The sequence below is a fragment of the Dipodomys spectabilis genome, unplaced genomic scaffold (assembly GCF_019054845.1).
Source record: "Dipodomys spectabilis isolate Male_0828 unplaced genomic scaffold, ASM1905484v1 ptg000001l, whole genome shotgun sequence".
NCBI lineage: Eukaryota > Metazoa > Chordata > Mammalia > Rodentia > Heteromyidae > Dipodomys > Dipodomys spectabilis.
In genome coordinates, this window is record NW_024870678.1 from 34839044 (window position 1) to 35127401 (window position 288358).

At 43.0% G+C, this 288358-nt stretch overlaps 2 protein-coding genes and 1 non-coding gene across 7 annotated transcripts in view; all 3 read left to right on the forward strand.

Annotated features, from left to right (window-relative positions):
* The first annotated feature begins 40172 nt into the window (after nt 1-40172).
* Nucleotides 40173-40279, forward strand: LOC122103428. Its single transcript, XR_006146751.1, has one exon. It is a non-coding gene; the product is annotated as a U6 spliceosomal RNA (small nuclear RNA).
* Nucleotides 40280-54108: 13829 nt separating this feature from the next.
* Scaf8 (SR-related CTD associated factor 8) lies at nt 54109-164359 on the forward strand. 5 transcript variants are annotated; one of them, XM_042674355.1, is made up of 22 exons: nt 54475-54568; nt 82154-82237; nt 84017-84061; nt 88831-88992; nt 92029-92179; nt 93273-93403; nt 97751-97927; nt 99569-99648; nt 101085-101199; nt 103825-103956; nt 104251-104363; nt 105646-105839; nt 109646-109746; nt 111697-111810; nt 113274-113430; nt 115111-115244; nt 117286-117430; nt 120122-120190; nt 122144-122230; nt 123268-123486; nt 124267-125746; nt 163770-164359. In XM_042674355.1, the coding sequence occupies exons 1-21, from the start codon at nt 54539-54541 to the stop codon at nt 125730-125732; spliced, it is 3906 nt and encodes a 1301-aa protein (XP_042530289.1). In that variant the 5' UTR covers nt 54475-54538; the 3' UTR covers nt 125733-125746; nt 163770-164359. The 5 variants fall into 5 exon arrangements, with proteins under 5 accessions (XP_042530447.1, XP_042530211.1, XP_042530289.1 ...); XM_042674277.1 differs by lacking the exon at nt 163770-164359 and having other exon boundaries at nt 54110-54568; nt 124267-126395; XM_042674438.1 differs by lacking the exon at nt 163770-164359 and having other exon boundaries at nt 99572-99648; nt 124267-126395.
* Nucleotides 164360-218731: 54372 nt separating this feature from the next.
* The window catches only part of LOC122112475 (rho guanine nucleotide exchange factor TIAM2-like), a gene marked incomplete at its 3' end in the record, with an annotated part of 121613 nt that continues 51986 nt past the window's right edge, over nt 218732-288358 (forward strand). Inside the window, exons 1-2 of the mRNA XM_042685652.1 lie at nt 218732-218790; nt 281266-281366. The remainder of the gene's footprint in view (nt 218791-281265; nt 281367-288358) is intronic.

The window sequence follows — 288358 nt, forward strand, 5'->3', positions numbered from 1 at the left end:
TGTATTTGCCTCTCCTTAGATCTATATCATGTGTGGCAGGGGGAATAATTCTGCAATCCTGCCTGTACCTTGGACCTCATCTACTACAGGTTTAGTATGCAGCACACACACCTGTGCAGGTGTCTTCATGCACACATCCTCTGGACTGTAATTCCTTAAAGGCAAACACCTTAAAGCAACCATGAAGAGGATGCTTTAGGAGATATTGGGTAACTACTTATTTATTGGGTATATTTGCCTATTTATTTTTCATTAAACATTCATTGAGTCTCTACTTCTGCTAAGTATTTTTTTTGGGGGGAGGGTCCGGTCGTGAGGCCTGAACTCTGGGCCTGGGTGCTGTCCCTAGCACTCTACCACTTGAGCCACAGTGCCACTTCCAGCTTTTTTTCTTTTTGCTTATGTGGTGCTGGGGAATCGAACCCAGGGCCTCATGCATACAAGGCAACCACTCTACCACTGAGCCACCTTCCCAGCCCCTGCTAAGTATTTTTTATAGTGTGAAGGCTTCAAAGACTAAATGAAGCCACAGTCTTTACCTTCCAGGAGCCTATCACCAACTGACAGAAAGAGACAAGTCTTTGTGAAGGAATTCTGTGCTAAAACAGAGAAATGCAGAAAATATGCTCACCCAAGGGCAGGGACACCTTGTTAGGAGATTCCTGATCTGTGCAAGGTGCTTTTCTGTGGGTAGCTCACCCATTCATACGGCAGGCCTTAGACATAAATAGAAGTACCTCCATTTTCTAAATTAAGAGAAAAGAAAAAGAATCAGGTGCTGTGGCACTTGCCTATAGTCCCAGCACTGGGAAGACTGAGGCATGAGGATCATTTGAGGCCAGGAGCTTGAGACTAGTCTGAGAAGTCAGAGTAGTTAAAGTGCTTGTTTCAAGCTACACTTCAGCAAATAGCAGAAATGTGGGTTTCAACAAGTAGGCCGGTGTTGCTGTACCAAGGATAATGGAAGACTGAAATTCACCTGGACAACTTTCTTATATTTCCAGATTTCTCCTTCACCATGACCAATCTGAGTTTGCAAGCCTGTGTCTCTTGCTAACCAAAAGTTTTTCTCAATTCCCTTCCCTGTCAGCCCAGATATGTTCATTTGTCACCGTTGCCTCTAACACATTAATCTCCCTTTGAGGAACCTGGGCCCCTCAAAGCACCATTACCCACAGTCAAAGCAGTTTTCACACTGAATTTCTCAGCATGGAGGAGAAACAATGTAGTTGGGGAATGTTTTCATTTGGTGAGCACAGAATCTCTACAACTGCATTTTATTTGGGCCAAGGCTGAAGATTCCTCCCTATGTTTCCAGACAAACAGTAAACACTGTCTTTGACTTCCTGGACAAGGAGATAAGTGAGAAAGACTCTTACAAATTCCATGGATAATGGTCTGCACTAGTAAGGCCAGTGCTGACATATCCCAAGTGAACTAAGATAGAATCAGGAGAATGACTTTCCAACCCATCCCAGAGGCGGTCTGTGCCAAGTTGCTACCCAAGTCATTGCAGCTCTCTTCCTTATGAACTGGAAGTCTCTTCTGTCCCCAGCATCTCCCATGGTGCCTGCAGCATCATGAGACCCTGGCCTGTGTTTGTTAAGTTAATGATTCAGTAAATTATCCCCAAATGATGATGTTATCTGCTATGTTTGCCCAAAAGTTGTCTATTAGTAACAGTGAAACAGTCTAATAACAGAATGACTTTAAGGCAGCCTCCTACAGGAGCAAAGTACATGTAGATCATGGGACGAGATTGTGCTTAGGACAAATTATAATCCATGACTACTGCTTATTCAGCTCTAGTCCCAGATATCATGTCTTCTGCAGCACAAAGCAGGGCCGACCATTAGTGGTACCACTCCACTGTCCCTGTCCTTCCTGAGTTAAATTGTCTCTATTTTCCCTAAAAATCATCTCCTCTGATGCTTAACGGCATTGAATAAGATGCTGACAGAGCCATGACTTCCAAAAGAGGATAAGCAGAAAGTCTGCACATTCGATTCCTGTGGCTTGAGAAGTTAGGCCTCCCCAGCTAGGTAGAAGATGGAGCCCGGGGCCTGGTCTAATATGGTGAGGGAGGGGGCAATGAAGATGCATGCACCCCCCCACAGCCACAGCCTGGCGCATGTAGCCTCCATCCAACCAGGAGCCCCTCTCTACTCAAGCTGGGGAGTAACATCCAGGGCAGTCGGATCTAAGTCACAGAATGCTAGTGCTCTGAAGCGGCCAATCACAAGACTCCTCACAGTACATGTCCACCCCCTCGGCCAATCAGACCAGGAGCACATTCTAAGGGGGAGGAAGCAAGGGACCAAATATATAGCAGGCCCCTGGAGAAAGACTGTGGACACCAGGTGCTGGGGGCCCTCCAATATCAGAGGTCTGTTTCAGGGCTGGGAAGGTGGCTCAGTGGTAGAATGCTTGCCTTGCATGCAAGAGGCCCTGGGTTCGATTCCTCAGCACCACATAAGCAGAAAAAGCCAGAAGTGGTGCTGTGGCTCAAGTATAGAGCGCTAGCCTTGAGCTGAAGAGCTGAGGGACAGCACCCAGGCACAGAGTTCAAGCCCCACAACCGACAAAAAAAAAAGTCTGTTTCACCGCTTCTTTCACTTTCAAATAAAATTACTATATCCGCTTTAGACATTTCCCTGCCTTTTAATTCCTTAATCAGCAGAGAAAACAAACCAACCCCTAGATGGTATCAAGGACGTGACAAGACTCCATGGGGTCCGGTCATGAATTGCGACCATCCAAGCAGTAGTCAGGCATTATCCTATCAGACAGTGAGGCTGACTGGTGAGAGGCAGGACTGGCATAAGCTGTAGCATCATGGCTTCTGCTCACTCACAGGCCTTCATGCACGGAAGGTAATCATAACCGTAGTGCAGCAGGCCCACGGCCCAGACGAGAGTCAGGTGAGGATGATTGACAAGTCAATCACTCAGCAGGGCTTTCAAATAAAATGGTGGGAGCCACAAGGCCCTTGCCATTCAGCATCAACCTTCAAGTGGGTCAAGCCCATTATTTTATCTAAGACAAGAAACAAATGGGTTTCCTCCATCCCAAGCTCCTTGTACTCCCAACAGGGCAGTACTATGGGAGAGCTGTGGCCTCTAATCCACATGGACGACTTCTTTGTCCATGTTCCTGCAAAGGGCAATTGTACTCATTTTCCAGCAGTGGTGCTTGGACAGAACTTGGACCAGGAAAGCCATGTGGAGTGACGGTCAGTGAGACCTCTTGGGTTGGTTCAGTGTATGTAGCTGGGAAGGGAAGTGGAAGTCCCTTCCTAATGGCTTATGGAGGCCAACTCCAAGCACAAGAGCATCGGCCTGAGGCAGTGGAGCAAGTACACCCTTTCGAAAATTAAAAAGCAGGTATGGGGGCTGGAGGCGTGGCTCAATTGGCAGAGCACCAGCCAGTGAGCAAAGTGTCAGGTACTGAGTTTGAGTCCTGGTCTCCCAAAACAACAACAACAACAAAAACACAGCTATGATCCTTCTGCTCAGCTCTTGTGGAAATAAGGTCTGGATACTCCCATTTGATGTTGGGTCAGCTCAAACTCAATGACAAGTGAGATGGTAAGGCTTAGTAAGACTTGCTTACTAAGTGGAAATGATGTATTTGACTACACAACTCTTCGCCTATCTATGACGTTACACAGTGGTAGTCTTGCCACTGGCTGTGGCAAGAAGACCAAGAGTTCAAGGGCAACCTTGGCGATTTCAAGACTGTCAACTTCCATTTAAGGAAAGTGGCCTGTCCCCTAGTCCTTTGGAGCAAAAGTCACTGATTTAGTGGAGCTCTCCTTTTCTAGAGGCTTCCCTAAGTTAACGAACAAGGCCTAGTTGCCTGATGGCCTTTTCTTTCATGCTCATGTCAGACCCACCCTGACATACCTGGGCTTTCCCGGTCTGAAGGCACCTACCGCTTATCTCCACCTTAGCTGGGGTTCTCAGTCAGGAGGCCGTGGCTGAGAAGGGCCTCGTTGCCAGTTTTCGCTTGGGTAGGGGACTGGGGTTTAGTTTTCTGGACCCCAAGCCATGGCTAACTGGGAAAATAGGCAAGGTACAAGCCCCCACCCCCATCTCCTCCTCCCCGCCCTCAGCCTCACCCCTTTCTCCCTCTGAGTCCTGTCTTCCAGCCAGAGCAGAGCAGCTGGGCTTTGGGGAGGGCGGTGAAGGCCCCTCCAGCTCCTCAGTGCATGCCCTCATCTAGTGCATGCTCAGTCCATGTTCTCATCTAGGCTGCTTTGAATTCGTTCTTTTGCAAACCTGGAAGTTCCCAGCACCGGTGTTTCTTTTCTCTCCTCCTCCTCCACAGAGCACTGGAAATCACCTGGTGCGCCTCAGGCCCTTTCTGGAAACCTTTGACCCTCCTGCATCACTTCCGCCCTGATCTCTACTGCTCTGGATCTGCTGACCCAGGAAGCACAAACTTAGCAGATGAGAGCATCCGTGTCCTTCCTTATGAACCAGACAACTGAGATGTTCTGACAGAACCCAAGGGCATCTGCCCTGCCGAGGTGGCACATCCTGCAACCCAGGGGTGCAGAGAGGGGCGCTCTCTATTTGAATTATAGTCAGCTGTAATTTGCCTTGACAACCATGGAGTTTACCAGAATTCATCTTCCCAAAAAGCCCTGGAAAGAATGTCCTTTAAACAGCCTTTGCAAGAAATGGATTAAAAGATCTTCAACAATGAAAAAAAGACTCCAGCTGCCCAGAAAGGCCTTGATTTAGTCTGCAAAGGAAGGAAAGGGGAAATAACAAGACACTTTGCCTTTTCTATAAGATGAAGCCAGGAGGCACTTGGAACCTTACACGTCAGCCTCCCCCCCCCCCCCCCCCCCCCCCCCCGCCGTCACCTGCCTTCCCACCAATGGCAAGCTCTGTAAGAAGCAAGAATTGACTTTATTTTGTTTTTCTCTGAAGTCTAACCAATGTTTCCCATCCTCCCATTTCATTAATTTCATTTGTCCTTGCTTTTTTTTTTTCTGGTTATGGGGCCTGAACTCTGGGCTTCAGTGCTGTCCTTCAGCTCTTCAGCTCAAGGCTAGCGCTCTACCACTTGAGCCACAGTGCCACTTCCGGCTTTTTCTGCTTATGTGGTGCTGAGGAATGGAACCCAGGGCCTCATGCATGCAAGGCAAGCGCTCTACCACCGAGCCACCTTCCCAGCCCCTGTTCTTGCATTTTCTTTTCCCAAAGATAGAAAAATTCCACTTGACACTTTCCCCCAAAGGGGACCACCCCATTCTGGTATTAAATTAGATTCTGAATTCTTTCATTCTGTTTTTATTACTCGTTACTTTTTCCATAGGTAGTGGTTTCTGTTAAACCCATAAAATAGTCATTTGCAGATGGTCTGGCATTTTTTTCTTGGTCATAAAATACCTAGACTACTAACCCGGTGAACTTCATTCACTTGATATTTTCACTGGGTATATATATATTTTTAGCTCTGAGTCATAAGAAAATAATATAGCAGATACAAATTCTCAGAGACAAATAGCAAAGAAGAATTTAAACACAAATTTTGATGAAGTAGAGCAAGCCCAATACAGATACTAATTCCCTCATAACAATTTGAAGCCATTTCTATGAATATATGATCCTACAATTTTAAACCCAGAAGAAGTATTATAATGACTCTCCTCCTGCTATTTAAATTTCCAGAGAAGGAAATAATCTTGGATGTGAAATTAATTTAAAAATCTCTTATCAGGGTCGTGGGAAATCAGATTCTTCTTTTGTATGATAGTTGTTTCTGGGTAAAAAAAAAAAAGGTATCATTTAATAGCAATAAATTAGCAGTGAAATCTCCTCCTATATAACTGATGTAAGACAATAAAGAATTAAATGAAGAGAGAACAAAACAATATATTACTAATGTCTTGTATAGCTCTGCCCTGGTAAATAGCTATTTATAACATACATCAAACATGGTAATTTTTAAAAATCACCAGTGTTGAATACACAGACAAGGGAGAAGAAGCAAATTGCTCATACAGAATCATAATTTATATGAATACTCCACCCTCACAGAGGTAAAGGGTAATTCCTTCCTTCTCACAGTGATTTTGCATTGCAATGACTTGTACAAGGGGTAGAAAGCAACTCCAGGGGAAAAACACCACCTGTACCATCTAGGTGGTCACAGTAAACATGAACAGTGCTTGGTTCTTCATATCTGTGGTCTCCTAAAAACCCCAAGGCATCCAGTCTAGTTCTGAGGAAAACATCAGGCAAATATCAAAGGACAATCTACAATATTCTTTACCAGTACTACTCAGAACTCCCCCATACAAGGAAAATCTGGGAAACTGTCACAGCTAAGGGATACAATTAAGTATCATATGGTTATCTGGTTAGTGTATTGTAAGGAGAAAGGAAAGCTGGAAAATTGTATTAATTTGGAAGAACTTATGGACTTATAATACAATGGATACCTAAGAGTTCTCTCGGTGACCAATATAGCAGAGTAGGGTGTTAATAACTGAGAAAACTGGGTAAGGGAATATGGAAATTCTCTGTACCATCTCCTCAATTTTTTTTCCTTCATCTCAAACTGTACTGAGAAATAAGGATTATTTAAGTCATTGGTGAAATGTTCTAGAAACAAATATGTTTTCATTGTAGAAGATTGGCCAACTGGCTTACCCCTAAGTCCCCTTCCCACCCAAATATCTGGGTAATTTGTTCATTCACACTTTCCTTGAAGGTGTGGACTATGCAGTGAGCAAAGTATGTGTGACACACAGGATGGGACCTTGTGTCTGTTTGTCCACTGGAGTTTCCCAAATTCATACAACAGTGCCTGACACAAAGGAAGTTTTTAGTAAATATTTGTAAAATAAATATAAAACCATAGATAAGAAATTATCTTGTGGTGTGTGTGTGTGTGTGTGTGTGTGTGTGTGTGTGTATGCGCGCATGTGTACACGTGCGTGCCAGACCTGGGGATTAAACTCAAGGCCTGGGTGCTGTCCCTGAGCTTTTTTGCTCAAGGCTAATGCTCTGTATCATTTGAGCCATACCTCCACTTCCACATTATTTTATTTACTTATTTATTGGTGGTTATAAGCTTATAACCTTATAAGCTGTATCCTTATAGGGGTATCTTATCAAGCCTATGTTTCTGAAATATAATTCTGCAGCCATTTGGAGAATAAATGCCTGACCCTAATCTGGATATTTAGGGGGTCTGTTCAATCACTTGTTCAACAAAGTACTTTTTATTAAGTAATAAGTATTAAGTAACAATCCTTCAAGTCTCTAGACTTGAAACAAGCGAAGATAGCTGTCCCTAAGATTAACCCCATTTTCAAAGGGAGTATGGAGAGATATCCAGAGTCATGAGTCAGTGAGAGGGAACCAGGGTCGCACACTGCACTTTGGGAACGCAGACTCTGGACGGTGTGCTCTCCCTGGGAAGGGGGGAAAGCCTGTGCAGTAACATGTTGTCACTGGGTTGAGGGCAGCTCCACAGGCCTACAGCCTGGTATGCACGGTTTCCCCCAGTGGTGGAGGCCAGATGGTGTTTGTCTTTCACTGCTGGTCTAAGGGGTTGATCAATAAAGTACATAAAGCCTGTGGAAGTTTTCAAACTCAGAGTGAGCATCATGCCTATGTTTTCTCAGAGAGATGACACTGTTCACATTTGGAAGACAAGCAGGATCATCTAGATGAGGGATAAGAGTGGAGAAGTGTGAAGACCAGTGAGGTAAGGCTTGGTCAAGACGCTCAAGTATTTGATCCTTTTACACTCTTAAACAGCTATTGGGAAGCTGAGCTTTCATGTATGTAGTGTCTATCTGTCTATTTCTACTGTATTATAAATATAAATTGAGAAATTAATTTCTTTTGTGCAGTCCTGGGGCTTGAATTCAGATCCTCCAACTCTTGCTTTTGTCACTCGACCACTTGAGCCACACTTCCACTTTGGGGAATTTTGCTTGTGTGTGTAAGTGTGTGCCAATCCTTGTGCTTGAGCTCAGGGCCTAGGCACTATCCCTGAGCAACTTTTGCTCAAGGCTAGTGCTCACCACTTTGAGCCACAGCTCTACTTCTGGCATTTATTGGTAGGTCATTGGAAATAACAGTATCATAGACTTTCCTGTCCAGGCTGGCTTTGAACCATGATCCTTAGATCTCAGCCTCTGGAGTAGCTAGGATGACAGGAATAAGCCACCAGCCGCATCTGGCCAAACCGAGAAAAATTTTAAATGTTAGAATGCCTAAGCACACATTCCATTGGCCAGGAAAGAGATGCTATGTGAGAGATAAAACACAAATTTTCGTTGTTCCACTGTTTCACCTCACAGACTCTCTGAAAGGCCTTGGGGGGAGGAGGGGGGGTGGGTATCTTAGGGATTTTGAAAACACACTTTGAGGCTGGACGCCAGTGGCTCACACCTATAATCTTAGCTACTCAAGAGGCTGAGATCTGAGGATCATGGCTCAATGCCAGCCCAGGCAGGAAAGTCCCTGTGAGACTCTTACCACCAATGAACCACCAGAAAACCAGAAGTGGTGCTGTGGCTCATGTGGTAGAGCACTTGCCTTGCGCTGAAGAGCTGAGGAACAGCGCCCAGGCCCAGAGTTCAAGCACCACAACCAACATGAAAGAAAGAAAGAAAGAGAGAGAGACAAAGAGAGACAGAGAGAGACAGAGAGGAAAAAAAAGAAAAGAAAAGACACTTTGAGCAAGTACCTCTTTCCCTTGGCCCCAAACCACCCCCTTTCAAAAGAGAAGGGCGGGGAGAATGCAGTCAGGAATTTAATGAATATCCTACAAAATTAAGAAGATCAAGGACAGGGGTAGGGAAGGGAGGGGCAGGTGAGAATCGTGAAAGGGTGGCGGGGATCCGGATGCATCGTATTCATAAACTGCTTTGTTAAATGGCGACTCCTTTGTTCAACTATTGAAAGATAATGGAAATAAGTAATTTGAGAGGGGCTGGGAAGGTGGCTCAGCGGTAGAGTGCTTGCCTTGCATGCTTGAGGCCCTGGGTTTGATTCCTCAGCATCACATAAGCAGAAAAATCCGGAAGTGGGGCTGACGCTCAAATGGTAGAGCACTAGCCTTCTGCTGAAGAGCTGAGGGACAGTGCCCAGAGCCAGAGTTCAGGCCCCACGACCAACAAAAAAACAAAACAAAACAAAAAAAGAGGCAAGAAATGTACATATCACCTGATGTGGAAGAAATAATTGTATTGTCAAAGCTCATAGAACTCATAAACTTTATAGGCCATGATAAAGACAATTTCCCTCATGAAGGTTAGAATGTGTTTGTGACTTTTCACTAAGGATCACTATCCCACAATACTGTGAAATTTATGTAATCACCTAATCACAATTTAAAAATTGCTATAAAAATAAAATAAAAAGAGGCAAATGCCACTGAGCCCAGCCATTGAGTGAGATGAAGTCTCAAAAACTTTTCTTTTTTGTCGGTCATGGGGCTTGAACTCTGGGCCTGGGCACTGTCCCTGAGCTCTTCAGCTCAAGGCAGGTGCTCTACCACTTGAGCCACAGTGCCACTTCTGGTTTTCTAGTGGTTTATTGGAGATAGGAGTCTCACGGTCTTTCCTGCCTGGGCTGGCTTTGAACTGCGATCCTCAGATCTCAGCCTCCTGAGTAGCTAGGATTATAGGCATGAGCCTGGCCTCAAACCATTGCCAATTCCCTCAGCTCTATCTCCCAAGTAACTAAGATTATGGATTTGAGTCAGACCACCTGGCTTTGAGAACTTAATTTAGGGAACCATGGGTTTTCCCCCCTAGGCATGCCAACGTTTATATACCTGGTTGATAACAATAGAATTAGTATATGCCTGGATATTAGCTCAACCCTGTTGCTTTCAGTTGTTTTCTGTTCTTACTAAGATGCTGTTCTTCCTCCTGGCAAAGCACCAAGAATAGTGAGGGGCTAGACATAAATGCCGGGTGAGCAGCGAGTGTTGACTAGCCTAGGAGAGACTGATAAATAATCTTGTGAGGCTCCAAATGAAAGGCGTAAAGTTGCAAACTTGTACTCTTGCATAGTGAATCACGTTTCAAACATGTGCTGAAATCATCTTCGGGGGCAGTCCCTCCCCCACTGATCTAAGAACAAAAGTACTAAACCCTCTGGGAGAAACACCCATCGCTTAACTGGGCCTGTCTTAAAGTAGGGTGTGCCCCTTTAATTCGTTTTAATTTAAAGACTAATGAACAGAGTTGCAACATAGGACATGCTACAAGTTGATTTTTTTTTTATTTTCTGCTAAACTGAATCATCTCTGGTGATTGAACCTGAACTTTTTTGGGGAAAGGGGGGAAGAGGCCAGTGCTGGGGCTTGACCTTAGGGGCCTGGAGCTGTTTCTTAGACTTGTCATCAAGGCCGGTGCTCTACCACTGGAGCCACAACTCTACTTCCAGCCTTTTACTAGTTAATTACAGGTAAGAGTCTCACAGATATTCTTTCTCCAGCTGGGTTTAAACAGTGATCCTCAGATCTCCGCCACCTGAGTAACAAGGATTACAGCTATAAGCCACCACCAGCACCTGGCTCTCTGATTTGTTGTTGTTGTTGTTGTTGTTGTTGTTGTTGTTTGTCCATCCTGGGGCTTAAACTCTGGGCCTGGGCACTGTCCCTGGGCTCTTTTTGCTCAAGGCTAGTACTCTACCACTTGAGCCATGGCCCCATTTCTGGCTTTTTATGTGATTAATTGGAGATAAATCTCACAGACTTTCCTGCCTAGGCTGGCTTCAAATGGTGATCCTCAGATCTCAGCTTCCTGAATAGCTAGGATTACAGGTTTGAGATACCAACTCCTGGCTTCTTCTGGGTTTTACTCATTTACCTAGTTTGTGGTTTGATTTCAATCAGCCACTTTTTCCAGTCCTGTACCTGTGATGTTCTGATGTTCTAATGTTCTGGGTACATTCCCAGAATCCCATGCTAAGTCTCAGCATGTGGTACAGTCACTTGTGCTTTAAAATTGGGAACACATTGCCAAGCACTGGTGGCTCACACCTGTAATCCCAGCTACTCAATGGGCTGAGATCTAGGATTACGATTTGAAGCCAGCCTGGGCAGAAAAATCCATGAGACTATTATTTCCAATTAACCAGTGAAGGTGTGACTCAAGTGGTAGAGCACCAGCCTCGAGTGATAAAGCTAATGAACAGCTCTCAGACCCTGAATTCAAGCCCCAGTACCAGCACAAAAAAATAAAAGGCCTCCTCCAGTGGGAAACCCTTTCTTTCCCCTCTGGCTTTGTTTAATCGCTCATTTCCCCTTGTTCTTCTCTTGGATTCTTACCCCAGACTCACTGGCCTGTGGGCAACTTCTAGCCATAAAGTCATATACATAATCATAATTGTTTGAATTGAATTGACACCCAACAAGGATAATAGAAGAGATAAGCTCAAATACCCTAACTCAGCACATAGGCAGAAGTTTTCCAAATCCCTAGTCTGAATCTGTTCATTTCCTTGTCAGAAAAAAAATGCTGAGAGAGCTGGTACATGCCTGTAATCCCAGCTATATGGGAGGTAGAGGTGGTAGGAACCCCATCTGAAGCCAGCCCGTGGCAAAAGGAAGACCCTATCGAAAAACCTAAAAGCCAAAAGGGTCAGAGGCAAGGCAGTTATCAAGTGTTAGCATTCTTGCCTAGTGAGCACAAAGCCATTAGTTCAAAAAGAAATAAAGAAAACCTCCTTTGCAATACTAACAGATATTACCATCATGTTGTTACATTTTAAGGACTATTAAATTTCCAATCCATCTTCTCAGAGTGGATAATAAAGCTTCCACCAGGACCTGAGGGAAGAGATGAAATGGTCTCCAAAGCCAGGAGAGGGCCAAGCGCTGTCTCCAAAGCCTTCTAGCCTTTGTCCAGGAGCAGTCCCTTGCTTTGTGAGATAATACATCTTCGCTGAACTCATCTCTGAACCTTTGCTTGAATGTCTCCCTCCCCAAGTCATTTTTTTTTTTGCTTCTCCTTTCAACATCAAGCTCATGGGTATGGCTGTTCCCACGAGAATCAGAAATATTAGCACTGAAAGTGAGGTACCAGTGACTCATGCCTGTAAACCTAGCTACTCAAGAGGCTGAGGTCTGAGGATAGTAGTTCAAAGGCAGCCTAGGCAGGAAAGTCTGTGAGACTCTTCAATCAACTACCAAGAAGCCAAAAGTGGAGCTGTGGCTCAAGTAGTAGAACATCAGCCTTAAGAAAAAAAAAAAAAAAAAAAAAAGCTACTGGACAGTACCCAGGCCCTGAATTAAAGCCCAGTATGGGCAGCAAAATAAATATTTAAAATTTAAAAATATATACATATATGTATGTATATATGTACATATATATACCTATATAGGTATATATACAGGTATATGTGTGCACTGAAAGCTCTATAGCTAACACCACCCTTAATTGCCAAATGAGGAGCTGAGGCCAGTTAGATTAGTTGACTTGTCCCAGATGGCCTCAGAGCTGCTCTGGAGGCTGAGTCTCACAGTTTGTGATCCCACTCTCTCGTAACTGTAAACACCTCAGTCTTTACTCTTCTTTCCCTCACTGCAATATCTGCTCAGAGCTGCTTCCTGTGGCATGGCCTAGCCTTTCCCAGGAGCTGGCAAAACCCTGGCCCAGGCTCCTGGGAGCCTGAGATGCGGTGGGACAGACGCACACTTGGAAGTATGTCCCTACTCAGGGGCGGGCTATCCCACGATCCAACTGCATAGCCTTGAGCAGCTTATACAACTTACACATCAGCAAAGTAGGACTGGACACAAATGGACCCCTGCGAAGTGCCAGGCGGGTGGGAAGCCATCAGAAGCCAGAGCTGCTGCGTGGCCCAGGGCGCATACGTTCGGGAACCTAGCAGATATGGACCGTTACTTTATGGCCACCTCAGTTCCAGACAGATCCTTGACTCTGAGATTTAGGGCAATGTCCATTAAGCTAAAATACCAGCTTGTTTTCCCAAAGGGAAATGTTTATGCTTCCTCTGCTTGGAGTCATAGGGGAAACAACAGATCGTTTTCCAAAGATTCAGCTGAAAACAAAAATAAAAATCCCCATTCTCTGCCAAAGTGACTGCCAGTTCTTGAGTAGTTCAAAACCCTAAACCCTAACCTCTGACCTGATGGACAAGAACATCAGCTCTCAAGCGGCTGTTGTGGCCTCTTACCCTGACCCAAGGCCACCCTTCCTTCTAAGCCAGATAAGACATCCTGCCACTAGGAATGCTTCCTCCCTAGGCCTGTAGGTCACTCTTTTAGTATCTGACAAAGGAGTAAATATTCTGCTAACAGAATGCCAGGCCAGAGAATATTGTGTATCTGCCTTTGAAAACATTGTGCTTTAAACTGGGTGCCAGTGGCTCACCCTTGTAGTCCTAGCTACTCAGGAGGCAGAGATCTAGAAGATCAAGGTTTGGAGCCAGCCTGGGGACTCCATCTCCAGTTAACAAGCAAAAGCTAGACTGGAGGTATGGTTCAAGTAGTAGAGCAAAAAACCATAAAGCAATAATGCACAAGGCCTTGAGTTCAAGCCGTGGTAGAGGTATATATATATATATGTATGTATATATATACATACATACATATATATATATACAGTGCCTCTCTCTCTCTCTATATATATATGTGTGTGTATATATATATATGCACATATATAATAATGCTTGGTACATATTGTGGTTGCTTGATAAACATCTAATACCTGAATATGCTTGTCAAGATTTACCTATTTGAAAATAATGCCCAGTTCACAAATGAAAATGATAATTGAATGTTTATCTATGATTTTGAGACTTTCATGTAAGTTTTTCTAATCCTAGGTTGTCCACAAACATGTTAGGGTAACTATAGAAGTTCAGGGGATAGGAAGAAATGAGCCTTGGCTCCCTTCCAGTCTTCTGTCCCACCGTAGATGGCATCATGGCGCAGACTCCACTCTTCTGTCCTGGAGTCCAGGAAAAGAAGAAACCTGGCTGTGTACCGAGGAATACTTTGACTCTTTGGATGCTCCTGAAGGCAGAGTTCGCACCTGTATGAAACAATAACAACAAAAATCCACAAAAGCCGATGAACATTCTGTTTCTTGTTATTTATTGTTTCTGTGTCAGTACTGGGGAGTTCAGGATCTCTTGCTCTCACTTGGCTTTTTTAATCAAGGCTGGCATTCTACCATTTGAGCCATACCTCCACTTGCTAGTTAATTGGTCTTTGCTACCCAGGCTGGATTTGAACTAAGATCCTCAGATCTCAGCCTCCTGGATTGTGGGTATGAGTCAACTGTATTGGTTAACAGTACATACTGACTTTTTTTTTTTTTTGATGGTCATGGGGCCTGAACTCTGGGCCTGGGCACTGTCCCTCAGCTCGTCAGCTCAAGACTAGAGCCCTACCACTTGAGCCACAGCACCACTTCCGGCTTTTTTCTACTTATGTGATGCTGAGGAATCGAACCCAGGACCTCATGCATGTGAGGCAAGCATTCTACCACTGAGCCAACTTCCCAGCCCCCTTATTGACATTTTAATGAGCCTTTTAAACTCTAGTGGATCAATTTGTAGACTAGCAAAGTGAATCAAGAAATGAAGAGAAAATAATAGAACATTGGACAGTTTTTCAGATAGAATTCATTTTTCATTCATCAGATAAGTTGGAATTTCCTCTTTAGTTTCTGTCAGGAAAATCTATTTTATAGCATGATCTTGATCCAGAATAACTACATATAAATAGAACTTGAGGGTAGAAAACCAAATTGTAACCTTACCAATTGTGGATTCAAAACATTCATATCAAAAGCCAAAAGGAAAATAAATCCATGACATCACTTTCCGTGAAGAATACAAACGCATCCTAAGAATGCTTAGTTTTAATCATCTCTACAATGTAGAAAGAGATTAATCCCATTTTAAGTCATCTCTGTGCTCTAACCATAAAACAAGCCATATTTAAAAATAAATATCCGTGACTGTACGTCTGAAAACCATGTCTATGTTAAAGTAGTTAGGGCAGGGAGTCAGCCCTTTGCTGATGAGTTTGCCATTGTGTAAACAATGGAAGTAAGCTGCTTATAGCATCATCTCTCGGCAAAGACCACAGTGCACTGTCTTTAGGGTTTTCAGTGGAGAAAAATCTTTGCCCTTTTGAGGCTGGATTCAACTTTCGAAAATAGCCAATGTCTATTTTCAGAAAAGGCTGAGGAAAATTGAATAATAGGGTTGGAAGGTTCCAGTACACAGGTGTGGTCATTTATTTAAAAATAAGTAAATAAACTCAGGCTGGAAAGTTGGCTCAGTGGTAGAGTGCTTACCTCGCATGCATGAGGCCCTGGGTTCGATTCCTCAGCACCACATAAGCAGAAAAAAGCCAGAAGTGGCACTGTGGTTCAAGTGGTAGGGTGCTAGTGTTGAGCTGAAGAGCTGAGGGACAGCGCCCAGGCCCAGAGTTCAGCTTCCACGACCACCACCAACAACAACAAAAGCCTCACAGAAAAGTTACAACAAAGCTGGTCACTATGGCCTGTGGTTGTCTGTCTCTGATGGCTTATGGAGTCTTTTCCTCTGGACGATGAAACCCGTGGAGTTCTTCTTAGAGTCCCAGACATCAGAACACAAACTAAATCGTATCATATGTACTATAATGTTGGTTTGGTTTGGGTGATGGTAGCTTGATGTTTGAACTCCATTAGAGTGTGCTTATCAATTATACGATCATAAATCGGTATGTGGTAGTGATACAGGTCCTGGAGCCAGGATCTGTGGCTTCAGTTCCTAATCCAATACTTACAAACAGATGGTACCAACTCTCCCCTCTCCAGGATTCCTAGGGCAGGAGTGAAGCCCTGTAGTGCACTGATGTTTAGGATTTTGGGGGGTTTTCTTTTCCAGTCCTAGGGCTTGAACTCAGGGCCTGGACACTATCCTGAGCCTCTTTGTGCCCAAGGCTAGCACTCTACCCCTTGAGCCACAGTGCCACTTCCAGCATTTTCCTGAGTAGTTTATTGGAGATAAGAGGCTCATGGATTTTTCTGCCTGGGCTGGCTTCGAACCATGATCCTCAGATCTCAGCCTCGTAAGTAGCTAAGATTATGAGTGTGAGCCACCAGCGCCCGGGAAATATATTTTGGGCAGCACTGGGGATTGAACTCTGTGCCTCTCACATGCTAAACTGGCATCCTGCCACTTGAGCCACTCCCCTAGCTCATTTTGCTTTAGCTGTTTTTTAGGACAAGTTCGTATTTATGTCCTATCTGGCCCGGACTGTGATCCTTCTGAGTTTCCCCTCCTAGGGAGTTGGAATTTCAGGACCTTCACTAATGGAATTCAGAACCTTCACTAATGGAATTTTAGTGTGCTCCAGAGAAATGGCATGATTGCTGTTAGCACAAAGTATTATCAGTCACATTGAATCTTATTGAATATTGAAATGAGCATCCTCCTTGGAGATAAACATACTAAAAAAATGTTTCTTATAATCAGTATAAAACAGTCATCGGCTTTCAGGACAGGACACCTCAAAGCCTTTTGTAGCTTAAATGCCTTCTACATTCTAAGTGTAGCCTCTGCCCTGGGAAAGTAGTGATTGAGCTTTAGGTTTCACCCCGTGAGAAGGGGTCCAACAAAAACCATGTTTTATTTATGAAGTGGAGAAAATGCAGAAGAATGTGGAAATTTTTGAGTGAATAGAAATGTTTCCTAATGCAGGTGTTTTTAAAAAAATCTGACTCAAACGAATTCTGAAGTTCAGAGCTCTTGTTATTTACTTTTTCCATCTGTGAAAAGAGTATATTGTTTCCAAAGCCAAACAACCAGGCAAGAGACCTCACTTTCCATGTTGCCCTTCAGGTAACATCTGTTGGGCTTTGGGTAGCGCGAGGTTTGGATCGCACACCCTGGTTACAGCAACCAGGGCCAGCTCCTCTCCATCCAGCAGACATGTTGCAAATGCCATTCCCCGATGCAAATGGAGATGCTCAGATGGCATTTGTAACTATTGGCTTTTAGCTTCCAGTTCAACAAATAGTCACAGAATCCAGATTAAGTGTGGTGTGTCATTTGTATGGGTCCAGTGCTAGGTGTTTTGCCCCAAGGGATAAATAGAGATTTGGTTTTCACATCCACTAGGGATCTAGCCCTGTTCAGGGGTCTGAGTGATCGAGAAGTGGGGAGAGACTGAAAGGAGACTCGGGACAGAGTGACAAAGAAGTTTGCATTTGTACCCACAACTCAATTTTCTCAGCGTCTTGGGTTGCCCTAGAGGAACTTGACCCATAAGTGCAGTTGCAATCCAGCAATCATAAATTGGGGAGAAAAGGGAAGTTTGTCCCAAGGTTCTTTGTGTCGCTCATGTGTGCCGCTCCCACCAGCAGACTCTGAATCAGTCATAAATTCTTAACACTTTCCTCATATCCACAGGGACGTTCAAATCCTTAGCTACATTTGGGGACAGTTTATGTTGTCATGGCAATACTGAGAAGATTCTCTTTAGCTCGTTAGCCCATTTATTAAATGGATTGTTGATTTTATGAGAGTTTAATTTCTTAAGTTCTCTTCATATTCTGGATATTATGCCATTGTCTTATGTGTAGCTAGCAAAAATCTTCCCCCATTCTGTAGGCTGTCTTTTTAGCTTCCAGACTGTGTCTTTGCCAAGCAGAAACTTTTTGGTATAATACAATCCCATTAACCAAGTCTTTCTTTGATTTATTGTGCTTCTAGATCTTTACTCAGAAAGTTCCTTCCCGTGTCAAGGAGCCCTAATGTTTCTCCCAGTCCTTCCTGTAGTAGTTTCATGGTTGCAGGTCTTGCACTGAGCTCTTTGATCCATTGAGTTTATGCTGCTGCAAGGTGATAGATACATATTCAATTTCAGTTTTCTGCGTGTGGCTATCCAGTTTTTCCAGCAGGATTTGTTGAAGAGGCTGTCTTTCTTCCAGCCTATGTTTTTGGCACCTTTATATAACTATAGGTCTGTGGGTTTACTTCTGGTTCTTCTATTCAGTTCCATTTGTCCTAAGGCCTGATTTTTGTACTGGTACCAAGCAATTCACATTACTATAGCTCTCTAATAGAGTTTGAAGGTTGATGTTTTTGTTTTTTTTGTTTTTGTTTTTTGGTTGGTCATGGGGCTTGAACTCTGGGCCTGGGCACTGTCCCTGAGATCTCCAGCTCAAGGCTAGTGCTCTACCACTTGAGCCACAGCACCACTTCCAGTTTTCTAGTGGTTTGTTGGAGATAAGAGTCTCATGGACTTTCCTATCTGGGCTGGCTTTGAACTGTGATGCTTAGATCTCAGCCTCCTGAGTAGCTAGAGATTACAGGCTTGAGCCACTGGCACTGGCTAGTTTGGTATTTTTATGCCAGCGGCACTATTTTTTCTGCTAAAGATCACTTTTGTGATTCAGTGCATTTTATGGTTCCACATGACTTTTTGGATTGTTTTCTCTACATCACTGAAGAATGATGTTGAAATTTTAGTGATTATTGTATTGAATTTGTAGATTGGACAGTATTTGCCATTTTCACAATGCTAATTCTGCCAATCCAGGAACATGGAAGGTCTTTCCACTTCCTTATGTTGTCTTTGATTTCCTTCATTAAGTTTTTGTAGCTTTTGCTGTAGAGATCATTCATATCTTGGTTAATTCCTAGCTTTTTTTTTTTAACTGAGACTATTGCAAATGGAGTTGCTTTTCTGATTTCAGTGTCAATCTTCTCATTGTTGGAGTACAGGAAAACTACTGATTTTTGTGGACTGATTTTATACACTGCTGCTTTAACAAAGTTTTAAATCAGCCTAGGGGAATCTATAGGGTCCTCTAAAGATAGGATCATGTTATCTGAACATAGGGATCTTTTATTGTATCTTCCTTTTAGGAATTAAAAATAATTGTAATAAAAATAATCATTGAAGTTGGGTGCTGGAGGCTCATACCAGTATTCCTAGCAACTCAGGAGGCTGAGATCTGAGGATCACAGTTTGAAGCTGCCCAGGCAGGAAAGTCCATGAGACTTGTATTTCCAATTAGCCAATAAAAAGCTGGAAGTAAGGGGCTGGGAAGGTGGATCAGTGGCAGAGCGCTTGCCTTGCATGCATGAGGCCTTGGGTTTGATTCCTCAGCACCACATAAGCAAAAAGAAAAAAGCAGGAAGTGGCTCAAGTGGTAGAGTGTTAGCCTTGAGTTGAAGAGCTGAGGGACAGCGCCCAGGCCCAGAGTTCAGGCCCCACGACCGGACCCAAAAAAAAAAAAAAGCTGGAAGTGGAGCTGTGATTCAAGTAGGAGAGATCCAGCCTTGAGTAAAAAATCCTCAGGGACAGCATCCAGGCCCTGAATTTAATCCCAGGACTGGCACACAAAAGAAAGTAATCAAAAGAATCATTGAGTGTTCTCAATACTTGCATGGTTATTTTAACCTAACCTATATTTTACCATAACCTATTATAATTAATTCAAAGCCATTTATGATATGGATCAAACATTTCTTGAATTAGATCACTGAACATGTGGGACATGAACATTCTATATTTATACTACTGTTTAGAAAATAATACTGACATTTATTACAGAAGGAATTGACAGGGATCTGCCAGAAAACTATATTGCAATGTCACTTATCTAACTTAATTTTCCTTGGTTTTTTTTTCATTTTATATAGTGTATGTGTGTGTGTGTGTATGTGTGTGTGTGTGTGTGTGTGTGTGTATGTGCCGATCTTGGAGCTTGAACTCAGGGCCTCCCATTCTCCCTTAGCCTTTTCTGCTCAAGGCTATCTCTCTACCCCTTGAGCCACATCTCTACTCAAGCTTTTTGCTAGTCAATAGGAGGTAAGTGTCCTATGGTTTGTCTGCCCTGGTTGATTTCAAACTAAGACTTTCATATCTCAGCCTCCTTGAGTAGTTGGTATTACAGGTATGATCTAACAGTGCCCCCAAAATCTTATGTCTTCTTAAAACAGTTCCCCAAACTATAAAATGACTGTTTTCTCTCTTTTTTTTTTTTTTGCCAATCCTAGGACTTGAACTCAGGGCCTGGGCACTGTCCCTGAGTTTCTTTTGCTCAAGGCTAGTGCTCTACCACCTGAGCCACAGCACCACTACTGGCTGTTTCTGTTTACATGGTACTGAGGAATCGAACCCAGGACTTCATGCATGCTAGGCAAGCACTCTACCATTAAGCCACATTCCCAGCCCAAAAATGACTGTTTTCTTAGTTAAATCTTCTATAGTCTCTTTTATAACAAACCTGTCAATGAAATTGTCAAATTTGTGCACAACATTTGCTCACTGACAAACTAAAAGTGACATAGGCAAAGCCTTCAGCTCTAACTTAACTGTCTTTAAAGTTTGATGAGCTCATGACAATAACTTGAATTCTCCACCACCTCCCTCTCACATTCTTCTCCCTATTTTTCTAACAGCCAGGGCTCCAGCGTTTATGCCGCTATGTCTGAGAATCTAAAAGATGACAGTGATAAAACACATGACATCATGAAAACTATGTTATTTTGACTTTTAATTTTTTTACTGAACTATAAATGCTAGCTAAGGGTGCCAAGAAGTTTGCAAAGGTCAGGCTGCTTTTATTTGCCCTCAGTGGATAACACCAGAATTCCTTGGCCTTGGAAATTCTTGTGGTCTCCACCAGTAGCCCCTCCTTTCTAACATCAAGTTCATCTCTGTGTTTACTCAAATGTGTTTGGCCACTAATGTTTCCTCTAATGAGAATGCCGTTCCCTGCCAGAAGTCCCATTTGGATCATTTACTTTTTCTTTGTTGATCATATCAAGCAAATCATTACAAATAATAACTCTGTAATAACATCATTCTTTCCAGGAAATGGCATCTTGCTGATGGCATCTAGGACTGGATATTATTAAAATCTGACTCTTATTTTTTTTCTTTTTGCTCTTTTTTCATCCTGGCTGTACTGCAACTTAACACCTCTTGAAGAGAGACAACATGGGAAGATGTTCTGGCTTGCAGGAAGCAGTTCAGGTTAACGGTCATATAAAAACTCAGAACTCTTTCCAAGGATTTGCTGTGCATGCTTAAATTCCTTTCTCTGTGTTGACTTAAACTGTTTTCTAAAAAAAAAAAAAAAAATACACCGAGTCCAAGCATGGCCGGTCACTGGTGATGGCTTATTGTAGCTCACTCCAGCTATGCAAGAGACAGGGAAATAAGGGTCATGATCTGTGGCCAATAGCCAGCAAAAGCACAAAAAATTTATCTGGAAATAAAAAAAATAACTGTAAAAAAGGGGTTGAGGATGGGAGGTATGGCTCAAATGGTAGAATGTTGCCCAGCAAGTGGGAAGCCCAGAATTCAAACCCCAGTATTTACAAACAAATAAAATATTAAACCAGCCACAGAAGCATTTTAGAATTATAGGACAACTTTTTTCTTGATTTTTGCATTTTATGAATATATAATCCTAATCACTGTACTGTCCCTTGATTAATAGGATAAGTAATGTTAAACCTTTTTGAAGGCTCCCCTCTGAAATAGAAGCATTTGCTTCATCTCATTTTCATCTGTCTGTCTACTTTAATGTTCAATCATCTTACAGAAAGATTATCCTATATTAAACAAAGAAATGTTGCCAAGTGCCAGTGGTTCACTCCTATAATGCTAGCTACTCAGGAGACTGAGATCTGAGGATCATGATTCAAAGCCAGTCTGGGCATGAGATTTTTATCTCTAATTAACCAGCAAAAAATCAAAATTGGAGCTGTAGCTCAAGTAGGAGAGTTCTAGCCTTGAGTGAAAAAAACTCATTTTGCCCTTATAGAAGCAATCTGCTAGTAACTACAAAACTGTAAGATGTGCATACCTTTTCAGCTACCAATCACACACACACACACACACACACACACACACGCACACACACACACACACACACACACACACACACACACACACTGCATGTATGCTTGACATCTACTAAATTACATTTTAGGCTGTTTGTTACAGTATAATATGATGTGGCAAATTAGTGAGAGAAGCTAGCCTTCTGTCAGCAGTTGTCTGGTTAATCAATTGTGGCGCTGCCTATGCTGCAGAGAATGCTAGGAAGCTCTTTAGGGAAAACAACGAGGACCAAGGAGCTTCTTAAATTCTAGTAGGCAAGAAAAATCAAGATAGATTTTTTCTGATGTGAGTTCATTTTAATAATAATATAACAAGGAAAATTGGTTACTTCTGTGGGACAAATGGAATTTCACCACCTTAAAATGCTTTTGTCCCTCAATGAAGACAATTACCAGAATGGAGAGACAATCCGTAGAGTGGGAAAAATAAATCTATGCAAGCTCTTCATCAACAAGGTATTAATATCCACATTGTATAAAGAGTGTGTCTAAATCAAAGAACAAATACTCTAAGTAATAAAGACACAGGTAGAAGAGACAGTTCTACAAAAATGTGCAAATGGCAAGTGAATTCGTGGATAAGAGTTCAATATCTCTACCCATAAAGGAAAGGCAAATCCAGTCAACAACTGATATTTCATCTTACCCTAGTCAGGGCACAGTCACCAAAAAAACAAACAACAAATGCTGGCCCAGGTGCTGTGGGAATGGAAACTAGTGCAATCATCATGGAGATCTGGATAGAAGGTCCTCAGGCCAGGTCTGTATTTTACCTGAGGAATTATCTAAGGCAATGGATATGGCCACCTGATATATTTGTGGTGATAATAGTTTCTAAAACAAAAAGATTAGGAATGCCCACATCATTTGATACATTAGTTAGTGTCAAATTTTCCTCTACAGTAATAGAAATACAATATTTCAAGCTCTCTCCTCACACTCTCCTTTTCCCTCCCTCTCTCTCACATTGTAAAGAAGAAATTTACTCAAAATACATATATTGCTGGGCATCAGTGGCTCACACCTGTAATCCTAGCTACTCAGCAGGCTGACATTTGAGGATTGCAGTTCAATGCCAGCCCAGGCAGAAAAGTCTGTGAGACTCTAATCTCCACAATTAACCACAAAAAGCAGGAAGTGAAGCTGTGGCTCTAGTGGTAGAATGCTAGCCTTGTTCACAAAAGCTCAAAGACAGCACCTAGGCCCAAAGTTCAAGCAACGGATCTGGCAAAAAAAAAAACAAAGAAAAACGTTTAATGTGTATGTTTTATATACCAAAATAGTGAAAGCAGCAGAATTTAAAGTGGGCTTTGGTGCTGTAGAATAGGATACCATGGCTCTGGATTCTACATGACTCTTCTGTAATGCTCTTTCCATCTTCCCACATCAGTTCTGAATCTGAGTGTCCAACTCTGCAGCACACACACACACACACACACACACACACACACATCTTGTTCTTCCTTTCAAGTCTTCCTCATGCCTTTGGCAAGAAAGAACATAGGAATCAAAGCATTTCCTTGAAAAATGGAAGCCAAGATAAATCCATTTATTGTAAGAACAATGGAGGTGAAGTTTCCCCTGGGATCATATTCAGCATAGCAGATGGGAATTTCTTCCACACTGAGTGTTTGCCTGGGGTTAGGAGATGAGTATCCATTAGCCATTCTACTAAACATGAACATTCACCAAAAAGCAATCAACTTGTGTTGTGCCTCTGCAAAGGCCCATTCTCCATAATCAGCACTACAAATCCTCTCTTGGGCCAGATTTTTGTTTTGTTTTCACATTTTTCCAGTTTTACAGTAAGAGGCTCATTCCACCAGCAGAAAACCAGACCACCCAGCAACTTGCTGTTAGGTTTGCAGAAACCTTTCCTCTTCCTTGTGTTATATTGTGCCTCAAGTCCATCTTCACTAGCAAGTTTATCCCGTTCATGACCCACATTTTGAGTTGCAGTTTTTATTTAATACAACCTATGGGAGCAGCAGTGCATACTAGAATACTCATATGTCTATGAAAAAGAGAACTAAACTTGCTTATGCTCCTAGTACCCAATATTTAATCATCATATTCTTTTCAATCTATCTGGCACTTCAATTCAAGTACATTGATCAATCTGCTATTGTGATTAAGTTAGACCTAACCAAGTCCTGTTGGTGCCACAGATCTTAATTATTCGGTTTTTCCTAATTTCCAGTAGTTGTACAGAGGGCCATCAATTCAATGAGTCAATTTATGAGTATAATGCATCTACAAACCACAGATAGTATGTGATTATATGCGTACATTTTTTCCATCGTGAGTGTCTTCTCTTTTCTCTCTTGGCTACTTTTTCTGTTGTTGTTCACGGTATTGGGGATTGAACTCAAAGCATTGCACTCTACTATTTGAGCCACACCCCCAGCTCCTTCTGCCTTAGATTACTTTTCAAACGGGGTCTTGCTAATGATATTTGCCTGTGCTAGCCTCAGACCACAGCCTATGCCAAGTAGCTGGGATTACAAATGTGCACCACCATGCTTGGCCCCTAATATACTCATCCTTAGTATCGGATCTTGGGTGTCAGTAAATGACTTTGCTTCATCCTTGGACCTGACTTTAATTCTGCATGACTTTATACCCTAGGTTCACTTTGTTTTGTGGCTTAGGTCTCAACTCTCTGACTGTAAACCACTGAAGTGGTTCACTTCAAGACATTTCCAGGTCTTCAGAGCTCTGCTTGCTGTTCTCTTCCTAACTACACAGTTTCTTCCTTTTGGGCATCCACCACTGTCTTCAGTAAGATTATCCTGCATCAGCCCTCACCATCAGTCAGTCTGGAAATTTGCACCAAAAGCAACACCTCCACAATCTTACCCTGAAACCTGCTGACGGGAGCATGGTAGAAAAGCATTGGTTATTATATGCCCAGCATCCGACACAGATAGGCACATATTAGATTCTTTATCGACACATAGCAACTGAATGAATCTCCAGGACAGTCACAAAAGGAAGGTATTCTACCACCTACCCACATAATTAAACTAACAGTTCTGATTCATTGGCAAGACACCAGACATCTCCTCTGTTATTGACTTTCCTGCCTTGCATTTTCCAGGCACGACACGCAGCATCGAGTCCTCACACACAAAGAACTCAGTGGATTTATCTTGGTCTTATTAACATCACTTTCTGGGAAGAAAACATCCCATTGAAAATCACGCAGCTGCCCTGTCTGGGTGATGGTTATGAAATCTGAAGTTGTTCAAAATAATGGTTAGTAAAAGAAATTAGAGATGCTTCTGGAGATCTGCTGTCTTCATTATCTTTCCACACGAGAAAGAACACTGTGCTGAGCTACTGTGCACAGGCCTGTCCTATTAATTTCCTAAGGCCTCCGCTTTCTTAGGTGAGCTTGCACTCATCTAGTCTGGCTGTCATAACGAAATACTAGAGATGAGAGGCTTCTGAACAATAGAGATCCCATTTTTTTTTTCTTAGTTCTGGGGATTGGAAAGTCTAAGATGTAGGCGCTTCCCCGAGGTGTCTGGTAAGGGGTCGCTTCTTCAGGAATGACAGATTTTCCTTGACTGTTCACCGGGTGGAAGGGGCCCGCAAGGTCCACGAGTCTCTTCTCTGACGGTACTCATCGCACGTCTGAGGGTTCCCACTCATGACCTCATCACCTCCCACGTGCTCCACCTCTTAGCACCATCACCCGGCAGCTCAGGGCTTCAGCCTGTGAATCTGAGAGCAGTACCCACATTCAAACCAGAGCCTCGCTTTCATAGGACTCTCAACCTTGACATCAACTATTCCCTGCCTAAGACAAAGATGTAGAAGTAAATATATTTGGAGGGAAAAGTTCTAGAATATGTGGTTCCTTGGGAAAATACTATTCAAACAGCATGGCCAAGATGATTCTATTTCTGAAAAAAAAAAAAACTATAAGTAGATCTGGAAAAAATTTTTTAATAATACATAAAATGCCAACAGCAAAGTGAATGCATCTTAAGCATAAAGCTTAGAGAATTTTCCCTTCTCATTTTCCCAGTTGACTGCAAACCAGGAAAAAAACATTTATATTCTGAGAACTACAAGAGATGCCCTTCTGCTCCTCCTCAGAGGACTGTCTCCAGAAACATTTAGTGGGTACCCACTTGGAGAGATCTATCTATCTTACAAAGTTCTGTTGCTTGAGTTTTCTACATTAATATTACCTTATAGTCATAAAAATAGAAAATTTAGTTAGGTGCTGGTGGCTTCCCCCTGTAATCCCAGCTACTGGAGAGGCTGAAATCTGAGGATCACTGTTTGAAGCTAGCTTGGGCAAGAAAGTCTGTGAGACTCTTATCTCAAATTAGCTCCCCCCCACCCCCAAAAAAAGCTGGAACTGGAGTTGTGGCTCAAGGGACAGAACACTAGTTTTGAGCACAAAAGCTCAGGGACAGCATTCAGGACAAGAGTTCAAACCCCAGGACTGGCATACACACACACACACACACACACACACACACACACACACAACTAGTAAATTCATTTTCCTTAAAGGCTTTTGAATGACAGAACTACTAGTGAATCAGTCTTCAGAAAAAGAACTTCAAGTATCTGAGTTTCTGGGTCCATCATTTCAATATTTAACTCTTTTTTGTCTATTTTGGGGGTGGGGAGCAGGTTGGTCGTGGGGTTTGAACTCCGGGCCTGGGCACTGTCTCTCAACTCTTCAGCTCAAGGCAAGTGCTGTTCCTCTTGAGCTACTGTACCACTTCCAGTTTTGTGGTGATTAATTAGAGATGAGAGTCCCCTGGACTTTCCTGCCCTGGTTGGCTTTGAACCATGATCCTCAGATCTCAGCCTCCTGAGTAGCTAGGATGACAGGCGCGAGCCACTGGCTGGCTCTTTTTTATCTAATTTTTATTAGACAAAATCTCTTTTTATTGTCTAATTCTACTAATGTCTGTTTGCCGTGGGGAGGGAAAGTACTTGACATCCTAGCCAGCAGGTGGCGGCATCAGGAGGCAGGGCCATCAGGAAGTGATACCATCATAAGGTAATGCCCTCGGGGTAAGATCAGTGCCCTTATCAAAGATAACTCAGAGAATGCTAAGTCTGTAACCTGAACGACCCGGCCAACACCCAACAGATCTAACGGCCTGATCTCACACTTCCCAGACATCCTCTGCGGCAGCCTTTATGCAAAGTTTCTGTTTCTAAGTCACCTAGTCTGTGGTCATTGGTTACAGCAACTAGACCTGGCTAAGACTTCGCTATTAATTTTGGCTATGCCCTCTTCCTCCTCTTCCTCCTCCTCCACTTCGACAGAGCTGTTTTTCCATTCTGCCAGTCTAATCCATTGAGTTATGCAGGGCAGTATTGCCACACCTCTAGAGCCTTCTAGAACGGACATACACAGACACACACACACACACACACACACACACACACACACACACACACCAGCACATTGCTGGGGCCGGGCAGTGTGCAGCCATCCAAAATCAACCTGCAGTGAACCAGTCACAAAAGAGTCGGGAGAAAAAAAGATCAACCTGCAAGATGAGTTACGGGTAGAGGGTGATGGATAGATCTGGAGCCCCAGTAACCTCCTGGTTCCTGGGGTGTGAGTTCACACCAGGAGCCCATCTCGCTGAGACAGCTTTCATGTTCAACAAGCCGTCCTCCACCTGCAGCACCACTGACCCAAGAGAGCGGGGAAATGGAGAGAGGGAGTGGTTGAGTGTCTAGGACCTGCTTCTTGTCCCCAGGAGTGGACACATCGCCAAGGAGATGCATCAGAAAAGGACAGGAGGCTGGGAAGTTGGCTCAGTGGTAGAGCGCTCGCCTTGCATGCTTAAGGTCCTGGGTTCAATTCCTCAGCACCACATAAGCAAAAAGAAAAAAGCCAGAAGTGGCGCTGTGGCTCAAGTGGTAAAGCACTAGCCTTGAGCTGAAGAGCTGAGGGACAGTACCCAGGCCAAGAGTTCAGGCCCCACGACTGGACCCAAAAAAAAAAGAAAAGGACAGAAGTTACTACCCTCTCAGGAACTATCGGGAAGCTTTCTTCTTGCAAACATGGAGACGCAGAAGCCTGGTCCCCCAGGTCCCTGGATGCACAGGTGATAAGACATTGAAAATCTCCATTCATTTGGATCTTGCAATTCCAGAGATTTCCATCCTTCTGCTACAGGGCTTCTGCAAGCACATTTGTAGGTAAATAAACAAGCAAGCAAATAAGTGCCCATGAAGAGAAACTACAGAATAAGGGATCTTGTAAGAAGAGACGGGTTTCAGTCATGTGTGAGCTGGAAAGCCACTGGGGATCTCTGCATTATTGAAGAGCCACCACACAGCGGGGCGGGCTTGCGGGTAACTGAGCCCTCTGGTGCCCCAGTGGCCCAGCTCATTTAATCTCATTGTCACCACCTGAGATGATGAGTCACGACGGAATTTCTAAATCAAGTGCAGTTGGCAGCCGATCAGACGCTGGAGCTGACATTCCCACCCAGCCTGTTTTTGTAAGCTGTGAAGCACCTTCAAACAATTCAGGACCCATTTCCTGAGAGGATATTCTCCACTTTCCAGCTACTCTGCAAACTTCAAGTCCACCTCAACCCACCTTCAACTGGACAGGGTGAAGATTCTGAAAAGGAAACAAACTTTTTGCCAAGTTAAAAAAAAAAAAAAAAGCCAGGCGGCTGTGGCTCACGCCTGTCATCCTAGCTACTCAGGAGGCTGAGATCTGAAGATCGCAGTTCAAAGCCAGCCCAGGCAGGAAAGGCCATGAGACTCTTATCTCCAATTAACCACTCAGAAAACCAGAAGTAATCCTGTTGCTCAAGTGGTAGAGCATTTTGCCTTGAGCTGAAGAGCTCAGAGACAGCGCCCAGGCCCAGAGTTCAAGCCCACGACTGACAGAAAAAAAAACGGTGGGGGGGGGGGGGAGGGTGAGTTTATTCCATAATGACTTATTTCCCTTTCAAAGCATTCTCCAAAAGACTTCATACATGCGAAGTACAGATAGTCAGAGTGAACAACTTGATGGTTTTGTTTTTGTTTTTGTTTTTTTAGCATGAGCACATCTAGGTGGCCAAACCAAGATAGAGAACATTTCCTGCACCGCCACGACTCCATGCCTGTTCATCTTCACACCAAACAGAGCCACTGCTGTGACCTCCGACACCGCCCACAATCCGCCTGCTTCTCAACTTCAGGAAACTGGACTCTGGCCGCAGTGTGTGCTTCAGTGAATCGGAAGGGTCACATTCCTTCCATGTTATACTTGAGAGATCCATCCTTGTAATGATAGCAGGAACTTCTGGACTCTCATGAGAGCTGACTATTTTCTTGGGTGAGCATTCATTCACTTATTCATCCCTTCACTCTGTGTCATGTTGATGGTGCTACCATGTGTCCTGTGGGTTACGTCTGGTGGTGAGCACGGGTGCACGTGTTGGTTGGGACTCTTCCAGACAATCGGTCTCCGGTGGCTGGGTTGGTGGTGACTTCCACAGCAGCAGTAGGGAAGCCACATTGAGGCCCTCGTCTGCTTATCGGCTTGTGGTTATCATTTCCATGCGGCGCCGGCCTGTGATGCCTTCCATTTACTTCTGAAAATTCTACTGTCTTTCTTGTTGTTTTGATTTTCCAGGAGTTTCTTATGTCATCTGTGATGGAAGTTATTATTCCTCATACATTGTCTTGCTCTGTAGCTTATTTTACTCTCGTAGAGGTATGTTTTAAGAAAACAGTTTCCAGTTTCAGTCATGTTCACTGTACCTACTATTGAAAGATCTGTCTATATGGTGAGTTGCCTTTTCTGCCTGTTTAAGAAAACCTGTGGAAGTGGTGCTGTGGCTCAAGTGGTAGAGCACTTGCTTTGAGCTGAAGAGCTGAGGGACAGAGCCCAGGCCCAGAGTTCAAGCCCCAGGACTGGTAAAAGAAAAGAAAACGTCTCCAAGGACGTGAACACGGTTAGTGTTGCTATTTGGGACTGGTATTGGGACGTCACGTGAGCTAGATTCTAGGTGGCTTGAGCCACCTCTGCTGCGCTTGTGTCATACAGGAAGTGATCATTAGACTGGGGATCACCAGCTCGAGAATCTGCATGCGTGGCCCATCTGTGAGATGCCCACGCATGGCTGCCGCCCTGCCCGGTGGCCGGCATGCAGGGGGAGTAAGAATAATTCTGATGACAGCAGAGGAGGCCTTCTTAAGTGTTCTAAATGGATTATAGCCTACGTACACAGACAAGCAATTCCCAGATAAATGGCCATTCTCACCAAGGGCCCAGCTTGCTCAATAACCCGGTGAGGTGCCCTAACCATGCGTGAGTGAATACATCCACGACTCAGCGAGTAAAATCTTTTCTCAGGAGAGTTGTCTAGTGACAATATGCAATCTTTGGGAAAGGTCCACAGGGAGTGGGAGGCTCAGCACATTCGACATACAACATGTATTCGAGAATGGTGAGTCACTCACCGCACAGAGTGAAGCCTGACAGAAATTCATCTCACACACACACACATACACACACACACACACACACACACACACACACACACACACCAGCCACATGGCTCAGCAGAGCCGTTAGCAATGAATGCTTTATTTATAAAGAGGAACAGTTGAAATTTGGAGGGAAATGATGACATGACTGGATTTCCTGGAAGACGCGTGGACAGAGCCATGGAACACAAGGTGCCCTTGGAAACTGCACGGCTCCGTTTTGCATAAATGCCTGCCGGGACCTTTTGTGCTTCAGAGCGACTTCAATTACAGTAACACCAGAGAAGGGAGCCAAAAGCATTTCCTAGAAAACCCTAATGTTTTCCTGTTAGTGCAAGTCAATGCGTGAAAACCAAAGCACGCCTCATGCTCCAACTCAGAACATGCTGTACACAGGCACGCACGCACATGCGTGAGCACGTGTGTTCTTGTGACCTCATTTACTGGTAAGGATGTACAGTGGTAGACCACTATTCAAGTAATACAGTTGAGGGAAGGAACGAACAGCCTTCATGGAGAAGTTAAGACGCGTGGGTTTCATGGACCTAGGGACATGGAGCGGTGGGTGGGGTTGGAAGGATGAAGTTCCCGAGTTGCATTGCACTTGCGAACAGACATGTTGAACCGAAAGCCCTTTGTACAACTACTTAAATTTAATTTTATTTTTTAAAAATGGACCTCAAAAGAGCATTCCTAAGTTCTAGAAGACCAAAGACTTCCACAAGCTTTGTCCCAACCAACTAACAAATCAAACTCTTTGGTCACTGGATTGCTATCAAGAAAAGCAATTTCCTTTAGAAGTCAACGCTGCCACACGAAGCTTTTCCCATGTGTTATGTGGACGGTGTTGGGATTGTGGTCTTCCCCCACAGTCACCGGGAAGCCGGGCACTGGTGAGAGAGGCCAAGGGAGAGAATGGAAAGTGTTTAGACACCCCAAATCTCAGTGAGGAAGGCGCATCAGATGTCATTCATGCAGAGCCATCTCAAAAACCCAGGCCTGGGGGTCCAGCCCTGAGATCCGAGTCACTTCGGGTCATTCATTCATTCATTCGATCATGTAGGAAAACATGCCAACATTTATTTGCTAAGGTGGTAGCTCACTGGCTAAATGATCTCTACTTTGTTTCTACCTGGTTCTGCATAGAACACCACCAGAAAAACCAGGCAGGGGGTTCTTCCAATTTCCAGAATCTTCTGGGCGCAGATTTCTTTTTATACAGGCAAGACGAAGAGTAGAGGATGCTGGGGGCAGGGCGGGCAGGCAGGAGAGGCCGGCCACGGGGCCACGGGGCCACGGGACCATGTGGCCACGTGTTGGGCGTGGCCTGTTTTGCCTGCAGGATGTGCACCTCTGAGGTTAAAGCACCAGTGAGGTTTTTTTCCCCTTTGGAGGCCGGATGCTCACCAGATGGGAAGGGAGGATGTCTTCCTGCGGCATGAATGGCTGAGCCAGAGGTAGTATGGTTCAGGTTGCGAAGGGACTGCACCGGGACCAACCGTGACTGTAACCCAGGAGTCCACCCTGCCACCCAGCACCTGCTCTAGCCTTAAGCACAAAATATCTCAGGGATAACACCCAGGCCCTGATTTCAAGCCCCTCAACCAGCAAAAGAAATAAACCAAGAAACAAATGAAAGATTAAATGGTAACATATTAAAACAATTAGAAAGATAAAAAATTTTTAAATGTAATTTACAATAGCATCAAACATGTAAATACCCATGAATAAGTTGAATGAATAAGGTTGGTACTTTACCATGAAAGGTATAAAGCAGAGAAATCAGAGGAGAGCTAAATAAAGCTAAATAAAAACACAACAAAGCTTATAGATTATACTCAATACTGATAGTTAGATTCAACACAATCTCAATTTTTAAAAAAATCTTAACATTTATTTATAGGTTCAATGCAATTCTAACTTTTAAAAAAGTCTCACTGGGTCAGAGCTTTGTTTGGGGTTTTGTTTTGTTTAGGTAATGGGAGAACTGGGGCTTTTGGGGGGGTTGGGTTTTTTGGGTAAAAACTGATATGATTCTCTTTTTTTTTTTTTTTTTGGTCCGGAGGTGGGGCCTGAACTATGGGCCTGGGCACTGTCCCTCAGCTCTTCAGCTCAAGGCTAGTGCTCTACCACTTGAGCCACAGCACCACTTCCGGCTTTTTTTCTTTTTGCTTATGTGATGCTGTGGAATTGAACCCAGGGACTCAGGCATGCAAGGCAGGCACTCTACCACTAAGCCACCTTCCCAGCCCCACTGACATGATTCTTAAATGTGTGTGTGTGTGTGTGTGTGTGTGTGTGTGTGTGTGTGTGTGTGCAAAAATAGAAGATCTGGATTAGCCAAAGCAATATGGAGTAGGAGGAAGTGGAGGAACAGAAAGAAAGAGAAGAGTTCTGATGAGGATATACTCCTCAGAGGTCGGAAGGCTGTCCTCTTGTTACTCAGTTCTATGGTATTTCAACATAAATCAACCCAGACATGCAAAATGATCCATCCATAACTCAGGCTATCGTCATCAAAAGTGTCTTACATTTATGGGGATCTTTTCTGCCAAACAAAAACAATATATTATTGACATTTCCATGCACTCAAAATAGTTACTATTTTGCAGCTCGTCCTCTAAAATTGTGAATTGCCCCAATGACACACTGAATCTTCATAAATTCAATTTGAAAGAAAAGTTCCAAGGTGTGATCACTAGAGGTCGCCCTCCTGTCTGTGGATTGGGTTTTGGTCTTTGTTACCAAGGGAAGATGTTGGAGTCAGCATGGGGCATGGTGGCAAACACCTGTGTAGCCAGCAGGTGGCACCACAACCCCACAGATCCTTGATTAAACAATCCCACTGATAACCATCCCACATCTGTCCGGCAGACTGTGCTAAGTTCACTGTGTTATACTTGAAGGCAACACTATTAACTTGTCATGCTAGCCCATCACGCATACAACTCACTTCTCTCCTTGGGGAAGAAAACAAAACAGGTTGCTTGAAATAACAAAGCATCTAAGGAAGAAAATTCCAAGAGAATTACAGGATCGAAATGACAACTCAAATTGGATTTTAAGGTTCCCTTCTTGGTGGTGTTCACCCAAAACCACGATCACACCTACAACTAGGGGTGTAAGCAGTGCCCATCCTTGGAGGTCAGTAGAGGATGTGACAGAAGAGCCCAGAACGTGAGTTCACAGCTTTTTGTACCACATGAAGTTCCTCTCTGTCATCTGAGCCCAGAGCCTCGCCCAATACCTTAAGAGGCCTTTCTTAGACACGCAGCCCTGGTGTACAGCAGAGTTCTCCATCCAAGGCAGCTGCAGTCCTAGCCACACCTTGCTCGATGGATCTGGAAGCCGTCTCGATTGCTCACTTCCAAGGACAACTTCTATTGCAGATGTGGTCTTCGGCTGCCCACCCCGGGGCCTGGTGTAGGAGGTGCTCTGCTAACAGCTGGTTTCATCAGGACCAAAAGCCTTGCCTGTAAGGTGTGATCATGGGGATACGTGTTAGCATTATGGGGGGGGGGGGTTGAGGTGTACTGGGGACTGGAACTCAGGGCCTTGCGCTCACTAGTCAGGTGGCCGTACTCCTGAGCCCTGCCTCCAGCCCCAGAGGGGAGGCCCCCCCCCCCCACCGCTGGGATGTGGGTCTGAACTGCCATCCGCCTCCCCTCAGGCTTCCCACGGTCTCTGGGATGGCAGGCTCCCTCCAGACAGTGGACTCTCAGGCTGCCTGGCTCCACAATCCTCCCAATCTCAGCCTCTCTCCTAGCCTGGGATGACAGGCGTATGCCACCGCCCCCGGCTATGCGTTGAGAAGGGGTCTCACAAACACCTCTGCGTGGAGCTGCCTTGAACCCTGATCCTCGTGTTCTCTCAAGTAAGTGGAATGGCAGGCTCCAGCCCCCAGCGCCTGGCGGCGCCCTCGTATTTTATAATGATGAGTTGTGGAGTAATCAAGACTTCCGGTTCCTAGTGTACAAGCCAACTCCCTTTGTCCACACTGGGGAAAGGGCTGGGTCTCGCCACAGGGTGAGAAATAGACTCTGGTTCTCTCGAAGCCCCTCCCTCCATCTGTGGTGTTTCATGACAACTCCAAACAGAGGGTGACAATGTCCCCTCCCTGCATGCAGGACATCATTCTCGTCTGTTTCACACTTAGCACTCTAAGAAGACTACTAATTGGAGGGGGGAGGAGGAGGAGGGGGGGAGGAGGAGGAGGAGGGAGGGAGGAGGGGGGGGGGAGGAGGAGGGGGGAGGGGAAGAGGAGGAGGGGGGAGGGAGGAGGAGGAGGGGGGAGGAGGAGGAGGAGGAGGAGGAGGAGGAGGAGGAGGAGGAGGAGGAGGAGGAGGAGGAGGAGGTTCCCTGAGTCATGTCTCCTCCAAGGTTGGTTTGTCCCTCGACAAACCATCCTGTCAGCTCCAGGATCTGTGCTCATCAGGACTTCGCCAGCTGTGGGCCAGGAGCGAGGTGAATCAGCTGGCAGGCTCTGTGACTTAGCCAGTGCCCTCTTGTCAAATGCCAGGGCAGCCCTCATTGGCCCAGACACGTCATCCGAACTCTGCAGGTGCCACCTGTTTTATGAAATGTCTTTAAAGAAAATGGGGGGAAAATGGGCGCCAGAGGCTCACGCCTGTCACCCTAGCTACTCAGGAGGCTGAGATCTGACGATCACAGCCTGGGCAGGAAAGTCTGTGAGACTCTATCTCCAATGAACCACCAGAAAACCGGAAGTGGCGTTGTGGATCAGGTGGTAGAGTGCTAGCCTTGAGCTGAAAAACTCAGGGACAGCGCCCAGGCCCAGAGTTCAAGCCCCATGACCAACAAAAAGAAAGAGAGACAGAGACAGAGAGACAGGCAGACGGAAGGAAGGAAGGAAAGAAAGAAAGAAAGAAAGAGAGAGAAAGTGGAAGGAAGGAAGGAAGGAAGGAGAGAAGGAAGGAAGGAAGGGAGGGAGGGAGTGAAAAGAGGAAAACAGAGGAGCGCTGTTACTCTTTGCACCAGTATGTTTGTTTTGAGCTCGTTTAATAGGCCTGATGTCTAGTTTGCAGGTCACATGTCATCTTTTCTATGATTATTGTATATCAGACTCCATCTTTCCAAAGCAAGCTAAAACGCTGCTCATCTTTCCTCTTCTTTGTTGTGATATTATACCCTTTTACCATAGTTAGAAGTTATCATATCAATTCAGAACGAAAAGATTAAAATAAGAAAAAAGCCTATGTCCCTTCACCAATTTGAACCAGACGTCTCAACATTGACTTGATTTTTGAAGGTAAATGTGTATCCTTAACTAATGGGCCTACATTATTTACATATAACTAAGGTACTATTTTTTTTCTCAAACTAGTGCTTTTATTCTTTTTTTTTTTTAATTGTGAAAATACCGTAGAGAGGGGTTACAATTACATGGGCAAGGTAATGAGTACATTTCTTATCAAGCATTGTTGCCTCCTTCTTTGTTTCCCCTTCCCATCCCTGCCCATCTTCCTCCCCACCCCCCCCACCCCAAAGTTGTAAAGTTTATTTTCCACATAGTATCTCGTGCATCTCATTGTTGCAATGGGTCCACCTGTATCCCTATTTAAACAATTTGTTTTTTCCCATTCCCTCCGCAAATTACACCAACATCAAATACAGTGAAAACAGGAGTTATACTGTGGGAGAGGGACATACAAAGCAACAAAGAAATATCTTATAAATATGTTAGAAACAACAGCAAGAAAGAAAAAAACATTTGAATCCTTATCTTGGGGTTCATTTCGCCTAACATCAACTTATCTACCCATTTCTGCTTGTCTCAGACGTATACTAGTTATTGCAAATAAAGGAAACCATGGGACCTATGCTAAGGTACTATTGAGCCATGCATAGTGAGTAATGTCTATAATCCCAGCACTTGGGAGCCTGAGACAATGTTATGTGCCAATGGGCAGATATCACTGCAGAAACCCTGTCTCAACAATGGAGGAGCAAGGAAGGAGCTCAGTGGCAGGGCATCACTGCCTAGCGCGTACAAGCCTGGGTACAAGCCTGGGTTCATCCCTCGCCACCACCAGAAAGAATAGTAATATTGCTCAGGCAATATTAGATCTTACAAAAGTACAATCCATCATATTGTAGGCAAAAGCATATCACTGTCGAAGTGTTCTTTTCCACGTGCTTGGGATGGATCTGGGGTCTTGCTCTCTGCACTGAGCCGAATCTCCCTCGCCTTAGTTCTGTTGTAGTGTTTGTTGATACTGGACTCGAACCCGGGCCCTGACCACCAATCCTTAGCCATCTTCAAAATGTTTTGAAGATTGATAATTCACATCTGAAGACTTTTAACACAAAAGGTCCATGCCATGCTAATTTGTGAGGTGTCAACTTAGAATTTTTCTCCTGTAACGCCTTACAGTCTAGAAAGATCCAATTGCTTCTGGAAGTTTTCAAATGTGGCATGCTCTTTCAATTCTTTGGTTTTTTGTTTGTTTTGTTTTTCTTTTTTGTTGTTTGTCAGTTGTGGGGCTTGAACTCTGGGCCTGAGCGCTGTCCCTCAGCTTTTAGCCCAGTATCTTTGTGTGTTTTTAAATGCCATTTGAGCCAGGAAGCTCACATCTGTATTTCTAGCCACACAATCTGAGGATTGAAATGCAGAGCCAGCCCAGGCAGGAACGTCCATGAAACTCTTACCTAAAATTAACCAAAAATGTGAAGTAAGCCAGGCCCAAAGAAACATAGGTCCCATGGTTTCCCTTATTTGCAATATCTAGTATATGTATGAGTCAAGCGGAAAAGGTCAGATAATGTGATGTTAGGAAAATGAACCCTTAGATATGTATTTTAATGTTTTTTTCTTTCATGCATTTGTTTCTAACGCATTTATAAGATTATCTCTTTGTTGCTTTGTATGTCCCTCCTCCACAATATAATCCCTGCTTTCACTATATTTGATGTCAGTATATCTTGTGGAGGAGATGGGGAAAAACAAGTCATTTAAGGATACAGGTGGACCTGTTGCAACAATGAGAAGTACAAGTTGTCATGTCGAAAACGAGCTTTACAACGTTGGTGGGGGGGGGAGGATTGGGGGGGAAGCTAGGAAGGGATGGGAAGGGTAAACAAAGGAGGAGGCTGCAATGCTTGATAAGAAATGTACACATTATCCTGCCCATGTAATTGTAACCCCTCTGTACAGTATGTTCACAAAAAAAAAAAAAAAATTAACCAAAAATAAAATAAAATGGATGGGCATGGAGTTGTTGTTGTAAAATACATTTATTCCTTTCCTGTGATGATTGCTTTTTATTTTACTTTATTGGCAGATTTTATTCAGAGAACTTTCTTTGTAATACAAGACTCTTCCCTGTGTGGCCCAAGCTGGCCACCATCAAGTGAGTTAATACCGCTCCCATGTGCTGGGACTACAGATGTGCGCACGATGGCCAGCTATCTTACTGCAAAGGCATTGGTGCTGCAAAGTGTCATCATGACAGCAGCCTTCTGCAGACTGATCGGCAGAGATATTCAGAACAAATGCAGGGGCGCAGCCGGCAGCGTGAGCAGCCTCACTCCGTCACGTACTTAGCCAGTGGGCAGTGAGCACCTAGATGTCTGAACTCCCCTTTGCTAAACTGGAAGAGGCCAGCTGTGAACCCCAATAGCAGGCAGAACCACACACCAGTGCTGTGAGTGGCCGGCAGCCGTCCTATCGGTGAACTAGCCTCTCTCCGGGAAGCCCGACTTGCTTGAAGCTGCCGGTGTTCAGTTCTGTTTTGACGCTAATTTGCCTAGCTAGCTGGAGCATCTGCAATTAAAATGTTCTATGCAATTGTTAGCAAACCACTCTGAGATGAAAACCAGTTTTGTTCAAACCAAAATATATGGGGAGGGGGGGAGAAGGAAAGACAGAAAGGGAGGGAAGGCGGAGGAGAGGGAGAAGGGGAGACAAAAATAGTAAAGCTATCTGGAGTGCCAGGAAGCTGTTAGGAGCTGAGGGCCGGCCTCCGCTTTGGAGCAAGACCCTGCCTCAACCCTCTGTCGGGGGTTAAGTGGAACCCTGAGGTTAAGGAAAGCTGGCTTAATGCGAATGTGCCTGTTGGAACTGGAGGAGTCAGTCCGGGAAGGACTGAAGTTGAGTGGAGGGGCTATTGGCTGAGCCCAACCCGCTAGGTGCTTGCCCCTAGAGTGTGTCAGATACTGTACTACCGAGTTGTCCAACTCGTACAAAGAGGAGGAACAGCCAGACTCCAGATTATTATAAGTTATTTGTTTTTTGTTTTTGTCGGTTGTGGGGCTTGAACTCTGGGCCTGAACGCTGTTCCTGTGCTCTTCAGCTCAAGGTGAGTGCTCTACCGCTTGAGCCATAGCATCATTTCCAGTTTTCCAGTGGTTTACTGGAGATAAGAGTCTCATGGATTTTCCTGCTGGCTTTGAACCACGATCCTCAGATCTCAGCCTCCTGAGTAGCTGGGATTACAGGCATGAGCCACTGGCACCCGGCTGTCATGAGTTATTGTATCACACATTCCAAATAGTAAGAAATAGGAAACGTCTTTCTCCATTGTCCTTAAGTGCCCTCTGAGAGCCGCCCCACCCCCATACCCAAACATTTGATGAGGACAAGTGAGAGAAGGCCAGATCCCTAACTTCGGGGCCAACGAAGCAAATACGGTACCAGGAAGTTAAACCAGCTAAACCACCCCAGTCCTCGCATTTGGCAAGATGCAAACATAAGGAAAGAAAAAGAAAATTTTCTTCAAGGGAAATATGAGACCGAAAAAGAGCCTGGGCACAGGCCTGCCATAGAGAAGGCCGGTGGTTAGCCATGCCCGCCATCTTGGTTCGTCACCCTGGTTACAGAGCTTGGCCACAGGGTTAAATAGTGATGATTGGATGGCTTTCTGATGGATGGGCTTCTGTTTTCTGGTGGCTTTCTGACGGATGGGCCTTCTGTTTTCTGTCAGGTTTTGACAGTCTTTTGCCCTCTTGGGTTCTTATTCTCTTGGAGCCCCCTGTCCCCATTTCATTGTCAGACAGGTTTTGGTTTATTAGTGTAACCTGCTGCATTGCAGAAGCCACAATTCCTGGCCTGCCTTTCTAATAACCCGGAGTCTCTGCTGCCAGACACGGCTACAGTGTATAATGCCTGTCACATGATGGCAGAATGAATCTGAACTGTCATCTGTGATAAATGTCACAAGAATCAGAGCCATATCTGTAACAGACATCCCAAATTGGGGCCCAGCCGCCTGAACTTCATTCCTGGTTGTGTTTCTTTGGTCCACAGAGTATGGATTGTAAGTAAATAGAACTCTAAACAAGCTTTCGTGTAAAATTTGTATCTGAGGCTCTCTTACACAGTCAGATCTGGAATTGTTTTGCCTCCTGTAATTCTTGGCAACTAGAGTTTCTGTCTCTTTTATAGGGCTAGTTTCTAATCATGTGCCGCTGTCTATATTAGATCTTCAGAGAGACTCATAGACAACCTAGGACACACACACACACACAAACTTACCCAGATGGCAAGAACTAGAGCTTGAGATCCTCCTGGATCACATTCCCAATTGAAGTCGCTAACCACAGCTAAACGTATGGAGTTACAACACCAACTGAAGAAAGACGGCATTACCACAAAAGCAGAATTCATGGTATGTACTGATTGCTATTTCAAAACCAGCCTCTTTCAAAGGAACAATAAAAGGTTTTCAGCAATATAGAGCAGGAATGGTCAGAAAGCATAGCCTGACGGAAATATATGGCATGAAATGTAATTATGGAGACCAGGAACTAAGTAGGTAGCAAATGTGAAAAGGAAAAAAAAAATGGGTGCTCGCTTTGGCAGCACATACACTAAAATTGGAACGATACAGAGAAGATTAGCATGGCCCCTGCGCAAGGATGACACGCACATTCGTAAAGCATTCAATTTTTTTTTTGTTGCTTTGTATGTCCCTCCCCCACAGTATAACCCCTGCTTTCACTGTATTTGATGTTGTTATAATTTGTGGGGGGGGAAGGGATAAAACAAATTGTTTAACTAGGGATACTGGTGGATCCATTGCAACAATGAGATGTACAAGTCGTTATGTCGAAAACGAACTTTACAACTTTGGTGGGGGGGGGGAGGGAGGAGGATTCGGTGGGGGGCCAGGGGAGGATGGGAAGGGATGGGAAGGGGAAGCAAAGGAGGAGGCTACAATGCTTGATAAGAAATGTACTCATTATCTTGCCCATGTAACTGTAACCCCTCTGTACAGTATTTTTACACACACACACACAAAAATGGGCCCAATTTGTCTTACCTAGAAGTAGGGTGTACTACCATCCTGAACTCACAGAGCTGAGGATTTCCTGGGTTGCAGAACTTTTGAGATAAAACCAAGAAGTCTCAGAGAAACGCAAACTAAAAAAAAATCAAGAAGATAAAGAAATTAGAAGTCTGAAATTTCTTGAAAAGTTACAAAAGCTAGCAATAACACTGTTAGCACTTACATAACAGGAAATCCAAAGGAGAAAAGATTTTAAGAAATAATAATGAGTAATTTTCCAAAATTAAAGATCTGAGATCAGAAAAAGTCTAAACCCTCAAAGAAGTGGATATGTTGATTTTAATCACCCAAGACAGGGGGAAAGCTTTTAAGGCATCTGGGGAAAGAACAATGGGCTGGGAAGGTGGCTCAGTGGGTAGAGTGCTTGCCTTGCATGCATGAAGCCCTGAGTTCAATTCCTCAGCACCACATAAAGCAGAAAAAGCCAGAAGTGGTACTGTGGCTCTAGTGGTAGAGCACTAGCCTTGAGCTGACAAGCTGAGGGACGGTGCTCAAGCCCAGAGTTCAAGCCCCACAACGAGAAAAAAAAAATAAAGCTTACAAAAGCCCAAGCATGAAATATCAGCAAACTTCTCAACAGCATCCTTGGTGGCAACAAAGCCAGTGGTCATGTTTTTGTTTTGTTTTCTTTTAAAGTATTAAGAAGCAACAAACCTCAAACTTAGCATTTCATTCCACTCAACTTTCTGGACATGAAGTATACAATAAATACACTTGGGTATAGAAGACCTCAGTAAATACACTTGGGTATGGAAGACCTCAGTAAGTTTGTCACACAAGGTCCCCTCACAGTGAGCTTTTGGGGAAAGAAATGTTTCAGTGGGAAGAAAAAATAAATATCGGAGCATATCAGAACATATATGGACATACAGGCATTTAAATATCTTGGTAATGCCTGTGTACTATGTTCTAGAGGAAGAACCAAACATGTGTAGTGTTATAATTCAGAGCATAAATCCCCACTCTGAACATAGCAAGGGCTGAAGAGGATTGAGGAACTGGGCTGAGAGCAGATAAAAGTAGATGTTGATCTGCATAAAGAATTAATAGAGAAAACTGCAGGGCACCGGTAGGACATACCTGTAATCCTACTTCTAGAATTAGCCATCGGCCATTTCTCCAAGGAAAAGGGTTCATTTTCTTTTTTAATTGGACAGTGATATTAGAATCTAAGATCTTGGGGCTGGGAAGGTGGCTCAGTGGTAAAGCGCTTGCCTTGCATGCATGAGGCCCTGGGTTCGATTCCTCAGCACCACATAAGCAAAAAGAAAAAAAGCCAGAAGTGGTGCCGTGGCTCAAGTGGTAGAGCGCTAGCCTTGAGCTGAAGAGCTGAGGGACAGCGCCCAGACCCAGAGTTCAGGCCCCAGGACCGGACCCCCCCCCCAAAAAAAAAAAATAGAATCTAAGATCTTGACATTAGAAGTACTTTTTGAAGGTTCTGGAGTATTATTAGGTTATATTAAGGCAATAGACTCCTGGAAGTGTGTGTGTGTGTGTGTGTGTGTGTGTGTGTGTGTGTGTGTGTGTGTGTGTGTGTGAACCCAAATATGCACACTATTTATAAATTTTCCACAGACAACCATCTGTATCTGTTAATATGATGTTGCCAACCCTAATCCATCACTACACACATGGATCATTCCAGACTTTTCTTCTTGCTTATGTTTAAACTCCCACTCAAACATCCACTACCCATTCATTTACTTAATTTTTCCAAGTAATGGGTACATTAAATTCAGTACTATTTTTATGTTTTTGCCATTATTTTCATGTTTTTTTAGTCTGTGTGTTTATAATAGCTAATACAATCATGTCTGATATTTCTGGACTTATGTCTATCAAATCATACATATTGTATATCCCTGTTAGTCAAAGTTTGACTCAGCAAGTCTTAGATGTTCAAACCTGGCATATTGCTGAGAAATGTCTCAGCCTTGATCAGATCCTGGCCGATGACCCGAGTCCTTAGAACTTCCTGCCTTAAGGGCTGGGAAGGTGGCTCAGTGGTAGAGCGCTTCCCTTGCATGCATGAGGCCCTGGGTTCGATCTCAGCACCACATAAGCAAAAAGAAAAAAGCCGGAGTGGCGCTGTGGCTCAAGTGGTAGAGTGCTAGCCTTGAGCTGAAGAGCTGAGGGTCAGCGCCCAGGCCCAGAGTTCAGTCCCCACGACCGGACCCAAAAAATAATAATAAATAAAATAAAGAACTTCCTGCCTTATTCAAGAGGCGTTATTCCATGTGTGGAAAGGGAACAGGGAAATCTTCTCTGGATAACTAATATGTGCTATTTTTCTGAATGCATTGTTTAGTCAGACACTGATGGCTCACTGCTGTAATTCTAGCTACTCAAGGAGGTGAAAATCACAGTTCAAAGCGAGAAAAGTCCACGAGACTCTTACCTCCAATTATCCACCAGACAATTGGAAGTGGTACTGTGGCTCACATTGAGCAAAAAAGCTCAGGGTTAGTGCTCAGGCTCTGAGTTCAAGCCCCATGAAGAAAGAAAAGAGAAGAAAAGAAAAGAAAAAGAAAGAAAGAGAGAGAGGGAAAGAAAGAAAGAGAAAGAGACAGAGAAAGAGAGAGACAGAGAAAAAGAGACAGAGACAAAATGGTGGGGAGAGGAAGAGAGAGAGGGAGGGAGGGAGGCAGGCAGGCAGGCAAGAGCAAAGCATTGCTCATTGTGTTGCTGCACCAACTTATGCTGACACTGGTTTGATCTGTGGTGGGGCCTCAGGTCGTGCTGCTGTGGTGAGTGGTCTGTGGTGGAGCTGGAGACAGTGCGGTCAGCTAGGGGACGCTGTGCATCTACATGACCAGTCCCCTTTGCCTGCAAAACTGCTGGCTATCAAGGCTTGAGGAAGCTGTCTTGGACAGCTACCCCTAACTTTGCGTGATACAGCATTGCTGAAAGAACGAAGTGCTATCCCGTGGCCCCAAGGCCCTGAGAATTGGAAACTTGTGCCTGAATTTCCCTAGACATTCGTGGATGGGTCTTTTTGCCTTTACTGACTTGAGTCTGTATAGTTACCAGGTAACAAACAAGAGGTAACTATAAGTAAAGTAGTTACTCTGACTTCTGTTGAGAGATTTCCTGGTTAATAATTGAACCCAAGTGTAGGTTTGGCGTTCTACTGACAAGGATCACACATTTTCTGTATTTCATACTTGATCCTTCTAAACTTATTGGCTGTGGGCACTTTGAACGTTATTTTGACAAGGATCTAGGTGGGGGAGTCTTCCACGAAAGAGGGCTGAGTTGTGTTTTGCAGGCAGGCAAATTTCTTGCTTTATTAGAGGGCACTGAGTTGCTCTTGGGCCAGATACGACTCTATGTGTTCAACAAGATTTCTCAAACATTTCCCAGCTATGGGGTTGTTTGGTTGTCACCTCCTAAGTCGTTTTCTCTGCCTGACTTTCTGAGTGTTGAATTGTACCATAGTTCTTCCTTCTTCTGGTTTAAATTTACAGTGTTTCAGTTAACCATGGTCTAGAAAAAAATGTCTAGAAATAAGCAATTTATGAATTTTAAGTCGCATGCCATTCTGAGTCGTGTGGTGAGATCTCCCACCATCTCACCTGCCCACAAACCATCCTTCTATCCCGAATATCCGTAATAGACGTGCCAGCAGCCCATAACGCCAGCCAGTGGATGTTTCAGTTACTACACTGACAACTTAAGTATCATGGTGTTTGTTTCCAATAGCCGTCAATTTAATCAATAAAGTCTCCAAAGGGCAAGAATAATGTTTGAAATTTTAGAAATATCAAAGAGAAGCTGCAAAGTGGAAGTGGAAGCTCTTCATTTAATAAGAAGCTGTGTGCAGTAGTGCATGTGTATAATCCACGCGGAAGGCAAGAGGAAGGCAGCAAAGGAGCGAGTCTGAGCTATGTATCAAGACCTTGTTTCACAAAACAAACTCAAATATTACACACACAGTCCTAGGATGTAGCTCAGTGGCAAAAAGCTTGCCTAACTGCAATGGGTTCGATTCCCAGTACTAAAAAAGAAAAGACACCCCCCCCCCCAAATACAGCTAAAAACATTAATAAGGACAGCAAACATCGTATGCTGTGTTTGCTAAGTGTAGACACTAGAAACAAATCTTCAGGAAATTGTGGGGATGGAAGAAGAATTCTGTGCTCCATTTCACGTTGTGTCTGAAGCAGCACAAGTTACAGCCATTGTGTGTGATGAGTGCCAATTCAGATGGAAAAGGCTCCAGTGTTTCACGTGGAACACTCGGCAAATGGGATGGCAGTGCATTGTACTAGAAAGCACCGGACCCACACAAACCAAGGCACATGCTAAGGCTCAGCCCTGATCTGCAAATGTAAGGAAGATAACGTGCGTTTTGCCACTGAGGTTCCAGCATCCCCTGGGAGTCTTGGAACAGCTCTCTCAGATTAAGGGGACCACTGTATTCAGACAAAGCCTCAAGGTGGCCCCTATGAAGACGGCTGGAATGCTCTCTTACTTACAGCCCGCTCTTCCTCCACCCTGCAAATCCCACCAACCTCAACCCTTCCAAACCTGGTCTCTGTCTCATCAACTCAGTCAGACTCCTAAGAGTCTGTTGCTGGGCACTGGCTCTCTCACTCGCCTTGTGGTCCACGAAGAATGGCCAGGTAGAAAGCAGAGTTCTATTGGGAGGATCTAAAGGTGCTCATGTACTTTATGCATTACCTAGACATATATGTAAAAAGGCAAATGTGGCCCCCCATACTCTATCCTGGCAGGACACAGAATGTGATCTACTGTTCTAGTTGCAGGGGATTGTTTAGATTAATTACACTGTGTAATACAAATTCTGCATGCATATAGAAATGAATTTATGAATGCTTATGAATTCTATAATGTATTGTTATTCTGTATAGATATTTATGTCAACGGTAATGATTTTTCTGTTTTTTTATTTTTTCTTCTCTTATGCATCAGTTTGGGCTTCCAGGAGTAAGAATTGGTAATAATAGATGTTCCTTCTCATCTGTTTTAAAAGGACTACTTAACTAATTTCCATGTTTGTGTCTCGGTGTTGTCTAAGTCCTACATTGTGGTTGAGAAGAACACTCCATAATTTTATGGTACTACAGATGAATGACTGCCTGACCAGCCTAGCTAACCAATCAGGTGCGTGTATCCTTTCCACTAACATATACTTGTCTAGCATACAGGTCGTCCAATCAACTGATCATGTGACAGGGACATGTCTCCAGTCGCTGGGCTTGCAGTGAGAATTGTGCGGGTCTGGGTAGCCTGAATGGCCAAGGTTTCTAACCTCTGTAGCATTTGCATTGCTCCTGCATACAACTACCTGCTGCTGATACAGGCCTCCATCTTAAAAGACTGAGAGTGAGCTATGCAAGTCATTACAGCTTACTTTAGTATTACTGTAGAGTGATTACGTGTAGACATGTTAGCTGTCACCCGGTGTGTGTGTGTGTGTGTGTGTGTGTGTGTGTGTGTGGTTAGGAATCGTCCAGTGCCAGGAACCACTGGCAGTAGTGTCACGAGGCACATGAGCACAGGTGTTTGGGACTGACATTGCCAGCACGTTCAGCTCTGTAATGTTCTCCTGTTTTTGGTGACATTTATTTTTATTAAATAAATTTTATATAAAAAGGAGTGCTTCTGTATGATGTTTGCTGTAACTGATTTTTTAGATACAACAGAAATAGAAATTGAAGTTGTCTTTTACTAGTTTATAGTCTGAGTAAATGGAAAACGCCTTTCCAATAATGCTGATTTTCTGATCTCCAGAACCTATAAGTACTTGATACAGCAAAAGCAGAAAATTGGTTCTCTTTCCTCCTCCCCCCTGCCAATGCCAGGTCTTGAACTCACTGGCTCAGTTCATTCACAGCTGGTACTCCACCACCTGAGTCATGCCTCCATGGCAGGTTTTTATTGGCTATTTAGACAGAAGAGGCTGCCTGGGAAGGCTTCAAACCATGATCCTCAGATCTCAGCTTCCTGAATTACAGGATTACAGGTAAGTGCTACTGGTGCTAAGCTGGCACACTTTTTTTTTTTTTTTGGTGGGTTGTGGGGCTTGAACTCTAGGCCTGAACGCTGTCCCTCAACTCTTCAGCTCAAGGCTAGTGCTCTACCACTTGAGCTACAGCGCCACTTCTGGTTTTCTGGTGGTTTATTGGAGAAAAGAGTTTCACGGACTTTCCTGCCCAGGCTGGCTTTGAACCGTGATCCTCAGATCTCAGCCTCCTGAGTAGCTAGGATTACAGGCGTGAGGCACCAGTGCCCAGCTTGGCAAACTACTTTTTATGGTAATAGATGTGATTGCTAAGAATCTTGAGTTGGGGAGATTATTCTGATTTGTCTGGGGGTAGGCCCACATACATTGGCTCATGAGTAAATGGCAAGGAAAGCAAGAGATGTGAGAGGAGTGCTGAGCCAGGAAACTATGGCAGACTGGGATTCCATGCAAAATTCCACCTCCTGATGATACAGGGAGGGGCTGATGGACAAGGAATTCAGGAGGCCTCTGGAAGATAGGAAGGAAATAAGACTCACCCCTAGAGGGGGGCTGGGAAGGTGGCTCAGTGGTAGAGTGCTTGCCTTGCATGCATGAGGCCCTGGGTTCAATTCCTCAGCACCACATCACAACAAAAAAAAAAGCCGGAAGTGGCGCTGTGGCTCAGGTGGTAGAGTGCTAGCCTTGAGTGAAGAGCTGAGGGACAGTGCACAGGCCTAGAGTTCAGGCCCCATGACCGGACCCAAAACAACAACAAAAGACTCATGCCTAGAGCCTCCAGTTGAGTTCAAAGCAGCCTTGCCAACATCTTGATTTCAGCCCCAGTGAAACTGAACTTGGACTCCTGATCTTCAGGATGATACATTGGTGTTGCTTTAAGATAGTACAGCTTAAGAAGTTGTTAGAGCAGCAGTGAGAAATGAATATACTATTATGCTTGGGGATTTATTACAGGATTTCCTTAGGGCTCTAAGAGCAGTCCTTGGGAGGTGGCTGATCCGGCTGCTCCCAGGTGCCTGTGCGTGCTTCTCTTGCAAGGACACAATATGGTCTTGGGGCAGCAAGTCCCTGCCTGGAGCTGGATTATGCTTGTCTCTGAGAAACTTTCTACTTGCTGGTTTTGGAAAAGGAATTTTTCTCATAGTTTCCTGGGCTATAGGGAGAAACGTCTTTATTTCCATTTCATTCTAATTCTGCATTGTGGTCCTCTGAGGGTCCAGCTTGACATGAAGAGACTCTCCTCCTTTTAGATTTCTTCACTGAGCAACTCTAGGCTTTGCCCAGGAGGTTATAAGCCTGAAGTTCAAGTTCACATGAAATTCAAGTTTACATGGAATGAAGTTCAGGTCTGCAGAGAAAGTGTTCCCCAGGCAAAATCAACTTGGGGATTGTGCTTGTCTTTCTAAGTTTTGCGTTTAACATTTTAACTGATTTTGTTTCTTTTGGCCAGCATTTGATGTTTGTTTTCAGTAGCAGGACTGGTTTTGAATTCATCATATTGCAGAAATCTGTTAAAACTTTTTATATTCTGAATTTGTCCAATCCAATTCCTCAACTTTTTGCTTATTTGACTCTACAGTCTTTTCTTTCTTCTGGCTTCTTCTTGCTATGTTTTCTTTAAATATAATCTTATTTGCAATTGATTTTTTTTTTTGGGGGGGGGTTAGATTTCTCTGATGATTGCTTTCCTTTCAGTGACTTTACCTTGTCAGTTGCCTGGCAGAAAGCCAACCCATTATCAATTTAAAACACTCTCGGCTTGAGGTTTTCACATCACCCAGGTATTGTGAGTTGGACCACAAACCTGTTAGAGGTCTGACCTGTGGTCACAAATATTCAGGAGAACGTTTCCCCTATCTATACTTAGTCCCAATGTCATGGCAGGCAGAGGTCCCCGCTTCCCTTTCCTACTAGGTCTGCCACCTCCCTTCCCATTCCTAGCCCCGTGCTAGTGATAACGTTTGGCCTCAGTTCTCTGCAAAGTTTTCCTGTGATTCTGTGTAACCTGCTCACCTTGAGCCCCACGCACTTACCTTGATCAAAGCATGGGAAGGCAAGGCCAGGGCTTGACCAGCAGAAACTGGTGGATGCCCTGGCTTTCTGGGCTTGCTGGAGTCTCGCTTCTGTTTGGGTTGCTGAGGGTTGCTTTTCCTTCCTACTCAGTGACAGACTTTTAAAACATAAATACTTAAAATATTATTGACAGATGAGAAGTACTTTGAGGGGGGTTAAAATCTGCCATCATATTAGAAATCTATCATTTCAAAATGTTGGCTGTTCCTAGGATACGGAGGAGAGAAAAGGCCATGGCGCTGGGTCCTCCTGACCTCCAGGAGTCTCATTCACCCTTTGGATAAGATTAGGTTGCATTCCACTACCCGTTCCCACCCTGGAGGGTCATGTCTCCCTCCTCCACCTTCCATTCGCTTTTATAACTCTTCATTACCAGTGCACTCTTCCCTACAAAGAATTTAATGTGAGAAATAAGACAAAGTGGCACGGCACATACCTTTTTTGGGTCAGTTGTGGGGCCTGAACTCAGGGCTTGAGTGCTGTCCTTGAGCTTTTTCCACTCAAAGCTAGCATTCTACTACTTTGAGCCACAGCACCACTTCCGGTTTTCTGGTGGTTAACTGGAGATGAGTCTCATGGACTTTCCTACCAGAGCTACATAGAACTGTGATCCTCAGATCTCAGCCTCCTGAGAAGCTAGGCTTACAGGTATAAGCTACCAGCACCCAGTGACACAGGAAAAAGTTTGTGTGTGTGTGTGGGTACTTGTGCCTCATGCCTGTAATCCTAGCTACTCAGGAAGGTGAGGTCTGAGGATCATAGTTTGAAGCCAGCTTGAGGAATAAAGTTTGTGAGACTTTTGGTTTTTTTTGGGTCGGGTCGTGGGGCCTGAACTCTGGGCCTGGGCGCTGTCCCTCAGCTCTTCAGCTCAAGGCTAGCGCTCTACCACTTGAGCCACAGCGCCACTTCCGGCTTTTTCTTTCTTGCTTATGTGGTGCTGAGGAATTGAACCCAGGGTCTCAGGCATGCAAGGCAAGCGCTCTACCACTGAGCCACCTTCCCAGCCCCAAGTTTGTAAGACTTTTATCTCCAATTAATCATCAAAAAAGCCAGATTGAGGTTCAAAGCTAGCCCCAACAGGAAAGTCTGTCAGAATCTTTTTGTGTGTGCCAGTCATGGGGCTTGAATTCAGTATACTGTCCCTGACTTTTTTTTCTTAAGGCTAGTGCTTTACCACTTGAGCCACACCTCCACCTCTGGCCTCTTTGTACTTAAGAGAAATGAAACTCATGGACTTTGCTCAGGCTGGCTTTGAACCTTGAGGGTCAGATCTCAGTAGCTGGGAGTACAGATGTGAGCCACCAACACCCAGTTTAGGAGAATCCTATCTCTACATAACCAGTAAAAACTCGGAAGTGGAGCTCTGACTTAAGTTACTGGGAATGACAGGTGTGTCCACCATACCCAGGCTTTCAACTTCCCTTGTAGCTGTGATAATAGGCCTGTACTACCACACCCAGTCATTGGTTGGGTGAGATGGAGTCTAGCATAATTGTGATCCTCTGATCCCTACCTCCCATATAGCTAGGATTATAGGGTTGAGCATCACACATAGCCACCATCAGCTTTTAATACTTCCTGTTGGTTATACTCCATTTTGCTTCTGTACTTTAAATTGTTAAAACATCCCAGAATGTATATTTCCTGACAAATCTCAAATTTTCATTTCCCAAATTGGAAGAGGATGATTAGTTTTGGCTAAACAATGCTTGAGGTTTTTCCTCTGGTTAAAAAAAAACAGTATCAGGTGCCAGTGGCTCATGCTTGTAAATCATAGCTACTCAGGGAGGCTGAGATTTGAAGCTAGCCTGGGCAGGAAAGTCCTTGAGATCCTTATCTCCATCTAAGGGGGGTGGGGGAGGGAGACGGGACCGGAGGAGTAGCCAGAAGTGAAGCTGTGGCTCACTAGCCTTGAGCAAAGCTCAGGGCAGCAGAGTTCAAGCTCCAGGGACAATGCCCAGGCCCCCAGTTTAAGCAGTAGGGCAGCACCTAGGCCCTGAGATCAAGCTCAGGACCAGCACGTGTGCATACATGCATGTGGGCGCGTACACACACATTCCAATAGCCAGTAATTATCAAGTTGCTTCTTATCCATACACACAATTCTTCCAGCTATACTGAGCTTCCCAATAGAACTAGCCAGATAGTTAATCTTTTTTATTTTTATTTTTTGTCGGTCCTGGAGCTTGAACTCTGGGCTTGGGTGCTGTCCCTCAGCTCTTCAGCTCAAGGCTAGCACTGTACCACTTGAGCCAAAGCACCACTTCCGGTTTTCTAGTGGTTTATTGGAGATAAGAGTTTCACGGACTTTCCTGCCCGGGCTGGCTTTGAACCGAGATACTCAGCCTCCTGAGTAGCTAGGATTACAGGTGTGAGCCACTGGCGCCCGGCCCAGATAGTTAATTTCGAACGAACTAAATTGAGATAGTTAAAATTTTGCAGTTACACTAGCCATAGTTCAAATGAACAAGTCATGTAGTGCTAGTACAACAGAGAAAAAGAGCATTTCCTCTATTCTAGGAAGTTTCACAGTGAGTGTTGTTCTAGACTATTTTTTAATCTAGAACTAGATCCTATGGCTTACTCCCAGGAATGGTTTAATAGGGCACAGGCCAATTGAAACCACGTTCATGGGCATGTCTTAAACTCTAGGATGCAAGTTTCATAACTTACAATTTGTAATAGTTCTGATGACTGCTGCCCATTCCGATTGTTTTCTGAATTAGCAATCTCCAGTTTCTTTTCTTTTCTTTTTTTTTTTGGTCTGGTCGTGGGGCCTGAACTCTGGGCCTGGGCGCTGTCCCTCAGCTCTTCAGCTCAAGGCTAGCGCTCTACCACTTGAGCCACAGTGCCACTTCCGGCTTTTTTCTTTTTGCTTATGTGGTGCTGAGGAATCAAACCCAGGGCCTCAGGCATGCAAGGCAAGAGCTCTACCACTGGGCCAACTTCCCAGCCCCTCCAGTTTCTTATTTATTAAATTCCTTCCTCCTCCCTTTTGGAGGTTAGAGTTGGGAAAGAGAAATTTTCAATCAGGTCATCTGGGTGTTAAAAAGCAGGAGTAATGTCATATTCCATTATGTAAATCAAAAGACCGGGTAAGTAGAGATTAGGCAGCCTCTTAGGGTTTCTGTATTTTGGTTCCCCTCCCCAATTCAGGCTTAGCTGCATTCTGAAATGAGAAAAATGTACATCCTGATCATGAATTCTTTTAGGCTTAAGCTAGCTCAGATTCATTCCGTGTATTAGGAGAAGCAGAATCCTAACTACAACATGTACATGCATACCATATACAGTATAGAGGAATATTGACATTTTCACATTGTGTACAACTTTGTGTCTACTTTGCCCCTGGATATCCTATCTTTCACTTTTTGTTTTTGACACAGGTCCTGCAATCCCTTTGCCGGTGCTGGACCTGACTGGCAATGCCTCTGCCTCCCTAGAAGCTGTGATGGTGGGTGCGGGCCAGCTTACCTGCTTTCCTTCTCATCTTGAGTCCACTTCTGCTTCCCTCCCCCCCCCCCCCCCCCATTAAGCTATGCCCTCTGCTACCTTTTTGGAAATGGAAGCTTTATTGGGTCAAATTTGGTAACATGTTAACTGACTTGTTATCTTGTGTTGCATTTTAATCTCAGGCTCCAGTTATTCAGTAACCACTGCTCTCAGGTACAATTGAATAAATACGTCATATTGGCCAGAGCAGGGAGTTTTGACTATGGAGAAACTGGCTTGAGCAGACCAGCATGCTTTTGGTCATGGAATGACTAAGAGACACAGCTTCCGGGGTCAGCTATGAAAAGCAGCAACCATGCTGAATGTAGACTCACTCTCGGGAGGTTGAAAGCCCTGCTGGCGGCTAAGCTACAGAGAGGAGGCCACCTTGGAAGTGCCAGGAGTTGGGGTGGCAGGCAGGGCCTCTGGGCCCTTAGAAAAGTTTCTCTTGTCTCAACAGCACTTGGAGAGTTGTTACGGGGATTTGAGGCGGCGGTGATCCCATGTGATGGATCTGGAAAAGGCCTTTTTGGGTACTTACTGTCTGCAGAATGAATTATGGCGAGCTAAGCCATAATTAGTTAGCAGGCAGATTACCACAGCTCCGCCAGGGAGGTACTCAGGCAAGGGGAGGTGCTGGTGCTGGAGATTCAGAGGGTGGAAATGCCCAAATCTTACTGTTCAGATGAGCTCTTACCTGTTAAGTAGTCATCCCACAGTAAAGCTGTCAGTGAGTAGATTTAAAAGACTCTAAAAACGTCAGAGCCTTTTTTCCCCCACCTTCATATGGCTCTGAGCTGGGCTCTTAAAACCTACGTGGACTCAAATAGGGCCCCCGGCTTAGACCTGCAGTCGTTTTCAGCTCCCTCTTTGGACAGAACTAACTTGGGAAGTGTTGAAAACTGGCATTCAACAAGAAGACAGCTGGGGACTCCAGCAATACACCCTGAGCTTTTTTTTTTCCCGGTCGTGGATCCTGAACTCTGGGCCTGGGCGCTGTCCCTGAGCTCTTCAGCTTAAGGCTACCACTTGAGCCACAGTGCCACTTCCGGTTGGTTTTCTGGTTCATTGGAGATAAAGATTTCAGGGACTTTCCTGCCCGAGCTGGTTTTGAACCGCGATCCTCAGATCTCAGCCCCCTGACTAGCTAGGATGACAGGCGTGAGCCGCGGGCGCCCGGCCGACACCCTGAACTTTTACACGTTCACTACGCGTTCGTCCAAGGGACACAACGGACACGACTCACTTCGGACCCCGGTGCCGGTGCCAAGGAGTGAGGGCGACCGGCCCGCTCTGCGCTCTTAACCCACCCGAGCCGCGCCGTGTGCACCCTGCGGACCGGCCTCGGGCCGAGCGCCTTCCCCGGGAAGCTCGGGCTCCTCTGCCGCGTCGGTGCCCCCGCGCCGCTTCCCGCGTCTCTCCCGGGTCCCGCACGGTGCACGGGGACCTTCCCGGCTGTCCACCGAGCTCGGGGAGCAGCGGGACGCGGGCGCGGGACGCCGCAGAGACCGAGACCACGCCGCTTCCTTGGCGCCCAGGCCCGGGCGCCCGACCTTCCCGCCGGGACCTCCGGGGCCACCGCCGCGGCCGTTCGCTGCTTTTTTGTTGTTGTTGTTGTTGTTGTTGCGGCGGTCCACCGCGCCGCAGCCTCGCGCCCGAAGCCGTGCGTGCGTGCGTGCGCGCGCGCGGGCAGGCGGGCGGCCCGGACTCGCGTCACCGAGCCCGCGTCACCGAGCCGAGCGCGGCCCGCGCCGCTCTGGCCCGCGCCGGCTCGATGGTCTCCGCGCGGCCCCGGGGCCCGCGCGGCCTCGTCGCCAGGGGGCGCGCTGGCCGGCGCCGCCGACTCGGAGGTGCGCGGCCCGGCCGGGTCCGCCATATTGGATGCCGCAGCCGCCGCGGCCAGCGCTTCCTCTTGTGTCTTCGCGGTGCGCTGCTGGTTCCTGCAGCCCGAGCGGCGGGAGAGGCGAAGCGAGAACCTCCGGGAGGAAAAGGAAGAAGGAGCGGGGTGGGGCGCGCGGGGACCCGGGCCTGAGCGCGGGACACCGAGCCCGAGCGGGGCGGAGAAGAGAAGGCGCCGCGCCAGCCCCTCCCCCGCCGCGGCCCGCCCGCCCCGGCAGCCCGAGCCCAGCCCGCCGCTGCGCCCGCCCCGCGGCCATGCCGGGGCCCGGCCGCCCCTGAGGGAGCCGCGTCCGCCCGCCCGCCCGCCGCCGCCGCCGCCGCGTCCCCCGCCGGCCCCGTCCTGCGCTTCCCACCCGCTGCGGCGGCCGCCGCCTCTTCCGCCGCCGGGCCCGGGCCTCCGCGCAGACAACATGGAGGCCGTGAAGACCTTCAACAGCGAGGTTGGTACCGCGATCGGGCTCCTCTCCTGCCCGCCCCGGCCCGGCGGCGCTCGGGCCCCCCTTTCCCCCCCACCCCCAGGCCCCGCGCGGAGGGTGGGCGCGGGCCTTCCCGGGCGGGGCGGCCGGGCCCCGCCGCGGCGGGGGGGAGGGGAGGGGAGCGGGCAGCGCCGCCCCGCGGAGGGCGGTTCCGGGGCGGAGAGGTTCCGGGGCGGCCGGCGGTCCGCGGGCGGCGGCGGCGGCGGCGGCGGCGCGGGTCCCAGGCCCGCCCCCCCCCCCGGGACCTCCTCCTCCCCCCAGGCCCCGCGCGGCACGGGGCGCGCGCGCCGGCCGCGGGACCTCCCTCTGCAGACCTTCCCGGCCTGCTCCGGCGGGCTGCACGGCGGGGCCCGGAGGACCCCGGGCGCTGGTGCGCCGTGGTAACCCGCACCGCTCTGTGCGGGAGCGGTGGCGGGGCTCCGTGAATCCTCCCTGCCCGGTGCTGTCATCACCCATGATAGGGGAGAATCGGTTCCCGCGGGCTCTTCCCGGTCCCACCGGAGCCCCGGGCTCGTCGATTTACTTTTCATGTTTTGTAAACATGCAGGTGTGGGGTTTTCTCTGTGTAATCGAACTTACCGATCCGGAAGACAGACTTGAATATACAGTCTACATGGCTGTTAGCATGCATGTCCGACGTGTGTATTGCACGTGCACGTGTAGCGCACGTACCGTGCACATCACACAGGTGCGTGTGCGCACATACACTCGATTGCATATCGATATCGACACATTTAGCGTTTGATTTCTTTTGAAGATGTGATTTCAGTTTAGTTCCCACATGAAACGGAGCAAGTACGCATCCGGACAGCATTATTTCTTACCTTTAACCCTTAAGTGTGATGCTAACTGAGTTACCATAGTTTCTATGAACTTCTGATTTGGAAGTGGTCATACTCTATTCGATGATGGTTGTGAAATGTCTCAAGTACCGCCTTCAGAACATACCAGACTGTGATTACCGAAACAGACCACAGCTTTTAAATGCCCTTTACACCACGTGTGGTGCCACATTACATAACCTTTTTTGTAAAGGATTTTTTTAAGGCTTTTATCTTTAAAAATATCTTTTTGATACATAACTAGAAGATTTGAGATTTTTATGGATTCACAGCTGACAACTTGGGATGGAGAAGCTATCTCTATTTGTAAAATCTGGTTCTCCTACCCAATACATTGTAGTAGTTAGGATATAGAATAGAAAAAATTTAGTGATGAAATGATACAATGTGTCCAGTTCTTGTTAGTGGTTTTGAAAGAACCACGTAGCTTTTGCATTTGCTACACACAATGCTACAATTATTACACACGAAGATTTTTAAATTATTAAAAAAATCCTTATTTCCACAGCAATTTAATTAGACATAACGGTCTTGTAAAGTTTTAATGTCTGTGTTTAGGAGGTCTCCAATACATGCCCTCGTCCTTGCCGTCCTGGGTGTTTTCAGCAGAACTCCTCCCTGGGGATGGAAACTAGTGCTAGTGCCCTCTCTTCACAGAAGAGCACAGTGAAGAAGAAATAGTATTTTCTAGTTTTTTTTAAAATTCTGATTAAAGATAAGAGGCCTGACATGTACATGCCTAGCTAGGTGAGCCACCACACACCTAATTTTTGCAGGACCGTGCAATTTCTGGTAGTTTCATTTTAATGTGTGTAGTCCCCTCACCTCCATGGATTTCAAAGAATTTTTAACGTTTTTTGGCTTTATCATTTACTAACGTGCTGTGTGTTTATCATGTTTTAGAGATTACTTAAATAGGATGAAATTTTGAAGTGAAGTTCATCTAGAAGATTCAGAAAAACAGACATTAATTGTCTTGTTTAGACAGCCTTGTAAACTTAAGCATTAGAGTTTTTTGTATTTGCAATGTACTATTATTGTTATTGCAAGTAGGCATATACTGAGAAGTGCAGTAAGTAATGTATTCCGTTAAGTTGTATTGCTAAGTACAAAAATATGAAAAAGTATCTGAGTGACAGGATTAGGAAAAACTGTACTGTGAATTTGGCTTTTAGAAGCCTTTTTTCTTAGGTTAAGTTTATCTCAACTTTACTGCTAAGTTTCAAAGTATCTTTGAAGGACAATTACTGTGAAATTCTGTTTGCCTCAACAAGGTATCAAAATTTAGCTCAGGATCATTGCACATGTTTTTCAACAAGACATTTTTGTGCCTTAAAATGTTTCAAATATGAAATGCTTTTATGGCTTGCTAATCCTCAGTTTCCAAGCCTGAACTTTACCACTCAGTTTTCAACTTAACAGAGAACATTAGCTTGAAAATAACAGCATGCCTGAGTTTCCTAAGATAAGAAAATGCAAAATATGGATGTCTCTCAGTGTGAAAGCCCCTGGCCTCGCTGGTATGGTGGGTGTGAATCCTCACCGCTGTCTGTCTCCCCCCTACAGTTTCTTAACATGTGGAAAATTACTATGTCAGAAGATTACTTGATTGTGTAAGAATTTTGGTAAATTTCTCTTAATCATGATTTGAGTGAGATTTGGGTTCTAGAATTCTTTTTTTTTTTTAAGTGCCCAGTTTGCTGATTTTGTGTGGAAACCACAATTTTTATTTCAGCCCCAACACAGTGATGAAAGTTAATTTACCACAACTGAAGTGGAATTTTTAGACCTCAGGCCCAGACACCTGAGATTCCACCATGTCAGGTCTGGCCGTTTGCCCCTGCACACGAGATAGAGACATGGTGATGGACAGAGAAAGGAGATTTATTACATGGCCTGGGCATGCCTTGGGAAGACAGTATTTCACTTCATTTCTTTTTTTGGTCCAGTCGTGGGGCCTGAAATCTGTCTCTCAGCTCTTCAGCTCAAGGCTTGTGCTCTACCACTTGAGCCACAGCGCCACTTCTGATTTTTTTCTGTTTTGCTTATGTAGTGCTGAGGAATCGAACCCAGGGCCCTCATGCATGCAAGGCAAGTGCTCTACCACTGAGCCACCTTCCCAGCCTCACTGCATTTCTAGCCAACTTAAATGGACAAAAAAATTGGGAGCAAGGAGATATAGGAAGGCATAAACAGTCCCAATCACTGGTGTGTTGTGGTAGTCTGAGATGACAGGCATGGTCTCAGAATTGGTTAGGTGGAGCCTTGTTAAAATAAGAGTCATTGGTGCCAGTGTAGAGTAGCCTGCTGTTCTTTCTGCTCCTCCCTAGGCCAGAGAGCATGACTCAAGGCAGAGGACACAGATACAGAGCTAAGGCTGGGATAACAGGCTTCTATCTGCTTTCAACTAATACGTGGACCAGTAAGGAGTTGGTGTTACTCATCAAAAGCTGCTGTTGAGCCTTTTATGTGAAGACTATTGTCAATTTTGAAATGATGAAAGGAGTTTGTCAAGATTGGATGATAAGACTCTTTATGAGTTGATGTTTGGAGTAGTTAATGAAACAAGTTAATTTTTGGGTTTATCTTGGTTTATAAATTCAGAAAGGATTCTATTACCTTTTATCATCCTTAGATTACTTAAATCCGTGGTGGTTTTTGTCCTTAGAATCCTGTAATTAGCCAGATAAGTAGCTCTGTAAACTGTTCAAGAATACAAAGTTTCCAGATGCAACATTCAGTACATTTTCTTTCATGTTCTATCTTATTTCCATTTTACTTCATTTTCAGTTTTATCCAGAGTGTACATTCTGTCTAACTCTAGGACTTTTTATAATCTTTCCAGCAATATCTAGTAGTAGACATGGGATAGAAGAGAAAAGTGAAAAAGGCAGATAGAAAAACTTTTCTTTTTAGTTTATTTTCCCTGTGTGGTTTGGGAAAGAACATTATCTGAAGCATCCATAAAACATGACACTTCTCTTTGATTTTCATGACACTTCTCTTTGATTTTCATCCATCAGGGCAGATGTTTCCTTTTTCTTTGCTGGTTGTATTTATTTATTTATTTGTCAGTCCTGGGGCTTGAACTCAGGGCCTGGGCACTATCCCTGAGCTGCTTTTTGCTCAAGGTTAGCACTCTACCACTTGAGCCACAGCACCACTGTTCATGTGATACTGAGGAATCGAACCTAGGGCTTATGCATGCTAGAATAACACTCTACCGCTAAGCCACATCCCAGTTCCTGCTGGTTGTATTTTCTAGTGACTGCATTGTAATTGTTAGTTGCTAATTTTTTTTTCCATCTTGTTGAAAATCCCTTGCAAGAAGGAAGAATTCCACTAGCCTCTCCCTGCCCTAGTTGTTTACATTAGGGTTTCTTAATCGTGACTCCTTTGCTTCTTTAAGGTGGATAATTTTTGTGGGTAGCAGTTTTTTGCATAGTAGGATGTTTGGCAGCATCCCTGCCTTTACCAGCTATGTAGATACCATTGGCATCTTACCCATTGTCTTAACCAGAACACTCTCTTGGAATACTAAATAAATATCCTTTGTGGGACAATAAAATCTTGTTTGAGAATGATTGATTTACATCCTGTCGGCTGTCTAGAGAACACTTGGGTGCTTTCCCTGTAGTGATCAACATCATTCTAGGTACATAGTCTTTATCTTGGTCTGTAAGTTCTGTGAGAATGGTGACCATGTATCCTTATTGCTTCCTATCCTTGGTGCATAGCCCAATTTTTCATACCTAGGGTTGTATATGTATGGTACCCAGCACAGGTTTTCATACCTGGTAAATACATGTGGTCTATAGCATAGATTTTTTTTTTATACTTAGCACATATGAAAGAGAGAGAGACAGGCAGACAGACAGACTGTGTGTGTGCGTGTGTGTGTGTGTGTGTGTGTGTGTGTGTGTGTGTGTCCTGGATCTTGAACTCAGGGTCTAGATGCTGTTCCTGAGAATTTTTGCTCAAGGCTGGTGCTCTATAATTTGAGTCACATTGCTGGTTCCAGCGTTTTGTGGTTAATTGGTGATAAGGGTCTCATGGACTTTCCTGTTTGGACTATGATCCTCAAATCTCAGCCTACTAAGTAGCTGGGATTACAGGCCTGAGCCATTGGTGCCCAGTAGTTTCTTGAATAAATGAATGGATAATATACCAGGAAACTGACCAAGCTAATTAACTTTTCTAGTCATTTGGCTTTAGAATGCATATAAGTTCTCTACTGGTAGGTCGCTTGTCTAATTTAATACCAGCTCAACTTTGAGGACTTAGTATGCCTAAGCATTACTTGAGAGGTAGTTTTTTGTTTGTTTTTTTGGGGGGGGAGGGGGGGTCCGGTCATGGGACCTGAACTCTGGGCCTGGGCGCTGTCCCTCAAGCTCTTCAGCGCAAGGCTGTCGTTCTACTGCTTGAGCCACAGCGCCACTTCAGCTTTTTTCTTATGTGGTGCTGAGGAATCAAACCCAGGGCCTTATGCATGCAAGGCAAGTGCTCTAACACTGAGACACCTTCCCAGCCCTGAGAGGTAGTTTTTATGGGTACTGTAGGAATATAGATTAACTACGTAGATCAAAAATTTAGATCAGTATTCTGATCTGTTAATCATTTTCACTTCTTTACTATGGGATGATGAGGAGGGTTGGGACTTCTCTATTGGTGATTTTGGTTAGGCTAAATCGATTCGAGTTTTATGTTGTATAGTAATCACACTACTTTCAAATGTTTTAAATTGATTTTAAAATGATTGCCTAGCAATAGATTTTTATTTTACCCAGATTAAAAATTTTAGAGTAGAAAGGCAATTGAGGTTGGTAGTACTTTCAAAACTGCATGATTTGAATGTGTTAAAATCTTAATCCTTTATGATTGCATGTAAAAAAATTGGCAAGATTAAAATCTGTATTATAGGTATGGTCAAGCCATTTTATTCTAGACTAGTACTGTGGTTTTGATGAACATTTCCCTAATCACTTGCTGCTTTTTTAGAAAGGTATAGATAACTTATAGAACTGGCAGTGATGTTATGTATTTACAACATTATATTTATGCAACTTCAGATACCTGTTTCTAGAGCCAGTTTTGCTGTTACTGGATAGTAACTCAGTGGTGTGAGAGAATGTAATCATTGACCTTGTACACTGGCTGAGCTCCTAAATTCTTAAGTGAGCTCATTTTGTCTGGTTTTGTTTTCTCAACATCTTTCTCTGCTCCTCTCTCTCAGGATTGTGCCTCTACTCCTGCTTGTACAGACTGCTTTTCCAGCAGCATGGACACAAGAAGCATAGTAAGATGATCATAATCCACATAAGGCAGGCTCTTTGGAAAATACTAGGTTTAAATTGGTAGTGAAATGTATTGAATATATGGGTATAGACTGGGAAGTAGAAATTTCTTTCAAAAAATGGGATGCTGTTCTTATCAGTGACCATAAGTTATAAACTCAAGATTGTATTCTACTCCACATAATTTTACAGTGTTTTTAGTAAGACAGTACAGCATAATTTAACTGCAGATGACTTAATTTGATGGTTGGAAATGAAATCTTTTTTTTTAGGAAGTTTTCAAATTATTTAAAAATACACTATAGGGATATAGATTACATGAAAGTTTAGATTTTCTAATTATACAAGAGCAAAGTGTGGTGGATATGCTTCAGTTATGAGACATGAATTCTGATGAGAAGTATTTACAGCATGTGGTTTCTTATTTGAATTAGTTTTATCTCAAGTATCATGGTAAACATGATACATTTGTTCCTTCTGATTTTGATTTGATTTTGAGAGTGTCTGATAAAGCCATATTTTAAATTTAGGGGAGAATATGTAACTGTATTATGATACCTGCTGTAGGAGAAATATCTGTCATTGACATTACCTTTTTTATTTAAGATGAGAATTTGATCATTCATGTTCTCTAAAGGTACTTAAGACTACTAAGTTAATGTGTACCAAGTTTGTTTTTAAAATAATTTTGCAACTTTATGCAGTTTATTTAGGATGACTTGGAAGGATTTTGTTCTTTCATTCATTCATTTAATTCTTAGTAAATGGTTATTAAATGCCAGGCTGTTTTCTATCTTGGACACAGTGGTAAACCACACAAAGCCTTGCCCATTCAGAGCTGAGCTTCTTGTGATTTTTTTTTTTTTTTTTGGCTCTTCAGGATTGTTCCTAGGGCTCATGCTGCAGAGCTGGGAGTGGGGCAGCATTCTGACTCCAGGCTTCTTGCAAAGAGTTGGCTGTACTTCTTTCCAGGCCCAGTTCTACAGTTCTGTATGACCTACTCTGGGTATCTTCCTCAGAGTCTGATTGCTCTGCTGGGCTTCTGCTCAGAAGTGGCTGAGCAGGTAGATGATTTTCATTTTCCAGCAATGGGAATGTATGACTAGGTGCCATTACTTTTTATGTTACCTAAATTTTCTGTTATGCGTTTCATAAAGTCACATTTGATGTTTTAGGATGACAACTATTTCTTATAAAATACAGCTCTATGGATTTTTGTCAGTGAGGTAAAATTAGTCTCCACATGCTTTTGGAATTTAGATTGAATTAAAAAAAAATTTATTTTAAAAACAAACTCTTGATTTAAGTATGAAAAGATTTGTTATTCCTTCTATAAATTTATTTCCTGAATTTGGACTGATTCCTCAGAGCTCATTTCATTCTCTTTTGAGTAAAGGCCAAAGCACTTTAGGTCATATATACATTTCTTATGTAGTATCTCAAAGGTCAACAACAATTTTTATTTAATGATCTTCTTTAATAATGTTTTTGATACTATATAAGATTTTATGGAAAAAATTGAAGTGTTCTGAATTCAACAAAATACTGGAAGCAAATGGTTTAAAAAGAAATCTCTGCAAATAGTTTAAAAAGAAATCTGCCGGTTGCTGGTGGCTCATGCCTGTAATCCTAGCTACTCAGGAGGCTGAGATCTGAGGATCTTGGTTCAAAGCCAGCCAGGGCAGGAAAGTCTGTGAGACTCTTATCTCCAGTTAACCACCAGAAAACTGGAAGTGGCGCTGTGGCTCAAGTGGTAGAGTGCTAGCTTTGAGCCGAAGAGCTGAGTGACAGCGCCCAGGCTCAGAGTTTAAACCCCACGACCAACAACAATAACAACAAAATGTCTGGAGTAAAATTATTTTTGTTGGTGCTGGGATTGGACCCAGGATCATGGGCACGGTGAGCATGTCCTCTGCTACTGCTAGTTATGGAATAAAGAATTTCTTTATCTTTGCTCTCTCCTTGAGTCTACAAATCTTGAATAAGAATTTTTTTGTCAATCTTTTTTTCCCTCATGGAATTCATAGGAACCTTTAATAAGTTTCTACAAACCAAAATACCTGATATTTACAATGGGTAGTAGTTTATGTGGCAGTTGATAACTGTAATGGAGAAATGTCTAGGTAATGTCTTTTGAAATTCTATTCTCAACATTTGTTGGAATTGTGCAACTTTAAAATACATCATCCCAGGGTATGCCTTCTGAATGTGGGAGGTGGAGGGGTCCAAAACAAAACCTCCCTACTCTTGCACTACCTAAGACTGCAGATGGTCCTTTCTTTCATAGAAAGGTATAGTATTTGCATATAGTCCACACACATCCTCCTGTATACTTTATTACTGTTATTGTTACTATTATTTGTCGGTCATGGGACTTGAACTCGGGGCCTGGGCACTGTCCGTGAGCTCTTTTGTTCAAGGCTAGTGCTCTAACACTTTAGCCACAGCTCCATTTCTGGTTTTCTAGTGGTTAATTGGAGATATCATGGACTTTCCTTCTCAGGCTGGCTTTTGAACCATGATCCTTAGATCTGTGTCTTGAGCAATTAGGATTACAGGTGTGAGCCGCCAGTACCCTGCCTGCATGTGCTTTAAATTACCTCTGTTGGCAATACCTAGTGCAAGTCAATGGCATGTAAATATCTTGTTGTATGTTTGTAGATTAATGACAGAGACAGACATAACAGGAACTGAACATAACATGGTCAGTGTAGATGTACATTTTTGCCTGAATATTTTAAATTGGTGATTGGTTGGGTTCACAGATGAAGAACCATAGATACTGAGGATCATCTGTGTATAAGTGTTTCATGCTCTTCTTTTCCCCTGCTCCAAATCATCATTTTTCAGCAAACCTTTTACGAAAACTTGTGTGAAGAGTAGATTAGATTGATTTTTACAGACAGTACAACTGAGGTCCAGTATTGGGACTTCTTTGGAGATTAGAACAGCAGGGGCCTCGTTCTCAAACCCTTCCTTCTGAGGACAGCCAGCACTCAGGCTCTCATAATTCCTCTTACTGGCATCATATCCAAATGTAAATTAACTTAATATTTTTTCTTATTATTTGAAACTTCATATTTATAGAAAAGTTGTAAGGAAGATATATTTATATTTATTTTTACCCAGATCCTTGTGTGTCATATTAACCTTATTCTGATTCTACACATACATGCACATAAATAACTCTTTTTTTTTTTTTTTTGGTTGGCCATGGGGCTTGACCTCTGGGCCTAGGCACTGTCCCTCAGCTCTTCAGCTCAAGGCTAGTGCTCTACCACTTGAGGCACAGCGTCAATTCCAGTTTTCTGGTGGTTTATTAGAGATAACAGTCTCACGGATTTCCCTGCCCAGTCTGGCTTTGAACCAAGATCCTCAGATCTCAGCCTCCTGAGTAGCTAGGACTACAGGCATGAGCCACCAATGCCCGGCATTTTTTTTTTTCTATTTTGAGAGTAAATTCCAATGCATGGTGCCTTAAATTGCTGTTTCTTTTCTTTAAAAAAAAAAAAAAAAAACAGAAAAACAGATTCATTTATTTAATCATAGAACGGCTTTTAAAATTGGGAAATTGGGGCTGGGAAGGTGGCTCAGTGGTAGAGTGTTTGCCTTGCATGCCTGAGGCCCTGGGTTCCATCCTTCAGCACCACATAAGCAGAAAAAGCTTCAAGTGGCACTGTGGCTCAAGTGATAGAGCGCTAGCCTTGAGTTGAGGGACAGCACCCAGGCCCAGAGTTCAGGCCTCACACATGACAAAAAAAAAACCAAAAAACAAACATGGGGAAATTGACAATGACAGGTTGTGTGAATAAGTCCTATATCACATCTTAACATTCATTTATCTTATCTCTTTTAATCCAGTGCAGTTACCCTTTCAGAACTTTGAGATAATATTTGGTAGGACAAGGTGTCAATTTTTGTAGCTCCCTTCATATTTATTTGTCTACCATTTCTGCAGTAATAATAGGTCCAGATTGTACATTTTGGGCAGCAAGACTCCAGAAATGATACTAAACCCTCAATGCACTATACCTGGTTGCCCATGTTTAACCTATTAATAGGCTTTTTTTTTCCTTTGGTGCCCATGCTGGGACTTGAACTCAGGACCCTGAGCAGTGTCCCTTAGCTTTTTCTCAAGGCTAGTGTTCTCCACTTGAGCTACAACTCTACTTCTGGATTTTTAGTGATTAACTGGAGTTAAGAGTCTCATGGACTTTCCTGCCTGGCTGACTTCAAACCACAATCTCAGCCACCCTCCTCCCTTTTCCCCAGTAGCTAGGATTACAGGTATGAGCCACTGGCACCCTGACTCTTACATCTGTTTTAAAAGCCAGTTTCAGACCAGCAGTGGAGAGTTCGTTTTGTAGTTCCTTTCTAAATCTGTAGTTTCTTACCCTGACAACGAGAAATCTGTCATTTATAGTATGTTTACTAAAATATGCAGCAGACAGTGCTCCCAAGGTCACAGAAGCTTATGTCTGTGAAAGAGGCTTTACCAACTAGAGTTCAGTATTTTATGGTATTTTGCTTAGCCCGAGGGTTAACAATCAGAATACTGACGGGAATGTTACTTGGTTAGTTTTTCCTCTTTATGATGGCTTTGCTATTCATATGGAGTATAACACGTGGTTTTCACTAGAATTCTATTTTGACTTTCTTTTTCATGTTTGTTTGCTGTTTTTCAAGTCATTAAAGACAAATGAGCTTTAATTCTCATTTTTCCTAGCTTCAGCTTTGTTACCACTTAGGCGGTGGTAAAAATATAAAACAAGGAGCCGTTCATTGGATGCTCTTTAAAACATCACTGAATTTAGAGGGTTAGATATGGAGAAGGGCTTAGGTCTGTGTCTAATGGTGCAGATTCTACTGAGAGGTGAAAGAACATCTATCGCTCTGCAGACTGCTCTCATTCTCTGGGGTAGAATCTGGGGCCCCATAAGGGTCTGAAGGATAGTATCTGCAGTCTATAAAGCCTGGTTTTCACTTTGACTTCAAATGTCAGACATGATTAACAGTTGTGTAGATGGGCAATTCTGGGGCCAAGGAAGTTAAAGAGAAATGCAGTATAGTGGGTGGTGGTGGTGGTGGTGATAGTTCCAATGTTTGGAGGGTTTTTTTTCAAAACACCACCAAGATAAATTTCCTCACTGTGAAATGAGGTTAAAAATCACCCACTTCAGGGGCTGGGAAGGTGGCTCAGTGGTAGAGCGCTTGCCTTGCATGCCTGAGGCCCTGGGTTCGATTCCTCAGCACCACATAAGCAAAAAGAAAAAAGCTGGAAGTGGCGCTGTGGCTCAAGTGGTAGAGTGCTAGCCTTGAGCTGAAGAGCTGAGGGACAGCGCCCAGGCCCAGAGTTCAGGCCCCACGACTGGACCAAAAAAAAAAAAAAAAATCACCCACTTCAAACACCTTAAGACTATCCTTATTACTATTTTGTCAGATGCTGAGAATAGGTATGAACCTTTAGAAGAGTGTGCAGTTGTTAGATGTCTGAGTTTTGTAGAATCCTTTTTTCTTTAGGTTGGAGTGTGGTTGGTTTCTTCCGTCTCTTTCCATCTTTTTGATGTTGTACTATGTTTGAGAGTATAAAGATATTTAAAAATGATTATGGGATATACTTGGTTTTAAATTTTACGTATATAGTGAACTGTTCTTGTATATGATAAAGTTTTGGTAAATTGAAAAGCAAATTGAACAAAGAGCATTACATTTTGTTCAGTGCGGGTTATTAGAAATTATTAATGTTAAGCTTACTCATTCCCTTTAACATTTTGTTTAGCACATAAACTAAGTATTCTGCTAAGTATTGTACAGTCTTTCTGTTACTAGAAATGCTTGCTTTACCTTAGTTGTATAGTTTACCTTAGTTGTATGATACCTATTTATTGTGAACATGAAATGGTGAATTTATGATTATTGCTAGAAATAAAGTTCACATTTATTTCAGAAATTCTAGCTAACACTGTGGATTTGCTATGAAAAAGTTTATAAATGAGTGATTGTTTTTCTAGTCTGATTTTGGCCATTTCAGTATTACTGCTCTAAAACAAAAAAAGCAATATTTAAAAGTTGTGTTTGAATCTTGGAAAATGTAAACTGAAGACGTTCATTTCATGTGTGCACATACGTGTTTTCTTTCTTGGAGAGTAGCTTCTACATGCTTTGGTTGTAGAATTCGGTTGATAAAGACCATCATAGTCTCTTCAGGAGATAGGTATAGCTCAAAATTATGGTTCTGTAATTGGATTCCTTGTTTACATGTCAAACTTGATTTCCAAAATCTGCCCTGAGAATTTTAGTCCTGAAAGATTCTGTCATTCAGAAATTAATTTGACAGTGAGGCCTCACCACTCAGAAACGATAAAACTTGTTCAGAATCACAGCTTACCAAAGGCAAGTACTTTGGGCCAAATTAGAATGCATTTATGGCCTTTACATCTCAATTCTCTGAGGCTTTTGTTTTTTTCAGAATGGATTTATTTGAATGGAATATTGGAAGTTTTTGTTAGTTGGAGGTGGAGGGTAGAAGTTGGTAATTTTTCATGGTTATCACTGTGAGCGCACACTAGAACAGGCTAATAATGTGGTGCTCTTGTTCATAGAGTAGTAAGCCATAGGAAAGTATTCAGTGGCACTTTCCCAGCTACTCAAACTAAACTCTTCAGAAAACCAAGACAAGCTAGACAACCATGGTTGTCTTAGCAACCTGTATGTTAGGCTTCTTTTTTTTCACCTTTTAATAATGGTGGCTATTTTGTGTCGATTTCATTTAGACTTTTGCTAAATGCTGTTTAGAAGGCTCCAATGTTTTAAAGCTACAAAATCAGTGTGGCTGCTGTCAAAAACAGATGTGGCAGATAACAGACAGCAAAGGAAGAGAAGGTAGGAGGTGTATCATCACAAAATGGTGTTAGACAAGTTAAGTATTAATTTTGATTAATAAGGTTTCTAATTAAGGTTTTTTTGGTTCTAGCTCTTTAAAAATTTTTAATTAAAAATTGGTTATAGAAGGCTGGGAAGGTAGCTCAGTGGTAGAGCGCTTGCCTTGCATGCATGAGGCCCTGGGTTCGATTCCTCAGCACCACATAAGCAAAAAGAAAAAAGCCAGATGTGACGCTGTGGTTCAGTTGGTAGAGCGCTAGCCTTGCGCTGAAGAGCTGAGGGACGCGCCCAGGCCCAGAGTTCAGGCCCCACGACTGGACCTCCCCCCCCCCCCCCAAAAAAAAATTGTACAGAGTGGGTTACAGTTACATAAGTCAGGTAAAGAGTATTTCTTTTAGTACAGTTGTCACCCCTTTCCTCACTCTGTTTTCTAGTTATTCTTTTAAAAATAGAAATAATGACATCTCTCTCAGAATTGATGTGAATATTTAAAAATCTAAAAGCTTTATGAAGTATTAAAAGCTAACTCTACTTTTAGTGGGCGCAGTTGTTAGCTCACTTCTATAATTCTAGTACTCAGGAGGCTGAGATCTGAGGATTGTGGTTTGAAGCCGGTTCCTTAAGGCAAACCATCAAAAAAAAAAAAAAAAGGAAGCAGAGTTGTGCCTCAAATAGTACAGAACTATCCTTGACAATAAAGCTCAAGGACAATATCTAACTAGGTCCCAGAGTTCAAGCTCCAGGACCAGCAACAAAAGATAGCAAGGGAGAGGCATGAGGGAGAGTTGAGGAGGTGGGGAGGGAAGGGACGGTAGGGGAAAAACAAAGGAGGACGTAGCAATTCTTGATAGGAAATGTACTCATTACCTTACTCATTTAAGTGTAACTCCTGTGTACAGTATCTTTACAATAAAAATATATACAAAAAAGTAATAAAAATGAGCAAGAAAGGAAGGGGAAGAAGTCATTAGTTTTCTCTAAAGTAAAAGTTTGTTTCAAGATAGTATTTATATTGTCAAAGTTTGAAAATAGTTGAACAATTCTGGTACTGGGCTTGATTGAACCCAGTGCCTGGGCAATGCTGCTTAGCTTTTTCACTCAAGGCTGGTGCTCTACCACTTGAGCCACAGCTTCATTTCTGGCTTTTTGGTGACTAATTGGAAATAAGACATGAGTTTTCCTGCCCTTGCTGGCTTTGAACCATAATCTTCAGATTTTATTCAGCCTCCTGAGTATCTAGTGATACAGGAGTGAGCCACTGGTACCTAGCCTGAACAGAATACCACAATAAACTTCAGACCATTATTGACAAGTATTTTATTGTTAGTTGAGCATGTAATAATCCCAGGGGACCATGTGGAGGGAAGCAGGCACAGGAGAAATATTACTGTAAGGTTTATTGGAGGGGCCATATCTCCCAAGAGAGGGAGCACATGGGGTCTGCCCCCGTCCAAGGGGCAATGAGGTAGGTGCAGAGCTCAGGTTTGGGTGGAGCTGAGGACCAGAGGTGGGGATAATACTAAGAGCAAGGCTTTTAAGAAAATCACTTTTACCCCTTGTACAACTAATCAATTACAAAATGAACACCACCACTTTCACTAGCATTATTTACACAGGCACATTTATAATATGTATAATATAATATACATATTGTGTTATATACATTATATATAATATAATATATATTATATATATAATAGACACAAGCATATGAAAATTGTCAGGCTTTTAATGGTTATTTTCTGAAGAGAGCAGTAAGTAGATTAGCCTGGTGAATGGAACTTTTAATAGCTTAAATTTTTCATTATCATTTACTGTCATATTATTTATATAGTACTTTCTCTGAACCCAGAAGAGCGTGTTGTCTTACTTAGCTTTTGGGAAAATGGCAGAGTTATCCTGGTTACCGTTCTTTAAATTTTTTTTTTGTGTGTGTGTTAGAGGCAATGACTTTTTTGTTAAGCTTAGATTTGAAGCCCTAAAGCCTTACTGAAGATTGAGTAAAATTTATGTTTAAATGGAATACGTCTGGTTGTTATTTAATAAAATTTTATAATTCTTTGCTTGTAGGCTCCTGCTGTTACCTGGTTGATGGTTTTTGCTGCTGTTAGAGTATGTGTCTTCAGTCCTCTGCCATCTTACTTCCGGTCTCAGCTGTCTGTGTTTACATGGGTGTGAGCTGGTGGCTTTGTTCTGTTTTTGGAAGCTGTGTCACATGAGTGGGTAGCCAGAAGAATTGGGCTTGAGAGATGGTTCTATAACCTACTTAACGTGGTTCTATAGCCATTTGAATTCAGTTGTTAACTTAAATGGATACATCTGTCAAATTAGAAGAAAAAACTGTTTGGTGATACTGGTTTTTTACCTCAAGACCTTAGTGCTTACTAGGCAGTGTATACTAGACATTCCACCACTTGAGCCACCCTTGCAGCCCTTTGTGTTGTTTATTATTGAGATAGGGTCCTGCTTCATGCCTGTGCTATTTCTGCCTTCCTGTTTGTGCTCCTCACTTGGCTGGGATGATAGGCACTGTTCCCAGCCATTGGGTGAGATAGTGCCTTATGAACTTTTTGCCTTGGCTGATGTTAACCCTCAGTCTTTCAGAATTCCTCTTCTTGTGTAACCAGGATTACAGGCTTGAGCCACTGTGGCTGGTAAAGAATACCAACCTTATCAGGCCATTCTGACAGTAGAAAGTGATTCAATAGTGGCAGTGGTGTTTAACAATTGACAAAGTGCCGGGGCTGGGAAGATGGCTCAGTGGTAGAGCGCTTGCCTTGCATGCACGAGGGCCTGGGTTCGATTCCTCAGCACCACGTAAGCACAAGAAGCCGGAAGTGGCGCTGTGGCTCAAGTGGTAGAGCACTCGCCTTGAGCTGAAGAGCTGAGGGACAGCACCCAGACCCAGAGTTCAGGCCCCATTACCGGACCCCCCCCCCCCAAAAAAAAAAGACAATTGACAAAGTGCCTTAGATGTTAAAAGTAATACTTTTTCTTTCTTCTCTGTTGCCATGTGACTACCTTTCTTATTTACTCTTTCTTGGATGCTTAGTTCTTAGCATTTGTTCCTTGTTTCTTTGTTAACTCTTCAGGAGTGAGTGACTTGCATTTTTTAAAAATTTATTTATTTATTTATTTATTTGCTGCTGGGATACTGTCTCTTGTCTTCTAAGTACTTTAGATGTATTTGCACCTAAAATCATATTGCTGTCGCTTCAAATTTAAACTTAATTTTTCTTCAATGGACTTTTTGCTTTTAGACTTATGTTTATATCACTAATAAGACCACTTTTCAAAGTACCCAGTCTCAAAAACTTGGAACCTTCTAGATATTTCTTTCTCCATTTCTTATCAGTCATGAAATTCAATGAAATTATTTTATTCTAATATATTTTATTTTATTATTGTTGTTGGTGGTGGTCGTGGGGCTTGAACTCTGGGCTTGGGCGCTGTCCCTGAGCTGTTCAGCTCAAGGCAAGCTCTCTAGCACTTGAGCCACAGTGCCACTTCCAGTTTTCTGATGGTTAATTGGAGATAGGAGTCTCATGGGTGAGATTTTTTTTTTCCCTGCCCCGGCTGGCTTTTGAACCGCAATCCTCAGAGCTCAGTCTCCTCTAGAGTATAGGATACAGCATGAGCCACTGGTGACTGGCTGTATTTTATTTTATTTGTGCTGTCCTGGGACTTGAACTCAGGGCCTAGATGCTGTCTCTGAGCTCTTCTGCTCAAGGCTATTGCAGAGCCAAAGCTTCATTTCTTGCTTTTTGGTGGTTAATTGGAAATAACCAATGGATTTTTTTTCATGGATTTTTCCACTTGGCCTGACTTGGAGCCGCACGTTTCAGATCTCAGCCTCCTGAGTAGCTAGGATTATGGGGATGAGCCACTGGTGCCTGGCTCCAGTCATTAAAAAAAAAACAACAGTATTTTTGAATCAGTGGTTATAGTTCCAAGGAGGCCACCATTGAGGAAGAAGCTAGGTGTTTTTGTTGTACAAAGCTGGCACTCAAGTTTTTCCCATACCTTTTATGCCGTGGTCTGAAACCACCTGGAATGGGCTACATTCCTATAGAAAATAAGAGTAGATGTTAAAAGTAGATCTCAATTCATGCTCTTTACCTCAGATAAAAGATGCCTGCAGATGCTTGATTCATTTTTTTCCCCATAACGTTGTCCAGTTTCCCCAAATATACCACTTTTCAACAAATCTAATGTTTTCCCTTTATGACTTCAATTTAGGACATTACATGCCCTTTTTGGCTTGAGAGAATTACTTTCTATCATGCTTTTTTGGGAGACATATTTTTACAAAAGTAAAGGTAGGGAAACTTCTGGCAGATCACATGACAACTTAAGTGCTCTGTTAAAAAATGTGTGACCGACAGGAGTGCTTTTCCACATTGCTTTTTAAATTTCTTCTGATTAAACCACTTGGTCAAAACCATGTGTAATACATCTAAATAAGCCTGGCCTATTAGGAACATTTGCATCCTTCCTTTCCTTTTTTTTAAAAATTAAGTTTTTTATTGTAAAAATAATGTACAGAGGGGTTGCAGTTACATGAACAAGGTAATGAGTACATTTCTTTTTTTTTTTTTGGTCGGTCATGGGGCCTGAACTCTGGGCCTGGGCGCTGTCCCTCAGATCTTCAGCTGAAGGCTAGTGTCAGCCCCACTTCCGGCTTTTTCTGCTTATGTGGTGCTGAGGAATTGAACCGAGGCCTCATGCATGCAAGGCAAGCACTCTACCACTGAGCCACCTTCCCAGCCCCATGAGTACATTTCTTATTCAGCATTGTTGCCTCCTCCTTTGTTTTTCCTCTACCATCCCTTCCCTCCCCCCCCTTCCACCCCCCCCCCCCCCCCCCCCCCGCGCCAGATTGTAAAGTTTGTTTTTCGACATAGCGTCTTGTACATCTCACTGTTGCAATAGGTCAATCTGTATCCCTATTTAAACAATTTGTTTTTCCCTTCACCGCCCCAAATTATACCAACATCAAATACAGTGAAAACAGGGGTTATACTGTGGGGGAGGGACATACAAAGCACCAAAAAAAAAAATCACATGGTACCTTATAACTATGTTAGAAACAATGGCAAGGAAGAAAAAAACACTTGTGTCCCTATCTTGGGGATCATTTCGCTTAATATCATCTTATCTGACCTTTTCTGCTTGTCCCAGACAAAAATACTAGTTATTGCAAATAAGGGAAATCATGGTACCTGTGTTTCTTTGGGCCTGGCTTACTTCACTTAATATAATTTTTTTCTAGGTCTTTATATTTCCTATCAAATGGGGTGATATCATTCTTTCTGATGGAGGCATAGAATTCCATTGTGTATATATACCACATTTTCTTGATCCATTCATCTACTGAGGGGCATCTGGGTTGGTTCCATATCTTAGCTATGGTAAATAGTGCTGCAATAAACATAGTTGTGCTGGTCCTTCCTTTCCTTTTATTCTTGATGATAATACTTCAGTTTTTTGATTTGTTGTAGTCAGTTTTTAATTTGTTCACTTTCTAGTTTATATAGTAGAACTGGTTTTATAGATTATTAGATTATTTCTTTTACGTCACACTGAAAATTCAGACTTTTTAAAGTATATACATTTTTTAGCATAAATATAAGGAAGGCTTTATAAGACAGTGTAAAACCATATTTATAAATATGCTTGTCATCCGCATGTCCTAGACATGATGCTATGAGCAGGCAGGGCTTACTGCATGCGAAGCTATGCCCTGTGTATATTCCCAGCTTTGTTCTTAATGGTATAGAAACTCCACCATTTTCCAGGAGTAAAGCAGAGCTTTCTATGCATCTCTTAACACATTCCTGTTCTTTTCTCTTTCATTTTAATTTTTGGAGGTACTGGGTCTAACCTAGCCTCAACCTTGTTTGCTTCACTGGAATTCTACCATTTGAACCACACCTCTAGCCCTGCTTTTTGCTGCTTATGGAGATGGAATCTCAAGACTGTTTCTGCCTCGGTTTTCCTTAAGCCTCCATCGTCTGGATCTCAGCCTCTTGAATAGCTAGGATTATAGGCATGAGGTCCTCTCCCTTGTAATCGGCGTTTGTAAAGATGTGTTGTGCAGTTAGAATCGTAGTTGCAGCAGGAGTCAGTCAACCCACGTCACTTTGTTTTCTTCATTAAGTCTGTGCCTGCTGTTTGCAGCTGTGTGTCTTTATTTGTAATCTGAATGCCTCCTCCAGAAGCACTTTTTAAAAAATTACCTTTAAACATTTGTTCAAGGGTTTCAATTCGATGTGTACACGGCATCTTCCCTTCCTTCCATCCACTCCTACCCAGAAGCAGTTATTTCCTTTGTTTTTTTTTTCCTTGTGGTAAACTGAGGTTCTGCATCATCTACATTTTCAATAAAACAGTAGTTTATTATTCTTTTGTTAGATGCATATGGTAATGTGAGGAGAGAGTGAATAACAAAATATGCTCAAGTACTGAGGGTTAAGTTTGATGTACACATTTCAAATAAGCAGTAGCCTGTGATTACATTTTACATCAGTATAACCTGTTGTAGCTACTGAGAATTTATAACATACTATGCATATGACTCCTTCCACTTCAGTAGTTTGGTAGGTGTGTGTGGGGAGAATCTTCATGCTGTTTTAGTTTCAGAAGGCCCATCATATATTACTGTGCTTATCTTACTGTGGCTTGATTTCTTGTAAGTTGTCATTTACCTTGGAGTTTATTAATCAGTTGGTTTTGATTTTGTATTTTCTTTTTTTTCTTTTTTCGTTTGTTTTGTTGGTTGTGGGGCTTAAACTCAGGTCCTCTGCACACATTGTCCCTGAGCTTTTTTGCTAAAGGCTAGCATTCTACCACTTTGAGCCACAGCATCACTTACAATTTTCTGGTAGTTAATTGGAGATAGGAGTCTCTCGGACTTTCCTGCCTGGCTGGCTTCACCGCGATTCTCAGATCTCAGCCTCCTGAGTAGCTAGGATTACAGGCATGAGCCACTGTTACCTGGCTTCCTATTTGGTTTTATTTGACTTTACCTTAATAGCAAACTGTCATAGTAATGCTTAATTATTAACTCTGAAAATTGTATGCAACTGTGGTTATTTTTATTATATAATATTACCCGTGATACTGGGAATTACTTCAGAGTAAAACATACTACAATAAACTAGTTTATTTTTGTTGGTTGTGGGGCTTTAACTCTGGGCTTGGGCTAGCTCAAGGCTAGCACTCTACAACTTGATCCACAGTGTCACTTCCCGTTTTTTCTGGTGGTTTCATTGGAGATAAGAGCCTCCCAAACTTTCCTTCCCAGGCTGGCTTTGAACCATGATTCTCAGATCTCAGCCTCCTGAGTTGCTAGGATTACACGCGTGAGCCACGGGCACCCAGCTTGCAATATTTTATGCTCTTTATTTCCTTACTGATTTCAGTGCTGGGGATGTACCCAAAATCACCGAGTTACATCCCGAAAGTTTCTGATTTTGAGACAGGATCTCGTCAAACTGCCAGGCTGGTCTCAGACTTATACTTCATTCCCAAAGTAGCTAGAGTTACATACATAACCCTCCATCCTCAGGCCTGAATATGTTGTGTAGCTATAATTTCTTGTTGTTAGGATTATAGCCATAGGATTATAAAATATTTTAAACATAAAATTCTTAGTGGGAATAATTGAGAGGGCTTCCTTGGCCTGAACATTGTATGTAATATGAAATTACTTAGGTTACTACTTTTAGAACCAATTAACATCTAGTAACTGTTTTAGGCTTTGTGATGATATGGAAAAAAATACTCTGTTTGGCTACTAAGACTACCAAAGGGAATGGAGAAGTATGGAGAGGTTGGTATATCTATACTTCAGTGTCCACACTGGTGGAGTACATCCCCTGCTGTAGCCTCAGCTTTTGGCAAGCAATAGTCTCTAGAGAATTGCATGTTTTCTTTTTCTTGTAATTAATGCACTAATATTACATTCTCATAACTGTAAGCTAAAACAATGTTTTTCAAACAATATATGTGTACATTGTCGCAGTATTCAGGTTTGAACTCATGGCTTCACACTTACTAGATAGGTGCATGTGTGCATATATGTATACCATACATGTATTCATATGTGGGTTCTTTTTATTACCAAAATATAAAACAAAGTGTCATACTCCCAAGATTTGCATTTGTAAATATCATAGAAAAGTATTGTTAAGATTGGTTACTACACTCCATTGTCTTCTGATTTTGTTTTTTGATTTTAAGTGGGTAAGAATTGTCTTGAAAATGTTTTTGTTTATGGCTTAAATAGATGATGGTTTGGAAACCATCTAGATGGAAAGAGTGCCATGAAATAAATGTACGGGAAGGTTTTCTTTTCCCTTTTATGTAAAGAAAATTGTTAATGATTATGAAATTGTATTCAGTAGCTGTGACAGATTTCATTCTGAATATTTTTTCTTGTTTGTGTGTTATATTTAGGAAGTTATAGTTACTGAAATATTTTAGATTTGTCATTTAATATTAGACATTTCTGTTATTTCTACATTAATAATGTGTATTGGGTTAACTTACTAAATCTTCACTGAATTTTTCTTCAGTAGGCTGAATGAACATTTTATGGTGATGGTGATGATACTGATGTTGGTGATAATGTAGTTGCACAAAGGGGTTATAGTTCCATAAGTCAGGACTTGAGAACAGTGCTCCTCGGTAAATGTCACTCCTTCCTTCATTCTCCCCTGCTTTCCACCTCTCATTACTACTCTCAAGTTACATAGTGTTTTTTACATATGTAAGTTGACTATAATGACTACATTTGCTCACCTTTCTTTACTCCATTCCTATGTGCTCCTCCCCTTGCTTACTTCCCCAAAATACGGTTCTACTTCCTGATACTTGTTTTGATAATTAGTACATTAGTCCAAAGGAGTTGTACTGTTGGATTCTTCCCCTAAGTATACTTTCTTTAAGCATCTAAAGTGACCTTCTGGTACTGTTTTTGTTTCTAGTTGTTCTTTTTTTTTTTCCCCACTTCTAAAGTTTTTTTTTTTTGGGGTCAGTTGTGGGGCTTGAACTCTGGGCTTGGGCGCTGTCCCTCAGCTCTTCAGCTCAAGGTGAGTGCTCTAGCACTTGAGCCACAGCACCACTTTTGGCTTTCTGGTGGTTAATTGGAGATTAGAGTGTCACGGACTTTACTGCCCAGGCTGGCTTTGAACAGCAGCCCTCAGATCTCAGCCTCCTGAGTAGCTAGGATTACAGGTGTGAGCTACTGGCACACGGCTCATTGATTCTTTTCTGTAGCTTCTCTTTCAGTTTTTTTTTTTTGTTGTTGTTTTTTGGTTTTTGGTTGGTCGTGGGCCTGAACTCTGGGCCTGGACACTGTCCCTCAGCTCTTCAGCTCAAGGCAAGCCGTCTACCACTTGAGCCATAGCGCCACTTCCGGCTTTTTCTGTTTATGTGGTGCTGAGGGATCGAACCCAGGGCCTCATGCATGCAAGGCAAGCGCTCTACTACCACTGAGCCACCTTCCCAGCCCCCTCTTTTGGTTTTTGAAAGCATCTCTATTCAGAAGTGTTCCCATTTTCCTTATTGAAGATGATTGTAGCTTCCTTAAAGTCTTTCTGTAATTCTAGTGTTGGTATCATTGTCTTCTCCTTTATTCAGTGAATAGATTTCCTCATGTGTACACACACACACACATGTTGATAGTTCAGTGGGTTTCACCTCCATAGTGGACATTTTCACCTTCATGTCAAAAGACCTCAAGTTTAAATTGTCTAAAGACTGCTGGTAATTGTTGATGAGCCTATGGACTTAGTTCAGTTCAAGATGCAAGGTCTGTCTTCCTTTTTTGTGGTTTCAGTGTAATTGCAGGTTTTGAAAGTGCTTGTTCTGCTTATAGATGTATCTAGAAACATTCCATTCATGACTTAGTCCAGGAGTTGGGTAGTACTTGACATGGAATTTAGTTTTTAGAGCTTTTACTGTGGATCTTTTTAATGCAGCCACCAATTTCGGATGGGCCCAAAATTCAGGTTCGTTCATACTCAAATTTCTCCTGTTTTCTCTGGGACTCCCATATCCTACAGGCTATAGGGTGCACTCACTCCCTCTCTTCCACCATGAGTGAGGCAGTGCAAGAGAAGAAAGCAAGCCCTTCCCCAGTAAGTGTTTCTGTTCTGTTTCCATGTTGATGTGCACCATAAAGCCCATGTGCTTTTTTAGAGTATTTTAATCCCTCTAATACAAGGATTTGGAAAGGGTATGTTTTTTGGATTTAATTAAAGAACTTATACAGATAGGTGGTTTTTTTTTTTTTTGGTTTAAATTTAGCTGTTTAATATTTCTTTTTGGAAGGAGGCTTGGTTATAGTTTTTCTTTATTACCAATGCAGTTGAGATTCTAAAATAATTGCCTTCTTTTTTTTTTTTTTTTTTGGTCGGTCGTGGGGCTTGAACTCTGGGCTTGGGCGCTGTCTCTCAGCTCTTCAGCTCAAGGCGAGCGCTCTACCACTTGAGCTACAGCGCCACTTCCGGTTTTCTGGTGGTTTATTGGAGATAGGAGTCTCACGGTCTCTCCTGCCCGGGCTGGCTTTGAACCGCGATCCTCCGATCTCAGCCTCCTGAGTAGCTAGGATTACAGGCGTGAGCCACCAGCGCCCGGCTTTTTAAACACTAATCAAAATCGTAATGTTAACCTTAGGCAGTTGCCATGCTTGAAAGATTTGGAATATTCTACTGAATGATATAATATGTTAGTTATTCATATGAAAATATAGCCTGTAGGAAAGGATAACTAATTACAAGAATTTGTCATAGTAATTGTGTTAGCTTATTTATTTTTTGGTGCTAGGAAATGAGACCAATTGAGCATGCTAAGCACAAAGTCTACACCAAGCCCTCTTGTCAGCAAAGATAATTTTATCAAGCCAGATGTGTTAGTACACACCTGTAATCAGCATTAGGTGTATAGATAGTGAGTTTCATGCCAATCTGGAATTCACACAAAGCAAGTTTGAGGGTGGCTTGGACCTTATAGTGAAATCCTCCCTGCCTCAAAAATATCAACAAAAAGACATAACTAGTGAAATAAATCTGAATATTTACTTTTAACTCATATGTCTAAAATCTTAAAACAACAACAAGAACAAACCTACTGCTAGTATTAGGGCTTGAATGCTTTGGCTTTGCTTTTTGCCCATAGCTGGCACTCTACTGAAACATACCTCCATTTCCCAAAATAGTGGATTTCTGTTTTTTTGCTTTTTAAATGATCAGAAAAACATAAAAAATATTTTCAGTTGTGGGACTTGAACTTGGGTTTGGGCACTGTCTCTGAGCTTTTTTGCTCAGGACTATAGCTCTAGCACTTTGAGCCACAGCTCCACTTCGGTTTTCTGGGGCTTACTTGGAGAACAAGACCGAGCTGGCTTCAATCTGTGATCCTCAGATCTTAGCCTCCTGAATAGGTAGGGTTACAGGTGTGAGCCCCCAGCACCCAGAAGATAAACATCTTAAATTTTAACTTCTGACTTTGAATTATAAGTAAAAGTAATTTTCACAAAAATATTTATGAAAACCTAAAATTCCATTCACATGCTAGACAAATGACAAAAAAAAAAAAACAAAACCCAAAACATCCCAGGTTTGTTTTAGTATACTAGCTTTCTGACACTTTTCCAGTTTCTGGGGTCATGCTCAACTCTTAGCCATGGGCCCCTCTTATATCCTACCTCCTGATCTGCTCCACTGGAAACCCACCCATCCAGTTCATAAAACCCACCCACACTCAGCAGCAGTGCAGTTATTTGGAGAGGGGAGCTATATAGGACATGTGCCATCACGTGTAAGCAGTTACATTATTTCCTGTTGTGAAGCAAAACATGCTATTAAGAGTTCAAGCATCAAGTTTAACCTCATGGTGATTTAGAAGATTGTCAATAAGAAGGACCAGAGGTAAGAAGGCCAAAGACCTTTATGTTACTTTTTTTTTTTGGTCAGTCATGGGGCTTGAACTTAGGGCCTGGGTGTTGTCGGAGAGCTCTTTTTTGGGGGGTCCGTTCGTGGGGCCTGAACTCTGGGCCTGGGTGCTGTCCCTCAGCTCTTCAGCTCAAGACTAGTGCTCTACCACTTGAGCCACAGCGCCACTTCCGGCTTCTTTTCTTTTTGCTTATGTGGTGCTGAGGAATCGAACTCAGGGCCTCATGCATGCAAGGCAAGCGTTCTACCACTGAGCCACCTTCCCAGCCCTTCAAAACTTTTTTTGTTGGTCATGGGACTTGAACTCAGGGTCTGTGTGTTGACCCTGGGTTCTTTTTGGTCAAGGTTAGCACTCTACCACTCTGAGCCACTGCACCATTCCTGATTTTCTGGTGGTTAAATTGGAGGTAAGAGTCTCACAGTCTTTTCTGCTTGGGCTAGCTTTGAACTGCAATACTCATGTCTCAATATCCTGAGTAGCTAGGATTATAGACATGAGTCACTAGCTCCAGCCTTAAAAACTGTTAATAAGATCAGATAGTTGGAATTAAAATTCAAGTCTTCCAACCAAGCTTATGCACAGCTATGTCTTGTATATGATTATTTATATTGATTTAATTTACAACACCTATCTCGTCTCAGGCAATAACAGTTCAGTTTAAATATAAGGAGAAAAGTAAAATCTCAACACACAAAAAAGTCTGTTCTTATTATCTAGTGGGAGAGGACATGAGTAGATCTTCTGTGGGTCCTCTAAGAAATTCTGAGAAATTGATCTTTGTTTTACCTGGTTTATGATAAGCCATACAATATGGTGTTATTTTGTACCTGATGATTACACTGATAGGGAGAGAGAGACAGATATCTTATGGGTCTTATCTTTTTTTTTTTTTTTTGTCGGTCGTGGGGCTTGGACTCTGGGCCTGGGCGCTGTCCCTCAGCTCTTCAGCTCAAGGCGAGCGCTCTACCACTTGAGCTACAGTGCCACTTCCGGTTTTCTGGTGGTTTATTGGAGATAGGAGTCTCACGGTCTTTCTTGCCCGGGCTGGCTTTGAACCGCAATCCTCAGATCTCAGCCTCCTGAGTAGCTAGGATTACAGGCGTGAGCCACCAGCGCCCGGCATGGGTCTTATCTTTAAAATTCTTACAAAGTATCTGGAAGCTGGGGCTGATGACCTGTAATTCTGGCTATTCAGGAGGCTGAGATCTGAAGCTCAGGCTACCTGCCTAGGTAGGAAAAGCCATGGAAGTCCTATCTCCAATTAATCAGCAAAAGCTGAAAGGGAGCTGTGAATCAAGTAGTAGCCAGCCTTGAGTGAAAAAGCTAAGGGACAGCATCTAGACCCTGAGTTCAAGCCCTAGTAGTAAGGAGGGGTATTTCCTTCTCTTAAGCAAAAAAGAAAGAAAGAAAAAACAGCTAGCTCGTGGCTCAGTCCCTGTTCAAACCCCAGTATTGCCAAAAACAAAACACAAACCAGTGATTATTAGTATCCATTCTGAATTTTCTTCTTTAATTTAGGATAATATCAGTGTTCCATGCCTGTATTCCCAGCCTATAATCTACAGAGGCAGGAGGATTGCCATTGTAAGGCCTGCCTGGGCAATTGAGTGATACTCCATTAAAAAAAAAATTCTAGGATTCATTTATGTTCATTTATATTGTAGCATATCATATCATATATTAATATAGTTGTCCATTCCTTTGTGTAACCAGAATTTCATATTTCATTGAATAGATATTATACATTTTATTCCTTCATTCCTATTTGATGGATCTTTGAGTTATTCTTTTTTAAATGACTTGTATTTTGTTAGTGATGCTGCATTCATATATGTGTGTGTGTGTGTACTTAGGGCCTGCTACTCCCACTTGGCTTTTTCTGTGTGTGTGTGTGTGTGTGTGTGTGTGTGTGTGTGCTTAGGGCCTGCTACTCCCACTTGGCTTTTTCTCATAAAGTTCTACCAGTTAAGCCACCAGTGTGTGTGTGTGTGTGTGTGTACTTAGGGCCTGCTACTCCCACTTGGCTTTTTCTCATAAAGTTCTACCAGTTAAGCCACCAGTCTACTTCTATTTTTTATTGTTTACTTGAAAGCAAGAGTTTTTCAGATTTTTCTGCCTGGGTGGGCCTTGATCCAGGATCTTCAGATCTCAGCCTGCTGAGTAGCTAGTATTATGGTGTGAGACATGTTGCCTTGCCCAGTTTTTATGTGGATGTTTGTTTTCAGCGAGTTTGAATGTATATGTAGGTGTAGAATTGGCTTGGTCATGTGGTTACTGTGTTTTAAGTTTCTTACAAACTGATTTGTAAAGTTCCTACACTCTTACTTCCCACCAGCAATGCCTGAGGACTTCAGTTCTTCCCCATCCTTGCTAACACTTGTTATTGTCTGTTTTGCTTATCAGCAAGTAAATATGGAGGGACAGCTTATTGTAATTTTAATGAAGTTTCTTGATGGGAAATGATATTGAGCTTGGTTTTTTTTTTAGAACAGAAACCCTTTCCTTTTATGCTTTGAAGATATTTAGTTCTGCTAGATTTACAGCTTTTCCTTCTTTTTTTTCCCCTTCAGTTGTATTCCTTGAATGACTATAAACCACCCATTTCTAAAGCGAAAATGACCCAGATTACAAAAGCGGCCATCAAAGCTATTAAGGTGAGTACTGCACGTGACAGCTGGGTTTTCAAATGCCTCTCTAATATGTAGAAGGCAAATGATTTTTATAGAGCACAGGCTTTACAGTATTCATGCTTGTTCATTGTGGAGAACAACAAAAGCCTGTCATCTAGTCTCCTACATAGACACACACAGTGTTTGAAATACTGTTTTCAAGATTTCCACAAATTTGGAAGTAACTATCATTCCTTACGCAGCTAGGCAGGTCAGAGTTCATAGTTTTAACACTGTTGACTTTCCAGAATCTTAAAGAAAAGTTGATAAACACTTTCTAGATAAAAAGTATTCATGTTCTTTTGGCTGATTCTATACGTATTTGAACATGGGCCATTATTGGAAATTAATGGACCTAACTGTGTGTGTAAGGTACTTGAACTGTGAGAAGAGCCAGATTTATTTATTGCTCTGATGTGGTAGGTTTTGACCATATGTTGTCTTGGCATTGCCGAAAATCTCAGGGAGAGGTTGATTCCTTCATGGAAAATGCACTTCTGCACAGAAATTTGCCTGAGATTTCCTGGGTAATGTTCAACCATGGATACCTTCCCAAGAAGTTCTTGTCCCCAGATGAAGTCTCCCTGCTTTCATAGGGCTCTTCAAAATGAGGATGAATGAGTGCTTATTTCAATTAATATCTAAGTGGATAGTAACTTAGGAGTATTATGAGTGACTAACTACTCTAAATTACAAAGAAGCCATAACCAGAAGCATCAAATAGTTAAATGATCTTTTGACAATAGTGATAAATTTAGCAAATTTATATCCACTAGTTATTACTGGGAGAAATTCTGTTGATTGAACAGGTTTTTTTTTTGTTTGTTTGTTTTTAATAGGCAACCCTTACTAGAAACACAGTTAGGGTCTTAGGTGATTGTAGTTCAAAATCCTTTTCTTGAAGAAAATCATGGCTACAGCACATTAAGCCAAAGATTTCTTCAATGATGCCATGTTTTCAATGTATCTGATAAGCTAACAGAGAATGAATTTACTCTTAGTACTGTTTATATTAGTCTCCATTATGATTTGATTTCTATGATTACAATCCTGAGACCATATAAACATATAGTATTATTTTTTTTCTGTGAATTAATAATTGGGACATTTTATAGAACTGTTGAGCAGAATTTCTTTTTAACAAAAAGACCCAATTAAGTACACAATCTAAATTTCCCTTTTTTTTTTTCTGGTCAATCATGGGGCTTGAACTCTGGTCTTGGGCGCTATCCCTGTGCTCTTCAGCTCAAGGCGAGCACTCTACCACTTGAGCTACAGTGCCACTTCCAGTTTTCTAGTGGTTTATTGGAGATAAGAGTCTCACAGACTTTCCTGCCCGGGCTGGCTTTGAACCATGATCCTCAGATCTCAGCTTCCTGAGTAGCTAGGATTACAGGCATGAGCCACCTATGCCTGGCTTAAATTTCCCATTTTCTGATGTCATAGTCTTAAGAGAAATCACTTTGCTAAAAGAAATCTTTTGAGTTCAGATTTCTGTCAGTTGGGAGTCTAAATCTTGGCTTTCATGATACACTATACTACTTTGATTTATTAAAAACTGTCTTTAATGTTTTTAGCTTTGAAAAAACTGAAATAAGCCGTAAAATAATTGTGAACTTAGCTCTTTAAGTGTTGTGTTTGCTTGTCTTGTGATGTTTTCCACAATTAATAGTTTGAGTTCCTTTGGAACTGGTAAAGATAGTGGTTAGCAGGAAGTTCTAATCTACTTTGATTTCAAAACTGCTCTTTCTCCCTCTCTTTCAGTTTTATAAACATGTGGTCCAAAGTGTTGAGAAATTCATTCAGAAAGTGAGTATGTACTTTTTAATACAAGGGCTAAATGCAGTATAATGAGGTATTAATGTCTCTGTTCTTTTTAAAGTAAAATACCTGTGTTTAAGTTGTTTTGATAAACTTATTAAAATGATCACTTATTTGACCTTTAAGAAATAAAATTAGGGTTGGGAATGTGGCTTAGTGGTAGTTTGCCCAGCATGCATGAAGCCCTGGGTTCAATTCCTTAACACCACATACACAGAAAAAGCTGGAAGTAGTGCTATGGCTCAGGTTTGGCTCAAGTGGTAGAGTGCTAGCCTTGAGCAAAAGAAACTCAGGGACAGTGCCCAGGCCCTGAGTCCATGCCCCAGGACTGGCAAAAGACCAAAATGAAACAAAAAATAATTAAAATTATATAGTCACATTTGTATAATTCTGGGTTTTGCTACATTTCCATTGGATTAGTGAAGCATCTGTCCCTTGAAGAAAGTTAGATCAATGTGATTAATTTTTAATGGAATTGCAAATTTTTTGCCATTTAAGGAAATTCTTTTATCGTCTTTAATGGCTATTTCACATTGTATGTTTTGAAAGCAGCTCTGTCTTTATATAGGCATTGATAAGCATACTGCATTCTAGCTGTTTTTTTCTTCTGATTCACTGACTGTAATCCACCAGGGTACATCTTACATAGGTGGATGGCTCTGTTGTCCCAGGTAGGGGAGAGAAGGAGATAAAGTCAAGCAGCCGTCTTGCTGCACTTAGGGATGTTTTCGTAACCAATTTCAGGAGACTAGAATATCTTCTTTAAGTTTTGTTAATGTTTAAAGTGAAGGTTAAACATATTATTAAGTCAAACTGTGGAATAAAAATAGTTATCAAAAAATGTTTCACAGGGGCTGGGAAGGTGGCTCAGTGGTAGAGTGCTTGCCTCGCATGCATGAGGCCCAGACTTTAGAATCTTAAAATTTGCCCAGGCCCCATGACTGGACCCCCCCATCCCCCCCAAAAAAAAAGGTTCTAAAATCTAAATCAGTACCTCTTACATCTTAACTGTGTCTCAGAATTATATAAGCATCTTATAACAATGAAAATTCTGACCAACTGAGTGTTGGAGGCACTTGAGATTCTCTGTTTCTAAGAGTTTCTAGATGATGCCTGTGCTTTTCCTTTAGAAATCAGTTTGAACAGTAAGAGTTGAGAAGAAAATTTATGAATAAATGTGTTTTACCTTTTATTTTTGGCCTTTTTGGTCAGTCATGGGGTTTGAACGCTGGGCCTGGGCGCTGTCCCTCAGCTCTTCAGCTCAAAACAAGCGCTCTACCACTTGAGCCACTTGGAGCCACTTGGAGATAAGAGTATCATGGCCTTTCTTGTCTAGGCTGGCTTTGAACTGTTATCCTTAGATCTCAACCTCCTGAGTAGCAAAGATTACAGACATGAGCCACTGGTTCCCGGCAGAAGTACTTTTAGTAAGTTATTTACCTTGGAAGACCTAGGGAGAGATAATTGTATATATAATCTGCAGAAGCAGGTTTCTGTCTCAGGAAAATTTTAATTGTTTCTTTACCCTATTTAAACCAAAGATTAAATAATGGACCTGTGCAATGGTTAAATTAAGTTGTATATGTAATTGCAGATTTACTTGTAATTGACACTCAGTGAAGCGTAGATCATAACAGGAGGTTGCATGGAACCTCTGCCTCATTTCATCTTACACAGGCTGAACCAGTCTAGTCTGAAAATCCAAACTCCTGAATTCCACTAGCACAACAGAATTGGAAAATTACACCTTCGATTGTATGCACATACGCTGAAAAATCCCAAAATACAAAAAAGTCCAATGTCCACAAGATTTCTGCTCCTAGTCTTTTCAAATAATAAATGTTGTGTATAACTAGTTCAGTATTATTATATTAATATAGGCAGTCACTTTCTTGACATAACATCATTTTTTAATAGCTTAGCATAGACTCAATTGTTTCTGTAGTTCTGTGCAGCTTGACTGAATCTGCACTCATGTAACTACTGCGTAACCAAAACCTCACCACCAGATCTCTGTTTCCTTGTATCAAGCTTCACTCAGCTCTTCTGTCATCCTTGCTATTTGGCAGTCACTAATCTACTATTCATTGTATAAGTGAAATCATAGGACATATCTTTTTTTGGGGGGGGAGGTTGGTAGTGGGGCATGAACTTGGCCTGGGTGCTGTCCCTCAGCTCTTCAGCTCAAGGCTAGCACTCTACCACTTAAGCCACAGCGCCACTTCCAGCTTTTTCTGCTTATGTGGTGCTGAGGAATCAAACCCAGGGCCTCATGCATGCAAGGCAAGCACTCTACCGCTGAGCCACCTTCCCAGCCCCGTATGTATCCTTTTGAGGTGGTCATGTTGTGCTTTAGCACAGTTCCCTTGCCATCTAGCCAAACACTTGCTCTCATTTTTGAGTAGTATTATATTGTATGGATGGATGTAGCACAATTAAAAGCATTCACCTATTGAAGGTCACTTGCTCTTTTCAGCTTTTGGCTATTATGAATGAAGCTGCTAGGAACTTTCATTCATGTTTTGAGATGAACATATGTTTTCATTTCTCTGGGATAATAAATTATGTTTTAATTTCATATTTTAGAGTAAGTATGTTATTCTATATTCCTTTCATACATCATAACCAAATTATGCAAGTCAGAGAGAAGTGTGTCTGCTGTTAGACAGTGTATTATCTGTGATTCTTTGTGTTGTTTTGAAGAATTAACAATAAAGATGATCTCCGACACACTGCTTAGCTCCATGGGGTTGCAGTCGGTTTCCATCCCGCGCGCCCACTGGGCGTCCAATTCCTCATCCTCCTCCCAAGGGGAAAAAAAAAACAAAAACAATAAAGATGATGTCCTCTAGGCAAGAGAAAAACTACTTGAACAAATACTTCAGCCATTAGTTTTTGTCATAATGAGTTTGGCCAAAAAACAAAAAAATGTTATAGTCTCTGATTGTATTTTACCTTTATGAAACACATGAGCAAAGACCCAGACCACAAACAGATACTAGGACATTTTCAAGACCACCCTGTACTAACATTAGCTATCAACTTTTTTCCCCCTGGTCTTGGAGCTTGAACTTAGGTCCTAGGTTCTCTCCCTGAGCCTCTCTGTTCAAGGCTAGCGCTCTACCACTTGAGCCACACCACTTCTGGCCTTTTCTGTTTATTGGTACTGAGGAGTTGAACCCAGGGCTTCATGCGTGCTAGTCAGGCACTCTACCACTAAGCCACATTCCCAGCCTCTTAATTATCTTGAATCATCAAGAATAAATTGTATTTGGAATCTGATACCTCTGGACTTGCTGGCTTTGTATCACGTTTATCTAACCATGCTAGTTTGAAATGCAGAAGTGAAATCTTTCACTCCATTGTTAAAATACATAGAGTTTAGCCAACTGTGAGATCTGTCTTTTTGAATGAGTACTGCAAATAAATCTGTCCAGTAAATTAAGAATACAATTGAATATTGTCATTCAGTACTGTTTATTTTTATACAGTCTGTATGCTGTATTTTAATTAGCTACATCCAGTGGCACAGTGTCTGCTGTTAGGTACCCTAACACAGGCTTTCTACGCTCTGCTCATGAACTACCACTGGGTAGGCTATAGGTCACCCCCTTTAGGTTTACTACTACATTGTTACATCAGTGACTTCAGGGAAAGTAGTTTGCTTATTGTCATTTTAATGTAATAAATGTTCAGTAATTATGTTTGCAAAAATTGCACTATATACTCTAAGAATTACTATAATGCAGGTTTTCAGTTTTCCAGGTACTTGATCTGATAGTTTTATGTAGTAGTTGATACTTTGCAGTGAATATATTTAATGAGATCAAAACACTTTCTCATCTTTAGTGTTTTTGTTGTTGTTGTTGTTGTTTTGCCCTTTGTTACTTCCCCAAAGGAAGAGTGGCATCCGTCCATAGTGAAAGCCAGCAGTTCCCTATACTTGTCTTGTTTAACTGAAGATACACTTTTTTTTTGTCAGTTGTGGGGCTTGAACTCTGGGTCTGGGTGCTATCCCTCAGCTCTTCAGCTCAAGTCGAGGGGTCTACTGCTTGAGCCATAGCTCCACTTCCAGTTTTCTAGTGGCTTATTGGAGAGAAGAGCTTTTACCATGGGTACTCCTTCAACCTGAGGGTGGTGCATGATGTCTGAAAGGAGCAACTTGCCAACCCTCACTTCCCATGTGTACTTTTATTAAACACTCTTTGCCCTTTACACTTATATTTCGTATGATTCTGGATCATTATGATGAACCATTACCTGTTGTGTTTGACTTAAGAAGCTAGGGGTGTTTATATTATTTTTGTTGTGAAATAAATAGTAAAGTGCAGAAAGCAATATATGTCATAATTTGCAATTTGACCCTTTAGTATAGAAACTTCTTTTTTTCATGCTTCAGATGAAATCTAGTACATGCAACGATTCATCTTCTAGAATCCTCTCCTGAGTTTGCTTCTTCCATGTTGCTTTTGTAAAACATTAAACAGTTTTAAGCATTATAACAGAATCTTCTTTATCAGATTTTTTTTTTCATTTAAGCCAGTTATGCCCAGTACTATTTTGGAACATGGGGGACTGGCAGCTAACTGAATATATGTGGTGTAGCCAATGCCTTTCTAGAGACAGATGGTTTAGAATAAGCAATGTCTGAATATTCATTACAACATGAGCAATACTTCTTAATTGTGTAAGATTTGTCTATCAAGAATTTTACTTCTATTTTCTTCCCTTGTTACTCCTTTGTTTTTTCTCAACAGTGCAAGCCAGAATATAAGGTACCAGGACTCTATGTTATTGACTCCATTGTGCGACAGTCCCGACATCAGTTTGGTCAAGAAAAGGATGTGTTTGCACCCAGATTTAGTAATAACATCATTAGCACTTTCCAGAATTTATATCGTTGCCCTGGGGATGACAAGGTATGCTGCTGTTTTGTTTTAAGAGATAGCTTACCCTTTGGATCTTAAGTAGAGTTTTTAGATTATCTTAATATTATGGCCTTATATTACTATTTACTGTTATTCTGGATTCGAATACTTAATTATTGAGCATCTATATGCCTTTTTATTCTTAGAGTTTACAGGATGAAAAGATGAAGTTAACTTTGCTCCTTCTTAATTTATTAAGGCAACTGCTATTTATTTATTTATTTACTTTTGGGTCCAGTCCTGGGGCTTGAACTCTAGGCCTGGGTGCTGTCCCTCAGCTCTTCAGCTCAAGGCTAGCGCTCTACCACTTGAGCCACAACACCACTTCTGGCTTTTTTTTTTTCTTTTTGCTTATGTGGTGCTGAGGAATCGAACCCAGGGCCTCATGCATGCAAGGCAAGCGCTCTACCACTGAGCCACCTTCCCATCCCGAAGGCAACTGCTATTTAATTGGATGCAATAAGCTAAATTCTCATTTATTCACATATAAAACCAGTTCAAGATTGTGATTAATTTGAGTTTTGTTTTTGTTTTTAACTCTTCCAGTATTTGTGACCAGGAGATTTTCCAAGCAATTAGTATAAAATAACTACATGTTGACATTTTTCTATTACAATACAAAGTTGTACCATAATTTAACAGAATTATTGTTAGAAACCCATACATGTGTAATGTCTGCTAAATCTGAATATATAAATTTTCTGTAATTATCAAAAGAAGCGTATTAAAAGGAGTTGCTTATCATGGCTGACCTAATTAGGTGCCTGAGGTGCTAGGTGGTTACTGATTTTCTGAAGTTGATTTGAGATTTAGACAGGTTGAATGTTTTATTGTTTTACTAGAAAAAGGTAAGAATTGAGTGAAAACTTGTTATAAGGAAGAACCATAAAACTTAAAAGCTCCACACAAAACTTTCTACCTTTTTTTGGTTGTTTTTTGTTTTGTGCCAGCCCTGGGCCTTGAACTCAGAGCCTGGGCTCTGACACTGAGCTTCTTTTGCTCAGGGCTAGCTATTACTCTCCTACTTGAGCCACTGTGCCACTTCTGGCTTTTTCTGTGTATATGGTACTAGGGAATCGAACCCAGGGCTTTTATGCATGCTAAGCAAGCACTCTACCACTAAGCCATATTCCCAGCCCAAACTTTCCTTTTTTGATAGCTTTTGCCACTTTTTCTGCTCATGGCTGGTGCTTTTACTACTTGAGCTACACCTCTACTTACAGATTTTGTTTATTTTTAATTATTTTGGTACTTTAATATTTGTATGTGGACTTAAAAGAATGTTTGTAATTTAAAGGGACCTACCTGAATATTTTTCAAATTACTATTTAGAATTCCAGTGGGCTAGGAAGGTGGCTCAGTGGTAGAGCGCTTGCCTTGCATGCCTGAGGCCCTGGGTTCGATTCCTCACCACCACATAAGCAAAAGGAAAAAGCCAAAAGTGGCGCTGTGGCTCAAGCGCTAGCCTTGAGCTGAAGAGCTGAGGGACAGCGCCCAGGCCCGGAGTTCAAGCCCCTCGACCGGACCCCCCCCCCCCCCCCCAAAAAAAAAACCCCACTATTTAGAATTCCATGTAAAATAATTTACTAATTGACGTTTTATAAAAGTGTTTTAAAGGTTACCTGTTAGAAATACAAAAAATTGTTCCCTAATATATCGTGGAATGATTTTAAAATATATCAGCCTATAATATTGAGGGATTTAAAGATGAGCTGTTTTTTTTCTTTAAAAATTTCTATTTTACTAATATAGATACTAACCAGTGTTCTTCTAAAAGTGAATAATATCCTGTTAGTTAACTTTTTCCTAATGTAAGTATGATCTCAGAATAGTAGTAACTTTATTTTTTTAAGTTTTGTGTTAAATACTTGTGAATTGCTTTATTACTGATATCATGGAGAGATTATTGTGCTTCTACCAGTGACACTGGGGTCAGCATACTGTTACTCTCACTTAAGTGCATGCTTTGGGTGAAATGTTTATTTCAAGAAGCAAGGCCTAGTTGTTCAGTTGATGTTTTTCATGAACTGGTATAGAGCATCTTGAAACATTCTCCCTGTAAGTTTGGAGCTTGAAACCTGAAGGATTGGTAAAGCTGTTGTACAACCAAGGAAGATATTAAATAGGATTTTTTTCTGGTCAACAAGTTCTTAGTATTGCTGAACATTGTATTAGATTTCAGAGTTAGATGAGCAAAATTTCACAAAGAAATGGAATTCTATAAGAAATCTTTTTTTTTTTTGGAGAAAATGTAGGGTCTAAGGAACTACACTGAAGTTGTTTGTATTGTTGCTATAAGAACTAAATCTCATTATAATTCTGTCTGACGATGTCCAAAATTTGGCAGTAGTTAAGACCTTGGAAATCCTGACCATGTTCATTTGAGAATGACCATGAAAAATCTTCTACTACACAGTCTCATTTTACAAATGAAGGAAATCAGGGTTTAAAACATTTTGTAATTCACTGACACTGATACAGTAGGCTTAAAACCAAAGTAATAAGAAGGGTTATGTAGATAGCATATATTTCACGCGTTTTATGGCATCTGCATAAATGGTGCATGACTGGCTAGATCTTTACCAAAAATCAGAAGTGCTTTGAATGCTGAAGCAATCCAGAAAAGGGTGAAGTTAATTGAAAAATAGAGATATACATGTAGTAATTGTTCAAGAGCTTAATCTGTTATATGCAATGCTCCAGTAAAGGGCTCCAGGAGGAGAAAACATGATGGTGTGGAGACTTTAGTTTTGTTTTTCTTCATAGGATGGCAAAAGCTCAGGTTAGTAGAGGAATGAATGTATAAAATATTATTTACATAGAGTGTGTATTATTTGGGGCCAGTATGGCATGGATGAGAGGAGAAGATTAGAGGGCAGAATAATGAAAAGAGAGAACAAGTATGAAAAGATTGTATGGAAAGAATTTTGTTTTGTTTTGTTTGACAGTCATGGGCCACTGGTGCTCAGCTATATAGAGGTTTTGAAGCAAAAAAAATCAAGATGTCTCTTTTCTTTGTTCTTACAGAGTAAAATAGTGAGAGTATTAAACTTGTGGCAGAAGAACAATGTATTTAAGAGTGAGATCATTCAGCCCCTTTTGGACATGGCAGCTGGGATTCCTCCCCCAGTTGTCACACCTGTGTTGGCCGGTACTGCAGCCATGAGCAACACTCCAGGTATGTGACTGCAAGGTAACCTAGCAGTGGATTGGTTTATTTGTGCTTTACCCTGATTACCCACCTGTAACATTAGATGTCTGACATTAGATAGTTGTCTAACATTAAGTAGTTGAAAGACGCTGTCATTTCAAAGAAAAAATAAAAATCAGATATTATGTTCATATGTAATTGTTTCTAAAGTTTAGAAAATGGAATGAACTTTAGAACATGTGCTTGTCAATTAGGGTGCTGATTTAGACTGTAACCTCTTACATCTTTATCTAAAGCAAGTTGGTATTTAAAGACAATCAGGGGGACTTAATTTTTATAAATACCCTGAAAAAACATTTTTTAATAAAACCAAGACTGTTTTAACAATAAAGTTTTTTGTTTGTGACATGTAAATGCCATTTAAAAGTATTTGTCTCAGTCCCAAGAAATATTTAATATTTGGTATATATTTATTTTTTGTTTTACATAAACACATGTGCACATATATAAACTGTGGGGGGGGGGGATCATGGGGATTGAACCCTGGGCCTGGGAGCTGTCCCTCAGCTCTTCAGCTCAAGGCTAGCACTCTGCCACTTGAGCCACAGCACCAGTTCAGGTTTCTGAGTGGTTTATTGGAGATAAGAGTTTCATGGACTTTGCTGCCCGGGTTGGCTTTAAACTGCGATCCTCAGATCTCAGCTTCCTGAGTAGCTAGGATTACAGGAGTGAGCCACTGATGCTCGGCTATATAAACATTTTTAGTAGAAATGATTTTGTAATATTGTTGCAATTTTCATCAAAAATTGTCTCTGGATTATTTCCCTCATATTAAGGAGTTTTCTCTCAAGTGAGATTTTTAATGGCTCTTTAGCAATACAGGCTTTGTTATTGTACCTTAGTTTATTAGCCAGGTACATTTTGGGCTTTGTAGGAGGTATTTTGTTTTTAAATCTACCAAATTATATAAAAGGGTTTGAAATGGTTTTCCAAATAAGGTCTTAAAATTAAAACATATTAATCTGTATATATTTTATAAAAGCAATTGGACAGATCCCTCTATCTTTTCAAGTTACTTGTTTACTTACATATTTATTGGGGGGGGGGTCATTTATAAAAGGAACTCCTGTGACACCTGTTACTCCGGCCAATGTGGTTCAGGGCCTGCCTGACCCTTGGGTATCTCAGATCGCAAATACAGATACACTTGCAGCTGTTGCTCAGATCTTACAAAGTCCTCAAGGCCAGCAGGTGAGCAGCTTTTCTACTATATTAAAAGTGATTGAGAATTCATTATTTTCCTAATGTATTATATGATCTAAAGTATATGCATTTTTGTCTTATTTTTATAAAACTGAGGTCACTGTACAATTACTTTGTAAATTTCATTTTTCATTCAGTAATTCAGCACAAACATATTTGTGTTGTTCAAGATAGTTTTAGCTGAGCACCAGTAGCTCACACCTATAATACTAATTACTCTGGAGGCTGAGATCTGAGGATTGCAGTTCAAAGCCAGCCCTATCTCTAATTAACTACCAAAAAAATCAAAAGTGGAACTATGGCTCAGTGGTATCACACTTTCTGAGGACACAAGCTTGGGGACAGCACCCAGGTCCTGAGTTCAAGCCCCAGGATGGCACATACAAACAGAAAAAAAGAGTACCATATAAGAAATGCATTCTTTACCAAAGTATTCACTTAACAGTTTGTGCCAAAATTAAGTGTATTGCTACCCCGGTGACATGACAAGTCTTCTATCTGAGGGGAAACACACAATTTTAACATGACAAAATGACATTAGACAATGGTAAATAGCTTAGCTCAAGAAAAGCTCTGTTGTGTAAATGACAATTTGATTTTCAAAGGATAGGTAAGAAAAATGTGCTAAAGAGGAGCTATATGAAGTCTTTCAAACAAAACTTGCTTCACCTGCAGCTTCCTCTCAGTAGAAATACTGTTCTTGCTGCTGATTTGAAACCTTAGAGTTGTTTAGAGTTTGATTCTTTCTCCTCATTCTTTACAAGCAGTCTTTTGAGAAATCCTTCAGCTTTGGCACAGCTCCTGAATCAAACCCCTTCTTAGTACCTCTTCTCACAAGTTCCTAGATACGCCAGCATTACTTCTCTCACTTATGTTGCAGTGGTCTTTCTTCCTTTTTTAAAATGTGTGTGTGTGTGTGTGTGTGTGTGTATGTATATGTGTGTATGCGTGCCCAAGGGTTGCATGTGTATGCATGCATGTACATATGTATGTGTGTACATGCATTGCTGGTACTAAGGCTTGAATTCAGGACCTCACACTCTCACTTTTTCACTCAAGGCTGCCCTATAATTTGAGCCACACCTCCACTTCCAGCTTATTCCTAGCTAATCGGAGACAAGAGTCTCTTATGTTTGTCTGCCTAGGCTAGCATTGAACTGGGATTCTCAATCTCAGCCTCCTGAGTAGCTAGGATTACAGGTGTGAGCTATAGTACCTAGTTGCAGTAGTCTTAGTGGGGCCTCCACCCTATTCCACTGCAGTTTGCCTATAATCTCAGGCAGTTGCCCTTATAAAACTAAGTGGTCATGTGGCTTTGTTGCCCAGGAGTGCTTCCCACAGTTTTACTTCCTTTACTAGCTTTGTATGTTCTTCATGTAATAATACTCCCTGCTCAACATGTCTTTTTCTTTCTCATTGGAGCCATTCTCACCATTTTATTATCATGATTCCCATCCTCACTCTTTCCCCATTTGGTTTCAGCAACAGTGGCCTTTTTACTGTTCTTTAAATAATACTATTTAGAATCCTGACCCAGCATTTTTCTTCCTAATGTTTCTCTTCCCACATAATAATATGGTTTCAACTTCAGTATTGTTTTTCTTTGTCTCTTCTTTATGGAGTAGATATTATGCTAGTTCAGTATTTTTGTTTCTCCTCTCTCCCTCCCTACACACTTGTGTATGCTAAGACAATATCCATACATTTTTTGTGGAATGAATGATGTACAAAAGCACAGGCACAGAAAAGATATAGTGGAGGCACTTATTAGTGACACAGTTGTATTGCAAGCCCAGCAAGACCTAGGTTTTGGATGCTGTTTACTTAAATGGAAAGTTAAGAAAAGTTGTGTTGTTTTATTTTTTAATTTTTTTTTTTTTTTTTGGTGGCAGTGTGGGTTTAAATCTAGGTCTCACAAGGCTTGCTAAGGAGGTGCTCTGTCACTTGAGCCTTTATTCCCTTTTTGCTTTGTTATTTTGAATAAGGTCTTGTGTTTATGCCTAGGGCAGTCTGCTTGGTGGCCGTTAACTTATGCTTCTTGATAGCTGAGGTAACAGGCATACACCACCATGCCCAGCTGTTTGCTGCGGTAGGGGGAGGGGGAGTCTCTCTTCCCCAAGATCGCCACTCTTCACTCTCCCAATCTTCACTCTCAAATAACTGGAATTAGAGGAGGGAGCCACTGTGGTTCCCAGCAACAAAGATTTTTATGTTGAAATCATATGATCTAAAATAGTACTTCAATGGGTTGGAGGAAGTAATATCTGAAGACAGTGAATATTGTCATTTTGCTAGCAGTAATCCTAGAAGAGAGAAAGTGAATATGTGAAAAATAGTGAATATGGAATGTTTGCTGTCAACAGCCTAACATAGGACCATTCCAGACTTTGAAAAACGTAAAAACCAAGTTAATATATAGTTTTGGATTTGAACTGGTTTATAAATTTTGTCTACTAAATATTTTTGAGAGCAGAAGGAATTTTGAAGGAGCAAATACAGAGAGTAAGATAAAAAGTAGTTTCTGTTACTTTCCAAAGAAACAGTATGGAGAGCAAGCATGAGAGTAATAGAGTGCGTGTGAGGTCATTGGACAGGAAAGTCACATGCTGTAGGGATTTTTTTTTTTTTTTTTTGAGGTCCGGTCGTGGGGCCTGAACTCTGGGCCTGGGCGCTGTCCCTCAGCTCTTCAGCTCAAGGCTAGCGTTCTACCACTTGAGCCACAACGCCACTTCTGGCTTTTTTCTTATGTGGTGCTGAGGAATCGAACCCAGGGCCTTGAGCATGCAAGGCAAGTGCTCTACCACTGAGCCACCTTCCCAGCCCCACATGCTGTAGGGATTTTTAACTTGGGCATTGAAAGATAACTGTCCTGATGGGAAAATGGAAATGTCAGAATGGGAGAGTTTGTTAAAGTGTGTCAAAGAGAAAATATGGTCTCTATCCATCCTTCCTTCCCTTCCTACTTTCCTCTCTCCCTGACAGAATGATAGGAAAAATTATTTTCTTTTATGGGAAAGATTTCCCTCCATCAACCCCCCCCCCGGTCGTGGGTCCTGAACTCTGGGCCTGGGTGCTGACCCTGAGCTCTTCAGCTCAAGGCTAGCACTCTTCGCCTTGAGCCACAGTGCCCACTTCCAGCTTCTTCTATTTATGTGGTGCTGAGGACTCCAAACCCAGGGCTTCACACCTGCAAGGCAAGTGCTCTACCACTGAGCCAATTTCCCAGACCTGTTATAGTCTTAGCCCTTTGGGAGCTTTCTGAGTGCAGCAAATTAACTCTGGTATATTTTTCTTTTTGAATATATTAATGGGTCTATAGGAAATACTCGATAGTTAAACTAGTTTTTCCTAATGTTGCTGTTTTAGAATGGACACTTTAACTTAGAGTCATTTGCACAGTGTTTGTGTCTTCTCATACTACAAACTGAACTTAAGTACATACACTATATAACTGTCACAGTTTTGCTGTTTTTATTTTCCTAATCTAAACTGACAATTATTAGATGTAACTCAGGTTTAAAACTTCTAAAATAATTATGTAAATTTTCATTTTAATTGGCACATAGTCTGTGTTTAGAATATAGTGTGACATTTCACTATATATAATATGTGATGATCATATCAAACACATTATCATTTCTTTCTGGTAGGAATATTCAAAATCCTCCTTCCTAGCTATTTTGAAGTATTCAGTTAATTTTTGTCAACCATAGTGACCCTACTGTGTGGTAGAATATTAGAAATTATTCTTCCTATCCAGCTGTACAAGTGTGCCTATCATCAGGTTTATAGCTTGATTATTACTTACTTAGGATGTAATTATGTAGGACTTTTCTTGCTTATGAAATATTATTGTTGGCATATTTTTTTCAAACAAGAGTGGTGGATAGTGGAAACAAATCTTGCCTCAACTCTTATTGATACTGTTCAACTGTTCATCATTCATAACTGGTTTCCTTCCCCTCACTTGCTCAACACAAGAATAATCAGTGAGTCTCCTGCCCTGGGGATGTGTGTTCTCTGGTGGTAAATATGAAGGGACAAAGCTGGTTCTGTTAGTGGTGTTCATTGCAGGAAGCTCAGTGAACAGCACTGGTCAACTTATGAGGATTTGTTTATGTGTGCTTTATTGCCTGATTGTTTTGCTTAAAATTCTTTGACTGCCCAAAGAAGAACAGAGCTAATAAGGACTACGTTATATAAATTTACCAAGAAAGACTTTCATGATCACAAAAGACTGTACATAGTAGGAGTAAGTTTATTTACTAAATTTTTTAGACAGGTACTCTTAGGAATAAAACCCAACCCTGTTTTGTAATCATTTTTCCTCTGCAGCTTCAGCAGTTAATACAGACCTTACAGATACAGCAGCAGAAGCCTCAGCCCTCCATCCTGCAGGCACTGGATGCGGGACTTGTGGTTCAGTTGCAGGCCCTCACTGCACAGCTTACAGCTGCAGCTGCAGCGGCCAGCACTCTGACCCCCTTGGATCAAGGAGTCTCTTTCAATAAGGTACCAATGGAAAATGTTCAGTGTTTCGCAATATGGGGATTCTAATCCTATAAATTATATTTTGTCATGAGCTATTTTTGTTGTTTTGTTTGAGACAAGATCTTGCTACGTTGCTCAGTGTAGCCTGGAACTTGCTATCCACTTGAGATCCCCTGCCTCTGCTTCCTCAGTGCTGGGATTACAAGGTGGACATCAGTACTCAGCTCACAGACTTACTTTAATTTTAGTGTGTTTGAATCATGTTACCTCAGGCTAGCCTTGAGCCATTTGCCTCAGCCTTCTAGTGCTCAGATTGTAGGTGTGTGCCATCCACCTGTTCATGGACTCTTCTAATGTATGCTTTTGTGTAAGACATTCTACATTTTATAAAGGGCTCAAGCTTCTGAAAGAAATTAATTTAAAATTTCTTTTTGCTTGGGGGACAGGGGGAGTCAAGGAGAATGGGAGAAAATGAGGGAGGGGGTAAAACTGTTTAAAAAGAAATGTAGGGGGCTGGGAAGGTGGCTCAGTGGTAGAGCGTTTGCCTTGCATGCATGAGGCCCTGGGTTCGATTCCTCAGCATCACATAAGCAAAAAGAAAAAAAAAAGCCAGAAGTGGTGCCGTGGCTCAAGTGGTAGAGCGCTAGCCTTGAGCTGAAGAGCTGAGGGACAGCGCGCAGGCCCAGAGTTCAGGCCCCATGACTGGCAAAAAAAAAAAAAAGAAGAATCTCATGGACTTTGCTGGCTGGGCCAGCTTTGAACTGCAGTCCTCAGATCTCAGTCTCCTGAGTAGCTAGGATTTATAGGCGTGAGCCACCAGTGCCTGGCATAAGGTACTATTTTTAAAATTGAGTATCCTTTTGAATTTATTATGCTACATCTTAAGTATGCTTGCTCATTATGGAAATACTATACTTTGGCAGTGGTATCTTTTTTTAAAAGTTTTGCTATTATTTGTATAGGAAAGCAAATCCTGATTTGTTCTATTAGTGCTGAATATTCAAAAGAGATAGCACTTTAAGGTGAGACTCTTGGTAGGAATGGATACATTGATTATGATCTTAGGTTTTTTTTTTTTTTTAATCAGCTATATTACCAAGGGCAGACCTCTTAGTTATTTTAATCTGTAGGCTTCACTTCTGGAAAACTGGACTTTTGGTGTTTGTATTTCCTGTGTCAGAATTTGTTTTGTTATATAAGGCGATGCAGTAGTAAGTCTTCTCCACATCGTAGGACATCCTGTGGGTGCTGACAGTCCAGAGTAACATCAGTATGGATTGGCACTGTGTACACGCATAGGGACATACACTGATTTTATTATACATACGTAACAGTGAAGTCTGATTTACAAATTAGGCCCAGTAAAAAACTAATCAAATAGAATAATTATAACAACATATAAAATATGCATTTGTTATCTCTTGAAAGAGAGTGTAGGAGTATTTTCCTACTACATTTGCTAGATAGGTGTAGCTGCAGAAAGCAGAACTCTCAGGGAGAATGCATATTATATGTGTATAGGTGTTTTAAGAAAAACTAAAGGTCTTCTAAAATGCTGTATTCTGTTGACAACATAGTAGTTAAAGCTACAGACAAACCAGCGTTTGTAACTTGTATTTGTGTGAAGTGCAACTTAATGTGTCTCTTTTTCCCATTCCCTAGAAGTTGATGGATAGATTTGATTTTGGGGAAGACTCTGAGCATAGCGAAGAACCCAAAAAGGATATCCCAACTCCTCAACTGTAAGAATTCTCTTTATTTTCTTTATGACAACTCTTTCTTCTGTTCATGTTTTATCCATATTGGGTAGTTTCCCTCTGACCTACAAGTATGCTTGGCCTGAGTTGGGGTTGTTACTCTTAACATTACAGAAGATGCAAGCGTTGTTCTCTTACTGCCTCCCTAGATTATTTGGACTGTTTCTCAGATCTTTGCAAATAGTTGGGATATATCAAAGTTTCCTAGGAAAACTGATAAACATTGGTAAGTGTAGCTAGTTGTAAGAATATCTGCAGTGTGAGGATAGGAGCTCTGGGAGACCCAGACAGGGTGTGTAAGACTGTGGAGAAGGAAAATTGGGCTTAGACACTTTATTGAAAGAAACAGTAGTCTGCAGAGCCCTTGGTTCTGTGAGGACACATGGGAAGATGAGTAGGAGGATGGCTGTGGGAGATGGGAAATGGCAGGTGGGAGAAGAATGAGGGAGGAAGCCTCTAGGAGTTATTTCAGACAGGCTATGAGCTTTATAAATTATGGTCATCAATAAAGATATGTCACTACAATGCGTGAAATACCTTTCATTAAAGAGATTTTCCTTACCACAATTAAAATCTAGTACTTTAGATAACAAAGTGGGAAGGGATATTTGAAGATGTGTAGATGAGTGACTTAAAACAATCTAAGAGTCTCCTTTATGTATCCTTCTGAAACAAGAATTGAAACTCTGCTTTCTGAAGCAAGGGAACAAATTTACTCCATTATCTTTTGGGACGTAGCTTTTCAGTATTTGAAGATAGGTATCATTCTTCCCCATAGGTTTATTTGCTCCAGATGAAGTACACTTTTCCCCACCGTTCCAAGACTTCTCACCATCCTGCTTGCCCCTTTTGGGATGCCCTCTTTTTTGTTCATGTCTTACCCTATGGCACCCAGAATTCCAGGTGCACTCCAGGTGTGAATTTCCCAGAGTATAGTTAAATCACTGTTTCTATGCTGTCTGCTTCTGTTAACATCCTTAATAATGCATATGCTTTTATAAGGGAAGCATGTTAATTTCATAAAGTGTAAGGTCAGTTATAATTATAGATTGTACATGTATTGATTGGTAGCCCATTTCCCCTCTATGTTATTAAATAGAAAAGGAGTTGTGTATAAATACTTTTGTGTTTTATTGAGATTTTGCTTAAAATGCTCCAATGAAAATTACTAAATGTATTTAGTAAGAGACAGTAATATCAGATCTCCCACAGAGCATACAGCATTGTCTGTCCAAACACTGTTGAGTATATTTCACTCTTAATGTATTAATGTGATGTGTTGTTTTGAATGTCAGTATTTCGAAAGCAAGGCATCGTAATAGAATATGCTGTATTAAGTTGGCATTTTTTTGTTTTCATTAGGTAGTTATCTTCATTGTTATCTTTAGTATGTGTTAAAATACTTGTGTTTTTCTTTTTAGTTCTCACGTTTCAGAGTCTGTGAACAATTCCATTTTTCATCAGATTGCAGAGCAGCTGCAACAGCAAAACATTGAACATCTCAGACAGCAGCTCCTGGAGCAGCAGCCTCAGAAGGTCTGTAGCCCATCCTGTGGTCTTGGATTGTCTCTGTGGTCTGAAAAATAATTCTGTGGGGTTGTTGGTTTTGGGGGCTTAATATGTTCTCATCTATTTAGAGTTTTTATCAGCCACTTTATTCACTCCCTATTGTATAGTGATATATCTTTATCTCTTTATTCTTAGGAAGGTTAGTATTATTCAAGAGCTGTATAACTTTCTGTAGTCAGAATGTGTTCTGGCAACTTAGGGAATCCATGTTATGGAAATTGATTTCTACAATGGCTAGAAAGGACAAAAACAGGAAGTAGAGGTGGAGTTGCAGAATTACCACTAAACACTTTTGACTGATGTATCTCTTCACCATTCTCTTGTCTTTCCAGGCACTGACAATTGTGTAGTGATGATAGTCACAAAACAGACTGTTCTTTAGTTTAAAAGAATGTAATTGCTGTTACCATTTGACAGAACTTTGTTAAATGTGTGAGGCAAAATTGACACTTAGTTCACATGAGGAAGGCATTAAGACTCCTTTATCTTATCTTCAGACTCAAAAGTTTAAGCATAGACTAAACATCTAATGCAAAAAATGGAGAGATCATCATCATCATCATTAGATTTGGATTGTACTACTTTGCATTCCTCTCCTGCTTTTTAAAATTAGTATAGGGTTGGGAATGTGGCTTAGTGGTAGAATGCTTGCCTAGCTTGCATAAAGCCCTGGGTTCGATTCCTCAGTACCACATACACAGAAAAAGCTGGAAGTGGCACTGTGGCTCACATGGTAAAGTGCTAGCCTTGAGCAGAAGCTCAGAGACAGGGCCCAGGCTCTGAGTTCCAGTCCCAGGGCAGGCAAAAATAAAATTACTGTGTAGTGGATTTCCTGTCAGTTTTCTTTCTTTTGCCATTATAGGCTGAAAGTTAAAAATCTGAATTTTCAACTATTGAAAGAAGAATAACAGCAGACTACAAAAATGATTTTTTATCTTGAAATATAATACAGTATTTTTGGTAATGAATTTATTGAAACTAAACAATAACATTTCACTTTATTAAATTCTGTTTTGTTGTGTTTTTTGTTTTGCTTTAGTTTAGTTTAGTTTTGTTTTGCCAGTCCTGTGGGTTAAGCTCAAGGCTGGGACTCTTAATACTTGAGTCACAGCACTACATCTCGCTTTTTCTCAAGAGGCTAAGAGCTGAAGATGGCAGTTTGAAGCCAGCCCAGGCAGGAAAGTCTAGGAGACTTGTATATCCAGTTAACCAGCAAAAAAAGCCAAAAGTGGAGCTATAGTTCAAGTTGGTAGAGTGCTAGCCTTAAGCAAAAAAATCTCAGGGGCAGCACTCAGGACCTGAGTTCCAAGCCCCATGATGGGCATCCAAAAACAAAAAGAAAATCACATATACTAAGGCTATTTAATTTAGAGCTTCCTCAGGCTAGAACACTACATAAAAGAACTCTTGACACTTTTAGTATATTGTACTGCTGCTGAATGTGTGTTTGAAATTCCCCACTGGGGTTTGGTTTATTTATTTATTTATTGAGATGATGCAACTTAAATATATCTGACCAAGTCTGTTTCTTGGTTTTTGATATTAGTAGTTTCTAAGACTAGAAAAGACTAGAACTAAAGTCTTAAGGTCCAGTTGGACCTTTCTACAATAGGACTAAGTTCATTGATAGTGTTTACCCTCCTGTGGTTTCTTTAGTCCTGTAAAGTCTTAAATCTCATTAGAACCGTTTTTCCTCTCCCTAAACTAACACTGGTCATGTACATTTTCTGCTTTTGATAGAATGTTTTCTTGTGTTGCTGTTTTCTTCATTGCTTTTGCAGTTCTCAACTACAGATAGGCACTTCGATTCCTTTTAGATTGAAACTCAGAGTTAAGCAGATTGTTTGTGAACACAGTTGTGACTGTTACCATAGTATTATTTAGTCTGTACCACCAGGAACTGCTGTGTGTCGGTCCTGGATATCCACACATCCTGTCTTACACTTTTTCTACCAAATCATTTTCCCTAATAATAACCTGATCTCTCTTTTTAAGTTTCAAAAAAAATACTAGTGGCAAGCATCAAATAAGCATTATATTATCATTGTATCAACTTATGGTAATTCTTGTGCCAGAGAGAAGCATACATTTATTTGTTTCTATAATTAGGTCTTTTTACTTAACTTTTCTTAGAACTTTTGAAGTGTTTTATATGTCTATAAGTACTTTTTACTGTTATCTTAATAAAGTAGAAGGAAGGTAAGAATGGTTTTGCTACATAAAATTTTATTGCAATTTACATATATGTATTTATATTTTATTATACTTTTTTACTGCAAATATTTCATTTTTACTATTTTGTCAGTGCTACTTACTGGTGAAATTCTAGATTCATATAATTTACTGCCATTAGCATCATTCATTGTATAACCCTTTGTCTAAACCTCTGTAGTTTGTACTTTCCATTTTCATTCTACTCAAAAATTACATTACCTTCTTTGGTTTTCTCTTGCTTTTTAAGTAAAGTTTAATTTCTGTAAAACTGTGATTTTAGATTGATTACTTTATAATTTAGCATTTTAATTGTATGTTTACCATATTTAAATTTTCATTTGTAATGAAATTGTTGTGTACTATTTTTGTTTCCAATAGGCAACTCCCCAGGATAGTCAAGAAGGAACATTTGGGTCAGAGCATTCGGCATCACCATCACAAGGAAGCAGCCAGCAACATTTCCTTGAACCTGAAGCAAATTTGGATGATTCCATAGATATTCAGCAACAGGTACAAGTGTTTTTGTGAGTTATAAATTTCTAAAATTATTTAAGGAAATATTGTTTAATGGTAATGTCTGAATATATTTTTCCTTAAACTCTACACCCTGTTTTACCTATTGAATATTAATGCAACATTGCTGGCTGTAGTATGGCTCAAGTGGATAGCACTAAGTAAGCAAGCTGAGCATGAGCCAGAATGTGAGTTCAAACCTCAGTACTATACCCCACCCCTCAAATGGGCAGAATAGTCAAGATGTAACTATCTAAGCACGGTTTGTTTGCCTTTCTTTTGACTTTCAAGGATATGGATATAGATGAAGGGCAAGATGCAGTGGAAGAGGAGATCTTTGAACAAGAAGCTAAGAAAGTAGCTGTTCGCTCAAGATCAAGAACTCACTCAAGATCTCGCTCAAGGTTCTACATTCATATTTAACAGTTGCTATGTTGGCTTTATTTGTTTCTATCAAAATGAAAAATGCGTTTCTTGAAATAATATTTACTATCCTAAGAATAAAGTAATTGTAAATTGGAAACAAGAGAAGCTCATTAACATGTCTGTCTGCCACATATTGGAGTAATAGCTGGATTGGATTACACTGGATTTTTGTTGATGCTAAAATGTCAGCTAGTAGGAGTATAAATGCCCCTGACTGTATACAGTTACATCAGCTGTATTTTTTGCATTCCATTTTATCTCATAATGCTATAAAAAATGGCCCCAAAACCCCTACAAAAATTACCATCATCCCCTTTTAACATTTCATACTCCAGGGCTGGGAAATTGGGTCAGTGGTAGAGTGCTTGCCTTACATGCAGAGGCCCTGGGTTCCATTCATCAGCACCACATAAACAGAAAAAGCCAGAAGTGGTGCTGTGGCTCAAGTGGTAGAGTGCTAGCCTTGAGCTGAAGAGCTGAGGGACAGCGCCCAAGCCTGGAGTTCAGGCCCCACAGCTGACCAAAAACCCGAAAAACAAAAACTAAAACATTTCATAGTCCACACTTTTGTAGGAATAGTCTGGAAGTCTGCACGGTAAACGTTGAACTGTTTTAGTATCACCTATTGTAAATTTAAGAACCAGAAAATTTTAGACCCTTCAAAACTATGAAGCGTAACTATGTAATCGTCTCATGCACTGTTGGAAACAGTCTGGTTTGTTGTTTGTTTGTTTGTTGTTTTGGTAAATCATGGGGCTTGAACTTAGAGCCTGGCACTGTCCCTGAGCTTTTCTGCTCAAGGCTAGTGTTCTGTCACTTTGAGCCACAGCTCCACTTCCAGTTTTCTGGTGGTTAGTTGGAGATGAAGAATCTCATGGATTTCCCTGTCTGGGCTGGCAAGAATGTACTATTTTTGTCCTAAGTATAGTTCTAAATTCCTGTTGGACAGTGATCAGAAGAGTCTTAAGAATCAGTGAAGGCCTTTCTTGAATCTAGCCCTTCTCTTCCTCTCTTGTGAATAATCACCTAGATTCAGAATCACTAGACAAATATTTGTGGTCACTGTGAACCTCCATAGGACAAAAATTTAGTCAAAATGCATGTTTGATAATGGATGATCCAATAAAACATCCTAAGAGACAGCTAAATATAAGACAGTCTTTCTTCCCCACTCCTCACTTAAAATGTGAAGATTCGACAGAAAGGTTAATGCTGTCAGTACAAGTGAAGTTTTATAGTTATGGTTTTGTTTTGTTTTAGATCACCAAGAAAACGAAGGTCCAGGTCACGATCTGGTTCTCGAAAGCGTAAGCACAGAAAGCGATCGCGCTCCCGCTCCAGAGAAAGGAAGAGGAAGTCATCACGTTCCTACTCAAGTGAAAGGAGAGCCAGAGAAAGAGAAAAAGAACGGCAGAAAAAGGGATTACCTCCAATTAGATCTAAAACATTAAGTGGTGAGTAACACACAAGTATTACAAACTAGTTTCCTGGTACAAAATCTCTAAACCAAATTTAATGAGGCTTAAGAATTAAGAAGGGGCCTGCTATATAAGTAATGTCATCCCAAAATTTTGTAATTTATTTGAGAAGTGAAAGGAAGACAGATTATACTCAAATGCTAAGGTCATTGAGAGTTGAATTTTTTTTTTAATGCAGATTAGAAAATGACTGCTAATGATCCTGACACACACCAAGTTGATATCTGTAGCATGACACCTTGACTTTGCTAACCAGTGGTGAACAGTGAGGGGTAGGAGTAATTACCATACAGAGTATATACTTTGTTTTCTCAGTGCTGGAAACTGAACTCAGGTACTCTGTACCTGAGCTACATTCTCAGCCCAATTTTACTATAATTTTTTATACAAATGATAAATTATGGCTTAGTAGTAGAGGAGCAGTTCCTGTTGCACAAACCTTTTCAGTCTTTGTATGTTAGTCTATTATATATAATTAAAACAGCTGATATTATTATGGGTTTGTTTTGTGGTAAACTAGGAGAGCAGGGAGGGTGTTTGTGTTAAGTACAACAAAGTAAGTTTACGTCTCTCCAAATTCTGGCCATTCTTAATGAGCTTCGATTTCTAAGGTGAGCTAACATACTACAGATATAGAAGTACATAATATGTAACAATTGTAATTTTTTTTTTTTTTGCCAAGAGCTAAACATTGGTCATTTTACCTATTTCTGAAGGTCTCAATAAATTCCTTCTGTCTGCGAGAAAAGTGAATAATTGGTGTAATTTACGCTGCTAGAGCATCTTGGAAACCCAGGCCTAAAATCAAAGGCAACAGCCATCTGCTTAGTAAGTTTTGGCAATTTGAGTTGGCCATGGTTATCTTTCCAGAATCTTACCTGGTATTGAGAGCTAGTGTTAATAGTACTTGTATTTCTAACTTCTAAAGGTTCTGTGGTCCTTTATGGTAAAGGACTAGATGCAACTATTTTAATGTTGGCTGATGAATAATATCCAGCCTGTGGCCATGAAACCTCTATTAAACTTCTTCACGGGATTGCCACTAGGACACTCATTACTATTAGCTTTATTTGCTAATATTAGGTAGAATTTTTATGTGGAAACTCTTTTATTTAGTTCTTCATTTTGTTGTTGTCACTATGTGTTTATTGACCAGTGAATCTATTTTTAGCACTTACTATTTTATTGGGAGTATAATCTGATACTTCCATTCACATATGTGTGATGATCAGACATATCCAGCACCTCAAATAATTTTCACTTTTGTTGAGAATGTTCAGAATCCTTTCTTTTGTTTTGAAATACAGTTAATTTTTGCTAAATGTAGTCACTCTGCTTTTGAAATCCAAGACTTACTCGTTTTTTATCTAAGCATATAGCAAATCCAGAGAAGGCCAAATCTTCCTTAGTTTACCTCTTCTCTCTGAGCAGTAGTAGTGTACTGTGGTCACTATTCTCTCAACACTTGTTTCATTTTGTGAGGAACTATTGCCCACTATTATTCTTTCACATGTATTTAAGAACAAAGTTTATCTGGGTGTTCATGGTCATGCCTGTAATCACAGTTACTCAGGCTAAGATCAGAAGATTGTGGTTTGAAGCCAGCTCTGGGCAGAAAAGACTCCAATTAAGTCCACTTCTAATTAACTAGCCAAATGATGAATTGGAATTATGATTTAAGTGGTAGAGTACCAACCATGAGCAATAAAGCTGAGCAAGATCTAAATGCCCTGAATTCAAGCCTTCATACTAACATGAAAAGGGGAGACAGAAAGTTTTCATGAACAGTCCAGGGGTTGTAAAGCATCAAAGTAACACTCCAGGAATCAGGTGATCCCTGATCCCTCTGTATGGATGGAGATAAATAATTATTGTTTCTTAGAAGAAAAATAAAAGTATAGAGCAATAACAGTGAAAGACATAGGGATTGTGAAATAGTGTTAAGGGGAGGTGATGGTAGCTGGAAAATGTATGGCAGGGAAATGAGTAAGGAAGTAGTCAAAGAGCTTCAGAAATTTATCTAGGGCTTTTTGGTAAATTGAGTAATCTCCCTGCCTTTCAAGCCATTTAAATCCAAACCTGTGGAACTTGTAAAGCAGCTTCATTAGATGGTGTGTTGGTCAGAATCTTAAGTTATTTTTAAAAAAAATCAAGGATCTTGAGGTAAATTGAGACGTGTTGAATATTACATGTGTACAGAGTAGATTGCATGAAACAAAACACAGCTAGCAGGAAAAGATCACTTACAAGAGACTGTGCATTATATAAATGATTCCTAAAGCTTACACAGGTCTGGAAGATGTTTGAGTTCTGACCAGCTAGAGTAGAGACATCTGGTAGGGATCTTTCCAAGGACTATACTTCATTGTCAAGTTAAATTATCCCTAAAGCCTGCTGTAGGCTTGCTCTGTCAAGATCAGAATGCTGGGAATTTTTTGAAAATTATGACATTGTCATAAATCCAAATATAGTACATTACATTGATACAAAAGTGTTGCCTGAAATTTTAAAGTACTTCTTCTATAAGGGGAGTTTTTCAAGAAAACATGAACAGCATAGCTGCTAAGGGTTTACCAGGATCTCATGGTCAGTATTTGTTAATTAAAAAGAAGAGGCTTTCAATACTCACATATCTTCAAGTCTTTGATGATAACAAATGGAAGTGTTCTAATTCACTCATCTCCTCTAGTATCTGCACAGTCTTATTTCCCTAAAGGTGACATAGGAGGTAGTATAATTTTCAAATTTATCTTGATTGGGGAGCACCTACACTGAAAGGTGTTTTAAAAGGTTCACAGGTAGTCTTGCATTGAGAGTGATTTTGAAACTTCGTTGTGTTTCAGAATCGTGTTGGGGACTTCATTTCCCAGTCTCAAACCCCATCCCTGTCCTCATCCCTTAGAGTACGAAGGGGGCCTACCACCCTTCATGCTCCTAGATGGTATAGACATACAGCCACCCTCCACTGTCAGAAAATAAACAGACACAGGAGAGAGACAGGAGGTTTCATTGAGGCATTTTTCTTCTGTGCTGAAGAGTGCTCTGCTACTCTCCTCACAGCTAGGCAGGAGCACCAGGCGGTGGTCTGCTCGGTTTTTGTCCTAACCCAAGGAGTGGTGATGTCCTCTCTCCTTGTTGCTAAGGAGTCAGGCTCACAATTTTTTTTTTCCACAACTGGTTATCAGGGTGATGAAGTAATACAGGGAAGTTAGATAGCACTCTTATCATCAGTGAAGAGTTCCTGTTTGGGGGAGGTAATGTTTTTGAAGGCAGAGGTGCACAGTTTTATGTCATCATCACTGGGAATGGGGCTGCTGATGGCTGCAGGTGGAGGAGGTTGGTAAAGTTGATGGAAAGTTCCCATTCAAGGCGGGGGTCTGTTTAACTCCATTGACAAAAGAGTCAAGAAGATGACAGACACAACTGGATGGTTGGTTGGTCACATTATGTAATTGGAATCAAGAAGCAAGTAATTCCTGAAAATATCAGTACACAGTGGTGATTGGTTACAAGATGGAGACGTTTTAGTTTGACAGTAGGCACCCTCCATTCCCAGTGGGGCACACCCCACCCCAGCATTCTCAGGTGGACCACCCTGGGTTGCAGAGCGCAAGAACAAAAGATGTGGTAGAGGTTGACTCTTACGTATGACTCTTATGTATCCCTTAACAAGTATCTGTTATCTGCAGTAGTACCTTTTGCTAGAATTGTTTTATTTTGAGCTTCTTGAAAGAAGAGACCCTGTCTGTGACTTAGGTTGTTTGTCTCTTATTTCTTGACAGTATGTAGTACTACTCTCTGGGTTGGTCAGGTGGACAAGAAGGCAACACAACAAGATTTAACTAACCTTTTTGAAGAGTTTGGACAAATTGAATCTATTAATGTAAGTATCACTTAAAAGGAATTTAAGGTTAAAAAAATAGGTAATTTTCACTTGTAATCACTTCAATTCCTAGTTAAGCCTGTAGCATCTAGCTTTATAATGAGCATCTCTACAAGAATTGTTTACTTTGATCATTTTTGTGTTTACTCTGAACCTGCTTATCTCCCTAAGTTGTCTTTCCTTTTTAGTGGAATTTTTACAAAATATTGATACCAGATTTGTAGACATATAGTACTTGAATCCATAAAAACATCAACTGCTTGAGTTAGCAGCAGACTTAACCTGTGGTGGTTAAATTTCTTAAAAAAAAAAAAATAAGGAAATGATTTGCACTGAATTGTAGTAACCTACACGTAAGTACTTTAGTAGTAGTGGAGACAGAGTGAGCCTGGGACCCCAGTTTCTCATGTAAGATTTTTTGTTCTCTTTGCTCTCGTTCTCCTTCTCCCTCCTTTTGCTTTCTTATGAAATGAAGCAAAGTATTGATGAAGAAAAGCAACATGGCCAGGGAATTGCACCTAACTTGAGCATAACTGTTTCTTCCACTTGATTTTTTTCACTCTTTGTGCACCAGCCCATCTCCTTTAGATATTTCTTTCAGGGACCTGTTTTTTTTTTTTTTTGGAAGTTAGACACCTTAATTAGCCATTTTAGTTGCTTTTATCCCTTCTGTCTCTCTTCTATTATGTAAATTTTGGTCCTTTGATTAGACTTTGTAACTCATTTCAACTTCTGATTTTATTAGTACAGTTGCACTTTTACGTATGTTGGACCTTTTATTACAAATTACCTAAAAACAGTTTTCTTTTTCAGTCTGAATTCCTAATACTCTGTATGTGACCAAACGTGGCTTTTTTACCTTAGTCAGAGCACTCTTCATTTGAATTGCATTTGACCATTTGGAATTTTTCCAAGTGTGTGTGATCTCATTGGATCCTCTAAGAAGCTGGTTAAGTAAATCAGATATTGCCATTTTACAGTGAGGACACTGACTTGCTTGATTACACAGATAAACAAGAGATAATTAATTGGGAACTTCAGCTTGGGATTTTAAATTTTTACTTGTCTGAGCATAGCCAACTTTCAGAAATCATCATTCATAGTTCGTCATGTTAGAACCTTTTGGAATGTTTTCAGATTCGGATTTTCCCCTACCTTTAAACTAGTAGCTGGTACCTTTAAATTCTATCAAAGTAGCTGAGTCCACAGGGGATTTTGAGCCACAGCACAGTGGCAAATTCCAAGAAGTCAGAAGTTATGTGATACATAACCCATTCCCTAAGACTGCCTTTTGAATTTCTCAAAAACAAAACTGTACAGTTTTCTGAATTAATTCATTCAGGATAATTGGATGATCTGGTAGTTTATAGAATGACTCAAATGCTTCGTAAATAAGCTTTCAGATATCCTTGCACTGAGAATATTTTCCTGTTCATGTTAAAACCTTTATGCATAAACACTTGAACAAGTAAATTTTTATAAAACATTTATCTTTATCATATTGTCAACTATATATTTTACATTGAAGCTATGATATTTCCCTAAAACAAAAACCTTCCACACACTACTCAGCTCATCATTTGGAAAAAATTGAAAATACTGCTAGGAATAAGTTATTTGCCATAAAATATACAATATTACTTCTCTTGTACTTGGTGGTGTTTTGTATATGGACCATACATTCTTTTGTTTTTATTGTTCTTCAGTATTCAAGAAATTTTTTATGTTTGGTAATCAAGATTTGTATAAATCATGGCTTAGGGTGGAGTCAAATTAAAATCAAGTCTTAATTCGTGTATAAATGAAGAAAGGGGAAATATGTTCCATAGTTTGCCAAAACTGAATTGAAACAGTCTGTAGTCAAAACTTACCGTTTTTCTAAAACCACAAAATGCTAGAATGAGTTTCCAACCTTATGCCGTTTCTAAAAAAAAATATTTTTTTAAATAGATGATTCCTCCCAGGGGCTGCGCTTATGTATGTATGGTTCATCGGCAAGATGCTTTTCGAGCTCTTCAGAAACTGAGTTCAGGGTCCTATAAAATTGGTTCCAAGGTCATTAAGGTAAGATTATGCGGGGCGGGGGGGGAGGGGGTGGGGAGCGTTGCATTGTTCAAGTGGCCAATGTTTGAATGTCTCTTACATTAAAGTCTATAGTTTTCGTAGGAAATGGTCACATGCTCTTATTTTATTGGATTATTAGATTTTTCCTTTTTTTTTGGTGCTGGGAACTGATTGAGCATGCTGAGCACATGCTATACCACTGAGTTGTAACCTGAGCCTCATCTTTTTTTTTTTTTTTTTTAGCATTTTGGACAAACTTTATCAGAAACTTCAGGATTATTGACTTACAGAATCAGATATAAGTTTAATAATCCCAGTAGCCAAAACTTTAATCAAATTGTTCCAGAAATCACACTGGTATAAAACCATTTTATTAGTAGAATTTTTTCATATTTACACATTAGTCTTTTATTTACTTTCTCCTCCCCAGACTTCTAACTACATTTCCTATTAATGTTAGTTACTTCTTTTGTACGTCTTTTTTCACAGAAGTCAGGCTTTGTGAGGAGACTAATTTAAAAGCTGTATTTTTCCTCTTACTTGAACATAAATTATTTTCTGTTACTTCCCATGGTCGATGCACAATTTCATTTTTGCTCTTTAATGGAGTTTATTCCATTGGTTTAAACTTTGAACAAAATTTGAGGAACTTAGTACATCCCCATCTCTGTTTTTTCATGTCAAAGAAAATCTCTCTCACAGTTGCTTTGTGTAAACTTAAGCGTTGCTTATCTCATTTTTCCTGGTATACAGGGTTTTACGATTGTCACAGCTGTCCTGAGTATTGCTCGTGTAAATCCCCCTTCCTGGGTTGCCACTACTGGAACTTGAAGGCAGCGCCTCATTCTCTTGTTTGGCTAAGATTCTTAAGGCCTCGTCTGCCTGGGATGACTTCAAACCATAGTGCTCAGATATCAACCTCTTTATATCTAGTAAGGATTACATGCATGAGCCATTGATACCTGTCATAAATCGAGATTTGGAGCTAGCTGGGCTAGCTAGCTAGCTTAGAGGTTTATGCCTGTAATCCTAGATTCTTAAGAGGCTGAGATCTAAGGATTATGATTTGAAGCCAGCCTAGGCAGGAAAAGTCTCTGAGACTCTTACCTCCAATTAACCACCAGTAAGCTGGAAGTGAAGCTATGGCTCAAAGTGATAAACAACTAGCCTTGAGCAAAAATGCTCAGGTACAGTGCCCAGACCCTGAGTTCAAGCTCCACACACACACTTAAAAAACCCACAAAAAATAAAACAAACTAAATTTGGAATGTTTTTGTACATGTATCATTTAGAATTAACAAGTGGTCACACAAGTTTCATCTTATAATGTCTTTAATGAAGACATGAAACAATTCCAAAAGCAAAACTAAGTTTGTTTTGACTTGTTTGAATATAATTTTGAACTTTTTACATGATTGTTACAGTATAAATTTGAGTTTTGCTTTCTTCCCTCTTCCCAATAGATTGCTTGGGCTCTAAACAAAGGTGTAAAAACTGAATACAAACAGTTTTGGGATGTAGATCTTGGAGTTACATATATACCATGGGAAAAAGTTAAAGTGGATGACTTGGACGGTTTTGCAGAAGGAGGCATGATTGATCAGGAAACTGTAAATACTGGTAAGAACACTAAAGTCATCTCATTACTTTGCTAACTATGACTTGAAAGTTAGTGTCAGCTGTGTTTATTTTTTGTATTCAACTCCATGTTTATTACTCCTGTGTTTAACATGTTCTATTTCATAGGTGTCAAAATATATCTTTAAAAAGGATATAAATTAGAAGTCTGTAAATGTAACTTTTTCCTGAATGCTTTCTAGAAGTAGAACTATGGAGGCTTATTGAGCCTCCATACATCTTATTATTATGTTATTTACTCCTTGCGCTTATGTGGGAATTGAGCACTTGAGGAACTTAAGAGTCTTAAGTAGTCCGTGTTGAAGACAGCAGGAACAGAGTCGGCACATGGAGCTGAATGGCAGACGCCTGGGCTGAGTCAGTAATAACAGCCCTCACCACACCCATAGCCTGATGATTATCAGACTTGTTCTTTAAAATCTGTCTCATTTTTAAAGATTCTCATACATGTGAAAGGTGATTGGTCATCAGTTATAGACAGAAAATATAATTGATTCCTGGAAAGAACTGAAATGTGATATATACCTTATTTCTTTACATCTTAGCCCTCATCATTAATTTCAGAGTATTTTAGTTTTCAGTCTAATAAGGAAAATTTCAAACATTTTATGTTGTGTTTGGGCTGGGTATATAGCTTAATAGCAGAGCATGTGCTTAGTTTGAATGAGGCTGTGAGTTCTGTTCCAGTCTTATCACTACACCCCCCAAAAAACATTTTAGTTCTTGGTGTGTCAGGCCTAATTTCAGGAACTGGAATTATGGCAGAGGGACAGAAAGCAAAAATAATTACTCTTGAGGAGCACAGAGGTTGACAAATCATAGTCATAGGCCTAATCCTGCCAGTATCCTGTCCTGCAAAAAGAGTGTGGTTGAAATAGCCACACTCATTTATTGACCTGTTTTGTGTGACTTTCTTTTTGTAACACCATCTGTTCAACAGGACATGGCCCACAAAGCCAGTAATACCTAATATAGAAAATACCTTATGTTCTAGTGAAAGAAATAGATAAAGAGCTAAATGGGATTTCTGTGTTGATAAGATGAGGAGAAGAGCAGAAAGGGACACACACTGCACGGATGTCTAGGTATTGTAGTGTTTTCAATGGACAGAATCTGTTGGAGAAAGTGGTATGTGGAGGGGTGCCTGCCATCTGGGGAAAGATCCTTCTATTCAGAGGGAACAGAAAGTGCACAGTCTGTATTCAGAATGCAGAGGTCGGTGTAGTTCAAACAGCATGAGCAGGATTCGTAGGAGATGAAGCCAAGGTTCATGGGGCAGCCTCCCTGGTGTTACTTGGAAGATGTATTAGATCCTCTCTGATTTGCGGAGATGTACTTCAGGAGGACATTTATGTATTGGGTTCATACTTTCTTTTTTGTCTCCCATGTAATAATTATGTTGGCCTTTGTATCAGAAAGCCTTTGAGATGTGTTTCCCATTATGCCTCTTCCAAGTGTTCTTTAGACTAAACATTTTAAGATCTTGGGTTTGTTTCTTAGGTGTCTTCTTTAGGACTCCTTAGTATGTACCTTAAATAAAATTTTGGGCAAGATTTTTGTGGTAGATGAAGGATTTAGGTGTGAAATAGATACATGTATACATAGGAAAAATTGAAAAGGTATATTTGTCCAAATGAAATCAATTTCAAATATTTTGTTTAGAGTGGGAAACGGTGAAAAGTTCAGAGCCAGTTAAAGAGACTGTCCAGACCACACAGAGTCCAACTCCAGTTGAAAAAGAGACTGTGGTCACAACGCAGGCAGAGGTTTTCCCTCCACCGGTTGCCATGTTGCAGGTCAGTGATGGGGGGCTTTGCAAATGTGTTGTTTTACATTTCTGCTTGACTCCTGTGTAGAACTTGGAGGAAAATGTCCAAACTCGAACGAGTTCTTGTCCAGGAGTGTTAGGCAAATGATTTTTCTTTTAAAAAAGTTCTACTTGCTGGGTGCTGGTGGCTCACGCCTGTAATCCTATTCAGGAGGCTGAGATCTGAGGCTTGTGTATCAAAGCCAGCTCAGGCAGGAGCTGTGGCTCAGGTGGTAGAGCATTAGCTTTGAGCAAAAAAGCTAAGTTTGAGCCCCAGTACCAGCTCTAACAAAAAGGTTTTGTTAGTTATAATATTGTGCTAAATAAATGATCTCTGTTTTGATGATAGTTTTGTTTAGATTTGTTTTTCTGAAAAATCAAATTGATAAAACAGTAAGTTGTATCAGTGAGCTTTCTCGAAACATTTTTAAGCCGGGTGCCGGTGGCTCACCCTGTAATCCTAGCTACTCAGGAGGCTGAGGTCTGAGGATCATGGTTCAAAGCCAGCCTGGGCAGGAAAGTCCATGAAACTCTTATCTCCAATAAAACCACCAGGAAATCAGAAGTGGTGCTGTAGCTCAAGTGGTAGGAGCACTAGCCTTGAGCTGAAGAGCTGAGGGACAGCACTCAGGCACAGAGTTCAAGCCCCACAACCTACAAAAAAAATTTGAAAGAAATTATTTTTAGAAATGGTTTCATTCATATTTAAGTGTTTATTAGATGTTTATTGAGTGCAGTCATGAGGCCTGTACTGTTCTAGGAACCTTAGGAGTTAGAGATACATCAGTGGAAACCAAGTCCCTGCCCTGACAGGATTCCCATTTCTAGTAGATGAGACAGGAACGTAAATTGAGAGTATGAAATCCTATGTAACACTGAGGAGTGGCTGACAGGTGCTTAGAATTTTTAAAACAATGGTCAGAATAGGTCATTGCATTATTAAGAAGGCAGCATTTGAGCAACAACTTAAAGGTGCTACAGAAGAAACCACGTTGATATCTAAGGAGGAGCCTTCCCGCTTGAGGGAGTGCCAGGGAGAAGGCCCTTGCTGGGAGCACAGTTGGTGTGCTCCAGGAAGATGAGAGCATAGAAGTTGCAGGAATAAAGCCAATGAGAAGGTTGAAGAGAAACCTCTCCAATGGGCTTTGTTTGGGTTTGTTCCTCATGAAGTGAGCCATGGGAGATTTTAATCAGAGGAATGATATTACCTGATCTGGCACCTGTAAAAAATTACACTGGCTACTGTTTGGAAAATAGGCTGTAGTGAGATCTGATCATAGTAGCTGTCCAGCCAAAATGACAGCAGTCTGGGAGACTGACTAACAAGACTGCTTGCCATGCAAGTAACCTGAAATGCTGCACACTAGACGCGTTCTGGAAGTACCATTGGTCGTTCAGATTTGTTTGGAGTTGTGAAAATAAGGCAGGGACCACATTTGTGGTCTGAGACATTGAAAGGATTGAGCTCCCGTTATCTGAGAATAGTAAATAACTTGGGGGAAAACATGGGAATTTATTTGTCTAATACATGTTAAGTTTGAAGTATCTGCCTTTTAGGTAGCAAGGTAAGATCTTGTTAGATAGTTGATAATATGTGACATTGAGGAAGAGAGATAAAGCTGTGCTACAGATGATTACTTGGGCTTAAGTTCCTAGGATGAGTAAGAGATGCTTATGCCGAAACTGGAAATTATGTGGGAAAGTTAAGCTATCTCAAAGCTTTTACTGCCATTGTTCTGTGGGGATAAAACATACACAGGTATTACTAAACTTAGTGAGAGATGGCTGTGGAAAATTGAGCTTGATATTCCATATTCAACTAGATGCTGATTACAGTGCATCTGAAAACAAAAAAGTCCTCACAATCTCTTAAGTAAATTGTTGAATAATATTGCGTGGGTCTGAATCATGAATGTATAAGGTGTTGAAGCAAGAGCTTAACTTCATACACACTGCATCTTAGTCATGACAGGACGTAATCATTGCAGGTGAAGAAGCCAATTAATAGACCTTTTTTTCTACCTACAAAGATTCCAGTAGCACCTGCAGTGCCGACAGTTAGTTTAGTCCCACCAACGTTTCCTGTGTCAATGCCTGTGCCCCCTCCTGGATTCAGTCCTATCCCTCCGCCTCCTTTTCTGCGAGCAAGCTTTAACCCTTCACAGCCACCTCCTGGTAAGTAATTTTCATCTCATTATTCAAATTCCATTGACAGTGTCTCTAAACTGTTCTTTCTCCATGTCTCAGTGCCATACAGCTATGCTTCTCTCGCCTATTTAGCACACATCAAGACAGCCTTCAGGGTTTGTTTGAGCACAAATTGCTAGATGCAGTCAACAGTTTTTGTTTCCCCCAGATCTGAGAGGGAGGGACCATGGAGCCTCATCACTAACTTATTTTCAGCATTCAAGTGGCTAGGAGAAGGAAACCCCCAAAATCCTTATACATGATCCAAAGTTTATATGCTAATAATAATTGTTGATAAAAGTTCCCTGAATCAGTGTTTCCAGGTTAAAACTGAGTTAAATGACACACATCGTAATCTTGAACTGTACATAATGGCTTATATAATTAGAACTAGTGCGTTTATATCACACTGTGAGAAGTTCGAAGAATGAAGGGGAGAGGTACAGGGATTAAATGATCTAATTCTCAAAATTCAGAAAGTTTTTTAGCCTCCAGATTGTTAGGATATTAAAAAGAGTACTTTGCTTTCTGGAATTTAATTCTTTACCATTGAATAGCCAAGTTCCTAAAAACTCAACAAAAATCTGAAGTATGCAACAAATGGTGGTTCTTGCCTGTAGTCCCAACAATTGGGAGGTGGAACAATAAATTCATCACCTGAGAGCAGTTGTAATTTATTTGTTGGGGTAACAAAAAAATTTTGTTTTTTTGTTTTTGGTTGTGGGCCTGGGCGCTGTCTCTCAGCTCTTCAGCTCAAGGCTAGTGCTCTACCACTTGAGCCACAGTGCCACTTCCGGCTTTTTTCTTTTTGCTTATGTGGTGCTGAGGAATTGAACCCAGGGCCTCACACATGCAAGGCAAGCACTCTACCACCGAGCCACCTTCCCAGCCCACAAAAAAATTTTAAATTACCATATTACACATAATTTGAACTTGAAAGATGTTACTAAGAATTTTGTCTTTTTCATAGTTTAATTTTTTAATTTTTTTTTTTTCAGTCATGGAGCTTGAACTCTGGGCCTGGGCGCTCTCCCTGAGCTCTTCAGCTCAAGGCCAGTGCTCTGCTACTTGAGCCACAGTGCTACTTCCAGTTTTCTGGTATTTTTTAATTGGAGATAAGAATCTCACAGACTTTCCTGCCTGAGCTGGCTTTGAACCATGTCCTCAGATCTCAGCCTCCCTAGTAGCTAGGCTTACAGGTGTAAGCCACTGGTCCCTGGCTAGTTTAATTTTTTATATTTAATATTTTTGTTAAAATTTTGACGTTAAAAAGTGATTTTGTCATTGTCTTTTTTTTTTTTTTTTACTTACAGTGACATACTTTATTTCAGTGTTTCAAGACAAACCACTATTATTCAAGGAACAGCTAAGTTCAGATTTAGAACAATAATAGTATATGCCATTCATTTCTTTAAAAATTACATCTTTAAGGCAGGCGCTGGCGGCTCACGCCTATAATCCTAGCTACTCGGGAAGCTGAGATCTGAGAATCACGGTTCAAAGCCAGCCCAGGCAGGAAAGTCCATGAGACTCTTATCTCCAATAAACCACTAGAAAACTGGAAGTGGCGCTGTGGCACTGTGGCTCAAGCGGTAGAGCGCTTGCCTTGAACTGAAGAGCACAGGCACAGCGCCCAGGCCCAGAGTTCAAGCCCCACAACTGACCCCTCCCAAAAAAAAAAAAAATTACATCTTTAAATTTTATTTTTAATCTCTGTGTAATGGACTATAGTAGTAGCTGTGTTTAAAATGCAAAGAGCCAGGTTTATAGTTTGGTCATTTGATCTGTCATCATCTGCCAGTATTCAGATAAACTTACTCTAGTACTGAAAACATAAGAGTGTCATCTAAGCCTCTGAAAAGTTATTTGATATAGAGAGTAAACAGCATGTATATCAAAGTAGCATGTTTGACAGATGACATAATTACATGTAATATGATTAAGCTCCAGGCAGAGGTTGTATCTTTTGGTACTGGGTTTTGAACTCAGGACTTCACTCACGCTAAACAGCTCTTGTCCTGACTTAAACAAATTACCTGGCTTGTATTAGCCTTTGATTTTAGAGCAGCAATACAGCATATTCCAGGACTTGAGTGAATAAACAAATAAAATGTACTTAAGATCAGAATCTTTGTTTTATCTAGCTTAGTAGGGCTCAAATAAGGCAGTATTCCATTTTTTTAATGGAAAGTATAAGCACAAATATAAGGACATGAAGTAAAAGGCTATTTTAAGAATGTGTAGGCTGGGAATGTGGCATAGTTGTAGAGTGCTTGCCTAGCATGCATGAAGCCCTGAGTTCAATTCCTCAGTACCACATAAATAGAAAAGGCCAGAAGTGGTACTGTGGCTCAAGTGGTCCAGTATTAGCCTTGAGTAAGAGAAGCTCAAGGACAGTGCCCATGCCCTGGGTTCAAGCCCCAAGACTGTCAAAAAAAAGAATACATGATTTCACATATTACACAGCTCCTCAGGAAACTAAGGCAGAAGAATCCACTAGTTCAGTCCAGGAATTGAACCTGGACAGCATAACTAGACAACACCCTGTGCCCTCCCCCGCCCCCCACTCCCAACTCAAAAAGAGCAGTGTAGAATTTTACAGTTGTTAAGATCTTGATCTAAAACCAGTCATTTTTTTTCTTGTGCTGTCTTATTTCTGCTATTCTTGTTTCCATGTAGGTTTCATGCCACCTCCAGTCCCTCCACCTGTGGTACCACCCCCTGCAATCCCTCCAGTAGTACCAACATGTGAGTTTTCTACTGACAGATTTCTCTTTCTTTCAGTGGTATTGTTATGTTGGCTCTCATTCCTGTGGCTATGGTTAGTTTTTAAAATTATGAATGTTTTTAAACAAATGCATTTTTTAGGTGAGTTTTGAAAGTTAAATATCATGATAGTTTTTAATTTATGTTTGCTGTTGTCTTGAAGCATATCATTTTATAATTGACTTATTTCGGTGCAAATTCAGAGTGTCTTCTCATCATATTTTTGCTTTATTTTGCCCTGTTTATTATAAATGTCTTCATCTAGGGGTATCCTTCAATCCTCCTTTGCTTTTCATAATTCTTCATGATGAGCAAAATGCCCAAAACTTAGTATTTCATTACATCAGGAGCTATGCAGTGTTTTTTCTGTTCCATTAAAAAAAGAAAATAGGCTTCAGAGCCAGTAGACACTCAGTAAAGTTGAACGGCAAGTACAGAAATTTCCCACCTGCCCATCTTTCCCGGTTATCATCGCCCATCCCAGAGAGGTACCTAGTCACAACTGATGAACCCACAGTGACATGCCATGTTACCCACATCCAGAGTTGATGTTGGAGAGAATATACTCCTGGGGGCTTGCATCACATTAGTGTTGTTAAGATGGACCAGAGCATTCTAGCAGGAACTTGCTTGTTTCTAGCGTTTCTCTTTGATTTTTAGATAATGGCTTTATCCAGTGATCATTGGTCCCTAAGTCAGTTTGTCATTAATAGCAGAGGGCTGTCTTTCAATAGTTCCTTTTACATTTTTTGTTTTAAAAAAAATGCTTGGTAAAGAAAAATGATCTCTTATCAGTTAATGGTAGTTATGTTGAAGTTCTGAATAGGAAAGCCGAGTTAGATGCTAAACCTTTGCTTTATTTGCTATTTTTCGATGGTGAATTAGTTCTGTGGGTGATGCTAGCAGTTTCCAGTGATTGAAAGGGAAAGAGTGATTCTTCTAATTTCCTCTCTTCCATTCCCTGCCTCATCCTTCCTTCCTCCTTCTTCTTCCTTTTTCTTACTCCTCCTCTTTCTCCTTCTCCTCCTTCTTCTCCTTTTTCTTGTGTGTGCTGTATGAATAGATTTTTAACTCCCAGTCATTCATTGTTACTTTTAAGTTTCTAATTGTTTCATCTTTGGGCATTGGGAGATCTTTGACTGTTTTGTCCATGCTTTTGCAATACCTACATTTGTGTTATAATTAGTTTTTTTTTAAGGGCATTGTAGTATTTTTGCCCATTAGGTCTCCAGTTGACACTGTCTTTCTGCTGGGTCTAAGAATCAGCCATTTCTCTAAATGGGATTAACATTCCCCCCCCCCCCCTCCCCCCATACACAGTTGAAAGACCACTTTCTGATACCAGATTTTTAGTTTTTTCTTGGGATTTCATTTGGCCCTATAAGTTTTCAGTGACCAAAGCTAGAAAATACATACCTTGAAAAGAAAAAAGTAATAGGACTCTAACCTATTGAACAAATACAATTTGTAGGACTTATAACTACAGCTGCCTCTTTTCCTGCTAAAAAAACGCAGTTATTTTCATTCTCCTGTACTATATACTTACATATACAATCGCAGTCCATTTCAAGACTTCAGGATGAAACTAGGTTTCTCGACTGTTCCCTATCCTCTACATATTCACTATGTATAACCAAACTGCTGTTACCCAGGGTCCCCTGAACTCATTTCGCCTTGTAGTTGTGGCACCTTCATACACAACTTTTTTTTTAAAAAACATTTCCATGGAATGTGTATCTCCCCCTACCTGGTTTTACATCTATATTTTCTTATTAGAATAAATACTTCAAAAGGAATGCAAGTCTCAAATGTAAATATTTACAGACATACTAACTTTCTAATTCCTGTTTCCTTTTTCCTGTTGTTGGACATTTCACAAATGTTAAACACACCCTTTTATTCATTTTTCCCTTCTATTCTACTTTTTATCTACAGTAATTCTTCAGGCTTCTGAACAAACCTTCAGTAATTTGGGCGAGCCTACTTCAAAAATTAGACCCCCAAAGGCCCTTATTATAAAGAGTATGTATAATAAATAGAGATCTTAACTTTTTAAAATTGAATCCATTTTCCATGTATTCTTAAATGCTTTCCTCTCAATGTTTAGGTAGCTTTGGAATCCTTCCTTTTTTATTGTTTGTTAATTTTGAAGTATTATTTCTGAAAATTAGACAAAGTATTCAAAATCTGAATTCATTATTCTCATAGGCTAGTGCTAGAGCCTGCCTTTTGGTTATTCCTGCTTTATTATTAACTTTGGGAAACCTGTGCTCAGCTACAGAGAAGGATTTGATGATGCACTGCTCCTTTAAATCTGGTGCTTCCTGTTTGTGATCACAGGTGGCTCCCCCCTTCCTAGTTCTGTTCTGTGCTAAGCCTGTCCAGGTGATACTGGCAGTGAATGTGAGGAAAAAGCAGGACTCGATGCAGGACTCTCTTAACTCTCCACACAGGACATACTGTGTTGTGATATAGCTAGAGATTTATTCTACTAGTTCTGCTTTAAAAAGAAAGAAAAAAATCTAAGAGAGGGGGGGCTATGTATGTACTTAGGGATTTTATAAATTCTTTAAGACAGAGTGCATATTGCTTTATATTTGTAGTCTACCTTGCCTGTTCTGATCAGTTTCTAATTTCACCGGACAAAAATGCAATGAATGTGACCCTAGATGTGATCGTTCCTAGGAGATTTTGATACTTATTTTTCAGTGTGTGCTAATTGTTTCTTTATATGTAGAGATAGTTACCTGACTTCCTTGAGAGAATAATTTTTTTATTTCTAGAATTTGCTTCTTCACTACTAGTTTTTATTTTATTGACCATTTCTGGTGAAAAAAATGGTTTTAAAAAGAGTTGGTTTTCCATTTTTAGAAAGTAAAACTTTGTAAATATGTAATGTTGTCTTTTCATGATGACAAGTCATTTTGAGCATTAGTTTATTAGAGTAGTGCCTGTAATACAGAGATGCTGTTAAGGAAAGCTCTCAAACTGCCAGCAAACTTAGACATGAATCGATCGGCTGATTCAATCTGAAATACATTTTCCTCCCTTTCAAACAGCTTTAGTGCAACCACCATTGTCCATGGCCCCAGAAACTGTGAAAGATGTTGGCTTTGGTAGCCTTGTTCTGCCAGGTGGTTCTGTTGCCGGCAGTCTAGCTCCTTCCGCTCTACCAGCTGGAAATGTTTTTAATCCTCCAACTAAACAAGCAGAGCCTGAAGACAAAGTACCTCATCTTATAGAACATCAGATTTCCTCTGGTGAAAACACCAGACCAGGTAAAAAGAAACAAAGTCTTTAGAAATGCATAAACTCCATAAGCATTTCTTTTCAATTTGCTATCTGGGGTGTTCATTGCACACATGTTGAAATAGCGTAGTTTTTTTTTGTTTGTTTGCTTTTTGTTTTTTGAAAAAGGTTACTGGTGTCCTGTAACTTGGATTTCTTTTAAAAACTGACCACCTTTTTGATACAGATTTTAACTTTTCCTTTAAGATTCCTTCTCACACACTTTTTGGCCTATTCCTGTCAAAATAAGACTACAACAGACTCTGCATATGTATAGTGACAGTTAAAAGGAATAAATACTATGTATGAAAAACTTTTCTACCAGGTGTTATGCAGCTAAAACTAGAAAATTAAATGTACTGTATGAAAGCCTTAAGTCCTTTGGTTATGGTCCTGTTATTGCTGTTTTAAGAATTACTCTGTAGAAAGGCTGTTAAAAGTAGAGAAGCACTATGAAGTCTGAAATTTTGTTTAAAAAGATTTTGTGAGAAATTAGATAACAGTTCTGCTTGGGTATTTGTTTTGATGATACTGGCGTTGGAGCCTAGGATCTTATGCAGCGTAGACAAGTTCTGTATGTACCATTGAATTATATCATAAAATCCTTCCTAAGTTTTCTTCAGTGTCAAGTGTAGCTTGATTCTTGGGGGATAAAAATCGCTGATTAACTGTAAGGTAATTACTAGAGGTTGTCGCATGAGTAATTTATAAACGCAATTTCTTCATATGAGAATAAGTAATATTTTGGATTATTTCTCTTTCTGTCTTAGCGATTCCAAATGATATTCCAACTAATGCTGCGATTTTAGGAGGACAGCCACCTAATGTGACGAGTAATTCTGGAATTCTGGGAGCCCAAAGACCAAATGTACCAAGTAATTCTGAAATTCTTGGGGTTCGGCCAGCAAATGTTTCCAGCAGTTCTGGGATTATTGGAGCACAACCACCACATATCTTAAATCATTCTGGAATTTTGGGAATACAGCCACCAAATGTGTCGAGTAGTTCTGGACTTCTGGGTGTGCTGCCTCCTGGTCTGCCTAACAGTTCTGGACTTGGAGGAATACAGCCACCAAGTGTCACAAATACTTCCGGACTTTTGGGAACGCAGCCACCAGCTGGACCTCAAAACTTGCCCCCTCTGAATATCCCTAGTCAAAGGATGCCTGCATTGCCAATGTTGGACATTCGTCCCGGACTAATACCACAGGCACCTGGACCAAGATTCCCTTTAATTCAGCCTGGAATTCCGCCCCAGCGGGGTATCCCTCCCCCAGTGGTCCTGGACTCAGCTCTTCACCCACCGCCCCGGGGACCTTTTCCTCCAGGAGATATTTTCAGTCATCCAGAAAGACCTTTTCTAGCGCCTGGAAGACAAAATGTAGACCACGTTACCAATCCAGACAAAAGAATTCCACTTGGGAATGACAGTGTTCAACAAGAAGGAGATCGAGATTACCGGTTTCCTCCGGTAGAAAGCAGGGAAGGCATTAGTAGGCCTCCTGCAATGGATGTTAGGGATGTGGTTGGACGGCCTATAGATCCAAGAGAAGGTCCTGGAAGGCCTCCAGTAGATGGTAGGGATCATTTTGGACGACCTCCTATAGACATAAGGGAGAATCTTGTAAGACCAGGTATAGATCATCTTGGTCGAAGAGACCACTTTGCTTTTACTCCAGAGAAGCCTTGGGGGCAGAGAGGAGATTTTGATGAGAGAGAGCATCGGGTTCTCCCTGTTTTTGGTGGTCCAAAAGGCTTACATGAAGAAAGAGGAAGGTTTCGGGCTGGAACCTTTCGCTTTGATCCTAGAAGTGGTCCTTGGAACCGAGGATTTGGACAAGAAGTTCACAGAGATTTTGATGACCGCAGAAGACCCTGGGAAAGGCAAAGGGATAGGGACGACAGAGATTTTGATTTCTGCAGAGAAATGAACGGAAATCGTCTTGGACGTGATAGAATTCAAAACACTTGGGTCCCCCCTCCTCATGCTCGGGTTTTTGATTATTTTGAAGGGGCCACTTCCCAACGTAAAGTTGATAACGTGCCTCAGGTTAATGGTGAAAATACAGAGAGACATGCTCAGCCACCGCCTTTGCCAGTTCCAGTACAGAACGATCCTGAACTTTATGAAAAACTGACATCTTCAAATGAGATAAACAAGGAGAAGAGTGACACAGTTGCTGATGTAGAAAGTGAACCAGTGGTGGTAGAAAGCACAGAAACTGAGGGGACATAATCATCACTCAGTAGGTAAAAGATACCTTTTGTAAAGTTGTCATCCCTGTAATAGATTGATGGCTGACCGGACCGTAGTTGTTCACTTTTGTCTGCCACAATTAAGTTAATCTGATGTTCATGTCACCTTGCTCTTACAATAATTGTACAACTGACTTGTATAGACATTGTTCTTAGTATGAACATGGTAGGTAAACATTTTTTTTTTATTTTTCGGATAAAAATATAAATGTTGCCCCAGATTCTTTTAATGTTGAGGAAATGAATAACAGCTTGTCAGAGACTTCCTATGGAAGAAAGAGTTTTTTAGATACTATCATTAGGTTGGATATGGTAATCGATATATTTCGAACTAGCAAGTGGTAGTATATCTTACCCATATCTCTAGGCTGCTGCAGAATTTTAAGGTAATAGACAAAGCTGTGATATTTTATGCGAAGACTGGCTGTAGATATTTGAGGAGCATAATACAGAGATTTTTTAAAAAGTGATTTTGTAAAATCTACACTATGGTCTCTGTTACTCCAAAGTAAGTGTGTATGATTTGTTCCTCATACTGCAGTAAGTTAAAAAAAGAAGAAAATAACATAAATATTAAAGTACGTTTCAATGTTGGGTGAATTTTGTTTTTAGATGCCAATAAAACTTACTTGTTTGATAACAATGTTCTAGGAATTGTATTTTTTTGACCTATAAATTCTTAAAACCATGAATCATTAGTAGCATGTACTTAGTTGTGAAACTTTTATCACTCCTATATTAAGAATGATGAACAGTGGTAGAAGCACGTGTAGGTGTAAAAATCATGCAGTCTCATTAGTGTGTGTGTACTACTGTGTACGTTTATTATGTCATGAGGACTTTTTCTGTTTCTCTAAGTCTTTGTGCACATACAGAGAAACCTAGAAAGTTAAGAAAAAGTTTAGGTAATAAAATGTTCTTTAAAACTTGATAGAAAATTGGCAAATTTGGCAAATATTGATTTACCTTTAATTCTTAGTCTTAATGAAGGTAGAGTAAGAAATATTGTAAAGGAATACATTGGCAGGTGGCAGTTTGTTCTTAGTACAGTTATGCCTGAAGCCAGATGTAGCATGGAGGCAGATTTCACATAAAGGCTGTATTGCATGTGCTATTCTTCATAGAACTAGCACTGAAGAACTTACTAGTTCTTATGGATTTCTTAATTGCCCAGGATGCGTACTGGTGATACTAAAGGTGTCCTAGCTTCTATACAAGGAACGAAGTGTCCATTGTTTGTTCTGTAGGCTGTGGGCCACACTTGTTCAGGTTAGCCTCCAGGGTAAACTGGGGTTGGTTCCTAATTAAGTTTTATTTGCTGTTCATTTTCTTTTAAGTTTCCCATATAGAGTAAATATATAGGTTAAGCATCAGTGCTTTCCCGTTTCTTTATGGAAGGCTTTCATTTAATTCTGTGAATGGCTACTTATTTGCTTTCCTATGCATTTCCAACAAAGTCATGTTGTCTATTTGTCTGAAATTCCTAAGCTATGTTTATAAAGTCTCCAAAAATGACAGACTATGCTAAACACTTCCTTTAGCTTCCTTAAATGATCAAGAGAGCTCTAAGAACTTTCAAGTCCTTGGCCAAAAATAACATCTTCCTTACAGGGTTTAAATAAAAGTAGTACTTGATACATTTTGTTATCTGGATAAGCATGTGACAGTAGAAATATTTAAGTGGTATTTATTTTTTAGTAATTTGAGTTTTCAGATCTTTGTCTTAATTAGTGAGAAAGAACCGAGACATTTGTGCAAAGATTTGATATTCAGGAAGATAAAGACCTTGTCCTGAAGGAAACTATATTAACCAGAATTCCTCTCCATTTATCTAAGTTGCATTTACTGTTATTAAAACTAAGTGATATTCACTTCACTTGGACTAAGCAGCACTTTTTTAAAATATCAAACTTTTTAGTGATGTTTTGATCCCAAAGTTCTCATCACTATTTGACCTTCATATGGCTTATTTTGTGAAGAAAGTAAGTGAATTGTAGTAGTTTGAAGGTTCTAGAGGGTAAAAGTTATCCAATCAGTTGTTAACGCTGTATCTGGAAAACATGACACTTCCAAAAGCGCTAACTAGAAATTGCTGTGTGCGTGTTCCTGCTTTGTCTTTTGATTTGTTACATAGTGTTTAAGTGAAAGGAAATTATTCAGTTTTGTGCTAAATTTCCTAAATTGGTATTTCCATTCTCAGTTTTTTTTCAGTGCAGGAGAAAGAAATTTACTGTTTCACTTAGATCAGTTTGGCCTAGGACCTACCACACTTTAATGCTTTTGTTTACCATTCTGTCACTAGAATGATGGCAATTAGGAATACTTAAAGAAGAACCCAGCTACTTACTCCAGTAATTGGGGGTGCTGCAGCCAGCAACTACATGAGGCACTGAGTCACATGGAGGTACATGTTTTGTTTTGTGCTAGGGATTGAACTCAGGGCCTTGGGCTTACTAAGCTTGTGCTGTGTAAGTGAACTATAGCCACAGGTTTTAAAAAGTAAGAGCACTATTTTGGGGGGGGGAGAGGGGTGGTCGTGTGATGGTCCTAGGGCTTGAATTCAGGGCCTGGGAGTTCAAAGCTAGTTCTGTACCACTTGAGCCACAGCTTCTCTTCTGGCTATGTGGGGGGGGGGGGGGGGGGGGGAGGGCGGGGGAAATGGTCTCTCCTCCCTAGGCTAGCTTCTAATAGGAATCCTCAGATCTCAGCCTCCTGAGTAGCTGGGATTTCAAGCATGAGGCATTGGTACCTGGCAAGATCACTTTTTTGTGCCAGTGCTGGTGGCTCATGACTGCAATCTTGGCTACTTAGGAGGCTGAGATCTGAGGTTTGAGGTTCAAAGCCAGCCCAGACAGGAAGGTCCAGGAGACTTTATCACCAACTAACCACCAAAAAACTGGAAGTGGAGCTGTGGCTCAAATTGGTAGAATACGATCCTTGATCAGGAAAGCTCAGGGACAGTGCCAGGCCCTGAATTCAAGCCCCATGATTAACCAAAAAGCAAACAACAACAAAAAACAGACGGTTTCCAACAGTGCATGAGGCCAGTTGATCACAGAAAAAGCCAGCAGTGATGCTGTAGCTGAAGTGGTCAAGTGCTAGCCTGAGCAAAAGGCGCTTAGGAAGAGTGCCCAGGGCTGACCAAAAGAAAAAAAAATCACTTGTAGACAGAACCACAATTTTTTAATGTCTTTCAATATTTTGTGCATGGACTTAAGTTCAGTGTATATAATACGCTAGACAGTGTAAATAAAAACTGATTTTATACCTAAGTAGTCTTAATCTGGATCATATTATGAGTAGAATGCTCTATTAAAATTTCATTTCAGTATAGGGTAGACAATTTTTAAGTATTACATAAAAGACAACCAGTGGCTTACTCCTGTAATCTTACCTACTCAGGAGGCTAATATCTCCTAATGGAGGTTCAAAGCCAGCCAAGTTTGAAGAATTGGGAGACTCCATCTCCAATTAACCAGCAAAAAGCTGGGCTAAGCAGAGCTCTGATGGCTCACATCTGTAAGCCTAGCTACTCAAGAAATCTGAGTATTGCGGTTCAAAGCCAACCTGGGCAAGAAAGTCCATGAGACTCTTCTTTCTTTCTTTTTTTCAAATTTTTTATTGGGATTAAGTGGTTACATAATTTCCCAAATTTCACAGTATTGTGGGATAGTGATGCTTAGTTAAAGTCACAAACACATTCTAACTTTCCTGGAGCAAATTGTCTATCATGGTCTATAACATTTATGAGTTCTATGAGCTTTGCGATACAGCTACTTCTTCCACATGGGGTGGTATGTACATTTCTTTTGTTTTGCATAGCATCAACTGTTCCCTCTTTCCTACTTGTTCCCTCCCTCCCATCGCTGCCATTAAGTTGCTTAGTTCATTTTGGTCAATGTCCAGTGCAGCTGATAGGTCCCGCTGTTATATGTTTTTCCCTGATTCCCTCTAGTTCTGTGGCATCTTCCTGGTTTCCCTCCGGTGTACATATATATACCATACATGTGATCAGCAGCATGGGGTTATTTGGTAGTGATTCGACCAGATGAGTGGAAGTCCTTTGTTTCTTAAGTCCTGTTAATTTTATCGTATCAACTAACATTTTGGATTTAACATCACTTAGCAGGGAGGCCATATACCTTTTGTCTCTTTGCTCTTGGCTTACCTCGCTCAACATGATTTCTTCTAGCTCCATCCGTTTCCCTGCAAAGAGACTCTTATTTCTAATAAACTGTTCAGAAAAGGCCGGAAGTAGCACTGTGGCTCAAGTGGTAGAGCACTAGTCTTGAACACAAAGAAAGAGGCTCAGGGTCAGTGCCTAGGCCCTGAGTTATAGCCCCAGAACTCCCTCCCCCCACCCCCCCCAAAAAAAAAAAAAAAAGCTGGGCATGATTTAAGTGGTAGTATTGGTAGTATGCCAGCAGTGAGCAAGAAAGTGAATGAGAGCATGATTTGGCCCTGAGTTGAAGCCCTGCTGGTAATGGCACAAAAGTGGCAAAGGGTGGGGGGAGGGAGTATTACAAAATAGAAATAGTTTGAAATTATGAACTTAAAACTCTGGAAATAACTTCATGTATTATTGCATTGATAAAAAATCTTTTCATTATGATTAATTCATTCTACCAAAGCAAGTCCTCTTGTCCTATGATTTTCATTGCTTCACTTAATTGATTTAGTATTTTTAACTTAAAGATCGCACTTTATAGAGCTGCACATTTAAACTTGTTTCATGGCAACATTGTATTTCATTGAATATGAGATGCCATTGGTGTAAGAAGCCATTCAGAATTAGAAAATGCCCAAATACTGGCTAATTCTGAGATGTTAATAGTTAAAAAGGGGCATAGAATCAGAGAAATGTGAGATTTACTATTGAAGCAGACATTCAGTTCAAAGAGAATATATGAATATTACCATTATCCAATGAATTGGTTAGATTTTTCTGCCCACTTTTATACACAGTACTTTGTTGTTTTTCCTCACTATGTTCAGATGGGCTATATTATTTATGAGATTATATATTAATGAAATGTTTCAGTGCCTTTTACCTTCTTTTAAATAAAATAGTATTTTTCTTTTTTAAAAAATAGTTTACCTAATACAGGAGGGGAAAGCAAGTATCTTTATATTTAAGATAGCCAAAAACAAAACACTGTGACCCCCCCCCCTTTTTTTTTTTTGCCAGTACTTGGGCTTGAACTCAGAGCCTGGGCACTGTCCTTGAGCTTCTTTTGCTCAAGTCTAGCACTCTCCACTTGAACCATAATGCCACTTCTGGCCTTTTCTGTTTATGTGACACTAAGGAATCAAACCCAAGGCTTCATGCATGCTAGGCAAGCACTCTACCACTAAGCCACATTCCCAGCCCTCCTTTTTTTTTTTTTTTTGGCCAGTACTGGGGCTTGAACTTAGGGTTTGGACATGTTCTGAGCTTCTTTTGCTGAAGGCTAGCGCTCTACCACACGGAAGTGGCCACAGTGCCACTTCTGGCTTTTTCTGTGTAATTGGTACTGAGGAATCGAACCCAAGGCCTCATACATGCTAGGCAAGCACTCTATCACTAAGCCTTATTTCCAGCCCCATGAACTATTTTTAAGTAATCATAGACAATACAGTGTAGCAGTAATTATGTTTCATTAATTGCTCTTGCTGTGGTTTTATTTTACTTCTGTAAAACATCTTCTAAACCATAACTTTTAAGTTATAGGAACTAAATTTTTTTCTTTTATGTAAAAAAATACTTGATCAGTATAACTTTGTATGGAGCTCTCAAAACAAGACACAGATACGGCAAAACGCCTGGAAGCCAGAAATTAAAATGAAGCAAATGGCACCGATTTCTTGCCTTTGAGGTGGGGGAGGGGTGTGCATTGACTAGAGACACAATCATTTTGAATGTGCTCTCGTGGGTTTCAGCCAGGAAATTGTAGAGCAGTATTACCCGGGGAACTTGAAAACTATAGGAGAGTGGGCAGGAGCACCAGTCTTACCAGTGAGATGTATTCATGTGCATGCACACACATACTCACGAACTTCACCATTGGTTTATGTTGCATTGCACCTTTAACCACAAAGAAAATCTTAAGTCCCTTTTACCTTTGGAGTATTTTGTAAAACAGTAACTCCAGATTCGGATTTGGGGTGGCAGGTGCTTTGTAAATCTTGGCATTTATACAGTCCATACAACCAAAGCATAGTGTTTTCACTTCTATAAAACTCCTTTAGGAATATTGCCTTGTTTTTTTGTTTTTTTTTTCTACTTGAATTCATAGGAAAAGTTTGGTGTTTAGTCTTTGACCCTGGTAGTAATGGCTAATTTGCAATTACTTTTACCTCATGAGAATTTGTAGCCTGATAGTAGGCCTTTTTTCTCTTCAAGTCTTCATTCAGATCCCTAAAGTAGACTCGCATACAGTTTAACCCATGGCAGACCATGGTGCTGGTCTTGATACTTTTTTCAGTCCTTCTGCAAGTTACTCCCAGCATGGCCATGTTACCGTCTGATGCACACTGCTGGGGCCGAGTCCCCCCTACTGCTATGCCAGATCAAGAATGTGATCAAGAATGTTGTATATTTGAACACGTAGTTTTTGTTTTTTTAAACAATGATTGTTTATTGAGTGAGGTTTTTGTTATACATTTGCTAAGGTAATAGAGTTATTAGTAAAATCAGAGGACTTTTATTAAGATATTCTTTGAAGATGTAAAGGACAGCTGCTGTTTTAAGAAGTAGACCTTTCCTTGTGTGTTGGTTGAAATTGTTTTGAGCCTTTTAAATAGGAGGGGGTAGAATTTATTATAGTGTGGTCAGACCCAGTGTAATTGCAAGGAAGAGGTTTCCAAACAGCAACACTTCAATTATAGCCCTCTTTCTAAATATATTACTTTCTGAATCATTACCCCAGTGGTCTGCAGCCCCGGGCTTAACTGCATTTTTGTTACAGGAAAAGTTGTGCGGTAGAGACACTAATATTTTCATATTGGGATACAGCTGCTGTCCTCCATATCTGTGTTTCTAGAAATACCATATTTGGTAGGTGGATTTTGTAATCCTTGACAGATAGAACAAATGCAGGTGCCAGTGACAGCCCAGCTCCTCCTGTATTTATTTGCACATGTGTGCTCTCATCACCTAGACAGAGCCTTGCTGTCCTTCTCAACGATTGCTCTTTTGGAAGGGCAGGCGTTTCTATGTGATCAGATCGGTGGGGTTAGTTTCTTGGGCTGCTGTAACAATATACCAAACACCACTTAGACAATAGAAAAATATTCTCTCAGAGTTTCAGGGCCTAAAGGTGGAAATTAAGATGTTAACAGAGCCTTGCTTTCCCTGAAGGCTCTAGAGGGAAAAAAAAAATTGTCTCCTCCAAACTCCCGGCAGCCTTCATCAAGTGGTCTTCACTCCAGATCTTCCTGCATCATGGCGGGCCTCTTCTTGTGTGTCTAAACCTCATCTTCCTCAGTGCACACCTATCCCTGTATCTGGCAAGCACATTAGGGCAGCAGGGCACTACAGCAGCCTGTGACTAATGTACAACTACCTTGACATCTGAGAGAACTGACCTGCTATCTGGACACGAGAGTGAAGGACCAGACACATGATAGACTGACAAACTACTTCTGTGTGCAGCTCTATCTTACAATTTCTTTGGGTGTTACCACGAGTAAATTCAGATTCCTAAAAGACATCATAAACCACTAAACAGGTTAGTTAGCACTGTCTACCTTTTTAAAATGAATGGATGATGCCCATACTCTGTGTTTCTCATTAATTCTTGGTCTAGAGGAAATTGTAAAGAACACCCAGTAAAGTTTAAATCCAATAAAGTGTAAAAATCTGAATTCTTCATTTAAAAAATAATAGGCTGAGAGGTTAGCTCAGTGATAACAGCACTTGTCTAATGTGAACGAAGACCTAATCACTACCCAAATACAAAGAGCGAGAGGGAAGGAGGGAGAGGCGGGGAGCAGGGGCACTCTCTTCCAGTGACGGTTTTAGAATTTGTTAAGCAGAGCTTTCCATTTCACTCCAGATGGTGTTTCAAAAAGAACCGACCATATTAAAGCATTTGCATTGTCTGCCTGCTCAACTTGTCTCTACTGTTGATTGCACCATCATTTTGCCATTTCAGTGGCTTATTAGAAGTGGATTTTTTTTAATGGGCCAAATAAATTCTCTATTATACAGCATTATAGCATTGTAACCTTAATACATTTCTCTACTCTTTTCAAAAGATTAATAATCAATTCCTCCTTTGATTAAAAAAAAAACAGCTTCATGTCAGACTAAAAATCAAAGTTAACTATATGTACATAGAGGTCCTTTCTAAGTAGGTGTCTTTTAAAAATGGCCCAGATGACTTTATAGAAAGTTCTATAGAAACTTGGGTTGAAAATTCTCTTAGATTGAAGAGCGTCAAACAGTTTAAGCAGTGCTTGGCATTTGTAGCATTCACTATGACTATTGTGGACATCAGGCTCATTCAAAACAGTTCTCATATAATTTATACACTTTTGAGTGTTGGCAAATGTAAAGCCAAGGTAGAAATTAAATTGCAGGGTTATTGGAGTCACAGGGGTTTTTGTTTTGTTTTTAAGCTTCCTGTGCCTTCAAAGCCTAAACTCCACCTTGTTGCCAGCCATGAGCACCTACCTTCCTACCTTTCCCGCTTGTCAGATGGGTTAGGCCAGAGGCAGGCAGCTTGCCACCAATCTGAGAGGCTGGCTGTGTGTGGTCTGGTGATGACAGAGCTTCCTTCCTTTTGTTCATTGTCTAAATATGTCCAGATAGTGGCAGTTGAGTGAGTTCCATCGTAGTTAATTTTTCTTAACAGGAAGTTAGGTTCTTCGTGTAGTTTTTAAAAAGCCTGATTTTTTTTTCAATGAAAGGAAAGATTTTTTTTTTTGGGTCTGGTCATGGAGCCTGAACTCTGGGCCTGGGCGCTGTCCCTCAGCTCTTCAGCTCAAAGCTAGTACTCTACCACTTGAGCCACAACGCAACTTTCGGCTTTTTTCTTTTTTCTTACGGGGTGCTGAAGAATCAAACCCAGGGCCTCAGGCATGCAAAGCAAGCGCTCTACCACTGAGCCACTTTCCCAGCCCTGGAAAGATTTTTTTCCCCCATGAGTATTATTCATGCTAAAAAAAAGTTCTTAAACACTAGAATAAATTGTGTTAATTACTTCCTTAAGTTGTGTGTGACTCAATTGTATAGGAAATCATATTCAGTTTTTTTTGTTTTTTGTTTTTTGATTGATCCTGGGGCTTCAACTCAGGGCTTGGGTGTTGTCCCTGAGCCTTTTTATGCTAAAGGCTAGTACTCTACCATTTGAGTCACAGCACCCCCGCCAGCTTTTTCTGTGTAGTTTATTGGAGGTAAGAGTCTCACGGACTCTTCTGCTCAGGTTGGCTTCAAACCACAATCCTCAGCTCTTAGCCTCCTGAGTAGCATAAGTAGGATTATAGGTGTGAGACACCCATGCCCAGCAGAGAGAAAAAAAAAATTTTGTCAGTCGTGGGGCTTGAACTCTGGGCCTGGGCACTGTCCCTCAGCTCTTCAGCTCAAGGTGCACTCTCTACCACTTGAGTCACAGCACCACTTCCAGTTTTCTGGTGGTTTATTGGAGATAAGAATCTTACAGAATTTCCTGCCCGGCTGGTTTTGAACTGTGATCCTCAGATCTCAGCCTCCTGAGTAGCTAGGATGACAGGCGTGAGCCACCGATGCCCAGCACAACTTTAGTCTTTTGAAATAAGTAAGCACTGCAGGCAGTCTGTGCAGATGTGTAATGTGGGGTTTTAGATCTATCTATTCTAATTTTTGAATCTAGTTTATAAGACATAGTAGGGATCTTGGCCATTGGTAGTCACAAAATGCCACAACAGTGGTAATTGTCTTTTACATGTTAATTAGTTATTTAATTTCTTATCAAAACCTTAGAATCAAACACCTGGACTCTGGAGGAGATAGCGTAGAAAGTCAAGTATGGAAATAAACAATCTCTTCAGCTGGGTTAGGATGTCATTACCACATTGGTTATTTATTGACTGAACTTCTAGATGGAGAACTTCAAGTCGAGAGGAGAAATGCATAGTTACCTGCACAGAATTCATTGTCCCAAAGCCTCCATACACTTGGTAAGGAAAATTTACAATCTCCATTTTAATTTATATGTTGTCTAAATTGTATCATGAGCCTGTAGATCTTCAACTTTCTTAGGAAAATGAGAGATTGTTGGAACATATATTCCATCAGTAAGATCTGTTCAGCTGATGAAGTTTAAGAGAGATACAGTACTTCAGTCTCATGTTTAACAACATCAAATGTTTTGTTATTTTCTAGTTACTAGTTATTGGTCTCTTGAATCTCCTCGCGAGATCTTTGCAAAGACTTTTCATCTCTTAATTTTGTTGTTCAGAACTCGGGCTCCCCCTGGCGTGGGGAAGGCCTCTCCCACTTGGCTTGTCAACTTCAGCTATTTCGAGAATAGAGTCCCTTTTCACCACTGACCAAGTCCTCCTACCCCCACCTCCTGCCTGACTGGGGTGACACATGGGTGGCACCATGCCCCGCTTATTCTTTGCCAATCCCAGACCACCTCAGTCCTCTGCCTCTGAAGTAGCTGGGAATATAGTGGTGAACTACTGCTGTGGCTCGGTTTCTTCATCTTTTTATTCCTCCTCGCCCTGGAGTCAGCTTCTGGCCTCAGCACCACACGTGTTCTTTCTAGAGTCACTGGTGCTGTTTACCAAATCCAGCTGGTGACGTTTACTCGGTCACCCAGCAGCATTTAATGCCAGCAATAACTTGTGATTTATTATTGTTCTCAAGTTTTTGGACAGAGGATATTCTCTCTTGAAACTGCAACCGAGGCTTTGTAGACCACTGTCTCCTGGGTCCCTCTCAGCCTCTCTTGCCTCCCTCCTTCATTTCCAGGACTTTCTGTGTGATTTTCCTTGATCACAGGTCACACCTCTGATACTTGGGTCCACCCAACTTTGCCCAGATGGTATCCACAAGAACCCAGGCATAGCAACACTTCCGCTCACAGATTCCTGTTAACACACACACCAAATTAAAGAATTGTTTTCCTCGTCTCACTGCTTGGCACTAGAGTTCTTTCCGTGTCCCAAGCGGGAAACCTGCAAGTCGTCCTGTGTGCCTGTGATGCGTGGCCTCCATTCCTCGCTGTCTGCGCTCTGTCCCAGCAGCTTTGCATCTGTGCTTCGCCCCAACACTGGCCCGTGCGTCCCTCACAGTGCTTACCCAGAGTACACTTTTCCAGAATTTTCCAGGAGCGTGTGGCCCTTGGAGCCACGTGTGAATGGAGGACAAATGTTTGTTGGCCTCGCAGGTCTGTGGGTTTGCACATGGGCCCATCTTAAGAGAGTTGGTGTGTAGGGTTAGGTGAGAAAATACCTGTAAAGCACTTAGAACAATTCCTTCCACATAGATAGCTACACAAATGTTACTGTAGTGCCATTCTTATTGATACAGCAGTGCACATGGGTCTACCAAAAGGCCTTTACACGCACAGTAACTCCACAAATAAAAACCAGGACCACTGCGCCTCATGCCTGAGGTGCTGGCTTCCTTGTGAGCTAGCAGCTTACCTCCTGGTAAGCACCACATATCTCAGTGTTTTGACAAGATCTGCGGTCTCCAGTGCATTGTTGTTGCAGACTCGTGCTTACCTTCTAGTCAGGTTCTCACCGTATACCTTTTATTACAGTCCTTCCTTCTGGTCAAGTTGTTACCAGTGCCTTTATTAACAGTCCTTGGCAGAAAAGTGCAGTTATTTGTTGACTTTATCAGTGGGCTCTTGGAAAGCCAAAAACTCTGATCTTATTTGGCAGTGAGGGTGGGGTTCGTGGCACACACTTAAAAATTGGTGAAGGAATGAAGATTCAAAAGAAATCAATATACAGAAAAATCATTTGCTGCACCAAGCCTTGGACCAGCAACTTCATCAACACCTGGAAGCTTGTTAGAAACTCTGAATCTCAGTCCCCTCCCAGATTTACTGAGTCCTGGGATTTGTACTTTTCAAAGCTTCATGAGCCAGCTTGAGAACTGTCTAGCACGTATCTGTTCTTCCCACTTAATACAATTGTATATGCTCAAGTCTTACATTTGTTGTTGGTAGAAGTTTTTTAATAGGTATTTTTTTTAATATAACCATTAGCAAAAGTCCTGGATGGTCTTTGCTTCTAATGTGGACAGGAAGTGACTGATTAACTACAAGTTCTCCTTGGCCCATTGAAGAATTATGCCATTCATCTCTGATAGTATTTGTAAGAAGAGCCTGCAGGGAGTGTAATGATTCTTGTCTGAATATCTTCATGTACTAGTAGATTGCATTTTCATTGTCTTGAGTGGAAGAGGTTTAAATGGAGGGAGCATTTCCTGGACTGCTGGGCTGTGGTTGTGGGATTGGTTTTGTTTGTTTTGGTGGGCTTCTCCGAGTTTACCTTTGGACTCCCTTTGTTTAGTAGAAACTGGCAGTGTGCCCACGTGGCGTGGATATGATTTAATAAAGCATGGAAAGCTTTTGAAAAAGGTGCCATTGTTAATGAGAGGAAGGGACCTCGCCACCTGAGGAAGCGTTGGTATTTATATTTACCATAAGCACTGCTGGCCCAAGCACATTGCACGGTGTGTGATCTGCAAATGAGCAGGTGCAGACCGTGGACCCTCTTGAGGCCTTTTCTTGGTGTGTGTACCTATGTGTGTGTACATACGGGTGTGCATACGCACGCATGTGTCTATGTGTTTACTAGTCCTAGGGCTTGACCTCAGGACCTAGTCTCTGTCCCTGAACTTTTTTGACCAAAGCTAATGCCTTCCCACTTAAACCATACCTCTAGACTTCTGGCTTTTTGGTGATTAATTGGAAAGTCAGACTTTTCCTTGCTAAGCTGGCTTTGAACCATGATCCTCAAATCTCAGCCTCCTGAGTAGCTAGGATTACAGGCGTGAGCCACCAGCACCCAGCTAATGTGCCTATCAGGTTCTAAACAAGGCACAGAGGAAGTAAACTCTATACTGTACAGTAATTTCAAGGTGCCAGTGTCATAAGACACAGAACCAGAGCTTCTGTGTGGGCAACGTAATTCCTCTCAGCTGTGACTTTGATGCCTGTAACTTATGCAGGTAGGAAACACTGATTGGTTTCTGTAATCTGCAGTGCTGTAGAGCATCATGGGAGGCTGGCAGCAACAAGAAAATCAATAGTTTCCATTTAAGGACTTTCCTAAAGGGCAAAGGCAGTTCACTAAGTGCAGCCCCAGGGCCTCGGGATAGTTCTGATGGATGAGAACTACTCAGGCATTTGTTTAATACGGATGCATCCACGTTCACTGGGGTAGAATTTGTGCTGTGAAGCGTGATCGTGTGGCAGCTGTCCATCAAGCCATTTCTGAATCTGGGAAGGGATGGAGAGGCTAGAAATCCTGTAAACACTCTGGCCTGCATGGGCGTGGATGGTTGCAGGTGAAGTGGATATGAAAAAAGTAGCAAGACAGGCTGAACATGGACATGTGCTTCTATCAGTTGGATTTGGGATTGGGGCTGGGCCTTGCTGGGCTGCTACCTTGGAGCAGAGAATGGGTGACAGGCATTCCACAGTGGGTACGGACTAAGTAGCAGAGCAAGGAGAACAGAAGTGGCCTCAGAGTCAGCCTTCAGCCACCAGAGCCCAACCCACACTGGTTTTTTTGTTTGTTTGTTTGTTTTTTGGGTCCGATCGTGGGGCCTGAACTCTGGGCCTGGGCGCTGTCCCTCAGCTCTTCAGCTCAAGGCTAGCGCTCTACCACTTGAGCTACAGCGCCACTTCCAGCTTTTTTTCTTTTTGCTTATGTGGTGCTGGGGAATCGAACCCAGGGCCTCAGGCATGCAAGGCAAGCGCTCTACCACTGAGCCACCTTCCCAGCCCCCCACACTGGTTTTTAAAAGGACATTTTCCAGTGGACCTTACCGTACATGGCATCTTATTCTCAAGTGGCAGCCAAAGGGATATTAAGTAATCTGATGTTTGGGGGCCAATCTTGTGCTATTTCTTACTGTGCAAGCAATTGCTTTCTAGGGTTTCCCTCTGAAAAGCTGGGTGCTAATTTACAGGGAAAAAATGGAGCATGTGTAATTGTTCCTTTTTTTGGGGGGGTGTCCAGTCGTGGGGACTGAACTCTGGGCCTAGGTGCGGTCCCTCAGCTCTTCAACTCAAGGCTAGCGCTCTACCGCTTGAGCCACAGCGCCACTTCTGGCTTTTTTCTTTTTGCTTATGTGGTGTTGAGGAATCGAACCCAGGGCCTCATGCATGCAAGGCAAGCGCTCTACCACTGAGCCACCTTCCCAGCCCCTGTAATTGTTCTTTATGTACAAGTGCTCCTACAAAACTTTTGTCACCTGAATTGTCTGTCCTATTTGTAAAAAAATTGAGTGATTAAAGAGCCTAGAAATCTTTAAAAAAAAAAAAAATTAACAGGAATTCTAGCTCTACAGCACTGAGGTGTGAAGGGAGGCTGCCTGAGAGGCCGTGTCTGGAGCAGGGAGGGTGTGAGGACAGGTCGGGGGTCACTAGGAGGAATTTGCCTGGGTAGAAATTCCACCCTGGACCCTCAAGCTGCTCTCTAGTTTTCTTGACCTTAGATTGTATCTCTAAACTGAGACTTAGCGTCTTATTATTTGACTCGCAGCAAATTAATACTTCACAGAAAGACAATGGGTTTGTTTATTTGTTGGTTTTAGTTGGGGTTGGGAATGGAACGTAGAAAGGTTTATTCCCCTTGGATGTAACATGTAACTTTTCGTTCCATTTTTTTGGAGACATGGAAACTAAGATGTCTTGTAATCCGGTCACCGTGACCTTTCTTCCTCTGTAGAGCAGTAGGAGGAAAAGTTAACAGTAGAAACTAAGCAGTTTATTTGTCATCAAATTAGTCTGTAAGCTGAGGCTGGATTTGTTTAAAAGAGGGAGAAACAGCACTATTGTGCAGTGCACTGGGGGAGTTCTGCGCAAAGGTGCGGCCTATTTTCTTCCTGTAAAAGTCTCTTTAAAGAAAAGACAGCGTGTATTGTAGTTGATGGGATTTCAGGACTCCATCGTAATGAAAGCAGATTGATAATACATGGGACTACATAGGGCAGTTGTTTGTAGACTGTTAACTCAGTATGCCTTTAAATAAGAAGTGGCTAACACAGATTGCTAACACACAAGGTATTTAAAACCTTGTGAAAGATCTAACCAGCACATTTCCAAGTAGAAAGGATTTTGAAACATGCTTGTTGTAAAGAATAAAATGTGGCTGGACATAGTGGCCAATGCCCGCAATCCCAGTTGGATTTCAAGTTTGAGCCTGGGCTGTATAGCAGCAAGAATGTGTCTCAAAAATAAGTTGAAAAATAGGAAATGCTGTGCATTGTTACCAGGTGGAAAAGGGGAAGGCAAAAATCAGAAGTCACTTTGACTTTCAAATCTGCTGTAGTAACTGCACTGTGATTAAAATTGTGATTAAAATCTGAAGGGTGTGCTGTGAAACTCAAAATGGAGATGTGTCCATGAAATGTGGCTATCGTGACATGAATGCATTAGCTGAACCGAAGCCATTTTGAATCTTTTAGAAGGATAACCTCTCACATCTTTAGCACTGTTAACTTCTTTTACCTGCTATTGGATCCATCCTCTTTGGAGTGTACTGTGACCCTTCAAGTTCTTCATTTGACTCAGTCTTACTTCGAATCTCCAGATGTCTCAAGAGTAGGCATCATGGGTTGCCCAGACCAGCTTTGAATTCATAATCCTCCTGCCTTCTGCCTCTAGAGTTGCTGACATGTACCACCAAGCCAACTTTGAATCTCTGTATTTTTCTAAAACAAGGCCTAGCTATATTGCCAGATTGGCCTCAAACTCCTGGCCTTAAGCTAAGTGCGTAGCACTTAGCTGGGACTCCATGCATATAGTTTTAGTTTTTAAAGCTCCTAGTTTGGAGTACTGTGAGGGTCCTGTCCTTTTGTGATCTCCAGCTGAATTTTGCCATTGTCACGGGGTTTGGGTGGTGTGGCAGAACTTGCCAGAAAATGTGAGACATAGTTTCCCAAAGAAATGAATTCTATTCAGTTAAATGTTTTTCAAGTATTATTTTCAAATAGAAGGAAGCCATTTTCTGGAGTAGCAGTTTGACATTGTAACACACACGTAGAATTGAGCTCCACCCGGTTTTGCTTTCTTCCTGACTCCCCTATTCCAATTTATCTCTCCCTAGACTAGTTGCTAGGCTGAAAATTCATGTTGTGGAATTCCATCCAGCTGCTGCTGCTGTTTGAACTATATTGTCAAAAAGTAAGGTGGGGGGGCTGTAAGGCATCTCTCAAGTACAGTGTTTTAGAACCTTTCAATTTATGTGTAAAAGCAGAGTTTTCTATTTCTGAATTGTGATCGTTCTTGAAATTTTCTTACTGCCATCTTGGTCCTGCTGAGGAATTCTGTCCCAAGCACAAGACTTGTTCTCTGAGTAGCTTGAGGGCTGCCACGCATGACTGGTCCTGTGATACCACATGCTTCATGCTTACTAGTTTCTTCCTGAGACAAAGCTTTTGAATTTATTCAACACTAGCTTCCACCCGTGGAGGAGGGTGCCTTTCTGCTCAGAGTTTACCAGCAGGATTAATTTTTGAACTAACATGAACTCTTGGTTTCTTCGTGTTCTGTAATACTATATTTGTGGCCTACTTCAGTTAGAATTTTTGTAGAGAGAGATTTCTTTATGAACAGCAAAAGTTTCCAAAGGAAACATGTCTGAAAATGTACTTGGGGAGAAAAGTGCATGTCAGGATTTTCTCTTCCTACCAGTAGAGGTCACTGTGCCACCATGGAAGGAAACAGAGCTGCCCCCCTGCGGCTCACAGATGATGTAGTCATCATCAGTCAATATGGGAATTTATTACACACCCCACAACACACACACACACACATAGTACACACTAGCACAGTACACACTAACACAGCCGCTGCCTGTTGTCATCCAAGAGTCATTTGCTATTGTCTGTCACATGTCCTGATGGATAAATTCATTGGAGACATAGCACATCTTCCCCAGTGTCTTTAGATGAGTCAATTAAGTCACAATCTCAACAGACATTATGATTTCACAGGTAAAAATATTGAATCTCAGAGTTTGAAAGACCATTAACTTTCATCCAATTCATCCAATGAAGTAGGCTAGGGAGACCTATTTTATCATTTAATTTGCTATCTACGCTGGACTTCTGCTTATTAAAACTATATTGGGGCCAGGCGCTGGTGGCTCATCCCTGTAATCCTAGCTACTCAGGAGGCTGAGACTAGAGACTAGAGTATTAGGGTCCAGGCCAGCAAGGGTAAGAGTCTGTGAGATTTTCATCTCCAATTAACCGCCAAAAAGTCAGAAGAGGAGTTGTGCCTTAATTGATATAGTGCTAGCCTTGAGTGAAAGAGCACAGGGACAGCACCCAGGCCCATGATTTCAAACACCTGGACCAGCACCAAAAATGACCCCAAAAACCTACATTGGGTTTGTAGAACGCCTGCCTAGCAAGTGCAAGGCTCCAAGTTCAATCCCTAGGACTGCCAAAAACAACATAAGGAAATAAACCTGTGCATTACACGTCTGAGCATAGCAACGGGATTTCATAGAACAGTATTCTGTAAGGCTACCTTCAGAGATGTATTTGCTAATTACAGGAATACTTAATACGAAACAGTGCTGGTTGACGATGAAATCTAATAGTGTTGGTAGAAATTATACTTCTCTGTGTCCCTGAGGGAGTCCACTTTGGGCAAGTAACTTGATTGCTTTGTGCTTCCATTTCTCCATTGTGTGAGAGGGTTTGTAAAGCATATTACAGTGTGGCATCATAGAGATGGCCGGGCATGTGGAAATGTCCCAAGTATCTGGCAGCTGTTGTTATTATTGTCAGTATTCATCCTTAAAAGAAGTGTCCTAGACAATATCTGGAAATGGAAATGGGGGGGGGGCACTACTTACAGCTAACTGGACATCCTGTATTTCATCTTGCATTTTTAGTTTAAAACCTACAATTGTAGCCGGGAGCTGGTGACTCAGGCCTGTGATCCTAGCTACTCAGGAGGCTGAGATCTGAGGATCACGGTTCAAAGCCAGCCTGGGCAGGAAAGTCCATGAGACTCTTATCTCCAATAAACCACTCAGAAAACCAGAATTGGTGTTGTGGCTCAAGTGGTAGAGCGCTAGCCTTGAGCTGAAGAGCGCAGGGACAAAAGTAGGATTGCAGTTGATGAGAGCACTGAGGGCTGGCGTGCCTGCATGCATTGCCTCGGGGATTTAAATCGGGGATTTAAATTGGCTATTGAGACCAATAGCTCACACTGGAGCTTCGAACTTGGGCACAGAGACTAACATTCTTTGTGGAGAAGGGATTGCCTCGGGGGCCGCCACCTGTTTTCCAGCATCTCTGGCAGGGACGGTGGCTCTCTCGCTCTCCTCCTCTCACCCGCACAGGCCATGAGGGACCCGGCTGTATAAACTGTTAACTAAGTTATATCAAGACAAAGAATGGAAACCCATTGTTGAAAAAATATTTTACCCATCAAATTTTATATCAATCAACTTGAAACTGTTTTTACTAGCTTTCAGCTCTGACACACAAGCATCTTCTTCTGATTTCTCTCTTTGCCATGTTCTTAGTTATAAGGATTTTAGAAAGATGACGGTTGACCACAAAATTTATAGACTCTTGTTTTTACTTAAGATCATTGATTTTGATAGATTTAAGGAATACAATGTTTTATTTGTTTGTGTGGCCATACCTACCTGGTTAAGTTCTGATCCACAGCATTTTCAGTTTTCCTGGTACTCTTAGCTTGGTTTAATTGAATTTGTAGAGAGATTTTTATTTATGAGAACTTAAAATTTTTCTGTACTTCTCCACAAAGAATGTTAGTCTCTGTGCCCAAGTTCGAAACTCCAGTGTGAGCTCCCGGGAGTTCTGAGTCCTGCAGGGCTTTGCCTGCCATCTTCCCAACAGCTGGCGGTGACAGTTGGAAGCCACTTTCAGTGCCTGTCCTTTGGGTCTCAATAGCCAATTTAAATAGGAAACATATCCTGATATGATTTTTAGTTGAAGGCATTTGCATTCAGGATCTTTTGCATAAGGAATAAAGTGAGTATACTGTGACTAAGATCCAATTTTGCTAATGATGTTTTGGTAACGTTTTGGTAAGGGGTATAGGAAATATTTGAGTACAATTCCTGTATAAACTCAAAATACAACCATAATAGCTGTAAATCTGAATTAGCTGAATTGTGATACCTAGTTCAGAAAGTTAAGGTATATAATAGTGTCATTCTCACAGATCACATTTACCTATGAGTTCTGAAGTATAATAACTACATATTCTAACAAAACCACTCATGACAAAAGTGATCAAGAAACAGATTTTACAAATAGCAGGGTAGGCATTGGAATTCTACCACATGCATGATAGCTTGTACTGGTGATTGAATCTATTGTCGCTTAGAAGTATTTACTCTTAATTAGTTTACTAGATAATTTCTTTCCACTGGTTATTGTAGATTCTTTATCAGTTGGGGAACTATGAGTCATCGTTTTTTAACTTCACTATCAATATCTGTGAGCTAGTTTGATACTACTAGGATACTACTTTCCATCTCTGATGCTGAACAGAATGCCCAACCTTGCCTTTCTGTTGGTGAACATTGGTTGAATTGAAATTAAATAGTCTGGTTGAGATGTTCATATTCATTACATTTAAGAAATAAATTTTAATTTCACTTTACATGTTCCTTTATTAAGAAGTGTAGAATATTTCAGTGGATCATCAATACAACTAGTATTTTTAGAAATATTTTCTCAAAAAATTTCTAGCCTAGCACCAGTGGCTCATACCTAGAATTTTAGTGACTTAGGAAGCTGAGATCTGAGTGTTACAGTTCTGAGTCAGTCTGGGAAGACACATCTATGAGATTTTTATTTCCAATTAACCAGCAAAAGCTGGAAGTGGAAGTATGGCTCAGGTAGTAGAATGTTAGCCATGAGCAAAGAAAGCCAAGCAAGAATGTGAGGTCCTGGCCGGGCGCTGGTGGCTCACGCCTGTAATCCTAGCTACCCAGGAGGCTGAGATCTGAGGATCGCGGTTCAAAGCCAGCCCGGGCAGGAGAGACCGTGAGACTCCTATCTCCAATAAACCACCAGAAAACCGGAAGTGGTGCTGTAGCTCAAGTGGTAGAGCGCTCGGCTTGAGCTGAAGAGCTGAGGGACAGCGCCCAGGCCCAGAGTTCAAGCCCCACGGCCGACCAAAAAAAAAAAAAAAAGAATGTGAGGTCCTGAGTTCAAGCCCAGATGTTGGCAAAAAAAATATTAATAAAGTCAGGGTTTTTTTTTCTATTAAAAAGGTTTTTTTTTTCTCTTAAAATTCATACTAATATACTCACCTCTTTACACATAGTTGTTATAGAAATGAGAAAAAATAAGCCAGATGCCAGTGGTCCGAGCCTTGAAATAGTAACTACTTGAAAGACTAACATCCAAAACAGTTCACAAGACCACATCTCAACCCATAGCTAGACAGGTAAAATATGCTTCATCTCAGATTGAGAGGTTGAAATTGGGAGGTTTCAGTTCTGGGACAGTCTGGGCACAGAAGTCCTCGAGACTATCCCTGACCTTACTCTTTGGGGCTTTTTAAGCCTGTTACACAAATAACACTGTCTCTGCATTGGGGAACTTTTCTGCCACTATTTTGTTGAATAGTTTCTCAATGACATTTTTATTCTTCCTTATCTGTGCTTATAATTCTCAAGTTTCCTCTTTCGACAGTCTGAGAAGTCTTGTAAGTCTCCTTGGTATGTAGTGTGTGTGTGTGTGTGTGTGTGTGTGTGTGTGTGTGTGTGGTTTTTTTCAGGTGTGTGTGTGTGTGTGTGTGTGTGTGTGTGTGTGTGTGTGTGGTTTTTTTCAGGTGTGTGTGTGTGTGTGTGTGTGTGTGTGTGTGTGTGTGTGGTTTTTTTCAGGTCCTGGGGCTTGAACTCAGGGCCTGGGATCTGTCCCTGAGCCTCTCTGTGCTCAAAGCTAGTGCTCTACCACTTCAGCCACAGCACCACTTCCAGCCTTTTTATCTGGTACTGAGGAATCGAACTCAGGGCTTCATGCATGCTAGGCAAGCACTCCACCACTAAGCGACATTTCTAGCTCCATGTGTCTTTTGTCTGACCTAATGCCTCTGCTTCCTCTCCACTCTCGGAACCTCCTTTTCAAGTTCCTTTTCTGTTGTATTATCTAGCCTTTCACTTGAGTTTTACATTTGGGCAATCAGACTATTCATTTTCTAGGATTTCAATTTGGTTTCTATCCCTTTATTGATTCCCTCATGTCCTGTATTGCCTTTTTTTAGTTTGTTTAATTTGTTTGAATTTTCTTTGTATCCATTTTTTTTTCAAACATCTGTTCCTTTATTTCATTACCAATCCTCCCCCCCCCCCCCCCCCCCCCCCCCCGCCCCATCACTGTTTTGTTGAACTCATGGTTCAGACTTTCCACCTCTTCACTCAAGTCCTTCACATTACCGGTTTTTGAGGGAGACACCTTGCCTTATTCACTCATGAATATCATGATCTTTCACTGAGCTGGTTGCATTTGTTGAGGTTTTCATCTCTTGTCTCAGTGGACGATTTCTTGCTGCTTCCTTGGGGTGATGGGGGTGGGGGGTGCTGTGAATCGACAAGGTAGGTTTTGATTGTCGAGTAGTTGATTCCAGTGCTCAAGACACTGCATATGAGGCTCTTCTCCACACATGATGAGGACTCTGGTTTCATAGCCCAAGTTCTAATGAAGATGAGTCACTGCTATGGCTGCACAATTTTTAGGTAGATAGGAAGCAAGATGTCCTTTCGTGCTCTAGGTGACCTTCCTTAACCAGGACAGTGTGGGGAAAGGGAGAAGAGGTAGTTCCATTGTAATAATACTAGATGTTTGGCTACGTAGGGTGAGGCAGTATGTGGGGGCTAAGCTATGAAGGACAGCTTAATTGGAAGGTGGAGTGAGGAAAGTAGAAAATAATTTAGTTAATATATGGGGTTACTAAAAGACAGGTGGTTAGATTCAGGAGTGCGATGTGAGATTGTGCGGGCAGGGGTTACGGGTCTGTGCTGGAATGTATTAAGTTGTACATAGTAAAGGTTTCATCTGCACATTTCCCCACATGCACATGATGTACTTAAGTGACCACTTTATGCTTCCAATCAGTGCAGATCTTAACCATAGCATTCCTGTAGTGTAACCCTTAGACCTGCCTGCCTCCTGTCTTTAGCATCTCTCCCTCTGATGATATATCCTGAACTAGAACAAGGCTGTGCCTTTGTCTCATTCAGCTGCCTGCCCTCAACATTCCTCTAATCTTAAGTATAGCTTAAGACTCAAGCTATGTAAGTGAAAATCATCTTAATCACATTCCTTAAAGTGAAGCGTGACCAAACATCCTGTTTCCTACCCTGTCCCGCAGTGCCTCTTGTCTTCCATAGTCATGGTATTTTTTAACTAGTGAACCCGGGTGAATGTGCTAGCTTACAGTAGAGTGTTGTACAGCCTGACTTAGAAAGGAGGCAGAGCGGGCAGACTGCAGGTACATCTCCTCAGACTCTGGCCTTGCTAATCTGCCACCTCCACGGTGGAAGGCAGAGCGCAGTTCTGGTTTATGTTGGGAGGATGGACGCCGGGGACCCAGTACCCTGGACAGCTTTCCGCCTTGGGCCTTCCAGGTCCCGGGAGCCCTGGGGAACCATTGGCGTGGAGGCAGCAGTGAACAAGACAGTTAATCCTGCCCTGCGGAGGCAGCAGGAATGATCCACACTTGACTGTCTTATCTGTGTGAATCAGGCACTGGAAGGCTTCTTGCCTGTTTTATGAGTCAAGGATGAAACTACATAAGCCTGCTGTGCAGGAGAAGTTCATGTCCCTAACGCACCTGTGCTGGGTCGTGAGGTTCAGTGTGGAGTTGCTGTGTGTATCTCGGGGTATCACAGAACCTCCACCGCTGCGAGCGCTGGAGAAAGAGCAAGCTTTCAAAATCATTCGCACAACTAGACGAGGTACATAAAATAAACCCCTGACTTCTTTATAGCCTCTCGTGTAGGCCCTGTAACTATTCCTGTAGACATTCAGCAAAAGCGCGAGTGAAGTAATCAGGCTCCACACAGCCAGATCTGTATGGGGCAAGGGAGGGTGTGAGGGGCCAAGCTGGGGAGACCGGGAGGTCACGGTGGAGGTGAAGCCAGTCCTGGAGCCTGTAGAGAAGGCCTCTGGGTCTTGAGTGTGTGAGTAGCGATGAGCCTCCCAGGGCTTTGCACACGTTTACAAGCAGACGGCAGGAGAGGGTCGAGGGATTTCTTATGAAGTGGTATTGGAAATCCAGTGTGATGTATGTAGTAGAGAGTCCAATCAGGCTCATCTCATCTCTTAAGAATGCTGGCCAGGGCTGGGAAGGTGGCTCAGTGGTAGAGCGCTTGCCTTGCATGCATGAGGCCCTGGGTTCGATTCCTCAATACCACATAAACAAAAAGAAAAAAGCTGGAAGTGGCGCTGTGGCTCAAGTGGTAGAGCACTAGCCTTGAGCTGAAGAGCTGAGGAACAGTGCGCAGGCCCAGAGTTCAGGCCCCACGACCGGACCCCCCCGCCCAAAAAAAAAATTAGAGATGAAGTTGGCGCAGTGTCCTGAAAGAGATTGATAAGCAAGCCCCCAGTCCATAGCTGGACTGCACTTGGCGGGGCAGAGCTGCCAGGCGTGAGCAGCGGGGCTGGTGGCTTTATATTAGGAACGAAGCCAGTAAAGTGATCAACCTGTCCTGTGCGGAATCTCCCAGATCTCCACGCTGTAGAAAACTGAGATGTAATGCTCACCTGTTTATCTTCCAAGTTAGTCCCCTGGCTGAATGCAGTGCGAATGTGTGCTCAACTCGGGACCCTGATGTCGCTTTTCTCTGGCTGATTTACAAGGGAGCAGCTTCTCTCACTGAGGAGCTGGATGGAGCCTGTGGCTGTGGCTTCTTTTTCTGTCGCTGATGGGAACACTGGGTGCTGTTCTTTCTCCCCTCGATGCCAAATGGCTTTCTGAATGTGCGCCGTGTAATTGTCTTTCTCATTTGAAAGCACTGATGATCTTCCAATGTCATTAAGAAAGCTGATTTTCGTTGTTGTTGTCAAATAAAAACAGCAGCAAGTCTGTAGTACTGAAGTTTTGGTGTGCAGAGTGTTTCGTGTCCCACAGGTAGTATCGTGTCATGCTCAAACCGTGGGCTTCTGAGGTTGGACTTCACATCCAGCGTCTGCCACCCAAAGGCTGAGTCTTCAGGAAGTTCCTCAGTGGCTAGATTTCAGCCTAGGCTCCTCAGAGGGGTGCTTGAGGACGCCATGAGACAGCTCTGGTCAGATTCTAGCACAGCACTGCCCGGTGCTGAGTACACATAAGTATGATTTTATTTAGCCATTTGTTTTGAGGGATTCCGTGTGCTGTAGACTTAACCACCATTTACATAAAGCTTTGTGAGCTTCCTTGCCCTCCCTTCTCCCAGGACCCTGCTCACAGCAGCTCTGGCAATCCGGGCTAGTCAGCTGGCCGGCCCTGACTTGAGGGAAGATCAGAGGAGGAGCGCCACTGTGATGTGTGTTCACAGTGAGCACTGTTGGCCCACCTGGAAACCTGTGGAACAGTCAGGAGAGATCATGAATGATAGGGAAGATGGGTATTGGACCTTGTGTAGTAAAGAAAAAGAACCCAGGGATAGGTGTGGTGGCTGATGTCTGTAATACCAACTTCTGGGGAGGCAGAGATTTGGAAGATCATAATCTGAGGCCACACCAGGCAAAAAATTAGCAAGACCCCACCTCAACAAACACTAGATGTGGTGGTACGCCTCTGTAGTCTCAGCTGGAAGAACATAGGTAGAAGCATTCTGGTCCAGGCCAGCCCGGAGTAAAAAGGCAAGGCCCTATCTGAAAAACCAACTTGAAGCAAAAAGAAGGGCTAGAGACAATCAGGACTTGTGTAGCAAGAGCAAGGCCTTGAGTTCAATACTCAGTACATCCAAATAAAAAAATGAAGAAAAGATAAAGACGTTGGTTCTTTGGAAGATGAAATATAGCATGGCAAGTTGCAAGTTTTCCTAAACCATCACTGCGAGCTTCACTTCCCCAGTCTGGAAGCACTCTGCCCACCTTAGGCCTGCAGACACATGGTTTACAGCTAACTTGTGCATGTGTGCTTTTTTTTTGGGGGGGGGGTCTGATCGTGGGCCTGAACTCTTGGCCTGGGTGCTCAGCTCTTTAGCTCAAGGCTAGTGCTCTACCACTTGAGCCACAGCACCACTTCCGGCTTTTTTTTTCTGCTTATATGGTGCTGAGGAATTGAACCCAGGGCCTCATGCATGCAAGGCAAGCGCTCTACCACTGAGCCACCTTCCCAGCCCTGCCCATGTGCGTTGTATATACTCCTGCCTGAGGAGCAAGCCATGGACCTGAGGGTAAAATGGGTGGGGCCTTGTTCTGACTCATTCCCCGAATTCAGCTATCTGTGGGTCCAGTGGGCGGATTCAGTGGCTGTGGTCACTCCAGGCAGCAGGGTGTTTTATCTATGGAAAGTCCTGAATATTCCTCACAGTCCCCCCAGGAAATTGTATTTACAATGACCGCTGTGCCTACTGAGCTGAAAAGCTTCATTACCTGTGCTCTGTCATAAGTGAGCTTAGGCCGCGTGTACTTCAGTCCATGGAAGTGTGGACATAGATGTGTACAGTGGCAAGGGAGCCATGCTTAGGAATAAACACACCTCCTCCCTCACCTCCTCCCTTACTAGAAGAAGATCATTCAGCCATGCCAAGAGACACACTAGTGGAATTGCACGGATTTATTGTGGGACCACATTATTCCTTCCCCCTGTTTGTCGATGGCCACATAGAATGGGCAGCTGGGCCATTCTGAATTTCAGGTGAGGGTTGATGTTTAGTCGCTCCATTAGAATGAATATCGCTCTGCAGTGCTTAAAATATGTTATTGGCCCAGGAGACTTAGTAGCTGAAGGAATGAGACATCATGTCTCACCAAGTTCTGTTTTGGTGTATCTGTCCTCGGCTCTGAGTTTTTGTTGTTGTTTTGTTTGTTTCTTTGCTTAAATCTAGTGCTCTACCCCCTTTGAGCCACAGCACCACTTCCAGCTGTTTTGGGTAGTTAATTGGAGATAAGGGTCTTACGGGGGGCTGGGAATGTGGCTCAGTGGTAGAGTGCCTGCCTTGGATGCATGAAGCCCTGGGTTCGATTCCTCAGTACCACATACACAGAAAAAGCCAGAAGTGGCACTGTGACTCTGTGGCTCAAGTGGTAGAGTGCTAGCCTTGAGCAAAAGAAGCTCAGGGACAGTGCCCAGGCCCTGAGTTCAAGCCCCAATACTGGCCAAAAAAAAAAGAATCTCATGGACTTTCTTGTCCAAGATGGCTTCAAACCATGACCCTCAGATTCAACCTCCTGAGTAGGCTTACAGGCGTGAGCTACAGGCACCCAGCTTTCCAGATTCACATTTAGGAAGTCCTTGAGCTATTCCAGGTTGCTAGGGTAGAAATTCTTGCACGCTGTTTAGAAGACTCTGCCCTTGAACACTGACTACACAAAGCTCGTCTGCTGCCAGCCAGCCGGGCTGCATTCACATCGGGTGGGGGAGGAGTCTGGTGGGACGTTCACTGGGCACTGAGTGCCAGGACCGTCTGCAGAGCTCCTTCTCTTCTTGCCCTGCCCTCCCGTCTTTGCAAAACAGGTAGTAAGGCAGCCTGTGTGCGGGAGACACTCTCATGTAGTTCAATCCTAAAGGCCTGGGCCAGAGCCAGAGTTTCATCTTTCCAGTCTCCCCCAACTCCCTTAAGAAGCCCCAAATCTGGTAGAGAAGAAAGCTGCTTTCCACCAGAAACTACTGAAAATCAACACCGCACAGCCCTGCCTCACCCCAGCAAAACCAGTGTGCAAATGAAAACATCATTAGCACAGATTTTCCGATTTTGTACATTGCAATTTGGTATTATTATTTGATGTTCATCATCACTTTGGTCTTGGGTTTTGTTACTTACGTTAATTTATTTGTTCACCCAAGTAGCCAAGGAGCTGTTGGGTGCCCGAGAAATTCAACAACCAGACAGGAAGAGCTGATTCCCACCCTCCCCCTCACCCCAGGTCCAGGAGGCAAAGTGGGGCCACCATGGTCTACAGCAGTGGGGTACCCACAGGGATCCTCTGGAAGGATCCCTCATCCGGAAGGTTGAGCTCAGAAAATTCCAAGACTATAGAGTTGAAGCCTTATGGAAAGATGGCTGTGAAAGGCAGAAGGCAAGCCAAGAAACGGGAACTGTCTGGGCGGGTGGAGATCTCTGCCGTTTCTGTGGGCAAAAGACAAAGGAAAACTCGGTTAGAAGGGGGAATGAAATGAACATAGCATGGTAGTTGTTTAAATGTTTTAATAACTTTCTCCATCAGGTTGGAGAAAATTAAAGGCACATCACCTATTAAAGATTGCAAGTTGGAGCTGGGAAGGTGGCTTAGTGGTAGAGCGCTTGCCTTGCATGCATGAGGCCCTGGGTTCGATTCCTCAGCACCACATACACAGAAAAAGCTGGAAGTGGCATTGTGGGCTCAAGTAGTAAACTGCTAGCCTTGAGCTGAAGAGCTGAGGGACAGCGCCCAGACCCAAGTTCAGGCCCCATGAACGACCAAAAAAAGAAAAGGAGAAAAAAAAAAAAGATTGCGAGTTATGCTTTTCTAGAAAGTCAAAGGAAACATTTTCAAGACTTACTGATAGTAGCCATCTATGAAAGGTTTATAATATAAAAGGGAAAAAAAATCATGTTGGTACTTAACATAACTGAATCCCAGACAATGTTGGCTCTCCTTCTAAAAATCTTGAAAGAAACGTTTCTGGAACGTTAATTGGAAGACAGCTTGCTATCACCAACTTGTTCGTGTGCAGTAGAAATTCAAAACTGCTAACAGATGTACTGTACAGACTTGTTTGAACATGGACTTGTTTCAGCCAGCTGCCAAACCAGTGAACTCTGTAACTTCTTAAAATATGAAATGTACATAGAAATCTACATAACTGTTCAGCTGACAGCACGCCTCTTTGTACTATATGCCATAAACATCTGATCTCCAAGAGACTTGTGTAGGCTAGAACGTAACTGGCAAAACACTCTGTTATTCATCCTAAAACAATGTGGATAAAATTCAGTGTTTGAAAAGTAGAGTACGGGGATTTGAACTCAAGGCCTCACACTTGCTCGGCTTGAGCCGTGCCTCCACACCTTGAGTTCTACTTATCCTAAGTCTGTAACCATGGATGGAACCCTTAGCAAGGCTAAGAATTTTCCATGCTCTTTTACGACTAAGTTTCTAGTGTGTGCGTATGACATTTACATAAAACACATCATCAGTATGTTATTAGCATATACTTAGGGAAAGGTCCCCAGGTATTGTCACTAATGAGGTGATAAATGTACTGGAGTGCGTGGGCCCAGTGCCGGGCCCATGGTCCTATGCCCGTACACATTAATCATAATTGCTCCCAGAAGGTGCTAAACGAGGTGGGTGGGAAATAGTGTTTTGTTGGCTCCCATCCGGGACACGTTGGTTAAGCAAGCCCACGTCCCTTTGGGGTTTGTTCAAAATGGGATCCCAGCAGGGAGTGGTTTCCATCGATCCGTGGACCTGGGGCATGGTGGGGTGAGGAGCGTGTCCACGCGGGCCTGTGCCCCTCCCCGCCCACCTCGCCAACGCCCTCTTAAAAATGAGCAGAATCATCCTCTCCTGGCTTTATTTCTTCGTTGTTTGGACTAGTTCTTTTATTATGCTTAATGAAAAGCCATTTTATGTCTCTGGTAGCTATAATAGATTTCTAATAACAAGATTCCAAAATGGACTATTCCAGGAAAATAAAAAGATGGAAGGAAGAAAGAAAGAAAGTCTCTCCTGTTTTTATAATAAGATTCCAATAATGAAGCATTTCAACTTTCCAAACCGTCTTTGTAATTAAAAAGTAATAATAAAACCAAAACTTTTGGTGAAGATGAGGCCTTACTGTTGCACTGTATAGGTAAAATTTGGTCTTGACCTACGCATCTCCTGTTTGTTATTACAGTTCTATTTTTGAAATTATACACATATTGCATAGTGCAGAAAATGGCATAGGCTAGTGTAACTATGGACAGCATAAAACCAATTACAATTCTAAATCTGGACCTCTTTAATTCCTAAAAATATAAAAGAAGAATTAATAAGCCCTGTGCATAGGAAACTGCTTGAAAGTGTAGCAGACAGTCAGGCACCAGAAGAGCAAGTGGATCTCAGGAGTGTTCATGACACCTAGAGGTGGCAGCAGGAAGGTGGAGGAGCGAAACAAAATGGTAGGTGAGTTCTGCATCTGAGTCTGTGGAGCTCCACTGCTCAGGTATGGAGAAGACGCTGTGTAATAGTGGCCCACGGGGATGGAGGTGAGGCCTAAAAGCAGGGGACAGTCCAGCATGGCCGTGGGAGATGCAGGCAGGGAGGAGGGCCGTCAGCACAAACATACGGCTGTGGCTGGGCGGTGGCGGCTCACGCTTAGCTCTTTAGGAGGCTGAGATCTGAGGACCTGTGTGTGAAGCCATCCCAGCAAAAAATTCTGTGAGCCCCTTAACTCCAGGTAACAGGCAAAATTCTGGAAGTGGAGGTGCGGCACAAAGGGAGGTGTGCTAGCTAAGGGAAAGCTAAGCAGAGTGCCAGGCCCTGAGTTCAAGCCCCCTACACACACCATAAAAACGGTTCAAGCTGAGATGCATGACATTATTCTGTCCATACACATTCCAGATGGTTTCCGTCAGGGTCCCAGGTCCATACACTGAGACACAGACAGATTTTGAATGCATCTGAAATAGAATGGTGCGTGGGGACGGTGTTTTTGAGTGGGGTTTGGCATGCCTGCCCTGGAGGCCATGTGGGTAGAATGAGACTAGTCTTAAGATCTGTGCAGTGTGGCGGAGGGCGCAGTCTGACCCTCCCTATCAGCGGAGGGCACAGGGGTCTCGCTCCTCGCTACTGTTGCCATGGGAAAGGGAATTGTGGTCTTAGGGGAGACGTCCTTCTGCCAGACAAGAGCCTGGGCACATCGATCTTTGGGAAAGCTAAAGACAGCCCTGGGATCCCGGATGCCAGCTGATGGGGATGAGCCCCTTTGGACCCGAGATTATGTGGCTCTGATTCTATCTTTTGTCCTTTCATGTTCGGTGGACCGCTGAGTCTTCACATGACGGTTGCTGTCGAAGCTATGATGTTTGAGATTGTCTCCAAATGGAGAAGTTTGGCTCACCTTGTGTGAGAAGAGGCATCGATTTCAGTCTGGCTCGTTTTGAGACTCGTTATCTTCCTTTGTGGAGGGACGGGGAGGGAGCCCTCGTTTACACATCTCCACTCCCACAACCGGACTGCAAGAAGTGCTGGTGTGGCTTAGATTGAGCTGGGGTATGAACACATGACAGTTTCTTCTCTTTTCCTTTTTCAGATGGGTTGGTTGGTAAGGATAGACGTTTTGTTCTGTTTTTAAATTTCCAAGTGGTCATTTGTCATAAATAGAAAGCCCCAGAGGGCTGTCATTCACCGAGCTGATGACTGATGGCAAGGGCCGGTTGTGCTCTGTGGTACCACCTCCATGACTAGGAGCAGATGTCGTCCTGGTCCTTCTGAACAGGGGATTCCAGAGCCCTGGGAACGTTGTTTCCCACTCGTACCAGGGCAGGGGCAACACTTGGGCTGGTGCCAGGCAAGTGTGGGCTGCCCAACGTGAGCACCTTCTTTCTGCACCCTTGATGGGTTATTGGGAGGGAAGAAGGGCCTTCCTAACATAGCTTGTGAGCTATGTTAGCTGTTGGCTTTCTAAAACCACACTGTGGAGCTTTCTGTCCATTTCTTTCTATTGACCCATCCATCTTTCCACCCATCCATCCATCCACCCACCCACCCATTTAAACATCCATCCACCCATCTATCCATCCATCCATCCATCCATCCATAAGACTTAGTATCCCATCTAAACAAGGCCCCCAGTCCCTCTTGGGCCTCTCCCCACCCTGCTTCCTTTCCTTTTCTCTCCTTCCCTCTCTGCTGGTCCTTGTGGAAGCAGCTAACTGAGGACAGACAGTGTTTATTCATCTGTCTCCAGCTCTAGAACAGCCCGAGGCTCACAGCAACTGTCAGCGAAAACTTGTAAAGGCCACAGTTCTCCAGTCAGGGGTCAGGAAGGACAGGTGAGCATCCTGCAGTAAATGTTCAGTTCTGCAGGATGCTGGGCAGAATGCAGGGGATCAGTCCACATTGAACTTCAGGTAACACGTAATTTTAGTGTAAGTCTATCCCATGAAATATTTACGATATATGTGTACATATGATTGGGGCTGGAATGTCGCTTAGTGATAGAGTGCTTGCCTAGCATACATGAAGCCCTGGGCTCAATTCCTCAGTACCACATACACAGAAAATGGTACTGTGGCTCAAGTGGTAGAGTGCTAGCCTTGAGCAAAAAGAAGCTCAGAGACAGTACCCAGGCCCTGAGTTCAAGCCCCAGATTGCCCCCCCCACCCAAAAAAAAATAATGATGTCTTTTGTATTCCTGTTTGCTACTTTTGGTAATCTCTCCTGACACATGGTGATTGGCCTTACCTTAGGAATTTTAGTGTTCTCCCTGTTTGCCTAGCCCCTGGTATATAGTACCAGTGGTGAGAATATAGCACGTGGTATACAGTACCAGTGGTGAGAACATAGCACGTGGTATACAGTACCAGTGGTGAGAACATAGCACGTGGTATATAGTACCAGTGGTGAGAACGTAGCACGTGGTATACAGTACCAGTGGTGAGAACATAGCACGTGGTATACAGTACCAGTGGTGAGAACGTAGCACCTGGTATACAGTACCAGTGGTGAGAACATAGCACGTGGTATACAGTACCAGTGGTGAGAACATAGCACGTGGTATACAGTACCAGTGGTGAGAACGTAGCACCTGGTATACAGTACCAGTGGTGAGAACATAGCCCCTGGTATATAGTACCAGTGGTGAGAACATAGCCCCTGGTATATAGTACCAGTGGTGAGAACATAGCACGTGGTATACAGTACCAGTGGTGAGAACATAGCACGTGGTATACAGTACCAGTGGTGAGAACATAGCACGTGGTATACAGTACCAGTGGTGAGAACGTAGCACGTGGTATACAGTACCAGTGGTGAGAACGTAGCACGTGGTATACAGTACCAGTGGTGAGAACGTAGCACGTGGTATACAGTACCAGTGGTGAGAACGTAGCACGTGGTATACAGTACCAGTGGTGAGAACGTAGCACGTGGTATACAGCACCAGTGGTGAGAACGTAGCACGTGGTATACAGTACCAGTGGTGAGAACATAGCACCTGGTATACAGTACCAGTGGTGAGAACATAGCACGTGGTATACAGTACCAGTGGTGAGAACATAGCACGTGGTATACAGTACCAGTGGTGAGAACGTAGCACGTGGTATACAGTACCAGTGGTGAGAACGTAGCACCTGGTATACAGTACCAGTGGTGAGAACGTAGCACCTGGTATACAGTACCAGTGGTGAGAACGTAGCACCTGGTATACAGTACCAGTGGTGAGAACGTAGCACGTGGTATACAGTACCAGTGGTGAGAACGTAGCACGTGGTATACAGTACCAGTGGTGAGAACGTAGCACGTGGTATACAGTACCAGTGGTGAGAACGTAGCACGTGGTATACAGTACCAGTGGTGAAAACAAATGTCCGTTCAGAGCCTTTCTTAGGAGTCCAGGGTGTTACAGCACCCTTAACTCCCCTGCTTCTCCACTGAGTAGACCGTCGGATGCAAGTGAGAATACCCCTGGACCCTGCCTCACCTTGTCTCTAAAATCAAACATAGGGAAATTTGGGCTTTATTATTGTGGATAAACTTAGCAAATGACTCTGGGGCCTCTCAGCTGAACGATGTATTGTCACATGAAAATAGCAACTTTGGAGTTCAAAATGGGTGGTGCAGAATTTCATCCTAGACATTAAGGATTGTGAGTTTTACTTTACTCTTCAGAAGAGCATTCTATCCTTCACCATTGCCTAAAGTCTTCTGCAAAAGGTACCAGGCATCTGGACAGGCCAGATGGAATGCAGTGCTACATATGAGGGACCTGTGAAGTGTATTCTAGAAGGTTCCATGTTACACCACCTCCTGAGCATTCTGTGTACATCCTCTCAAGAGATGTGATTTTTGTAAGCTGGGGGGGGGCGGGGTTGGGGGGGGGAATAACTTGGATCTCAAGAGGACCTTAGTGAAGAAAGATTGGCTCAAGACTGTCTGGCTTCTAAGAAACCAACCAAATGTGACAAGAAGCTGTGTTTCTCAAGTCCAAATGAACTCCACAGATGGGGCCATTTCAGTAGTTGTGGGAATGAGATTTTTCAATGTACCAGCAGCCATATAAGCAAGCAGGAACATACATACCTTTTCATGGCAATATTCATTCCTGAGTTTATGAAAATTGCCTATGCTGCTTAAGCAATCTAGAGACATTAGACACCTCAGACAAGCCAAAAATAAGTAACTATATCACTGAGATGATTTCTAAATTATTACTTTAAAATTTTAAGGATTTGATATACTTTTAAAAAAAAATGTTAACCTAGCTGGGCACCGGTGGCTCACGCTTGTAATCCTAGCTACTCAGGAGGCTGAGATCTGAGTATCATAGTTCAAAGTCAGCCTGGGCAGGAAAGTCCGTGAGACTCTTATCTCCACTTAACCACTGGAAAACCAGAAGCAGCTCTCTGGCTGAAGTGATAAAGCTCTCTCATTGAGCTGAAAAGCTCAGGACCAGTGCCCAGACCCAGAGTTCAAGCCCCACAACTGACAAAAAAAAAAGTTAACATTACCAGAACTACATGATAGCTGGAGTTTCAGTTCTCTTTCTTGAGTAGGAAATAAATGAACAGGATGTGCAATCTTGAAGAGCTTTTGACTTTAATTGACAAAAGGTCCCCTGAGTTACAAGAAGAGAGGTTAGCCTAGGAAATCTGGGATTTCTGACGAAGAGTCCCAGGATAGGATGTCTTTGTGATCATGCCAAGTTCGAGCTAATTCTTTGTTTTTGTTTTTTTTGTTTGTTTGTTTGTTTTGTGGGTCCGGTCGTGGGGCCTGAACTCTGGGCCTGGGTGCTGTCCCTCAGCTCTTCAGCTCAAGGCTAGCGCTCTACCACTTGAGCCACAGCGCCACTTCCGGCTTTTTTCTTTTTGTTTATGTGGTGCTGAGGAATTGAACCCAGAGCCTCATGCATACAAGGCAAGTGCTCTACCACTGAGCCACCTTCCCAGCCCTCGAGCTAATTCTTTGTGAGTGCTGAGAACTATTTTAGTTGTTATGCTTCAGCTGGTAGTTCTTAGAATCAAGTAAGTTGTATGTATTATTAGATCGGAGCTTTCAACCTATTTCAGAGGATGGGGGGTGGGGGGGAGCAGGGTCCTGTGCATCTCAGCTTTTACCTGAGCTACTCTGAATTCATGAGCTCTGGATGAGGCCCAGGTGAATGAAGCACAGCTCACCTCTCAAATGCTGTGAAGAAAGAAGTTTTCTTATCCCCTATCCTGACCAAGACCTCTAAAGAACACAGTTATGGAAAGCCACCCATTTGTAAAATCATGTCCTGTTCTATTCTGTTGTGCTTTTGGATCTGCCTGGGACAAATGTTCCTGAGACTGTGTTGTGTTTGGGCAAAAAGAAGATCTATTTATTACTGGTTTGTTCATTTGGATCCTATTTGGTGTTCTCCATGAGAACTCCAAAATTAAACAGGACACTGCCTTCCGGATAACTTAAAACTTATTGAGAAAAAAGAACCCCTTTGCACGGTGCTCTTGGTCACACCGAGTGTGCCCACTTTCTGGAAACATAGCCCCAGTTTCTGTCCTGATCAATCTGTGCGCACATGTGATCAGGGGAAATGAAAACTCTCCAGTCTGGGGTGGAAGCATTTTCTAGTCGGCCACTCCAGACACGTGATCAGTAAGTCCGGTCCCTGGGCCCGCAGCAGCGCCTGCGGCTCGCTGTCCCCCGGCCATTGGTAGTGACTCGCTCCTGCCTGTCCCTTGGCCTGTGTTTTCTGGCATCCAGGAGAAGTGGCTTGACATTTCTGGACTAAGGTATGTCCATTCTCTGCCACTCATTCAGTTTGCAAATTAGTTTCAACCATTAGAAAAGAAAAAAACAAATAGCATCTGCTCCATCAGGCCGCCACACCTCGCTTTTCCAGTTCAGCCATGACGCCAGTTGAGGACACGAGACTGAGTTTGCTTTCCTCAAACTGAATACGAGAAAATTGACAGTAAATTCATGTGGATGATTGTTCTCTTTTTCAAAAGGTTCCTTTGCGCCACAAAAGGACTAACAATAGGATTTCTTTAAACACAGACTCTTTGCAGTACATCAATGACAAGATTTCAAGCCAAGCACCAGTGGCTCACACTTCTACTCCTAGCTACTCAGGCCACTGAGATCTAAAGATCATGGTTTTAAGCCAGCCTGGGCCGGTTGTGCAGAGCCTCACGCTTGGTCCTTGAGACCCAATTCAGTGCTTCCCTGCCCCTCCTGTGTCCCCAGAGCTGCCTTAGACACGGCTGGCAGAAAGAGGAGAGGTCCCCCCTCTTCTGGGTAGACCGTTCTCATACAGCCTCTCTCCCCTAGCCCTCAGTCAGCCTCAGCAGCAAGTATTAATCTCCATCTCACACTTGAGAAGACAGCGGCTAAGAGCTTGCCTCATGCACCTCTGCTAAAGAAAAGCAGACTGGTGGTCCAGGGTGACTGGGGATGGCAGAGTGCACTCGTTCACTCATTTACCTACCTCCTCTTGGCCAAGCTAGCTGCACAAACCATCCAAGGCCAGAGTCCTGCCCCAGGAGACCCCGTGCCTTTCTCCCATCCACTCACAGTACTCCAGCACCTATGGAGACAGCATGACAGGAGGCTCTAGAAGTCTGTTAATGGTCGGATCATTCATCTAGCAAATGATCGCCTTTGTGTTATTCTAATTATTTTTACACTTGATACTTGGAAACACATGACTTCATGTTGTTCTCATCTAATGGATGTGATTCCTCACATTGGAAGGAGGTTTTCAGCTACAGAACAATAAAACATTGAGCAAATTGTGTTAGCACACTCCTGCGCACACACTGCTATTCCCAGTGCTGTGCCAACCATCCTGCATCCATATGGGCTGACCAAACCCATCAGCTGGCCAAGGCAGATTGGGGACTGGCATCTGTGTGGAATTCTGGCACTCTCCTTCCCAACATGGCTAGCCAGGCTGGTGAGCCTCGGGTCTGAACGTCTTTTGGAAAGAAGCGTGTCCATCACAAGTGCCTTTGGTACCACTGTGTCATCTCCCTGGTTTCATCCGTGCTGATGCAAACCAGCCCCTGGTTAGTCTTCTTCCCCGTGTGCCTTGGCCTCCTATCGAGGACAGAAGGGCAGGACATTGATTTCCAGGCTGTAACTTGCTGGTCACTGGCAGCCCTAATAAGAGATATACTGGGCTTGGGGAGGGAAGTTGCGAAAGGGGTCGGAGCTCTCTCTGTACTCTACCTCCACCATCTTGTTCTCCCTAACTTCTCTCCCTCAGCTGTCATTTAGAACTGGCTATCAGGCTGTGTGTAGCCTAAAGCCTGGTGGTTTTGGTGCCCTCTGTGTTTTATCAGCCACAGAAAGATCAAATCAGAATTGCTCCAGTCTTTCAATTACTGAGGCTTAGTGATTTGTTATTACTGAGAACTGACAATTTTCAAATATTTAACCAGTTCTGGATTGTATGCAGCGGTGAAAAAATCATATGGCATTTTCCATTCCCTGTCAGTTAATGAGAAGGTATATTTATCAGGTATAGGGAAAGAGTTTAACATCTGTCTTATGGTCAGTGTTCTCATGCTTTAATTTCATTGCTGATTACTAGATGTGACACAGTTACCTAAACTAATCTAACTCATTGACTTATCTAATTAAGCAGTATGCTGTTACAGAATGTTGCTGCATTGTCTTTCTTGCTAATGTAATTTTCAGTTTATTATAGTTTCAGAAATTTAGCAGGTGCTGGGTCATAGCTTCGTGGTAGAGTACTTGCCTAGCATGCTCAAGGCCCTGGGTTCAATCACAGCACTGAAAAAAGAAACAGACAAGGAGAGGAAATAGGAAGGGAGGGAAGGAAGGAAGGAAGGAAAGAAGGAAGGGAAAGGAAAGGAAAGAAGGAAGGAAGGAAGATATTTTAGGCCTTAAGATAGGAAAAGATGTGAAAATACAATTACTTTTTGAGAATTTCTACCCGAACAGAGATAGCTTATTCACACTATCCCATTAGATTTTATGCGTGTGACTTCTGAAGCTACTAGATCTTTAGAAATTTTCCTGCAAGTTGAGCTGGTTCTTAAAGCACAGCTAGATCCTTTAACACCCAAGTATAGGTTATTAAGCACGCCCATGGCCACAGACCCGTGTGGTTGTACCTGCTTGGGCTCTCTGAGGAGCTAGTTAAATATTAGCTTTGTATTACCTTTGTAGACATCCATGGTCGAACCCTTTGAAGTCTGTATGTGAGGGAACCTCAACAAGGTCAGGGCCTGCCTTGGTTATGGTGCAGACATGACTGGGGCTTGGGTCTGTTCACTTCCTGGACAGGCTCTCCTGACCCAGGCCAGCACTGGGGGAGAAATGGACACTGTACAGGCCTGATAGGTCTTCCTGACAAACCAGAAGACACAGAAATTCACATGGATGTATCTGCTGTTATTTGCTACCATCTCTTCTTTACGAATTATCTAGAGAAAAAAAAAAAAAAACTAGGAAAAGTTATTCCTTTGACCAGTGATGACCCGTTATTGTTCCTTTTGTCAACAGGCAAGATGATGAAGTCCTGGCAGCTTCCTGTGTCCCAGGCCTTGTAGAAATAAATGAGACAGAAGTGCTTCAGAGTTCTAATGTGCATCCCATCGGATCTTGGTTCAGGAAGCGTTAAGAGGAAGGCGCCGCTGGCTGTTGCGAAGGCTCTGTGCTGGCAGGTGTTGCTTCTGATCGAAGTCAGAGGTTGCAGGCATGCATTGCATTCCCTCCCTGTATTACCTGGGGGAGCAGGTTTAATTTTATAAATTTTAAACACGAACTCTATGAGTTTCTAGTTCATAATTGTTCTTTTTGAGGATCCTCTCAGACAAACAGTATCGCATCTGTAAGAGTGACACACTCCTACAGGCCAAAGTTGGGTGGGGGAAAAAAAAAATCAGTGCCAACCGACTCTACCTGTAGCTGTATCCAGTACTAGTGAAGGAAGGATGGAGGCCACGGAGACCCTTCTTGAAAAGTCGCCTGGCCTTGGAATTACCAGCACGGGGTGCAGCCATAGTGTTAGTACACTAAGGCTTTGCTCTTTTTCTTTTTCTTTTTCTTTTTTTCTGTTCCAGTACTGGGGCTTGCACTCAGGGCCTGAGCACCACTGTTCCTTAGCTTTTGCTCAAGGATGATGCTCTACCACTTGAGCCACAGTTCCACCACCAGCTTTTTTGCTGGTTAATTGGAGATAAGAATCTTACAGACTTTTTCTACCTGGGCTGGCTTCAAACCGAAATCCTCAGCTCTCAGCTTCCTGAGTAGCTATGATTACAGGTGTGAGCCGCCCGCGCACAGTTCCAGGATACTTTCTTGACACAATAGGCAAACACAGTGTAGTTCCTGACCCATGGCTTTAGTCCATTATAGCGAGTTATCTCCTTAAGCATTGAGGGTTTTAAGCTTTCATTTAAAAAAAATACTTTTTTTTTTGTTTTTGTTTTTGATTTTGTTTTTAATGAAGCTTTGGGGAAAAAAACCCAGGGTCAATACAGTCTTCTGAGTATTTCTCTCCAGCCTTCCTGTGCCGTTATCGCAAATAGCAAATGCAACTAGCAGGGCGTAGCCAGGAGCCTTGTGTGAGAGTCAGGGATGCGATGCGTGGGAGCACTGCGATAGGATCGTGACATACTTTATAAGTACATTTCTTATTTGCTTCTTATTTGGGCAAAGATGGTAAAGTTGGCTGCGAGGCTCCAAGCCAGGAATGATCTATTGGGAATCACCAGCGTTGGCAGTTCCTGGGGGGGGGGGGGGGGCGCTCCGGAGAGATGCGAACACTCTCATTTTCGCACCCCTCGCCACCAAGACAGTATTTTTGAATCACCCTCTTCTGTTTGTTTTTGGCTCTGTCAAAAATTAAACTGCTTGGAATGCTGTAGTCTGTGGTCTCTTGAAGTTTAATCAATGAGAACCTAGCACCTGCCCAGTATGCTGTCACTTAGGATATTCATAATAAACACGGAAACTTCTTTTGGCTGTTAGTCATTTATTTGCTTTCTAGCTTAGTACATCTTCCCTGGCTCAGCCTCGCAGCTGTGGGTCTGTGTTTCCGCTTGTCCAGACAGAGACACACCATAGCTTGAGCCTCTTTGACTCACCTGTGGTTCCAAATTCGAACTGCCACCCTTTCTGCTTGTTTCTTCCAAAGGCCAAGAGAGCTTTGAATGCTGTTGTCTCTGGGAAGATTTATTCTGCAGCATGGTTGAAACATAACTCTTGAGGATTATACATAAGCCTCCTTGAGTAGTTTCTACTTACATTTCCTCTTGAATCAACTATCATATAATATAAATATATTCGGTTGTATTACATTTTCTGATGATAAATAAGTAGCATACTAAAGAAAGCTATGGGTGGTCAACTGGGCACTGTAGGTCTTCCAATAGCATTTTTGTTTGGCCTGCCTGCCTGCCTGCCTGCCTTCCTTCCTTCCTGCCTGCCTGCCTTCCTTCCTTCCTTCCTTCCTTCCTTCCTTCCTTCCTTCCTTCCTTCCTTCCTTCCTTCCTTCCTTCCTTTTCTTCCTTTCCTCTCTCCCTCCCTCCCTTTCTTCCTTTCCTTCTTTCTTTCCTTTCCTCTCTCCCTCCCTTCCTTTCCTTCTTTCTTTCCTTCCCTCTCTCCTTCCCTCCCCTCCTCTCTCTTTCTCCCTCCTTTCTTATTGTACCAGGAATGGGGTTGAATTCAGGAACCTGTGCTCTGCCTTAGCTTTTTCTTTCAAGGCTGATTGTCCTCACAGACTTTTCTGCGAAGGCTGGCTTTGAACAGTGATCCTCAGATCTCAGCCTCCTGAGTAGCTAAGATTATAGGCATGAGCTATTAAAGACTGACTTATTTGACTCTCCAGGTGATGGTGAGGTGTTTTATATACTCCATCATCTGTAATAAGAAAGAAAACAACCTCAGATAAACCCAAGCACAGCAGCATTCTGCAAAAAACTGAGACCTTGTTTGGCGCTTTTACCACATTTGCTCAGAGTGTAAAGCTCTTTCTTTCTCTTTTGTGTCTAAACCTGCGATTAGTAAGTATACCACATACCTAGCTCCTACCTCCTAGCCCCCCAGCTGCTCCCCACCAGAAACAAAGGAGGTGGGGGGGGAGCATGGTTTGGGGATCAGCCTAGACATTGTAGAGTATATATGAGCAAATGATGTGGAAACTTACTTATTTAGACAGAGGGCCGTGTCTGTGTTGACCAGGCTAGCCTTAAACCCCTGGGCTCAAGCAGGACTCCTGCCTTGACCTCCCAAGTAGCTGGGAAAACAGATGGGTGTCACTATGCCCAGCTTTGCAATAAACAAGTGGTTGATAGGTAGGTAAATAACAGATAGATGACAGGTGGCTAGAAATATAGGTAGAGGACAGATCCAAAGGTGGATGGATAGGTAGATGTCGATGGACAGATACAGAGTTAGATACGGGAGTCCTCCGGGGATGGGGTGGAGGAGAGAGCAGAATCACAAAGGTTTTGCACATCAGGCCATTGCTTCAGATCCCGACGCGTGGGCACCCAGCGCCCAGCCAGAACTGCTGTTCTAATCGTTAGGAGCCCCGGGCCTGGGGGGGCACATCTTCTCTTCATCACCCCAGGGCACCATCCTAGGGGCAGAGGTGGGGGCATTTGAGGTTAGGTGACTCCCCTCCACCCTCACATCCAGACCAACCCTGCACCCCTCCGGGCCTGCCTCTAGGCAAAGGCAAAGCCCAGTCTTCAGAAGTCTCTATTCTTCTGGGATGCCATTGTGATGAGCTGGCTTTTCAAACACTATTGGGTGACCGGGAGGCACCAAAGCTATTTGGTATTCAAACAGTCCAGGCGTTTGGGTTTGCAAGCCTGGCCTGAGGTGCTCTCGGGGGAAGGGGATGGATGGTCTTAAGCAATTTCTTGGTGGTTGATTAATTCTTCCTCACCTGAAAGTACTTCTTCCCCCAAGGGATTGCACCTGGTAGCTCACTGTCACCTAAAAGTGATTTCTGCTTTCTGTGTGTTGAGAGCATAAGTGGCTTTAAAAAAAAAAAAAAAGTGCTCAGGTTTGACGTTGCAGGAAGCATCTGCCTGCTCGTCGTGAGCGCCTTGTCCACGTGCACTGTTTCTGCATCTTTATTAAAACTGGGGACCTTGCCATGTCAGACCCACGCATTTCGAGAGCCGTCCTCTGGAGGACTGCAGGAAGGTGGCCGGCCGGTTGAATCTGTCTCCCCATACTTGTTTTATAGTTATGGATGTGAGAATGTTCTGTGGACTGCTCTTATTTCTTCGGAGGGACACATCTCTTTTAAAACATTAAAAAATATATTTGCAGGAAAAAAAAATCTACCCATGAGCTGTGAGGAAATAAAGCCAATTTTTGTATATTCTTACATAATTGCAAAAATAAATTCCACTCCAATGAGACACAACAGATCAAATGCCTATTATGATAGATAATTGAGGGGAAAATGATCATCAACTATTACAGAATAAGCAATTTATCACCTAAATTTTTATACACCTTCAAACACTATCTTTGGAGATGTTTTCCAAAAAGACATCTGTCATTAAATGCACACAAAATTTAAAACCTAAAGAGTCCATAGTCCTAACGATAAATGTGGCCCGCAGAGGCTGAGACCATTGCGTGCATCATTGTGGTAGAGCCCGAATTTGCCTCCTAATTTTTCCCAATTGATCACAGATGAGGAGAAGAATATTCCCGCGTAGATGGAATTTTCTATTCAGAAAGTTTTTTGAAAAGCATTGTGAGAGGGCTGGAGTCATGGCCCAAGGCCATGCCAAAGCATGAGAGCCCACCTGCCTAGCAGGCTTGAGGTCCTGAGTTCAAATCATGGCACTGCTAAAAAGAGAGAGGGAGCGAAGTAAGGGAGGAGGTAAGGAAGGATGGGAGGAAGAAAAGGATTGGAGGGAGAGAGGGAAACGAAAATACAAGAGAAGAAGAAAAATATGGTGAAGACTGAGCCAAAACCTTCATGTAATGGACCCATCACAGAGTTGAATGGACATTTAGAAGTACTCCAAACACAACCCGAGTGAAAGGTAAAGCTGAGAGCCACAGCATTACCCACAGTGGGCTCTAATTCTCTGCATTGTCCCATCCCTTATGAAGAGGAAAAGTACGTAACTTTTGCCAGAACTGTCCATGTCATCAGGAGTTTCATTTTACCTGTGTGGAGGTAAACGCACACACACACACACACACACACACACACACACACACACACACACACACACACGCTTCACGAGCCTGGAGGCATATACTCATGGTGCCCAAAACCTTTGCTTCTTAAATCAGAAAGAAGTAAAGCTCCGAAAAGTGAGGCCTTGCTGGGGACTCCTAGAAAAGCTCCTTGCTGCTGACACCAGTTCCTACGCCTGGTTTTTTGAGTAGTGTCATGATTTTATCTTCAGATTCCAAAATGCCTTCAGTCTTCCTACATGGAACTTACTCAGTGCTTATTAAATATCCAGAACTGTCCTTGAGCTCAGAGACAAAACGAATTAAAACTGCCTGTGTACATCACCAAGATCTACAGTTGGCCGAAGGTCATGTGCACGGGTTGCATGTTAGTCGGAAGAGGCGTGTAAAGGAGACACAGAGCAGGTACAGATCAAATGGCTCGTGTTTCATTAGCTGCTCTTAACAGTTTACCCTTTTGCTATTTCCTAGCCTATATCATTTATTGTAGTATTTGGACTTGAAAGCACTGGGACTTTGCTTACTTGTGAGCTATGTCTAGTCAAAGTATACTATTTCCTAGGACTTTCCATCTGTCTCCCGAGGCCTCACAACAAAGATCCCTATGGCAAGGTTCTGAGAATACACTCCCCAGCTGGACTTTCCCACGTTGCGGAGCCAAAATAGCACCCAGCTTCCCTGCAGCCGTCACTTACGCTGTAGCCAGGAGAGACATGCTAACAACATCCATGGATGCTGCCATTGATTTCCATGGAAGAATAGGCAGGTCTCAGTGCCTAAAGAGATAAGGGGGAACACTCAGATGCTCTCAATGACTTTGGCTTTACGACCTTTGGGAAATGATAAATATAAGGAGTGATTTTGGAACAGAATTTTGCTCACATGTGTTACCTGTAAGGAAAGGGTGTCATTGTGACATTTCTATAGGTACATACAATACCCAGCCAAACTCACATCTCCATGACTCCTCATGCTTCTCCCTTTATTTTTTAATTTTTTTATTATTCTTTTACATTTAAAAAAAAAATCTACCTCCTCCCTTCTTAAATCAGTTCCAGTAGGTTTCCTTCTGTGGTTCAGACATGCATATAATGTACTACAAAACTTTCTACCATGAAACCACATAAATTCAGCTTCTTAAGAAATCTCTATCTAAATTAAAAAGAAGAATTTTTCTGTAAAAGAATTACATTTAATGAAACAAGGGTAGACAAGGATAGTAGGACAGACTAGATAGGGTTTGGGGGTTGTTTTATGTCTGTTTTGGTCAGTTGTGGGGCTTGAACTCAGGGCCTGAGCAGATGTCCCTGAGCTTTTTTAACTCAAGGCTAATGCTCTACCACTTTGAACCTGAGCCCTACTTCCAGTTTTCTGGGCTAATTGGAGATAAGGGTCTTGTCGACTTTCCTGCCTGGGTTGGCTTCAAACCATGATCATCAGATCTCAACCTCCTGAGTGGCTAGAATTACAGGCATGAGCCACAGTGCCCAGACTGAAAGATATTCTTAATCCACATTTTTTGTGAACTAATTTACTTTCCTGGGGCGATCTTCAGTACACGCGTAAGAAGGGTGGTTATCCCCAGTCCCTGTCACAAGAAGCAGTTGCATAGAAGGGAGGTTGACTCAATGCATTCTGTCTAATATTAGCTAAATACCAAAGAGGAAAATAGGGCCAATAGATAACTCATGAATTGTGAGTTTAATTCATAATTAGTGTCCTTTTCTGAGGGCACATTAAATCTAACTGCACTCACAAATAATTGGTGTATGATCCTTTGGAAATTCAACAATTTAAGCCCAATGGTAATACCATAGACAATACATGTTACTTAAAATAAAGCAAATTATTAACTCAAATAAGAGTGATCACCATCCAATCATTTGGTAATTGCCCGTCCTTGGACTTAAGCCAAGACAGCCTACTCGCATTCCAACTGATCCCCCTTTGCTTAACCAGACCATCAAATTCAAACCAGGGCCTGAAAGATAAGGCCATATTCCTAACATTGTAGGGGATGTTGTTTTCCCAATGAATCTTGATTTTTAAGGACTTTGAATGCAGTTTTTGGTTTATTTTGTACTAGTACCAGCTCTTAAACTCAGGGCCTTGCTCACTTGTTCTGCTGGCTAGACTCCTACCAATTTATTTGTTGTAAAAGTCTTTCAGGACCTAGAGGTGCTCTTGGATTGAGTCAACTCTGAAGGGTTTGGTGTTCTGGATTGAGGATGGTGGGAAGCGCCCACCCCAGAGCTCCAGACATAAACAGACGCCAGCCTCTTCCCAAGGACAGAGCAAGAGGGGATCACTTCATAGGCCAGGTGTGCCTACTGTCGCTCATTCAGGCCTTCAACGCCAAGTCAATAAAAAGCCGCCTCCCATGCGAGTGGCGTGGGCTTGTGTCAGGAGCTTCTCCCGCCAAACTTCTCCAAGAAATCCTTTCCCTCAGGTGCAGCTCTGTCAGCTACTCTTTGCTCAGTCTTCCACTGGCTGCTCTTTCATGCCTTGCTATTGATTCTTTGCTCCACTTGAGGTTCTTGGTGGATGTTCTGGAAACTTCCACGGTGGCCCCCAGCCCTGTCTGCATGTGATTCCCTGGGATGTTTCAGGAAACAGTGAATCCTTTGTCCTTTCCCAGCGATGGTGGTTTCCAAGCAGTCCCCTGGCATTGGGGAGTTCGGAAGCCCCCCTCCCCCAGGTGGACTATGGAGGAGACACAGTTGGGAACCACTGGGCTCCAGGGGAAGAATGGGAGGGCTTGGTAACCCGAGCCTGAATCCCACCTCTACGTCTGAGTAGATGTGTGACTTAGATCTTGGGCATTGGTTTCCCTCACAGCATGACACAGATAATCACGCTAGACGATCTCTCATCTGTATAATGAAAATAATTGTCTTCATTGTGTGGTGAGTGGCAGGATGGGCTTGGCACAGGGTGGGCACTCGGGAAACGGTAACCATTTATCCCTGCGGTAAAGACATGGAAATAAAGAGTGATTTACATGATGTCACTTAATGAAAGCGAAAACAAGTAGGGTGACACCCAGGCCCACATAGACGCATTCATTTTCCTGGACAATTGAATGGTTCACCTATTGTGAGCTTTTGGGGAAAAATGTGATAGAGCTTTATACTGAGCGATAAGGCCGGGGCATTATCTGTTTTCCCAGAGTGGGCTCAACAGGATCTGCTAGGCTCTGCTGGCAAATCCCTAGAGACTCGGGAAGTGAACTCCTTCCACGAGGCCTGGTTGGCTTCCTGAGTTTGGAGAGCTTGGCTGAGCTCATCCCACTGCAGGGGGTGGGGGGTAGGGGGCGATCTTGTCCTACGCTCTTGGCCTGTTCCAGTCTGATAAGTCTCTTTTCCCTCTTTTGTGTTTAAGTCACTAGTTTGGGCACTCACCTCAACTAAAAATCAACTTCAGTTTTTAAAAAGGGAACCACAGACATGACACCGCTGGCTGGCTGTGGACCTTCTCATCCGGTCTTGGGGATGGACAGCTGATCTCTCTCCTGGGCCCCCAGAAGGACAGCATTGCTTTCCATGGTCTTGGCGAGTGAGGTGGGCATTTCTTCAGGGAGAAATCACTGAGCTGAAAGGAACCCAAGCCATCTTCTGAATCCCCGGGGTTCATCATTGTGAACCTTCTGAACTGTGCAGCATCTTTGGCCCGTGCCAGTTTCTGGTTGATGGAGATCGTGACTTTCCATCCAGTTTACAAAAAGCTTGGCAGCCCTCCCAAGACCAATGAGGCAATTCCGTTACCAAGGAAACCATCCAAAGCCACAGGGTCGGAGAGGAGCCAGTCGGACTAGAACTCAGGTGGCTACCCTTTCCCCTAGCCTTCCCCTCCCCCCCCCCCCAGCATCCCAGCCACCTTCGTGGGAGAGCTGCTTGAGGCCCAGGTTCATAGCCCGAGGTGGACGAAGCTGCCCCCGTAGGAGGCCCTGCTCCCTTCCCAAGGCTGAGGGGGGAGGGACGGGGACGGCTCGCCAGTGGACTTCTGAGCAGCCTTTAGTCCAGTGTACGATTCTGACAAACGTACCTTCGTTTACCAGATCCTGGCTGGTCCACTTTCAAGATTTCTATCTCGGGCCAATCACGATGAGAAAGAGGTCACAGTGAGGCCATTGGGACAGGCAGTGTGTGGCCTTTGGTTTCACCTGGGGGAGGGGGCTGGGGGGGGGGGCTTTCTAGACCTTCGGAGTTCCCTAGAGGAAGGTGGGAAATGCGCACAGACGGCCCTTGTCACAGCTCAGCCTTCGCGTGCTGCACACGCTCTGCCACCCTCTCGGCCTGATGGACTCAGGCCTTCTCCCTGAGATGCTCCTGGTACCAAGGCCTGTGCCCTGCCCTGCTCCGTGCTAAGGACATGGCGTCCCCATGGGGCACCTGGCAGGAGTTTGCTGTGGTTTTAACTTAGCAAGGACATCTGGAATGAGCGTGAAAACAAGAAACGTGTGTGTGCACGCGCGCACATGCGCGCGCTGAAAAGACACAATAATCAGAAACACGAGAAAAAGCGCCCGATAATCCTCTGGATCTCCACTGCGTAGCTCTGGGTTAAGGGCTGTTGTGCATTTCTAACTCGACTCTTCACATCCCCATTTTTCACATGGCTTAAAGGGGGTTCAACAACCAAGATCACACAACGGCATTTAGCAGAGTTAATTTACACTCCCACCGCCACCCCGGTCCTGAAGTCCTATGCAAAATGCTCATAGCTGTCTCTGAAGAAACCTCCTGCTTTTGCTTTCTAAACAATGAACTATACCTAAAACTAACAGGGGCCCCGAAACTTCCTGTTATTCGAAATATGAGGGATATGTGTGGTCAGGTACTGTGCTTTTCAAAAAATCTATCTTGACCTTTTTAAAAGTTTATCTTGACCGTCAAGGGATAAGGTTCATTTCTAGTAAAAGGATATTTGCACCCGGAATTTCATCAGTCTGTTGTGTGGATTAATTTTTGTTAGCTACTGATCCAGGAGTTGTAGCAAAAATCCTACTTTTCAAAAACCAGTGTTTCAACAAATCTTTATGTAGGCTGCCTCAAGAGGGCGCTCCGTGCAAGCCTTTGAGTCTCCTGGTACAACCTCTTCAGGCCTGAAAATTGGTTTGGAACCCAATTTCCAAGAACGGGTAGCAGTCCGGCTCCAGTTGAGTAGGGGCTCCTGGTGGAGGCCCTAAGAAATTCGGTAGACAGGCAGAAGTCTTATTCTCTGGATGGAAGCCAGGAAGATTCAGGGACAGAGTTGCTGTACGGATTGCTTAAAGAAAACCCTGAGCGGTTAGTTACATTATAATAGTCCTAGCTACTCAGAAGACTGAATGAGATCTGAAGATCACCATTTGAAGCCAGCTGAGGCAGGAAATTGTGAGACTCATCTCCAATTAACCAACAGAAAAATGGAAGTGGAGCTGTAGCCTCAAGTGATGGAGCACTAGTAAAAACCTAAGGCACCGCCCAGACCCTGAGTTCAAGAGTTCAAGCCTTAGTGCCAGTGTACACAGAGAGAGAGAGAGAGAGAGAGAGAGAGAGAGAGAGAGAAAGCATGCAAGAGAGAGAGAGCTCTAAATCTATTTATGATGGAGATAGATGCCTAGAAGGACAGTTAAGAAGGCAGGAAGAACTGCTTTTCCCCGCTTTTTTTAAGGACTTGGTGGAGAGTGAGGGAGTCTGGGCTTTTTTAGTAACCCCTTTCAGTAGCTCTCATGTCTGAGTTCCAATGCCTGAAGCTGTGGGCAGTACAAAGCGATACATACAATAAACTTTGGGTGTTTTTTTTCTTTCTTTCTTTCTTTCTTATACATGTCTGCCTATGAGAAAGTTCAATTTCTAGGTTAGGCACAATGAGAAGTTAATCATACCAATAAAAATAGAACAAGTATAATTATCCTGTAATAAAAGTTATCTAACACTTATAAATTGGTTATTTCTGGGATCTTTCCATTGAATATGCTTGAACTGCTGCTGATGTAGGTTGGGTAACTGAAACTTCAGAAAGCAAAACTATGAGCCAGGTGCTGGTGGCTCACATCTATCACCCTAGCTACTCAGGAGGCTGAGATCCGAGGTTTGCTGTTCAATGTCAGCCTAGGCAGGAAAGTCTGTAAGATGCTTTATCTCCAATTAACCACCAGAAAACCTGAAGTGGAGCTGTGGCTCAAAGTGTAGAGCACTAGCCTTGAGCAGAAAAGCTCAGGGACAGTGCCAGTCCCTGAGTTTAAGTATCATAACCACCATTAACAAGCACAAAAAAAGTTAGCAAAGCCATAGGTGAGGGAGGGGGCGGGTACTGGATCCTAAGTTAGCTGGTGCTCGGGCAGTTGCTTTGTCTTTTTAAAAACCATTCTAGTTCTTCAAGGGATGGGAGATGCAGAGGCACAGATATAGAGGACAAAGGGTAATAAGAATGGAATTTTAAATAATATGTACCTTCTAGAAGAAGGTAAAACAGGGAAAGCTAAAGAACATTTTAAAAATTGGAGAAATAGCAAATCAGAACAGCATGTTTAAATCTAAATATTTTGCTAGGCATTGGTAGCGTATGCCTGTAATCCTAGATTCTCAGGAGGCTGAGATCTGAGGATCCAGATTTGAAGCCATCCTAGGCAGACAAATCTGAGAGACTCTTAGATTCAATTAATCAGCAATAAGCTGGAACAAGAGGTAGTGGTCTAGTGGTAGAGCACTAGCCTTGAGTGAAAAAGCCAGGGGAGAGAATGAGGCCCTGAGTTCAAGCCCCAGTGCTAGTGTGTGTGTGTGTGTGTGTGTGTGTGTGTGCGCGCGCACACACACACACACACACACCAATAACATTTTGAGGGGAATAGTCACTTCAATTTAAAGGCAGACATTCTTAGGGTGGAGAAAAATATTCCCCCAACCATATGCTGCTTTTAAACATGAACCCAGATAGATTGAAAGTAAAAAAGACAGGTTAAGTACAACATACAAACTATATGGTTTAGAAAGATAGTGTGCCTATAAACATAAGATAAAATAGACTTCAGGATGAAGAATAATACCGGAAGTAGGAGGTGGTAATTCCTCAGGGATAAATAACAGTCATAAAACTGTATATACCTATAAAGGGAACTTAAATACATAAAGAAAGAAATAATCAACAACCCTAGGGAGAGATAGGGAAAGCCACTGTGTCCACGGAGACTAGCACGCCTCGGGCAGTAATTGGTGGAATTCCTAAAGGGGGTGGGGAGAAAAGAAAAAAGAAAGTGTGTGGATGTGCTGGCCCTGGGGCCTGAGCTAGTGCCAGCCGATGGGTGCTGGGTACAATAGGTTTCTATTTAATATCCCTAGCTAATGAACAGCCAGTGTCTCTGTTCCCCAAGGACATCTTGAGATGGATTATAATTGCTGAGCGTGAACCTAGATCTTTGGGCCCGTGAGGGACTGAAGTGTTTAGTCCAACCCTTGAGGACAGCCCTGTTCTCTAACTGGGATGAATTGAGACCCTCACCTATCTCCTAGAGCATCTTGTAAGAGCAAGCTCAGCACTGGCTGTCAGAGACCTCAGCTCCTGGAAGAGTCCTTGTGCTCAAGGTTTGATTATACTGATGAACTCTTGAGCACTAAGATTAGAGTTTTACCTGACCAGTTAAATGACACTTAAATCAAAGGCCTGTTTGTTATCTCCTCCCAGCCACCTACTTCTTGCCTAGATTCTCCTGTGAGCCACTTAGTAGGATTATGGAATGACAAGGACCAACCTCAGCCTCTCAGCCCCACAGATTGCCTTCTCTCCTGGAATAAAATGATCAGCCCCACCATCTCCCAAGGAAGGATTCCCCCTCCCCCCAATTTCCTGCACTGATAGGACTTAACCTTTATCCACATCTGAGGAAAAAAACAAAACAAAACAAAAAATGTCCCACATGCAATACAAACTTGTTTATGTTAAAGTTTCTGCTGGGTGCCCGGGGCTCACACCTGTCATCCTAGCTACTCAGGAGGCTGAGATCTGAGGATCACGGTTCAAAGCCAGTCCTGGCAGGAAAGTCCATGAGACTCTTATCTCCAGTTAACCACCAGAAAACGGGAAGTAGCACTGAGACTTAAGTGGTATAGTGGTAGCTTTGAGCTGAAGAGCTTAGGGACAGCGCCAAGGCTAACAACAAGAAAAAAACGTTTCTTTCCCCTCTGTAGCAGGGTCGAAATTGACCTTCTGCTCTAGTCTGATAGTAATTCTTTTAAAAAAAAATTTTTTCTGATAATAATTCTTATTTCTTATTCTGTTTTCTTAGTTCAATTTAAGATTTATTCTTTTATTTTGTAAACTAAATGGAGCTAGAAAATAGATCTCCTGTTATTCAACTCTACCAAAAACAACAAACCAACAAACAACAACAACAACAAACCAACAACACACACCCCAAACCAAAAACCAAAAAAACCCAATCACCCAAAGGCATACAAGCTTAAATCAAAGCAAGCAACAGCACATAGTTGGTGGCTGAGAGAAGAAAATAAGATCAAAACCCTGTAGTTTGTTAGTCAAGAGGAAGTCCTAAAATGTTTTAAGCAGATAGGGAACTATTTGTTCCAATGAGTTTTCATCTTTAGACTGGTAATACACATTACATAAAATCCCACCCAGACGGCTTGGGGGCTGGTAGAGCACATGTTTAGCATATGTAAAACTGTGGGTTGACTCTGAACGAAAAAATAATCCCATTGGAACTGGAGAAAGTCTGAAAAAAGCAGCAGTATTAAGGACTAGTGGGGGGAGGGGGTGGTAAGGACTGACTTCTCAATTAGTCCTTAGAATTCTCCACACACCTTCCACTGAGAACGTAGATGCCCTCATCTACGCTTCCCGCTTCCCATCAGCACTGTGATAAAGACAGTGCTTGTTTCCTCTGTGTGGGGCATTTTTGCCGCTTTTGATCCTTCCATCTGCTCCTTCAGCCCTGTTAATAACTGTGTCTAAAGACACAGAAAGCTTTGTGTGCTCCTTAAATTCTCTCTGTTCCCATTGGCAGGTCCCTGAACAGAGTAGAGCCTTTTCCATTTTATCATTCGTGCAAGAAGCAAAAAGAACAGAGTATTTCACTCCGGCCTTCTAGAAGGTCCTTCTGCTTGCCTGAACTTTTATGACTTCTTAGATATTGTCTGTGGAGGGAGGGTAGATATGGCAGCCATCTCAGAAATAATCAGATAGGGACTCTAAATTAGTTATTTCTCTTCTAATGGTTTAATTACATCTTACAGCTAGCCAGGGTAGAGTGCTTTCCCCCAACCAGTGAGACCCTGAGTTCAACCACAGCACTCAAAAAATAAAAATAAAAAATGACATCTTCTAAACTTTGCAAGCTTTATAAAAATGGTATATTTGTTTGTTTGTTGCCAGTCCTGGGGCTTGAATTCAGGGCCTGGGCACTGTCCCTGAGCTGCTTTTTGCTCAAGGCTAGCACTCTACCCCTTGAGCCACAGCACCACTTCTAGTTTTTGCTATTTACAGGTTACTGAGGAATCGAACCTAGGGCTTCAGGCTTGCTAGGCAAGCCCTCTACCACTAAGCCACATTCCCAGCCCTAAATTTTATTTTAGCAACGGCTGTATAAACATGCGCTGGTGGCATATGTCTACAATCCTACCTACTCAATCCTAGCTGATTTGAGGATCAAGGCTCAAAGCTAGCCCAGGCAGAAAAGTTCATGAGACTCCTATCTCCAATTAACCAGCAAAAGCTGGAAGTGGAGCTGTGGCGCAAATGGTGGAACACAAGCTTTGAGCAAAGAACCAGACAATGTTAAGCCCCAAGACTAACACCAAAAAAAAAAAAAAAAGAGGAAAACGGTGAGGCATTTTGAATTTTTTTTTTTTCTTCAGATGTTTTAAAACATCAGAAATCACGAGGCTTTCTAGAAAAGGAGCATGGGGCAGACCGTGAAGGAGCATGTTCCCGGTTGCGTTGGTGACCTCATGCACCTTCCTGAGTCTCCGGTGAGCCTTAGTCTCCTCGGCAGTCCTGGGGCTAGTGCTTTCCTGCCTGTCTCCTGAGGCTTAGGACAGCACCGCACAGCCCAAAGGCTTTTAGTTCAGGAATCTGACAACCCTTCCCTTCCCATGACAATACAAGAGTTGGAAAAGCCCTTCCAATCGCCGTGACAGCCTGGTGCTTGCCTTTCCCGCACCTGCTCGTCTTTTCCTGTTTTAGCTCGTGATTCCACCACAGCACTTTCCCTGCACTTCATCACAGAACTATCCTGCTTTCCACTGTTTACCATGTACCTCATTTTCCAAAAACATTTCAAATCCTCCTTGATTCCTTCGCTGTAGCACTGAGCCACACCCCCAGCCCAAACTCCTCCCCCACTACCCCTTTTAAGGAAAGTATTCTGGAAGTTCATCTGCTAAGGTTCTGATTCTAACATCTCCTGGCTTGACCCCCCGGCACCGGGAACCTCATACTTGATTTCTGCTTTGGGAACTTACTCTGATTGAGGTTAAATGACCTCTGGCTCCCTTTTCTAGGAGCGTTGGGGACCTCAGCCTTCATTCCATCCCCTGTTCAGCATAGCAGCCCCCCCCCACCCCCGCCTTTTAGCAAGAAACCAACACACACACACACACACACACACACACACACGTTTCTAAGACTCTTACGCTCTCTGTTCCGCTCTAGGTGAAAGGCAATCTTAAAAGAATTTTAACAAGCAATTTGTTGTTAAGACTTGAAGCCAGGACGCAGTACTGCCCCTTGCTGCTCTTCTACTCTTGTTGTGGGGTTGGTGGCCTGATTTTTCTTTTGAGGATAAGTCTCATTGATGTAATCCTCCAACAATTTTAAACCCACAGATGAAGAACATATGTTTCCTCCTGCCCCATGCCCAGACACTTCAACCCATTCTGAAGCCTAACTTGAAGGTCTTTAAAAGCAACATTGCAACCTGAAATCTGTACTATCCACAAATTACATCAAATATGAATAGAGAACTCAGCGAGTCTGAGGAAAGGCCTTGCTTGAGTTCTCTGACAAAGGAGGCCTGGCTTTTTTTTTTTTTTTCGTGGTAATTGCCCTATGGGAATTGGGTGAGGTGCAAAATGTGATAAAGTAGGGAGACATCTCCCTGGTGTCCGTCTCAGCATGCCAGGAATGCTCCTTAAAGGCGGCTCTGTCAGCATGACCTTTGTTCCCTCTTTGGATCTTCATGTTTTATCTTGGAACATACGTTTCAAATTTTATTATCTACGGTAGCCCAGTACTTCCTCTTTTTGTCCTAAAATTACCTCCCCCGAGCCTCGCTAAATGCCCTCTGTCTCGTGATGCGAAAGCCGTGCCAGGCCCGTCCACCCCCACCCCTGACCGAGGCCTGCTCAGGCCTGGACAGGGTGCTCAGCCCATCACGATGGACAGAACTCACTGGGGTTGGGCACAGGGAGCACTCTCAAAGGAGTCTTCCTCCGGAGGGGACGGTTGGGGACTGGGCTTTACTCTGGGGGCAGTGACCCTCCTTGTGGAAAAGCAGGACCACTTGCTGTTGACGGCTGACAAAGGGTTAAGCTCACAGACTGCGTTCGTTGAAAAACAGAAGGGTTCCCGCATAAGCCAGGCTGCCACCCCCATCATGGCACCATGGCAGACATGCCAGCTTCCACAGCCCGTCAATTGTGTACATCTGGTAAGACTTTGCATACCAGTCAGCGTATGCTGCAATGTGGTTTTAATTACATACAGATTGGCTGGCTGGAAGAAAGCAGGGGAATTAAATGGAGTAAATTCAACACAAGCCCTTTACTGAGTGGTCCCGGTTTGAAGAGCTGTGTGCAAGTGCCTGCAGGGATGGAGAGATGGGGTGGGGGGTGGCAGGAGGAATGGGGGAGCCGCTGGGTGGGAACTCACCTGCATTCTGGGGTCAGCGTGTAGAAGCAGAGCTCAGGGACATGGTGATTAGATGCTGTGTGTGTGTGTGTGTGTGTGTCCTGGTCTTGGGGACCTTAGGACTTGGCCTCTGTCCTTTAGCTTTTTCACTCAGGGTTGGCACTCTACCCCTTGAAGCACAGCTCCACCTCCAGCCTTTTGCTGGTTAATTAGAGAGAAGGGTCTGTGGACTTTCCTGCCCTGCTGACTTTGAGCCATGATGCTCAGCGCTCAGCCTGCTGAGCAGCTAGGATTATAGGCGTGAGCCACCAGTGCCTGGACCTTTTGAAGTTCAAGTTCAAGCAGATACTTGTGCTATGTTACTGTCTTTCTTCCAAGTATAGGGTTCTCAAGATCGCTCTTTGGGCAAAGACTGTTCAGTTTGGGGACGACAGAGAAAATTGGTCAGGTGGGGCTTGTGAAGCCATTTTCCTCCCTAGGTAGACTCTATTAGGCTGGGCTGGCTTCTTCGAAGTTCATTTGACATCCCCATTTCAAGAGTGAATCTGCCTACATTGTGAAAGGAAAGGAACAGAAGCCAAGTCAGAAATGACCACTCCCATTCCTGAAGTGCATGGAGCCCTCGCCATGCAGAGAGGGACCCAACTCCAGAACGTTCTCTCCCAGCCTAACAGCGCAGCTTTGGCGTTTTCATCAGAGCTTCCGTGAATGGTTCTTACGGACTAAGTGCCTGTGGGCACGCCACACTGAATTTCAGCTGTGAACAACAGTGACAAATAGCCCTGAAGAGCTGACCTACACAGACAGTCTGCGCAAACTCACCCAAGTTCAGGCCCTGCCCAATGGGTGGGTTGGGGTGGCGGAGACCCAGTTACGGTGCGTGTTACTTAGTGTGGGAATGAATCGCTCTTGGTTACCAGAATCTATCCACCATTCCCAGAGAGGGATGAGCTTGTCCTGTGTGATTTTGCTGGTGGTAACCAAACAGAGGAATAGATGGTGAGACCCCATCCGCCCTCCCCCCCCCTCCGGCCCCGTGTCCCTGGAGAATAGAGGCAGCCTCCTGGGCCCTCATCACGGGGGTGTGACTAGCAGATCCTAGCCGCTGGGGAGGATGCCCCTCCCCCACCCCCTGCCCGCACTGGGCTTGGCCAGAGGCTCAGGCAGGACCCACCTGCCCGCAGCTCGTCCACGGCAGCCACAGCGTGACACATGGCACTCTCCACCTCCATCCTTCTCTCGTGGTGACTACTCATGAATAGATCCTAATCTACAGATGTACTTGCTCTAGTCCATTTCTCTATTGTTTGTGCTTTCTTTTTTTTTTTTCTCTCACTGTGGTTGAGATGTCTCACTTGAGGGGAAATGGCCGGGATTAGACACTTAAGTAAAATATCATCGCTGAATCTCAAATTTCTCGAGGGCAGCTCCGGTGTCTTACCTTAAGCCTTGCAGGGCAGGCTAAATGAATGATGTCAAAATAGAAATGGAGTGTGTGTGTGTGTGTGTGTGTGTGTGTGTGTGTGTGTGCGCGCGTGTGTATTAGTATTATTAAGACTTCAACTCAGGCTGTAGGTCCTATCTCTTAGCTTTGTCACTCAAGGATAGCACTCTACCACGAAAGCCACAGTTCTGCTTGCGGCCTTTTGGTGGTTAATTGGAGATAAGAGTCTCGGACTTTCCTCCCTGGGCTGGCCTCCAATCACGATCCTCAGATCTCAGCCTCCTGAGTAGGGCTACAGGCACCTGGCTCATGAAATGCATTTTTAATAACTGTTTAATAATCTCTTCACATATATAAAAATGATACCGATCATCTATATAAATACATTTCCCCATTTAAGGGAAGGAAGAGAGAAGGAAGGAGGAAGTGAGTGAATGAGGGAGTCAGGAAGGTGAGAGACAGAGAGGAGAAAGGCCGCTCGCATTACTTTCAAGTACAAATGCCTTGAACTCTGCAACTGGGTGCTGGCCCTGAGTTCTTCAGCTCAAGGCTAGTGCTCTACCACTTGAGCCACAGTGCCACTTCGAGTTTTCTGGTGGTTAATTGGAGATAAGAGTCTCCTGGACTTTCCTCCCTGGGCTGGCCTCCAATCACGATCCTCAGCTCTCAGCCTCTTAAGTAGCTAGGATTACAGGAGTGAGTCACCAGGACCCAGCTGTTGCCGCCTCCTCCTTCCCTTCCCCTTCCTCCTCCTCCTTCTCCTCCTTCTCTTCCTTCTCCTCCTCCTCCTCTTCTTCTTCCTCCTCCTCCTTCTTCTTTCTAATATGTGCCTCAGTGGCCTCCAAATGTTGACCCCAGGCCACCAGGAGCCACTTGGTCAGAGGGGTGACATTGTCACCAAACCCTAAAGAAGCAGCGGATGCTGGGTTTGCTGCTGGGCATCTTTTGCTGTTCTATCCCAAGAGTCTAGCGTCTACCTCAGTGTCCCGCCGGGGCCATCAGGACCTGCTGAGCGCGCAGATGGCCTCTCTGCTCTGGGGAAGGGCACGGGCCGGGCCGGCAGGAAGAGCAACTGCACGGGGGCAAGGCTCAGGCCCCTCATCCCAGAGCCTGGTTCCCCTCCCCCGCTTTTACTGCTCCACCCCTTACTTCCCTTCCCACTTACGTGCGCGTGAGGAGAAGGGACAAGGGAATTGGTGACTCCTAATAACAGAGTCTGCCCTCGCGTAGAAGACACCGTAGTCTACGAAACACTTGCTTTGCTCTGGCGTTGGCTGTACTCCCAAGAGCAATGAACGGTGATGCCTGGCAGGGGGGAATGGGGTCTGCAGAGGGACCATGTTGGTAGAATGGAAAGATGACTGTGAATTTCTGGGCAGGGACATGGGAGACTTTCTGAGCACTGGAGAAGGAGCAATGGTACTTGAACTCAAAGAACCCGCTGTACTTTGGATGAGCAACAGCAACAAAAACCCAGCCTGGTGGAAATGGAGAAGCAGGTGCTGGTGTAAGTTGCTGGATGTGAGGCTGGTTCGGTGGACTGGGGCCCCAGAGCGACACCCAGGGTGGATTTTAGTCACTCACTGACGGGTCTGCACCTCCTGCCTGAGCGTCTGCTCCCTGAAAGCTAGGAATGGGTCTTGCTGACTTCTTTCTGTATTCCTGAACCCTGCTGTATCCTCACCAGTCCAGTAGATGGCCACTGAATGGAGGCTGACTAGCTTTGAAGTTGTTTTGGCCTTAACTGTTGAACTACTAAAGTTATGCACAGGAAATCACCATGGTGATGTCTTTGGACTTTATCACTTGGGCAATATAGAGTCCGTACAGTTCTGAACAGAAGAGTGACCTATGTCTATCTGTGTGAGGAAGTAATCTTAGCTACAGTGTGACAATTTGGTTAGGAGAGGCTAGAAGTTGGAAGAACAGAGATTCTCCTGGCTTCGCCTCCTGAGGAGCTGGTACCCCAGGCGTGAAACACCACAGCCCGCCTAGTACTTGCTTCTTCCTAAAGCCCTTGAGAAACTATGCTCTTACCACAAGCCCCAAACCCTTTCTGGATGGGAGAATTCGCTGTTGGGTGGGTTTTTAGGTTTTGGTGTTTCAGGGCTTCTTGTGTGTCCCATGCTCTACGCCGTGTCACATTCAAGCCAGTGAGGAAGAATGAATGACACGTGGAGGTGGCCACTGGAAGGATGGATTCGTAGACTCCAGTGAAGGCTATAGGGTCTTTTATAGCTCTCACAACAGTCAGATGTTGCTTTAAAATCTTGTGAATTTTGCTGTCGTGCTTCAGGGGAAATGGCTGTAAGATGAGCCAGCCCCGAATTTAGGTCTGGCTTGCTCTCCACTGCAGCCTTCTGTGGCTGGGGTTTCTAGACCATCACTGCATTTTTCAGTGGCCTGAGATGCTGCTGGGGGGTGCAGGAGGCTCTGCAGGGTGTGTTAGGACCCAGGATCCTCCGGGCTGTCGGGACCAATAGAAGGGAGAAGCTCTTTGTTGATTTCAGGGCTGCACAGCTGGCTTTGACTTTGTGTGGATGACAATCTCCAGATTCTCTATCCTTTGGGATGGGGTTGCCAAACTGTAGTCTGGCATTGGGCCTGGGCATAGCATCCCATGCTCTGGTTCCTTCTGCACTTCAGCCAGCCCTGGCGGCATCTCAGGCTGCCTTGTTCGAGGCTAGGCCTGGAGGTGATAGAATGTTGTTAGAAGGGAAATCTATGGCTTACCATCTTCCTCCTTCTTTGGGAGTGTTTATTGTGATTGGAAACCCTTCGGGTGTGCGTGTTCTGGCTTTCACGCCTGCTCTTTGTGCTTCTATGTTAAACAGCCTTTTGAACAAATAAACAGAAAAGGGCTGATTTTCATTCTGTCACAGAGACTGGGCTCAGGAGAGCTTGAGTTGCATGCCCTGGCTCTGTCCTTAGCCAAGCACTGGCTTTTCTCTTCCTGGCCAGAGCTACAGTGGAGGCTCTTGCCAGTGGGGGCTGGGCACAGGCTGTGTCCTGCAGGCGCAGAGACCGCTGGTCCTGGCTTGCCAGTGGGGAGAGTTTACCTGGGTCAATCGATTGTCTGCTCTTCCTGCTGGAAGAAGCAAGTTTGAGCTGCTGTGCACTAGATTGAAACCTAAAAGCAAGCAAGAAAGTTGAAAAAATGTGTGCATTTTAGAGTCAAAAAAAAATCTCAAGATGTAGTTCCAAAGTGAGTAGGATTTCCATCTGTGTTCACAATGGATAGTAACACCTGGCAGGCTAGCCGCCAGAATGTGGCCGAGAGGCGCCGCTTGCTTACCTGAGGCCGCTCGGGGACCGGCTGAGCTCTTGGGCTGTACTATGAGGCCTCGTAGTGTACAGCCTCTCCTTTGGCAAAAGCTGGAAAAGTAGCCTTTAGTTTCACCTTGTTGTTGTTGTTGGATGTGGGGCTTGAACTCAGGGCCTAGGTACGCTGTCCCTGAGCTCTTCTGCTCAGGGCTAGGGCTCTACCACTTTGAGCCACAGTGCCACTTCTGGTTTTCTGGTGGTTTATTGGAGATAAGAGTCTCATGGACTTTCCTGCTTGGGCTGGCTTTGAACCATGATCCTCAGACTAGCTAGGATTACCAGCGTGAGTCACCAAAAGCAGCTAATTTCACTTAAAAAAAAATTTTTTTTTGCCTTTTCAGATCTAGAAATATTAAGGATTAATGGCTACGTAGTTAGTCCCCTAGCAAACAAATGATCTCTTTATGTAAATCCCTGCAGGATAAAAAGAAAAAACAAAACAAATCAAAACACCAAATACAGAAAGCCAAGCAAAAGGGTGTGGCTTAGTGAGTTCTACAAGGGAGCCAAGCCAGGAACAGAATCCACCCAGACACGCCTTCCCTTCAGCCTAGCCCGGCCTCTGTCCTTTCCTGTCCCCTAAAACAGGCACACTTCTGTCTTTCTGTGGTCATCTCTTCCTTGCTTTAAAAGTTGAATCACTCAGATGTACAGCCTTCCCTTAGTAAGTACAATCCATCCATTTAAAAAACATTAGCCCGGTGCTGGTGGCTCATGCCTGTAATCCTAGCTACTCAAGAAAGGCTGAGGTCTAAGGAATTCTGATTCAAAGTCAGCCAAATCTAAGGCTCTTATCTCCAAATAACCTACTGGTTATTTAGAAGTAAAGCCGTAGCTCCATTGGTAGAGCTCCAGCCTTCAGCAAGAAAAGCAAGCAAGAACATGAAGCTCTGAGTTCTTCAAGTCTAGCAGTAAAACAAATGCATTGTAGTATTTAGTACCTTTCTTTCCTTTTTAAAACTGCAAATGTTTTCTCTATTCTCTTCCTTTTATTTTCTCTTGACTAACTTTTAAGTAAAACTTGAATAAATTCTCTTTCTTTTTTTTCTTTCTCTCACTTTCTCTCTCTTTTTCTTTCCTTCCTTCCTTCCTTCCTTCCTTCCTTCCTTCCTTCCTTCCTTCCTTCCTTCCTTCCTTCCTCCCTCCCTCCCTCCCTCCCTCCCTCACTCTCTCTCTCTTTTTCTCTTTCTCTTTTTCTCTCTTTCTCTCTTTCCGTCCTGGGGCTTGATCTCAGGGCCTGGGTACTGTCTCTAAGCCTTTTTGCTCATGGCTATCACTATACCATGTGAACCGAAGCTCCACTTCCAGCTTTTCTGGGCAATTAATTGGAGTCTCCTTCCAGTCCGGCTTCAAACAGTGATCCTCAGATCTCAACCTTTTGAGTAGCTAGGATTATAGGTGTGAGCGACTGACACCCGCTTTAAGTTAAATTCTAAGCAAGCCATCAGGATCACTTCAGTTATCTTACCTTATGTTATTTATGATTTTGAGACCTTTTTAAAAATAGATAACAAAATGGTTAACACCTAATTTTAAACAAAACAGAGTGAAACCTAAAAATAGATATAATTTAAAAGACTAAGAAGCAAAACAATTTCCTTTTCTTCTTTTTCTTTCTTTCTTTCTTTTTTTTTTTTTCAGTCATTGGGCCTGAACTCTGGGCCTGGGCACTGTCCTTCAAATCTTCAGCTCAAGGCTAGCACTCTACCACTTGAGCCACAGCACCATTTCCAGCTTTTTCTGTTTATGTGGTGTTGAGGAATCGAACCCAGAGCCTCATGCATGCGAGGCAAGCATTCTACCACTGAGCCAACTTCCCAGCCCCAGCAATTTTCTTTTGAATCTAGACTAGCAATGAAAGAATGTTCTGTGGATGTTCAGAAAGCTTTCTCTTCTATGAGACCATTGGTTTTGTGATGTGTGATTATAATAAAGCCATCACTGTCATCCATATTACCGTTTTTCTTTTGGACAAAGAATAGAAATCAGTTTATAGCTCCATAAGAACAACAAAACCAACAACCAAAAATATGAACAAATTAGAATAAAAAGCAGACTTTCTTGTCACGTGACCTCAGGCAACATTTAGTTTCTCCTTCCTTGTTTCTTTATCAGATAATGATAATAAGATTTATATACTTTATCTTTTTGTTTTATTTTTTGCTAGTCCTAGGGCTTGAACTCTGAATCTGGACACTGTCACTGAGATCCTTTTGCTCAAAGCTAGCACTCCACCACTTGAGCCACAACTCTACTTCCAGATTTTTCTGTGATTAATGGGAAATAAGAACCTCATGGAGGGCTGGGAAGGTGGCTCAGTGGTAGAGTGTTTGCCTTGCACGCATGGGGCCCTGGGTTCGATTCCTCAGCACCACATTAGCAGAAAAAGCCAGAAGTGGCACTACGTATAAAGTGGTAGAGTGCTAGCCTTGAGCTGAAGAGCTGAGGGACAGCATCCAGGCCTAGAGTTCAGGCCCCATGACTGACAAAAAAGAAAAAAGAAAAAAAAAGAACCTCATGGGCTTTCCTGAATAAGACTTATCAACCAAAATCTACTTGTGTGTCTGTTGTGAAGGACAATTACTTATTTAAATCTGTGCCTTATTATTATTATTATTATTAATGCTGATCCTTGAGCATGTAAGTTAAACTTAAGTTCTCGGTTTAAAAATAAAGATGTATTACGGTATATTCAACATAAAAAATTTTAAAAAATAAAGATGCATGAAAAATCACATACTTAAGAAACATCAATTAACTGTAACCCCTCTGTACCTCACCTTTATAATAATAGTAATTTTAAAAGAGAAACATAGTGCTGGTGTGGTGATGCATCCCTGTAATTCCAGCACTCAGGAGGCAGAAGCAGGACCAAAGTTGAGTTTGAAGACAGTTTGAGCCAAGGAACAAAATTTTGTTACAAAAAATGAAATCAAGCCGGGTGACGGTGGCTCACGCCTGTAATCCTAGCTACTCAGGAGGCTGAGATCTGAGGATCTCCATTCAAAGCAGGAAAGTCTGTGAGACTCTTATCTCTCCAATAAATGATGAGAAAACCTGAAATGGCGCTGTGGCTCAAGTGGTAGGGCACTTCAGCCTTGAGCTGAAGAGCTGAGGGACAGCGCTCAGGCCCAGAGTTCAAGCCCCATGGCCGACAAAAAAAAAAAATTCACTCTATAATTTATTAGTGTTGATTATATTTAATTAGAAACCCAAGACAGTATCTCCATGTGAAGGTTCAGTGGATTGCTACAAATCCTTGCTCAGTCAACATGGGATCCAGAGTATGTCTGAGGGAAGTTTTATTAGAAGAAGACAGAATACCGTCCACTTTAGTGCCATCAGGGGCTGGGATATAGCTGAGTGGAAAAGCACTCAACTAGCAAGTACAGCATCCTAAGTTCAATCTCCAGTACAAAAAAAGATGAGACCAAAAAACGCCCAAAATGTCAGTCAAAACCTGCCATCCCCAACAGGGCTGGCTTTAGTGTAAAAGTCATTTGAAGGGTCCTAAGCTGACTCTGGTGACAATGAGACGGTGGGACTTCTGTCCACGCCTGGCCAGCGCTCACAGCTGGCCTCTCAGCAGCTCCCTCAGTCCTCGCACTCGGGGCTGGCTTTGTAGTTCTGTCTTCTCCAGCTCGTGTCTAGCACACAAGTGCTGTGTTGCTCTCCTTGTGCTCCCTACATCTTGATATGGGGCCACTCTCTGGCCTGGCATGAGGGTAAAAGAAAGCCTTCCAAGAATCCATGGCTCATGCCTGTGATCCTAGCTACTCAGAAGGCCGAGATCTGAGCATCCTGGTTTAAAGTCAGTCCAAGCAGGAAAGTCCATGAGAATCTTTGTCTGCAATTAACTAGCAAAAAGCCACAAGTGTGGCTCAAGTGGTAGAGTACTAGCCTTGAGTGAAAAAGCTAAAAACACCAAAGCTCAAAGTTGAAGCCCTAGTGCCTACCTACTACTACTACTACTACTACTACTACACACACACACACACACACACACACACACACACACACACACACACACACACACACACTGCTCTTCCCTGGAACTTTATAGCAGTCTCTCTCAAACTTTTCCTCGCTCTGAGCATTTGATTTGAGCAGCTCACCCTTACAAGGTTTCATCTTGATGAGGAACAAAAATTGCACACAGCCTGCCCTGGAGTGAGGCACTGATTAAGCCCCAGAAGACACATGCTCCTCTCTGCCCACATCTTCTCACAGGAGAATCTATTAGAACAGCCAAGCCCCAACTCAACAGCCTTCACACTCCTTTGTAACCACACCCTCTTCACTACAAACTAGAAAAATTCACAAACCTGAACACACAGGCATACAGGCAATGACAGGATACGTAACCATGTCTCCATGTATGTTTCCTCGATTTTACTGTGTTGTATTCTGTGCCACTTTGTTCTACATCATTTGTTTGTACATTCATCTCCTAATGCTGATCAAGACCAACTAGAAAGAGCTGCATGGCTTCCTAATGCAGTTCTATAGCTGCAGTCTGAACAGTGTGGTTGTGAATTATGGGGCCTGATTCCCCTCTCCTGTTCATCCTAGATTGTGAGCTCACTGAATTGTGTCCCCTGCTCCTTTCAATACATAGACTTAGTGCCTGGCATGCTTCAGATGCCCAGGTAAATAGCAATGGAACCAAAGCACGTAGCCTGGTGGGTCCCTGTGTGTTAAGTGGAAACATATCAATGCATACCTCTGGGGTGAATGTGAGGACCGAGTGAGATGGTGCCTTTGAGCAAGGAGCGCAGGGCCCAGCACCCAGAGGTGCCCAGTCAGTGCCTGTCACATGGCTTTCCATGTCCAGCTGCATCTTTCATTGACGGTTGGACCCCACACTCCAGTTGCTCTAAGTGCACGGAGAGGTGTGAACTCCAGGAGTCCTTCCTGCAGCTCTGCATAGATCAGACTCTGGCTGAAAATAGGGGAACCTCCTGGGAGATCACCTTTTATGTCACCTCCGAGTGGGACCCATTTCCTCCCGGAATGTGGAGACTTATTGGAATTCCAGCTTATTGGAATTTCATGACAACCATGAAGATCATTTCCCTACTAAGAGAGATTATACAATACTTTTCAAAAGCAACATATAAAGTCCTTTTTTTTCTTTCAGAAGTTTCCGTAAGAGCTATTATTTCAGCTGTCTATTGTTGGTGAGAATGTAGATTAATATAGACACTATGGATATCAGTATGGAGGTTCCTCAGTTTAACCAGTCTGTTTGTTGTTTGCTTCTAGGACAGAATGACTTCGAAGATCGGGGAGCTTCTAAGCGTCTGGGGAAATGGGAAGCCTCTCATCTTTAGTGGTCTGTTTGAAGTTGAAGGTCAGTAGAGGAATTTCTTTGCTTTTACCCCTCAAGCTGTCCTGACGGTGAAGGCTGGGAAACCGCACCTGCCCCCGTCCTGTCCCCTGGGGCAAAAGTCCAGGTTTCCGCAGATACATAGGAGGAGGGGAGATGCTCAGGGCTGGGAAGGTTCTGAGCTTGGTTTTTGGTTCACCTTCACACTTGGTGCAGCTTCCTCAATTGCTCTTTCCTGGATGGGCTCCCACAGAGATTCTGAAAGAACTGAACGTTAGATGACAAATGGTTCAACCAGCATGGCGAGGCTCTGGTTGAAGAAAGGAGTGGTTCTCTCCACTGGACAGTGCGGGGGCCCGATGGGGGGGCGAGGATCTCAGCACTCGGGCAGAGCAGAAAAGAAGCTGGCTATGGACAGCGTGTTGGTTGCCACCTTGAGTGTGCTGCGTTCCACTTTTTATTCTGTTTTGTTTTCTTCTGTGCCAGTATTGGGGCTTGAACTCAGGGCCTGGGCACTGTTCCTTAGCTTTTTCACTCAAGGCTGGCGCCCTGCCACTTCAGCCACAGCTCTGCTTCCAGCTTTTTTAAATAATTAATTGGAGATAAGAGTCACACGGACTTTCCTGTCTGGGCTGGCTTCAAACCTCTATCCTCTGTCTTGGCCTCCTGAGAAGGTAGGATTACAGGTGTGAGCTACTGGTGCCCAGCTGTATTCCATTTCTTAGCGGTCCCCTTGCCACCTCTCATTTCAAATAAGAGGTGAATGAAATGCCTGGGAGTGTCTCAGCATCCTAAGGTGGCATGCAAGGCCTCTGTGGCTTGAGCCCTATAGCCTCCCTTAGCATGAACACTTGGTGCCCTTTCTTACTTTCCCTTGCACCTATCTCTGGGTTTGGCCTTGCTGTTCTTTCTGTCTGGCATGACCCACTGCTCCTCCTCTTCATCTAGACCTGGTGATCAGGTCAGTCTTCTTGGAACCCACTGTGCTGGCTGGCATGGTCGTGCGCACACCTTGTCCCTCTGCTCCCCAGCGTGTCCTAATGAGAGTTTTGCCTTCTCCCTTTCCTGCTGCACCAGATACCTTGCTAGTCCTGGAAGCACTAGTGGCCAGGGGCACAACTGCTGCAGCCTTCCTAGGTGAATTCAAATCCTGGTTCTGAAGTTTTACTTATTTGTTGGTTTGTCAGTTGTGAGGCTTGAACTCAGGCCCTGGGCACTGTCCCTGGGCTTTTTTTGCTCAAGGCTAGAGCGCTGCCACTTTAAGCCATAGCTCCACTTCTGGTTTTCAGGTAATTAATTGGAGAAAAGAGTTTCACTGACTTTCCTGCCCAGGCTGGCTTTGAACCTGGTTCAGGCTCCAATTCCATAGATTCCTCTCCTTGTCTGTACCATCTACACAGTGCAGTGTTCCAGGAATGGGACAGCACCAGAGTATGGTAAAACCCATTATCTGTGTAATATATTAATTATGTATAATTAATTATTAACTGCTAGTGCTTATCACAACAAAGATCATGTTGTATGAAAGTGCACGTTTGGTTTTTTTTTTTTTTCCCTTGAATATGAGTCACACAAATCACACCTCTAATTTTTACCTTGTGGATATCTTCTGGAAATTTTTCTGCTTGAGGAAGTTGGATGCAAGTATAACAATTCGTGACATTGTAAGGATCTCTGTAAATATTCTTCTCTATGCTTTAGGATTGCCAGGTCAGGAAGCCATGGTTACTGCTTTGATTCTAGATGCTTCTAAGCTCAAGAGCCTTCCAAAGCATGGCTCAAAGTCCCTTTATGGCTCCTCCTTCCTGTAGCCGTGCAGAAACCATGCTACATGGAGACACAGGCAGCCGAGAATCTGGCTCTGCCCAGAGTTGAATGAGGTGCTGAGTGTGTGCCTCTAACTGGGTCTGGTCTGTCTGTGTGCCTGTCTGTTCTTTGGTGTCCTCGGCTGAAGGTTCAGGGGGCTTCGTCATGGCAGCCGGAAGTTGTTTTCCATTCCCATGCTGTTGACATATCCCTTCCATGTGGCCCCTGTGCGCACTTGCCTTGAGGCCCTGCAGACCAGCTGCTCTCCACACAGCGGGAGACACACATGACTCAGCCTAGGAAGCCTATCTTCTTCACATGCCTCATGGCAGCTGCTACTGCCCGGTCCACCTCTTGCTCCAGGTCTCCCTGGACCATACACGAACCACCCTTGCAGAAGTCTGGGCTTGGCAGTGTGCAAGGTGCTGGCTCCTATGTCAGTACTTACGGCTTTGGGAAATGCTCAGGTCTAAAGCTCACTGGCTTCCTCCTTCTGCTCCTTCTCAGAGCTGCCAACGGCCTTTTCCCAATGCCTGCAGCCATTGCTCTCCACCTTCTAGTCTCTCCTTCCCTCTCTTCTATAGCCTGGCTCTGCTCCCACCAGGTCGGGAGTGTGGTGAAGGGTTAGAAGGCTTGTCTAGCTTGGAGAGGCCCTGGCTCCCAATACCAGCACCGCTAAACAAAACAAAACAAAAACCAAGACAAACATCCTCCACCCCCAAGACAAACATCCTCCACCCAACGCTCGCACTCTGTTCCCTTCCTTCCAGGGTTGTCACTGTCCACAGTGATGACTTAGTGCTCTGAGGCTTTAGCCCTGACTCTGCTTCTGCATTGTGATCACTAGCTAGATAGTTCTGCTTTGGGGAGCCATTCAGAATCTGTGTTTTACCCATCATCCTCTGCTTGAAAATTGTCAGTGACTTGTTCTGCTTCTGAGGGATCGATTCCAGAATCTTTTACCCTGTTTCCAAAACCCCATGTGACCTGATCCAAACCTACCTCCCTGTGACTGTATTTCCCCTCACCCTGGCCAGGTGTGGTCTGACCTCATCCGGGCACTCATTGGGGTCCTAGGGGTCTAAAAGGACCTGCGAGCCCTGGGCAGCGAGGTGGAGGCTGGAGGCACAGTGACCCTGACGTGAACTCTAGGAATCCAGAGATGAAGGAAGTGATGTACAGCCCAGGAGGGAGCCCTGAGCTCTGATGCGTTGTAGCCTGGCGGGACTCATCAGCTTGGATGTGGTAGTGTTTCTCAGCCATGTTAGTAGCCAGAGTGTCAGGGAATTCTTGGGAGACCATATTGACTATGCAAAACAAATTTTGATTGCTTTGTTTTGCTCAGAACGGGCTTGTTTTGAGGTAAATTGAAAGAATGCCTCCTCCTCACTAATTTGGATACTGACAATGTGTCTATAAACTATTTGATGTGTACTCTCATTTCTAAATTTCTGTTCTTTTTTGGGGGGGGGGATCCAGTTGTGGGCCTGAACTCTGGGCCTGGGCGCTGTCCCTCAGCTCTTCAGCTCAAGGCCTAGCGCTCTACCACTTGAGCCACAGCGCCACTTCCGGCTTTTTTTTTCTGCTTACGTGGTGCTGAGGAATCGAACCCAGGGCCTCATGCATGCAAGGCAAGCACTCTACCACTGAGCCACCTTCCCAGCCCCCCCTTTTTTTTTTTTTAATGCTAGCACTGGGGGTTGAAGTCAGTGTCTCAGCACTGTTTCTTAGCTTTTTTACTCAAGGCTAGTGCTTTACCACCTGAACCACAGCACCATTCCAGCTTTAACAAGCAAATTAATTGGAGGTAAGTCTCTCAGATTTGTCTGCCTGGGCTAGCTCTGAACCACAATGCTCAGATCCTAGCCACCTGAGTAGCTAGGATGACAGGCATGAGCCACCAGCGCCCAGCCTAAGTTTCTATTCTTGATCGAGTTCTTTTCAAATTTCTTACATTGAGGGCAGTCATCCCAGCACTCAGGAAAGTAAATATCCTACTGACTTTTCTTATGCACATAGAAGTTCTTCTGGTCACTGTTTAAGAACTGGCTTCAGGCAAGGTGAGGCTCACAGTCCGTTTAACACTCCTGTGCAGGGCTCTGGTTTCAAGTGCATCCTCAGTGCTTCCTGTGTTGCTTTCCACAGACAAACTCGCAGTAAAAATACTCACATCAACATAGGCACTGGTGCCTCATGCCTATAATCCTAGCTCACTCTGGAAGCTGAGAACTGAGGACAGCAGTTCAAAGCCAGCCCGGACAGACAAATCTATCCCAGGCAATCAACACTAAGAGATTCTTATCTTCATTTACCCAGCACGTAGGCCACAACTAGAGGTGTGGTTCAAGCGGTAGGGCTCCATCCTTTAACAAAAAAAACAAATAAGAATACAAGGCCCAGAGTTTAAGCCTCAGAATTGGCATTAAAAAAAAAAAAAATTCCTGCCGGGCGCTGGTGGCTCACGCCTGTAATCCTAGCTACTCAGGAGGCTGAGATCTGAGGATCGCAGTTCAAAGCCAGCCCGGGCAGGAGAGACCGTGAGACTCCTATCTCCAATAAACCACCAGAAAACCGGAAGTGGCGCTGTAGCTCAAGTGGTAGAGCGCTCGCTTTGAGCTGAAGAGCTGAGGGACAGCGCCCAGGCCCAGAGTTCAAGCCCCACGACCGACAAAAAAAAAAAAAATTCCTCACACCAAGAGAAGTGCATTTCTAAAGGATTTCATAGTTGATTGGCCCTCATGAGATTTTGTTGTGTTTGGATAAGGAAAAAAAAAGTCTTGCCGGATGCCAGTTGCTCACACCTGTGATCCTAGCTACACAGGTGGCTGAGATCTCAGAATTGTGCTTTAAAGCCAGCCCAGGCAGGATACTCCATGAGACTGTTCTGTCCAATTAGCCACCAAAAAGCTGGAAGTGAGCTATGGCTCAAGTGGTAGAGCATTAACCTTCAGTGAAATAGCATCATGATCTGTATTCAAGATTCAGGCACACATACACAAAGTTGTTGTTGTTGTTGTTTTTACAGAGAACAAAGAAAGGTTTATGGGTGGGGGGGAAAGGGGGTCAGCAAGACTCCTTCTTGCAAGGGAGAAGGGAGAAGAAGCTGCTGTTGTTTTATGGACTCCAAAGTTCCATTTCAGAGGGCTCCTCCTGTTATTTACCTCCACATTGTCTCAGCAGCTGCCCCAGGATTCAAGATAAACCATTTTCCCATGCCTGCTGGGAGATTACAGCTCAAACATTTGCTGTTTTATTGCCACCTTATTAAAGACCCACCTTGCTTATTTGCAGTGTAAAATGCTACAGAGTAAATATGCAGGCATATATTTGCAAGTGTGCCAAATTCATGTGGCAAATGTGCATGTGTGTGCGTGCACATAGCTGTGCACACATACACACACACACACACACACACACGGCCACTCCTGCCTGGGACCCACCTGCAAGCGTGAACCCACAGATGTGCCAGAGCACAAAGGGCTCTCCTGGGAGCATGGTGGACATCGCGTGGAGAGTTCAATTGCTGACCACACTGTCCAAAGCCCCTACAAGATTCCTGGAAGGCTCTCCTCTTCATCTTGGCATGTTACCCCTTCTTCTTCCTATACCTTGTTTCTCATGGCATCTGTTCCTTCTCTGTTCCCCATCTTCTTCCTGACAGAGACCCTACTTGTGTATCATAGGTAGGGATGCTACTGAGGTCTGTGTATTCGGAAACCTGTGCTGTGATGACTCTGAGCCATCCATATCCTGCTCCTCCCACTCATAGTCAATGGCACTGGTGGGTTCATACCAGCTGGGCAGGAGCCAATCCCATCCCCTTCTTACCTAATTCTCACCAAGTGCCCTAACCAGAGGCAAAAGCTAGTAGCCTGAGCCAGGGACTGATATGGTAACATCTGATCTCCTCCATCAGAGGAGATCTCCATGGCTGGGGGAGCGAGTCAGTGACAGAGCGTTTGCCTGCCTTGCAGGAGGGCCCAAGTTCATCTGCACTGAAGACAAGCAAAACAAACAAAAGGCTAGACTTCCATTGCAGGTTTAGCTCAGCCATAGCGCCCTAGATTAGCCTGCAGGAGGCTCTAGGTTCTGTTAGCACTGCAAACAATAATAATACCTAATTACATAAATAAAACAAATAGAAGATCACAACTGAGAGTGGAGCTCAGTGGTAGAGTATGTGTTAAGCAGGAATGAGGCCTTAGGTTCCAGCCCCAGCACAAAAATGCCACCCCCCAACTTAAAACAATACTTCTTTAGCTTAACAGTAGCAAATTAAATCACTCTTGGAGAATTTTTGTGAACATATATAACTACATAACCATATGTATATATATAATTTATTTTTCTATTTTAGTTAAATCTCCATGCACAAACCTATTGGATAACCATATAAGAGTTCTTATTTTTGAAGTTACAACTACAGAAAATCTGGTGCCTGGCTATGAGATTAGATTTGTTTTAAAGAGTGTAGCAGGGGCTGGGAAGGTGGCTCAGTGGTATAGCGCTTGCCTTGCTATGCTTGAGGCCCTGGGTTCGATTCCTCAGTACCACATAAGCAAAAAAAAAAAAAAAAAATAAAGAGTGTAGCAGTAAGACAGGCAGCTAGATGCTGATGGATCACACCTGTAATCCTAGTTACTCAGGAGACTAAAGTCTGAAGATCCCAGTTCAAAGCCAACCCAGGGAGACAAATCCAAGAGAGTCTTAACTCCAGAAGTGGAGCTATGGCTCAAGTGATGGGTTTCCAGCTTTGAGTAAAAGAGCTAAGCAAGAGTATGAGGCCCTGAGTTTCAGCCTCTGTACCAACACACAAAAATACAGGAAGAGGGAGCCGGGCGCTGGTGGCTCACGCCTGTAATCCTAGCTACTCAGGAGGCTGAGATCTGAGGATCACGGTTCAAAGCCAGCCGGGGCAGGAAAGACCGTGAGACTCCTATCTCCAATAAACCACCAGAAAACTGGAAGTGGCGCTGTAGCTCAAGTGGTAGAGCGCTCGCCTTGAGCTGAAGAGCTGAGGGACAGCGCCCAGGCCCAGAGTTCAAGCCCCACGACCGACAAAAAAAAAAAAAAAATACAGAAAGAGGGGAATGAATAACAGGGATGAATGTGAGATTTAGTATATCTGAAGAAATGTACCTGGATTACAAAGATGGAAGAAAAGTGGAGGGGGGGGGGGGGGGAAGAAAGGACTTAGGAAGGACTTAGGGAGAAAGCCGTACTTAGGAACTTGAGGATGAGTGGTGATGAGTTCCAGGCTAGTTGTATCAAACATGAACTTAGTGGCCACTTTGGTCATCCTGAAAGGGATTTAGTGAGCAAAGGATCAGGTGGCTCTTGTAGCCCTGAGTATCTGATGCTGTGAAACAGAGGTTGATATTCTGCGTGAGAACTATAGGTGTCCAAGGATATGAGCCATCCTGGTAATCCTAGAAACAAAGTACTGGCCACTGACTAATTATTATTGCTTTTCATGTAGACTATGTAATGAGACTTCCAAAATTACTGATTTTCTTCCCAGGACCTGGTTTAATCTCATGGAGAACCTGGTACCTCTGTGTGCTCCATCATTAGTAGGTAATCATACTCTACATTTAAATAGCCCTTTTCATCTGTGGCTCCAAAGAAATTTATAAGCATTAATTAGTGCTCACATGTGACTGTGGATTTATGCTTTTATACTGGTCAGATGGAGAGTGAACCATTTTGTACTTGAGTTCAACTCACTTCTGTACCACTGTCACAGTCCCCTCTGTACTTAGAATCCCCTGCCTCATGGCTCTGCCTTCTCTGTACCACAGCCACCTGCTGCTCAGCAGCGTTAAGTGGGCAATGTCATAGGCCATTGTGACTCTTCTGCCACATCCCCACCCTGTGTGTGCACAGTTCAGGTTTCGTCTTCATTCCCTGTCCATCTCTGATGCAGTGAGCACACACTTGGCACCCAGCCTGAATCTCTCACTTTACAGCATCTTTCCCTCTTATTAGAATGGCACCCTTGTCAAGGCCTTCTGAGCATGCACACTAGTGACAATGTGGGCTCCGACACAACCCGACTCACCTCTCATACAGGGACTTCTTGAGTTCAGGGCTGGCACCTTCACATGGCTGAGTTGTACTCAAGCTCAGTTTCGGCAGATGGTACTTCTCAGAAGTTGGTAATAGATTCTCTTAAAGATTTAATAGAAGCAAAGTTGGCACTTAGCGAATGGATGCGTTTGCTTGCCAACTTGGATTACCTTAAATGAATGTTGATGCATGCCAGATTGATTAGCGCAGCATCTTTCTCCGCAGTGCCTGGTGAGACTCAGGACATGTGTGTAAAAATCATTCAGATGACAACTTCCTGGACCGGGTGCTTGGCATTCACGTACCACAACTCAATGCACCTAGTCACAGATGGCACAGTCAGGATGCTGAAGAATCGGGAAAGCAGGCACAGAATGACTCTGAAACACCAAAACAGGCCAAGAGGCTGTAGTTCCCCCTGCATCTTCTTAAATTCCCCTTTACAACTCACCAGTGCATGCTGGGAATTTAAAAACAGAGGACCCAAATGAAGATCTCAGCTCCCTTATTGGATTTTAAACTTTATGGCTCTGTGGCTTGAATACAGCCATCTGATTGGCACAGGTGTATTCTCAGGGGCCAGGCAGTTACAAGCTGAACAACCTTCACCGAAACACATCTTTCCTTGGGAAATAAATGGATAAGACTGCAAATGAATTTCTTGGTCCACTGTAGGAAGGATTGTCCAAGACATCGAGTGGTTAAATATTTCCTGTTTATACCATAGACGTGGCAGGCTTGGCGAGTGTCATAATTGTATTTTGAGTCCAAAAGTCATTCCATAAAATCCATTTCAATGTGAATTGTGGCCCAATGTCTGGGGCCAAAGTTAGCTTGCCAACCTTTTGAGTGTTATGTGGTTGCCACGGATAATGGCTGACCTGGGGTAACAGTGTACAGCCTGTGCAGATTCCTATTGGGGTGTGTTTTAGACTAAGGTATATTTCACTGCTCTAAGTATGGGCAGTTTTTAAATTTTTGGTGTGTGTGTGTGTGTGTGTGTGTGTGTGTTTTCATCATTTATTAGTTTGAACAAAAAGGTTTGAGTTAGAGAATAGCAGGAAAACACAAATGCTGTCCACAGAAATCACTAGTTCAATATTTCTTGGAGATTTAAAGAAATTTTTCTCTTTCTTTTTCTTTCCTTCTTTCTTTCTTTTTTTCTTTCTTTTTCTTCCTTTCTCTTTCTTTCTTTCTTTCTTTTTCTTCCTTTCTCTTTCTTTCTCTCTCTTTCTTTCTCTCTTTCTTTCCTCCTTGATTCCCTCCCTCCCTCCCTCCTTCCCTTCTTTCCTTCCTTCCTTCCTTCCTTCCCTTCCTTTCTTTCCTCCTTCCTTCCTTTTGCAATAATGCTTTTTTTAACTAAGGAGCTCATACATGCTAAGCAGTATGCCTTCAATCATTTTTGTGCCAGGGCTTGAACTCCAGGCCTGGCCATTGTCCTTTAGCTTTTTTGTTCAAGACTGACACTCTACCACTTGAACCACAGCTTTGTTCTAGCTTTCTTGGTGGTTAGAGAAAAGAATTTCATGGACTTTCCTGCCTGGGCTGACTTTGAACTGTGATCCTTAAATCTCAGCCTCCTGTGTAGCTAGGATTACTTACAGGTATGAGCTACTGGTCCCTGGCCTCCAATCATTTTTACTTCAGCTTTTTTGTTTGTTTGCTTGATTTGCTTTTCAGGAAGGGACTTAAGCTTTTGTCATGGCTAGTCTCAGACCAAGACCCTCCTACGTCTGCCTCCCAAGTAGCTGGGATTACCGGCATGCACCACCATATGCAGGCTAAATTTTTAAAATATTTTTATTTTATTATTATTTTTTCAAATTATATTTTTATTGTCTATAGGTAATTGTACAAAGGAGTTACCATTCAACAAATGATCTTTTTATTTTTACAAGAAACCTGCAGGAAAAGAAAGGGGGAGAGGAGGACTGGGAAATAGAGAAAGAGAGAAACAGGAAGAGAAAGAAGACTCCCAGTCAATCCCACCCAGTTCTTTAGCTGCCTGAGTAAAGTTTAGCTCAGGACACTCTGGTCTTTCCAGCCTCCCCCTTCCACTGTGGCTCTTGGCAGGGTTGGCTGGGACCACTGTGGATGGCACAAGGACAGGCGTGTAAGTGCTGGCCTTTTTATTTCCCCTGGACTTTCACTGAGGTTTGAGAAGGAATACCCACATTGGCTGCCAAGTCAAGCATTTCCACAGCCTGAGTCACATAGACAGAGCTTTGCTTTGTGAATACAAATCAGGCAAAGCAAGGAGCACAATGCCAGTCCTGCACAGCGCCGTGGTTATCGCCATTGACTTAGGAGCTCAGAGCCACTCTCCATGTGGCTCACTCTCCATGTGGCTCTTCTGTGGTTCTGTTTTGTAAGGCGAGAATGCAGACTTCAGGCAAGCTGGCTAGTGTGTTAGTCTTTGCTGACTGTTTTCTTTAAAGCCTGCCTTGAAGTGTCTTGGTACAAACTTATAAGACATTTGGAAAGTATGTGTTCCTTGTTGGACTTTAATGGAAACACACTTAGAGAAACCTGTGGTTTGGAGTAATGGAAAATTGAGGATGCGGAAATGTAGACAGATCCCATGGCATATTTCCTGTAAGCATTGGATTTCCTGCCTTGTACTCTGCAGCTGATTTGTTCATCTCAAATATAGGGCGATTGCTTTCTAAGAAAAGATTGATAACATTTATAATTTCAAATTCTTAATATTCACTGATATAGAAGCATCATCCAACTGTTTATACCACTTTGTAATCCTTTACATTTGGTTCCATTATAAACATATACTCATTGCCTACCTACTATGTGCAAGGCTAGGGTGAATTGCTGGCCGCGTTCTTCAGGGGATTTCTGGAATCTCTGTGGCACCGCTGGTCTTTCCAGTTTATTCAGCTTGTTCTTGAAGCATGAACTTCACTTTGACAAGGTGAAACTAGTTAAGGAAAAGAAATAACTTTGAATATAGCACTTGTCACCTATAGTTGATTTTTAACTTTATTTAAAATTTTTAATTGATACATAAAAATAGCACATATTAATAGGAAACAGTTATGCTTTGATATATGTGTACATTATATCATGCTTAAATCAGGTTGTTTCCCCAAACACTGATTCTATCTTTCTCCTTCCTTCCTTCCTTCCTTCCTTCCTTCCTTCCTTCCTTCCTTCTTTCCTTCCTCCCTTCCTTCCATCCTTCTTCAGCTCAAGGCTAATCACTTGAGCCACAGCGCCACTTCCAGTTTTCTGGTGATTAATTGGAAATAAGAGTCTCATGGATTTTCCTGCCTGGGATGGCTTTGAACCATGATCCTTAGATCTCAGCCTCCTGAGTAGCTAGTATCACAGGTGTGAGCCATCGATGTCAGGCTCCAAAGAACTTAAAAAAGAAAAAAAAAATCTGGAAGTGGAGCTGTAGAGCCTTGAGAAAAAACAAACAAACAAACAAAAACACAAAAAAACAAACTCAGACAACGCCCAGACCCTGAGTGTAAGCCTCAGTACCAGCACTAAAAAAAAAAAAAAAAAAAAATCCCCGACTATAGACTAAGGTTTACAGGTGTAATTTTTTTTCTTTCCCCAAGGAACTCTTTCTTTTCTTTTCTTTTCTTGTCAGTTGTGGGGCTTAAACTCAGGGCTTGAGTGCTGTCCCTGAGCTCTTTTGCTCAAGGTTTACACTCTACCATTTTGAGTTACCGCTCCACTTGCAGTTTTCTGGTGGTTAATTGGAGATAAGAGTCTCACAGACAGACTTTCCTGCCTGTGCTGGCTTTGAATTGTGATCCTCAGATCTCAGCCTCCTTAGTACTGAGGATTACAGCTGAGAGCCACCAGTGCCCAGCTGCCTTTCTTTTCTCTGAGGGGATGTTACCATAGTACGTTAGCCTTCCTCTCTCTGGCCCTTCCATGATCAAGCATTCTCAGCCATTTCTCCCCCCTTGTGTTAAGACTCTTGTTTAATCTCCCCTGTGCATTTCTCCATCATAAGAACATTCTGGCTGGGTGCCAGTAGCTCATGCCTGTAATCCTAGCTACTCAGGAGGCTAGATCTGAGGATCACCATTCAAAGCCAGTCTGGGCAGGAAAGTCTGCAAGATTCTTATCTCCAGTTAACTACCAGAAAACTGGAAGTGGGGGCTGGAAAGGTAGCTCAGTGGTAGAGTGCTTGCCTCACATGCATGAGGCCCTGGGTTCAATTCTTCAGCACCACATAAATAGAGAAAGCCGAAGTGGCGCTGTGGCTTAAGTGGTAGAGCGCTAGCCTTGAGCTGAAGAGCTGAGGGACAGTGCCCAGGCCCAGAGTTCAAACCCCATGACCGACCAAAAAAAAAAAAAAACCAGAAAACTGGAAGTGGAGCTGTAGCTCAAAGTGGCAGAGTGTTAACCTTGAGCAAAAGAGCTTAGGGACAGCACTTATGCCCTGAGTTCAAGTCCCACAACAGATCAAAAATAAATAAATGAAGAAAGAAAGAAAGAACATTCTGTGTCATCATTACTGAGTTAAAACAACACATAGAAAAGCTAGTTTTCACTTCATAGTTTCAATAGGGCAACACCCAAAGTATCTGCAGTGTGAGTTTGCGGCTGAGCTAAACCTCACATGACTGGGAACAGCCAGAAACATTTCTTACAGCTTGGCAGAAGTGTAATGTAACTGTCACTTTGTGAGATAAGCTATTGGGTCAGCAGGGAAGAAATGCCCCTGCTTGACCAGGATGCATTCTCCCACCGCCCCGATCTGGAATCCAGTACAAGAAGCCCAAGAGCCCAGCTCTCATTACCTCCACACCACACTTCCTGCTTCTGATCGCAGCCTTCCAGCACATTCCCTAAGCAATGGAAATCCTGACTGCTCTCTTCTGCATTCTTGCCATGTGGTAAATGGCTAATTTCATATAATTAAGGAAGCTTTTCACAGAGAGACTAAATAGACTGCTGGTGCAAGTATAAAAACAGATGTGTGGAAGAGATGCTGGTATTTAGGGTGCAGTTGTATTTGAGTTTTATGAACGTTTCCTACTTTCACAGAGAAACTTGGGAACCCCAGGACATAGCCCTGTGCTGTGTGATTTTTAAAGACCCAGGCAGGCCAGTTTAAAAATTACAGTTGTTAAAGCCCTTGAGAATTCTCAAAGGAAATATATCCTACTTCTAATTTGGGGAATTTTGATATTTAAACACAGGGAATGTTAACGTTTTTAAAACGTATTTTTTTCAGAGCATTGTTAGTTCATGTCTGTTATCCTACCTACTCTGGAGGCTGAGGTTTAAAGATCCAGGTTCAAAGCCAGCGCCAGCCTGGGCAGAAAAGCCCATGAGACTTACCTCTGTCTTTGTAGATGCCTGGAGATGGGGTAGGAATGGTATTGGCTCTGGTCAGAAAAGATTCTCTGTAGTATAGCCAAGGTTCTTTGATTTGGGGTCTTGAGTAATTTTGGGAATCAAACACAGAACTTTAGTCATACTATAGCAGTACCAGGAGATCTTTTGTGTTTTTGTATTCCTTTAAGAATATGCAGGTTAGACTCAGTGAAAAGGAGAGCTAGTAAAAATAAGAAAAGAGAATTCATACTAGTATTGCTTAGGAGGCTGAGATCTGAGGATTGAGTGTTCAAAGCCAGGTTGGCAGGGAAGAACATGAGACTCTTGTCTCCAATGGGCAAAAACCAAGAAGTGGAGCTGTGACTCCAGTGGCACAATATCAGACCTATGTGAAAAAGCTAAGGGACAGCACCCATGTCCTGAGTTCAAGCCCCAGTACTTGCATATCCATGTGGCTACACACACACACACACACACACCACCACCACCACCACCACCACCACCACCCCACACATAGAGAGAGAGAGAGAGAGAGAAAAGAGTATTTGTGCATGCATGCATGCATACATACATACATACATAATACATGCAGCTTTATCCCTTAACCACACACATGCTAATGGATATTGGATCAAATTTAGGGCTAACATTAGCTTTCTGGAATTCCAATCAAGCCTCCCTCCTTCTTTCTTTCAGGTCCTTGACATGTACTGTGAAGTGAATTGCACAAGCTCCCAGCCAACAGAATGATCCAAGAAATCTTCAAAGAGGAGAGATTCAGACTTCCTTTGAAAGACTGTCCTCTGTATGTCTCAACGTCTCCAAAACGAGCCTGACCCAATGGCAGAGCTACCTATGTTGTGTGGCTGACCCGGCTGGAGTCAGTATAGTTGCCTGCTTCCTGGCTCTGGGCACTGGGAAGGAGTGCTGTGTGTTCACCTGTTTGTGTTCTGGAACACTGAATCATAGAATGCACTTAGACCTCTTGTGGGGTCCCAGTGTCTGCAGACAGGCCGGGAACATGCACATGAGCGGCTAGGATTTCGTCTGGGGTTGCCGTCAGGTGGATGTGTGCATGATTGCCCTTCCAGCTGGTGGAACTCAAGCCGAGGCAGCGTTTACATGGCAGGAAGACTCTTCTTTGGATGCTAGGGGGAAAAAAAACAACAGAAAGAGGAAAAATGCTACCACTCAAAACAATCAATCTTCTATACTTGCAAGACAGGATGTTAAAGTATCTTTTAAGATAGAATTTAGCAGAAGGACAACTTGTTCTACTCCCAGAGTAGATCCAGGCCCTTTAAAGAATCGCCTTTCCCACTGGGCTTGTTGCTGAGCTTTGCCGGTCAGGAACAGTCATTGCTGGGAGACAGTTTTGTTTTCTGGGGGCTGTGATCGTTGCAGGCAGGCTTCTGCTGAGCAGGCAGTTTCTCCAGAGCTTCCAGAGGCATTAGCCTGTCCTGGAACCAAGCCTGCCTTCCAGGTGCTTTTGTGATGAGACACCTCCTGTGTACACTTTCCCCACACCCTATAGGGTGAATTTCAACAGGTCCAACTGACATGACACCACACTGACATCTGTGCTGTTTAGTGGGCCTCAGCTGCTCCCTGTCTAATACAGTCTGGTTCTCAGCCTCAGGGGAAAGAGAAGACTCACCAGTGAGAGCTTTATCTTAGCCCTAGGGATTGGTGGCTGTAGCTTAAAACCTCCCATCTGCCATTCCTGTTTTCTCTGGATTTCTGTCTACCTCTTACTAGCCAACCCCTCATTATTCCAAATGCCGTTAGAGTAAATGATTCTTTACATTAAACTTGCACTGTGTGAGTTACTGTGTGGTTTCCCTCCTTTGATTGGACCCAGACTGATACATGAGAGCTGTAGGCTCTGGGTATCTGCCTCTCAAAGAAAGGTTTCTCTGCAAGACCGGGGCAGCTGGAGCCATCTGGATCATATGTGTTTTCTACGTTTGTGCAACACAGAATACTTCTACAATCAGAAAAAGAAATAAGCACGCTAACATGGTGTGGAAAATGCAATACAGTAAGCAAGGCCAACGTCATTCCCCCAGCATGGCGGGTCTGTGTGCAGAAGTAAGAAGCAGCGTGGTGAATGGGTGGTGATGCTGAATGGAGGTGGGAAGGGGGAGTGGTGTGGGAGGGACTTTCCTAGGCAGAGCCATGTATGTAAGGATTCAGGTTAGGATTCAGAAGTAGGACCTCTGTGCCAGGGGCCTTGGAATGCCTGGTTCAGAGAACCACAGCTGTTGGGAGTTGAAGACTTTGACTTCCATTGTAAGAAAGTTGTCCCCCTGCCCTTTTATTTTTTTTTTCCTTTCTTCCTTCCTGTCTTTCTCTCTCTCTTTCCTGTCAGTTGTGGGACTTGACCTCAGGGCCTGGGCACTGTCCTTGAACCTCTGTGCTGAAGGCTAGCAATCGACCACTTGAGCCACAGCGCCACTTCCGGTTTTTGAGTGGTTAATTGGAGGTGAGAGTCTCTCAGGGACTTTTCTGCCGGGCTGGCTGATCTTCAGATCTCAGGCATGAGCCACCACTGCCTGGCGTGGCTGCTCCTTCTCCTTCTTCTCCCTCCTCCTCCTCCGAATCTGCGGACGCCCTCGGGTCCCCTCCCTCGCCCTTCCCTCGGGGTCGGACCCGCACGAGCCCAGCTGCCTCCCTCCTTCCTTGACTCGTCTTTCCCCGTTTCCCCCTAAGAAACTTCGCCTCCACATCTACGTCTTGCCTTGGAGCCTGCTTCTCGGAGCATCTGAGTGACGCTGGGACTCCCTCACCGCTCCGAACCCTCCCCTGTCCCGGGCTGAGCCTTGGGCCCCCGGGAGAGGACCGCGGGACGTCGGCTTTAGGAGCATCTGCTCTGGGTTCGGAGTAGGAGGGGTGGGGAGGACGCTGGGCCCAAGGTTGGGTCGGACCCAGGGGACAGGGAGGCTGGCGCGGGGGCGTGGCCCGGTGGGGGTGGGGGCGTGGCTCTGGGCGCACGAGGGCGCGTCGCACGGGGGCGAGTCCAAGCAGAACGGGGTGTGTGGCTCTGGTTGGATGGGGGCGTGTCCAGGTGGGAGAGGGCGGGGCTAAAGGGAAGGGGCGTGGCTCCTGGTTGCTTCGGACGGGTCCCTTTGGGTAGGGGGCGTGGCCACGTGGGGCGGGGCGTGGCCCTGGGCTGCCGAGGGCGTGTTCCGGTGGGGCGGGGCGGGCGAGCTCCGCGGGCCGCTGAGGGGAAAGGTGCGGCCGCAGTTCTGGTCTTCAGGGCGCTCGGCGCAGGGCGGGGACCGCCTCGGCCGCCTCCGGCGCACCGCGCGCGCCCCAGCGGAGAACAAAGTGACCCTCCACCCCCCGAAACTTCTCCAACTCCTCCGGCGTCCCCACGGGGCCTCACGCCTAGAGCGCGGATAGCGGGGCGCGCGACCCTCCCGCCCCGTGCCCGGCGCCGGACCCGAGGTAAGGGGCGCGGTGGGGAGGGGACGCGGGGGCGCTGCGCGGGGGCTGGCGACCCGGGACGGCGCCCCGGGCCCTGAGGGGTCTGCTTCCCTCCCCTTCCCCGCCGGCTTCGGGAGCGGGCGGAGGGGCGCCGCGGCCCGGCGTTCCGGAGGCTCCGAAGCGGGGTCCCCCCACCCCGTTCCTCCGGGACCGGTCACCCTCCAGCCCCGGCTAGGGTGGGAGCAGGCGGCGGGTCCTCGCCTCGGGCGCCCCGCGGGTGTAGACCGCACCCCCCCCCCCCCCCCCCGTCCAGGTCCCAGCTCGGGACGGGGGAGGGGAAGGGGGAGGGCGGTGGACGGAGTCCGGCCGCGACCACCCCGGCCCCGCGCTGCCCGGGGGTGGGGGGCAGCGGCCGAGTTTCTCTGAAAGCCGACACGTCGTGTCCCTGGTGGATCGGAGTTTCCAGAAAAACAGTTGAGGAAGAAAAGAACTCATTCTTCCAACCGCCGATTGCGGGCGGCCACCGCGGGGCCGGCGAGCGCGTCGCCCCGCGCTGCCATCCAGAAACTGAACACGGGTGCGCGTCCGCGGCTCCCCCCTTGAAAAAAGGAAAACGGGAGAGAGAACGGTAGAGGAACTTGATGGCCGGCCTTGCAGAGACGCTTGATCCTGAAGATCATTCCACTCGGAGTTTAGTTTCTTCTTTTTTCCCTGTGTTTTACAGCGACCACAGAAGGGGCCTCCTGGTGGCAGGGCTAGGCAGCCCGGGGCCGCAGGACCTTTACCCGCCCGGGAGGGCCTGCCTTCCCTTCCCCTTCATTCTACCCTCTCTTCTCCAAATGCTGCTGCTATGCTTGGTTGTTTTTTTTTTTTTTTTAACGGATAACACCTGGCTAGATCTAATCTCCTCTTAGAAGATTCAAATCAAACTGTCCGTGAAAGCTTTTGAAATATCTTGAGGTTTCTTACAGATGCAGATTGTGTGTTACAAAAGATTTCAGCCCCCAGGTCTGGATACCAAGTGTGAATTACTGGACTTATACTTGGGCATAACCAGTAGACTTTATGTATGCTTACACACAGTCCTTGATAATCTTTAAGATCTATATGTTCCTGTATCTTCAAGATTAATGAAGTTTAAAAAAGTGAATTTCCATTTCATTGGATATCCCCTGCTCAGGTTATAGGAAGATGAAACCCATTGCTTTAGCATATCAAATATTTTTTGTGCTTGAGAAGTTAAAAATGTGGCATTGACGGCGTAGGCATTGATACCTGTAATGCTAGCTACTCAGGAGGCTGAGATCTGAGGTTTGAGGTTCAGAGTCAACTTGAGCAAATCGTTCTGTGAGATTCTTATCTCCAGTTAACAAGCAAAAAGCCAAAAGTGGAGGTGTGGCTCAAGTGGTAGAATGCCAACCTGGAGTGACAAAGGCCAAGAGCCAGCACCCAGGCCTTGACTTCAAGCCCCAGTATATATAGTGTGTATGTGTATATGTGTAGGCTTGCTTGCAAAGACACACACACACACAACACACACCACACACACCACACACACACACACACACACACACACACACACACACACACACACACACACACGGCAAGGTCTTACCGAAGAGTTTGATATTTCTAGTACAAAAAAACAAACTCCTAATGTTCTCCGAGTTAAGATTTCAACATGTTAGCATCTCCTATGAAGTACTTTTTTTTTTTTTTTTTACCATGGCCACTGCATACCTTTTCAGTCTTCTATACTGACTTTCTCCAAATCCTTTCCCTTACACCCAGGGGCACACACACTGCCTGCCCCAGAAACTCTACTTGCTTGCTGATTGTCAAAATTCAGGCCGCTGTCTAAAATGAATTACCATTGATTACCCACCCACCCATCATGTGCCAGTCTTCCCTAGGAAGCTTCACTTCTGGCAAAGTTAAGCTCTTCCTCCACAAGTTACCAGTGTTTCTATTCCAACTCATATTCTTTATGTATATATCTGGCCATGCCACCTTGTACAGTTGTGTTGGCTATTCATTACACATGGTCATCCCAACCACGCACAGGCCAAAATCGAGTTCACACTCAACTTGCCACATCTCCAGTACACTCCTTTCCATTGGAAGAAAGGAGTATAATTCACTCAGAGGTACAGGTTAGGTCCACATGGCTCTGCCTATGCCTGTTCCCATTGATACATTCAGCTTACATCACCATAAATAATACAGAAGGGCCATGCACCAGTCCCTGAAATCCTAGCTACTCAGGAGATCTTCATATCACTGTTCAAAGTCAGCCTCTGCAGGAAAGTCTATGAAACTCTTACCTCCAATTAAGCAGAGCTGGAAGTGGAGCTGTGACTTAAGTGATGGAGTGCTATCCTTGAGAAATCAAGAGCTCTCAGGTCCTGTGTTCAAGCTCAAGTACTGGCGGAAATAAAAAAGATTATTTCTAATGAATGCTACAGAGGAGGTAGTTTAAGGACAGCTTATTTTGTGTAAGTCTATGGATATGGGCTTGGCTATTACAACTCTGTGTTCTTTAAAAGATGCTTAGATATCTTCTCCTGGTCATAGGAAGAGTGGGGTGAATGAATTCATGACTGGGCCTCAGGGATTTGTGTCCACGCGTGATCGTCCTCCTCTGCCCATGGCCTTTCGAGGGCACGTGGGTAACTGAAATTGCTGAAGAAATAAGGGGACAAGAGAATTGAAAGGCCATAAATGCCATGCTCACTTAAGTGTTTGTTATTAAGTTGGATTACAATGTCCTTTCATAAAAAAGAGTTAAGTCATCCCAAAGTGACAGATCACAGAATTAAATTGAGACACTAAGAAGTAAGAGGAGTCTAGTTTTGTTATTTTTTTTTCTCCCCCCATATGGTATAGAGACTTGAAATATAGACTTTGTACTCTTCCTTGGTTTTGTGGTACCACTTAAGCCACACCTCCACAAAAGTCTTTTTCATTTAGGATCTACAGTGAGATCATTTAAGATGTTTGTCTAGCCAGGCACCAGTGGCTCATGCCTGTAATCCTAGCTACGCTGGAGGCTGAGATCTGAGGGTCACAGTTCAAAGCCAACCCCAGCAGGAAGTCTGTGAGACTCTTATCTCCAATAAACCGCTAGAAAATCAGAAGTGCACTGTTGCTCAAGCAGTAGAGTGCTCACCTTGAGCTGAAGAGCGCAAGAACAGTGCCCAAGCCTAGAGTTCAAGCCCCATAACATACAAAAAAAAAAAAAAGATGTTTGTGTACAGTGAAAATGTAGATATTTATTTTTTTGGGGTCCGGTCGTGGGGCCTGAACTCTGGGCCTGGGCACTGTCCCTCAGTTCTTCAGCTCAAGGCTAGCGCTCTACCACTTGAGCCACAGCTCCACTTCCGGCTTTTTTCTTTTTGCTTATGTGGTGCAGAGGAATCGAACCCAGGGCCTCATGCATGCAAGGCAAGTGCTCTACCACTGAGCCACCTTCCCAGTCCCTCTCCCTTAGTTTTTTGACTCAAGGATTTTTGACTCTGCCATTTGAACCACACCTTCACTTTTAGCTTGTGGCTGGTTAATTGGAGAAAAGAGTCTCTTGGACTTTCCTGCTTAGGCTGGTTTCAAACTGCTGTCCCCAGATCTCAACCTCCTGAGCAGCTAGGATTACAAGCATGAGCCATCAGCACCCAACTAAATGCAGTTTGATGTAGTAGAAATTTAGCAGCTAGATTTTCTGCAAATTTCTCTAAAATGTCCTGAATCTTGTAGGTAGTTTAAAACTTCTAAAAACGTATGAAGGATTTTTCTTTCATTTTTGCTTTTATTTTTTATGCCAATATTGGGCTTGAACTCGGGACTTGAGCACTGTTCTTGAGCTTCCTTTGCTCAAGGCTAGCACTCTACCACTTGAGCAACAGCTCCACTTTGGGCTTTTTAGATATTTTAATGGAGATAAAAGTCTCACAGACCTTCTTGCCTGGGTTGGCTGAAAACCAGGATCCTCAGATCTCAGCTTCTTAAGTAGGATTAAGGCACAAGCACCAATGCCTGGCATCTTCCTTCCTTCCTTCCTTCCTTCCTTCCTTCCTTCCTTCCTTCCTTCCTTCCTTCCTTCCTTCCTTCCTTCCCTCTTTCTTTCTCCCCATCTCTTCTCTATTTCTTTCCTTCTTTATTTGGCCATACTAAGATGTGAATTTGTAGGCCTAGAGCTTGCTTTGCTGTTGCTCTACCACTTGCACCAGTGACCTGTGCAGAGATGTTTTTCAAGCTATAATAAAAAAAAATAGGGCAGCTCATAAAACTGATCAAATTATAATATAAAATTATATACTTGGTCAGTATCAGTGGAATGCCTGTTATATGGATTCTATAATCTCTTAAGATTTATAGCACTAGGATTATGTTAAAGATAATGTGGTAATGTCGTCCAATTTTCCTATTTTGTGGGTAAAGTAACAAAGTAACATGGACTTGTCCAAGGTCACAAAGGTTATATATGGGTGTAACCAGGATGAGCTCTCTGATTTCCTGGATTTGGGTTCATTGTTGTGTTTATTCAAGTTCCTGTTGGAACAACCTTCTGTACTTCTGGTCATTGGCTTAGACTTTTTTTGGGGGGGTGGGGGGAGTGTGTGGGCCTGGGGCTTGAACTCAGGGCCTGGTACATCCCTGAGGTTTTGTGCTCAAGGCTAGTGCTCTACCACTCGAGCCACAGCTCTACTTTCAGCTTTTTTGGGCATAAGAGGCCTATGGACTTTTCTACCTGGGCTGGCTTGGAACTGAGATCCTCAGATCTCAGCCTCCTGAGTGGTCAGGATTACAGGGATGAATTTCCTGCACCAATCTTGGGCTGAGGCTTTTAAGACTAAATTGATGTTGGAAGGAGAGAGTTCCCAATCACAGCACACCTGTGTGAAATCTGCATGGGAGAAATGTTTGCTGAGTAGAGGAACAAGAAGATGAACATGAAATACGTTGATAGCTTACTTATTTAAGGTAATTATAGGAAGTGAAGCAAACCAAAGTCCCTTAAAGTCCAGTTCAGTGGAGTTTGGCCTACGTGCTTATATTCCTGAAGCATAATAAAAAATTGGATAAACATGGAAGACATAGATGTCTGAATCCAATATTCAGACACATTTGATAAGATACAGAGAAGATAATTTTTGTTCCCTTCCATGATTTCTGCTTAACTATCTTTTTTTTTTCTTCTATCCAGTACTGGGAGTTGAACCCAAGGATTTGTGCATACCAGGCAAATGCTCTACTAATGAGCAACCCTTCCATCTTGCTTTTCTATAAAAGAACAGAAAGCCTAATGAAAAAATACCAAAATTTGAAACCAGCAGGTGTTAGGTTTTTAAAAAGAGGTAGCCGAGTAAGAACAGCACCAGCACGCACATGGTATTCAGGTAAGGGGTAGGTTTATTCAGTAGACCTGCTGGGACCAGGCAAGGTTGGCACTCCACGTGGCTGGGAAAGGCCTGGGAATGAGAGAGAGCTGGGAAGAGAGGAAAGAGAGAGGAAAGAGCTAGAAAAGAGCAGAGAAAGAGGTAAGAACAGCAGCACTCACGTGGTATTCAGGTAAGGGGTAGGTTTATTCAGTAGACCTGATGGAACCAGGCAAGGGTGGCACTCCACGTGGCTGGGAAAGAGAGAGAAAAGAGCTAGAAAAGAGCAGCAAGCAGAGAGCTAGAAAAGATCAGAAAGAGAGAGGGAGGGAGAGAGAGAGAGAGAGAGCTAGAAAAGAACAGCAAGAGGGATAGAGAGCTAGAAAAGAACAGAGAGAGAGCGTCTGGGCCTGGGCTAGGCCTTTATCTAGGGTATGGGCGGAGAAAGGTGTGGCCACATCAAATTCAGATGTGACCTCAGTGGATGCAGATGTGACCTCTTCCAGGTGTCCCAGTTGCCTAGGTAATGCAGGTACTGGGTGGAGACTTTGCTGCGAGGAGGGTGGAGTCTGCTAGCCATCCAGGAGCGTACCTTACAGTAGGTCTACTTGAGAACTGGCCTTAGACATCACTGTCCTCAATGTTTTTCTCTGTGTCATCTCATAAATCTCAGAAATTGTTGAATGAAGGTATGAGTTCACATGGGTGAAACAACTTTGCAAACTTTGGAAGAAAAATAAGAGTTAGAAGCCGTGGAGGGTATGATCAGGCACCCTGGCAGGCTGTGTTATTTCATTCCTTGTATTTGTCTGCATGAAAGCCAGCAAGACTTGTGTGGTATATAGAAGAACCGCTGCTGGCCCAATTCCCCCCAGTATTGAACAAGAGTTTTGTGTATGTGTCAGTACTGAGGCTTGAACTCAGGGCCTGGGTGTTATCACTCTAGCACTCTACCAATCACTGAAGCACAGCTTCACTTCTGGCCTTTTGGTGGTTAATTGGAAATAACAGTTTTATGGATTTTTTCCTGTCCTGGGCTGGCTTTGAGTTGTGATCCTCAGATCCCAGCCTCCTGAGTAGCTAGGATTGCAGACATGAGCCACCAGCACCCAACAGTTGAACAGGAATTGAATGAGCTCTTGCCCTTGGGCTCAGGAATCAAGACAAGCAGAAAGGTTAATTTTAGAAATTAAGACATCCCAACTAAGTAGGAATAGTATAGTATACTAAGACCAGACCAGGGGAAGATCCCATACATAAGAAGGGGAAGTGAGCTTGGTGAGGGAGACCAGATGGAAGGCAGGGCAGGGTGTGTGGGGGAATTGCATGCAGGAAAGGGTTTCATCCAGGTTCTTCATCCACATCAAGCATATAGAAGAAGGCTGGGGATTTGAATCCCCTGCACAAGTTCATAGTTACAAAGGTGTAGAGCTGATGCCCGTGAACTGCATAGCTTACATGCCTCACAGTTATGGGTTAAGAACAAGTCTGTTGTATGTAGAGGTTGTAAGTGGATGGAGTATTGTAAAAAATGTCATCCAGAAGTCAAGTTATACTTTTATGGGCTACTCTTCCATAACCTGAAGAAGAACACGTGTCCAACCTGAGCCCCTCCCCCAGACGGTAAAGGTCCTGTGGACCCAGGCTGGTGCCCTGGCAGGGTTCCTCACTCCACCCCAAGTGTTTCATGTTTTTCCTATCTTGGATCTTGGGCAGCCCGGGCTGAGGCCACCCCTCCCTGGGCATTTCATCCACTGGAAATTGGCCTGTCTGCTTTGTTTCCATTTAGGAGGTTTGTAGATTGAGAAACAGAATCTGCACTGAGCTTTCATTGTGTTTTCCTGGTATTGGATGACAAGGTTTCTTTTAAAACATGGTTAGATTTCTGAATGTGCTTTTTGGACATGGTTCTTCAGGAGTTCCCATTACTAAGTGATTTCATTGCACTGAGAACACTATTGTAAAAACAGCGTTTGGAAGGTTCTTTTGTTAGTGTGGAAAATGGCATAATAAATAAGCTTGTATACCCTGTCTCTCTCTCTCTCTCTCTTTTTCCTTTGTGTGTGTGTGTGTGTGTGTTGGTACTGGGACTTGAATTCAGAACCTGGGCTTGAGCTTTTTTGTTCAAGATTAGTACCCTACCGCTTGAACTGCTAGGTTTTTCATGGTTAATTGGTGATAAGTCTCAGGAACTTTCCTGACTAGGCAGGATTTGAACCGCAATCCGCATGTCTCAGCCTCCTCAGCTAGGATTACAGGCATGAACCACTGGTGCCTGGCTTTATTTACCCTGTCTTAGACTGGTGAAAGTCAAGGATTCTCAATGGTTTTAAATTAATGATTCATTTTAGTGCAACATTTTGTGTTTTTTCTTCCTTTTTTGTCGGTCTTGGGGCTTGAACTCAGGGCCTGGGTGCTATCCCTCAGCTCTTCAGCTCAACACTAGCTTTTCACTTAAGCCACAGTGCCACTTCTGGCTTTTTCTGCTTATGTGGTGCTGAGGAATCGAACCCAGGGCCTCATGCATGCAAAGCAAGCACTCTACTACTGAGCCGCATCCCCAGCCCCATTTTGTATTATTTTTTAAATTAAAAACAGATTTGTTGTCTAATAAAGAGAATTGAATGTTTATGATTTTCTCTAATTGGCCTTTGCTTATAACTGGCCTTGCCACCATGGATGCTCAGTGTTACCTGTTTCCTTCCTTCCTTCCCTCTTTAATTTTTTCCTTCTTTTTTTTTTGTTTTTGATTTTGATTTTAGTGGTACTTGGACTTGAACTTGGAGCTTTGCCCTTGTTAGGCAGGCCTTGCCTAACTCTGGTCTATGCTCCTTCTGAACCATGCCTCCTATGAGCCATGCCTTCAAGCCCTTTTTTGCAGTGGTGATTTTTTTTAGAGTTTTTCCTCTCCTGCCCCAGCATGTACCTGGACTACAGTCCACCTATTTCAGGCTTCTTACTGTGGATAGAATAACAGATGTGTGCCAGTGTACCTACCTATGCCCAGCTTCTGTTGAGACCAAGTTTCACTGATTTTTCTGCCCAGACTGGCCTGGAACTGTGATCCTCCATGTTGCTAGAATTACTGGCGTGTGCTACCATGCCCAGCTTTCTTCCATTTCTTTTCTGGTCCTTCCCTGTTTGGTGAGACCCTGAATGAGAGGTGGACTTTCTTGTCTCTCTTAGGTACTTTGTTGTTGTGTGGGCTCATCAGTTGTCATGTTCATCGTGCGCTATGTAACTTCTGCTGATCTCTCTGTCATGTGGGCATGCTTTGCTTGATTTATTTACTTATTTATTTATTTTTGTTTCATCCAGGTCCAGCCTGGTGCTTTAGCAAATACTGTGTTTGACAGTGTGTATGAAATATTCTCTGGAATGTTTTTCAATCATGATGTCATGATTATGAAGTTGAGGGGGCTTTTGCCAAATCTTTGATTCTGTGTGTGTGTGTGTGTGTGTGTGTGTGTTGATACTGGAGTTTGAACTCAGGGTCTTGGGTTTGTGTGGCAGATAGTCTGTCACTTGAGCCACACCCCTAGCCACATTTTTCTTTGTTTATTTTCTGGATATACTCTCAAGTTTTTGCCCTGCTAGACTGAACTATGATCATCCTAACTAGTCCTCCTGTGTAGCTGGGTTGACAGTCATTCTCCACAATACTTGGCTTGTTGGATGAGGTGAGTCCTCACCAACCTTTTTGCCTAGCTAGCCTGGCTTTGAACTGAGATCTTCCTATTCTCCTCCCCCCTCAAGTAGCTTGGTTTACTGTCATATGCCAGTATACTTGACTTTCAAATCTTTCACTCTCTGAGTAGACACTGTAAATAAAGTACTAAAAATTAAAATTAAAAAAAAGGCTTACTGACTTTTTTCTCCTTAGCGATGGGCACAGATCTAGATTCTGTCATGGAAGATGCCTTTTGCTCCTTTGCCACCTCGTATTTGAGGGCCTTTGTCTCCTCAGGGAAGGAGTGACATTGTGCCCTGATGCACACCAAGGTCTTTGATAGCCTAGACATCCAGTTCTTCTCATCACCATTCCTCCTCGGCCTTCGTGCCAAGTGGTGGCAGAATGTATCCTGACCCTCTGGGTAACTCATAGTTTTAAAAGCAAAGTTTTCAGAGGTGACCATTTATAGCATGAGCAGAAACTGAGGAAGAGCACAGTTTGAAGGCTTCTGGAAGAGCTAAGCTGTCATTTGTGTCTGTGGCATTTGGAACTGTTGAGTCAATACCTACTGGCGAGTGTATGAAGCTGGTGAGTAGGTGCTGAGTCAGAAACCAAAACATTTTCATTGACCTTGTCCACTTTCAGTTTTTCCTCTGGAAACTCTTATCCAGGCTGTGAGACTGTGGGTTTCCATAGCCACTCTCCCTTGACAACTGTCTGTTGTATGTCCTGTTGGGCAATGCATCGCATCTTGTATCATGGGAGCCACGTGGGATCCGTAGAACATGGTATCCTCATGGTGTCTGTGCAGGGCTCGGGAGCCAGGCTGGGCTGAAGGTGAAGCATACCATGGTTATTGGTGAAGTGATGGCACTGCTGGTCTATGCCAGGCTATGAAGATGAGTCAGTTGACTGCTTGGAGGTGCTCCTGTATAAATCTTCTCTTACACTGAGAGACACTGAAGCCAGCAATGGGGATTCTCAAACTTGAGAGGGTCTTAGCATTTCTTTGAGGGCCTATTAAGATGGAGATTCTTGGAACTCTCTGCGATCAAAGGTGAGGTCTGAGCACAGCAGGTGCTGTTGGTAGCTCTTGGATTTCAGAACCTAGCATAAAAGATGTGCAATTTGCCTTCTTAAACTGTGCTGGACAAGGAGTGTTGAGCCTGGGTCGAGGTCTCTTCCATGTATTTCCCTGTACAATGCCCTGCTGATTTGTATGGGAATGAAGGACAACCATGTGGTTATAATCTACCAGAGGTGGGAAAGAGATTTGGGGTCATCCACATAGAAACCCAGCACCATTGTCTTTATTGTAGGCTGAGCATTGATTTGTGGTTTGACAAAAACTATCAGAGAAGTGTCTGGTCTTTAAGGAAAAGGTTAAAAAAATCTACACAAAGGGACTGGGAAGGTGGCTCAGTGGTAGAGTGCTTGCCTTGCATGCCTGAGGCCCTGGGTTCGATTCCTCAGCACCACATAAGCAAAAGGAAAAAAAAAGCTGGAAGTGGGGCTGTGGCTAAGGTGGTAGAGCAGTAGCCTTGAGCTGAAGAGCTGAGGGACAGCACCCAGGCCCAGAGTTCAGGCCAGGACGGGACCAAAAAAAAAAAAAAAAAAATCTACACAAAGTTGTTCACAGTGAGAACTACTAGGGAAAAATTTCAACATACTTAGGAATATCTGTTTTGTAGAAACAATAAGGAAACATTCTAGCTTTTCAATAAAGACTGTTTCCTGAGAGACAGTAATGGGGAGCCCTGGGCTTAGTTGGAATTTTTAGCTTTCCATATAATTGGAAATTTAAAATCACATGCTTGAAAACTTGGAGATGTCACTAAATAAGACTGTTATAAGATCACCCTACATAGTAGTCTAAATGTGTGAGGACACTGCGCCTAGAAACAGTTGTAGACTTGGTACTCATTGAGTGGAGATACCATTGCAGAACACATTTCCTTTCTCTCTCAATAGCTAACAATTTTGCTAAAATTTAAAATTCCAGGCTAGGAATGTAGCTTAGTGGTAGAGTGCTTGCCTAGCATGCATGAAACCCTGGGTTTGATTCTTCAGTACGGTCTGCACAGGGACACCTCCCTACCTCTTGGCTAAGTTTCTGCCCAATATCTGTTACCTAGGTAACTGGCAGACCTGGAAGCAGTCACCTTCCCTTCCTGCTAGGTCACGTGCCTCCCATCTGACTTTAGGAGGGTCCCAGACCAGATCCAGATCCTGATCTGGATCCAGTGTGGCCACACCTTTCCCCCACCTGGCCACACCTCTTCCTGTCCCTGGCCTAGGTAAGTCCTGCTCCCTCTCCCCCCTCCCCATGTTGGGGCAGCCGTTCCATAAATTAACTTCTTTTCCTGCCTGAATAGCGCATGGTGTTCTCTTCATTGGCTACCTAATGAAACCTACCTATTTAATATACCTTACAAATACCACATAAACAGAAAAAGCCGGAAGTGGTGCTGTGGCTCAAGTGGTAGAGCACAAGCTGAGCCTTGAGGCCCAGCAACAGTGCCCAGGCCCTGAGTTCAAGCCCCAGGACTGGGATAAAATAAAATAAAATAAAATAAAATCCCATTTCATAAAACAATATGTTTCTAAAACATCTGCTCAACTTTTGCCTGCTATCTTTGCTTAAACAGAACGTGATGGCCAGTCAAATAGGCACCATAGCCATCAAGCCTGGCCTTTTAGCCCAGGAAGCTGTGTTGAGGATATATGTGCAGGTAAGAAATCAATGAGCTTGATTGAGGCTTGAATGGTACAAAAGAACTCCAGTTCATTTCAAGTATCAATGGGAAAAATTCTGGTAAGAAAATAAATGAAGAAACCATTTGTGATGAGCATTCTCTTTAGGTCTGTGTAATCAGTGTAACCTGCAATCTGGTTACATTGAAATAATGTAACCTGTTCTTGGAAGTGTGATGAGCAAGCCTGGTTTCCTAATCTCTACTGGAAAATGGCACAGGGGCAGAACAGTAGCCCCAGCCCTTCCCTAAGGGGAAGACATGTTCAGTCCATAAGACATACTTGTCTCGGGGCTGGGAAGGTGGCTCAGTGGTAGAGCACTTGCCTTGCATGCATGAGGCCCTGGGTTCGATTCCTCAGCACCTTACATAAGCAAAGAGAAAAAAGCTGGAAGTGGCGCTGTGGCTCAAGTGGTAGAGCACTATCCTTGAGCTGAAGAGCTGAGGGACAGTGCCTAGTCCCAGAGTTCAGGCCCCACAACTGGACAAAAAAAAAAAAAAAAAGACATACTTGTCTCTAAGGGAATTAGCAGAAGTTGGGTGGACAATCATTGAGTCTGTGAATGGGATGTTCTCTCTCTCAGACCTGACCCACATGGCTTCTGTGCTCCAGGAGTGTTTTGACTCCTAATTCAAATGAACTGAATTGTGATCCTGTGGCTTCTCAGACTTTTTTGTATCCTATTAGAATAATTGAGTGTGAGGTACGTACTTTGAAAAGCCCAGACAACTGCTTCAGCCAGTCTTCATTCCGAACTGGGAAATGTTTTTTTTCAGCCCATACTTCCTCTATCACATGATCCAGTGAACTCCCCCCTTCCCCCAGTGTGTCTGACAGGGGCTTGCTCTGGGACTGGGAGGTAACTTAAACATGTGCTAAGCATGGTTTTAGTTCTTTTGAGATCACCCCCTGTTTTTGCACCTCATCTGGCTCTCACAGTTCCATTTAATTACAGCAGTTTCAGTATTTGGCCAAGTCACCAAACCAGGCAACTCTCTGTGGGGAGACTGTGAAGTTGGGACGGGTGTCTGGGCAGAAGTGGGGCTCTTCTGCTTTTCCAGGAATTAGCCCTGTAAATGCACAGGCAAGTTGGCAACCTTCTGGTACTTTTGGAGGGATTTTGGTGGATGCCAAATGGTGCCTAGGTACCGTATGCCTGACAAATGTTAACAAGGGGCTCAGCTTCTCCCGGCATGTGCCTTGGCCTCTTGAGACAGCTTCCAAGTAGGACGAATCTTCTTCTCAATCCAAATGTAGACCCTGGACATCCTCTAGAAGAGGCACTGTAAATACATCTGAGCTGATACTATCCTGGACTTCTTTATAGAAAGAAGTAATTAATAAATGACCTGTAGTTTGTCCAGAGCCTAAAATTTCAGATATTTACAATAACCTGGTTATTGTAAATGTTTTGTCTCAAGCTGGTTTTCCTCTCTCCTCCACCCTTGTGTTCTGGTCCCCTTTATACTGTATGGCTCTTCATTTAGGACTATTTTTTTTTTTTTTTTGTCTTGTTTTGATTTTGAAACAAGGCCTGGCTGTATAGCCCAGGCTAGCCTTGAAATCTGGATCTTCCTGCCTCAGCCTCTGGAGGGCTGGAACCACAGGTGTGTATCATCACACCCAGCCCTAGGGCCACATTTTTCATCCTGTCTTTTACTGGGAAAGTTCATTGAGCCAAAGGATATTCACCTAGCAGGCAGAGGAAGATGCATGCTACTTTTGACTTTGTATTTTGATTTTTCCCTCTTGTGAGCTTTTGACTGAATGCAGTCTTATAAAAAACACATTATTTGCCAGGTGCTGGTGGTTCAACACCTATAATCCTAGCTACTGAGGAGGCTGAGATCTGAGGATCCTGGTTCAAAGTCAGCCTGGGCAGTAAAGTCTGTGAAACTCTTATCTCCAATAAACCACCAGAAAACTGGAAGTGGCGCTGTGGCTCAAGTGGTAGAGGGTTTGCCTTGAGCTGAAGAGCTGAGGGACAGCACCCAGGCCCAGAGCTCAAGCCCCACGACCCACAAAACAAAAAACCGACATTATTTCTACTTTTGTACTGGGTTAAAAACAAAAGGTTAAAAACAAAAATATAATCTAGAGCTGGTTCAGGTGGCTTATGCCTGCAATCCTAGCTTTTCATGAGACTGAAATCTCAGGACTGAGGTTCAAAGCTAGTCTAGTCCAGTGAGACTCTTATCTCCAGGTAATCATCCAAAAGCCAGAAGTGGAAATGTGGCTCAAGTGGTAGTGTCAGCCTTGAGTGGAAAAAGCCAAGTTAGACCAAGAGACCAGAGTTCAAGCCCCCCAGAACTGTCACAGAAACAAACAAAAAACCCCCAAAACATATGGGTTAGAGGCATTTGTTCATTGGTAGAATACCAGTCTTGCCAGCCCCAAACCCTGAGTTCAAACCCCGGTATGTCAAAGAAAGAAAGGGAAAGAAAACCCCTTAAAAAAAAGAAAAACAGGAAACCAACTAAATCCCAATAAGTCATGATTATTATGTGTATAAAAGCTTTAGTTTACAAGAATCACAATTTCTGATGCTACTATAAAAGAAAAGCCCACCTATGTACCTCTACTCCATCTTCTTTTTTTTTTTTCTTTTTCTTTCTTTTTTTATTGTGAAAATACTGTACAGAGGGGATACAATTACATGGGCAAGATAATGAGTACATTTCTTATCAAGCATTGTAGCCTCCTCCTTTGTTTCCCCTTCCCTACTCCATCTTCTTTAAAATCTTCTACTGTGCATGTTCTACTGTCTCATCTAGTAGACTCACACAGTACAGAGCTTAGGTGTGAGTGGTGATTCACGGCAGAGGTGGGAGGTGAGAGCGTTCAGTTACTGGCTCAGTTCTCACCCTGGTAGGTGTGGACACCATGCTGCTGGCATTGCTGCTAGGTGTTCTTTTTTCTCCCAGCTCCTCCCACTTCCCCTGCTTGTGGCCCTTCTTCTCTTCTGCTCTTTCTGCCTTAGGTAGGGGACCTAGGCTTGCTGTGGGGCTTGTCAGTTCTCTGGGGAAGTGCAGGTGGGTTAGCCAGCCTCAGCCAGTGTGGACTACCCATGCTCCTGGAGTGTCTGCCACAGGTTACCCAGGAAACAGGTAATGCAGTCCTGCTCTGCCCGCTGAGGTGTTTGCTATTCTTAAAGCCTCCATATCCAGGGTTTTACACAGATACGTGGAAGAATCTGCATTTTGGCATGATGGGCATCAGGGAAGAGAAGAGAGGTGTGGCTCTTGGACTGTAACCTCTAGAGTGTTTCAGAGAGTTTTTCAGGTTTGGGGACATTTCCTTAGACTCTAGTAGTTGAGTACGCCTTACCTGCAAACCTAAAATCTGAAATATTCCCAAATCAGACATACTCCACAGTGGGAGACTTTTTAAACATCATGTTGGTCCTCCAAAGGTTTTGGATTTCAGAGCATTTTGGATTTTAGTGTGGGTTTTAGTGATGTTCAACCTGTGTGTGAGGCACTGTTTTCAGTCCTTTTATGTGTGCGCCCCTGTATTATACAGTGTGTAACAGGGGAGATGAGCATTCAGAAGCCCAGAGCTGGGATCCAATCCCAGTTTGTGTGATTTAAATCCTTCTTCCCAGCTCTTTCTGGAGAGGGGGAAGGGCTCAGAGCACGTATGTGTTTTACAGGCCATATGGAAGTTTGATGGGCTGCTCAACACTGACAGCCGTTTAAATTAGCTGTGGCGCGGGGATGATGGGTTGTGGACAGCCTCTCCGTATGAAGGGCCGGGTTTGGGCTGGAGATGTGTGTGCAGCCTGTTCCCAGTGCTCAGTGAGGGCCTTGGAGCCTGGGATTCTACCCATTGCTGCTAGGCTGGAAAACATTTCCGACCCTGTGAGGCAAATACACACAGGAAAATAAGTAAAATGGGGCACATTGTTGTACATTTGCATCTACTGCAGAAAAACTAAGCAAAAGTTAAGAAGAAATGCACATATTTTCCCCATGTACCAAAGTCCAGAGAATCTGGCTTTGAATCACAGTCCTCAGATCTCAGCCTTCTGAGTAGCTAGGATTACAGGCATGAGCCACTGGCACCCAGCTTTTTATCCCTTCTTATTTCATAGGTAAGTTTAATCTCTCTGAAGCTAGTGCTCGTATTCTTGGAGGTTTTGACCTTGTCTTTTACTTTTCTTTATTTTCTTCCCTTAGTTAGGCAGGATGGAGTTTAACAGATGGGCATTAAATGTTTATTATGTGAGTATTTCATTGTTCTTTTTTCAGATTACTAGTTTAAAGATAAAGTATGATACCAAATTACTTTTTAGTCTTGTTTCTCCAGGATTCTCCCCTCCGGTCCCCTCCCTTCCCCCTGCCTACCCCTCCTCTCCCTTCCTTCTTTCCTTCCTTCTTCCTTCCTCTCAGCTTTGAACATCTAGTCAAATGCTTTGCTACTGGGCCACACCCTTAGCCCCTCCAAGTTTTATTTAGCTTTATTTACTCCACCCGGGTGCTTTCTTTCCTAGAGCTGTCTTATTGGGTTTCAATGCCAGCCATTTATATCTGAGCATGAAACTCTACCATGGACAGATGTGAATATAAAATGTCTGTCTGCTGTTTGTATGACCTTAGGAGGCTTTTTTTTGTATGGTAGGTGATTCTCCTTTTATCTTTGGCTTTTGGTAATTTTGTGAATGTATTTATACCCTATTATAGGTTCATGCCATTTTGTGTTACATGATATACTCAATTTCTTCTACAAAATACTTTTCCCTCTTTAAAACTGAAAGAAGCCTGGTGAAGGAGCTTACAGTTGTAATCCTACTTATTTGGGAGGATGAGATTTGGAAGATTGTGGTTCCAGGTTAGCCTAGGCCAAAAAAACTCATGAGACTCCATCTTGACAGATGCTAGGTATGCTGGTATGCGCCTATCATCTTAGCTACTATGGGAAGTGTAAAATAGGAGGCTCATGGTCCAGGCGTGGGCCTGGGGAAAAAATGAGATTCTATCTCAAAAATATTCAGTGGAAGAAAGAGTTTAGTAAGTAAGATCCTGAGCTCAACTGCCAGGACTTGCACACCCTTCCCTTCCCACCCTCCCTACCCCACCCAAAAAAAGACTTTTAAAAAAATTGGGGGGCTAGATCAGATCCAGAATGGCAGAGACAATTCTAATGAGCCTCCTTTTACCTATTCTGCCCCTTCTTCACAAAGTGTCCTCCTGTGAGACAAGTCTGCTCTTAGACATAGCACCAGGTTTGTTTCTGTGGCCTTGGAATCTGAGAGCGCTGTGGGTCCGGAGGCTGGAGCTACCGGTAGATCTGAGCCTGGCATGGAGGGGCTCAGAAGTGTGGTTCTGCTGTTTGGCATGGCCTGTGAGGAAGTGAGAGCTGGATGTGCATGCTGGGCTGTTCTAGGAGGGACGTAGGAATAAGAAGAGTCAACCGTTACAGAGGCTGTGCAGGCCTAAGCCATGATGGTGCCACTCTACTAAAAGAACTCGAGTAGAAATAGATTTGGGGACCAGGGAACTTTGCTGTTTTCTCAACCAACTGTTGAGGTATGGTTCTATGAAGTGCCTCATGAACAGTTACTATTATTTTTTTGGGTGCCAGAACTGGGCCTTGAACTCAGGGCCTGGGCTCTGTCCCTTACCTTTTTCACTCAAGTCTGGCACTCTACCACTTGAGCCATGGCTCCACTTCCAGCTTTTTGCTGGATAGTTGGAGATAAGAGTGTGATCCTCAGATTTCAGCCTTTGAAGTTGCTAGGATTACAGTATGAGCCACCAGCACCCAGCTGGTAGTTGAAATATTTATAAAGGAATATGCAAATAGTAGAGAAAGACAAGGGCAGTCTTTGCGTAGGCTCAGTGATTGGAACTCAAAGGCTAGGAGACAGAGAAGGTGGGTGAAAAAGGATCATCAAAGGAGAGAATCAGTTTCCTGTGTACCATGACCAGGATGGGAAGTGAGGGACAGTTGTTAAGTGTTACTTGTATCAGCCCCTCAAAAGTGACAATGTTTACTTGTGTTGGTGGTACTAGGGCTTAAACTCAGGACCTTGAGATTGTGAGGCTGGTGCAGTGCCACAGAACCACACCCCCAGTCCTGTTTTCACTGGTTGCTTTTAGAATAGGATTTCACTTCCTGCCTGGACACACAGTCTGAGTTCCTGATGCTCATAAATTAGACTTCTTGTTATTGCTGGGATTACAGGCATGTGCTTCTACATCCAGCCTCCCCTCCATGGAGATGGTAGGTCTCGTGGATTTTTCTGCTCAGGCACTGTGATCCTCCCAATCTCAGCCTCCCACCTAGCTTGGGATCCACAGGAGTCTCACGGCGTTTTCTGCCAGACTGGCCCTTAACTATGATGTGATCCCCCTGTTCTTAGCTTCCCAAATAGCTGGGATTATAAGCATGGGCCACTGGCTCCCAGCTAAGAATGGCAAAAGTTTTTATAAACACCAGTGCCCAACCCTCTGGGGGTGAGGGGGTGAGTGTGTCTTGTAGCACTACTTGTGGGACTACTATCATAGAAAGATGTTGGCTGTGTCTGTTAACATTTCAAATGCATATAGCCTTTGACCCAGCAGTTCCTCCCCTGGGACTCCATCCCATAGAAATAAAAGTTGTGTGTAATTTGTTTGTACAAGAGTATTTATTGCAGCTTTGTTTGTATCTGGGAAGAGTTGGAAGTGGACTAGATCCTTCATCCCATCCAGAGAATGGCTAGGTACAGTGGGGCACCTCCAGGCCTGGGTTGGCTCTACCACTTGACCTGGAAGAAGGTCTCCACGTGAAGCCAGGAGGCAAGAACATGGGAAACATGAGCCTTTTTCGGGAGAACATAAAAAGACAAAAGAATTTCTTCATAAATGCTGCTTGGGAGGGGGAGGTTCTGAGTATCAGAGGAAGTAGACAGGAGATAAATAAAAATACAGGACTGTTTGTAGAAAGTCTAAAGTGAAATACAGAAAGCTACACAATGCACTCGTGTGTGTGTGTGTGTGTGTGTGTGTGTGTGTGTGTGTATGTATGTGTGTGTGTGTGTGTGTGTGGTGTATGTAAATAGGAATCCCAAAAGATATTCACCTAAAGGCTATACATGGGTGTTGGAGTGTAGAGACTTTTTCTCCCTTCTCCCTCCCTCCCTCCCTCCCTCCCTCCCTCCCTCCCTCCCTCCTCCTTTCCTTCTCTTCTCCTTTCTTTTCCTTTCCTATTTCCCTTCCCTTTTCCATTTCCCTTCCCTTCCCTTCCCTTCCCTTCCCTTCCCTTCCCTTCCCTTCCCTTCCCTTCCCTTCCCTTCCCTTCCCTTCCCTTCCCTTCCTTCCCCTCCCCTCCCCTCCCCTCCCCTCCCTCTCTCCCTTCCTCTCCTCCCCTCCTCCCTCCCTTCCTCCCTCCTTCCCTACAGGCATGAGCCACCAGCGCATGCCTGAGCTTTATTTTCTTTGTGCTTTGTGTGTTGGTGTGAGTGAGTGAGGGGAGGCTATTGGCTTTGGAGTTGGAGAGTTAATGGAAACCTTGTAGATAGCAGTTGGAAATGGGAGCTTTATTTCTATTTGTTAAAATCAAGAGGTTTTTGAGAAGGATACTTTAGTAAGAAGAAGGAAATGACAATTTGAGAGGGTGAGAAAAAGCTTATTCAGTGTGAGGATGCATGAGAGTTGGGAAGCACAGGAAGAAGAAACATAAGTCAGCTCCCCCCCCCCCCCACACACACACCAAGGGCTCTGACAGGTGGCCTGGACAGAGGGAATAGTCTCCTGAGGCAGGTTAGGTGTGGAGACAGAAGTGGTTTGAGGGTTAGAGGGAGAAGGTGGGGGAGAATGTTGTAGAAACCCAGGAGGCAGATCATCAATGGAACATGAAGGATCTGAGCCTGACTTCGGATACTTGGGCAGGTGGGCAGATGTGGGTCTGATTTAGGGGATGTCACAGGATTAGTAACAGGCCATCTAGAAAGTGGAGGGCTGTAGAGAGGGCTCCGGTGAGTTACAGAACTACAGTTCCTGCTCTTCCTTTCTCTCTAGCTCTGATTCAGTGACATTTATAGGTATCTGGGTGTTGGGGAGAGAAACTGGGGAGTCCCAGAGTAGAGTGGAAATGGAGTGGTGGGCCTTCAGAGCTTACTTTCCTTGGGGACCAATAAAACATCCAGGAAAATAGAGGAGACAAGAGGTTTCATGGAAATGCCTGGGAATGACTACGGCCAGAATGATAGTGAGAAGGGATCAGACGTGGATGGACAGAGGACAGGTAATCTCAGGTGGCTGAAGCCCCTGAGATTCTAAGGGCTTGAAGCTGCAATGAATTGCTGTAGTGCTCTTAGTAGGTATAAAATCTATTTCATGACCAAGTGCAGTGGCTCATGTCTATAATCCTGGGTACTTACATGGTAGAGATCCAGAGAATCATTCATTCATACAGGATACCAACCATGTGCTCTACCACTGGGCTGTACCCTAGTCCTAACCTGACATCATCATCATCATCATTATTATTATTATTATTATTATTTTTTGTCAGTCGTGGGGCTTGAACTCTGGGCCTGGGCACTGTCCCTCAGCTCTTCAGCTCAAGGCAAGCGCTCTACCGCTTGAGCTACAGCGCCACTTCCGGTTTTCTGGTGGTTTATTGGAGATAGGAGTCTCACGGTCTCTCCTGCCCGGGCTGGCTTTGAACTGCGATCCTCAGATCTCAGCTTCCTGAGTAGCTAGGATTACAGGCGTGAGCCACCAACGCCCGGCTATTATTATTATTATTGTCAGTCGTGGGGCTTGAACTCTGGGCCTGAGCACTGTTCCTGTGCTCTTCAGCTCAAGGTGAGCACTCCACCACTTGAACCACAGAGCCACTTTCAGTTTTCTGGTGGTTAATTGGAGTTAAGAGTCTCGTGGACTTTCCTGCCTAGGCTGGCTTTAACTCGAGATCCTCAGATTTCAGCCTCCTGAGTATCTAGAGTGACAGGCATGAGCCACTGGTTCTGGCTATTATTATTATTTCTATCTGAGATTGAGACTCTCAGTATCTCATGCTTTCACTCATTGACTGGTGCTCTACTACCTGAGCCATGCCTCAATCCTTCTAGCCTGACTTCTAGAATCCTCTGTTTAAGCTGTCCCCATGAAGTCTAATTGTTTTAACCACTGCCTCTTTAAAAACAATCTGTGGCTGGGGGTCCAGTGGCTTACGCCTGTAATCCTAGCTACTCAGGAGGCTGAGATCTGTGGATCACAGTTCAAAGCCAGGCCAGGCAGGAAAGTCCCTAAGACTCTAATCTCCAATTAAACACAGGAAAACAGTAAGTGGCACTGTGGCTCAAGTGGTAGAGTGCTAGCCTTGAGATGAAGAACTGAGGGATAGCACCCTGGCCCTGAGTTCAAGCCCCACAACTGACAAAAAAAAAAAACAAACCCAAAACAAAAACCAAAACAATCTGCGTTGCCTCTAGACCTGTGTGTGCAAATAGGTAGCCACTAGCTACATGTTGATGTTGATCACTCTGCAAATCATTCATTGTAACTAATATGTGCTGCCAGTATGAAATGCATACTGAGTTTTCATATAAAAAATAGGGCAGAGCATTGTGGCTCACACTTGTAATTTCAGCTACAGAGATAGGAGAGTTGTGGTCAGCTTAGGCAAAAGTTAATGAGATACTATTTTAAAGCACAATCCAGGTGTGATAGTCCCAGCTCTTTAGGAGGCAGAGGTAGGGGATCACTGGTCTGATGTTGGCCTTGGGCAAAAATGGTGAGGTTATCTGATAAACAGCTAGTACTGGGGCTAGGTACAAAGCGTAAGTAGTAGACCAGAGACCCTGTGTTCAAACCTTCCATCCCCCTCCCTCCCAAAAGACACAAAAAGATACTACCTTATTACTAGTTTTAATGTTTACATGTTAAAGTGATGAAAGTTTCAGGATACTGGATTAAACTAAGTTATTAAAATTGGTTTTGACAACAAAAGACCTAGAATAGCCAAAACAATTCTAGGGGATAAAGACAATATGGGAGGGCTATCCATGCCGAACTTCAAACTCTACTACAGAGCTATAATCACAAAGACAGCATGGTACTGGCACAAAAACAGACCCGAAGACCAATGGAACAGAATAGAAGATCCAGATATAAATCCACAGGCCTACAGCCAGCTGATATTCGACAAAGGAGCCAAAGACATACAATGGAAGAAACACAGCCTCTTCAACCGCTGGTGCTGGGAAAACTGGGCAGCCACATGCAGAAAACTAAAAGTGGACCCCAGCCTATCACCATGCACCAACATCAACTCAAAATGGATTAAAGACCTTAACATTAAACCTGAATCTCTGAAACTACTGCAGGACAGAGTAGGAGAGACACTTGAACTAATAGGCACAGGAAGGAACTTCCTGAACAGAGTCCCAGGGTCACAACAAGTTGGAGAGAGACTCGACAAATGGGACTACCTTAAAATAAAAAGCTTCTGCACAGCTAAATCTATCGCAACTAAGCTAGAAAGACAACCAACTAATTGGGAAAAAATATTTACCAGCAATATATCAGACAAGGGGTTAACATCCTGTATATACAGGGAACTCAAGAAACTAATCCCTCCCAAACCTAACAAACCAATTACTAAATGGGCAAGGGAACTAAAGAGGGACTTCTCAAATGAAGAAATAAAAATGGCAAAGAAACACATGAGGAAATGTTCATCATCCCTGGTGGTGAAGGAAATGCAAATAAAGACAACCCTGAGATACCACCTTACCCCAGTCAGAATGTCCCACATCCACAAATCAGCCAACGACAAATGCTGGAGGGGATGTGGAGAAAGAGGAACCCTATTACACTGCTGGTGGGAATGTACACTTATACAACCACTTTGGAAAGCAGTCTGGAGGGTCCTTAGAAAGCTAAAGATTGACCTCCCTTACGACCCAGTCATACCACTTCTAGGCATCTACCCTGAACAACAGGAACCAATATACAAGGACACGTGCACCTCCATGTTTATTGCAGCACTGTTCGCAATAGCTAGGATATGGAAACAACCTAGGTGCCCCACCACAGATGAATGGATCCAAAAATTGTGGTATCTATACACAATGGAATATTATGCAGCCATTAGAAATGACAAAATAATGGCATTTGCAGGGAAATGGATGGAGCTAGAAGGAATCATGTTGAGCGAGGTAAGCCAAGAACGAAGAGACAAACGGTACATGGTCTCCCTCATAAGTGGATGCTAAATCCAAAAGGTTAGTGATACGACAAAACTAACAGGACTTAAGAAACAAAGAACTCCCGCTCATCTGGTTGAACCACTACTAAATATCCTCATGCTGCTGATCACAAATATGGTATATAACATGTGAACACTGTTATATATTACAGACTGTGGTAGACAATTTGCTCCAGGGAAGTTAGAATGAACTTGTGACTTTGAAATTATGTAATCATTTAATCACAATCAAAAAAAAAAAAAAAAAAAAGAACCTCGGGGAAGGGAGGGAGGGAGGGGATGGTAGGGGGAAAACAATGGAGGGGGTAACAATGTTCGAGAGGAAGTGTACTCATAACCTCACTCATGTAACTGTGACCCTCTGTATAGTAGCTTTACAATAAAAAAAAAAAAAAAAATTGGTTTTGATTTGGCTGCTAGGAAACTGAAATTCCACCACTCACATATCATTTCTGATGGTAGCGGTGTTCCTGTGGTTTTTCTGGGCTGGATGCTCCCAACGTCCACCCCTTTGTCTTTGGTTCAAGGCTGGCATTCTCTCTTCTTCTGTCTGCCACAGTCTTTGCCTGTCTACTAATCTCTTCCACCACTCTCATGTTGGAAGATCACAGGTTTTCTGTCTTGTTGCAGACCTACATGCAAGGGTTTCTTATTTCCTGCATAAAGAGGAAAGATTGGCACTGTTTTTGATTATATTGCAATCCTCTTAAAGGCAGGACTGATAAAATATGGGTGATATATTCTTGGCTTCTGGAAATGTCTCTAGCACTGGACTCCCGGAGAGAAGTTTGTTTATTTACATGTCCATTGATCTTAATAAAATGTACCATGAAATCCAGATTAGTGTTATAATACTGTATATATGTTTTCTGTTTCTTAGGCATCACTGAATTTTAGTGTGATATTTGAGATTGGATATTTCTGGTACTAAATATGCATGATCTTTTTTCTCCCTTCCATGCGGTGTTGTGCATTTGTTTGTAATTGGGATATTGATGGAAAGCCTGGCACTGTGCTCTATAAGAGTTGTTTACATGGTTGGGCCCATTTTAGAACTGGGAAAGTTGGTTTGGAATGTTGACAGGGTGAGTGACAGCTGTTGGGATTTACATGAAACTGTCTTCCCTTGACTGGCAGAGACATGTTCATGATGTCATTCTAACCCTTGTTGTGTTCTGACGATATTTCTGTGTGCTTTGTGACAATCACAGATGGTGGCAGAGTTGAGGACCCTCCTCCATCTCTGCCAAAAGAGTTCTTGAAGAAACACATGGAATAGAATCCAAATTAGGTGGTTAATAAGACATGTTCTGATCACAAAATTAATTATATGGAGGAAGTTGTCTTCAGAGGATGTTTTTTCCTTGTAGTTTTGGGAATTAAACCTAGGACCTTGGGCATGATAGGCCAGTTCTGTGCTACAGAGCTACATCTGCAGCCTGTAGGGGATTTTTGTGTGTGTGTACCAGTAATGAATGGGATTTGATGTCAGGCTTTCTTGCTGTTGTTTGGCTTTTTCCACTCAAGATTGGACCACACCTCCACTTTTGGCTTTTTTGCAGGTTAATTGGAGATGAAAATCTTTTGGATTTGTCATCCTGGGCTGGCTTTCACCTCAATCCCATCATAGGATTTTATACAAAAAAAAACTAAGTCCTTATAACTGATTTCTTGACAGAAGATGTACTGTGACTGTTCATGGAGAGAAGGCTGATGGGAGTGGTAGGCTCTCTTGGAAAATTCCAGAACTCCAACGTTACCTTTACTCTCACATAGTGTTGTCTGTGGGGTGTTGGAAAGATGACCACATGGCTAATTGTCTGACTTCAATTTCTGCCTATGGGCCTCTAGCTGGGGAGTCTTAGAGCATTTAGTCCATCTTTCTTGGCTTCCTCGTTTTCAGGATGAATGAAGCAGATTAGAGGGGCAGCAAGATGGCCATCCCACGGGCCCCTGTTTGGTATCTGTGCTTATATACAAAGCAAACTCCTTCTTTCTTTTCTTTCTTTTTTTTTGTTTTGGTCGGTTGTGGGGCTTGAACTCTGGGCCTGTGTGCTGTCCCTGAGCTTTTCAGCTCAAGGTAAGCGCTCTACCACTTGAGCCACAGTGCAACTTCAGGTTTTCTGGTGGTTAATTTTAGATAAGAGTTTCAAGGACTTTCTTGCCTGGGCTGGCTTTGAACCTGAATCCTCAGATCTCAGCCTCCTAGCCACCTGCACCCGACTAGCAAATTCTTTTTTATAACTATTTTAAGTTTTCTCCTTTTTGGCTTCTCTTTTGAAGAAGTGATTTTTTTTTCAAACTAGGACATTGAGAGAAGAAAAAGAAGACAGTTTTGTTCTATTTTCTTCCTCCGGCAAATGAATTTTTATTTTGAAATCTGCCACTCTGTCTTCTTTTGTTCTGGATATCTGACTTTGACTTGGATTTACTTACAGTCACTTCTGAAATCAGCTTCGGAGGAAAATCTGAGCCACGTGGGAATCTCAGCTAGAGATGTAGTCTGTGTCTGGCACCTGATTCTTTTAAACTAAGTCTTAGCCTGAGCTTCGTATAGAGGGCAGAGCCTTGAACTTTTTAGGGGCAGAAAGGCTGCTTATTAAATGTTATAGTTTAATAGCACAGTCTGCCTTTCCATGTTAAACTCATTTTTTTTTTTCAACAACTTCTGTCCATGCTTGCGTGATCTGTGCATAGGATCTGGGCAAATCTTAGTTGCGTCATGTCTGGGAAGAATGAGGCAAGCAGCAGTCTTGCTTTTGTATCCCTGAGGTGTTAAGTGGCACCTTGACCTGGAATCAGCTGCATGGGAAGGATCTGAGGTAGCTACACCGTGATGGACTCATATGCACAGTTGGATAAGAGCAGATTTTACTCATCATCCTTTGCAGCCTTCTCCTATGGTGAAAGTTCTATGAACATTTGGTAAGAATGAGCCTTCCTGGTGTCTTCCATCACTGGAAGTCCAGTTTGTGTGTGTGTGTGTGTGTGTGTGTGTGTGTGTGTGAGAGAGAGAGAGAGAGAGAGAAAGAGACAGACAGACAGACAGACAGACAGACAGACAGAGACAGGCAGGCAGGCAGGCAGGCAGACAGGCAGAGAGTCACAGAGACACACAGACAGAGACAGTATTTAAGCTTAAACTCAGGGCCTGGGTGCTGCCCCTTAGTTTTTGCACTGAAGGGCTGGCACACTACCACTTGAGCCATACCTCTATTTTTAGCTTTTTGGTGGTTAGTTGGAGGTAAGAGTTTCATGGACTTTCTTGCTTGAGCTGGCTTTTTTTTTTTTTTTTTTTTTGATCAGTCGAGGGGCTTGAACTCTGGGCCTGGGCGCTGACCCTCAGCTCTTTAGCTCAAGGCAAGCGCTCTACCACTTGAGCTACAGCGCCACTTCCGGTTTTCTGGTGGTTTATTGGAGATAGGAGTCTCACGGTCTCTCCTGCCCAGGCTGGCTTTGAACTGCAATCCTCAGATCTCAGCCTCCTGAGTAGCTAGGATTACAGACGTGAGCCACCAGTGCCTGGCTTTGAGCTGGCTTTGCCCCACAATCTTCAGATCTCAGCCTCCTGAGTAGCCAGGCCTACAGGCATAAGCCACCTGCATGCGGCTTGGGAGTTCTAATTGAAACCTTCAGTTGATCACCACTCATAAACTCCTCACCACAGGTGGTTGGTTTGTACATTATTTAAATGCTGTAGTCTTCATTTTTCTAAATGGATTGGAGGAAATATTTCCAAAATGCTAACTAGTCATTGGTAAATTGCATTGTCTTTGAGACTTGGCAGAAGAGCCTGCCAGTGTCAGGGGCTACAGCAGGTACTCACGTGCTCAACAGCACACTCAGTGTGCTGAGACACAAACAGCTGTACATGTGTCTTACCTCATGGTCTACATGGCTCTAAGAGGGTGGAGCTAGGTTTCCACTTAGTCTCTGTGGTAGATTTCCTCGTGGCCTGCACAGGCTTTAAGCATAGAACTGGGTTTCTATCCAGTCTTGTCGGAGAACACTTTTTCTTTGGACAGTACCAAAGACCAGATAGCTGGTCTCTAGCTTTATGATTCTGGGAAAAATACTCATGGTACCTCCTTCCTGTTACGAATTGGGTAATTGAAGAACAAAGATGACTTCTGTGTCCATCTTACGAAAATTGAAAAAATCTGGAGTGAGTGTTTTTCCTCACTTAATTTCTAGTAATTGGAATAGAGATTGTAAGATCTGTCAGAAATTTTTAAAAAGATGCAATTTTTTAACATTTCTGAGATTTTTCAGACAACCAATTTCCTGGAAGACGTAGGGTATTTTTTTTTCTCCCCTGAAGGTGTCTTAAGAGCAGGGTTCAGAGAGTGTCTTTTGGTGGCAGATCTGTAAGTCATCTTGGCCTACTTAAATATTTTTACTTTAAAAGAAAAGACAATCCTATTCCTAAATTGCAGTTAAATTTAGGTCTTCAGGGGTGGGATCTGGTGAGCTTGCTATTATTATAGGCTGAAGTATATTTATAGAGCCACTCAAATTAGATGTGGTATAAATCCATGTCTTTAAAAGAAGAGAGCAATTACTATGTTGGAAAGCCCTGCTATAAAAAGCAAATGAAATCATAGGAGAGACAAGTCAGGATTTCATGATACTAAGCAAATGTCCTGCCCTTTCGGGTTCTGCATGGTAGGCATGGTCCCTGTGGTCACTCATATGCTCAGTCATTCAGCTTGTACTTCATTACAAGTGGTTTTGTTTATTGAGCTTTCCATGAAACTTGCTCTATTTATTTACCTATTTATTTTTTGTGCCAGTATGAGGGCTTTGAACTCAGGGCATGGGCACTGTCCCTTAGCTTTTTTTTTTTTTTTTTTTTCATTTCTTTAAGGCTAGTGTTCTACCACTTGAGCCATAGCTCTACTTTAAGCTTCTGGTGGTTAACTGGAGATAAGAATTTCATGGATGGGGCTGGGAAGGTGGCTCAGTGGTAGAGCGCTTGCCTTGCATGCATGAGGCCCTGGGTTCAATTCCTCAGCACCACATAAGCAAAAAGAAAAAAAAGCCGGAAGTGGCGCTGTGGCTAGCCTTGAGCTGAAGAGCTGAGGGACAGCGCCTAGGCCAAGAGTTCAGGCCCCACGACTGGACCCCTCCCCCCACCCCAAAAAAAAATTTCATGAACTTCCCTGCTTAGGCTGGCTTTGAGCCATGATCTTCAGATCTCAGGCTCCTAAGTAGCTAGGATTATAAGCATGAGCTGCTGGTGCTCAGCTTGGTTGTGTATATTTCTCATATGGAGAATTATTTTTATTTAAGGTATACTAAATATAAATTGTTACATTTTCTCATCGAAAGTGCAAGTGATTTCTTAGAAAATAAATAGCACTTTGCCTACTGCAGGTTAAATTATACCTGTCAAACTTGGCAGAGTTTTCAGTGCATTTATAAATACACATGAGCATTCCCTATGAGCCCCAAAGAAAGGAAGGAAGGGGAAAAAAGCCATTGGAGCTTTCTAGAAAGTGCTGGGACCCTTCTGTGCACTCAGAATGTGGAATAGCATTGCCTGGCCTTCATGTTTCTCAGGAATCTCAGCTCAGAAATGTAACCAGCTTCTACAGCAGCTCACTCCTGCTCAGAGGTGCCTGGTAGCCCTGCCAGAGCTCTGAAAAATGACAGGATGCATTTCTACATGGAAACATAAGGCAATGTCTGCCTTCCATCTTGCTTTGCCTTCTTACCATGCATGTCTTTGGCTAGGTACTGGATTAAACAAAAATAAAACTTCTAATGAGAGGAATATTTAAGACTTGGGTAAGCTGTCATTCCATAAAATGCTAAACAGTATTCCCCTTGGATACAAGTTTAGAATTTCAAATGATAAAAATCTTAGTTGATTCCTCAGCAAATCCAAATGGTGTTGGCAACATTTCTGAACATTACTCCAAAATTCTTCCCAAAGTTTCCATTAAAGGTCATCATATACAAAGGATTCATGTTTATACTCCTATGTGGATTTTTAATTTTTAATTGTTGTTGTAAAGGTAGTGTACAGAGGAGTCACATTAGTCAGGGAGAGAGTACATTTCTTTTTGAACACGTCACCCCTTCCCTCACTCTCTCCCAGTTTCCTATGTGAATCTCAGACCCCAAAGACAACCTCCCATGTGAACACACATGATTTAGTTGACCATTAAGTGTAGTGTATACAGGAGTCAAACTCCATGGAGTAAAACCTTAGGAACAATGAACATTTTTACAAAATGAATCCCCAGAAGCTGAAATGAAATTGTAAGAGAGGCTAGTTGGAATGGGGGTGGGAATGGATGAATGGAGAAAGGAACAGGGGACAAATACAGCAAGAATACTCAATGTACGTATGTGATAAAGTAGGAAACGTGAAATGAGTGGGGAGGGAACAGACAAGATGAAGGAGAATGCTGGCAGGGGAGACTGGTCAGGAAGCATGGACACTTAGACTGGCATGATGAAATTGTAACCCCCTTGTGTAACCTTTTGAAGTTCAGAAAATAAAATACAACAAAATAAAGAATCTTACGGCCTAGAGTAAAGCTCAGCTGGCAAAGCCCTTAGCAGCCTTTTTGCTTTGAGAATTGAATTTCTCACCCTTCCTTCTTTCCTTCCTTCCTTCCCTCCTTCCTTCCTTCCCTTCCTCCCTCTCTCCATCCCTCCCTCCCTCCCTTTATCCCTCCTTCCCTCCCTTCCTTTCTTTTTTTTCTTACTGGGGGCAGACTGTCTTCCTGCTAACCAGTTACTTTTCTGTGCAAAATTTGCTGTGGCTAATCATTACGTTTGGAAGGGAATAGATAACTAGAGACCACTGAGGAGGTTTGGCAATGCTTTTGGAACCAAGAGCCACATGCTAGAGGTGGATGTTTTTGGGCAGGGGCTGGCAGGCTTGGAGGCATTGACTCATTCCTGACTCAGATGGCAACCTGTGTGGCCCTGCCAGGGGCATCTGAAGTGGAGCGGCGATGCCTCAGCTCTCCCATGAGAACCAGAATGGGGAATACGGTGATGATTCTGGCTTGCTTGAGTGAGCCTCAGCCTTGCTAAGGACTTGGTGAGAAGCTGTCACACATCTTTTGGCTTTGACCTTGTGTTGATGAGGGGAGGCTGGGCTGCTGCTGGTCTTGCCTGTTCCTGGCACAGTACAACACAGCAGTGGGTGGGAAGAGAAAAGCCTTGTCTGTTCTGGTGTCCCTCTTTCCCTGCTTGCAGGCCAACTTTAACATACTGCAAATCTCTGTCCAGTCTATATCTCTTACTCTCTTGTTATTTTTTTCCTCAAAATGTTCTTATTGACTATTCTTCACAAGGTCATTCTTTCAAGATAAACTTTAGATCAAGCTATCACAGGAATCTAAAGGGACTCACATAGGATGTCTCATAATCTTTTAGGTCTTTATGCCCTTTGGTAAGTTTTGAATGAGTCTTTCTTTCTTTTCTTTCTTTCCTTTCTTTCTTTCTTTCTTTCTTTCTTTCTTTCTTTCTTTCTTTCTTTCTTTCTTTCTTTCTTTCTTTCTTTCTTTCTTTCTTTCTTTCTTCCTTCCTTCCTTCCTTCCTTCCTTCCTTCCTTCCTTCCTTCTCTCTTTCCCTCTTTCCCTCCCTTCCTTTCCCTCCTTTCCTTTCCCTCCCTCCCTCCCTCCCTCCCTCCCTCCCTCCCTTCCTTCCTTCCTTCCTTCCTTCCTTCTCGTCTCTTTCTGCCTAGGTGTTGTCCCTTTGCTATTCCTTTTTTTGCTCATGGCTAGAATTCTACCACTTGGCACAGCTTCACTTTTGGTTTTTTAATTGAAGATAAGAGTCGGATGAACTTTTCTTTCTTGGACTGGTTTGAACTGCGATCCTCAGATCTCAGCTTTAGTAATTTTGTTTTTAAAAAGATAGTTTAAAAAATGTTGTCTTAGTGGCTCAAACCTGTAATCCTAGCTACTCAGGAGGCTGAGATCTGAGGATGGTAGTTCGAAGCCAACCCTGGGCAGGAAACTTTGAGACTCATCTCCAATAAACTATTCAAAAAAGCCAGAAGTGGCACTGTGGCTCAAGTGGTAGAGCGTTGGCCTTGAGCAAAAGAAGCTCAGGGATAGTGCCCAGGCCCAGAGTTCAAGCACCGACTGGCAAAAAAAAAAAAAAGCTTAAAAATTTAGATATTTACATATTATACATTACCATCAATTTCCTCTTAGTAATTTTTTTCTGGTGATGAAAGAAGAATTTTCCTTGATTAATTTCTTTTTTTCCCTTGATTAATTTCTGACTGGTTGTTACTGATATACAGAAGAAGCCTGTTGATTTCATATAATTATATGTTCCTCCTAGAGAACTTGCTTAATATAATACATTTCCATTGAACTGTCTACTAGGTTGCCAAAAGATTGAGTGATTGGTGAATACAGTCATGGTTTTGGTGAAATAAATTCCTTTCTAATTGGGTTATTTCTCTTTGTCATATACAGATTGCAGTTTTTATGGAATTACATGCAATTGGGTTTTATAGTATACCTTCGGAGTTTTTTTGTTGAAGTTTCCAGTGTGAGATACCCAAACATGGATATTTCTTACTGTTAAAATAAAGTTGATTAGCCTCACACCTGTAATCCTAGCTATTCAGGAAGCCGAGATCTGAGGATCTCGGTTCAAAGCCAGCCTGGGCAGGAAAGTCCGTGAGACTCTTATCTCCAATTAACCACCAGAAAACTGGTAGTGGTGCTGTGGCTCAAGTGGTAGAGCACTCACCTTGAGCTGAAGAGCTGAGGGATAGCACCACTATCAATAAAAAAAAAAAAAGCTGATTAAAGGTGTTACTTAACTGGCCTACCAGATTCCTTGTTTTTAAAGGATAAACGTATGTCTATATCTGTATTTTATATATATATATATATATATATATATATATATATATGTATGTATACATAAACGAATCAAGACAAATACAACGGTCTTTGTAAATAACTCATTTGCCATAGGTAACATTTTAAATATTTTTTCTGCAACTAAAAATATTCTGAATTGATACATAAAGACTCAAAGACATGCTTTTTTTTTTCTTCCAGTAGTGAGGTTTGGACTTAGGGCCTTATATTCTACTGCTGAGTGTGTGTGTGCCATTAATTTTGAGATATTTTGTGATAAGGCTTTGTTCCCTACCTAGGTATGCAACTGGACCATGATCCTCCTACTTTATGCTTCTTGCAGCTAGGTGTTAAGCTACTGGTGTTGGAAGTTCAGGACCGCAGCTCAGGCTTCCTCTTTGCTGCCCATGTCAGTCCTCTTGTCTGTGTGCTTGTATTCTGTCTTAGACACTTTGTCAACTGGTCAAGCTGGTTTTGATGTTCCTCCTCCCAGACCTTCTAGTTCCCTTTTTGGACCTTCAAAGTTGACTGAGGTGATTAGATCTACTTCTGAGTGTGGGAACATTCATTACCATTCTTTTGGATCCTACTTAAATGGGATCCAAAGTGGGAATACATATGGTCCCTTTCTGTATCTCTCAGGATCTATGGCTAGGTTGTATGCTTTCTCAATTCCCCTGGAAAAAAAAACAAACAGCTGTTGAAAAGATCAGACATAACCTTATTCTGATTTTGAGCAGCATTATTCTATATGTGTTCTACGATATTTGTTGTATTTTATGATTTTCCTAATCATTTAGTTTGCATAGCTAACACTTTGCCTCTGAATTCAGAGTTGAAGCACATTGAACTGCTTGGGTTTAAAGGTAAAAACAATTTAACAAGGGAAGTTTTGCTTCTGCATCTGTAGTAGGCATAGATTATGTGTAGAAAGAGGAAGTTTACCCCCAATGAGTTGCCAAGCAGTACTTTTCCATAGAAAGAAGTCACTTGCTTCCCTGAACATGCTCTTCTTCCTGAAATGTCTTTTTCTCTTGGTTTTGGATCAAGTCCTTCCTCCTGGCTTTCTTCCTTACTTCGCCTCTGAGGTGCAGTGTCACTTCCAACTGGATGTCTTCATCTGAGTGCTTCTTCCTCTCCTGCAATTCAAGCACATCAAAACATGAACACAGATTTTTTTTTTAAACCTTAGAGTTATGTTTTTTCCTGGAGCTCTTACCTCAGAGAATACATGTCAAAGCTCCAGAGTTCCCGCTTTGAAAGGAAGATTAACCTTTTCTTATCTTATCACTTTGGCTAGGATAACTTCAGGGTGTTCTTGCATTTTCGTTGTTAGGATATTAGGGGCGTTTTTCTACATTTGCTTTATTATGAGTTTTTAAATAAACTTTAACAAATACTTATCATTAGCTGATTATGAATCAACATTATTGACATTTAGAGAATCCCTGTTAAGAACAACTAATACTAAAATCTATCCTTAATAATTTTTTTTCTGGGTCAATCATGGGGCTTGAACTCTGGGCCTGAGCGCAGTCCATCAGCTCTTCAGCTCAAGGCTAGTGCTCTACCACTTGAGCTACAGCGCCACTTCTGGTTTTCTGGTGGTTTATTGGAGATAAAGAGTTTCATGGACTTTCCTGCCCGGGTTGGCTTTGAACCATGATCCTAGGATCTCAGCCTCCTCAGTAATTAGGATTACAGGCGTGAGCCACCAGCACCTGGCTTTATCCTTAATAAATTTAAGGAAGGCTGAAATGATATTTCAGTGAAACTGATATGGACCAAAGAAGCTGAAGAAGAATACTTAGACATATGAGCTTATTGTTTTAGTTTGTTTGATCCTGGAATGCACTAATTCCTTAGTTGCTGATAGGATGTGTGAATGACATCAGTTTAGTTTTGTTAGTTAAAAAAAAATTGGCTGTAAATGTATCTTCCTGTTATTTCAGTAGCTGGAGGGGGGGGCTACTGGTAATGCTGGACTTTCAGAAACATTGTGTTTTCCGTGTGTGTATATGTGTGTGTGTGTGTGTGTGTGTGTGTGTGTGTGTGTGTGTGTGTGTGTGTGTGTGTGTGTGTGTGTGTGTATGTCTGCCTACCACCATCATTGGAATGGTAAGGTCAAAGCAATTTGGAATTTAATTTAGACCCCTTTTTTCTATAATTAGGAAAATTAAACCTGATTTGGTGTCATAAGAGGCCTCTGAGAAAGCCTAGAAGTTCTTGGGCTTCTCAGAACCATTACATGAATCAGAACATTATACTTTTGTTAGTACAAAGGATGATCCCTCAGTGGGTGGTGGTTAGTTCTGAGTCATATGCACATCCTTTGCTTGGTTGATATAAGTAACCCTTGTAAGGCCCGTGATGATAACAAGACTGTAATTTATATGTAGTTTCTGAAATATAAACAGTCCCGTAATAAAAATTTTTAATTTTCTCATCTCAAGACACAGAATTTGGTGTTTCATTAACAATTGCCAAACCATCTTTGGGTTGAATCATCTGGATAGATCAAAGATAGAAAATCTCTGTATACAGAGTAGGCCTTTTGGTACAAAGTTAAAGGCGATGATTGAATGGAATCATAAAAGATGTGCTACACATAGTCAATACTTAGCAAACGTGTTGAATGGAAAAAAAGAAGGGTAGAAATGTCTTGTGTTTAAATGTGTCATCTGCATGTTTTTTTTTTTTTTTCTCCACAAAAAATGAGTTGACAGGGCTGGGAAGGTGGTCAGTGGTAGGGTGGCTTGCCTTACATGCATGAGGCCCTGGGTTCGATTCCTCAGCACCACATAAGCAGAAAAAGCCGGAAGGGGCGCTGTGGCTCCAGTGGTAGAGTGCTAGCCTTGAGCTGAAGAGCTGAGGGACAGTGCCCAGGCCCAGAGTTCAGGCCCCATGACAGACAAAAAAAAGAAAAGAAAAAGAAAAGAAAGAGTTGACAATCCCGTTACTTGGAAGAAATCAGAGGATCACTGTTCTAGTCCAGCCTGGGTAACAACTAGCAAGAACCTGTCTCAAAAACAAGCTGGATATGGTGTCTAATACCTGTGATCCTAGTTATGCAGGAGGTTCTTGCTAAGCATATGGAAGGCCCTGAGTTCAAACTTGAGTATTGGAAAAAAAAAATGATCTCAAAGATTTCTAGAAGCTCTAAAATTTGGGGAAATTCTAAAGACTTGGAAATTTACAACTTTAGAGTTCTATTCCAAGGACTTGCCGTAATCCTTAGGCGAGGCTCTCTGTAACGCTGTCATTTCCTCTTCACCTAGTTGTTGCTTCATAGTTTTCTTGTTCTGTTGTTCCAGAACATTCTTCTAAGCTGCTGTGGCCACATGTTGTATACCGCGAGGAGAGCCTTCCTGGTTAGATCTGGCTGGAGTAAGTGAGGCTTTCTTACTGTGATCTTGGGGGGCCTTGAGCCTGTACTTCCCACACATGGGGGTGGGGGTTCAGCTGCTTGAGTGTATGCTTTGCCACCTTGGGTCATGAAGGCAGCACTTTGGGTAACCCTGTCTGTACCACTGAGACTGGGTGTACATGCGTGGCCCTACGTGACTGTGGTTGGCCGATCACACTTTTGTCTTGTGGGGGTATAAAGAGGCATCATTGGTATGCATGTACTCATGCTGTGAACCTGTGAACAGAAAGTTTGGTGCTGCTGGCCGTCCATGAGTCTCTCTGGGATGGGCAGTGAACACTGTGCTGTTACGCTGTGAATGCCTGCTGCTGTTCAGGATCAGTCTCTGGTGCTCAGTGACCATCAGCCTGTGAATAAACCCTAACCATCCATCCTCACCCTGCCTCAGGTTTTCCTTCTGCCTATCCTAATTGGAGAACTGGAGAACCTGTAACACAAATCTTTTCTCCACTGCTACTTAAGTGTATTTCAACACAGATTTTCTGGGCTCAGTTTTCTCATCTATAAAATTGGGCTTGGACAGCCTCCAGAAGCTGAGAGCTGAGGATCATGGTTTGAAGCCAGCTTGAGCAGAAATGCCCTTGAGATTCCTTTCACCAATTTATCAGAAAAAGCCAGAGGTTGAGGTGTGGTTCAAGTGGTAGAGTACCATCTATGAACAAAAAAGACTGAGAATGTGCAACAGAAGTTCAAGCCCATGCATGAAAAGAAAAATAATAAACTAAAAATTAAAAAAACACCTGCTTGAGGTTTAGTTGTGAGGATGAAATGTTGTAAGAAGCTTTGTGTCCCCTTACCTTTTCCTTTCCCTTCCTCCTTCCCTTCTTCCTTTTCTCCCTTCCCCCCCCTCCCCGCTCCTTCTTGAGCTGGGTTCTACTACAAGAAATCTTTTGGCCTTACCCTCCTAAGTAGCTAAGTTGTTTTAGTAAGAAGCATCTAAAAACGACAGCTCATTGAAATTAGGGGTGCAGAGCATAGCACAGGGCCCAGGGCATTGCCCCAGAATGAGAGAATGTGAAAGAATGGCAGGAAGTTGAAGGGAAGTCTGTAATAGCCGCAAGCTTTACTAGCCTTGCCAAGGTTATCTCTCAGCTTGGCCACTGTGAGAGCATTGCAGCCGCTTTACCCTCTGCCATCTGCCAGCTAGGTTGCAAGGGTGAGGTAATGCCCTGCCCCCTTTTTCCTTTCCTGCAGTGGGAAGCCTGGGGTCCAAGTGGCTGGCTGTTTGCTCTCCCAGCTGCCTGGGTTTCATAGAGTGACAGGAATGCCAATTTTCCTTTAGGTGGCCTTGTGCAGCCTTCCTTGTGATTGGTTGGAGAGGAGATGCAGGAATCAGAGAAGGTGCTGTGCAAAACACTGACTACATTCTTTCCCTCTCTGTGCAGCCATGGAGGTAGAGGAAATATTGAATAAGACAAGTGATCAAAAAAGCATATTATGGTTAAGATTTAAAAATATTAAACATCAGCTGGGCACCAGTGGCTCATGCCTGTAATTCTAGCTTTTTCAGAGGCTAAGATCCAAGGATACCAGCCCCGGCAGAAAAATCCATGAGACTCTTATTTCCAACTAACCAGCAAAAAGCTGGAAATGGAGGTGTGGTTCAAGTGGTAGAGCACCAGCCTTGAGTGGGAAAAGCTAGGTGGGGGGCCATGAGGCTCTGAGTTCAAGACCCAATTCTGGCAGAGGAAACAACACACACACACACACACACACACACACACACACACACACACACACACACACACACACACACACACACACACACACACACACACACACACACACACACACACACACACACACACACACACACACACACACACACACACACACACACCCTTCAGCTATTAAGCATGAGGGGTATATGAGAGTTATGAGTGGTGAGAGGAGAGGTACATGGTCTATGGGCAGAGGTAAAAGGAAGCGGACTGAACTCCAGGCAGAGGGAGTGAGGATTCTTTATGAACGACTTCCAAAGTGAGGGTTCTGGTGTTGGAGTGTGCAGGTCAGTACTGGGTAGATGGTAGAGTGTGTTCACTGTGGCCTGTCGAGGACTGGATAGACTTCCCTCTAATCCATTATTAGGTAGAGTGCCTTTTTTTTTTTTTAATCTTTCGTGGGGCTTGAACTCTGGGCCTGGGTCATGTCCCTCAGCTCTTCAGCTCAAGGCTAATGTTCTAAGTCTTGAGCTATAATGCCACTTCTGATTTTCTAGTGGTTTATTGGAGATAAACCCAGACTTTATTGGAGATAATCACAGACTTTCCTGCCTGGGCTGGCTTTGAACCATGATCCTCATATCTCAGCCTCCTCAGTAGCTAGGATTATAGGCGTGAGCCACTGGCACTTGCTGGTAGGATGTTTTTGGATGGTTAATGGGAGATAAGAGTCTCGTGGACTTTCCTACCTGGGCTGGCTTCTAACTACAATCCTTACATCTCAGCCTCCTCAGGAGCTAGGATTACAGGCAGAAGCCACTTGGCACCTGGCTGTGCTTTTAATTAGGTTCTTACTTGTATCCTGAGCTTGTATTCTCTACCCCTGCTCTTCCTTGTAGACTTCTTTTCCGTAAGGTGTTTCTTAGGTGTCCAAGTGGATATAGCCAATGATGTTCTGTGCAGCACTCTGGTTTCAAGACATTTAACCAAAGTGCATTAGAGCTATTTGAGATTGATTTATTTGTATTTTTGCTGCTCTGGGAATGGAACCTGTGACCTTGTACAGCCAAGAAAGTGTTCTACTATTAAGCCATAAAGGAAGCCCAAGTTTTAGATTAGGTGAACATAGGGAAACATTTTGAGAAACCGAAGATTTAACTGTCAGACTTAACTAGATTATACCCCCAGGTGTGGCTTGGGACATGGGTAGAGCAGGGAGCTGGCTGAGCCAGCTTGTGGTGTGTCTACATGTCAGCCTCTTGGCAAGGGTGAGGATGGGCAGGCTGTATTTCAAGGCTCCAGCTTAGCCCAAACATCAGTCCATGTTACTGGCTGCAGAATGGGGAAGGGGACACATTCCCACCCTGCTCTGGGCTGAAGGGAGCCTCCTCTTCAGTAGCCTCACCCTGGTGCCTTTGTCAGTGTATCGCCAGTGTGTTGGTTGTTGTCATTGTCTTGATTGCCACTCATGTTGATTGTACATTTGGTGGATTATTTGTCTTATTCTATCATAAAGTCCTCTGTGTGTGTGTGTGTGTGTGTGTGTGTGTGTGTGTGTGTGTGTGTGTGTATTGACTTCAACAACCAAAACTTATTTTCTTATTGGTCAAGAGGCTGGAAGTTCAAGGTCAAAGTATCTGCAGATTAGAATTGAGTTCTTGTGGATGAGTGGCCATGAGGGTTGTGTACGGGAGTGAATATACCAACAGACATGGAACTGACCACTTCAAATGGCAAAAATGGCAAATTATGAATTCTGTGTATTATACCACAATTGATCAATACAAGGTCATTTAGAAAGTAGTTGGGTACCTGTGATTCACGCCTGTTATCCTAGCTATTTGGGAGGCTGAGATTGAGGATTGTGGTTTGAAGCTAGTCTGGGCAGGAAATGCTGCTATTACCACTAGAAAACTAGAAGCTGTGGCTCTAGTGGTGGAGTTCAAGCCCTGGTACTGGCACACACACACACAAAAAGTCATGAATACCTCCCCCTTGTTTTTCTATAAGGAGCCAAGTCACCAGACAGGGCTGACTTTTCAGGATAAGCCTTAGCTGTGGTCAGGGCCTTGAGAGGGCTGCCATGACCAGTGCTGCAGTTCTTCCTTAGCATCACCAAGCCCAGCCCTCTTCTCTGCCTTCCTTGGACTGAGATGGATGGCACTCCTTGAGGTCCTGTCTTGGGTTCTCTCCACGGCAGAATTCTGATAGCCATGGTAAGTGGAAATCCTGAGCAGAAAGAAATAAAGTTTTTTGTTTTGATTGAAATTTCCTACTTGTCCTTGTTGGACAACTAGATAAAGGTTGCAAAAAAATAGGGTACAAATCCAGGGAGCTCCCAAGTCATTTTTTTAACGCTCAACTCTTTTTTTAACTGATATATATAAGCAAAAATTATGCATATTTATGGGGTACCATGCAGCATTTCGATCCATGTGTATATTGTGCAGTGTCAAAATTGTGTCACACATATCCATATCAAACATTAATCATTTCACTGTGGTGAAAACATTCAATATGCTTTCTCCTAGCTTTTGGAAGGACACAGTCTGTTGTCAGTAATACAGTTTGAGACGTGCTCAGCCTCTCCCCATCTCCCCTGATCTCCATGCTCTCCAGTGTCTGTTGGCCCTCATTCTATACTCAACTTGGATGAGATCAACTTTTTTATGTTCCCCATAGGAGTCATACCATGCAGTACTTGTCTCTTTGTGTTTGGCTGATTTTGCTTTACATAATGCTTTCCCATTCCATCCTTGTTGTGAACAACAGGACTTTTTATGACTGAATTGTATTTCACTATGCATGGGTGCTGCCTTACGGTAATATATTCACCAGTTGATGGCCATTTAGGTTGTTTCCATTTCTGGGCCATTGTGAGTAATGTTTCCATGCATATAGGTGTGCAGATGTCTCTTTGTCATACTGATTTATTCAGCAGTGGGATTGCTATAGGTCATATGATAGAACGGTTTTTTAAGTGATTTTTTATTTTTTTTTTGGTCAGTTGTAGGGCACTATCTCTGAGCTTTTCCACTCAGTGTTAGCACTCTATCACTTTAAGCCACAGTATCACTTCCGGTTTTCTGGTGGTTAATTGGAGATCAAAGTCTCATTGACTTTCTTGCCTGGGCTGGCATTGAACTACAGTTCTCAGGTCTCAGCCTTTTTAGTAACTAGGATTACAGGTGTAAGCCACCAGTGACCAGCTGGTTTTTTTAAGTTTTTAAGGAAACTACTGTTTTGCCTAGTGATGTTTTCCAACAACAGTGTGTGAGGTTTAATTTAATTATGTTTTGTCATCTTGATATAATAGCCATTTTTTTTTTTTTTTTGTGGGGGGGTCTGGTCGTGGAGCCTGAACTCTGGGCCTGGGCGCTGTCCCTCTGCTCTTCAGCTCTTCAGCTCGAGGCTAGTGCTCTACCACTTGAGCCACAGCGCCACTTCCGGATTTTTTTCTTTTTGCTTATGTGATGCTGGGGAATTGAACCCAGGGCCTCATGCATGCAAGGCAAGCGCTCTACCACTGAGCCACCTTCCCAGCCCTATAATTGCCATTTTTATAGAGTAAGATGAGAGGACATTGTGGTTAGATTTGCATTTTCCTGGTAATTAGTCAGATTGAGCCAATTTTCATGTATCTGTATATCTTCTTTTGAGAAATGTCCAGTTAAGTCTGTTGCCCTTTTTTTTTTAGATTTGGTTATTTCATTTATTTTTTGCTGTTGAGTTTCTGTTACTATATATCCTGGATAGTCTTTTCTTCCAAAAATGTACTTGGCAAGGATTTTCTCCTCTAGGATCCTACTTTGGTTGGGCCTCAAGTTCATACAACATGGAGGCCTCTTTAAAAGGAAAAAGAATCCTAAGAGAGCACTTGTAAGTACAGTGTTGGGTTCTTCCCAGGGCTTTCCTAGGGAGCCTGAGATTCATTAGCTCAGTGTAGTGTGCCTCCATTCCGGAATAAGAAGCAGAATGATGCCTGCCTGTACTCAAACCTCCTACTTCCTTTGAGCTTCGTTCTCAGAAGCAAACAACAACAACAACAACAATAAAACAAAACGAAAGACAAACAAAAAACCCAGGAGAATGTATTCCCTTCAGACAATTTGACAAGTTAGCTAGGAAGTCCTTAGGAATCTGAAACGGCTCATGCAGTTTAAACTTAATTCTAGCCCCGGCTCAGGTTAGCTGTTTTCTGAGATTTCCATTTGGCAATAGTTTGTACTGTTATTTAATATTACATAAGGACCTTTGACTCAAACCAATTAGCTTTGACTTTCTCACCTACATAGTTGCTTTATACAATTTTAGAGGCATTTTCTGAGAATATGTATACAATTTCCATAGCAATGATGACCTCAAGGTAGTCTTGTGTCAAAGAAGATGCATAATGTACTCTTGTTTGTCCGGTAATTACTTTTTCATCTTTCTTCCCCCCTCTCTGATTAGTCTTCATATCTGTTTCCTTACTTAGATAAGTACTTCATCAATCAGAGATGAGAATAATCTCATTACCTATGGGAATTCCTCCATGTGGCTCAGGGCTTTAATGGAGCTGTTAGGGAGCTTTTTATCATCTAAAGCAACATTTAGGGACCAGATGGACTCTTAGAGGAAGACATTTAATGGGACAGAACAAGCCCAAAGGAGGCTAGCATGAAGGAGATCTTGGGTTAGTTGTTAGGGCTTTTGTTTTATCTTTAGCAATAGCATGCTTTCTCCACTTCTTCCTTTTTATTTTTTTGTATAGGAGAAATAAAGCTTTCAGAAATAAAATTATTGATATTTACATTCTGTCATGAAAATCAAGTCAGACACCAAAGATGGGGTTTCCTCTTCTTGTGAGCGAGCCTGGTCCTTGAAATGCTTGACTGAGGGCAGCTGCTAGCTTGCTTTTCTGCTTAGCCAAGTCCCTTATTTTTGGATATAGATTTCAGTGTCCAGATTGTCCATTGTTTGAAAGTGCCAATCAGGCACTTGGATGATAAACTTGCCAAATTCATTGTTGCCTCTAGAACTAACCCAGAATTTGAATCTTAAGTGAAAGGTGAAAGCCAAGTTTCTCTAATCAATTATACTCTATTATCATGCAAGCAGGGCTTTTATACTGCTCTGGCCTTTTGCTTGGTGAAAAATAATTGGAGAGCATTTTAGTTTCAGAGCTTATCTGGGGGTGGTACTGAGTAAAACCTATTGTGATTCAGGGTCTCTTAGAAAAAAAATGAAATGAAAGAAAGAGGGTTCACACCTTGATTTTAGGGTGGCTGCCAATCCATTGCTTTGAGCTGAGTCCCATTGTTTTTGGCTGCTTGAATGGGTGTGGTGGAAAAAATGATAGGGAGAATGAGTAAAATGGGGAGGAATTTTGTATTGTTTTGCATGTGATCTGAGGAAGAGGGAGGCATTAAAAAAGAGAATAAAGCCAGATGAAAATACAGTGGGCTGTGTTGTGCTACAGCTTTGATTTTGTTGCAGCCGTTTTCAAATTATTCCTTCAAGCTCATGAACTTTATTACTTATCTGCAAATAGTTGGTAGATAAACATTCTTGGTGTACACTTTTAGGATTTTTTAGTTAAAGAAGGATCAATAAGATTTATTTATTTACTTTTGTGTCTGGGGGTACTCTTGGTACTAGAACTTGAACTTGGGGCCTGATGCTATCCCTTAACATTTTCCCTCAAGGCTAGTGTTCTACAAGCCACAGCTCCACTTCTGACTTTTTGCTTGTTAATTGGAGATAAGAACCTCAGACTTCCCTGCTTGGGCTGGCTTTGAACAAAGTTCCTCAGATCTCAGCCTCCCGAGTAGATAGGAATACAGCTGAGATTACAGTATACCAGTGCCGGGCAAGTTAAGATTTGTATTAAAATGAGCTTCTCCTGTATTTATGTATATTTTCCTTCTTCATCTGAGATAGTGTGATTTTAGGCCCAATTAGGTTAGTCTGAAAATTTTTATTTTACTAAACTAATTGGGTCTAATATGCTTTCAAATACATAGACAGATAGTCCCATTGCAAAGGCTTGTATTGAAATTTATTACAATACAAACCCACCATGGTGGGTTATCTAAAAGCCAGGTACTGCTTACTCTACTTACCTTCTCTCCTCTCCCCATCTCCCTCCCCCCCCCCTCCCCCGCCCCTGCCCCAGGCTTGTTATCCTCAGTGTTGATTCATTGTGGGAGAAGAAGTTCTTTTCCATGGCCTCTTGATAGTTGCAGGCTCCTGGCCCCTTGCCTGTGTTGTGTACAGCTCCAGTTGTATTGTACCCTTTCAGGCAGCAGCGGAGTGTTGCTTGTTTTCATACCTGCGCCCCCTACATCCCTTTCCTCCTACCCAAGGCCTGGTGTCCCTGGCCTGCGCAGCTTTCTAACTTGTCCCATCAGTCACCCTGTATTTCAGGGCACTTCAGGATATCACTGGCCTTTTTGGCTCACAGATGCCTCTTATAGAATTATAAAATAATGGTGATGATTGTTTACCTTTTGCAGTATTCTTGTTCCTCACTTGTGAAGTTCTATTTAGGCCTCATCACACCATGGGGAAATGTGTTGTTTTCTCTGTGATAGAGGGGAGGAAAGTGAGACTCAGCAAGGCCTAGAAACCTCCTTGGAATAGCACCAGTGGAGAGAGACAGGAAATGGAGGTAGGCCCAGGTTGTGTGTACCAGTCGCTCACCCTTATCCCCTCTAGCCTTTCATGGAGCTGCAAGGACCTCAGAGCTGGCCTCAGAGTGCATCGTAGCATTGGCCACATGTGAGAGCCACGTGGAGAGTTTAAAACAGAGAATGCCCTCCTCTCTTCCTGGATAGGTAATCAGGTACAGGACAAAGCCACTTCACTGGGTCTTAGGGACTCTCCAGGTGATTCATTGGCAGCTGGATTGTTACCACTGGCCTAATCCCTCTCTTTCCTAGGTCAGCCAGCTAATTAGTCACAGGCAGTGACTTAACCCTGAGTCTTCTGATAGCTGATAGCCAGTCCTCTTGATCTCTGCTTGTTACTCTTTTTTGGGGGGGGGGGGGTGGCTGGTCCTATGGCTTGAACTCAGAGCCTAGGCACTGTCCCTGAGCCTCTTTGTGCTTAAGGCTAGAGCTTTACCACTTGAGCCACAGTGCCACTTTCAGCTTTTTCTGAGTAGTTTATTGGAGATAAGAAACTCATGGACTTTTCTGCCAGGGCTAGCTTCAAACGGCAACCTTCAGATCTCAGTCTCCTGAGTACCATTATTCTTCTATATAGCCTGACAAGAAAGTCCAGGACAGGGAAGTGGTGTGAGAGGCAGCTTACCCTGCAGTGAGTGTACAAGCCACTGTGCACTTGAGGGCCTGGCTTGGTCTTGAAGGGTTGCAGAGGCTGTAATCTGAGCTCGTGAACACTGACCAGAATATTAATGCAGAGCACGTGGCACACACCCTCAGTTTTGTCCCCCTGCGCGTGCACCAGGGTGATGCCACAAGATGCCCTGGTTGCTGGGCTATTTGCAGGTATTATAGCATCACCACATCTGTGGGCATCTCTGGTTTCCAGAGGAGGCAGGTACGGAGGTTCCTGTCTAACAAAATCCCACAAGGTGTTCCTGCAGCCAAGACCAGAAGGCAAGTGTTTGCCAATCATGGCTCTGTCCTGTTGCCAGTAAACCATACAGCTGTCTGTGATTACCACAGCACTTGATATGCTGAATCCAGAGCTCATTTGGGTGTAGGAAGGTGTCATCGATAGCAAGGTGTTATAGCTCATGCTTGTAATGTTAAGAAGACTGAGATTGGAAGGATCGAAGTTCAAGGACAAAGATTCCATATCTACAAATAGCTGAGTGAAGTGGCACACATCTGTTATTCCAAGCTATGCAGAAGGCTGGGTTTGGGAGAATCATAATTTTAGGACAGCCCAGACAGAAAAGTCCATTAGATTCCATCTAAACAAAAGAAACTGATTATGGTAGAGCATGACTATAATCCCAGACCTAAAATAGGTGGATCACAGTCCATGTGCATACTGTAAAAATAACCAGGGCCCACCTTTGGCTTTTTTTTTTTTTTTGGTCGGTCGTGGGGCTTGAACTCTGGGCCTGGGCGCTGTCCCTCAGCTCTTCAGCTCAAGGCAAGCGCTCTACCACTTGAGCTACAGCGCCACTTCCGGTTTTCTGGTGGTTTATTGGAGATAGGTATCTCACAGTCTTTCCTGCTTGGGCTGGCTTTGAACCGAGATCCTCAGATCTCAGCCTCCTGAGTAGCTAGGATTACAGGCATGAGCCACCAGCGCCCGGCTATCCTTTATAACAATAAAAAATAAAATGGGGCAGGGTAGAGCATGGCCTCACAGTGATCAGAGGCCTTAGTTTAAATCCCAGCACTGCCGTAGAAGAAAAAGAAGGAGTAAGAAGAGGAGAAGGAGAAGGAAGAGGAGGAGGAGGAGGAGGACGAAGAGAAGAGAGAAGAGAGAAGAAGAAGAAGAAGAAGAAGAAGAAGAAGAGGAGGATGAGGAGGAGGAGGAGGAGGAGGAGGAGGAGGAAGAGGAGGAAGAGGGACACTGATGATGATTGGTGCTGCTTCCTGTCTGTCAGTGGGCTCTTTATCTAGCTGGACACTGGCTGGGCCCATTTAGTGTATAAAGCTCTTGTTGGGTTGGGGGGTTGGGGGAGGACTTTATGATTTAGCCCTACTCTCCTTTATTGTCTTATTTTGCAGTTCTGAACCTCACCTTGCATCTCTTACTATATTATCCATGTGTCTTGACTTTTGGGTTTACTCTGCAATGGTTTTCAATATTCTCTTCCAGATTGCAGCTTTGATATTTTGCATGCTTTGTTTGATTTCTCAAATCCATTGATTAGATATTTCACTTCTTTTTCTAAGCCGTCGGCCTAACATTTTATGCGCGTAGTAGTTTTGAATCATTCCTAAGATATATAGATAAAGAAGACCATTGCCTTGGATCTTTGCAGTGTGCAACTAGCAGGCCCATTCTCCTTCCTTGGTGACATCAGAGAATGACCCCTTTCTCAGTGTAGATGTTCAAAAGGAGCCCTAGCTCTTTGCTAGCATCCGCCCTGGACCATCCCTGTTTACGGGGTTCATTTTCTCTGTTTTAGCCAATGACTGCAATCTGTATGATAACTCCCAGATTTAAGACTTCCATTTTTGGGCTGGGAAGGTGGCTCAGTGGTAGAGCGCTTGCCTTGCATGCATGAGGCCCTGGGTTCAATTCCTCAGCACCACATAAGCAAAAAGAAAAAAGCCGGAAGTGGCGCTGTGGCTCAAGTGGTAGAGTGCTAGCCTTGAGCTGAAGAGCTGAGGGACAGCGCCCAGGCCCAGAGTTCAGGCCTCAGGACTGGACCCAAAACAAAAACAAAAAAACTTCTATTTTTTGTGGGAAAGAGGGAGAAGTGATGGCTGGGAAGGGCCCTGGAGCCCTCAGTCAGCCCCCCTCCCCCGCCTTTAGCTCCAGTTGCACCCCCTGGGTGTCTCCCAGATGGCCCTTCCTCACCTTGCCTCTCACTTACCAGTTTGACAAAACTGTGGAAAAAGGTACCTGCCACCTCTGCACTTTGGGCGTGGGTGTCCCCTGCTCTGTCCTGGCAGTTGGAGTAATTTTATCTGTTCTTTGTTTTCCTAGTGTTCCTCCAACTTTCTGGCCCACCACTGTTTTTCTTCTTCCTGCCTCCAGAGTATTGCTTGCTTCCCCCTGCCCCCCCCCCCCCCCCCCGCCCTCCCCCTTTCTTTAGCAGCATTTATTCCTCAGTCATGTTAATGCTTATTTGAATGGAAGACAGACCTGCAGCATTTAATCTACCCATGAGCCTTGCTGGTAACTCACCTCATTGCTTTCTCCTCAGCTCTGGAAGCTTCTTCTCCATACCTGGGGCCTCTCTGTAAGGGTGGAGGGACATTCGGAGGTCCCTACCAGAGGGAAAGTCCCCCTTTTTGTGTGATAGCCACCTTGCCCAGCACCCCTAGATTTGCCTATGCTACTTAGGAGTTTTATTTGCTGCTGTTGTTTACTTATTTATTTTTTGTGCTGGTGTTGGGGCTTGAACTCAAGGCTTCTAGCTCTTGCTTAGATTTTTTCCCCTCAAGGCTGGTGCTCTACCACCGAGACACAGCTGCACTTCTGGCTTTTGGTGGTTAATGAGAGTTAAGATTACATGAACATTTCTGCTTAGCCTGGTTTCAAACTGTGATCCTTAGATCTCAGCCTCCTGAGTAGGATTACAGGCATGAGTTATCAGCTCCTGACTTCACATTTCTTTTTGAATCTTCCCAATGCACTCTGTTATCTAAGCTCATCCTTATCCCATATCCATCTAGGTCACTGTTTGTCCTGTACCTAAAGGCCTTTGGACCCTCATCCTATCCTAGTGAGGAAGAGAAACCTTACTGCCACCACCTCCTGCCTGTTCTTACCTTTCTTCTGTCTTCTCACAGTCTTCTGAAAAGCCCATTGATAACCTGGGAACACACTATAAACCAGGAGCGGGAGCACTTTTCCTTCTAAGGCAGAGCACTGGTATGTGTAAGGACAGCTGTGTCCCCATTTGCCTGGGAGAGGAAGACAAGACCATGCACAGGAGCTGGGGCCTGGGCTCTGGTGGCCCTTGTGATGGAGCTGGCATGAGGGTTGTGTGAGATTTCACAGCTGCCTTTTGTAACACGATGTTTGGAGCCCACCATTCAGAAGAATAAACAAAGAAGGAATAAACAAAGTCACCAGGAAAAGGGTGGTGTGAAAACTGGAGGAAGGAATCCAGTAAGAGGAGTGGGAAGTCCCCTTTATCCTGGGATATGAAAGCTAACAAATCAAGTGGTAGGGTGGGAGGGGGAGGAGGACACTGGGGCTAGAGCTGAGACCCAGGGAGGCCTCTGATACATTTGAACTGGGAGCTTGACTGTGGGAGAGTTTTGGTTGAAAAGTTGCAGAATAATATTTTTATAGCATGGTAAATGGCTCAACAAACAAATAAACTTGGGGCATGCTTGAACAGAAGAGCTCGGAGTCCTTAATTCACTTGTTGAAAGGGAATTGGGCTCTTTGTTTAAGCAAGAAACGAGGCTGCCTTCAGACTCTGACTGGCTGCCAAATGCACACGAAAACTCGGAGCGAGGACTTGCCCTTCAGACGCTTCCATTGGCAATGTGCAGTATGCTATTTCTCCTTCCATGGTTCCAGGGGAGAGGATGCAGTCCTAGCTTACCGGTGGAGGTGGAAGATGGTGTGTGTTCTCACATATAGGCTGATTTTACACTTCGAACCTCTGGACCTTATCAAAGATATTAGAAATGGCTCTATTTCATCTCTGCTTCCCTAATTTTTGCCCACTGAGTTGCCAAGTGGGCTCATTAGTGCTGGGTCATTAGTGTTGTGATAATTGTTAGATTTGGCTTCGGTGGAAAGTTGGTCTGATTTCACCTGCAGTTAAGTCTTGGCATGTCTGCTACAGAACCCTTGTTCTGACCATGTCTTTTAACAGCTCATTTTATCCTCAGTTTCATAATTGGTTCATTTATCAGAATGGTTCTAATTTGGAATAATAGTCCTTGAAAAGAACTTAATTAAACAAAAAACAACATCATGGTATAAATGTTTGCTTGGAAAGGAGGGCAGGCTAATTGATTTTAGAACAGGTAAGATGCTGTCATTTAATATATTCTTTTAAAATTATTCACACAGAAAATTTCTGGTTTGGCAGGAAAAGAAGACGTTAGTTCTAGGCAAAAATGTCTTTTAAAGATACATTATGATGTGAGAGATGGTGCCACAATGAGTGTTTCACCTGCGTGAAAGCGGAGTAGCTTTTGATGATTTTAACGAACCTTTTCTCAACACAACTTCTTTCCTTCTCTCTGTAAGTTAAGACCCTAATATTATGTTAGGTTCAAAGTCAGTGTTTGAAGTTTAAATGTAAGACCTTTTCTTCACTGTCATGTGAAATGGATATTTCTGGTAATACTTGGTCTAAAATGCATTCATTCTTTTATATAATGTCTTAACATTAGATTTAAGATAATATTGGTAAGCTGATCTCTGCTGATTTTAATACTTGGGAATTCAAGGAAAAAAAGTGTCTTTGTAACAACTGACAGACCAGTTTCTTGAGGAAAAGTCTTATAATGCAAAATGGTGTGCTAAATAATAGTTACAAAACCATGTACTTTTTTTCTTTTTGGGGGCCAGTGTGGGAATTTGAACTCTGGGCCTAGAGCTTGCACAGTTGGTATTCTACCACTTGAGCCATATGTAGCCCACATGGTTGCTTATTATTTTGGAGATAGGCGTTTATTTGTACCTGGGCTGTCTTTGAACTGAAATCCTCTAGATCTTAGCCTCCTGAATAGCTAGGAATGCAAGTATGAGCCACTGACCTTCAGCTCAAACCATTTACTCCTGCTGATTTGAAAACTGGAGTCATGTTCAGGGTACAGGTTGAGACAACCTCTTTTTAAAAAAAAGGTTAAAAAATGGGCTGGCAGTGTAGCACAGTGGTAGAGCACTTGCTCTACCACTGTGTGATACCCTGGGTATCATGTGTGATAGCCTGGGTTCCATCCCCAGTACCCACCAAACACAAAGAACACAGACCAACCTAACCAAGAAGAACAAATGACAGCATCCTGTGTCTGAGCTCCTGTCTGCTTCCTGGACAGGGGAGTTTCTCCAAGCATCTCCAGCAGGTGACAGGAGAGGAGGCTGGGTACTTCCCTGGACTTTGCTGTCTATAAAAACCCAAGCAACTCATTGGTCAAAGCTGGGGAAAGCAGGGAAAGAGGCGGGTAGAAAGCAACTATAGAAGTAAGCAAGTGGAGAGTAAGAAAGGAGCTTGTTGGTGTCAGAGGCAAAGTCTGGATAGGTTTCTTGATGCAGGCATAGATCCATAGCAGAAAAAGTCAGCTGTGTAGGGAACTAGTGCCTGTTCAAACCTGTTGTGTGGTGCCAGGATGGAGTGCTCCCATGTGCCAAGTTCAGTGCCAAGCCCCATGCACTTGATATTTTGAATCCTTTTAGCAATTCAGGTTTTTTTTTTCCCTTCATATCTTTTTTTTTTTTAAGAAAAGGAAAGAATTTTAGTAACTTGCTTAAGGGAAAAAAAATGCACTATTTAATGATAAGTAGGCCAGAAGCAAGACCCAAAGCTGCCTTATTCCAAAGCTACCTGATTCTTTCTCCTAAACCATCCTGCTTTCTATAAATCTAGTTGGAAGACTTTTTTTTAGAACATCTCAACTATCCTCTTGTTCCACTATGTTTCTTGTTTTTCTCTGCAAACCAATGGCTTCAAAAGCCTCACTATTACACAGACTCTAGCAACTACTTTAAAGAAGATGTGACCGTTCCTCCATGCTGTTCTGCTTAAAGTACAGCTCCAACCTCACTTGGCATTTCCCACCATGGGAGTAGATTTCTTTTTGGATGTCTTACCTGTAATTGGTACAGGGAGGAGGGGAGTGGGTGGCAGGAGGAAGCTGGTGTGGAGAAGACAGGGCTGACTGTTTGGTTCATGTCTATATAATACTGAACTGGCAAGGATGCAGAATCTTCTAAGACCTTCCAAGTACTTATGTGTCTAGTGATTTTACTTCTTCCCAGGTAGCTAAAACAATATTATTGACTTATTTCTGTCTTAGTTGGCCACATAATTTTTTTTTTTTTTTTTTGTCAGTCGTGGGGCTTGAACTCTGGGCCTAAGTGCTGTCCCTCAGCTCTTCAGCTCAAGGCGAGCGCTCTACCACGAGCTACAGAGCCACTTCCTGGCCACATAATTTTTGTAAACATGTTATTTGAAATTATATGCAACTTATTTCATATATTAATTAAATATAGTTTTTTTTTTTTCCAGTTGAAATCTTGCTAGGTTGCTTAAGCTGGCCTTGAACTTCTGAGCTCAAGTGGTGCTACTGCCTCAGCCTCCCAAGTAGCTGGAACTTCAGGTATATGCTGCCATATCCAGACATATCTACTTATATTCTAATTATCTCCAAGTCATGCTTCACAAACACCAAATAATCAAATTATAAAATTGACAAGCCACATAGGATACCTCCTTTATGAGCTGATTATACATGTTAAGAGTAAATCTTAGGAAAATAAGATGATAAATTATTTATATTATTTATACTGTTATTTATTATTTTACTTATAAATAAGTAGAATTTTACTATACTGTGTGTGTGTGTGTGTGTGTGTGTGTGTCCGTCCTGAGGCTTGAACTCAAAGCCTGGGCATTGTCCCTGAGCTTTTTGCTCAAGGCAAGCACTCTGTTACTTAAACCACAATACCACTTTTGGCTTTTGGGTGGTTAATTGGAAATCAAAGTCTCACAGACATTCCTGCTCAGGCTAGCTTCAAGCTGTGGTCCTCAGATCTCAGCCTCCTGAATAGCTAGGATTACAGGCATGAGCCACTTGCACCTGGCTTCTACTTATTTTTGTAAGCTCCATGAATACCAGAGCCCTATTTGTTTTGTTTGCTGATGTAAGTTTACTATTTCAAAGAATTGTGTTGTTATTATTATTTAATATTTAATTTATGTATATGAATGAATACAAATGTATATGAATGAATTAAAAGCAAAACCTACAGGACATATTAATATTATTGCAAATCCATCCTAGTCTTCTCTGGTATAATGGAATAGAGAAAGGGTTATTATCATGATCTGAGCATCCAGAGAACCAAAGTAGTCAGGAAACATTTGATTTTAGAAAGTTGAGATGATAGGAATACAAGGTATTTATCAAGGCCCTTGCTCTAAATGTGGGGAGAGAGAAAAGTGAGAATGGAGGGAGGAGAGGATGAATATATAGTAAATGGTGGTATTTGGAGAAAATGGATTTGGGGATATGGGAGTTATTGCAATGTTTCTGTGACTTAAAAATACTTAAAACATAATCAGTACTGGATGCCAGTGGCTTATGCCTGTAACCCTAGCTACTCAGGAGGCTGAGATCTGTGCATCCCTGTCTGAAGCCAGCTGGGGGCAGGGAAGTCTGTGACACATATGCATACATCTATATTACACATCTAATGTCTATCCAAAATAAACATAAGTAAATAATGACATGTCTGATTTGACTAACATTTATCTCTCTACCTATGTATCTGTATTAGACATGAGTTCCACACTGAAATCTCCGTATACACACCTGTATTCATCTTATCTACTTACCTGTGCACATTATTTCCATGTTGGCTTTTGTATCTGTTTACTTGTATGTATACAAGTGTGTACATGCATTCATTCTAATGTCTTCAACTTAATTCAGTATCAGAATCTGTTCTAGCCTTCCTTTTTGTTTCTTTTTCTGATGGCGAAAAATCCTGTTATCTATGGTTTCTTTATGAATTTGCACAGTTATACTATATGTGTAAAGTGGTTTCTAGCTTGCCAACTTGAATCCAGCATATTGTAAACTTCTTAATTGCATTACAGGATTTACGCAGTATTTGCTTTGGTTTCATGTTGCTAGCTTAGGGTATCAAGTGAGAATGGGATTGCAAAGTTATTAGGCTGTGCTCCCCCACATACACACTGTAATGAAGCCATGTCATCTGTCTGTAGCTGGGTGCATTTCTTTCTCACAATCTCATTCCATCCTGACATTTTCTGACGCCCTGATTGAGTTTCTGGAGTTTGCACTTGGCTGTGCAGGGCTGTGGTTTTAAGTACATGCAAACAGTTGTGCATCCAGCATCTCAAGGCCAGATGGAAGACCTGCACCATGCAAATATCTTCTGTGCCTCTGTGCTGACCTCCCCTCCTCTCCTTCCGGCTGTCTGCAGCACTGATCTTATCGCTAGAAATTTGCCTTTTTCAGAATGATGTCATGTCAGTGGTGTTATAAAGCACTTCATAAAACTCATTGGCTATTCATCCAGGTTGCTATTTTTCAAGGTGGCTGCACCACTTTGTATTCAATATCATCACCAGCTTGGTGTGTGTGTGTGTGTGTGTGTGTGTGTGTGTGTGTGTGTGTGTGTGTGTGTGTGTGTGTGTGTGTGTGTGTGTGTGTGTGTGTGTGTGTGTGTGTGTGTGTGTGTGTGTGTGTGTGTGTGTGTGTGTGTGTGTCCGTGTGTGTGTCCTTATTGGAGCTTGAACTCAGTTTGTATTTTTGTTTATTTTTATTTTCTGCTCATATCTGGTGCTCTACCACTTGAACCACACCTCCATTTCTAGTTTTTTGGTGGTTAATTGGTGATAGGTCTAGTGGACTTTCTTGACCAGGCTGGCTTCAAAATGAGATACACAGATTTCAGCCTCTTAGGATTACAGGTGTGAGCCACCAGTACCCAGCTTTTCATCAGCTTTTGATGTTACCAGTTTCTATTCACACTCCTTCATGTCTAATGGTATCGAGTGTCTTCTCATGTTCTATTTGATTATCTGTTGTGATCATTCTCTAATTTAAAAAAAACTGGCTTATTTTCTAATTTTTGGATTGTAGTACTTGTGTATGTCGACATTTTGGATTTAAGTTCCTTATCAGATAAGTGATTTATAAAACTTTTTTTCAACATTTGACTTGTAACAGTTTTGTTTTTATGTTTTTAAAGAAAATAACAGGTTTGGATTTCGTGGGCAGGCAACATGATTTAAAAAAAGAAGCAGTGATTCATGACTTAGAAATGCAGCAACAAGATCTCTGGAAGGCGCTGTAAATGATACTTTGAATACTTTGTTTTTTCCACAGCTAAGCAGCAATGATTTAGCATAGATCTTATTGTGGACAACTCATTGTTTATCCCAGAACTGTATTGCACTCCTAAGGTTGGAGAGTGTGTGTTAGTGCATATGGGTATGTGTATACACATGCAATTGTGGGTAGGTTTCTTGCAATCTATCTTTATCTGAGTGAAAGTTACATGAACATATACATATGTAAAAGTGACAGGACAATTTATTCACTTTATGTGTGACTGAATAAAAAAATGTATGTGGCTAGGCTCAGTGGCTTAAGCTTGTAATCCTAGGTACTTGGGGGATCATGTTTCAAAGCTTGGGCATAAAAGATTTTGAGACCCCATTGCCACAAATGGCTTGGTTGAGGTGCTTTGTGTCTTTCATCTCAGTTACAGAGGAAGCATAATGGCTGGGTGCTGTGGTACCCACCTGCCATCCCAGTGACATGAGGAAGCACAAATAGGAGGACTGTAGTCCAGGCCAACCTGGGCATAAAAGGAAACCCTACTTCAAACATAAGCAATACAAAAAGAGGCTTCAAGTGTGGCTCAAGTGGTAGAGTACCTGCGTAGCAAGTGCAAAACCCATTGTTCAATCAGCACTGGCAAAATATCTATCTATCTATCTATCTATCTATCTATCTATCTATCTATCTATCTATCTATCTATCTATCTATCTATCTATCTATCTATCTATCTATCACAGCTCTTCTTCTGGATTTTTGATGGTTAATTAGAGGTAAGAGTCTCATGGACTTTCCTGCCCAGGCTAACTTTGAACTTTGGTCCTCATATCTCAGTCTCATTATTTAGAAGTACAGGCATGAGTCACTGGTGTCTGGCTCAAAAAAAAAAAAAAAGTTTCATAGTCTGAGAAACATTGCTAAAAAATAAAACTGAAATATATCTAGATTTATGCTTCTGGACTGCCTCTTTTTAAATTATGGATTATGAATGTAGGTTGAGCTGGAATTTGAATAGTTAACCTCTTTGGAACTTTTGGTTTAGCATAAAACAAAGTATAGTGTGAGGCCGGCCTAGCGGGAAGTATTCAGCTGGGGGTAGGCCTGCGAGCCAAGACTTTGTTTCTCAGTGGGATAAAATGCTTTTGAGTAATTCCAGGTGGAGAGTGGACAAGGTTTGAACATTAGAAGTAGATTACATAATTGTACTCCATGACTTGGTGATTAGGACCTGGTGTGGAAATGTACTTAGAAGAGACAAGACATTTTTCCTGTAGGTACAGATTTTCCTCAGAATCCTGTCTTGTCTTGCCTTCTCCCCTCATCCTTGTTTCCTCTGTCTCTTTCATTCCCTTTCCTCTTCTCTCTTCTCTTCTGCTCTCTTCCCAAAAGGAATTTTGGTAAATTCATTCTTGCTCTACACACACACTATTAATCCATTCTTTTCTTGCACTTAGATTCAAACAAAGGAAAAAAAAAAAAGCTGTGGAGCCAGGTGCAGGTGGCTCACACCTGTGATCCTAGCTACTCAGGAGGCTGAGATCTGAGGATCCAGGTTCAAAGTCTCAGTAAAACTCTTATCACCAATGATCCAGCAAGAATCCAGAAGCAGGGGCTGGGAAGGTGGCTCAGTGGTAGAGCGCTTGCCTTGCATGCCTGAGGCCCTGGGTTTGATTCCTCAGCACCACATAAGCAAAAAGAAAAAAGCCGGAAGTGGCGCTGTGGCTCAAGTGGTAGAGCACTAGCCTTGAGCTGAAGAGCTGAGGGACAGCGCCCAGGCCCAGAGTTCAGGCCTCACGACTGGATCCAAACAACAACAACAACAACAAAGAATCCAGAAGCAGAGCTGTGGTTCAAAGTGGTAAAGCAACAGCCTTGAGCAAAAAAGCTAAGGTACAGCTTGAACTCAGGGCATGAGTTCAAGCCCCAGTACTGGAATAAAAGAAAAGAAGCTGGTGTTATGAAATGGTGGTGCTTTTTATTTTTTCTTCTTCCCATGAGACCTTGTTATTTTTTTTATTTATTTATTTATTTTTTTTATTTTTATTTTTTTTAAATTTTATTTTATTTTATTTGAGAACATACTGTACAGAGGGGTTACAATTACATGGGCAGGATAATGCATACATTTCTTACCAAGCATTGCAGCCTCCTCCTTTGTTTACCCTTCGCCTCCCCCCTCCCTCCCACCCAATCATACCCCCCCTCCCCCCCCACCGACATTGTAAAGCTGGTTTTGACATGACTTTTTGTACTTCTCATTGTTGCAACAGGTCCACCTGAATCCTTAAACGACTTGTTTGTCCCCATCTCCTCCACATGTTATACTGACATCAAATATAGTGAAAGCGGGGGTTACACTGTGGGGGAGGGACATACAAAGCAACAAAGAAATAATCTTATAAATGCGTTAGAAACACATGCATGAAAGAAACAAAAACATTAAAATACATATTTGAGGTTTCGTTTTCCTAACATCACATTATCTGACTTTTTCCGCTTGACTCATACCTATACTAGATATTGCAAATAAGGGAAACCATGGGACCTATGTTTCTTTGGGCCTGGCTTACTTCACTTAATATAATTTTTTCCAAGCCTTTCCATTTCCTAACAAATGGGGAAATGTCATTCTTTCTGATGGAGGCATAGAATTCCATTGTGTATATATACCACATCTTCTTGATCCATTCATCTACTGAGGGGCATCTGGGTTGGTTCCATGTCTTAGCTATGGTAAATAATGCTGCAATAAACATAGTTGTGCTGGTAGCTTTAGTGTGGCCTTGTTTGTGATCATTTGGGTAAATGCCCAAAAGTGGGATTGCTGGGTCATTGGGGAGCTCTATGTGGAGTCTTTTGAGGAACCTCCATACTGCTTTCCAAAGTGGTTGAACAAGTTTACATTCCCACCAAGAGACCTTGTTATTTTTAAATGAAAAATAACTGTTTTTTTTTTCAGTGCAAAAGCATCGCCTCCTTTTTTGGAGAGTGAAGTGTGATTTTTACATTTTACATGAACTCAAAGACACAAGGAGGAGACACAGCTGCTTTCTGGCAGTGGCTCTGGTTTGAAACTAGGCAGGAGCAGGAGCAGGCAGCCAGTCCTGTCTGGCAGTCACTGATGCCCTGAGCTGTTGGACATTTCTGCTAACCCAAGGTTGGTAATAGTTTGGAGACCAGGTGTTTCACGCGTATCTAGTTTTGAAATTCCAGCCCCATCAGAAGCCTTCCTAAAATCCTGGACCTTCTTCATATCATCTCTATCAGGTTCTTATTTCTCTTGTTGATTTTGTTTCTTGTATACTGGTGAGACTGGGAAGGCCTAGAGCCTGGGCTGAAATCAGATGTTTGTGATTTTGCTTGGGCAGTATCCTAGCCTGAAAGCATTTCTAATGGCCCAGGAAGGTTGCGTCTGTTCATGACATATCCAGCATCCAGTTCCCTTTCAAAGGAACAGGACTGTGCTGGGCAAGTTGCAGTATTTTTTGGAGCTTTGTATGTTTCTGGTATGTCTGGTTTAGCCTCAGTTTCTATCCTGTGTGACAAATTTGGATTTCAGACATGAGAAGAAAGCCCAGATTTTAACAATGAACATTTAAAAAAAAATTACTGAGCCAAGTGCAAGTAGCTCCTGCCTATAATCCTAGCTACTCAGGAAGCTGATATCTGAGGATTGCAGTTCAAAGCCAATCTGGGCAGGAAAGTCTGTGAGACTTTTATCTCCAATTAACTACCAAAAAAACTGGAAGTGGAGCTGTAGCTTGAGTGGTAGAACTGTGTGTGTGTGTGTGTGTGTGTGTGTTTGTTTGTCTGTGTGTCTGTGTGCACATGCATGTGTGTGCGCACTCACAAACAGGTATAAAATGAAACACTACTTCAAACCATAAAAACAAATCTTCTGTGTACTTTGATAACTAGCTGTGATGGTGAAATAATGATTTGTTGATAAATTCCTTATAAGTATTTCTATTTGCGATCACCCCCACTTACTGGACTTGTAAAGTTTTTAGAAAAGATCCTGTGGAGGTTTTTTTTTCCCTCCCTCCCTCCCTCCCTCCCTCCCTCCCTCCCTCCCTTCCTTCTTTCCTTCCTTCCTTGGCCTGGGCGCTGTCCCTCAGCTTTTCAGCTCAAGGCTAGTGCTCTACCACTTGAGCCACAGTGCCACTTCCTGTTTTTTCTGCTTATGTGGTGCTGAGGAATCGAACCCAGGGCCTCATGCATGCAAGGCAAGCACTCTACCACTGAGCCACCTTCCCAGCCCCTGTGGAGGTTTTCAAATAAAGCCAAAATATTCATTGTAGGACCTCAAAGTTATGAGACTCTGGCCAGAGAGCTTACCCTAGGCTCTGCCCAGGCTTGCTCGTTTTCTCTATCATAATGGATTCAAATTGTGACCAGAGCTCCCAGGGTTTCTCTTCACTGGAGGATACTCCTATGCTGCCTCAGTCAACCTTTTAGCTGAGCTGGAACCTTGTTTCAGAAGGTCTCCTCCTTTAATGTTTAAACAAGATTAACTTGAACTCCTTGACCCTCTTTCTAGAAGTCCGATATCCCCAATAAATCTGGGAAATTCCCACAAGGACTCCTGTGTTCTAGTTGCCTCTGGCTCTATGTTTCTGTCCCTTCAACTCTTTTCATTTCTACCTATCATTCCCAACTTTCTCTGCCCATTTCCCCCTCTGCAGTAACCTCTGCGTTTCTATGACCCAACCCTGCACTCATCTCAGCCCCGTGAGATAAGTAGGTTTAGCTGTGAGATTTGTGCAAAAATGAAAGGATTGTTATTCCCTTTGTGTTAGGAAAGACTGAAGAACCAATTAATGTTGATTTTCCAATTGAAGGAGATTTGCTAAGGCCTTAAGACAGAAGGAAGCATTTCAGGCAGGGGTCCAAGCACGGAGGCATGGGGAATTTTTGGTCAGATTTGGTTATAAGGAGTTCACACTGGATTGTGGAGGGTAGAGCTAGAGCAGCCAGTGGGGTTCTGAAGTTTTGGGCTTTAACTTGTAAAGGATGGATAGATGAGAGTGAAAGGGTTTAGAGGGGACCACACCAAGATCAGCTTAGTGTTTATTAGAGTTTTCCTCTGGCCACTATGTGGAGGAGAGGTATGTGGATGGAGAGAGGTGTAGGAAACAAGGTGGGAGGAGTCCAGTGGAAAACCACCTAAGCCAAGCTGGTATTTCTTGTGAGGTCTTGAGGATACAGTGAGCAGACAGAGGGAGACACACACATCAAGAGATGCTTAGGACATAAAGGCCAGAAGACTTACTAGCACCTGTGGAAGAGCAAGCCTGAGGTAATTGATGGGTTTCTTTTGAGAGTTGCTGGGAGTAGAAACCATTATCCTGGTTTGGGTACAGAGAAGGAGGTCCAGGTTATCTGGGGCAAGGTGGGGTTGGTAATAACTTTGTTTGGGTCATGTTGATTTGGAGGTGGTAGATCGAAGTCTATCATGCAGTAGAGCTGTGGATCTCGGACTGAGAAGAGAGAGCAACTCGACTGGTGACAATGATGAGGAAGGCCGTGAACTTAACCCCTAGAGAGAATACTGAAGATGCAGAGGTAATGCCCGGCTGGCACCCCTGAGGAACATCTCAGAAGGGGGTGATGGTGGAGGGCTCAGGATGGAGGCTGTGGCTCAGTCTGCATGGCAGAGCAGGGTGGCAGTGGGAGGGAGAACAAGAGATACAAGAAAGGATGGAGCTTCAGGACTTGCATAGACTTAGTCCTGATTTTAGATTTGAAAAGGAAAGCCATTACTAAGAACAACATATAATCAGCAGAATCAAAATCTTGATTTACTCCTAGGAGGAAAGGCATGTTATTTTTAGATACCACTTAAACATTTTGGGTATTTGTCATGTTCAAAGTCTGTGAGTAGAGCTGAGTAAAAAGGACTTTGTAAAGAAGTACCCAGTTTTAGTTGTGCATGGCTCTTTTCTTGTTTTATATTGGCTAAGCATTTCTACAGAAGACTCAGAGTCCACAGCCAAGTCCCACTTTAGAGAATGGTGGCACGAATCACATTAAGTCCTGCTTGTCGCTGTGGCTGTGTGTGTGTGTGTGTGCTTGACCCAGTTCACAGATCGAAGAAGAGGGGCTCAAGGTCATGATGTCCAAGGTCAGAGCAACTGGGCAAAGAGGAGGATGGAAAGGCCTCTCATCTCTGCTTAACAGCAGACTACCCCACTTCCCATAATTAAAAGTCTGCTGTGATTTCTACTTCAAACAGTGCATTTTCCTACCTTGGAAGGAGACTTTGGAATCTTCCCATAGGGCAGAGTGGGAGTGCTGCTCCACAAAACGCTCATTAGCACCTTTCATCCCCAGAGATGAAAGATCTCTCAGACATCAGTAATCCCCACACAATCCCTTTGAGGCAGTTAGAGGAAACAGTGTCTGGATGGGGAGAGACTTGTGACTATGCAGTCCCCTGAATGACTTTTAGGAGCTCAGTGAGGTGGAGGAGCTCACTGAGATGGCTATTGATGATCTGGGGGCACTCTGTAGGCACTGTCTGGTATTAAAGACCTCACAATGTACCAGGTCCTATCAACTATCTAAAGTGTTACTGAATGGTTTAAATGGATACAAGAAATCCAGTTAAAAGGAAATTCTTCATCAGACATCATCACTTGCTTCTCTCCTTATCAAGATCAGTTGGCGCCTAAAGATAGGAATTTGTAAAACAGTGTGCCACGAGTTTATCTGAATAAAGTTAAGAATATTAATCTTTGCTGGATGCCAGTAGCTCATGCCGTAATCCTAGCTACTCAGGAAGCTGAGGTCTGAAGCCAGCCTTGGCAGAAAAGGCCTGTGAGACCATTATCTCCAATTAACCACAGAAAAACCAAAAGTGGAGGTTTGGCTCAAGTGGTAGAGCACCAGCCTTGAGAAGAAAAAGCTAAGGGAGATCACCTAGGCCTTGATTTCAAGCCCCAATACTGGCAAACACACATATAAACTAAGAATATTAATCTTTTAAAATTAACTTAATGTAACAACAACCATATTTTCAGTGTTTTTTTCCCCTAAATTTTTATTATCAATCAGTCTTTTTCTTACATGTTTGTCAAGTTCCTCCTTAAGGTGTAAGAGGCTTTTTCATTCTTACAGTGTGATTGATGTGCTTTCTGTCTTCAGACCAATCTGAGTGCTATTAGAAAAAAGTAAGGAGAACCACAGAGGCTTGTCAGTAGGGGTGAAGATGGGGAGGGGATGTCTGTGGTGTTCAAGGTTTGTGGGTACCTGGTAGCTGAATGGATCTCCATGCAGTTCTGAATAAGAATGGATGGCACAGGTGGGGTTTTGGACAGGGTGCCATTTGGGGAGCAGTGCCAGAGGGCATAGGTGTGGCATGTGACTGCTTCTCTGAATTTCTCTCTTACAGAGAGAGGGAAGGGAATGTGTATTACTAAGTGAAGGGAGATAGTTGGTTAAATGTTCAAATTCGAGATAAAAATAAAGATCCTCTGTATAATCAGAGCTGAATAGCTTTAAAACATATATCATGGGAATGTGTGTGTTACAGTGTTCTGTAAGATTGAAGAGGAACTACATAGTACGTTGGTCTTTTTCTTTTATCACTTTGGAACTCAAAGAATAATGAATCAAAAAAAAAGAGAATCACCACATAAGGCTGGCTGGGGCAAATTTAGCCTATCTGAAAACAAACTGAAAGCTCAAGGACTGAGGGTATGGCTCAAGTGGTAGAGTGTTTATAGGAGGCCTTGAGTTCAATCTCAGTTACTGAGAGAAAAATAAATTCTACCACCAGCTCTTCAAGAAACCCATCCCCCTTGTAATTTTATTTTGCCCCTTTTAGGGGTTGGAGCTATAATGGCTTTGCCACCATTTTCCACACCCAGTGCAGCTGGGGAGTCTCCAAGGTTTTGAATGAAGTGAGAACAAGATTTGACAAAAGAGTTAGAATATTCATGATGAACAGAGAACCTGCCAGGCCTCAGGCAGGAGTGTAGTAGGGCAAAACTCTCAGCCATCTGGAAACTTAGGCTAGAACGTGAAGGAGTTGTTAACACAGCAGAGAGACCTAGGCTTGCCTGGGAATGCTTTTGTACCATCTCAAACCCAGCTGTCCTTAAGTCTGGAGGATCTATAGTGGAGTTGGGATTTTATTCTTGGGGGTGGGGAATTTCCTGGAGTGGGTTGAGAGGCAGGAGGCGTGGATCCTTCATTCAGGGCATTGGCTTTCTGGTCAAATTGTAATTCCTAGGCTGCATCCCTGTAATGCATTCCATGTGCTAAAAATTAATAAATGTGTATCTCTCTCCTCCCAGACTCTTGTCATCTCCAGATCTTTTCTAGTTGAGGTTTTAGTCATTCATGTTCATGGAATAACAGCTAATGAAATAACTATGGAAAATATGTTGCTAAGTTCTTGTTGAAGTGATTACAAGTAAAGATCTGAAATCCTTTCAACAAGAGAAAAATTCTGTGGTTATGATTGGGATAGGAACAAATATTTAGTAATTATCACTGGAGGCTAAACGAGAGAAGGGGATGGTGGACAGCTGAGTGGGAGACCATGGGAAGGGCAAAAGCCTGAAAACAGCCCACAAGTAAAGCAAAACTCATTTTTATGTCTTTGCTGCTACTGTTAGAAATTCCTACCCCCAACATTCTTTTAAAGATTTATCATAATTTGTGCTGATTTCTCAACATCCCTATAATTTGCTGTATGCTGGGCCCGAAGTATATAGCAGGAGGCTATTTAGTCCAGAAATTCCTAAAGCATGTTTAGTACTATATTTAATAATGGGTAATTTTCTTCTCCTCTTCCCCTCCTCCCTCTTCCTCCCTTCCTTCCTTCCTCCCTTCCTTCCTTCCTCCCTTCCTTCCTTCCTCCTTTCCTTCTCTCCCTTCCTTCCTTCCTTCCTTCCTTCCTTCCTTCCTTCCTTCCTTCCTTCCCTCTCTCTCTCTCTTTCTTTCTTTCTTTCTTTCTCTCTCTCCTTCCTTCCTTCTTTCTTTCCTTTTTCCTTCCTTCCTTCTTTCTTTCTTCTGTTGTTCTCTTGTTGGTTTAGCCTTAGGAAAAGCTCAGAAATGGATCCATATAACTAGTCTATATTTACCTGTCATTAGCAAAAGCCTGAGTTTAATGACTATTGATTTTAGGGTATTATGAAAATATCTTTAAAAATACTATAAATATCAAAAGGCAATCATCTCCAAATCTAATTGTTCAGGTTTCTCAATGAACATTTTCCTTTAAATTCACCTCCAGCCACCATAGAGAACTTTTTTCTATTCTTGGAAATGCTGGTGTTTGAGCTTAGGGCTTCAAGCTTTCTAGGCAAGTAAGTGTTCTACTGTTTGAACTACACCTCTAGCACGTGTGTGTGTGTGTGTGTGTGTGTGTGTGTGTTTGTGTGTGTGTGTGTGTGTGTTTGTGATATTTTCTGTACTAGTATGAGGGCTTGAACTTAGGGCCACATGCTCTCACTTGGCTGTTTCACTCATGGCTAGTGCTCTATCACTTGAGCTACACCTCCACTTTCACTTTTTGCTGGTTAATTGGAGATAAGAGTCTCACAGACTTTTCTGCTCTTGTTGGCTTCAAATCAGGATACTAAGATCTCCTGACTCAGATTATAGTCCTGTGCTACCAGTACCCAGATTAGAGAAATATTTTTTTGAGAAGCTTTTGTAGTATCTGAGCTTTTGTTAGCAACGGACATTTAGGGCTGGCCTTGGTATTACTGAGTCATCTTGCTAACCTTGCACTTGTAAAAATAATCCAGCATTTTTATTAGTGGAAGAAGGTCTGGTTTCATGTCAGGATTATAGAGACGAAGATGGGTCAGGAAAACTGACACTTCTTTTAAAATATTTGTTCGTTGTCCTGTGTCAGGATATTCCTTTTGTTTTCTCTGCAGATCTGGGAGGTAGTTGGAATTACTTTTATTTCACACTGAGAGATGAGTTGGTGGGTTGAGGACCAGAGGCAGGACTGCAGGGTTAGTGGGCCTGGGGTGTGGCCCCAGCTCCTCACTGTCTGTGCTGATACCTGGGCTTCTGACCTTATGACTTCCTCCTCTCCAAACTCTATCAGGTTCCCTAGTTCATGTTCGCCATGACTCCTCACTCTCCAGTTGAATCAAACATGACATTGACTGACAGCCATGCTGTGCCAATGTGTAGGGACTGGTTGGTTGGTTGCTTCTGAGGCTTGCTTTCCAGAACTTGTAAAGAATAAAATCCGGACAGCCTGAACTTCTGCAGCCTCTAACATCTGGTGTTATGATCTCCTCTCATCGTCCCCACTGCATTCCATCAAACTTGACGGTGTTCGAGTCTGGGAGATCTCAGGCTTCCTGGTTTCTGTGTCCTTTATCCATGCTGACTTCCTTTCAAGAAGCTGGGCCTGCCTTGTTCCTCACATTCAAATTGGATACATTCTTTGAGGCCAGGTCAGCCAGCAAGTCTTTCTGTCTTTTCCCAGCCTGACATCATCTTGCCCTGTCTGAACCCTCTCTCCCAGGAGCTGCTCCCTGGCACTGAGTGATCCTCATGGGCCTCTGGTGGGCTTTCTTCCTTGGTGGTCTTTCTCTACCCCAGCATCCTCTCCTTAATGGGTGAAGCCTCTGCTTGTGCTGGAAATGCATTTCATGTGTCCTTGAAATCACACTGGCTCCCTTGCAGAAGTTGATGTTTTCCTTCAGGTGTGTTTTGCTTTCCAAACCCTTTATTTCTTCTTCCAGTTTAACTTGAACATCTTAACCATTATTGCTGCTGTTAAGTTTTGTTTCAGAGAGAATATTAAAACAAGGACAGCTTCTTCTTTTTATTTTTTTTTATCCGTTGTAGGGCTTGACCTCTGGGCCTGGGTACTTTCCCTGAACTCTTCAGCTCAAGGCAAGCACTCTACCACTTGAGCCACAGTGCTATTTCCGTTTATCTGGTGGTTTTATTGGAGTTTTATGGACTTTCCTGCCCGGGCTGGCTTTGAACCGTGATCCTCAGATCTCAGCCTCCTGAGTAGCTAGGATTATGGGCGTAAGCCACCGGTGCCCGGCTTCTTCTTCTTTCTTAACTGCCAATACTGGGGGTTGAACTCAGGGACTTGAGCTTTTGCTTGGGTTTTTCACTCAAGGCTGGTGCTCTGTCACGGGAGCGTACCTCTACATCTAGCTTTTTGCTGGTTAATTGGAATTCAGAGGCTCTTGGCTTTGGTTGCCAGGGATGGTTCCCAACCATGATCCTCAGATCTCAGCCACCTGAGTAGTTAGGATTAGCAGGCATGAGCCACCAGCACTTGTGTAAGGACAGCTTCATTAGAAGCATTTGCTCACACCTTGGGCACAGTTTATCTCACCTCTTTTCTAAGCCTTTGTATACAAGGTGGTACTGACTTGACTTGACCTTGTGTGTTGTGTTGTATTCAGTGTGTAGTGGAGCCCTTCCTGTTCACTGGAACTTAAGTGCTCCTGCATGTGAAATGAGTTTTTGTCAGTTATAGCCAGCAGTACTGGTTGTAAAAAGTTCCCAGTGGACACTGGAACACTTTGATTTGCATATGATAGGAATTCTGGCATGTACTCCTTTCTCCCCAATTAATTGATGAGTTGAAAACCCAAAGAGCCTTCTGTCAAGTGTTTTTCTCACCTTCCAGAACATGGCATGTTTATCTGCAACTATCAGCTTTGTGCTTGTTAACATTGTGTAAGACTTTATCTTGGATTTCTGTACCATTGACATAGTGGCACAAGGACCTTCTCAGTGGACTGGCACCTCTTTATCTTATTTGGACTGTTTGTTAAGGGGAGGAGGTGAAATGTTTATGAAGAGTGTTTCAAAGGGAATTTATCATAAGATATACACATCCTTTGTTTTCAGAAATCAAATTGTACATTGTACAGACAACTGTATAGAGATAGGTTGGTTGGTTGGTTTCTCTCATGGTATTTGATGTTGAGTAAAATTTTAAATTAAAAATGTATTCAAGAACAACATCAAAAATATATTTTTTTACCTTATAGAAAGATTGAAATGCCGTGTTATACTTTACTATTAAATCAGCATCTGCAACAATGTGTTACATCCTGACCAGCATTTCCTGCCAGGGGATGGGCCAGTGAAATGTCCTCAGGGGCAAGTGACAGTTGAGACATTTAGAAACATGCCTTCCCTGGCCGAACTTGGTGTCTCTCTGGCATTGCTGCAGCATGATTTTCTCTGCAGACGTTTAGGGCTCTGAAGTCAGTGTTTCCTGGGGATTCACAATGTGGCAGCTGGTTAGAAACTATTTCTTTGTTTTTTGAATTATTAGTTTGTGCTTCAGTGTCCAGGGAGGAAAAATGTAATCACCTTGAAAACATTTAGGAGGGTAAAAGATTGACTACAGCTGCAGTCGTCTGTGGAGCTCTGTGACATTGCCATGTTCGAGGATGACTGTCTACATTTTCCTTGAATCCAGGATTCTGGGAATAGAGACAACTTGTATCACCGCTAATTCAGTCCTCCATGCCCTTCTACGTCTGCTCACTAATTCTCTTGTTTAGAGACACCCAGCAGTACTGCATCAGGAAGGGGATTGTAGCTGTCACTGCCGTTGTTATAAACGACTCCCCTGAAAAACATGCCATCAAGTCTCTGTGTTGTGCTGTGCTTCAGAAGCTATGTCTAAGCCTAGCACAGTAACTATCCTAGTTACTCAGCAGGCTGAGATGTGGAAGATGGCAGTTTGAGACCAATCTGGGCAAAAAGTTCTCGATTGTCATGGTGACAAGTGTGTGTCAGGGTCTAGACTGGCTTGAGCAAAAATGAGATCTTATTTGAGAAATAACAAGAGTAAAAAAAGGGGGGAGCACTGGCAGAATCAAATGGTAGTATACCTGTTGGGCAGCTTGAGGCTCTGAGTTCAACCAGAGTACCTCTGAGAAATAAGTTGTCTAGTCAGCTAGGTGCTGCTGGCTCACACCAGCTACTCAGGAGGCTGAGATCTGAGGATCGCGGTTCAAAGCCAGCCCGGGCAGGAAAGTCCGTGAGACTCTTATCTCCAATAAGCCACCAGAAAACCAGAAGTGGCACTGTGGCTCAAGTGGTAGAACACTAGCCTTGAGCTGAAGAGTACAGGGACAGTGACCAGGCCCAGAGTTCAAGTCCCAGGACCAACCAAAAGAAAAGAAAAATAAAGAAGTGGTCTAGTCAGAAAACCGGAAGTGGTGCTGTGGCTCAAGTGGTAGAACAGTAGCCTTGAGCTGAAAAGCACAGGGACAGTACCCAGGCCCAGAGTTTCAAGTCCTAGGACCAACCAAAAGAAAAGAAATTGTCTAGTCCTGGGGATAAGCTGCAGTTATTCTTTGGAGAATGCATCTGACTCCGATTCAGTTCAGCTGACAAAGTTGGGAGTCCTTTGATATCCCACCTGGCCATTCATTTCTGGGATCTACCCTGTCAGGCCCTGGTATCCTGCCAGCCTCGCTCTGTAGCTTCAGGGTTCCTGAGAGTCCCTGTTCCACAAGAGTTTGTTGAGGATTATCTGTTACAATTCTGTAGAGTTGACTCAGAATCATGTCTTGATTCAGAAGTGGTTGATGTCTTTGCCCTGTACCTTTGTTTTTCTGATGCCCGCTCTTCTTTTCAGTGGCATGAGTATTTGTCTTAAGGTCAATAGTTCCTCTCAATTTCCCCCTCTATGACTATACTGTACAGAGAGATTACAGTTACACGAGTAAGGTAATGAGTCCATTTCCTATCAAGCATTATTACCCCCTCCTTTGTTTTTCCCCTACCATTCCTTCCTTCCCCTCCTCCCCAACTCCACCCCCCCCAAGTTGTAAAGTTTGTTCTCAACACATGGTCTTGTATATCTCATTGTTACAATGTGTCTGACTATATCCTTGTTTCAGCATTTTGTTATTTCCCTTCTCCTCCTCAAGTTAGAAAAATGTATACACAAGATGCAGGGCACTGGAATCAGATAAAAGGGTTATACCATGGGGGAAGAGCTAAAAGGATTCTTGAATTAATGTAGGGTAGCTTCTGTTGTGTTTCATTCTATGGTGATAGTCGCCTTTTATAATCTATGGTGTTATACTCATTTGATAGTTAATCTGTGATTCGTTATCTGATTTTATTCACTCAGTCCTTTCATTCTTTGATTCCCCCATACTGTAAAAGGGCTCTACATTTTAAGTTAAACATGGAGTAAAGAAAATGAGCAATGTAAGATGCGTCTATAACAAACAAATACGTAGCATCCCTGTCAAAGGAGGGAACTTTGTCTCTTAGAGAGAGAAAGTCTTATTGTGCTTTGAGCTCATGTTGGTGATGCTAAGTATGTGGGAGAATGTGGTAGATGTAAAAGAGAAATGACAATATGAAGAAACAGATAATTGAGAGACGGTGTGTGTGTGTGTGTGTGTGTGTGTGTGTGTGTGTGTGTGTGTGTGTGTTGATACTGGTGTTTGAACTTAGGACTCTGAGCTCTTGCTTGGCTTTTTTTCCTCAAGGCTAGTGGTCTATCCCTTGAGCCACACCTCCACTTCAGGCCTTTTGTTGGCTAATTGAAAATAAGAATCCCACAGACTTTCCTGCCTGGGTTGGATCCTGAGCTTGATCCTCAGATCTCAGCCTTCTGAGTAGCTAGGATTATGGGCATGAACCATCACTTCCTGGCTAACCCTACTTCTTTTTTTTAAATTTAATTTTATTGTCAAAGTGATATACAGAGGGGTGTCATGCCTGGCACACCCATGGTAATCCTGTAGTATTATATCATGATCTCTGCATTACCCAGTGAAGTTGGGCACTGTGGCTTAGCTACTCAGGGGGCTATTATTTGAGGATTTGAGTTTGAAGCCATCACAGTCCAAGAGACTGTTATTTCCAATTAATCAGCCAAAGACTGGAAGTAGAGGTGTGGCTCAAGTGATAGAACGCCAGCCTTGAGCAAAAAAAGCCATTCAAGAGTATGAGGCCCTAAATTCAAGCTCCATTACACACACACATTGAAGGTGATTCAAGAGGAAATGGCTGAGACTGCCCATCCATATCTCAAGAAGAGTAGTGAGAATTTGTAGAACTCTTCTAAAACATTCATAACCAGAAAGATCCATTATAGTTTACCAGGGACACGGTGTAGGTGATGTTGATGTTGTTGTTATTATTGTTATTGTTGTTGTATATTATTGTTGTTATAGCTGAGCTTCCTTAAAGACTGGGCCAAGTGCTATTTTTACCCACTCTGGACCATAATTCAGGTTCATGGCTGATGTGATTGATGGCTCCCTTGTTCATAGGCTGTGTGAAAATTTTTTTTTTTTTTTTTTGGTTGGTCGTGGGGCTTGAACTCTGGGCCTGGGTGCTGTCCCTCAGCTCTTCAGCTCAAGGCGAGCGCTCTCACACTTGAGCTACAGCGCCACTTCCGGTTTTGTGGTGGTTTATTGGAGATAGGAGTCTCACGGTCTCTCCTGCCCGGGCTGGCTTTGAACCGCGATCCTCAGATCTCAGCCTCCTGAGTAGCTAGGATTACAGGCGTGAGCCACCAGTGCCCGGTGCTATGTGAAATTTTAAGCAAGCTTTCAGTCACCTTCATTCTCTCTACGCTTACCATAGTCCCTTGAGTGGATCAATTGCTCAATGAACACTTAATGAACTAAATTTGACTAATGCAATAAATGCCGTGTGTGGGCACCAAAGCCATGGTGTGCTAAGATTTTGCAAGTACTAAAGTTTGAACTCAGGGCCTGGGTGCTGCCTTTTAGCTTTTTGGCTCAAGGCTAGTCCTCTACTACTTGAGCCAGCCCTCCACCTCCAGCTTCTTGGTGGTTAATTGATAAAGGTCTCATGGATTTTCTGGCTTGAGCTGGTTTCATACCATAATCCTCAAATCTCAGCATCCCGAGTGGGTAGTAAGCTAGTGGTGCCTAGCCTGTACTATCTTTTGAATCCTTAAATTTTGTCACGAGGTGTGTAAACCTTTGTGGGAATCCTAGGGAAAATGTATTCTAAGTAGCAGCTAAAGTGGCCACTGGGACCTCAGCATATGGAATATAGTGAACAAATTGGCACACCTGTTAAGCCTCTAGCTGTTCATTGATTTCTTTTTTTCTTTTTTTGTCAGTTGTGGGGCTTGCACTCTGGGCTTGGGCGCTATCCCTCAACTCTTCAGCTCAAGGCTGGCGCTCTACCACTTGAGCCACAGTGCCACTTCCAGCTTTTTTTTCCTATGTGGTGCTGAGGAATTGAACCCAGGGCCTCATGCATACAAGGCAAGCCCTCTACCACTGAGCCACCCTCCCAACCCTGATTGCTTTTTTTCTTTTTTACATGAGCCATTTTTTAATAACAAGGTCCCTCTTGTAACTTGGTTTGTAGTATGCAGTCAGTACTGTGGTTCATGGGTGTAAAATGGTGGAGGGGGGGAGATAGAGTGAAACTCCCTATTTTCCTTGTAAGTTAGTCATCTCCTTGTCATGCAGGCTTCAGGCAATGTCTTAAACATCCTGTGGTCCACAGGTGACTGTGTAGGCAGCTCTTTATGTGGGAATAGTGTGCTAGTGTTGGTGGAAGGCCAGAGAGATGGTTTTTGATAGTATATGACAGACATGATGTACAGTAGTCTTACCTGATACCTGGGAATGGCCTCTGAGTGGTTGTTCATTCTGTCTCTGAAGTAAGTCTCTGAGGTCCTTGAGAGATGGAGACACTCAGGCACCCACCTGGGAGTGGAGGTTCTAGAGGGATCTAACAAACTAGTGTCACATAAGTTGTTAAGGGGTATCAGAATCGCATTTCTCTTTTGCTTGCCTGGAAAACCTTCCATAAGCTACATTGTTTTATTCTAGCACTTACTGAGTCTCAGATTGATACGCTTCCCAGCTGATAACAAAGCTAACTGTATCCAGAAACTTCAGACTTTTTTTTTTTTAATTTGAGGAGATGATGCTCAGAAAGAGGATATAGCTGGAGGAAAGTGTGAACTTGAGAGCTGAGTTTCTCAGGAAGAATTGTGTTCTCTTTATCTAACTGGGGAGGGTTGGGGACATGTGTTAAGGGCACAGCGTGAAAGTCACCAGATCTTTTTCTTCTCTAGCAATTTTTTATTGACCGTGGCTAACTTGTGCTAAGTGAGTGCTATTGACTCTTGTACCCAGTCACCTATCCATGAAAATTTCATGAGCTTGGGCACTGTCAGCTCAGCCTAGACCTAGAAAAGAAACTTCTAGATGGGGTAACATTGTAGCATTTCTTTAGGAGTGGTCTTCCCATTTTTGAGGTTTAATTCACTTTTTGTTTATTTGTGTCACATCTCCAGTCTAGCTTTTTTTTTTTTCTTTTTGAGATGGATCTCTCAGACTTTTCTGTCCAGTTAGACTTCGAACCTCAGCCTCCCAAGTAGCCAGGATTACAGGGTTGACTTAGGAGTTTTGGCTAATTTTATTTTAGTTTTTACTTTATGATGTAGCTTAAGATATGGATCACATTCAGAATTGGATAATGGGGTAAGAGGGAAGAATCTTGAGCATTGTATCTAATTACTTTCATTTTGAAAACCTAAGGGAGAAAAAATGTCAGATATGATGTCATGGCAGCAGGCAGGCAGGCAGGCAGCTCCAGGGCTCCAGCTAGGGATGGTTTTCATGTGGAAAAGGGCATGAATAACTTGTTGATTAATGACTTTACTCAAACATGGTGCCTGTACGCTGTTATAGTATGAGTACTCTCTTTGTGTAACTAAAAATGCAAAATATTGATGTGTGGTTATAGATACAGTTTAACTAATACTACCTTGATGCTCATAGACTTAAGTTCTCACAGGCCTCCCTTGTTGAACTTATGGTCATGATATTGTCATACTTGTCTTCTTACTAATTCTTCCTTTTTTTTTTCTCCTGTCAGTTGTGGGGCTTTAAACTCTGGGCCTGGGTGCTGTCCCTCAGCTCTTCAGCTCAAAGTGGGCACTCTACCACTTGAGCCACAGCACCACTTCAGTTTTCTGGTGGTTAATTAGAGATCAGAGTCTCACAGACTGTTATCTTGGGCTGAGATCCTTAGATCTCAGCCTCCTGAGCAGCTAGGATACAGGGGTGAGCTACTAGCTCACTGTCTTAACTAATTCTTAATTAATGGGCAGCTAGACCCTCATCTGTGTGATAGTGGAGAAAATATTCACTTGCTGAAGGTGGGTTGATCTGAAACAGGTACCTGAGGAATGTGGAGGATCAGACAGGACATTAAGACCCATGGAAGTGGTGGGGGCTGCCACTCATGTGGGGGCTGAGCTGATAACATTGTTCAGAGCTCTGAGTTCTGGTCCTGCTTTTGTTCACTCCCCAGGTGACAGACCTCCTTGTCTCTTCTGGGCCATAATTTCTTCACCCACAGAATGGGGAGGTTGTGCTTGTGTGCTCTAAGCCTGAAGGTTCTTGCCTAAAATCATTCCATTCAAAGTGATTAGCAGTTAAGCTTGGGAAAGCTGAAGTTCTCCTGTTAGTAAAGCAGGCTACTGCTGTACAATGAAATCAAATCATACTACCAATCTGGTGAATCACTTATCTCATTTGCCTATTTTTCCTTAAGCACCTGTGAAAAACAAAGTGAGAGGAGTCTCAAAGCAATTAAAATCTACTGTGTGTGGGGGAAGTAATCCCAAGGAGATGGCCTGTATTGGAGTAGTAAGGGAAGGGGACCCTAATAGTTCTGGGGGAGGAAAGTAGCAATCAGGAGGGCTTCTCAGAAGAGTTGGTACTTAAGGCTGGGTCTTAGGGGGCAATTAAGACTTTTTTTCTGAACTGTGTTCCCAGTAGGTAAAGGTGTATACAAAGGCATAGAAAATAAACGTCACATTCATGAAATGGCATAGTGTTTGGAATGAATATGGGGAAACCTCTCTTCACAAAATGTGCTTGGGTCACAATACCATTGTGATTGGAAAAATTAGAACAGGGCAGATCATTTTCCTTGCAGTATTGTGGTTAGTAAATAGTTATTTACTCTTTTAGGCTGTCAGTAAAACATGACAGTTCTAAAAGATTGTCAGTATGCCTGGTGCTAGTGGCTCATGCCTCTAATGTTAGCTATTCAGGAGGCTGAGATCTGAGGAACAAGATTCAAAGGCAGCCCAGACAGACAAATCTAAGAGACTCATATCCAGTTAACTAACAAAAAGCCTGATATGGAGGCATGCTCAAGTTGTAGAGGTCCAGTCATGATCGAAAAAGCCAAGCAAGAGTGTGAGGCCCCAGTACCAGCAAATCTGTGCATATTCTCTTTCTCTGTCTCTCCTCCTCCTTTCCTCTTCTCCTTCCCCCTTTGGCTCCCCTTCCCCCTCCCTCTCCCTTCATTTTGTCCCTCTCGTACTTCCTCCCTCCCTCTTACCTACTCATGCACTCCCACACAATTGGTGTATTTAGATTAACTCTAGCAAAGATTAAATATTTTAAATTTTTTTTTGTCCACACTGGACAAAATGACACAATGAACTGGTAAAGTAAAATTGTCAGCGTGAGGTTTATTCTATAAAGCAGGCCGTTTTGGCTAACTATATCAGATTTCTAAGAAGTTCTCTCTGAACTAATTATATCACCTTGGGCAATGAGGCTACATCGCTTTTTTTTTTTTTTTGTACGTTTTTTATTGTAAAAATACTTAACAGAGGGGTTACATTTTTTATTGTAAAAATACTTTACAGAGGGGTTACAGTTACATGAGCAAGGTAATGAGTACATTTCTTATCAAGCATGAGGCTAACATCTCTTGTGACTTTAAAAAGGTCTCTGTACATTTGTGTTCTGATTTACTATGAGCCTGTAAGTGAAAGTTATTACTTCCAGTCCATCTAGTTATATTTCTATGACATGAATCATTGTTGTAACCGAACATTTGGCTTCAGTGACTATGTACTGGTTCTTACTTGATCTTGGATCCTTGCTTCACTTGGGGGCTTTTCCCTAGCTTTGGCCTACTCTCATTTCAGAGAGCCATTTCCTGTGTTTCCAATTTAAATTAAACTTGTGCTACTCACTCTCATTAACCATCTATCTCTGCATCTATGTCTCATATGAAGTTTTTCATGCTTTTTTTTCCCTCTAATTTTTCTGACTGCCTCTCTCCATTTGAATGAAAATGAGCAGAGAATTTCCCTCTTATATCTCTTGGTAACAATAGGCTTACTCTGCTCATCTTATCTATTGGATGATCATTTGTTGGCTGTCTTTGTATCTTACCTATAAATCTATCATTTATGTCTACCTTTTTTGTCTATTCATCTATCTATTTATTGTATATGGTCATCTAGTGTGTATTCTCCCTCTCTTGTCTATCTGTCATCTATCTGTATCTGTCTTCTCCACTTTCGTTTGGTCTTGCTCCTTTCCTCTCTCCTTCCATGTATATCTATAGAGTTGCTCAGCCATATGAAGCCATCGGATGAAACAGTAACTCTCCTTCTCTGGTTGTTGTCACCTACCCCTTGATTTCTTTTTCAGAGCCTCCCTTCTTTCTTTTCTTTTATGTCCGAGATCAGAACTAGAACTCAGTACTTGATTCTTTTGCTCATTGGCTTGCATTCTACCAACCTAGCCATACCTCCAGCATCAGAGCCTCCCTTCTTGTGTCACACAGAGTGCCAAAGAATTGTACGTTAATTCTAATTCTGAAGAGTTGTATCTTATTACTTCTACATCTGTTTTCTGTTACCAGAGCTGTGTATTGATGACAGATGTGCTTCTAGCCAGCTCCTTCTGGATGAATGAATGAGTTCATGATTACAGTAGAGTCCTCCCTCCACACTTCTTCAGTGGGTATGTTTGAGACCCTTGTGTGTCTCCAAGTATACACAAGTCGGTCTGTATCTCTTGACTGGATCATCACATCCCTGTGTAGCTTCTACCTGCTGCTTGTGTGAGGATCTGGGTGTGGAATGCCATAGTAGATTCCTTAGTGCTGAGAACTGCAGCCAACTGGGCCATGATCTGTGTCCTTTACACAATGTTCTTGATTCTGCTGAATGAGCCACTGGGTGTGGAAAAATGCTAGTTCATCCATCGCTCTCTGGGGAAAAGATATGGTCCAGGGAGCTGGAGTTTCCAGCTCTTGGATGACAGATACTGATCGAGCACATGCTTAAACTTAAAACCAAGTAGAACATCCAGCCTGAGAATATCTAGAGTATAATTTCTAGCTGGAAGTGTAAGATAAGGCAAGCTCAGGAGACAAAGACTCTTGTCTTGATAGACACAAAACCCCTCAGGAGCACATACATGTGCACATAGTATTAATTATTCACGCCTTTGATTATAATCAGGGTAGCAACAATTGGCACAGTATTTAGTCTTGGCTAAGCATGTAGTAAAACATGGTATTTTTCTTGGATTGTGTGTGTGTGTGTGTGTGTGTGTGTGTGTGTGTGTGTGTGTGTGTGCGCGCATATGCCCCTTACCTCACCTTTCATAAAGAAAAATGTAAAAAATTCAGAAAAGTCAAAGAGCTGAACACCCACAAACCCACTATTTAATTCTGTAATTGTTAACACTTAATTATACTTGCTTTCAACTGTCATTTTGCATTGTCTGTTTCAAATATAGTCATTTGCATATTTTTTTCAGAGATCTTTGCCAATGAATTTAATTTTAGATGCTTGTTAACACATATGTCCTGTTATATTTTTATCTCACAATGAAGCTTTAAGAAGACCAAGTCTAGTTTTATGATTGGAAAACTGGCTGGCTTTTAGAACTAAACTGAGAGTATTTCATTCTAGTTTCAAAGCCTTAAGAGCTTGTAAAACCTTCTTCCACAGTTTGAAACTCCAAGTGACTTTGTAAATTCATGGAACTGAAATTATTTGGGTAAATTCAGTAATTAAAAAATAGAACCAGACCATAAAAATATTTGAAATTTGTGAGGAATGTCAGAGATAATGCATTCGTTGACAAGTGGTTCAGGTATGTAGGCATCCACCATAGAAAATATATCAGAGGGGCCAATTTTCCCTAAGATCTTAGAGTATGATGTGGACATGCAGGAGTTTCCATGCAGCTCAGTGTTCCCTGAGACTCTTTCCTCCTCAGAAACCTATCTTCTAAATTCCTTTTCGTCTGCCATTATTTTTCCCATCATACCTAGGACTCCTCTTATCTTAAAGTTGTGTTTTCTTCTACTTAATATTTTATCTTCTCTGTGTGTGTGCACACAAGTGTGCATGTGTGTGTGTGTATGGGGGGGGGGTAATGGGTTAGTACTGGGACTTGGACTCAACACCTAGATGCTGTCCCTTAGCTTTTTCACTCTAGGCTGATACTATACCAGTTGAGCCACAGCTCCACTTCTGGTTTATAATCGGTCATTTGGAGTTAAGAGTCATGGACTTTCTTGCCCAGGCTGGCTTTGAACTATGATTCTGGGATCTCAGCCTGCTAAGTAGCTAGGATTATGGATGTGAGCCACCAGTGCCTGGCTTCTTTTGTTTTTAAGTAACAGAAATGATGCTGTTAGGTGTGGAAGAATCAGAGCTTGATGACCTTATTGCTTTCTTATTCTTCATATTTGCTTACATTCTTTTTAATGTGTGTGTATATGCACACCCACAGACACACACATCAAATGGGTATTTGGAGATTCCCACATTTTGTGTTGTGACTTGGACTCCATAGCAACTTTCTGACTTCAATACCATGCCTTGTGGTTCCTTGGGCGGTGTGGCCTTGACCCGCTGCTGGCCACTCAGCAGCTTGGTGACCTGTACAGTCACTAAGGCCTCTGTTTATCTGTCAGGAGAGGGCATTGGAATAGGTAATTTTTCAAATCTACCTCACCAGCAGTAAAAGTTTCTTGGTTTTAGGTTCATATTTAAGTTTTCTTGTCTCTTAGGTTGATTTTTATAACGTAGGCTGATAGTTTCATGTAATGACTTTTATTTATTGCCAGTTGAGGTGAGAAAGTATGTCTTCAAGTCTGTCTCAAACTACATATGGAGAGGAATTCTACTTCACTGTGTATGTGTGAGTGCTTGTATATAAAGTATTTCGATATACATAAGGACATATTTTTAAGTAGCACAAAGGGGTTTCAATTCAAATCTGTCGACTAATGAGTATAACACATCTTGATCAATGTCATCCCTTCCCTTGTGACGCTTTTTTTAAAAAATTGGAACTTGGTCTTTAAATTTTTTACTAGCATATATTATACAAAGTGAAGTTTCACTGACATTTCTACACATGCATAAATGTATCCTAATCAATATCTTCCCTTCCATCACTCCCCATTAGTCCTTGCCCCTTTCTTAAAACTACCTCAGCAGGTTGCATTGTTCAATTTTCATACACGCAGATAAACTGCTTCAACCATATTCATCCTCATGCACTCCCCCCACCCTGTTGGCTTAGCCCCTTCTCACTCACGCCTCTCCCCCAACAGAGTCTGTTTTATATGGTTTTAAATATTTACTAAGAGTCTTGTCTGTTACATACATAGATCCATTCATGTATTACAATAAATGAAATATGATCTTCTCAAACTCTTGCCTGGTGTTTGTCTGGGATGAGTTGCCTGCTCGTATTTTCAGAATCCTTACAACTTATCAACTGCTAATTGAATGGTTTTCTTCAGGGACTTGGGGCATGGCTCAAGGGGTATCCTGACTGCCTAGAGAGCACAGGGTTCTGAATTCAAACTCCAGTACTTGGAGGTAGAGGGACTAATAAGGCCAAATTCCTGTTTTCTTTTCTGGAATACACCTTCTGAAATTTAAGTACTATAGTAGACATTCGATTCTATCCTCCCATTCAGTACCCCTTTTTCCCCTAAGACAAGAACCCCAATATAAGATAATCTGAAAATGTTGCTTTATCTTTTTGGGTATTTCTTATGCTTTAGGTTTATAAAAGAATATAGCAAAACTGAAAAATACTCTTGAGTCTCTTGTGGAAATTTAATGCATATATTTTGATAAAATAGTTCAATGTGGTAGTAACCACACTGTCCTTCCAACATTAGACACTGTCATTCAGCTGACTTAAAAGTGATCTAACTCCAGTAAGGAACGTACATGAGATATTTTGTAAATCATAAAGTAATTTTGAAGTGCTGTTCTTGTGACCAGAACATTCCAACTGTGGTTTAGGGAGCAGGATGTTTATTGCCGGCCTAAACACAGGGAGGGATGGTAGGTGTGTGTTCTTACTGCAGAGGTCCTATAAAAAGAAGTGAGTAAACCTTTATTCAGCAAAGCTTGGAGCCATGTTCCTATGGAACTTTAGTGGTCATTGTGGAATGTGGGTCCAACAAGGGCCCAGTCATGGGCAGCCTGGTGTCTCTGAGGCCTGATGGCAGGCCTTCCTGGCTAATCACTCCAGGCAGCCCGTGGAAAACCACTTTCTGGTTAAGTCTGCATCATACTCTTCCACCAATGGAAAAAATTGAACATGATGAGGGTGTGTAGCTAGCAGACAGAAATACATCCAGCACTGCACAGAATCTGTTTTTAGCTCATAACGGCCGGGCATTGGAAGTCTTAGACGCTGTTTCCTGGCTTACCATGGGCAGAAGGAAGCAAGAGTGTGTAGATGTGTATGGAGATTCTAGCCGCGTGAAACTTTCCGTTAACTGAAAGACCCTGAGCATAACTGGCCACCTCCAAAGTTCTGGCACAGGTAAGGTTAGAACTGTTGATTTCCCTCCTTCTGGGGTTGAGATATGAATGCTTTTCCAAAAGCTCTTTTTTTTTTTTTTTGGCTGTATACTCCTGTCAGCTGAAGTCATTTTACATTATTTTATACTTTGGTGGCACATGTTACTGTACACCAAGTGTTATTATCTATAAATTTGAGTGTCTGTGTGCTTTCCTATATCCTATTCTGGGATTTGTGGTGCTTGCCTTGATGCATTTTTACAAATTAAAAATTCTCTAAATTGTATAGATGCTTTTGTTCCTGATATTTTTAAGAAAGTACCATTTCTCAGTCAGAGCGTGTTAAAACTTAGATGGTTCTCTTGTCTTTCCCTTCCATTCTTTCAGCGGAGAGTCGGAAACTGAATTGTGACAGAAATTATGTTTCGTCATTTTCTGATTATAATGTCATTAGGCTGTAGTTTTTAAGTGGAGGAAGCTATTTGTTTTAAGAGCTTCTTTTGAAACTTGAAATTTGATGTTTACTGTTTAGTGCTATTTGTTCTTAAGTTTTGTCTTGGACTTTCTGAAAAAGAGAGGGATCATTTGGAATGTAGTGTGGTTTGAAGAGCTAGTAACCCTGGGGCGTGAGCCCCAGAAACACAGCACTGTTGGGTATGTGCGAGCTCACTGCACGACAGAGCCACCCTAGCTTCAGGGTCGCTCTTCCTAGGCTTGACAGTCATTTGGCCCAACATGTAATTCTCAGAAAATTGGTAGGTGGAGAGACAGAAATAGGAAACCTTATTGAAGTCACTGTAAGTTGGAGGATTATTTATAGGCTTTCTGGAAAGCTGCTGGAGCTTTTTTTCCTCACGCCTGACTGCCTTTCTGTATGGACTTCTACCACACTTAGGGATGCTGAAATTCTGTACTTACTTTCAATGGCATGGTGGCCTGTGTGGCGGGCTTTGTGCTCCCCTTTTTAGATCGAAGGGGGGCTGTTATCTTTCTCTGAGGGTGTAGTGTACATTGAGTCCCCTGGTTTAGTTATTGAAACAGAAATGTCTTTTAGGTATGGAGGAGCGGTGGTATGGTCCAGGTGGGTTAAAATCCATAGAACAACTAGTCACATTTTTATTGATTCCCTTTCCCTTTAATGTAAGAAGTGCCACTGGCAGAGCTGGTGATCATTCAGGGCAGAAGCAGGGCAAAGGCTGCCCACTTCCTTCCCCAGTGAGAATAACACTTGTCACCCACTTTGATTTTTAGCAGGGCCTGCAGACGGAAGCCACAGCTTGCTGGAGAGCCTGTGACTCATGTCCGCATGGCCAGACTGTAAATAGTGTTGCAAGTGTGTGCAGATAACACCTTCTACCAGTGGTGTGAGCAGAGGGAATGCTGTGTAAAGACTTCTCTCAGGCCAGGCCTGTGACAAGAGGGCTCGAAGTATGAGATAAGGCTTAGGGTCCTTAAGAAGAGATTATTCCTCCAGTGTGGTCTCTCGCTTTCCTGCCAAGGGGACACATGGTTTGTCTTGGTGGTCCCAAGAATCTGCTTGAGCAGAGTCGTATTTCTTTATGTAGAGTTGAAGCGCCTTCCCAGCATAAATACTGAATTAAGAACCCAGACTTTGCCGGGCGCTGGTGGCTCACGCCTGTAATCCTAGCTACTCAGGAGGCTGAGATCTGAGAATCGCGGTTCAAAGCCAGCCCGGGCAGGAGAGACTGTGAGACTCCTATCTCCAATAAACCACCAGAAAACCGGAAGTGGCGCTGTAGCTCAAGTGGTAGAGCGCTCGCCTTGAGCTGAAGAGCTGAGGGACAGTGCCCAGGCCCAGAGTTCAAGCCCCACGACTGACAAAAAAAAAAAAAAAAAAAAAAAAGAACCCAGACTTTGAGCTTTTAAAATATCTCACAGGGGCTTTACTAGGTCTGTAGGCCTCTAGGTTTGGCCTACTTTCTAATTTTTACTTGCCTGGTGATAACAAACTGGGTTACTGAGAACCTTTACCTCAACAGTTAGATTTCTTAAAAAGCCATTGCAAGGTTATTCAGCATGTATATCTTATTTTTCTTTGAAATGAAATGTACCTTAGCCATAGGCCAAGGTAAGAATGTCTTCATAAGAAAGTAGAAAAGGAGGGTTGGGAAGGTGGCTCAGTGGCAAAGTGCTTCCCTTGCATGCTTGAGGCCCTGGGTTCGATTCCTCAGCACCACATAAGCAAAAAGAAAAAAGCCAGAAGTGGCGCTGTGGCTCAAGTGGTAGAGCGCTAGCCTTGAGCTGAAGAGCTGAGGGTCAGCTCCCAGGCCCAGAGTTCAGGCCCCACGACCGGAACCCGCCCCCCCCCCCAAAAAAAAAAAAAAAAAAGTAGAAAAGGAAATAGAAACCGCATGGATGGTGGTAAGCAGTAATAATAATAGTAGATAAGCCAGAATTTCTAACAATGGATTTTCTAATAACGAGGAGTAGATATCTTTATTATTAATATAATACTAATTAATTAACATTAATACTGATATTAATATTATTGCTCTGTCTTATTTTAAGTTATAGTACAGATGTTAAAACTCTGTCCCAAGAGTGTATTGTTTACTCTAATGTCAGTTATTTATAATTCATAGTATTCTGGGAATATGGAATCATATAGCTGCAAATGAGTCTTACACAATTTTTCAAATAGGAAACGTGGAAAAACAATAGAACTGGAATGAAATCTCCAATGTGACAGTGATAGCTACTTGCCTAGCAGGACAAGAAGCTGCATATCTTGCTATTTGGTCCTTTTCTTATACTAATTTTAATTTTAATTGAAAATACAGTCTTATATCCTGTTGTATCTTTGTGAATTAAGAGAGTGAGATATATATTGAGGACACATATGCTTGTCTGTATGCCTGTCTGTATGCCTGTCTGTATCCACTCATGAATGCACTGGCTTTTTTAAAAATTGCTTTAGTCTTTCATCTTTTTTACCTAGCTACTTATCAAGCTGGATAGATATAAAATTTTATTCAGAGGCAAGGATAAACTCTATACACTCAGACAATAGCCATTGTTTTATTATAGCAGAGAGATTTTTAGGTTTATATGAGTCACTATAACCTGTTTGATAAGATACCTTTGATTAGAATTCATCTACCAGTCTGGTCCTGTTTTAGCCTCAGATTTAGTTTGTTGTTG

Bases quoted from the DNA above. Each gene is read 5' to 3' on its own strand.
- Scaf8 (XM_042674277.1), top strand. From the start codon at position 54,539: ATGGAGGCCGTGAAGACCTTCAACAGCGAG. The intron at 93,404-97,750 runs GTGAGCAGCTTT...TTTCCTCTGCAG, and splicing joins AAAGTCCTCAAGGCCAGCAG to CTTCAGCAGTTAATACAGAC. The intron at 120,191-122,143 runs GTGAGTTTTCTA...TTTTATCTACAG, and splicing joins CCCTCCAGTAGTACCAACAT to TAATTCTTCAGGCTTCTGAA.